This window comes from Bufo gargarizans, chromosome 5 (genome assembly GCF_014858855.1).
Source record: "Bufo gargarizans isolate SCDJY-AF-19 chromosome 5, ASM1485885v1, whole genome shotgun sequence".
In the NCBI taxonomy this organism is placed as follows: Eukaryota; Metazoa; Chordata; class Amphibia; order Anura; family Bufonidae; genus Bufo; species Bufo gargarizans.
Window position 1 is genome coordinate 151,032,696 of NC_058084.1, and position 288,358 is coordinate 151,321,053.

Below are 288,358 nucleotides of genomic sequence, written 5' to 3' on the forward strand. Positions count from 1 at the left end.
TAAGTCCACCTTTGCTCTTGTGTCCAGGAGGTTCTGGGGGCCCGGGTTACGCAAGAGCGTTGAGGATTACGTGGCAGCTTGTGAAACCTGTGCACGGTCAAAGGTTGCTCATACTCGACCTGCTGGTTCACTTCTTCCTTTGTCCATTCCGTCTCGTCCTTGGACGCACTTGTCTATGGACCTGCCGAGTTCCTCCGGGAAAACAGTAATTTTGGTGGTTGTTGACCGAGTAAAATGGCTCACTTTATATCGTTAGCTAGTCTGCCCAATGCCAAGACTCTTGCGCGGATTTTTGCTGATATCGTGAAATTGCATGGCATTCCTACGGAGGTAGTCTCTGATAGGGGCACGCAGTTTGTCTCCAGGTTTTGGAGGGCGTTCTGCTCTCAGCTTGGTCTTCAACTTTCGTTCTCTTTGGCTTTTCATCCGCAGTCGAATAGGCAGACAGAGCGTACTAATCAAAACCTGGAGACCTACTTGAGGTGCTTTGTGGCTGAGAATCAGGACTGGTCCTCATTCTTGTCCCTAGCAGAGTTTGCTTTGAATAACCGTAGGCAGGAGTCCACGGGTAAGTCGCCATTTTTTGGCGCATACGGTTTTCATCCTCAGTTTGGTACCTTTTCTGGGACTAGTTCCTCTGGGATGCCAGAGGAGGAGAGATTTTCTTCTGCCTTGTCTTCTATCTGGCGGAGGATCCAAGTGAAGTTGGAGAAGATGGGTGAGAGGTATAAGCGAATGGCTGACAAGAGACGTGTGACTGGTCCGGACCTGTGTGTGGGTGATCTGGTGGGGTTGTCCACTTAAAATATTAAACTGAGAGTGCCATCTTGGAAACTGGGTCCAAGATTTATAGGACCGTACAAAATATCTGCGGTAGCCAATGTGAGGAAGTGTCTGCAGAGCATTGCACAAGAACAGGTAAGGGGAAGACCCTGTGTGTATCAGCAATATCACTGTACTGTACATTGTAATAGTAAAGTCTCCTGCAGTCTGATAGTATAGTCATACAGCTGGCATCTGCCAAAAATAAGACTAGACCAGGTACTGGTACTTTTCTGGATTTTAACTTTGATTTATACTTATTCAGAGCAAGCAATAAAAACAAAACAAAATAAAACTATAATAAAAACTTGGTATCATTTCTAATTTTAAACCTCATTGTAATGAACAGATTAGAAGGGAAATAGAGATGTCATATTCTGAAATAGACCAAAATAGTTTATTATATATAAAGGATATCCACTGTAAGAAAATATACATTTCATAATAAAAATTAAATATGTATTAAATATTCCAGGATACACTGTTTGTACACACAGATTGTGAGACTGAACATTCGGCAGGTGACAGGTATACATCATAACACAGATCGATATTTACAGGCAAACATAATCCACACAGCACATGCCGATTCAGGGTATGTGAAAACTCGCACTCGAACAGCAAGCCGCATCTGATCTCCACGACAGCCAACAATCTCATCACAGAAAGGGGATCTATGCAAAAAACAACAAGAGAAAATAAGTATATACAACAAGGTCACAACACACAAGTTTACATGGAAGTTCATACAAAGATCATGATATATAGACCATTGACATAGTGGCCCACTCAGAATGTATTTGACATTCTCTTTGGTGATGGGTGTGGGGGGTATGGGGGGTGCAAGTCTCTAGTCTGCAGCAACATCTTTTGGCATCGGTGCATTAAAGCTCCTACAGTCTAGCCACAGTCTTCTCTTTTCCAGGTTACTCATTGAGAGCAATCAGGAAAGATCAAAGAGGTGCTGGGCCTTAGCAGATAAAAATAATTATCTCCAAAAATAAATCCACTAACAAAACATCCATGTGTTGTGGGAAAAAAGTGCAAAATTATTTTAGTAGCCCAACAAATGAAAAATGTATTGCCATTAGAATTACCACATGCACAAATGTTAAAATGCACCTGGTCATTAAAGGGGTTTTCTGAGATTTTTTATACTGATGACATCCTCTGATACTCCCCACTCCCCCCGGACTCTGCAGGATACAAGAACACGGTGTGCTGCGTTTTTGTATTTTTTATTTATGTATACATCAAACGGATGCCTCAGACTGATGCCATACAGTGGCAACTGTTCACCATCTGTTAAAACAAAAACAAAAACAAAAAAAAAAAAAAAAAAAAAAAAAAGTACACTTTACCATTGTAAAAAATAAATAAAAAATAAAATACTTTTTACTGGACTCTGCAAGATATAAGAATGTGGTGCGCAGCGTCTTTGTATCTTTTTTCTTTCTAAGGAATACATCAAACGGAGGCATAAAACGTGACATGAACCCTCCCAAAGTTGGAAATATCTGCTTTTAACATCCCACCAAGAGATTTGCCATGATGTATGGTAAATGTGGCAATGTTATCGTCAACTGTTAAAATGGAAGAAGAAATTGACTATTACCGCAGACAAGTAGCAAATGCCCTTCTTGCATTTCGGTGAACAAAGTGAATAGGAAATCCTTTGAAAGTATGACCATCGGGCACTGCTCTCCTTATGGCATCCTGAAACTCCTCATTTCCTGCTGAGATCCCTGTTGTACGTTCTATTTCATATGCAGCCAAGGCAGGAGACAGTAGGTAAGGCAGCTGATCATCCCAGACTGTGGTAAGACCAAGGTCCTGCATAGTAAACAGTAAAAGTGAAATCACAACACTTAATGTGTCACCTATATGTGACTGCCAGTTACAACCAAATCTTATTCTAATCGGCTTTTATTTTCTGACTGTAGACTTTTTTCTGAACCCGATTATGAGGCTGCCATCTTGCCTGAGCTGTTAAAAGCACTTAGAAATAGCCACGATAGGCACAACAGCCTGCAAGGGGCTCATTGTCTTCTATGTGAGAGATTTCTAGGCATGCATACAAGGAAGGAATAGATAAGCTTTCACAATCAAGTAAAATCCTTCATGTGGTTCCGAAATGCGGTTTTGAAAGCCCATTAATGTGTACCGTGCTTGCTTTGTTGCAGATTTTTGCACCAAGTCAGAGTATGGTTTAAAGGGTTAATATGAAAACTGCCTGTCCACCCTGCTGTATTTTTTGACTTGCTTCTACAGCCAACTGAAATGATTCAGTTATCAAGAGGGATCACGAGGGAACAGTACACCAAAATAAAAAAAATATATATTATATATATATATATATATATATATATATATATATATAAATTGGGGAATGAAGGGGTAAGGGGTTAACTTCTTGAGACAACATTATTATGGGGCTTCTTAGACTGTCAGCCTGACAGGACATCCATGGAGAGATGTCTCATGCTACATTCCCATGTTACAGTAATCCCTCCGAGATAATGAAAACCAACATATGGTTGTTGTGGTGATAACGCTGGACATTACCTTTCTGTGCTCAGTCACAAGAACTCGCAGCTGCAATTCAATCTCATTACTTTCTGTGGCCGCATCAAGCAGTGAACTGCAGAGTGGAGGTAATGGAGGAAGGGATGTAGTAGATCCTGGGGAACATATGGATTTAATAGCTTCTTCACTCATTGGTTTCCACCTGGATTCATCATTCAAATCAAAGACACAAAGATCAACTGAATCTGATGTCTGGCAGTTGGCCAAGAACCGCTGGTGGTTAAAAATGCATCCAATGGTTCTGTATGGGTAGAGAGGTTTTGGCTGTTCCACCAAGGGAGGGTCATCTGGGTTGACAGGCTTATGGACGTATCTGGATAATTAGATTGTGAAACACAACATGAGAGCTGCATGCCATAGTTACGTAGTTAATACGGTTGAAAAAAGACAAAAGTCCATCAAGTTCAAACAAGGGATAGGTGGGGACGCGAATCCCAGAAGGAAGTGAGACTCTTGTATTTACCTTTGGCCTGTCAAACTCTCCCAGAAGGTAACTGCTTCATCGGTCCCATAGGTCATCACCCATGTATGGGCTACACCCCTTCCTTTTGTACCAACACACACATAGGCATCTAACCCAAAACCAAGAAGGAGGCTGCAAAGTAGGGTGCAATGATCTTCACAATCCCCCTAAAACAGACATTACAGTTTATAAAATATTGCACATATAGGACAAGCCCCATGATGATCAGAATCACAATATATCATTATTACCTTGAAAATTCCAGAAGGGGTGAAAACATTAAGTACAATGTGTCTGGCATCCAGATAATAAAAACACTTGGGAATGTTTAGTGAGCAGTACAGTGGCTGACAGAAACAACTGTCCTCCAAAATGTCCTTTCTAGCTAGATGTCAGGTATAGTTTACAATCCCCAACTCTGGAATCTTTCCATCAATCCCTTCTTGGGTAAATTATACAGTTGTGTTCAAAATAATAGCAGTCAGACATCACTAACCTGATCAATTACTGTTTTTGGTAGAAATTATATTTCTACATGGCAAATAATTTATTGGCAGGTGTAGTAGAGTAATAGAAATCCAACAGACCCAACAGTCATGACATGCATGCTGCTGAATCTGTGTAATTGAATCACTAATTGAAAGGGGCATGTTCAAAATAGCAGTGTGGAGTTCAATTAGTGAGGTCATTCATTCTTTGAAAAACAGGTGGCAATTATTGCCCTTATTTAAGGAAGGAAGGCAGCAAATGTTGTACATGCTGGTTACAGTGCATGTCTCTCTCAAATTCAGAGGAAAATGGGTCATTCCAGACATTGTTCAGAAGAACAGCGTACCTCGATTAAAAAGTTGATTGGAGAGGGGAAAACATATAAAGAAGTGCAGAAAACGATAGGCTGCTCAGCTAAAATGATTGCAAATGCTTTAAAATGGCAACCAAAACCTGAAAGACGTGGAAGAAAGCAAAAAACTACCATTCAAATGGATAGAAGAATAGCCAAAATGGAAAGGACTCAGCCAATAATCAGCTCCAGGAAGATCAAAGGAGGTCTAAAGTTACCTGTGAGTACTGTTACAATTAGAAGACGCCTATGTGAAGCCAAGCTATCTGCAAGAATCCCCCGGAATTTGCCAAAGAGCACATTGACTGGCCTAAAGAGACATTTTGTGGACTGATGAAAGTAAGATTGTTCTTTGTGGGTCTAGTGGCCAGAGACAGTTTGTCAGATGACCCCCAAACACTGAATTCAAGCCACAGTACACTGTGAAGACAGTGAAGCATGGTGGCGCAGGCATCATGATATTGGGATGTTTCTCATACTAAGGTGTTGGGCCTATTTATCGCATACCAGGGATCATGGATAAGTTTGAATACATCAGAATACTTGAAGAGGTCATGCTGCCTTATGCTGAAGAGGAATTGCCCTTGAAATGGGTGTTCCAACAAGACAACGACCCCAAACATATCAGTAAACAAGCAACATCTTGGTTCCAGACCAACAAGATTGGCGTTATGGAGTGGCCAGCCAAATCCCCGGATCTTAATCCAATAGAAAACTTGTGGGGTGACATAAAAATGCAGTTTCTGAGGCAAAACCAAGAAATAGAGAAGAACTGTGAAATGTAGTCCAATCATAATGGGCTGTAATACCTGTTCACAGGTGCCAGAAGTTGGTTGACTCCATGCAACACAGATGTACAGCAGTTCTCAGAAACAGCGGTTATACAACTAAATATTAGGTAAGTGATTCAAAGGAAAGAAAAATCTTCAAACATTTTTCAGTTTATATAGTGAATGTTTGAGTTTGTAAAGAAGAATACAAACACTGCAATTTTATTGAACAGACTAATATTCACTTTTCTTCAATTTCTTTTTAGAGGAACAACACAAATTTGATATATTTTTCTTCATGTTTTGATTTGTAATAGAATGTGTAGAGTTCCCAATGCATCTGTGTGTATGGAAATAAAAGCTATTAGAAGGATTTTGAGCTTTATTCGCTTTTTTAAAACACACTGCTATTATTTTGAACACAACTGTAGATTCCTGTGTTTAAAGCGCCTCTCAGCGGTGTTAAGGGGGTTGTCCCCTTATCCTATATTGATGACCTATCCAGCAGCTTACTGCCGGCATCCAGCCCATCAGCTGTATGAAGACAACAGTATTCTCCTCACCGTTTACCTGCTCAACGTCACAGGGACGAGCAGTGTAATTGCAGGTCCTCTGTCCCATTCACTTCAATTGCACGGCTCTGTCCTATTCAGGTGAATAAGAGGAGAGCTTTCCCATTAAAGTGAATGGGACGGAGGAGCTGCAAATACACTGCTCATCACTGCATTGTAGACTCAAGCAGGGAGACAGTGAGGAGAACACAGTGCTCGTACAAGCGGCATTTTCTCTTCATACAGCCGACAAGCAGGGGTGCCAGCAGTCAGGCCTCCGCCGATCTCATATTTATGACCTATCCTATAAGATAAAAGGATAACCCCTTTAACAAACCAAGAAATTACTGATTTAGCTATGAAAAACATAATAAAATGTATTCATGCAAAGTAACTGCTGAGTTTGCATCTTGACTGTATTTGCATGTGCTTAACATGCCAGGCCCATTTCTACCCCCCCACCCCCCACCACCAAAGTGGCTATTATTGGAGAGTCCAGGGGGCCTGCATAGACATTAAATACACATCCGATCCCATTAAAATAGTCAGGTACAGATTTGTATCCTAAGCATATGGACAGATTAGTACAGAGTTAAAGGGAACCTGTCACCGGGATTTTGGGTATAGAGCTGAGGACATAGGTTGCTAGATGGCCGCTAGCACATCCGCAATACCCAGTCCCCATAGCTCTGTATGCTTTTATTGTGTAAAAAAAAAACAATGATTTTAAATATATGCTAATTAACAGGAGATGAGTCCTGTCTTCTCATGTACAGGACTCATCTCAGGTTAATTTGCATATATTTAAAATCATTTTGTTTTTTTTACACAATAAAAGCACACAGAGCTATGGGGACTGGATATTGAGGATGTGCTAGCGGCCATCTAGCAACCCATGTCCTCAGCTCTATACCCCAAATCCTGGTGACATGTTCCCTTTAAGAATGCAATTTAAAAAAAAGAGGTTGTGTCATTTCATCAACTTACATTTATCATGTAGAGAAAGTCAACAGAAGGCACTTACTAATTTATTGTGATTGTCCATATTGCCTCCTTTGCTGGCTGCATTCAGTTTTTCCATCAAATTATACACTGCTCATATCCAGGGGTTACGACCATCCTGCAATCCAGCAGCAGTGGTCGTGCTTGCACACTATAGGAAAAGGTGCAGGCCTCTCTGGTGGCAGGGACTGTGGAAGCGAGCATAGGCACGCATGTGCAGCAACTCCCATTCCGTCCACCTCGTATCTGCACCGCAATGGTGGCAATAAACCCTGGAAACAAGCAGTGTATAATTTGATGGAAAAATGAATGAAGCCACAAAAGGAGGCAACATGGACAATCACAATACATTAGTATATGCCTTGTATTAATTTTGTCTACACGATAAATACCATTTATTGCAGTCAAACAACCCCTTTAATGCTATAATAATGTGAATCGAAAACTAAAGAGTACCTTATTTCTACAGAGAAATGCCAGCATAGTGCACCACAGTTCTTGTTTACCACCTCCGCCAACAACTGGGGCCTTTTCATAGCCTAGGACATTTACAAAGCGTGCCGCCTGTCGGGGTGTGTCCAGCAGACGTCCAGCTCTAAGGGGGCGTACATAGCAGCACACGGGTCGATTAAGTCCATTTTCATCCTAGGAGAATAAAAATAAAAGCATTGAACCCAGCACATTTTATCAGAATTTTTTTTAAAAAGTCAGGACTATTGAGCGTTACATAAAAATTTACAAATCTCAGACTTGGAATGGGGATCAGATATTTGAGCACTGCGATTTCAAAATGACCTACAAGTAGGGCTGAAACGATTACTCGATTGAATAGAGTAATTAGACACAAAAAAAAAATCTTCGATGCTAAATTTTTGCATCAGGGATTCGTTTGTGTCATGTGACCACAGAGCGGGAGTGAAGCGCTTGCTATTACTTACCGCTCAGTGGTCACCCGCCGGCCCGTACTGCACTGTAATGGATCCTGACACATCGTCAGGTCAGAGTGCACATAATGGCACACTATGACCCGACGCTGTGTGACGCCAGGATTCAGTGCAGCACGCGGAGAAGAAGAGGAAGGAGCTGTGGAGCAGCGTCCCTACAGAAGAGGCAAGTATTTTATTTCACTGGCACTGGGGACATGGCACTGAAAGGGAGACAGCCAGCAATGGATGGCATGGAGGGGCGGGGCTGATGGCACTGGGGGAATGGGGAAACATGGAGGGGCGGGGCTGGTGGAACTGGGGGAACTGATGCACTTGGGCTGATCACACAGGGGGGAACGAAGGGTGTTGGGGACTGATGGCAGGGGGTCTCAGTTTTTATAAAGGAAAACAGTCTATTAATTGATAAATCGTAAAAAATAAATATCGATAGAATACTCGATTACTAAAATAATAGTTTACTGCAGCCCTACCTACAAGCATTCATCTGTTGGCACAAAGCTCATCTTTACAGATGCTATATCAAAGTGGAAACATATCAAATGATTTTTAATCAAAGCACAGTGCCACATCAAGTAATATGCCGCTGCCAAACCTGGGCAAAGATCTTCACAAGTCTGGAATTGTGGGATGGACGAATCTGAAGATATTCCCTCCACCATTGTTTTGCATAGACCAAAAACAAGCGTTCCTTTTCTGCTGCCTTCTGACGTTCCAGTGTCAGCTGAAATAGAAAAAGGTTATTAGATAATAATTAAGATATCTTCACATACACAAACCAAGTCTTCAAGAACTACTAGAAGCCAATGAACTAGGTCCTTATGTACTACCATAAGCTACGAAATGTACAGTATCCCTCAGATCTTACCTGAGTGCTGACAATCTCTGGAGACAATGGTTGAGTAAGAGGTGGATAAAGCTCAAGTTTCACATTTAGAACCCCGACAGGGATTTTACACTCTGCACCTGAAGAGAAACACAGCAGAATACTTTGAGACGCAGGCTAGCTAGTACGCCAGCAGGACACTGCAGAGCAAACTGTCCTACGTGGACGTATTCTTCATCCAATAATCACCAGGCTTCTCCACACAGGGTGGATTTTCTGCAGATTTATCCATCTGCATCTCAAAAGGACGAAATCCACAACAGTGGAGTTGCAAATGTAAAATCTGCACCACATAGCAGATCTCGGGGTGCATGAGATCGAAAAACTACCGGAGGCCGTACCCAGCTTTATCAGGTTAGAAACATTCACGCGCCAGGAGATACTTTGGTAGGTAACTGCGGATGATCCATTGATACTGGGTGATTTAAAGGCTATATGTAACTTTGGGGGACAATTTTTTTTAATGATTGCATTTTACTCATTTTGGGCAAATTATTATTATTTTTTTTTCAATTTGTCTTTATTAAAAATATTCTGTCGCAGCTGTTTTTCTAGCTGTGTGAATCGTCCATTTTACTTTGTGCCGTCAGCTAATAAACCTCATCTCTAAATTACTAAAAAGGTCATGAACAGTGATGATCAGTTCGCAGTGTTCGTCTGCGAACACATGCAGGCTGCCATCTTGACTCACCCGGCCGGCGATGCACAGGTAAGCCCTTACCTGTGCCGCGAGCCGGTCTGAAATCAAATGCAATCACAGGGAGCAGGCAGGTCCGAGAACAGCTGCCGGGGGCCTTCATCGGGCTGTTCTCGGAACTGCCTGCTCCCGGTGAGCGCATTTGATTTTAGACCGGCTGGTGGCACAGGCACAGGTAAGAGTTTACCTGTGCATCGCAGGCCGGGTGAGTCAAGACGGCAGCCAGCATGTGTTCGCAGGCGAACACTGCGAACTGGCCATCACTGGTCATGAACACTTATTTAAGCCACATTCTTATCATCGAGATAAGAATTGAGCTATAATGAGTGTTTATAACGTCAGATCAGATATAAGGAGCCCGTCAACTGAGCTGCCTGATGGCGCAGAGTGAAAATTCAGACCCTGCTACTAGATAAACTCAAGGCTGCACAAAGACAGAGGTTCAACATTTTTGATAAAGACCAAATGGAAAAAAATAAATAAAAAATTAATACATTTTGCTCAAAATGACTACAATGCAAGAATTTTAAAAAATTGTCCCCAAAAGGTGTACATTATCTTTAATGCATACAGTACTCATATATTTTTTCACATATATGGGACAATGAGGTATACTTGTGAGAGTGCCCTTTAACGTCAAGTCAACTCTAGCCCTCAACTACACAGGTCAAGAAGATCTTGAAGATTTGATCTGTCAGGGCTACTTTAGCTAATGGAGCATTTCCAAGCATAAAATGTACCAGCGTCTATAGGGGTTTTTCACCTTTACCATCTCAGTCCACGACTGGTTAAGAAACGATGGTGCTGATCACTAAGATTCTTCAGTCTGCACCTACTAGTCGTGCAGCATAGACATACAACTCCACATGGAATTGCCCATTAAAATTTTTAAACACTTAAGTCAAGTCGTTTTTCTATTATTACATAGATAAATCATTAATATCTGAAGGCCTCTTTCACACAAGCGTATTGAAATCAATCTATATTCCGCCTCCAGAATACGCACGGATTCCGAATGATAAACCATCGAGATTGTCAGTCTTGTTTCAGTAACTTATCTGGATTTATAAGCGTATTCCTTCCTTTCTGCATTTGTGATGCACTCCCATAGACTATAATAGGTGTACTTGGAAGCAGAAAACATGCTGCGGATTTCAAATACTGACGGAAATGATACGCCCATGTGAATGGCTCTATTCATTAACATTCTGGTACAGAAAATCTGGGCCATATACGCATTGCAAATTTGCTTGTCTGAAGGAGGCCATAAGAAAACCTGGTTATGCATTTCTAGCAATTAAAGCATCAACCAGAAAACATTCTAAATATGCTCCAAACCCATCCCATACCTTGGGAAATGCAATAATATGTACAGTTCTAGTGTTTCCAGCAAAGATTTCTCACCTACGCCCAGGAGCTCCACAGCAAGGCTCGTTACTCCTCTGTCCACTCCCAGTACAGAGCGCCACTCCAGAGAGTGGGAGGACACTAAAGTGGTTTCTCCAGACGTGTCCGTCTTGATCAGCACCAGCTGTACAGGATCACAGACTGACAACAGGGAAGTGGCATCTGCCATTCTGCTGCCATCACCTAGATAAAGGAGTTTACTTAGTGCAGGCTATCAGAGGACATTTTATATTAAAAAGGAGGAGAGGATTGTTGGGAAGGAAGCCATCCTTCTTGACAATAACCTGCTCATTAGGGCTCATGCTCACGATCGTTGGGCGTTTTGCAGTCCGCAAAACATGGATACCAGCCACGTGCATTCTGCGGAAGGGAACGCCTGGCCCCTAATATTACACTCCTATCCTTGTCTGTATTGCGAACAATAATAGGATATGTTCTATTTTTTTTGGAACGACCATGTGGACATGGAATGCACACGGAATCATTTCATTTTTTTTTTTTTGCAGCCCCATTGAAGTGAATGGTTCCACATACGAGTTGCAAGAAAACGGAACGGACACAGATAAAAAAAAAAAAAAAAAAAAAAATATGTATGGATAAGCCCTAAGGGAGTAACGGAAGTGATTCAGTGTACATTCCGTGTCCGTATGTCTGTTCCGAAAAATAAATAAATAATAGAACAGGTTACGGAGAAGGATAGGACTGTTCTACTAGGGGCCGGCTCTTCCGTTACGCAAAATGTGGACACACACGGTCGGTATCCATGTTTTGAGAATCCACAATTTGCAGACCGCAAAACACCCAGTGGTTGTGTGCATGAGCTCTAATGAGCAGGTTATGGCCAAGAAGGAAGAATCGGCTGTTCATTAAGTGGAGGTGAAGCGCTGTATTTTCATGCAGCAATCTCGTCTCTGTTTAGACACCACAATCTGCTGCCCACGAATGATGATTGAGGTGTCCACATCTCTACACCAGTCCTAGATCTGGTCAGACGCGCTGTGTTTTCTCTCAAAGTCTGCCCATTGCTCCGAAGCAACAAACTACAAACTCCCCCCCCCCCCTTTTTCTTTTTTAACATTTACTATTAAAGTGTCACAATGTAGTTTGTTGCCCGGGGACAAGAGAAGAACACATGAAAGAATTTTAAATTCCAAACTACAAACCTAAGAGAGACACAACCTAGACTTTAAAACATTACAGGCCACATAATGCAGTAAAAAAATAAAATCCTGACGGAACAAACCTAAGCTGTCCTTATGTACTTCAAGCAAGAAGCCATCTTGGAAGTCTGGTTCACAGGCACAGGGGACAGGTTTGGAACGGAAACGTTGGTTCCTAAAGTGCAGGCTAAGAGTAAATGTGGAGCACACCTGGCCAGGGAGAGGGTCCGATTCCTGAAGATGTTCCAGAAATGCTTTTCCACCCAAGACCTGGAGGTAAAGATGCCTACGTGATGGGTCTATATTCGCTGTGGAGAGAAACCACGGATTAAAAGGGGTTATCCAAGACTAAAAAAATAATAAATAAATAAAATGTCTCCCATATGCCCAGGCCCCTTACACTGATTCTACCTACATGACTCCTGGCTTCCTGCCACACTCCTGGTCCCGCACAGCCGCTTCTCCCCCAGGTAAGTAGATTCAGTGTGAGGGGCCCGGGCATATGGGGGGACATTTTCTCATCTAGGATAGCCCCTTTAAGGGAAATATCAGTGACAAATACAACATATCGTGTAAGGCGAGTGGAGAGATGCTAGAATATGCTGGGCACTAGTTAACCATACGATACCTAGGAAGTTTAAGCATGGGTCCTCATTCATTGGAAAAGGACCCGTGAACAATACTCTCTTGGCAACTGTACCTTCCAGCATTCACTAGCATCTCTCAACACCCGATGTCAGCCATGAAAACAAAGACCTGTGGGGAGGACCTGAAAAGGGGGCAATTCAATAGAAGTAAAGCTTATTTGGCTATTTTACACCATCTACCAGTGTCCTACTTTTTGCTATTCTTGTTAAACCCCCTTTAACCCCTTCTGGAACTTAAGATTTTCCTTTCCAGTATTCTTAGTTTTTTTTACTCCCTGCCTTCCCAGAGCCATAACATTTTTATTTTTCAGTTCACATAGTCGTATGAGGGCTTGTTTTCTGCAGGACAAGTTGTACTTTATAATGGCACCATTTAATATTGCATACGATGTAGTGGGAAGCTGGAGAGAAAAAAAAAAAAAAAAAAAGTTCCAAAAAAAGGGGGTGGAATTGAAAATTCTGCCAAAGTTTTTGGGTTTTGTTTTAAGGCATTCCCCCCATACAGTAAAACTGTCCTGTTCCCTTCATTCTTAGGGTCAGTACGATTACAGGGTTAACACATTTATTTAGTATTTCTTGTGATATAGATGACCCCCACAACTTATTTTTTCAATGTTTTGTGGGGTTGTATGTAGTTCTTATTGATACCAATTCGGAGTCCGTATGGCTTTTTATTAATATTTTTTTGGGAGGTGAAGTGAAGAAAAACAGCAATATGGCCTTTTGATTTTTCTTTCCATTACGATGTTCATTGTACAGGATAAATATGTTTATTTTTTAATAGCATGCGCATTTTGATGCGGCAGAGCAAATGATCTTTATTTTTTATTGTTTATTTTTATTACGAGTAAAGGAGGGCGATTTTAATTTTCATTTTTACAAATAAAAAATTACTTTTTTTTATTTTTTTAAGTCCCCCTAGGGGACTTGAACATGCAAACATTAAATTGCTTTTCCTACAGACTGCAATGAATTACTATTCCAGTGGTGGCCTCTGAGACTTTAGAAGGTACCTGTAGAAGGCTAATACAGGGAATGAACGGATCCCACAGTCACAGAGCAGGGGAGCCTTTCAGGCCCTAGTAGCGCAGCACTTCTACGGACCACAATTGAAATTAGCTCACAGATGTTAGCTCTGGATGTCTGCTGTGTAAAACAGCAGGCACCTGGCAGCTGTAGTGCCCACTCCGATCAAAAGCGAATGGCATCTTTAAAGACTGGACTTTCTCCATACATGTACAGTGGAGGTCCAGAAGGGATTTTTCAACTTTTTTTTTATACGAATGACATATCCCACGGATTAGTTATCAGTATCTGATTAGTGGGGGGTCCCACATCCAGGACCCTCACCAAGCAGCTTAACCTAGGCTTCTGATGTTATGTTAATCAGTCACATGGCCTAGGCGCAGGTCAGTCCTATTTAAGTGAATGGGGCTGAGCTGCGATACCAAACACAGCCACTATACAATGTACGGCGCTGTGCTTGGTAAGCTGCGAGGAGGCTGTGGCACTCACAGGAGCGCTGTGCCCTCCTCAGACAACTGATCATCGGGGGCCTGACACACTGATCAGATAATGATGACCTTTCCTGAGGATACTTCATCAGTATAGAAAAGTCAGAAAACCACTTTAGGAGAATCTAGCAGAGCAATTGGAGTAATGAATGACAAAATCTCTGGATCCATGTGAGGTGCAGAGGCTGGTTCTAGCTTTGTCTGGTTTGACTTTTTATATAAAATCAAGGCATAACACCTTTAAGGCTACTTTCACACTTGCGGCAGAGTGATCGGCAAGCAGTTCTGTCGCTGGAACTGCCTGCCGGATCCGGCAAAACGTATGCCACCTGATTGCATTTTAGGACTGATCAGGAACCTGATCAGTCTTAAAAATGCATAGCAAGAACGGATCCGTCTGTCTGTCATACGGACAAACGGATCCGTTTAGATTTTTTTTCACATTTTTACCGGTCTGTGCATCGCGGGACTGGAAGGACGGATCCGGCATTCCAGTATTTTGAATGCCAGGCAAGTCTTCATTTTTTTGGGCCGGAGATAAAACCGTAGCATGCTGCGGTTTTATTTTCTGCCCAATCAGTCAAAATGACTGAACTGAAGACATCCTGATGCATCCTGAACGGATTACTCTCCATTCAGAATGCATTAGGATAAAACTGATCGGTTCTTTTCCAGTATAGAGCCCCTAGGACGAACTCTATACCGGAAAAGAAAAACGCTAATGTGAAAGTACCCCGAATCCTGCCTGTATCATGACCAAAGCTTATAACAAACTTGTGAGGAATATGGATTAATATTTACTGTCAGCCATGTCCTCACACCCCCATTTGCTGACAGATAGCGGAGGTAGTGAACTCCACAGGAGGGCCCTGCTTCAAAGCCCCCAGCCCTGATTGTCATTTGATGCACCTCTTGGCATGTTCAGTGTACATGCAAAATTAGTTTCCACCCCCCAGCCATCTGAGTGTCAGTTGGCAAGGAAGAAAGCCCCAGGGGGTCCAGGCTTCAAGGAGAAGGTCACACCTCAGTCCACCACTTTGGAGCCAAGCTGAATCCTGCAGTAAAACCCACAGCATGGGGTATCCGCCCTTGCCCAGGATCAATGAGCCCTCCCAGACATGTTGGCACCTACCTTTCATAAGGAATTATGAATCGCCTGGCCATCGCAGGCGCAAACCGGATACATATTTATGTCCCGGAGGCCACGAGGTACGTGCCCATGGTCTTTGTTTAATGGGACATGGTCTCGATCACGAATCCCCATGTCCGTGTTTTGGCCTAGTTATAAGCTACCGCAGGTTGGTTTCTGACCCTATATAATCCCGTTAACGGACCGGGCTTATATCAAACGAGAACTGGTGGCAGATACCCGGGCTGAGGAGGCACCGTTTCACTGCGGCAGTGAAGAGGCTCTCTCAGCTTGTTGCCTCTCTGTGCCCGCGTGGACAGGAGGCGTTTGTGTAAACTATACCAACCTGACCTTACGTGCTCCACTGGAGGGCGTAACTTCATGTTTTTGCTAAACCCGTGACCATACCAGGTCTCGTGAGCTCGATGTAGTAGACTTCAAGCGGGCACGAGGTGTGGTATTCATCACAAAAACTACTGTATAAAGCAGCATCATTTTTGCATTATGATCAGTAGATACACTTTGGCCTTACTTTTTTTCAAAGTCCTTGGTTCTTTATCAACAAAATGCGTTGCTGGATTCGGGGTAGAGGTTAGTTCTCGTGAGAGGCCATCCTAGTAATAAAAGAAACATAAAAATGATAAAAATGTGGAATTGATTCCCAAGAATCGTAAAATAAAAGTGACTGTGACACAGCATGACAGCCTTCTACTGATAAAACCATAAGGCAAACTATATTACCAAATATAATTGGGGCACTACCTTGAACTCCAGTTCATACATTGAGCACTATTAACTATCAACTCTTTGAATGTTCTTGGAGTAGTCCTAGGAATTTGAAAGACAAATGTTTTCCTGGACAGGAGAGGACTCATTTCTAGATAGAATACTCACGTATCTACTATGCCATCCCTTTCCATAGAGCTTATAATGGCTCACACCCGTCCCCCTTACCAGTGGGTCTTATGTCGCTATGTCAGGGACACTGCCCGGACTGGATACGAATATTACTCACAGAAGTGGTTGCTGGCCAAATGCTACCACTGCTTCCTATGGTGGCTGCATTCACCTTGTAGATCTGTAATGGCCAAGACCAGGGGGTGGATTGGACATAGACCTTACAGGGAAATTACCTGGTGGGCCAATGCCCAGTGGGCTGCCCAAGCCACCATCACCGCTCCTGTCTGGGTACATAATAAGCCATCAGTGGTAATTAACTCTGTGAGAATCAGGTACTTATGTACCCGGCCAGTGAAAAGTTGTACCGCATGCTCCATACCGTAATCAGAGAAAACGGGAAGAGGAAGAGAGAAAATGGCCTCTATTGATGGACAACTCAGAGGGGCAGCTTTTGGGGCAATATATTTTGCGCTACTTTTGTTGCCCTGCCTCCTGTCAATTTAGACCCTCCTACCATATGGGGCCACTTTTAGGTATTTTTTTTTTCCCCAGGGCCATTTTAGGTTCCCAATGGACATGCAGAAAGTGAAGACATGTTACCAACCGGGGCACTGTGCATTTTTCGTACCTCAGATTACTGTACAGTGCCCAGTATAAAGCACTTTCCAGAATGCTTTAACAAGCCCATGTCTGTGGAGGGAGTCTGCACATATCCAGGTTTTTCACCGCCCCCTGCACTTACAACATACATAGAATTCAAGAGGAAACACGGAGGAGTTTGTTGGTCTAGCGAAATAAATAATGTAGATGGAGTACATCTATTTAGGAACGCAATATAATTTTTTTTTTTAAAAGCTAAAAAAATAATAATAATAAATAATAATAATAATCCATATATTCACAATACTCAGGCCAAACGTAGGTAAGTTAAAGAGGACCTTTCACTAGTATACAAACTAAAAACTAACTATCTGTGGGCAGAGCGGCGCCCAGGGGTCCCCCTGCACTTACTAGTATGTCTGGGCGCCGCTCCGTTCGCCCGATATAGGCTCCGGTGTCTCAGCTCCGTCTGTTGTACTGGACTGATTTTTTGTAGGAGGAGTATATTACATACTGATATAAGACTAGATGCTCCAGAATTGTTATCACATGGGGAATGCATGAAGCTAATAAAACAGACATGTCAGGAGCGGTGACAGGTCCTCTTTAAGCATATGCCTATCTTTTTATATTACCTCCAGGAAATGCAGCTCTTTCATAACATCATCGATAATCCCTCGCTTTCTCAAGGCTTTAATCAGATCATCTTCTGAGAAGTTATGGCTTTCATCTCCCAATTCATCTTTTAACGTCTCTGCAAGCACCTCGCGGATTCTGCTGTGAACATTCACCTAAAACATGAAAATGCAAAATATCAAACCATTGTGGTACTTAGTTTCCATTTCAATGGCATTCCTTATGCATCACTTATCTAGGGGTTAAATTGGCTGCCGACCCAGCCCTCTCATCGCCTCAATAATTTCTTTAATCCAATCTGGGCAACATTTTACACTGTCCTTCTCTGGCTGATGTCACCTCTTTAAAATGGTGGCCTTCCCTAAATTACTCAATTTAAGGGTCCATTCACACGCACGTAGAATGGGTCCACATCCGTTCCGCAAATGGCGGAACAGCTGCGGACCCATTCATTCTCTATGGGGCAGGCTGTACGCATCCACATTTCCGGAGCGTACCCCCCGATCTTCTGGTCCGCGGCTCCGGAAAAAAAATAGAACATGTCCTATTCTTGTCCACAATCGCGGGCAAGAATAGGCAGTTCTATGGGGATGCCGACTACAGATGTGTGAATGGACCCTAATTCAAACTCTCCTCCTACTGCTCCACTCATCGGACATTAAACTTCTTCAGAGAACCTTTAGGGTCTAGTCACACGCCCGTATTTGTTTGGCGGATCCGCAAAACACGGACAACGGCAATGTGCGTTCCGCATTTTGCGAACTGCACATCGCTGGCTCTCTCATAGAAAATGCCTTTTCTTGTCCGCAATTGCGGACAAAAGAACATCTATTTTTTTGCGGAACGGAAGTGCGGATCCGCAAATGCGGACAGCACATTCCGGCCCCATTAAAAATGAATGGGTCCGCACCTGTTCCGCAAAATTGCGGAATGGATGCGGACGTGAGAATGGACCCTTAGGCTATTCATCTGGAGATGCTCATGGAGGAGTCGTATTAGCCTTTATAAATTACAGCAACCTCGAATATTGGGGGGGGGGGGGGGGGGGTATTTATTTCCCAGACATTTCACTATACAACTTGGCTGCCAATTTGCGATATGTTATTGACTGGATGCGAAAAAAAATCCCATTTTGCTAACGTAGATATGGAAAAACGATTTCCCCCTCACATCTCCCTTATGGCACTCTTGCACATACAGAAAGCTACGCTCCCTCCTAAGAGACTTCCCTGTTCTTTGGAATACTAGTCAGGCCTGGCATAAAGTAAGGAAACTCGGTAAACTAGATGGCACACATACTTTCAGCCCTTTCTGGGTCCCCCAGGGTTTCTGGGGGGGCAAACCGCCCAGGATATATGCTACCCTAGCATCACAGGGATGTATTTGGATTCTCGATATGTAATATTCTAGTTACTCTGTTCTCTCTTTTACGGAGGCCTCCCAACGGTTTCCGGCATTTAATCATAACCAGTTTATATATCTACAAGCCCGTCGTTTTGTTAAACGTTGTCTGAACAATATTCGGGGAGACCCGAGGGGGGCCTGCTTAAACATAATTCTTAAGAGTCCAAACTCAGATTTCTTCTACTAGTACCATATACAGATTCCTCAGGCTACTATTAGATTGGGATGTAGTCACTACAGGTCCGAGGAATTGGATCAAAGACTTTCCTAATCTAGAAGTCAAAACATTACTGGAAGCCACATTAAAGAGTCCCAAGCAGTCCCCAGTCAGCAGCTATACAGATAAGGCTCTGATGATACTCCATAGAGCGTATGTGACACCGAGCATGAAAAACAAAAGGTCTCCCGATCGTACTTATTCTTGCCCTAAATGTAATATACCCAATACGGATCTATACCATCATCTGTGCGAGATTTATGGGAGCAAGTGCGATCCCACATAGTAACAACTTACAATATAACCGTCACTGCTACTCCTCAGTGGGCTACTTACTATCATCACCTGAGGAACAACAAGGTCTTCCTAGACCAGATAAAGCTTTATTACACATTTGGGCAAGCGGCGGCTACTAGAAAAAGCCAACAATGGCTAAACTCAGAAATACCTTCTATCCCTTTTATCCAAGACAAAATACACTTCCTGTTTAATATGGACTGGATTTTCACTTTATCAGATAAGGAAAAAACAACTAAACGTTTGTTTGTTTTTTAAAAATGGTCTTTATAATAGTCGGCCTCCCTGAGGGGGTAGAGGGGGGCAACCCCGTGGCGTTTATTCAAAAATGGTTAATTGAAATGCTTGGTTCTGGTGGAGATACTCCCGCACTACGTGTGGAGAGAGCCCATAGAATCCCTGTAAAAAAGATGCCGCCGGGTAGCCCCCCCCGAGCCATCCTAATTAGGATACTCTCCTCTAGTGATAGAGACTGGGTGCTCCGACGGAAGAGAGATCTAGCTGACACTACACTTGACGGACATTCGATACAGATATACCCCGACTTTTCTAGGGACACCCAAAGCAAGCGTAGGGAATATTTTGACATTAAGAAAAGATTACGTGAGGGGAATATTAAATATTCAATGCTTTACCCCGCTAACTTAAGAGTGGTGTATAGAGACACCGTAATGTTTTTTCACTCCCCCAGAGAAACCGTTGAATGGCTTGACTCTGTCAGGGTTTAGACGCCGGACCTCGGTTGATGTGGCAGCAACGCCCCTCAACCTAGGGGTGGGGTAATAGCGGTGGGCGGCCCATGGACGGATGGGCGAAATGTAAGAGGTTGACAACGATGCTTCGCATCAGTGAACCAGTAAGGGGGTTGATGGGGGGTGGGTATCAATGGGTGTGGGTGGATAATGGGTGGGGGGGGACCCCGGCTTGGTTGCGGCTGCCTTTGGGGGGTGACGGACGCCTCCTCCATAATTCATGATGACTAGTAATAGAGTCATGATATGGAATGTGCGTGGACTGGCTGATAGAATGAAAAGGGTAGTGGTCTTTGATTTAATTACTCGACACCTCCCCGCAATAGTTGCTTTATTAGAAACGCATGCCACACCGAATATCCCTGAGTATTTAATAAAGAGATGGGCTGGACATCAATTTCACTCTGGTCTCTCGGCATATTCCCGAGGGATCAGTGTGTATATACACCATAGCATCGACTTTATCCTGCTAGACCAGTCGATTGATAGAGATGGGAGATATATCTTCCTCTTCGCCCAATGGAATGGTAGTAGGTGCGTCCTTGCTTTCTTGTATATTCCCCCACCGTTCACAATGACAGTTTTAAAGCAGCTGGCACTCTTTATACATAATAGAGAGCGCTCTCCGATATTAATATGTGGTGACTTTAACTGCGTGCTCGACCCGGCGCTGGATAGATTTTCAACCGCCCGGAAAAGTGCGCAGGATAAACATGTTCTACTTCGCGGGTTCTGTGAGGAGATGGGTTTAACCGACGTCTGGCGATGGCTTTACGGCAACAAACAGGTGTTCTCCTGCTTTAGCAAAGCGTATAGCGCTATGTCTAGGATCGATATGGCCTTGGCCAATGAGCAGATGCTTGAATCTATCTCAAAAATGACATACGAGACCCATGGCATATCCGACCATTCACCGATCTTACTGGTGATGAAGACCGGACAAAAAACCGGGATCAGCAGATCGTTCAGATTGAACGAACACTGGCTAACTATATTAAATGATTCCGCTGGGATAGATAAAGAACTCTCACAATTTTGGCAAGAGAATATCGGTACAGCTCACATTCATTTTGTTTGGGATGCCATGAAGGCATTTATGCGTGGGCTGTATTTTTCTAGAATAAAAACGAAAAAAAAATGATTTCTCTGCCGAACAAAAAAAGCTGGAGGCAAATATTGCATATCTGGAGGGCTGTATCCGAGTACGAAATGATATGAATACGCGTACTAAGCTAAAATCTGCCAAAGATCATTACATTACCTTTATGAAGGAAAAAGCACAGAATCAACTATTTTTCATGGGCTATAAAGATTTCTGCGAGGCGGGTACCCCGAGTAAACTATTGGTTTCTATTATAGCAAATCAAAAACCCCCCCAAAGAATTAGACAGATACTGACGGGGGATGGGCGTAGATTGGAAAGAGGAATGGAGATGGTAGCAGAGTTTTTTAATCACTTTGATAATTTATATCGATCTGAGGCGGTAGATATAGTGACCGAAATAGATGCCTTTTTGGAACAAGTCAGGATCCCGGCGCTCTCGGTCTCCGATTCCGCCTCTTTGTGTGCCCCCATCTTATTGGAGGAATTACAAACGGCCCTGCAGGGGACTCGGGGTTCTTCTGCGCCGGGTCCGGATGGACTTCCATTTGGCATCTATAAGCGCCATGTGGAGATACTCTTGCCCGGACTGTTGCTTGTTCTAAATGAGTCTAGTAAACGCGGAAAGCTGCCCCCGTCTCTGGCCGAAGCAACGGTTACATTGATCCTTAAAAAGGGGAAACTGGGAAATAAAGTTGAGGACTATCGCCCAATATCACTGCTCAATGCAGATTATAAAATAATTGCAAAAGTCCTTTCCAATCGCTTAAAAAAAGTAATAGCGCGCCTGATACATGTGGACCAGACAGGGTTCATTCCTGGGCGACAGATACAGACCAATATACGGCGGACCTTTCTTAATATCCAGATTGGCGGAGGGGAGGACCGCTCGATACTATCATTGGACGCCGCTAAAGCGTTCGATCGTGTCGAGTGGCCCTTCCTCTGGCGTGTTATGTATAGGATGAATCTGGGCCAGGAATTTATTGGATGGGTTAAACTGCTATATAGTGAAACAACTGCTAGAATTAAAGTCAATGAGGTGCTTACCCCTGCTGTTTCCCTAAAGCGGGGAACACGTCAGGGCTGCCCCCTTTCTCCTCTCCTCTTCGCAATCTTTATGGAACCCCTTGCCTGCAGGATACGGACTGAACCTGGCATATCCGGCTTCGGGGGGAGAGGGACAGACGATAAGATTTGCTTATATGCAGATGACGTCTTACTCTACCTGAATGACGGTTGGAGAAGCGTCCCCAATGTTATGCGGATAACAGAGGAATTCGGCAGAATTGCTGGGTATGAGATAAACTGGTCTAAGTCTGTACTCTTCCCCCTGAACCGGATGCCCCCCCCTAACGATCTTAGGATCAGAATTATTCCCCCGACAGATCATTTAGATTATCTCGGGATAAAAATCAGCAATAATATCAGGGAATATAATCAGTTAAATATTTCCCCTTTAGTGGGGAGAATAAAAGACAAAATAAGAGTGTGGCAGAAACTCCCACTTTCGCAGATCAATAGGATTGCGTTGATTAAAATGGTTTTGTTACCCTGGATATTGTATACGGTCAGCTCCTGCCCCACTTGGATTGAGGATAGCGTCTTCAATCTGATTGACCGCTTGATAAATGATCTGATATGGGGCAGAAAAAGGGTCCGCATCAAACTACAATACCTGCGAATGGCCGTAAGTAACGGGGGCCTAGGCCTGCCCCATTTTCAAATCTATTATCTCTGTGCACAATTACAATGGTGCGTCAATGTCGGGGATGGTGTATTAATATCACATATCCTAGGTCAACGCCCACTACACTCCAATAACATTTTTAGTATATTGGAATCCGGAATGTTTCAACGTACAGATTACTTTTGCCCCATCGGAGCCGCGCTACAGAAAGTTTGGAATAAAATTAAGATATTGATCCATGCCCCTCAAATTCTGGATTTCTCCCCCTTATGGGACAACCCTGCCCTAACTGAATTTTTGACACTTAACGAAAACGAATTCTGGACTCGAAAAGGTATTTCATTATTTTCACATATATACACAAAAGGGAATAGTAAATCAATACGGGAATTGATAAAACAAGCACCAATAACTGCACTAGAGCACTATAGATATTGTCAACTACAACATGCACTATCATACACTCTCAAAAAAACACCCTTGATAAAAGTTACTCCGGGGTTCTTATCCTTTTGTTATAACATAGTAGGGAATAAAGTTAAGATTTCACTAATATATAGGAGATTCATCGAGGAAATAAGCACTATCACTAAATTTAAAAGTGTGGATAAATGGAAGACAGATATTGGGGAATGTAACCCCTCACAATGGCAGGAAATATATCAAAATATAAAGAAGGCCTCTCTTTCACGACAACACCGATTGATACAATTCAAAATAATACATCGCTTATATGTTACTCCGAGCCTGTTGACTAAAATGTACACTAACAAGGGTCAAGAATTTAGCTGCCTTAAATGTTCTTGTGTAGCCGCAGGGCTTGTACATATGCTGTGGGACTGTCCAGCTATTAGGACTTTCTGGGGCTGCATATTTCAGACAATGGTGGCAAACAGCAGGAACAGTCCTCCCATGACTATTCAAGTAGCAGTTCTTGGATTGCTTCCTCCTGAGTATAAAAACAAAACCACTAAAAATGAACAGGTATACTGGTTAAAGGGGTTTCTTTTGGCCAAAGTGATAATCTTGAGACAGTGGGTGAAAGATAGACCCCCAACAATCAATGATTGGCAAAGTTTAATGACGCGAATAACACATTTTGAGGGCATGAAACGACGTGGATTAAACGACGCTACCGGAATGGGCCCATAGAGAAGGGAAATAGCCAGCCGTAATACCCCAGAGCAGAATTGATGGCTAGTAACTGGGGAGACCACTGATATATACCCCAACAAACCATTATATATATTCCTAGATAAACTCTATCAACACAGCCCACGCCAGAATACGTGTGAAATTGTAAAGGCTCTAATGAAAATCCTTATGAGGGGGGCAGGAATACTCCGCCGCCCCTCGCGGCGGCCGCACCAAGCCGGGTGGAAACGGGTGGGGGGTGAGGGGGCGGGGCGGAGGGGGGTTGGGTTTATGGTTTTTTTTTTCTCATTTTTGTGTGTTTTTTTTTTGGGTTGTGGATCCCATGCCTATGTACTGGTATTAGAGCTGACTCCTCTGGTCACAGATTGTTTTGTTGTATGTGTCCGATATATGGCATGGAGACGATACACTGTCTAATGTGCGCTATTATAGTATATCTGATTGGAAATTTGCTTTTATATTGTCTGTAAAATAAAAATACAAATAAAAAAATAAAATAAAAAAAAAAAATATGGTCTTTATTTATGAATACTCTTTCCCCACTTCCATTTTGGGCATACCACATGGTATTTATATTCTCTGCTGACACTTGAGGTCCTCCGAATTGCCATGTTCCTCAGGGTTGGCGCACAGGATTTGGGGGAAGGGGGGGGGGGGGTATAAAAGGGACATTTCTGTTTGACATTGTCTTTTGACCTGTTTACCGATGCTTGTACCTTTCAGTATATACCATTTTGTTACTGGTTATGCTATATTGTATTTGTTTATTGATATATCGGAAAAACAAACAGATTTAAAAAAAAAAAAAAAAAGCTAAATATCAAATCTAATTTTCAGTCACTGAAATAAACCCTGTAGACATAAAACATAGTGTAACACGACATACTGGAACATGATTGGTAGCCTTCTCTTAAAGGGATTGTCTCACTTCAGCAAATAACTTTCTCTACATGATAAATGCTAATACAAGACACTTACTAATGTATAGGGATTGTCCATATTGCCTGCTTTGCTGGCTGTATTCATTTTTCCATCACATTATACACTGCTTGTTTCCATGGTTACAACCACCCTGCAATCCAGCAGTGGTGGCCGGGCTAGCACACTATTGGAAAAAGCACTAGCCTATCTGCACCAGAGATAACGGAGCCTTTTCTTATAATGTGCAAGCTCGACCACCGCTGATCAACTGCAAGGTGGTCGTAACCATAGGAACAAGCAGTGTATGATATGATGGAAAGAGGAATACTATCGAGGTTTGATGACTTGGAGGTTTATTTCAGTTACCACTTTTACTAATAAATATGGTGAAACTAAAAGTGCTATGTCTGCAGATATCCATTCTCTTAGTGTAGATCTCTAGGATCAGTGTTACAGAGATCTATTTTGAAAAGTGGCCAGCACCCCAACAGCTGATGTACCACTGCAGGAGAAATGTAGTCTCCAATGGCCGTCCATCTGACCATAGGACGACTCGAGTCTGCTAGAAAAGGAGGCTCATAGAAGGGGGTCCCTCTATAGTGTCTACATAATGTTCAAAGGGTTAACAGTTGGGATTGGAGCTACCTCTGATCCTGGCTGCTCTAAGAACTAGATCTGTTGGGGTCAGCTTGCTGGCACAGGAGTGCTCAACCCCATCTAAAGCAGCGTCGGAAAAAGTCAGTGGGTGGTTCTTAAGGGGTTAACTTTTCTCATCTAGTCCTAACCAGGAGTCTAGCACCTGCTGTACCATAGAACACAAGGGGCTGGTGCTGCACTTACCCGGTTCAGCTGCTCATGGATGATGTGTTTCAGCTCGGTGGATTTCTCCGGCGGCAGAGACATAATTGCAAAGATGGAGTATACTGGCTGTACCGTACAGTGTCAATGTGAACCAGAGCCTACATAGCGGACATGATGTAAGTCAAACCCTGCACCTACTGGCTGCACCGCCTTCCAGGAGTCTACAGGAGACTGGCAAGAAGCTGGAGTTCAGAAGCGGGATGCACGGCGGGAGGCTGCCCTACGCATTGCCTGGCGACATCCCTGTACAGGAGTCTGATTAGACAGCTCTAATTCCTAACCGCGGGGCCTTGGAAGAAGGCAGGCGTTTGGTTAGACAGCTATAACTCCTGGGCGCAAGCCCTTCAGGCCTCTATGAGGGCAGCTGTTTCCATGACAGCGGGGCTTTTGAAGAAGGCAGGCGTTTGGTTAGACAACTATAACTCCTGAGCGCAGGCCCTTCAGGCATTTTTGAGGACAGCTGTATCCATGACAGCGGGGCCTTTTAAGAAGGCAGGGGTTTGTTTGGACAGCTATAACTCCTGAGCGCAGGCCCTTCAGGCATCGTTAAGGACAGCTGTATCCATGACAGCGGGGCCTTTTAAGAAGGCAGGGGTTTGTTTGGACAGCTATAATGCCTGAGCGCAGGCCCTTCAGGCATCTCTGAGGACAGCTGTATCCATGACAGCGGGGCCTGTTGGACGCTGTTCTAGTGACGTCTATGGTGCGCGCCTCTAGTGATACACATTAGTGCGCACAGTCATGTTCGTGCCGGCTGCCGGTGAGTGGAGCCCCCCAGCGGACTGCACCCTGCTCCTGGTGAGTGCACAGCGCCGCACTGACAGATGACCCCGGGGAAAGCAGCCACATCCCATAGACCTCCTTTATGCTGTGTTCACACTTGTGCGTTCCAGGCTTCTGTCAGGCAAACCAGAGCCTCCTCCAAATGGAAGGGGTTCAGGGTTCTTGCCCCTCACCAGTGCTGAGCAGGACCCTCCAGAATCCCCAAACCAAGAAGGAGATGTAATGGAATGGATTGTAATGGCATCACTGACCTGGCTGTCTCCTGGATCACATCATACCTCACAGACCGGATGTTTAGCGTCTCCCACCCCCGCACCACCTCCTCGTCTCATGCCCTCTCTGTTGGTGTCCCGCAAGGCTCTGTCCTAGGACCCCTGCTCTTCTCTATCTACACTTTTGGCCTGGGACAGCTCATAGAGTCCCATGGCTTTCAGTATCACTCCTACGCTGACGACACACAAATCTACCTCTCTGGTCCAGACATCACCACCTTACTATCAAGAATCCCACAATGTCTATCTTCTATATCATCCTTCTTCGTCTCTCACTTTCTTAAACTTAACATGGATAAGACAGAATTCATAATCTTTCCCCCATCTTGTTCAACCCCCCCAACAGACCTATCTATCACTATCAATGGCTGCACATTATCCCCAGTCAACAAAGCCCGCTGCCTTGGAGTGACCTTAGATTCTGCCCTTTCCTTCCGACCGCACATCCAAGCCCTTTCCACCACCTGCCGCCTCCAACTCAAAAACATCTCCCGCATCCGCGCTTTCCTTAACTTCGAATCTGCAAAAATGCTTGTACATGCCCTCATTATCTCCCGCCTAGACTACTGCAACATTCTCCTCTGTGGCCTTCCATCTAGCACCCTCGCACCCCTCCAATCTATCCTCAACTGCTGCCCGACTAATCCACCTCTCACCTTATTACTTCTCTGCCAATCCCTTCACTGGCTCCCCATTGCCCAATGAATCCACTTCAAAGTACTGACAAACGCATACAAGGCCGTCCATAACCTGTCCCCTCCCTACATCTCTGAGCTACTTTCCCGATACATCCCCACACGCACTCTCCGATCCTCACAAGACCTCCTTCTCTCCTCTCCTCTTATCGCCTCTTCCCACAATCGACTCCAAGATTTCTCCCGTGCATCCCCCATACTCTGGAACTCCCTACCCCAACATATCAGACTCTCACCTACAGTGAAATCCTTCAAAAGAAACCTGAAAACCCACCTCTTCAGACAAGCCTACAACCAATTATGTTTATGTGGGCCGCATCAAAAAAATAATATTTTTTTTTTACAATATAATGCAGACGGATCCGTTCTGAACGGATCCACCGTCTGCATTATATGAGCGGATCCGCTCTGAACGCAAGATTGAAAGTAGCCTTAGGGGCGAGAACCTGGGATCTTTCATCCCTTGTCCTATTCAGCTCTATCAGGGTGAATAGGACTTCACACTGTCCCTGCTGCTCTGTGCCTTGTGCACACAGCATCAGGGATGTTACCATGGCAACCAGGGCTTCTGTAGCGTCCTGGCTGCCATGGTAACTGATCGGAGCCCCAGGATTACACAGCTGGGGCTCCGATCAGAAGCTGCCACTGCACCACCAATGAGGGGGAGGGGAGAGGTCCCTGTGGCCACTTCCACCAATGATTTTAATACTGGGGGGGTTGAGGGGCTGGCGCACTGTGCCACCAATGATTTTAATGGGATGGGGGGTTGAGGGGGGGGGGGGGGGGCACACTGCACCACCAATGATAAATTACCCCTTTATACAGGAGGCTGGTACTGGCAGATCAGCAGTTAACCCCTCAGGTGCGGCACCTAAGGGGTTAACTGCCTCTGATCGCAGCTCCCTGTCAGCGGCAGGGTGCCGGCAATGCGATTCTGCTGCCGGCACCCGCCTCCTGTATTGTGTTAAAGACTGACTTTCACTATCAGGCCACACAGAGCGGCGCCCAGCGATGTCTCAGCACTCACCATTAGTCCTGGGCGCCGCTCCGTTCGCCCGCAGTGCTCCATTACTGTCTCCTCTCCTGCTCCACATGCTGTTGATTACTATCGGAGCGATGGGAGGAGACATCAGCTTCACTAGTGGGCGTTCCTTCTTCCTGGCTGTAGCGCTGTCCAATCGCAGCGCAGGGAGAAGGAACGCCCACTAGTGAAGCTGATGTCTCCTCCCATCGCTCCGATAGTAATCAGCAGCATGTGGAGCAGGAGAGGAGACAGTAATGGGGCACTGCGGGCGAACGGAGCGGCGCCCAGGACTAATGGTGAGTGCTGAGACATCGCTGGGCGCCGCTCTGTATGGGAATAGTCCTATCATTGGTGGCTCAGTGCGCCCGCCCCTCCTCCCCCCCTCTCTTCTCATTGGTGGCAGCGGCAGCAGCACAGGGGGAGGGAGGACAGCTTCCTTCTCCCTGTGCTGCTGAGAGAACATGAGCGCGCCGATAGCAGCGCGCTCATGTTCAGAGATACTAGACTGCCGGGCCGCAAAGATATTCATTGCGGGCCGCATGTTTGACACCCATGATGTAGATTGTAAGCCCTCACGGGCAGGGCCCTCTCTCCTTCTGTACCAGTTTGTAACTCATCTTGTTTATGATTAGTACAATTGTCTGTATTATGTATGTGCACCCCTTATTATATGTACAGCGCTATGGAATGAATGGCGCTTTAATAATAATAATAATTATTATTATTATGTGGAATGGGATTTGCCAGGATGGTTCTATCGTAGCCGTTATGGCTGGAAGCAATGACCCTGATGTGACACAGCTCGGGATGAGCGAGCTTCTGCTTTCGTTTTCGGCGTACAAGGTTTGGGAAATCTAAGAATTCTGTTGTGGATTCCGCTGCCACGGACCGTAAGTTAAGTCTCATTCACATGTCAGTGATCTTGAGCCAAAACCAGGTGCGGCTCAACACAGAACAGGAGCAGATCTTTCTCTCATGCCTAATGTCTGTGGAGGCTGCACTCCTGGTTTTGGCTCACAATCACTGACGTGTAAATGAGGCTTTATGGTCCGTGGTAGCGGAATCCATAACGGAATTCTTAGATAACCTGGACCTTGTATGCTGAACTTGAACACACAAGTTCGCTCAACCCTAGACGCAGTATTTCCTAAATTTTATTCCCTTGATGAGCATAGGATTTAAAGAATAAAATAAAAGTAATCATGGCAATTGAGGGAGGGGCATCAATCAGTTACTGGGCCCCATGAAGGCTCCTAGCATTGCCGTAGTAAGATGCCTGCTATGCTGTGCTTGTGGCAGGGCTTGACAAGCAGTCAGTAAAAATCCCATAGCCTGCAGTAGTATTCTGTTAGTCTATGTTCCAAGCGATCAGAAGATCACATGTTTAAGCCCCCTATGGGGACTAAAAATATACAGATATTAAGCCAAATACCTCCTTTCCCAATTTTGCATATAAAAAATAAATAGACAGCATCTAAAAATGTCCAAACTAATAAAATATCAAAATATATTTCCTGCATGGTGAATGCTACAGCAGAAAAAATGATTTGCCATTTCTTGGTCACCTTGCCCATCAAAAAACCTTGTGTACCACAAACGGTTCTACCACTACAGATTCCTAACAATCCTATTAACTAATCACCGCATTGTTAACTATCAGTTTTGCGGGTTACTGCCTGGCCATTGAAGGGGTTCTCCAGCATTAACACATTGGAGATCTATCTACAGGATAGGTCATCAATATGAGATCAGTGGGGTCTGACTCCCAGCCCCCTGCCAATCAGCTGATTGAGGGGGGGGGGGGGGGGGGGGGGGCACGGCTCTCCTGTGAGTGCCACGGCCTCCTTGCAGCTTACCAAGCACAGCGCCGTACATTGTATAGTGGCTGTGCTTGGTATTACAGCTGAGCACCATATACTCGAATGAGACTAAGCTGCGTGTAGGCCATGTGACCAATGAATCTGACGTCACTGGTCTAGGAAGAGGTTTGAGCACCCACGAGGATTGGCGGGGGCAGTGGGAGTCGGACCCCCACCGATCTGATATCAATGACTTATCCTGAGAACAAGCCATCAATATGTAAATCCCAGACAACCCCTCTAATGGTGAAAATGGAAGAAACGATGCGGTTGTAATTAATAGGATGCAGCAGTGGCTATTGTCTCGTGGTACTCTGTCACAGGCAGCTCCCAATCGCAGCTCGGCTGTGCCGTGTGGCCGTCCCCTTTATTCTTTTATTTTTTTACATTTCTAGGTGTCTTCACATCATCTCTTTTCTTTAGCCCGCAGTGTCTGTAGGAAATGTTGGACAACTTGCCGCTGACCTGATAGTTTCCTCACTGGATATGCCAAAGGTGGGCTATTTTTACACGGATTGTCTTGTACCTATGGTGGGCAGTAATCCATATGCTACTAAAGAACATGCAGAGGAAATGTGTGTGAATGCTGAAGGTGAGTACCGACCAGAAACGGATAAGTCATAGGATCTGAAGAGCTTCAGACCAGTGCTAATGATATGTCTGTGGAGGAGTCGGTGCTCCAGCATCTGCTTCCCTATGTTACATATACTTTACATAAGACAGACTAGTGTGTGGTATTCCTACGACGTAACTATACATGACACGTTGTTTAGTAGACGTCATATATAATGGCAAAATAAATAGATTCTAGAAAAAGATGGTGTAAATGACACAACAATGAACATATACTGTCTAACGGTGCTCCCAAAACTTCATTTCTTTCTGTGTACAGCAAGGCCTCAAACAGCTTGGGGTACTTTCACACTTGCGTTGTGAGGATCCGGCAGGCAGTTCCGTTGCCTGAACTGCCTGCTGGATCTGGAAATCCGTGCGCAAACGGATAGCATTTGTAGACTGATCCGTCTCACAAATGCATTGAAATACCGGATCCATCTCTCTGGTGTCATCCAGAAAAACAAATCTGGTATTTTATTTTTTTTTATATTTTTTTTTTTAACAGTTTTAAAGGTCTGCGCCTACTGAGAAACGGGATCCGTTTTGCCAGAACACTTGGTGCCGGATCCGGCATTCCGGCAAGTGTTCCGGAATTTTGGCTGGAGAAAATACCGCAGCATGCTGCGGTATTTTCTCCGGTCAAGTACCGTAAGAGATACTGAACTGAAGACATCTTGATGCATACTGAATGCATTAGGATAAAACTGATCATTTTTTTTCTGGTATTGAGCCCCTAGGACGGAACTCAATGCCGGAAAAGAATAACGCTAGTGTGAAAGTGCCCTTGGTCACAAAAAAATGTAAATGTATGCCTGATTATAGGTCTTCAATATGTAAATCCTGGAGAACCCTTTTAAAGTATACCCTCAATGTTGAGCGGTGGCTGTTAACCTCTTATTTACCACAAACCTCTTAGATGGTCCATTGAAACCCATTCTCTCTCTTTTTATGCATTCTCTGAAATATAACCACAACTTTCTTAGGAGTCCATGAATCCTGGTTTTAAGAACTCCCTATTTAGGGTTTCCTGAGGCAAAAAGTTATTAAAGGGGTTGTCCAAGATTTTGAAATAGTTTGCCTACAGTATCTCCAGGATAGGTCATCAGTATCTGATCGGTGGTGGTCCCAGATGTTGGAGCTGTCTGGAGAGGTTGTGGCTCTCTGGTAAGTACTGCAAGCTCTTCCTAGGCCAAAGACGACATGTTCATCGATCACACAGCCTAGGTGCAGCTCATCCACATTCATGTGAATGTGCCTGACTGCAATACCAAGCATAGCCACTATGCAGTGTACGGCACTGTGCTTAGCAAGCTGTGAAGAGGCCGCAGCACTCGCCAGCCTCTACAAACAGCTGATCAGCGGGGGTGCCAGGAGTTGGACCCCACTGTTCTGGTATTGATGACCTGTCCTGAGGATAAGCCATCAGTATCAAAATATTGGACAACCCCTTTGTTATGTATTGTTCCCTAATATGTCCAGTCACATTCTACGTCTCTGTATACTTATATTTGTACCATTCTCTACAGTATACGCATCATGTGACAAGAAGCTTGCAGTCCTGCAGATCAGGTCTCCATTAATAAAGGTAGGAGTGATGTCAGACATTGGCTGATATCTGATGGATCTCACTGGCCGTTCATCACTCACTTCTTTCTCTGTCTCTAAAGAAAAAATCCAGGGCCTTCTGCCAAGCTTTAACCTGCTGGATTAAGAAGTGTGCCTTCTCAAGAGTAGTTCTCCTTTCCAGCAGCCATGCATACCAACGAGACGATAGCCAGCTTTTGGGGTATGTATCAAGGCTACTTAAAGAGTAACTTTTTGATATGTCATAGCTACACATAAAAGGTTTTGATTAGTGGGGGTCCAAGCATTGGGACCCCTGCCATTCGCTATCATGAGGAGTTAGAGCAATGCCTCTCCTCACTGCTGAGCACGGAAATGAAGACGGGCTCAATAGAATGTCTGTGAGGCCATCTTCACATCCCTGCTGAGCATTTCTAACTCCTTATTCTAGAGATCAGACTTTGTCTCGGTGCTTGGACCCCCACCGATCAAAACCTTTGATTTGTCGCTATGACGTATCAAAAGCTTCCAAAAAATGGAGTTACTGAATGAACCATCCATGTCTTCTACAGGACTCCCTTCCGCTACTTAGCCACTCCAGCTTTGCAGGCGTTGGTGGCAGACACGATGAAGACATTAGAGTGGAAGGAAATGGAGAAAATGTCTTTATATCCAGGCATAAATGATGAGGAGAAAAAGATTTCCATCCCTGGAGGAGGTTTTACAAAGCGGTTGTTTGAAGACTGGTACATGTCCCTTGGTTTCTATGTCCCTCTGCTATTAATGTTACTTTTCCCTCTTGGGTTACTGTAAAGGTGTCCTAACTGGGAAACCCTGCCCCGTAAGGGAATCTAGATATCTTAGAGAGGGGTTTTCCTGCTAGGGACCCCCTTTATTAGCAGAGTGCAGAGCTGCTGAAAAGACCTTGTTGCTCTCGATGCAACTCAGCCCGGCCATATAATGCATGATCATCCATTCCTTTGAATAGACAGCATGTATTACTGGTCCGCTGCAGATAACAGCGCTATGACTTTGTATATGTCACTGTCATTATGCTTCTTCTGTTCCAGTTGTTCTGAGGGCATACATTTGGCTGTTGTCCTAAAATTCTGCTCTGAAGGTGACAACATCCCTGACGCTTTTGCACTTCTTGATCATGTTAACAGATGGCTTCATCTACTTGATCTTCCAGTAAGTAAACCTTTATAAGCAATGGCAAGTTCTCAGTAAAGGACAACGGTCCTTACAGGAGAACTAATAATTGGTATGGTTTAGAAAAGTGAAGAAAAGAATGCAAATACCATATTCATCAGCTCCGGTATTACAAATCCGGTATTACAAATAACCAGAGATAGCACTCATGGTATGTAGAAAGCAGCCATGTTTTTCTGTTCCTGGAAAATCCCTTCAAGCAGTGTTCCTCAGTCCAGTCTTTAGGGCTCACCTGCTGGTCATGATTTCAGAATATCTGTGGTGATACACACTAATTATATCACCTGCTCTATACTAAGGAAATCCTGAAAACATCCTGATAGGTGGGCTCTGAGGACTACAATTCAGGTACACTGTCTTAAAGGGAGTCTGAAACTGATTTTTAAGGTGACTAGGTGAGCATACCGCTATGTAAGATGACCATACCTTGCTTGGGAAAATCTTGACATAAAATCCTGTGGCCGGTTTCATATGGTCAGGATTTGTAAGCCAAAACCAGAAGTGGACCCTTCAGAGAAAAGGTATAATAGAAATATTCGTGCCTTTTCTGTGTTTTGGACCCACTCCTGGTTTTGGCTTACAAATACTGATGCAGAAATACTGACCGTGAGAAAGAGGCCAAAGGAGTTTTCTTATTTTTATGCAAAAAATAACTTCGGTGCACCTGGCATCCTGTGTGTCAGCTCCAGTAGCTCTGAAATCTTAGAAAATGTCAATCGGGTGCTGGGCGGTGTTACTGGCGGAACAATGGTGCACCAAACTGAGTGGCCCTGTCCTTGATGCACTGAAAATCTTATTTGTGTAAAAATAAAAACAAGCGTTTCACAGGATTAGAGCTCTTGGTTTTCACAAGAAAGGCATGGTAATGTTTTAGAGCACTTGCCTTACATGGCGATATGCTGCATTGAGTCTGTCACCGGGAAATTCAATGTTAAACCAGGCACAATGCCTTGTAGAGCTAGTTCAGCTGAATGTAATGATATCCCTTAGTAATCGGTTACTTCATTCTGGAGACAAAGTGCTCTTAATCCATGTGCAGATGAGTAGTTAAGTGCACAGAGGGCGGTCCCAAATCACTCTGTGCACTCCCGATTTCTCTGCCAGCGCCTTGCTTGACAGGGCCATGTCTGGCAATCAAGAAGAAGAGGCAAAAAAAGGGAGGAGCAGGGTGCACAGAGTGACTTGGGACCGCCCTCTTTGCACTTTACTGCTTATTTACATATGGATTAAAAGTACTTTTTCTCTAGAATAAAGCAAAGGATCAGTAAGTTTAAGGTATAATTACGTTCAGCTGAGCTAGTCGTACAAGTGCCTGGTTTATCAGTGCATTTCCGGGTGACAGACTCCCTTTAAAGAAGGTTCTCTATCTGTGGTAGGTGCAACCCATTCTCAATCAGTATCTATCTATAGTATATGTACAGATTTTTAACAGACATTTTTGTGCCTCTCTATACATCTGAATGCGGTTTGCAGAAATCCATGCACATGCTGCAGAAGCAACCCTTTTCAGAAGTATAGATTTACATTTTAAGTCAAAGAAGTTTCAGCAACAAATCTGCTGCTGTGTGTGAACAGATGCACACAATATAGATCCATGATCTCGATAGTAATAAAATACTTTGTAAGGCTACATGCACACGACCGTTGTTTTGAGCCGCATCCGAGCCGCAGTTTTTACAGCTTAGATGCAGACCCATTCACTTCAATGGGGCCGCAAAAGATGCGGACAGCACTCCGTGTGCTGTCTGCATCCGTCGCTCCGTTCTGTGGTCCGCAAAAAAATATAATCTATTCTTGTCAATTTTGCGGAGAAGAATAGGCAGTTATATTAATGGCTGTCCGTGCCGTTCCGCAAATTGTGGAACGGACGCCATCCGTGTTCTGCGGATCCGCAATTTGTGGACCGCAAAACACACAACGGTCATGTACATGTAGCCTAATACTGTACTTTCTCACTCATATCATTGGGGGACACAGAAGACCCACGGGTATAGCTGCTGCCACTAGGAAGCTATACCTCTCAGCTATACCCTCCTGCAGGCACTGAGCAAATCCGTTTTAGGAGGTAGACATAACTGCTATTTATTTTGGGCTTCCAGACCGTCACAAACCACCTGTCACCAGAGTTCCCTTTTAAGCCTTGCACTGTGAAAAGGAGAGGGTTAAAACAACATACTAACTAGGATTAGCAAGACTAATAACGGCTTTGCTTGTTGCAGAGTTTAGAATTAACTTTTATTTCCAGAGAACACATCTTAGAGGGAACCGTGGCTCTAAGGAGGGAAACCAGCTTCTACATGAAATCAGGTCATTTTACTCTTTTACTCACTTGTATCTGCTAAACTCCTGTTTAGCTATCCCCCCCCCCCCCAAGGGGTAGCACACCAACGAAGATGACACAGCTGGAGCTAGGTTGGGCAGAAACTATTGGAAAGATGAGCATATTACTGGATTCCCCTTTATCCCAGTAGTGTACAGTAATAGCCTAGGTGTTGGGATTCCTTCCCCTTGCTCCCCTATCTTCTGGATTTACAAGGGTTAACTTGGATCCTGTTCTCAGACACTCTCTCTGTTCTGCCTAGCTCGCCTGGTCCTCTATCTCTCATCAGGATCATGGATCCTCCTTACCTGGGGTGCTCTCTGTCCTCCCCAGCAAAACTTGGCTCTCGTGAGGGGGGAAAATGGAGCTGCTAGCTTTCTCATCGACAATCCTCAGCTTACTTGGCGGCCGGCCTGGCAGAGTAAGACAATAGCGGGCTGTGTGTCTTTGGGATTTGCCTCCTCTTGCAGTGCGTTCAGGCCTGTAGATGTTTGGCATACACTTCTCTCCCCACTACTGCCCTCACTGTTCTTACTGCGCCAGACAGAAATGAAGGGCTGCAGGCTTTACCATTAATTGAGCCCCCGGCTTATCTTCTGGCCTAAAGCCCAGACACGGGCCTCCACCAGTCAGGGTGCAGACTGGACGTGCGCTCTTCTCTTGCTGTGGTCTTGGAGTGCAACGCTATTTTCTCCTCCATCATGGCATGAAGGACGACATGCGTTCGTCTGAAATGCGTAGCGTGTGAATTTGCACTTTATGGATATTTAATTCTTCATGGTTTTCAAGATCCCTGCTTGTAGTCAATGATTGCAAACCTTCATTGGTACTTTCAGAAGAGAAAAACCTGTGCTGGGCAGAAATCCTGAAAACTGTGAGGAATTAATGCATAAAATGTATTAGACAGAAGACTTATTATTATACAGTGAAAAAACTTTGGTGACGTTTGTAGAGATAACATATCTCCCAGTATAACGAATGTCTGTTTTCAGGATGACGCTGGCACAGCTCTCTGGAAGACTCCAAGCTCCTGGAGGTTACTTTTTGGCAGCGGTCTTCCATCAGCACTTTTCTAACTGGTGAACTAATTTTACGTTGGTCCAGAGTTATTAGAAAACCATCCACTGTTGTATCATTGTTTTATATCCTGTTATAAAGAATGAATGTTTTCTAAGCTTCTGGTGGCGTATTGTTCTGTGTGATTATTCCTGTTACATCTGTTGAGTACTGATATCATCTGTATAGAGACTGATGACATGACCATAAATACAATGCTCTTGGCTGTCATCTGATAACTCCACCCCGTAGCTTTAAGCCAAGTTCACAGACAAAGGAAAAAAACGGATCTGTTATTTTGAGCACAAATTATAATCAGTTATTTTGGACGGGAGAAAGTCCTGTAAAAAGCACTTTCTCCCCTCAAAAATAACTGATCAGAAGAACGGAAATCTTAATGGTTGTCAACTTGAGAGAAGTCTTTCCTTTTTATCTGCCTCCCTTTTAGATCCAACCCTGACTTTGGCTCAATAAACTGTTACTTGGGGCTTATACACACACGACTGAAGGAAAGGCATACATTTCAAGATTTTTTTAATTTTATTTTGTAACATGTTTTCCTGGTGTTTTTGAAACCCTAAAAAGACGGGAGAAGGAAAAGCCACAAAACTCAACAACACCACCACCACCACACAACTCATAGGCTATACAAACTTTTTAATTACATGCAATTACAAAAGTATTCAGATCCAGGTGCTGGTTTGAAAAATGTAGAATATGCTTTGTGACACAAACCCTTTAAGAAATTTTATTTCAATATGTTTTTTTTTTAAACTCGTTTTATTCAAGGATAGTAAAACAAGTATGGCATACACATGACATCACAGAAGGCCCACGCAAGGGTCCATCAGAGATATATAGGCAAAGTATCACAAATGGTGCGAATACACAAGCAGGGATTACAGATAAGAGAAATGCACAACATCAACAGATAAGCATTAGAAGTGAGAGAGCCCCATTGGACTTCCCCACCAACAGCATATGACAAAAATCACAACAGACACCAAGGGAAAGATCCTCGCAGATCAAGTGAACCCTAACCAACCTCTACGCACGTGGTGCGTGCATAGTGAGCGGTGAAGAGCACCACCCCGACCACACCCTATCAAACTTCTGGGGGCACCCCCTGTGTTTATAGACCACCTTCTCCATAGAGATCGCACTGTTTACCATCGATAGCCATTGACCCTTTGAGGGAAGAAACTCCCCCATCCAGCGAAGCGCAATCGCTTTCCTAGCCAAGAACAGAGTCCTTTCCAGGAAAATCTTGTGGTAATGCGACCAAGCTTCCTCGTCTACTATACCCAGGATACACATCTTGGGGCACAACCGCAGCGTCGGAGGGACCAAGGTCTGGAGAACCTCCAAGATCGACATCCAGAACCGATGTATGTCCGGGCACTCCCATATCATATGCCAGAAGTTGGCGCCCTCCGAACCGCACCTATGACACCGAGAGTGATCCAACCTACCCATCTTATAGAGTCTGGTGGGGGACAGGTAGCTATAATGTAGGATAAAGAGCTGTGTCATCCTGTTATTGATTGAGGGGGATACCCTTGTTGGTGCCAGCAAAGCCTCCTCCCATTCCTCAGAGGACAGGGAGGGTATGTGCCCCTTCCATTTGGTCTCCACCGCCAGTGGGGTTACCCGCATATGACAATCCAGCAGATGAGTGTAAAGCGCCGATATCATCCCTCTGGGTCCCTGGGATCTGAGAACACCAATGATGGGGTACTTAGATATACCTCTGTCATCTCCTCGAAATTGGGCCTGTACTGCGTGCCGTAGCTGGAGGTATCTATAAAAGAGGGTACGCGGTACTCTAAACCTCTCCTGCATCTGGGAAAATGAAATCAGCTGCCTTCCCTCAAACACATCCCCCAATGCGCTTATTCCATGCCTCCTCCATTCTGACACTCCCTCCAACCGATACAGATGGGGGAACATGCAATTGTCCCATATGGGGATCTCGCTGGGCAAATCCTTGTATAGATTTAATTTCGACGCCTGCCAAACCTGATGGGCCAGTTTATGAATCGGTAGGACACACTGTGACAGCGAACTGGAGCCTTCCAAAACTGGCCACAGAGTGCAAAGTCCAAGATACCCATGTAGATGAGCCTCAGCGTTAGGCCGAGGGGTCTCAGTAACCCAGCACTTCAGGAACCGCAGCTGACTGGCTATGAAGTACAAGAAAAAATCAGGGAGGGCAGCGCCTCCTTGCAGCTTTGGTCTCATTTCAATATGTTTAGGGCTACAATTGTATTGCCTACTTTTTGCCCACTGTTTTAATATCTTATGCAACCAAGTGATTGACAGGCCTGAGTGGAAAATAAGCAAAAGTAACCATCATTGCTGGGCACAGCCAGAACCTATCTACTTGAGGACTGAAAAGCAAGGTACAATTCTTATTCTGCATAGTTTGGATAGAGACACTTTTGCATAGATACTCGGGAAAACATTGTTCCTTACATTGGGGTGTGTCAAAAAATAAAAATAAACTTTCCCTAACTTTGCAGTACATGACTGCTTTCAATTTACATCATATATGCTGGAGCAAGTGCATGGTCTCTGTGTCAATGGGTCTCAAATTAGTTCAGAAAGATGTATCATAGAGTAGGTTCCCATCCAGAAAGAGATCACCTTGCAGTAGTGGATGGGGGCAAAATATATTTGCAAAGTACTTCAATTGAGTATAGCATTGGTTCATATCTTGTATATTTGCAGTGTGCTGTTGCATTATTTGCAGGTACTGACTAAGTTGGTCATTTGTTTTTACTGTCTATTTTTAGGGTCATCATAGGTGGCAGAAACCTTTTCATGGTCATTGGTACATTTGAAAAACACTCAAATTAACAAGTTTCTATATAGCACCTTATATCTGTAACATTATTGATACCCATTTTCCATGGTGCGTGACACCCCAGAACAATTTTTTTTAAATTACAGTAAAAAAACATTAAGAGGTTGCCCCACAAAGGACATTTAGATTGTAAGGTCTTACAAGCAAGGCCCTCATTCCTTAACTGCTAATTTGTTGTTGGTATGTGAATCTTCTGACTGTAAAATGCTGCAGAATATGTTGGCACATGATAAATAAAGATAATTTATATTATCACCTATCCACATGATAAGTGAGAGATGGGGACAAACAGAAACAGCCGTGTACAGCACTTATTCCATTGCCCCCCGTAGGAGTGATGGGGTGCATGCATGACCACTTGTCGATTCAAACTCATCCCCCTGTCTGTCCTTAAAATCACTTTTTTATGTTTAGAATCCCCTGTTCTGAAATACATACTGTTCAGTGAATGCTGTTAGCCGCTGTTTTCATAATCTTTAATTCCTTATGCCTTAAACCGCACAATGCACCTAGACACAGAGTTATGCAAGCTGCTTGTGGTTTAACAGCGCAATCTGCAAAATGTATACTGTGCTGTCTGGTCAGCGTACTTCCTTTCTCGTAAGAGCTTCATTTTTTCACTTATTTATTGGCAAAACAATAACACAACTATGCAAATCATTACTTAGAATCCTTCTCAAAATAAATCAAGACGCAGGAGAACAGGAACCAGTGTGATGTCATGATTTTCACACAAAATCCCCGTCAGCAAAAACATTTTACAGTGGCCGTGACCACAGGAAGAACAGAAGGCAGTAGTTAAACGACACTGTATAAAGAAACAAAGTAACAGTTCCACAGATTCTGAGTACTGTATATGGCACCCCTGATACATTACTGAAATAAGTTAATGTCTAAGAATATTAGTCACGGTCTTAAAGGGAACCTGTCACTTGGATTTTGGGTATAGAGCCGAGGACATGGGCTGCTCAATGGCCACATCCGCAATATCCATTCCCCATAGCTCTCTGCTTTTATTGTGTGCAAAAAAAAACAACAATTTTATATATATAAATAAATGAGGCAAGTAAGAAGCTGTTACAAACGTTTCCGGAGCCCAGCATCGCTCCGCATCCTCAAAATCGCCTCCTTGCTCCCAGACGTCACAAAGCTAGAGCGGCGTAATCTTGCGATGCACGTGCTAGCGCATGCGCAGTGTCAGCATAGTGTTCCTTCCCTGTGCTGGCATCAGCCTCTGAACGAACTGCGCATGCGCTAGCTCCCGCATTGCGAGATTACGGTGCTCTAGCTTTGTGACCTTGGGGAGCAAGGAGGAGATTCGGAGGATGCGAGGCAGTGCTGGGCTCAGAGTAAGAACACTGGACTCATCTCTCAAGCATGGAGGAGACAGGACTCATCTAAGGTTCATTTACATATCTATAAAGTTATTTTTTTTACACAATAAAAGCACAGAGAGCTATGGGGACTGGATATTGCGGATGTCCTAGCGGCCATCTTGCAACCCATGTCCTCAGCTCTATACCCAAAATCCAGATGACAGGTTCCCTTTAACATTTATTATTCTGGCACAATGAACTTTATACATTTGAAGCATCATTTCTGCTAGAATGAGAAAATTATCCATGCGCCAAGAAAACTGCCTAGTCTAAAGTCTCTGCTATCTATAAATTGATAAAGAGGTAAAAAAAATATATATGGTTTTGGGGCACTAATCACTAAAATGATAGTTTACTAAATAAAACACATAGAAAAAAAACAGGGTGACATGTTGCACAGACGAACCACCTCCTACCTCAGACTACCCAAAAATTGCCATAGTTTTACTCCAAAAATTAGGCCAAATTTTGTCACTCAGAGGCACATTTAGGCCACATTCTCTTTCCCTCAAAGCCACACCCTTTCTAGTGAAGCTTTGCCCCCTTGTTGGGCGAGGCATAAAAAGTTTAGAAAAGTGTATAAAACAATTAGTAAATGCAATGCACCAAAAAAAAAAAAAAAAGGGCCATTTTCAATAGAGGGATGCTGTACCATCTTTCCCACTGCCACCAAGATGTTAGGGGAGGGGAGGGGGGGGGGGGGGGGGGGGGGAGAGGCACTCGAAAAGACATCTAGCTGGCAGAAATGTACCACTTAGTAGACCAGGACAGTCTACCAGTGGCAGATCCCACCTGGACTGCTGTGCCAGTCATCCAGAGGATTTGGCCTTGTTCCTCCAACCCATCTGAAAACCTTGAGAAGTGCTTTGCTGACACGGGGTGCTGATAAAGGGCAATGTATTTAGTGTAACTCATACATAAAGTTGCTGCTGGTAAGTTGTCACAACCACCTACCTCCTCTGATTTTAAAGGGAACCTGTCATCAACTTTATGCTGACCTCACTGAGGGCAGCATAAATTAGTGACAGAAATGCAGATGTCAGCGGTGTGTCACCATGAGCTAAAAGTAAGTGGTGGCTGAGAACCAGCATCATAATCATCCCAGCCCAGGCCTTGGAAAGAGTGAAATCTCCCTGAGAAGAGTCATGGTTATCCATAATCTCCTGCTCTCTCACCCATCTGCTGATGATTGGCAGTTCTCTCCTAGAGAGAAGGGGAGAAAACCAGGTAGAAGACTGTCAGTCATCAGCAGGTGGGCGGGAGAGCAGGAATTCATGGATAACCAGGACTCTTCTCAGGTGGCCGGGACTCTTTTCCAGGCCCAGTCTGCAATGATTGTGATGTTGGTTCTCGGCAACCACTTACTTATAACTTATAAATGACAGACTGCTGAAATCAACTCACCTGTCTCTACTTTATGCTGCCATTAGTATGGACCGATAACATCTCCTCAGAGACAGCTGTCAGTCACCGATAACACCTCCTCAGAGACAGCTGTCAGTCACCGATAACACCTCAGAGACAGCTGTCAGTCACCGATAACATCTCCTCAGAGACAGCTGTCAGTCACCGATAACATCTCCTCAGAGACAGCTGTCAGTCACCGATAACATCTCCTCAGAGACAGCTGTCAGTCACCGATAACATCTCCCCAGAGACAGCTGTCAGTCACCGATAACATTTCCTCAGAGACAGCTGTCAGTCACCGATAACATTTCCTCAGAGACAGCTGTCAGTCACCGATAACATTTCCTCAGAGACAGCTGTCAGTCACCGATAACATTTCCTCAGAGACAGCTGTCAGTCACCGATAACATCTCCTCAGAGACAGCTGTCAGTCTCCGATAACACATCCTTGAACAATAAAGCCAGAAGGAGAGATATAAATGTATAAAATTACAAGTTTTACTGAATCTTTTCCAACAAAACTATATATCAATTTGCTCAATTTCTACTGCCCTTAACATGCTGCCTTCAGATTACATTCGTGGTGACAGACCCCTCTCAACTCAGTGTTATTTCTCATTGCCTCAAGTAACTGTGACCCTTAAGTGAGACACTTTGGGGCTAATACTGTGAGAGATATCATGGGCCAAAAGCCCCAAGTTAGTGTGGTCCCGATATGGGACCTCACCGTTAATGTGAGGCAAGGGGGTGAAGTCAATTTAGTAACCTCATGTGCCTCGCATCAATAGTAGGTAACTCCACATGTATCCCACTTGTAACCCCTACTTTAGCTGCCAGTGGGGTCCAAATTTAAACAGCTGCCAGTGGGGTCCAAATTTCAACATGTTTCAAATATTCTGATAACTGTTTACCATATAAAAATGGTGACCAAGAGATACAGAACAAAGTAAAAGGCAAAATCTTGTACTTCAGTTTGATGAAGTTCTTCCAGGATATTGTACCTAATGTTTTGTAAGAGGAATTGTGATGTTGTAGCCTTGGTAGATATCTGTTCCTTCAGTTCTGAGTTTAATGAATAACAATCAAAACAAAGTCACAGTTGTATAGAGGCATTACCCTCAGAGATGCTTTGTGAGAAATACATTTTACGGATTCGGCACATAACTGAGCCGAATGGAGCCCACGGGCCCCTTAGACTATAATGGGGTCCGAAGATTTTTTGAAGCAGAGACAAATTGCATGCACAACTTTTGTCTCTGCTCCAAATTCTTCTTCTGAGTGGAAACCTAACGGACCCCATTATAGTCTATGGGGCCCGTGGGCTCTGTTATGTGCCGAATCCGTCCTTTCTGTTTTCCTGCCCCTAAACGGGGAAGGAGAACGGAAAGGCTGAACGGTGATGTGAACGAAGCCTTAGAACCCTACTTTCCTTTTTGTGGCAGTAATATTGGCTTCTTCTTGCAGTTACACCTTCTATCTCCTATTAGGTTATTTTACTTCTCCCATCATAAAGGAAACAAGAAGTTGCCTAAGTTGCATACATACAATTAAAGGGGTTGTGCCACGAAACACATTCTACATTTTCCAAACCAGCATTTACATCTGAATAGTTTTTTAACTCCATGTAATTAAAAATGTAGTATAGCAACTGAGCTATTCAATAAAATGTATCTGTATGGCGCCACCTGCTGTTTGTTATTTTCCTTATTTTTTTGTCCACCACACTGGGGTGGGTTGCACATGCTCAGTTTAAATCTTCCACTGCCACCAGACATATCTATTAGGCCCCTTGCTGACGAGCTTGAGCAAATTAGGACCAGATGCGTTCAGTGACAAATGCGAGATTTCGCAAGCAAGTTCATTCCGTTTTTATCACGCGGGTGCAATGCGGTTTAATGCGTTTTGCACGTGCGTGGTAAATAACTAAAGGTATACAAACAACATCTTTTAGCAACCATCTGTGAAAAACGCATCGCATCCGCACTTGCTTGAGGATGCGATGCGAGTTTCATGCAGCTCCATTCACTTGGGCCAGGACTGAGTGAAAAACTCAGAATATAGAACATGCTGCAATTTTCACGAAACGCACAAGTGATGCGTGAAACCAATGCTAATGTACACAGACCCATTGACATGAATGGCTCTGGATTCAGTGCGGGAGCAATGTGTTCGCATCACCTATTGCATCCGCGTGGAAAACTCACTCGTCTGCCAGGGGCCTTAGAATCAGTTACAGGGACCGAGCTGCAGAAGAGAGGACACCCTCTGAGCTGCCAGCCTGCAAGGCATCGAGCAGAACTGGCGCAAAGAATAGGGAGATCTCTGGATCCATGTGCGGTACAGGGCTGGTTCTAGCTTTGTTAGAGATGGTCATGTACTATAGCAGGGATCAGGAACCTTCGGCACTCCAGCTGCTGTGAAAGTACAACTCCCAGCATGCTAACATGCTCGGTTGTTCTCACAACTCCCATAGAGGTGAATGGAGCATTCTGGGAGTTGTAGTCTCAGAACATCTGTAGTGCCCAAGGTTGCTGATATAGGATGTCTGATTTTCACTTACTACATCAATCATGGCATAACCTCCAAGTAATGTTACAGAACCCCCCCTACTTTCAAACACTGGTCTTCAGGTGTCGCCTACATGATCTAGCTGAATTAGGTAACGCACAGAGAACTGACATCTAATGATCTGGGAGGAATAAAAAAAAAAAAAGCTTACCTTTTTAAGTAGAGAAACAGTTCGATCTTATCTATTTATTTAGTGCGCTGGATTGTTTTTCTGATAGATGTGTATAGGGCTGCAGCCATCGACTATTTTTGTAATAGAGTATTTTATCGATTAATCCAACGATTGAGTAATCTAATAACAAAAAACTAAAAGAATGTTTTTCTCTATCAAAAAATTCCATCAGGTTCCTCCCTAGTGCCACCATCTTGCCCCCCCCCCCCCCCCAGTGCCACAGCTGCCATCAGGGTCCCTTCAGTGCCACCATCTGCCCCCCCAGTGCCATAGCTGCCATCAGGCTCCCCTCAATGCCACCATCTGCCCCCCCCCCCCCAGTGCCACCAGCTTGCCCCCCAGTGCCACCATCTCCCCCTCCTAGCCATGTCCCCAGCGCTAGTACTTACCATTCCTGTAGTAGGGGATACAGTGCAGCGCGGTACGGGCCGGTGGGTGACCACAGAGCGGTGAGTAATAGCAAGTGCTTCACTCCCGCTCAGAGGTCACATGACACAAACGAATCCTCGATGCAGAGGATTTTATGGGTGTCAAATGACTCGATTCAATCGAGTAATCGTCTCAGCCCTAGATGTGTGGATGTTCTTACTTTAGATTGGCCACCATGGATGGAACATTTCCCAGCTCCCGCAGCTGCAAAGGCTTAGAGAAAACAGTGCCCACGAGGCAGATGTGCGACTACAAATCAGTTACTTTCATCTGAATGTTTTTTTTTTTTTTTTATGAAACGTGCACGGAATTCTGCAAGACCACATGTGTATATATAGTTCACCTTCCTGGCAGGGGTGTGGCCGAAAGGAATATGATATATAAAACTGTTGGTGGTAAGTAACGCAGAATACAACAGCCACCGACAGAACAGAAAGACAGCGTTGTCCTGTTGGCTGGAATTAACCTCCAGCCACATTATATGAAGGAATCCATCCTTGTAGCATTGTGTGTCTCTTCTTTTGTCTTTATTCACTTTGACAGATTATGGCTCCTTGTAAGAATTGTGTATTTCCAAAAACAGGACTGAATCCTGCCAGGTTATTGTAGGAAAGGCAGTCCTGCTGTCCCATGACAGCTGCCAAATATATAGCGCTCTCATACAGCCACAATCTGTCCTTGTAAATGAAGACTTAAAGGATAACTGTCACACTTAGACCCTAATTTCAATTTTCATATACGTAGTTACTAATAACATGATATTCCAGAATCAGTTACTATTAGACTGACTTACCCCATATTTAATAAGATTCAGCCCTTAGCAACCAGTCTGCATAAAACTGCAATTTCACTATTCAGTTAAGATGGCCGCCACTGCCCTCACCCTGAGGCTAATCCCGCCTGCCCTCACTAGCCAGTAACAATAGCCCCCCAAAAGTGTCAGTAACCAGAGCCCTCGCCCTAAAGGGTTAATATCCTGCAGCACAAAGGGGTCCTCTTACCACACGTTGCTTTCATTTATACACTGAGCAGATGGCAGATCTCCCTTCCCTGGTCTGCGCTGCACCAACTCTACTTCTCCCGCTCTGCTGAGTGAGGGAGCGTCTGCCAAGCGCCGGGACAGGGAGAAGTGCACACAGCCCAGGCACTGTTATCAGCTGCTGGGGAGGACCTGGCTTTAATAATTTACTTACAGTCCCTGGCTGTCTGTAATCTGACCTTGCACGCTGCGTGCTTCTGCGTCCTCTGTCCTTCAACACATAGACGGACCATGCCTAGCAACCTGATTTTAAGCACAGGTAAAAGTAGGCAGTACAGGGAACAAAACTGTGGAATTAAGGGGTAATTGAATACACAGTGAAAAGTTGAAATAGGGCCACCAAGGTGATATTAATCACCACAATCCAATACTCAAAAAAATAAAATAAATGATGACAGTTATACTTTAAGGCTCATCTGTGAGTGATTTTATTTTTGGGGCAGAATACTGCGATTCTGAAAGGCACTATATCACTACAGGTACGTTAGACAGCGCCTTACTGTGTGTTGCCATATAGGGTTCATTTCTCCACTCTTACGTTTGTTACAAACTGAACCAATAAAAACACATAGTTTTAAAAAAATATTTAATGCTGCCAAAAAAGTATAAAAATACAATGTGAATGGCAGAATGATACAAAGTACATTTCTGATGTATCTTACATAGGTTTCTAAAGTACATGCATAAAAAACACCTGACAGATAATGAAGTGGACTTGGTTCTGTAAAATGTCATGCTGGTGATGTTCTTCACCCTCTGGATGGAGTAGTTTACGCGGTAAACAGATAATGCAATGAGGTCAGCACATTATATAAACCTCACATTTGCTCCTGAAGAGGGATTTCATGTCTTGCTTTGGGTGTCAATGGTTTCGCAGAATAATTGCTGTAGAATAGTCACAAAGCCATGGAGATTTAGGTGTCGAGGAGCCTCGACCTATGACACAATGCAAAACAAAATGACCAGTTCAGTAACACATGTAAAATAAATTATAAAAAAAATAAAAAAGCGGCAAAAAAATAAAAGCAATCCAAGTTCTTCCTCAGATAAAACATAAAAATATTAAATTTTATATAACAAGGCTAGTAAACAACTGCTGGCACGATATAATGTCCTGTGTTCTAATGCTATAAGAAGCAAAGTTTTTCCTTTTCGTTTTACATGTTACATTACTTTTAGTAAATGCTTTATTCGAGTTAAAGTATAGTATAAAGTCAGTTTTTTCCCTCCCTTTGTGTTAATACATGGTTTAAAACATTTGCAGGTTTCCTTTGAATACAACAGAGTGTAATATATCAGGTGTAAGCTTCACCGTGCACTGCTCCTTTGGCACCTGAAGACCAGGTAGTGCCATCATGGTAACCGACAACAAACAAACCCCGTGTCTGATCCTGCAGTCATACTCGCTTCCACTGGTACCCCAATTCTTAAAAACATGTCTAGTACATTAGCAAGGAGATGGACTGAAGTAGGATATCAGGATCAGACTACGTGGTTTGTAGTCTGTTACCATGGAGACACCGATTTGCATAGTTGATGAAAACAAATAAATAAATAAATGGGAGAAAATGGTTAAATCAATACTATTTGCAAAGCTTCGGTTAGGTAGATGGATACCTTTAACTGTTTCCGGCTTGAAATATTTTATTTGCACTTCTGAGGCATACAATTAAGAAGATTCATACATATCTAACAGGGATACAAGTTGGATTATTTTTGACCGTTTTATAAAAAAAAGTTAGATAAAAAGGTGATATTCCTTCTCCAAACCTAAAGCTAGTCATATACATTAGATATGTCAGAAGAACAAGCTGATGTGTCCCATGGGCATGTTTCAATCCAAAATGTGCTATCCCTTTCTACCACAGGAAAGGCAGATTGTGCTTTCTTTCTCCTGGAAGAGAGCTACTCTGTAGTTCTACATATTGGAGGTAGATACCCTATATAGCAGTGATGGCTAACCTCCGGCACTTCAGCTGTGGTGAAACTACAACTCCCAGCATGCTCAATTCATTTCTATGGAGTTCTGAGAACAGCCAAGCAAGTGTGCATCTTGGGAGTCGTAGTTTTACCACAGCTGGAGTTCCAGAGGTTAGCCATCACAGCCCTATGGTCACTGTCTGACCCTTTAACAGGCCTTGTGACAGAACAAAGCATATTAGCCACAACAAAAACCTTCTAGCTGCCCTCTGTGGCTACCTCCACAGCTATCTTTGGCACATCCTTTTCACAAGAAGCACTGCCTAGCCTATGAGACTTCCTACACCAGTACTCGCACTCCCTGCAAGGGGGAAAGAGTACTCTGCCCCTCCTCCACTCCCCGAGACCCACTGTAGAATAGAAAAAAAGGGAAACTTTGCCAAACCAAGCATGCATTTTTGGTGCAGTCGGAAGAAAGTCATTTGACCGACTTTAGCTCTAAAGAAAAACCCATAACAACTGAAGGCATTTAATAACTATGGAGGACTCACGAGGGCATTTGAGGACAATCATACCTATAAGTACTTAGGATATATTCATGAGGGGCACTTGGCTTTCCTGAGTGAGCATTCGTACGAATCCATATCTGTGCCAGAATACTCAGGTGGTTGGCTCAAGACAGGACTAGCACAGAGCAGAGTCAAAAAGGAAGGGGGCTGTCTGGAATTCATATGACAGTATGTCTGTTCCCTCGTGGCATTCAGACTTGGGTTGCACAGTACAAATACTGAAATCACGTTGTTTGGACCTACTGGAGAATTCTACTAACCACACAGTTGTATATCTGCGTTTTATTATATGCAGTGGTTACCTACACCCTGGTACCGAGAAGAAATAACACAGACAGCTCATGTGCTTGGAAGTCATTTATTATTTTCTGAATACAAAATACAGTGGAAAAGTATAACATGGTCCAAACATTCATAGAGGAAGACCTACAGGAGTATTGCCCAGGAATAGCTATTACAGGTCAATGGCAGATGCTCGTATGCTTGTTCTGTTAAATACAAAGCTCTACTCGGGAGTCCTCCTGCTTTTAAGTGGGTTCTCCTGTTTAGACAATCCCAACTTTTAATAAGAGTCCCTTGACAATAAGCAGATCACCATGTGCCCCCCCCCTCCCTTCTTGGACTTCCAGCAATCCGCTGTAATATATGGGCTCTTTGTAACTGCTCTCCATTCCGGCAAAATGATGAGGATTCTGAATAGCTCCCTATTAACTGAGAATTCCCTAATAGGCTGTATGATTTTTATTTATTTTTTTTTTTTTTAAACTGAAAAACCCCTTTAATGCGATACGGGACAGAATTCAGAAAATGGCATCCATCCTAAAAAAAATATTAAGATACAACCACATGGTCCCTGATCAGTGGAAAATAAAAGTCATCTACATCAGATCAATGTTCTTTGCAGTTCTTTATAATAAATAGCTAATAAATGTACAATCATCCAGTATCCAGACCAGGTTACAGCTCACCTTTACCGCCTAACTTTGGTCCAACATGAGCATCAACATTTAAAGTAAGACACGCAGTCGTATTCCTCATCTTTCTTTCACAACCAATATTTTAGGCTGGAAAGTCTGGAGGACAATCCATGTATGTAGAGAACCCAAGGTTAGCTCTCAACACACAAGCCACTGGGCCTTTTGTTTAATCCAACATTTCCAAGTATTAAAGCAAATATTCTATATGGAATGGATTTCACGTCATCAGTTCAGTCAGTTTAGATAGAACTTTGCTGAGAATTCTAAAAAGTGAACTGATGAGATCTGAACTCGGGAACTCTCCATCCCACAAAAATTCAATAGAATAGGGCTGTGAAGAATTCTTACAGAGTCAGGCAAGGTGTTTCACTGCACCAAGATAAAAATCCCCACCATTAAAATCATATATTGGTATCGTATTAGTGTCAGGAACATCCCATTAAAAGGAATCTGTCAGCTCTCTTGTGTAGAAACAGACCCACTGATTTCAGCAGTCTGTTACTCCGGTGAGGACATTAAATGGTCAGTAAGTTTTCCACAACTTTGCATAAATCAATAGTACTAGTGACCACAAGAAATTTAAAGGGGTATTCTGCTTAGATTGTTATCCCCTATCCACAGGATTGGTGGGGGTTCTACCAGTGGGACCCCCACCGATTACGAGAACGGGGGCCCTGTACCTCCTGCAGCCCCCCTGAAATGAATGGTGCATCCACTCCATTCAATTCTATGGGAGTTCTGGAGATAGCCGAGCGCTGTACTCGGCTATCTCCGGAACTCCCATAGAAATGAATGGAGCAGCTGCACACATTCCCAACCAGCCGCCCTGTTCATTTCAGGGGGGCTGCAGGGGGAACAGGGTCCCAGTCGTTGGACCCAACTGATCTGATAGTTATACTCTATTCTTTCTATAGGGGATAACTTAATCTAACCTTTTAATATAAGTGTAACATAACAGGAGAACAAGATGTTTCTCTCTGATATCAGCCGTTTACCTCCCCTCCCAACCAAACACTAAATGGTTTTCTTTTTGAAATTTTTCTTGAAGCTGTCCAGGACGATGCAGCTCACTGAAAGGTTAGATTACACATGTCAATAAAAGCCTATGGAGAGGGGAGGGATAGGAGTGATCAGAAACTTAGAGAGACACGGACAAAGAGATATATTCACAGACTGTGAATATAGCACTTGGACAGAGACAGATACTAACATACATGTCAGTACTTCTCTGTAATGTCCTGGGGCTGATTCTGAGGGCATAAGAGAAGGTTAGGAAGAAGATTCTCCTCTAGTTTGTGTTCAGTAGATAGCAGTGGGCCTCCACTCACCATATCTGGGAGAACTGCAAACTAAAGATCTAGCATACAAAGGAGAAAACTGCTAAAATATGCCCGTTACAAGTCCTATAATTGCCTTAATAGCGTTAATCCTCATGTACACACACTGTACTACTGATTAATGCAGTTTCTTGAAAGGTTATGTACAATTTAAGACCACATGCAATCACGACTGTGTGTGTGGAAAACCCGCAGTGTAATACAGTACCTAAGCCAAATAGATTCTATTTTCAAAATTTCATGTATACAGTATGGACATTTTCTGCATGGAAATTGACCTACGGTACAGATTTTAAAATATGGAGCATATCAATTGATTGTGCCAATTTTCAGTGCAGGTTTCACCTTTTGCAATGGAGATGAAAAAAAAAATGAAAAAAAAAGAAATGAAACCGTGTAGCCTCATAAAAGAACTGCAACTGTATAAGCTTGCCATTCCCAGTTTATGCCATCCATTAAGGTTTGTTCAGAGGACTTCATTCCAACAGGACAGGGGTCAGCAACCTTCAGAATTAGCACTACAATCTACAATTCACAGTGTTGTAGTTTCGCATAACTAAGAGTGTCAGAGGTTGCCTTGCCACACAGTAGGAGGAAGTCAGGAGATCTAATTCTTTCCTACTGGTCCTTCTTGCTTCTAATTAGTGCCAAACTTTTTTTTTTTTGGGGGGTCTGAAGTGATCATGGAACAATCATACGACTATATAAATCCAGTATCTGAATATCTACATAACCAGCAAGTTTAATAAAAATTAAAAAGACTGTAAGAAGCAGACCCCCCCCCCCCCCCCTTCACCCCACAATTGAACATACTGGTTGACAACACACATGGATGTCCTCCGCTCCATTCATCACTACGAGACTGCCAGAGATGGCCAAGAGCTTGTAATCGGTAATGGAGTCGTGGACATGCATGCATCTGCTGCTCCATGCCAACGGTTGAAGCCACTCGATTAGAAACTATTCTGGGGACAATCCTTTCAATTTTCTATAGGACTGCCACAGATGGCAGAGTACAGCGGAGTTGAACTGGGCGGCAGCACGCATGATCGGAAATTCAAAAGCAGGACAGGGACCTCCCTGTTCTTGTGATCAGCTGGGGTCTGAGCATCTGGACCTCCGCTCCACTCAAATAGGGGACTCAGGATCCCAACCCCACCTCCTCCCTTGTGATGATCAGCTGGAGTCCCAGGAGTCGGATCCCTATTGATCACCTACCTCGTGGATACATGATAAGTTGTTATTAACCCCTTTAAAATTGGAATGTAACTGCTACTTGTACTAATATATTATTCAGTTCTTTCATCTAATCTCATCTCAAATCATGCATAGAGCCATAATTCCTGACTCGTTTCAGCCCCCTCCGTTAATGACTGCAACATGGCTTTATCTTGTCCTTATACTCTGCAATAAGGCCGAAGAGCAACTATTGCGAAGGAAACGCCTCCATCGTTTCCAGTGCCTCCCCTACAATTTCTACCACCAGGCTTTGTTGACTTGGCTGCAGCATACCCCCATGACAGCTACAGTCAATCAATAGCCTCTGGTCTTTTGTCATGTCCTAGTCCAGCGATTGGCTGCAGTGGTGACAAGGGGTATACAGCAGCTGGTCTTTACTGTAGTCAAGTAAAAAACCAATCTGGCACGGTGGCGGCACTGGAAACGACGAGGGATCAACTGGTGAACTGGAAAGTATAACTGTGAGTACTCACCTTACCAATACTAACCCCCCCCCCCCCCCCCCACCATTGCTCTGCTCCCTGCACCTCTCCACCTCCTCTGCTCAACCTTGCCATGCCGGAAAACAGCCTGGCCTTGCCGAAACCTCAGCAGGCGATTGGCTATGGCTACTTTCACATCTGCAGCATGGAATCCAGCACAGAACAGCCTGCTGGAATTCTCCAGATCTGGTACTGTCAGATGCAAACGGAACGCCCACCGGCCCCATTAAGTATAATAGGGTCCGGCGGAGATCCGGTGTGCATTCCGGCAAAAATTCTGAGAAGTGGCCGGACACAAACCGCTGCAAGCTGAGGTTTGTCTCTGGCTGATTCCCGGCATTCTCTGCCGAATCAAGCGGCCGGATCTCTGCGCTGCAGATGTGAAAGTAGCAAGCCGTTTCCAGCATGTTGAGCCTGAGAGGAAGTGAAGAGACCAGAGCACCGGCGTGGGATCCGTAAGGTGAGTACTCACTGATCGTTTTCTCTCCTTGACACCATTTTTATTTAAAATGATTGCTCCCTTCACAGCTTTTAATTATATCTACAGTAGCAACGAGATATAGGAACTCTTCAAAGAAAAACTGGTGCACTGAGTTATGTCTGCCAAGGGCAAGCTTCAAGCAGTTCTCGAAAGTAAGGGTCCGTAACTGTATGTGCGCAGAAGCATTTCTGCCCAGTGTATACTTATGTGTCACCGCCTGACCACTGGTAAGTGGCCCAATCTCACAAGTGGAATTCCTCATTCTCCCCTACATCAGTTTTTGATTTAAAAAAAAAAAAAATTGCAAACCCTGTGTTTGTCTCATGTGGCATTTCTATGCCACTTTTTGGGAAGGGGTCATAGTAAGGATGGAAAGGGGATGGGGGTCAGTGTGCCCAGCACATTTATCTTTTATACCAGTTTTGTGGCTTAAAGTGAAGACTGAAATCTACAGCAGCTGCCATAGCTTTCATTTAAGCCACACTAACTACCGGAGGATACGCCTAATCTATGACAACAATACCTGCGCTGATTATTACCCTCCCCCTTTTGAAGGGAATGTGTTTTTGAAAACTTTTACTACCAGTTAAGGCTACTTTCACACCAGTGTTTTTGCTGGACTCGGCAAGGATCAGCAAAAACGCTTATGTACCGTCTTCATCCGTTATGAACGGATCCGGTTCCATTATCTTTAAAATAGCCAAGACGGATCCGTCATGAGAACACCATTAAAAGTTAATGGGGGACGGATCCCCATTGACTTGCTTTGTGTGTCAGGGCGGATCAGTCTTGCTCCGCACCACATCGCTGACTTTTATGGGAGAGCTTTTTAGACCTGTCCCGTGCAGAGGACAGGAGGGAGTAAATAAGCGGTGACAACCACTGGAGGAGTACAAAATAAGACGTCGTGTGTTTTTTTTTTTTGCCGTAAGTTAATGATTTTATTTTTCTGTTGATGCAGACGTATGAGGACATGTTTATAGGCCAAATTTTATTTTTAGTGACATTATTTTGGGGTACATATAAAATTAACTTTAGTTACTTTTTTGGGGATGGTAATGGAAAAAAAAAAAAGGAGTTCAGCCATGTTTTTTTTTAACACTTTTTATACATTTGCAACATTCACTGTGTGATATAACTAGCTGCTAGCAGATTACATTTATTCTACAGATCAGCATGATTATGGCAATACCAAATATGTACTGTTTTAAGTGTTTTTTTGTTTGACATAAAAATAGCACATCTCATTATATCGCTGCTATCCAAGAGCTAGAACCCACTCAATTTTGCACTGCTGTAGCTGTATGACGGAATGTTTTCTGTGGGGCGAGATGAAGTTTTTATTGACACTAATTTTATGAGATACATGGACTTATTAACATTTATTATTGGGGGCGGGGTGAAGAACATCAAAATAATGGCAAATTTTTTTATGGACAAAATTTTTATTTTCTTAATAAACTATTAACCTTTAACAATTTTTTTTACTCTTACGAGGGAACATTATAATGCTTTCATAATGCACCGGTATTCCTTGTATACATATGTATTATAGCCCATCACTGTACCAGTAACAGGCAGTCTATTAGGCCATGTCTGCTGCACAATTTAATAGACATACAGTCCTGTTAGGCCCCCTGCTGCCATGACTATGGTGGCAGAGGGAGCCCGCTCTTTCTAACTGCCTAGATGCCGCAGTCACTATTGACGACAGCATCAAGGGACTTAAAGGGGTTTTCTGGGATGTGTCTCTCACAGCCCGGACTTCACACCCAGTAACTAACTGAACTGCCACTGCCCCTTTTGTTGCTATAAGACTAGGCCGCTGTTGAGACCACGGGAAGATGGAAGACCTTACAGGCCAGGAGCACATAGCCCATGGGGAGGAGCCACAGCAGGAGAAATCGCAGGAGCCGTGCTTCCGTCAGTGATTGGCTCCTGCTGTCATCCAGTGCAGCCTATGAGCTCTGCTCAGTTCCTGCCTCCTGCCAAGGATTAATGGTGTGGGTGGCAGGGACTGAACAGACTACACAGCCTATGTGAACACAGTGCTTGGGACCAGAGCAAAATTGCCAGTACAGGTGTCTGCGACCCTTTTAACAGGCGTTATTGCGACACACACATACATATATATATATATATATATACATACATACACACACACACACATATACAGTACAAAGTTTGGACACACCACCTCATTCAAAGAGTTTTCTTTATTTTCATGACTATGAAAATTGTAGATTCACACTGAAGGCATCAAAACTATGAATTAACACATGTGGAATTATATACATAACAAAAAAGTGTGAAACAACTGAAAATGTCATATTCTAGGTTCTTCAAAGTAGCCACCTTTTGCTTTGATTACTGCTTTGCACACTCTTGGAATTCTCTTGACGAGCTTCAAGAGGTAGTCACCTGAAATGGTCTTCCAACAGTCTTGAAGGAGTTCCCAGAGATGCTTAGCACTTGTTGGCCCTTTTGCCTTCACTCTGCGGTCCAGCTCACCCCAAACCATCTTGATTAGGGCCCGGTCATCTGGCGCAGCGCCCCATCACTCTCCTTTATGGTCAAATAGCCCTTTACACAGCCTGGGGTGTGTTTGGGGTCATTGTCCTGTTGAAAAATAAATGATGGTCCAACTAAACGCAAACCGGATGGAATAGCATGCCTCTGCAAGATGCTGTGGTAGCCATGCTGGTTCAGTATGCCTTCAATTTTGAAAAAATCCCCAACAGTGTCACCAGAAAAGCACCCCCCACACCATCACACCTCCTCCTCCATGCTTCACGGTGGGAACCAGGCATGTAGAGTCCATCCGTTCACCTTTTCTGCGTCGCACAAAGACACGGTGGTTGGAACCAAAGATCTCAAATTTGGACTCATCAGACCAAAGCACAGATTTCCACTGGTCTAATGTCCATTCCTTGTGTTTTTTTTTAGCCCAAACAAGTTTCTTCTGCTTGTTGCCTGTCCTTAGCAGTGGTTTCCTAGCAGATATTCTACCATGAAGGCCTGATTCACACAGTCTCCTCTTAACAGTTGTTCTAGAGATGTGTCTGCTGCTAGAACTCTGTGTGGCATTGACCTGGTCTCTAATCTGAGCTGCTGTTAACCTGCGATTTCTGAGGCTGGTGACTCGGATGAACTTATCCTCCACAGCAGAGGTGACTCTTGGTCTTCCTTTCCTGGGGCGGTCCGCATGTGAGCCAGTTTCTTTGTAGCACTTGATGGTTTTTGTGACTGCACTTGGGGACACTTTCAAAGTTTTCCCAATTTTTCGGACTGACTGACCTTAATTTCTTAAAGTAATGATGGCCACTCGTTTTTCTTTACTTAGCTGCTTTTTTCTTACCATAATACAAATTCTAACAGTCTATTCAGTAGGACTATCAGCTGTGTATCCACCTGACTTCTTCACAACGCAACTGATGGCCCCAAACCCATTTATAAGGCAAGAAATCCCACTTATTAAACCTGACAGGGCACACCTGTGAAGTGAAAACCATTTCAGGTGACTACCTCTTGAAGCTCATCAAGAGAATGCCAAGAGTGTGCAAAGCAGTAATCAACAAAGAAAAAGGTGGCTACTTTGAAGAACCTAGAATATGACATATTTTCAGTTGTTTCACACTTTTTTGTTATGCATATAATTCCACATGTGTTAATTCATAGTTTTGATGCCTTCAGTGTGAATCTACAATTTTCATAGTCATGAAAATAAAGAAAACTCTTTGAATGAGAAGGTGTGTCCAAACTTTTGGTCTGTACTGTGTGTGTATATATATATATATATATATATATATATATATATTATGAAAATCTACCGGCAGCACCACTAGTGAAACAAAAAGCGGGTGCAGAGTCCGAGCACGGTAACTGGAGCTTACCCACTAGTAGACAATGGAAAAAAAAATCGGACAGCACTCCAGACGGTTTCTTCAGTAAAGCAAGTGTCTTTAATCACCCATGTGGTGGCAGCAAAAAAGCAACGTTTCGGCTCTACATGAGCCTTTCTCAAGCTTGAGAAAGGCTCATGTAGAGCCGAAACGTTGCTTTTTTGCTGCCACCACATGGGTGATTAAAGACACTTGCTTTACTGAAGAAACCGTCTGGAGTGCTGTCCAATTTTTTTCCAATATATATATATATATATATATATATATATATATATATATATATATACACACACACACATTGATATTATATATGTCATCTGTCGTTATAATCCTGCCTGAAATGATAAGCAGATAACTGCAGTAAAGTCAACTGTAGAGTGTACAGACCAAGAAGTGGCGCCTATTATTAGGCTTAGTGGCCAAAGCAAAAACTGCAGGATTACGTTTTTTTTATACAAATAGTAAACTGAAAATTTAAATTAACCACCAAATATTCTTATAAAATATATGTTTAAACATTATTTAAACAATGGGTCATTTTCTGATGACACATTCCCTTTAAGAGTCAAATTAAAAACAGATTCATTAAAATGACAAGTGTGGTTAAAACATTTACACATAAAAATTTGGCTCTGTAACAACTATCCTATGTAAAACCTCAAAAAACTGTATATCACATCCATCAGATACATTTTATAAGTGGCTCTAAATGCAGAAAATATGTTTCATGCATGGTTGTTCACATCTTAATCATTCATGACAGGGATGCTCAACCTGCTGCCCTCCAACTGTTACAAAACTACAACTCCCAGTATGCCCTAATAGCTGTTGGCTGTCCAGGCATGCTGGAAGTTGTAGTTTTGCAACAGCTGGAGGGCTGCAGGTTGGGCATCCCTTAATTTATGGCATAATAAGTGGTTGAACCTCCACCAGTCCTGAAAACAGAAGTGCCCAGTACCATAGACGATAAAGAAGAGTGACCATACACATGCACCGACCTCTACAGTTCTCAGGATTGGTCCCAAAAGTCAATCTCAACCAAAATTCACTAAAGAACAAAGTGAACTGCTAGTCAACTATTTAATTGTCAAAGTTTAAAGTAGGCACCCTATGGCAATATCATGTCTTCACAGCCAATTTTCTACAGACGTCTTTAGTCTACGGATTGATAAAAGATTTTTGGTTGTGGACATCAAAAAGTAGATTAAATAGATACGGGGGGGGGGGGGGGGGGGGGGGATAAAACTAAATAAAAACACCAACATGTGGTGCTCAAATGGAAGATCTCTGGTGAGGCAAGGGGTTTACCAGCTAAGTATGAACCAAGAGAGAAGAACCGACCCTAGAACAGAACCACTTGTGTGACTTCTTGATGATATGGCTCAAGTACTGTCCCCGGCAGATAATGCCATGATGTAATGTTAACTTCGGGAGTTCATGAACAACCAAAGAACACCCACAAGCAAAGACAGGAAAAATGACTTCTACAATCCCGTCTCTTCTGTGATGGCACACATACAAAGATGTATAATCAGGGGTGTATCTAGCATAAGGCAAACAAGGCATTTGCCTAGGGCGGCACTTGATATGGGGCGGCAAAATGCCTTGTTTGCTTAGTGATAGTTATACAATATGCAAAATATTTTTGTTGGCCCCTTGTCCGATCTGATCCTTCACTATGCGAGTGGCATCGCCGGCGCCGCATAGTGAAGGAGTTGAAAGACTTACTTCCTCCTCCTCCTGACTTCCTCCCGACCTCCCCTGCCTTTTGCGTCCGCACGTTGCCGTTGTGACGTCACACGGAGGTGGAGTCACAGGCAGGCAACGCTAGGGTGAGCCTTATCTCCTCTAAGTGCAGAACGGATCCTGCACACGGTCACCGTGAAAACTGAGGCCAGGTTGGGACCCGCTGGGTGGTTAGAGGGGGGAGAATTAGGGAGGGGTTAATACTGTACTATCACTAGCTCTAACAGGAAAGGGTGAAGCCTAAAGAGGAAGGGATGGGGTTTACAGAGAAAGGGGTTTGGCCTCGACAGGAAAGGGTGGGTCAAATTTGTATTAGGGGGGTGCCCGAGTTTAGTCTCGCCTAGGGCAGCACAAAACCAAGATACACCACTGTGTATAATGTAGGTAGATGGGAGCAAGAGTTATGAGAACACAGAATATTACCAGATGCTAGTCCCTGCAGCAACATGTGATGGGCCAATCCGACGGACACTATTAAGGTCTTGCTTTGTGCGCTCTACTGCGAAAGGGAGACCTCTGGAACGTTTTATTAACAAGTGTCAACAGAGGGGCTCTTCAGTTGCAGAAAAAAAATGGTACCATCTAACCATGCCGCACAAAGTAACCGAAGCAATACCCTGAGTAGTCTGCAAAAAAATGCTACAAAGTAACATCTGGTCAAACATCTTCACAATATTTGGTGTAAATATGCTGAACCAACATAACAGAAATGCATACAAATGTACCATTTTTCTTCCTTACAAAATAAATAGCAGCTTCAGTTAGGAACAGGATGACCCAAAAAGTCCTGAGATGGCTTTAGGAGGAGACACAGATTGTATCCATTTCTAAGCACTCGCCATAGCTCAGGATTTAAGTCTGTCCCATTGACAGCACCCAGGGTTTATATTACGGTGTCCACAGTCACACCCTCACAAGCACCATATTATGTGGAAAGTCAAAGAGAATAAAACTTCCAACAGACATAAGCTCCCGTTAATAGGACTGAAGCCAACCCAACTGGAATGAGATAAGGTTTCCAGAATAACCACCTTTTTCTTTTTCGTTCCGCTTCATGCATCTTTTGCTTCATGTTCTGCACTTTATGTGCAGTGTTTGCTTTCCTAACATCTCGGGCTCGTCTCTTAAGTGAGCTGAAAGGCAAAAGAAAGTTTGTTAGGGTACAACACCGACACAAAACAGTTCTTCTTCAAATTTACCATAAGATTTGACAACCACAAAACTGAGAAGATAAACCCACTTATAACATTCCACTGAGCACTAAACAAAGGGAAAAATTCCAAGCCATTCTTCACTTTCTTTCCTATGAATCAAACCTGTCTCACAGTAAACTGAGCCTTACCTGGAAGTATCTCTGGTTTACCTGATCTTTAATTTTAAAGGTTCAGGTCTTCCTTCAAGTGAAGTTACAGACCATACGCCTATGACAAAACAAATGGGTCCAAGCCAAGGATCAGGGCAATTATCAGGGATGAGTGTTTGTATGAATAATTTCCCTTTCATGTGGCACATAAAACCATTGTTTGCCTGCAGCACATCACCATACATTGTGCTGCAAACCAGGAAACCATAAGGGGGTGAGCGATCATAGAGGAGAGGGTTCCTGTATGTTAATGCAGCTACCACCTCCGCACATGAACAGGCAATTATGGGGAGCGTTCAGTTAGTACCTGATAATCTGCCCATGTAAAAAGGACTTAAGACATCCACAGTATTGCTAACAAATTAGCTTCTTTGCTCATTTAGAAGGCAATATAATACTTATGTGGCCTCCTCCAGGAAGAATTAAAGGGAATGTGCAGGGAAAATTAATTTTTAAACAAGTTCACAATGGGGTACAAAAATTAAGGTATACTGAGCTCACCAATCCCTCACCTCTAGTGTTTTGATGCTGCCCGGTTCCCCTGCTACTCTCTGCTTTTTCTCCACTGAAAGAAAATGGCGCTCAGCCAAAACACTGGCTTAGGTAGGTCACCGCCGTGGCCAGTGATTGGCTGAGTGGTAATTTCCTATGTGTAGAGAGGAACCAGGAGGGAGAGGCCAGTAGGGGGCCGGGAAGTGGCATAATATTTTTTTTTTAATCAGATAATTTTTATTGAAAAATGTTAAAAAAAAATGCCTATACAAACTAAGGAAGTCATTTATGAAATAGAAATACGCCTCTATTAGGCTTATTTCTGGTGCAGATTGCGGCACAAAGGTCCTTTGCGCCGCAATCTGTGACTTTTCACCGATTACGCCAGGTCTAAAAAAGTGGGTAAAGGAGGGGACAGGCCATTTACCATTTTGTACGGCTGTTTTAGGCGTAGAAAATAGTCTAAAACAAAGACAGCAAAGAAGCTCTCCTAAATTGAAAAAAGTTATAGAGGCCGGCGCCAGTGCAGGGCTTTATTAAGACCGGCGTCTAAAACGCCGGTCTTAATAAATGTGCTTCTCAGTATTGACAAGTCCTAAAACATATAGCTTACATTGCGCCCCCCTCCCCACAAGGAGAAAGATACTTCTCAAAAAACCTACTGCAAGCCGTACACTACGTTCTACAGGCAGATTCATAGGAATATCCAGTTCAAAGAATATTCCCCATGGAATGGGAGGACATATATGTATGGTTGAAATAGGGCAGTTCTTCCGTGTCAGAGTGAAAGGTTATGGTGATTAGGACGTCAGGTAGGCAGATTACGAGATGATAGACCTAGAGCCTATCCATCTATCTCAAAGGGCTTCATATTTAAAGAGGCATTTTCTCTTTGTGAAGTAGTTTAAAACTAGTTTTTATTTTCTAGACAGCCCATTAAGGGTTCATGCACACGTATGCGTGCAGCCCGTGCCCGTACTGCGGGTCCAGCACCAACATCAGGCACCAGAGCTACTAAATATCTAATTTCTGGGGGTGCAGGGTGTAAGATCTCTGCCAATCAGATACGGACTGGCTATCCAGAGGGTAGGCCATAAATATAAAAGGATCGGAAAGCCTCTTTAAGCATTACAGAGTAAGGGCTCTTTCACACTTGCGTTGTCCGGATCCGTCGTGTACTCCATTTGCCGGAAGTTTCCGCCGGATCCGTAACACCGCAAGTGAACTGAAAGCATTTGAAGACTGATCCGTCTTCGAAATGCTTTCAGTATTACTATGGCAGCCAGGACGCTATTAAAGTCATGGTTGCCATAGTAGTAGTGGGGAGCGGGGGAGCAGTATACTTACAGTCTGTGCGGCTCCCGGGGCGCTCCAGAATGACGTCAGAGCGCCCAATGCGCATGGATGACGTGATCCATGCGATCACGTCATCCATGCGCGTGGGGCGCCCTGACGTCACTCTGAAGTGCCCCGGGAGCCGCACGGACGGTAAGTATACTGCTCCCCACTACACTTTACCATGGCAAACAGGACTTTAGCGTCCTGGCAGCCATGGTAACCATTCAGAAATAGCTAAACGTCGGATCCGGTAATGCGCCGAAACGAAGTTTAGCTTAAGGCCGGATCCGGATTAATGCCTTTCAATGGGCATTAATTCTGGATTCGGCCTTGCGGCAAGTGTTTGGGATTTTTGGCCGGAGCAAAAAGCGCAGCATGCTGCAGTATTTTCTCCGGCCAAAAAACGTTCCGGTCCTGAACTGAAGACATCGTGATGCATCCTGAACGGATTTCTCTCCATTCAGAATGCATTGGGATAATCCTGATCAGGATTTTTCCGGCATAGAGCCCCGACGACAGAACTCTATGCCGGAAAAGAACAACGCAAGTGTGAAAGAGCCCTAATTTAAATCAATGTACTATCCATGTACACCACAGATTTGACTAGGACCTTGAATGGGGGGGCTCTCCTCCATTTAGTCGGAACTTCATACTACAGTATTTAAAATTAGCTAACTACACCAAAAACTGAAGGTGCTGCATTGGAAAAAACAGTTTGCTTCCAGTAGACTTCTCCATTACAACCAGCCTTTGTCTACATAACAAAAGCTTTTTTTGTAATATTAACTTAATGGTCAAAAAAGGACCTTGCTTGTTGGTGTACCTTCGTGGGTCCCCATCTGCTGCTTGTGGTATATTAAACTGCTCAGATTTCGTCTCAGTTTGCTCTTGTCCTGTGGAGAGCCTGTTACCATTGTAAATCTCCTCTGTCTGTTTGCCGTCTGTTTTCAGAGGCTGGTCTTCTGTGGAAAGTCCTTCTGAAGTTCTTCTGAAATTCTGAAGGTTAAGTAAAAGGAACCAAGGTTACAAGAGTGCACAGAGATAACACATTCTTAATTATTATTTCAGAGAATTATTTCACAGAAAAAGTATTTGAAACATTTCTCATTATTCCAAGACCTTCATTAAAGGGTTCTGGAAAGCAGATAGATACAAGATGGTTTCATGCCCTTCATACAGCCAGAACACCCCTGTAGCACTCCTTTTAAAAATTACAAGAGTGTCTTAATGGGGTTCTACAGAATTTTAACACTTGTTGCTTCCCACTACAGAACTGTGGGGGAAAGCATACTGTCAGTCGCTTGGTTTTAGCTCCTTCAGTCCACAGTGATGTGGTCCACACTTGTGAACTTCTAGTACAATTGGGGGTCACATGTACTGCTGCAGCAGTGATGCCTCCGCCAAGCACCATGTGACCCAGTGAAGTGCCGATTGAGGGAACGTTGACCACTGTGGCCAGTAACTGGCTGCAGCAGCAAGTGACCTCCGTCCATGCCGGGGACTGAAGCATGGTGATGCAGTTGTGGACCGAAGGACAACATCCAATAAATACCCCAACCATGGGATGATTACTTCTTTAGACAAAAAAGCCTTTGGCAGTACCATTACTAATACATAACCTACATAGAAAATGCCAGACCGCTAATACCGATTAATTCTTTATTACAAAAAATCACAATTAAATAAATCACAATTATTTACATGCATAGTTTAAAAAATTGGTACAGGAGATAAAAAACGGCATCACTGGAGGAGACATACAGTGGACGCAAGTCCTAATTAATCCATCATAATTGTTACTAAAGTGCATATATAGAATTCATTGAAAAGCAGGACAGTGAACACAGGTCCTGATTACTCCGTCATGATTGTAACTAAAGTGCATGTATAGAATTCAATTGAAACAGGACATAGGACAGTTACCCATACTGTGTCTCTTCCAGGATGGCGCCAACCCAAACGCGCGTTTCGGCGTACCTTCGTCTGGTACCCCCAGACAAAGGTACGCTGAAACGCGCGTTGGGGTTGGCGCCATCCTGGAGGAGACACAGTATGGGTAACTGTCCTATGTCCTGTTTCAATTGAATTCTATACATGCACTTTAGTTACAATCATGACGGAGTAATCAGGACCTGTGTTCACTGTCCTGCTTTTCAATGAATTCTATATATGCACTTTAGTAACAATTATGATGGATTAATTAGGACTTGCGTCCACTGTATGTCTCCTCCAGTGATGCCGTTTTTTATCTCCTGTACCAATTTTTTAAACTATGCATGTAAATAATTGTGTTTTATTTAATTGTGATTTTTTGTAATAAAGAATTAATCAGTATTAGCGGTCTGGCATTTTCTATGTAGGTTATGTGGACCGAAGGAGCTGGAACTAAGCAGCAGGGAGCAGGTAAGCATGCTTCCTTTCACAGTTTAGGCGAGGGAGAGGAGCTGGAGAACCCCTTTAAAGGAGTTGTCCGAGGAGTTAAACATCTGCCACATGTCCCCAAATGGTGTAAAAGTATACCATGACTTTTTATTTTACACCATTCAGGGGCAGGTACTCAAAACTTCTTTAACCCCTTAACGCCCAGCGCCATACATGTAATGCGCCCGCCCGATCCGCGGCATGGGTCCGGAAGTCACTGATAGCCGGACCCCTACTGTATGCGCCGGCATCTGTGAAATGACCGATGACGGCGCATTAACCCCTGCACGGCCGCGGTCAGAGCTGACCACGGCACGTGCGATGTCCGTGCAGGGAGGAAGCAGCCATCGGGTTGCTGCTGTGACGGGGACCCGATGGCAGCCCGATGCCTTCCTTAGGCATTGTGACTGCCTTCCGGGAGAGCCTGTGAGATACAACTCACTGGATCTCACAGGCAAGCAGGCTGTAAGTGTATCATAAAAATATCACATTACCTAACCCCTCAGGTGAACACAGTAAAAAAAAAAAAAATTAAAAACTGTGCTAAAAAAACTAAACTTTTTTTGTCACCTTACATCACAAAAAGTGTAATAGCAAGCAATCAAAAAGTCATATGCACCCCAAAGAGACCCTGCCTAAGACAATCACCCAAAAAGTAAAAATAAAATAAAAATAGGGCTCTCAGAATTTGGAGACATTGAAACATGATTTTTTTTTTTTTATAAAAAATGCTGTTGTGTAAAACATAAATAAACAAAAAGTATATATATTAGGCATCGACGCGTCCGTGCATTAGGGGGTCTTCAAATGTGACATGGCAGCTTAAAATTATGCCAGTGAAATCTACCTTCCAAAAACCATATGGCGTTCCTTTCCTTCTCCACATTGCCGTGTTCCCGTACAGCAGTTTACGACCACATATGGGGTGTTTCTGTAAACTACAGAATTAGGGCAATAAATAATAAGTTTTGTTTGGCTGTTAACCCTTGCCTTGTTAGTGGGGAAAAAAAAAAAGATTAAAATGGAAAATCTGCCCAAAAAGTGAAATTCTGAAATTTCATCTCCATTTTCCATTAATTCTTGTGGAACACCTAAAAGGTTAACAAAGTTTGTAAAATCAGTTTTGAATAACTTGAGGGGTGTAGTTTCTAAAATGGGGTCATTTTTGGGTGGTTTCTATTATGTAAGCCTCACAAAGAGACTTCAGACCTGAACTGGTCCTCAAAAAGTGGGTTTTAGAAATTTTCAGAAAAATTTCAAAACTTGCCTCTAAACTCCTAAGGTCCCCAAAAAAGAAAACAAACAATCTCAGAATGGCCTGTATAAGTAATAGTGTTTTAACGTTATCACCACATAAAGTGACATGTCAGATTTGCTAAAAATGGCCTGGGCAGAAAGGTGAAAAATGGCTTGTTCCTGAAAGGGTTAAGCTAAACATACACAGGGATGTTCTATCATTCTGTAGAACGGGCTTGAACCCCAAAACAAGTTATTACTTGACTCTATACTCCCATGAAGTTTCCCTATACCCCTGTTGGGCACAGCTCATGTATTTTCATGGTTATACTGCATACAACACATTTTTCTCCACTTCCAATCTGTCATTTCATTGTGCCATCAGTGGACTCCAGTCCTTTTCATGGGCAGAGCGGTGTAGTCCGCTATGCTAGCCTTACTGTATTAACTCCTCCAGAGAATTTTAAGAGCCTGAAATCCTATCCCACCCTGTCTGATAATTGCATGGCACGTTTAGCCACACGGACCAGAAAATGATCGGCAAATCTTAGACAAAATGTTTAAATGTTTAAGTGTTGGGAACATACGAATGCTCATTCCTAATATTTATCATGTGAAAAGGTGCTGCTGATAAAATAAAAAAAAGACTGATCATTGGGTGATCACAAGTGGTATCTAAAATCTTGGTTGTGACGTCAGCCATTGTCACCCTAGTGACGTTCAGTAGGAGCTGTTACAGTCCATTTACAGGACCAAACCTGAAAACCAGCAAGTAAAAGCCATGGAATATCATCTGCCCCAGTGGAACAGATTTAAAAATGATTCGTTTTAGCTTGGAGTGTTCCTTTAATTATTTCCATTTTAGGGAGAAAATGCAGGCAAATGGCAACAGTGTGCACATAGGATATACCAACCTGTCCTGCTGAGCTTACCATTAAAGACTTTGTTCCCTCAATGACGGCCATGTAAGAGAACCTTAGTTGACCTGGGGTCTGTATTAGGCCCATTCTGTAGCGCCTCATGTCCAGCAACACCTTTTTAATATCCACCGTAGAAGGGTCCCTTCGTTTCTCAATCTAACGGGAAAGATTAAAATAGTGAAGAGAAGCCCAACGTACATAATCGTTTCTGCAGGACAGCAGTTCATCAGTAGCCTCCTCTATACTAAACATCAATGTTTCTAAGCGATATTGCTCTATGACCGTAAAGTAGATTCGGACTTATTCAATCAGTACATATAGAGTAATATTACCACACACTTAAAGAGACCATGTACACCTTTAGGGGCAATTTTTTTATGATTACATGATTTTACTCATTTTGGGCAAAAAAAATATAATCATTTTTTCAAATGGTCTACATTAAAAATATTCAGCCGTTCTGTCACAAAGGGTTAACCGTTTGTCTAGCTGTCTGAACTGTACTTTCACTTTGGGTCATCTAATAAACCTCATCTCTAAATTACTAAAGAATCTCAAGGCTCTACAGAGAAAGGGGCTCAAGATTTGAAAACATTTTTAGCTCAAAAAGAGTACAATGCAACAAAACAAAAAAAAAAATGCCTCCAAAAAGGTGTACATAACCTTTAAAAGTTTGGTCGGTACTAATGACAGGTTCCATTCAAAGAAAAATCGGTCACCACATTATGGTGCCATGTTTAATGAACAGGTCTGCTGTAATATTATGCCACATGGCCACTTACCAGCACAATAATTTTTTTGTGCCTTTTGAGCTAAACATATAGCAGATCCATCCACATTATATGAGGGCTTTAAAATGGAATCTGTCAGCAGTTTTGACCTAGGGGGGTTAAGCACACGACTGTTTTTTGTTCACATCCGGATGCAGACCTATTCACTTCAAAATAGAACGTCCTATCCTTGTGTGCGTTTTGCGGACATGGATAGGGCATTTGTGAAGGAGAGAAATAAAATGGCTGCAGGCTCTCGGTTGGTATCCGTGTTTTGCAGATTAGCAATTTATGGACTGTAATAACGGCTATAGCCGTATGCATGAGTCTTTAAACTGTAGACACCATTAAGCAGGGAGAGCAGTACAAACATACCTCTTGTGGTGCTTTTTTCATCAGCAGTAGTGTGAATATCAAGTTTTATTCTGCCAGATTCTGCTCTTGTAAGGTCAAGGAGGCAGAGCTTCATCACAAAGTGCTCTCTGCACTACCCATCTGTTTTTCTAAGAGCGACAGCTGTAGCATTCAACTAACAGACCACTACAGCTGTAACTCACTGTAGAAAGAAAATGCCAATTCACAGTGAAGCTCTTAAGGGGCACTTAAGAGAGCAGAATCTGTAAGAATATAACTTCATATTCACACTACTCCTGATGAGAAAAACCATCTACCTACTGCTGTCAGCAGTCTAGCATATTCAAAACTGCGGACAGCCTCCCTTGAAACACAAACCCACAAGTTACGGTAAGTTATTCTTATTAGTGTAGTTTAGTCATTATATATAAAAAAAAAAAAAAATACCTTCTGTTGTTGTCCGTCTTAAGCCTCATTCACACGTCAGTGTTCGATCAGTGATTTCCATCAGTGATTGTGAGCCAAAACCAGGTGTGGCTCTAAACACAGGACGGGTGAAGATCTTTCCCTTACACCTTATGTCTGTGGAGGCTCCAATCCTGGTTTTGGCTCACAATCACTGATGGGAAAACACTGACGTGTGAATGAGGCTTTAAGGCTACTTTCACACTAGCGTTCGGAGCTCCGCTTGTGAGTTCCGTTTGAAGGCTCTTACAAGCGGCCCCGAACGCATCCGTCCAGCCCTAATGCATTCTGAGTGGATGCGGATCCGCTCAGAATGCATCGGTCTGGCACAGTTTGTCCTCCGCTCCGCTCAGCAAGCGGACACCCGAACACTGCTTGCAGCGTTTTAGTGTCCGCCTGGCCGTGCGGAGGCAAGCGGATCCGTCCAGACTTACAATGTAAGTCAATGGGGACGGATCCGTTTGAAGTTGACACTATATGGCTCAATTTTCAAAGGGATCCGTCCCCCATTGACTTTCAATGTAAAGTCTGGACAGATCTGTCTGAGTAACTTTCACACTTAGAATTTTTTCTAAACTATAATGCAGACGGATCCGTTCTGAACGGATCCCATCGTCTTCATTATAGGAGCGGATCTCTCTGTGCAGACCCCAGACGGATCTGCTCTGAACGCAAGTGTGAAAGTAGCCTAAAGGGGGTTTCTCATGAGACATTGGACAACATCAGATAGCTGTGTGGTCACCCTCCATTCATTTTGCATGCTCGCTTGGCTATTTGCAGGACTCCTATAGAAATGCATGGAGAGCACGCAGCACATACACGGTGCGCTCTCCTTCACTATCAGGGGACCGTTTTATGCTACTTTCACACTGTCGTTTTGGTTTCAGTTTGCGAGATCCGTTCAGGATCAGTTTAGCCCCAATGCATTCTGAATAGATAAGGATCCGCTCAGATTGCATCAGTTTGGTTCCGTCCCGCCTCAATTCTGCTTTGGAGACGGACACAAACGCTGCTTGCAGCTGAGCCAAAAGGATCCGTCCTGACACACAATTTAAGTCAATGGGGGCGGATCCGTTTTCACTGGCAATAGAAAATGGATATGTCCCCTATTGACTTTTAATAGTGTTCAAGGCGGATCCGTTTTGGCTATGTTAAAGATAATACAACCGGATTCGTTCTGAACAGATGCATGCGGTTGTATTATCTGAACTGATGCGTTTGCGCAGATCCATGATCCATGTGAAAGTAGCCTAAGAGATAGGTGTAGGTGTCAGAGATGGGACACACATCTATGTGACATTGGTGGAATATCCAAGAGATAGTCATTCTGGAGCAGTCTTCATATCTCATCACAATTGTGTCAGCTGCCGAACGCTTTCTTACATAGGCTGTCCTCCCAAGATTAGATATATCTCACAAGAACAGCAGGTCTTCTTCCTTGCTGTGAAATGGTCTGCATCAACTGGACAGCATCACAGCAAGGGAGAAGACTAGACCCACTGAGGAGCGCAGATGTCTCCTCCTCCCTGTCACTTTACTATGCATTTACATATTAGGCGCCATAACAGCGGAATGAGTGGGAATCTGGGAGAAAAAAATAAAAGTTGGCTGGAATCTGTTTTAGACGGACAACAAAAGAAGGTATAAGGCTACTTATACACAATCTCCGTTTGTGAGATCCGTCATGGCTCTCACACGCGGTCTAAAACGGATCAGTTTTGCCCTAATGCATTCCGAATGGAAAAGGATCCGCTCAGAATGCATAAGTTTGCCTCCGTTCCGTTTTGGTGTCCGTCTGACGAAACTGAGCCAAACGGATCCATTCTGGCACACAGTCAATGGGGACGGATCCGTTTTCTATGACACAATCTGGCACAATAGAAAACAGATCCGTGCCCCATTGACTTTCAATGGTGTTCAAGACGGATCTGTCTTGGCTATGTTAAAGTTAACACAAACGGATCAGTTCTGAACGGATGCAAACGGTTGTATTATCGGAACGGATCAGTCTGTGCAGATCCATGACGGATCCGCACAAAGCCAGAGTGTGAAAGTAGCCTTAGTTGTAAATGATGACAGGTCCACTTTAAGCACGGTTATGCACATTTGGTCATGGCAATATGATATATCATGTCCCAATTCTCTCAAGTCAAGTGAACATATAAAAAGTCAAAAAAAATAATTAAAAATCCTACCAAAACAAGACAGGTGTCCACCAAGGAGAAGGTCCCTGAGCGCCCTATGCCCGCACTGCAATGTACAACACAAGGCCCATATTCAGGACCAAGGGAACCAGAATTGCGGACTTCAAATAAAAAGTCAAGGAACGAGCGCGGGGATTCCGGAACTCCAAAATCTGGCCATGTGGTATAATGGAAATGGAAAATTTCTCTGGTTTCTTTAGTCTAAAGCAAAAAGCATATAAAAGGATGATTAACAGTATAACATTCCAAGGCTACTATGACAAACTGCATGAAGTGTCCCGGTTAGGACTGTATTTTACATGATCTCACACTTACATTGATGTTTTGTAGCTGCAATAACCGGACTGTGTAATTGGGCTTGACATCTTCAGACATTAGTTTGACACATAGCCCCGTTTCCTTAAAGAGAAGGACCTCTGCCTCTGGAGCAGGCCAATACTGTGCACATTTCACCTGCACCAACAGAAAGAAAATGTCATTGTCACTTGAAGCCTCTACCGTGTCACTACATCTTCTAGCAGTCAATGATGGGCTGTATTTCAGAGCCTGTGTACAGCCACAAGCTGTGTGCTGGAGCGCAAGAGGCGGTAAACAGGATTGTACTAGACAGTTATAAGCGCCACTGCCGGTTCCAACATTTGTGGACTAGAAGAGTCCTAAAGGGTGAGCTAATGCTTCAGCGATCCACCAAGGACCAGTCATTAGTCCACCAGTAGATCTTAGTCAACTAGTTTACTACCTAGAACAGGGTTTAGTAACCTTCAGGACTTTAACCGTCATGAAACCAAACCTCCCAACCATCCGGGATCCAGAGGCACAGTAACAGATTCCGGCAGCCTTCCCATGGTTATGGGATGGCTAAGGTAGATCCCGATTTCCAATGTATCTCCATTCTGAGGACACAGATACAGTTGAATGCAGTGGTGAAGCGGGGAACCATCAGATCCATGTTCCACCATTCACTGACCTGTAGTCTCCCCGGCAGTAGGTGTGATGCAGTGACATCATCGTGCCTGATAAGATGTGGAGCAGAGCGCACAGGTAGAGGATCATTCTCCGGCTGGGAATCAGCCTTCGCTCTCCTACTCAGCAGATGTGATGAGGTCACTGCATCTCACAAAGGTTGCAATAACGCCTGCACAAGTGTCATATATGCCTGTACAGGCGCTTTTCTGCTTTGTCTTGCGTATTAATACACGAGGCTTTCTCTGCGATACTGCTGTTGCCTGAAACTTCCAATAACAAAGCTCCAGAATCACACTCATATGGAAAACTAAGCCGGCACCAGGGAGGCCTTCACCAGCATCATGGATAAGACGGGCAAAAAGATGGGCAAGGGGCAGGGGCAAGGCCCTGAAGAGTGCCAATTCCCCATCAATGTCTGGGGACAAACTGATATAATGAGGAGCTGTCAGAACTGGAGGCGGCAGTAGTTAGTAATAGATTCATGTGACCACCTCTGGTTGTATGGGTCTGGGATGTACAGTTACTCAAGTACCAATTCCCTATGGCTCCTGAAGGAAGTGTATCCGGAACGTGTGTTATGTGGTTTACCTGTGTGTGGTGCAGAGTTATGCTATGCTGCTGTTGTCCCTCATTGGGCTTTTCAAAAATTGGGAGGTATGGTGAAACTACAACTCCCACCATATTTCATTCACTTCTATGGGAGTTCAGAGAAAATCCAACAAAGTGCATGCTGGGAGTTGTAGATTCACAACTGCTGGAGTGCCAGAGGTTGCTGGTCCCTGACCTGGGATATTGATTGGTGGTGCACAAGCTGTGTCATATTATATATACACACAGTCGAGTCACATTATTCCGACCACCAGCTAATGTCCAAAGTAACCACCGTGTGCAGCACAGGCAGTCCCTAGACAGGCCGGGAGTGAGTCAATAAGGTCCTGGAAGGTTGTCACAGGTATCTGGAGCCATGCTGACTGCTGTATATTCCACAGCTGCTGGGGGATCCATAGGACCAACAGGATGATCGAGGTGGTCCCTCAGATGCGGAACTGGGTTAAAGTCTGGGGAATTAGAGGGTCAGGGTAGTAATTGGAAGTCTTGGTCATGCTTTTCCAACCAATGTCAGACATTTCTAGTGTGAGACATGTCGCATTGTCTTGTTGGATGATCCCATCGACCCCAGGTATGAGAATCAGCAGGCATGGGGGTGTATGTGATCTGCAAGGATGGATTCATATTCAAATCAGTTGAGTGCGCCTTTCACATGGATGAGTCCAGAGAATGTCACAAAAACATCCCTAGACCACGAATGCTCAACCTGCGGCACTCCAGCTGTTGCAAAACTACAACTACAGCTTTTAGGGCATGCTGGAACTTGTAGTTTTGCAACAGCTGGAGGGCCGCTGGTTGAGCATCCCTGCCCTCGACCATAGGGCTGCCACCACCAACTTGTGTTCTTGCAGCAATGGTTGCAGGGTGTTTGTTCTCTGATGTTTCTCACCAACATCAATGCATTCAATAAAGAAGAAAATGTGACTCATCGGAGAAGGCAACCCTTTGCCAATCAGCGGAGGCCCAATTCAGATACTGCAGTGAAAATTGTAGCCTTTTCTGCCAAAGCAGTGACGGTTTGCTCCAGAGCCCCTTACGTGGTACGGTTTGCTGAACTGGTTTAGACACATGTCTGGTAGCCCCCTGGTTAAATTTGGTGGGGAGCTGCTTCACTGTAGCACGTTGGTCTGCTCTTGCTCACCTTTAAAGCAGACATTCACCTCTCACATCAGTGGCATGTGGTGCCTTGCAATTTCCATGCCACTTATTCACAATGGTGCCTTTTGTCCACTCACGATACACTTTCACCACAGCAGCACACAAACAGTTCACAAACTGCGCAGTTTCAGAAATCCTACCACCCTTGGCCCAAAAGCCAATAATCAACCCTTTTTGCAACCGATTACCCCTTTACCCATGACAGTAACAAGGGATATGTGTGCAGACAGTCTATCTCACACCGTATATACCCACCTAGCCAGCTCATCACACTTCCTTCATGGGCTATGCACTGCCAACGTCATAAGTATGAAGTGGTCATAAAAATGTGACTAAAGTGTGTATACAATATAAAAAAATATAAAAAAATAATAATAATATATATATAAAACATGGGCAGCACTCCAGCGGATAAAAATGAAAAAATAACTTTATTTACCCATAAGGCAGATGTGAAGTTTCGGCTCTACACAGGCTTGAGGAAGGCTCCTGTGTAGAGCCGAAACATCGCATCTGCCTTATGGGTAAATAAAGTTATTTTTTCATTTTTATCCGCTGGAGTCCTGCCCGTTTTTTACATTCAACTGGATTGGCTTATATCCATATTGGGCTTTTGCACCCTTCATCCATTTTTCCACATGTGACGGTGCTTCTCTCTCTCTCTATACACACATATGTACACACATATGTACATACATACATACATACATACATACATACATATATATATATATATTAGGGCTGCAACGATTAATCGATGTAATCGATGATATTCGATAACTGGATTCGTTGTCGACGAATCCAGTTATCGAATAATCGCCGATTCGTTGCTATTCGGGCGGGCGGGTGGTCGCTGCATCTTTATTTTACCTTACAATGACGCTCCCGCTCCTGTAACAGCCAGGCAGAGCGGACGGCGGCGTAACGTCACTCACTCACGTGACACGCCTGCTCCGCCTCCTTCATTCATGAAGTGGGCGGAGCAGGCGCGTCACGTGATTGAGTGCCGTTACGCCGCCGTCCGCTCTGCCTGGCTGTTACAGGAGCGGGAGCGTCATTGTAAAAAGGTAAAATAAAGATGCAAGCATCGGGGCCGGGGCTGTTAGGGGGAAGGGGGATCTGTCTATGGCACTGCTATGGGAAGGGGGGTCTGTGTATAGCACTGCTATGGGGAGGGGGGTCTGTGTATAGCACTGCTAATGGGGAGGTCTGTGTATGGCACTGCTATGGGAAGGGGGGTCTGTGCACTGTTATGAGGAAAGGGATCTGTGCACTGTTATGCCCATAACAGTGCACATATCCCCCTCTCCATAACTACGCCGTCCACAGATCCCCCTCTCCATAACTACGCCGTCCACAGATCCCCCATAATAGTGTCGTCCACAGATCCCCCATAATAGTGTCGTCCACAGATCCCCCATAATAGTGTCGTCCACAGATCCCCCATAATAGTGTCGTCCACAGATCCCCCATAATAGTGTCGTCCACAGATCCCCCATAATAGTGTCGTCCACAGATCCCCCATTAGTGTCGTCCACAGATCCCCCATAATAGTGTCGTCCACAGATCCCCCATAATAGTGTCGTCCACAGATCCCCCATAATAGTGTCGTCCACAGATCCCCCATAATAGTGTCGTCCACAATTTGTTTTAATATGGCCTTTGAACATAATTTTTCAAGTAAGACCATATAAACCTCTGTTTTGTAATTTTGTCGTTTTTCCCGATTAATCGATTAATCGTAGAAATGAATCGGCAACTAATCGATTATTCAAATAATCGTTAGCTGCAGCCCTAATATATATATATATATATATATATATATATATATATATATATATATATATATATATATATATATATATATATATATATATATATACACACACACACACACACACACACACAATTACGGTCAGCATTTAAAGAATTGTATTGTTAATATACATTAGCAACACAAGGGTATGTGCCCTTCAGGACGTTCCTACTTAAACAACATGCATACGTGGTACTATACGGATGAATTATACTCAAAAGGATACATTTTCAAAATAACACAAAAGCAATACAAAGCAGACCAGGGTGAAAGATATCAGGGCAGTGACACAATCTAAAGCCAGGAAACTGAGACACGGCAGATGGAGATGTGAAACCGATTGCATCTGGTAGAACACATGACTTCATTTCTGAGAAGAGCACATTGAGCTGCGCACTCACCGCATCCTTTTCAATGATTCGGTTCAGCATGACAATTGCTTTGCTTTTCTGCTGCCAGACCATTAACCAGAAATGACAGCAGGTATTGGGAAGAGGGCCCTATGGAAGGAAAAAGGACAAAGGCTTACAAAGCAGGTCGGCTGATCACACAGCTCCTCACAATCAGAGGGAAGTAGTCAACATAAAAAAAGGCATTACAGGACAAAAGAACGTTTGCCAACAATGAAACTCAAGGGGAGTGGACTCCATCACTGACATAAGCTTCCCCTTAGATGTAAAGGTAATGAAAGTGAATGAGCCTCCTGGGCTATAGTCATAATTGTACAATGTTTATGAGATATGACAAGCTTCCCAGAAAAGATGCGTTTTCTGAGACACTGAGAACGTCAGAACCTAATCAGAGGCTGCACACAAAATATGAGTTCAGCACATGAGAAGTCCTAGACATGACGAGGGAGGATGTCCGCCATAGAAGACCTCTCCAACTGGAGACCTAGAATAGCTGGACAGATACTAGAAAAGACATGCACGTGAATTGTCTGGAGATACATTTTAGAAGGGATAGATACCCAATATAATCACAGAGCGCTAAAGTGCTCATATAGCCACGAGACAAATCTTAACCTGGCGTCCATAATACGAAGCAGAGTTACTACATTTACTATCACTTTAAGCAACTGAAAATGCGCACTATTACAATGGTGACCAGAACTAAAAACCTAACTCATGCCGCCCAACATGTTTCGCCAGCTAATCTGGCTTCATCAGGGGTAACGGGCAGAGAGGAATGAGGCTGCCAAACACAATCTTTTAAAGTCGTAAACGATAAGTAAAGAAAGACGGACGGCACTCGCCACTGCTGTAGCGGACTACTTTTTTCTTCATACAAAGACAGGTACAAACAATATGGCTGGGGCGGACATATATTGACACAAAAAGCCAAGCGGCAACGGCCGTTTCTCGCTTCCGCGGGCCAGTGTCCCGAGGAAGCGCGGTACAGAATGACACATGACACCGACATCTTAAAGAAGGTAAGTGTGTATTATATATATATATATATATATATATATATATATATATATATATATATATATATATATACACACACACACACACACACACACACACAATTCCCCAGCAACGTTTCGGCCTACTCAATGAGGCCTTTGTCAAGATAGAGATATAGAGATAGAGAGATATATATATACACACATATATATACACACATACATATATATATATATGTATTTGTGCAAAGGGACAGATCACTACTCGCTGTTGCAGAGGATGCTTAAACTATCGCATTGTATAGATGCCATGCAGATATTTGACGATGTATATTTTTCTACCATATAACTGACTTCACTGGTGCCTTAAGTTATTACCGTCAATAAAATCAAATTCACATTCAAAGCGTGTGGCTATTTATTATAGCGTCCTCAAGGCTCACAAAAAGTCAAAAGAAAAATATAGTAACAAATTATTTAAATATATACAAGGTACATTGGTGGTACATCATAAAAAGGTAAATCTACCTAGTTTCTTCTTGGAGAAGGATTTTATCCAAGTCACCCGTTCTTGCACTAAGGGATTTTTTTAGTTACACCCCAAAATTTAAGACACCTAGGATCTCCATTATGAAAAAACCTGACGTGTCATGAAATTGTAGTGTCAGATTTAGTATTGATACTACTATTGTGCTGACAAATCCACCAGCGAAATTCTTGGGATGTCTTTCCAACATACAATTTGGAACAGGGACATTGAGCAATATAAATAATTCCCATAGTTAACTGCCAAACTTTGGGAATTATTTATATTGCTCAATGCCCCTGTTGCTCAATTGCCCGTTACCCCTGATGAAGCCAGATTAGCTGGCGAAACATGTTGGGCGGCATGAGTTAGGTTTTTAGTTCTGGTCACCATTGTAATAGTGCGCATTTTCAGTTGCTTAAAGTGACAGTATATGTAGTAACTCTGCTATAGGCAGTGAGCCGGCATAGGGAAGTGCACTCCTGACTGCCAATTGCAAGCAACACAATATCTTTGCGCCATCAATGGTTATCAGTTAGTTTTAACTTCATTATTTTGTGCTCACTCAGTATTTTAGGATTTACCTCTTTACTTTTTAATCTATGATCTATTAAAAGTTATATCTTACTATCTGGGATAAGATAGGAAATTGGCCTATTTTGGCTAGCTGACACTTATATTGCAAATTCCTTTCCCAGATCAGGGTCTTTACCAGTTCTGATAGTTTATTTAAAGGGACACTTCCATAAAAAAAAAAAAATTCTCATCATATATTAACAGCCTGTATATGAATACTCCAAGTTTATTTTTGTTTTTTAATAAAAAAAAAAAAAAAAAGGTGGATGGTTTTCTGTATATAATTTTTTGAAGTCACCCCAATACTTTAACTTCCTCTTTGCTTGGACTTTTAGAACAGCAAACATCCTCACTTGACTTTCTCAGTCAGACCATGACTTAGACCAGAGAGAGCCCCTTGTAGTGACTCAATTATGAAGTGCAATGCTCTTCTATGAACATTTTTATCTAGGCCTATCAAGACAACAGTAGAGCCGGCATAAAGTTATCAAAATTCAACATCTACTATTATAGTGATGAGTACCCTTCAGATAACATCTTCCCCTCACAGCAGCAGTAAACTCACAATGGACTGCCAATCTTTTCTGTTACAGAAAGATGACATGATCTATTTAATTTATAATGGCATAGTACAGTGATGGCTAACCTCCAGCACTCCAGTTGTGCGGAAACTACGACTCCCAGCATACTGTCAAGGATGTACCGAGACATACGGGCGTCCTGGCGACAGCGAGTGGCAGGAGATCTGTGAGACTGCAAACACGTGGTTTGATCGGACAGGTTTTCCTCGTGGATCAATAGGCGTCTGTGTTGTCTCTGGTAATGGTCACACCCCTTGCCTCAGGCATTGCTAATGTGGTCATTTAACCTTCCTTATTTATAGTTGCTTCTCCCACAATGCTGTGCGGTTTATAGCTTATGTACCTGAATCTGTGGATAGTTTGTGGTTGGATCTCAGCTGAGTTCCTGGTGCTTCCATAGCTCCTTTGAAGTTAAAGAGGACCTTTCACCAGAATTGAACTTCTAAAGTAACTATACAGGCATGTAGAGCGGTACCCAGGGACCCCCCTGCACTTACTGTTATATCTGGGCACCACTCCGTTCTCCGGTTATTGCCTCCGGTATCTTTACAGTTAGGCTCCACCCAGGGGAACCTGCCGTCGGCTCATTCTCCCATGCTGCAGCGCTGGCCAATCACAGCGCTCAGCTCATAGCCTGAGAGAGAAAAAAGCCTCTCAGGCTATGAGCTGAGCGCTGTGATTGGCCAGCGCTGCGGCATGGGAGAAGGAGGCGCCGGCAGGTTCCCCAGGGTGGAGCCTAACTGTAAAGATACCGGAGGCAATAACCAGAGAACGGAACGGCGCCCAGGTATAACAGTAAGTGCAGGGGGGTCCCTGGGCACCGCTCTACATGCCTGTATAGTTACTTTAGAAGTTTAAGTCTGGTGAAAGGTCCTCTTCCTTTCCCTTTTGTATTTTGTTTGGGTTCTGTGTGTTGCATTTCCCTATTGTTTGTATTAGGCCTGAAGGAGACTCCTATTTGTCCTTCTTTTTGGAGGAACAGGTAGTCTCGTCCCTGGCGAGGGTCATATAGGGCTAGATAGGACTCTAGGTATTCCTGAGTATGAACTCGCCTACCTTTGGGGTCTGTTCATACTAGTAGTCAGTCAGGATTTTGGTTAGGGTTTTCATTAGGAGGTGTCCATCTTCCTTCCCTAGTTCTCAGGCCTGATTCCCGGTTTCCCCTTCACTCCTATGCTCGGTGTGGTGTTTCACTCCCACACCGAAGCGTGACACATACTCCATTCATTTCAATGGAGTACTGAGAACAGCCAAGCAAGTGTACATCTTAGGAGTTGTAGTTTTGCGGGGTTAGCCATCACAAGCATAGTGTTTCCAAAACGAAAAACAGCCAAAAGGTCTCCAAAAATGTTCTCTGAATATTGAGTTACTAAATACCCCTTTCTGATGGTAGTCTCCCTTAGGGCTCTTTCACACATGCGTTCTTGTCTTCCGGCATAAAGTTCCGTCGTCGGGGCTCTATGCCAGAAGAATCCTGATCAGTTTTATCCTAATGCATTCTGAATGGAGAGAAATCCGTTCAGGATGCATCAGGATGTCTTCAGTTCCGGAACGGAACGTTTTTTGGCCGGAGAAAATACCGCAGCATGCTGCGCTTTTTGCTCCGGCCAAAAATCCTGAAGACTTGCCGCAAGGCCGGATCCGGAATGAATGCCCATTGAAAGGCATTGATCCGGATCCGGACTTAAGCTAAACGTCGTTTCGGCGCATTGGCGGATCCGACGTTTAGCTTTTTTAGAGTGGTTACCATGGCTGCCGGGACGCTAAAGTCCTGGCAGCCATGGTAAAGTGTAGTGGGGAGCGGGGGAGCAGCATACTTACCGTCCGTGCGGCTCTCGGGGTGCTCCAGAGTGACGTCAGGGCGCCCCACGCACATGGATGACGTGCTCGCATGGCACGTCATCTATGCGCATGGGGCGCTTTGACGTCATTCTGGAGCGTCCCGGGAGCCGCACGGACTGTAAGTATACTGCTCCCCCGCTCCTACTATGGCAACCAGGACTTTTATAGCATCCTGGCTGCCATAGTAACACTGAACGCATTTTGAAGACGGATCCGTCTTCAAATGCTTTCAGTTCACTTGCGTTTTTCCGGATCCGGCGTGTAATTCCGGCAAGTGGAGTACACGCCGGATCCGGACAACGCAAGTGTGAAAGAGGCCTAAAACTGAATTCCATTCCTAGATGATTTGTGGTGGAAAGTCAAGGACTGGATGAGTTGGTGACAATCTTTGTGTTCATGTATAAAACTGAAGACACATCAAGGGACCACATGAGCCAACAGCAGGGTGTGAGAACCATATTATGTATCTGTACAACATGCACTCATAACAGCCATGTGCATGGACCTTCACAATAAGGCTACATTAACACGTCAGTATTTTTCTATAATCCGAATTTCAGTCCGTTTTTTGCGGATCCGTTGTTCCTGAAAATGTTTCCGTATGTCATCTGTTTTTTGCGGATCCGCAAAAAACGGAAACATGTATACATTTCAATAATCAAATAAAGTTGTTTGGATTTCTTTGAAAAAATAAAAAATAAAAAAATTTGCTATGTGTTTCCAGGAACGGATTCCGCAAAAAACGGAAGACATACGGAATGACATACGGAATGACATCCGAATGTCTTCCGTTTTTTGCGGAACCATTGACTTTGCATTGTACCAGGATCCGATTTTTCAGGAACATAATAGGACATGTTTTATATTTAAACGGACATGCGGAACGGAACAACGGAAACGGACAGCACACATTGTGCTGTCCGATTTTTTCCAGGACCCATTGAAAATGAATGGGTCCTGATCTGGTCCTGATCTGTTCCGCAAAAAACGGAACAGATCAGGAAAGAAAAAACGGACGTGTGACAGGGAGAAAACAATCTCTCAGTGTTTAGAGAGTGAGCCACATTTCACCGGAGGTAGCTTACAACAGAGTTATAGCACTATAAAAGGTACTGAAAATCCAATTTCTGGTCCCTGCTGACAACGTGTAAAAAGAAAGCAGAAGGAGACCAGTACTGAAGTTTGAGGAACCCTGACAAAGGTGGTGGAGACCAAAAAAAAGCAGAACCACCAGACGTAATATGTACAAGGTGTTGTTACAGTCAGGGCTTGTCTGAGATTTTGTAATTCATGGATTATCCTCAGGATAGGACATCAATATCATATCCGTAGGGGTCTGACATCTGACACCCCTGACAATCAGCTGTTTGAAAAGGTCATGGTGCTTTGATGAGTGCCGTGGCATATTCCTAAGTCAGTGACATCACGTTCATCGGTCACCTGACTTAGGTGTAGCCGAGTCTTATTCCAGGGAAAGGGGCTGAGATGCAATACCAAACACAGCCGCTATACAATGTACGATGCTGTGTTGGGTAAGCTGTGAGAAGGCCATAAGTGCTCACCGAAGAATCACGGCCTCTTCAAACAGATAGGTGGGGATCACGGTTGTTGGAACTATGCCGATTTGATATTTATGGCCTATCCTGAATCCATCAGAATCTGGGACCCTTTAAAGTATTTATCTCAAAGACAACCCCTTTGACATGAGAGGTTCAGACCTGCCACCTGGTATGGCTATCAAACAGCTCATTTTGCCATTAGAAGTTGCAGCCAAATGTTTTTAGAGGATTGACCAGAATGGCTTTTCATACTGGGTCACTGAAGGAGGGCTTTCTTCTAGGATGTCCATATGCCCAAAACAGAGCACATAGGCAGGACTTGTGTTCATGAGACCATAGCTTTATTATTGTTACTGATTTGCGTTATCAGTGCTTTAACCCTTTCGGATCCGTCTGCATTATATTGTAAAAAAAATTCTAAGTGTCAAAGTAGCCTCAGACGGATCCGTCCAGACTTTACATTGAAAGTCAATGGGGGACGGATCCGTTTGAATATGACACAATATGGCTCAATTTTCAAACGGATCTGTCCCCATTGACTTACATTGTAAGTCTGGGCGGATCCGCTTGCCTCCGCACGGCCAGGCGGACACCCGAACGCTGCAAGCAGCGTTCAGGTGTCCGCCTGCTGAGCGGAGCGGAGGCTGAACGCTGCCAGACTGATGCATTCTGAGCGGATCCGCGTCCACTCAGAATGCATTAGGGCTGGACGGATGCGTTCGGGGCCGCTTGTGAGCCCCTCAAACGGAACTCACAAGCGGAGCCCCGAACGCTAGTGTGAAAGTAGCCTAAATCGGAGATATAAAGTAGAAATATTACAGGGAGCATAAAGGATAAAATAAAATTAATACTCCATGGATGTGTGGTAGATTCTAAAACATTCCTGCATGCAAAGGCCAGGTTTTTCAGGGCAGGTTTCACAATGGTAAATGGTGTCTTTCCTTATCCCCCTTTTGCAACACACCCTGCATCTTTTTTGGGTCCTGGAAAATGTTGCCCTGGTACAAAACGGCCACCATAACTTCCTGAAGTAGTTGGACCCTCCCCGGCCAGGGTTTGAAAAATTCAGGCCTTGATAACCACCTCTTGGAACTGAAGGAAAGTTCCTCTGTGGCCTGCAGAATGAAATAGCACGTACGCATTGCACATTGCCATCAGTACAATGCGTACGGCCAGCTTTTTGTACCACACTTGTTTTTCGTGTGGCACTGTAGGGCTTCAGAAGTTGATCTGCAAGATCCACCCCTCCCATGTGCCTGTTGTAGTCCAGGATGCAAACTGGTTTGGGGGTAGTGGTACTGGGGCAGGGGAGCTGGTGTTAGTGTAAATGTTGGTCAGTACAAGGACGTCCCTCTTGTCCTTGTACTTAAAGGGGTTCTGCATTCTTTTTTTAAACTGATTACCTATCCTCTGGATAGATCATCAGCATCTGATCGGTGGGGGTCTGACACCCGGGACCCCGCCAATCAGCTGTTTGAGAAGGCAGCAGCGCTGGCAGTAGCACCGTGCCTTCTCGCTGTTTACCGCAGGCCCAGTGACGTCCCGACTAGTATCAATGACCTGGGCAGGGCCAAGCTCTGTTCACTTGAATGGAGCTTAGCCGCGCCCAGGCCAGCGATACTAGTCATGACGTCACTGGGCCTGCGGTAAACAGCGAGAAGGCGACGGCACTACTACCAGTGCCGCTGTCTTCTCAAACAGCTGATCGGCAGGGGTCCCGGGTGTCGGACCCCCGCCGATCAGATGCTGATGATCTATCCTAGGATGGGGGGGCATTCTGGGGGTTCTATCCGGGAATCTCTCCCTTCATAAACGCAGAACATGTGGGTGTATACGGAGTTACTCTCACAAAGTTTGTACATTTTTATGCCATACCTTGCCTGTTTGCTAGGCAGGTACTGGTGAAATCTAACCCTCCCTTTGAACAGTAACAGGGACTCATCTACACATACATTTTAATTGGGGGTGTACACCTCAGCAAACTTGGTGTTAAAGTGGTCAATGAGAGGTCTAACTTTGAACAGACTGTCAAATGTCAGGTCATTTTGGGGTGGGCACTGTGCATTGTCATTGTAGTGTAGGAATTTCCGAATTGAATCAAATAGATTTACTCTACTGTAAATTAGAGTCTGGTAGAAAATGTCCGAACTCCAATATTGCCTAATGGTTGGATTTTTTACTACGCCCATATGCAGCACGAGTCCCCAAAATGTAATCATCTCTGCTGCACTTACTGGGGTCCAACCTAGGGGTCTAGCATATGGCGAAGTAGGGTTCTGGGAAATAAATTGCTGGGCATATAGATTTGTTTGGGTCACCATCAAATTTATAAAATCTTCTGAGAAAAAGATTTAAAAAAACTAAACATTTTTGCAGGAAAGGGGCTCAATTGCTCGGGTGTGCACCATAAGTCCCAGCAAGCAGCACACCTCTCTGCATGCAGTCACCAGCTAGAATGGCTGCATGCAGGGAAGTTCTTCCTCTTCCTGTGCAGCTATAGCGCTGCCATTGGCTGGAGCGTTGTTCCAGCCAATAGCAGCGCTGGCAGGGGACCCAAAATACTGGTTTCCCCTGCCTCACCTCGGTGGTGACCGGTGCAGACTTGTTCAGCATCTGCTACCTCCCCCTGACCTCCTCCCGACCCCTCCCCGAAGCCCCCGACAGCTTCTTGCGCTGCGATGTGCCGGTCTCGATGATCGGCCAATCGCAGCGCTTTGAGCTGCAGGGGGGCAGTGCAGCACCATGCTGCCCTTATCCGGCATGGCTGCCTGCAAGACCCCGATCCTTCTCCAGAGCCCCGCAGACTTTGCGCTGGGCGTTAAGGGGTTAAAATTGCACGCCCAGACACAGCAACATACATGCTCTGGTGACACACGACTACACTTTGTCATCTCTACTTATAATATCCATTTAATTCAGCTCATGTTCTCGGTATAGTTACCTGCGTCAGAATATAATCTCTCTGGGCTTCTTCCAAGACAACAAGACTGGCGTTGATGTAGTCATTTTCAACATTTTGTAGCTTGACACGACTATGATCATCTGAAAGAGAAAACCAAAGGGTGGCCATTTATCACATCTAACTATTCATCTACATCAAGAGAAAACCCAAGGGTAGCCATTTATCACATCAAACTATTCATCTACATCAAGAGAAAGAAATGGACACATTAAAGGGAACCCGTCATCAAATCCTTGCCAGCAGACTCTAATGGTCTCATTTCCATGTTGCTCCAAAGCCTTGTTGCAGAGAAGAACAATATGTAAATTAAACCTTGGGTGCAATGAGGGTGTTGCTGCTGCACCTCGTTGCACCGTTCATCTCTGTACTGTGGGTGCGCAAAACACAGTGGCGAGACTTTAGAGCCAGAATAAGTCTACGCGCTTGGACCAGTCAGTCATAGAGGTGGGGACGCGGCATGTAGAGACTAAGTAGTGCAACGGCAATGCCCTTGTTGCACCCAAGCACTAACTTAAATCTAATTAAAAAGGTGTTTTCTCTGCAATTAGGCCACGGAGTGACTTGGGACCAAGATCATAAGATTCAGCTGGCAAGGGCTCATTGGATTTGTGAATTTTTTGTCAGTCAGTTTCACTTGAGTCTGTGTTGCATTAGATTTATCAAATACTGTACACTGTTTGATAAATCTGGTGCAGCTTTAAAAATATGTTTTGCCAAGAGATTCACTCCAGTTTTTCACCAACCCATAGTGCTCCATGAAAATTCTGGCATAAACCCTAGTCCCCTAGCAGCCTAGCTAACCACGCCGGCTTTCCCACCCACTATTCAAACGTGGTCAGAGTGATGCACAATCACTAAAAGACGCAATTTGTTGAGCAAAATATAAAAAAATAAAATAAAAAATTTGACCTTTTTACGGCAGGAAAAACAGCGCACAGCTCTAGATGAATATTCTCTTCCACTAGCATGCCCACGTACAGTACACAGTCCAGTACTAGAGAGAGCGCATGCCCGCGTACAGTACACTGCCCAGTACTAGAGAGCGCGCATGCCCACGTACAGTACACAGTCCAGTACTAGAGAGCGCGCATGCCCGCGTACAGTACACAGTCCAGTACTAGAGAGAGCGCATGCCCGCGTACAGTACACTGCCCAGTACTAGAGAGCGCGCATGCCCACGTACAGTACACTGCCCAGTACTAGAGAGCGCATGCCCACGTACAGTACACAGTCCAGTACTAGAGAGAGCGCATGCCCGCGTACAGTACACTGCCCAGTACTAGAGAGCGCGCATGCCCACGTACAGTACACAGTCCAGTACTAGAGAGCGCGCATGCCCGCGTACAGTACACTGTCCAGTACTAGAGAGCGCGCATGCCCGCGTACAGTACACTGCCCAGTACTAGAGAGCGCGCATGCCCGCGTACAGTACACTGCCCAGTACTAGAGAGCGCGCATGCCCGCGTACAGTACACTGCCCAGTACTAGAGAGCGCGCATGCCCGCGTACAGTACACTGCCCAGTACTAGAGAGAGCGCATGCCCGCGTACAGTACACTGCCCAGTACTAGAGAGCGCATGCCCGCGTACAGTACACTGCCCAGTACTAGAGAGCGCATGCCCACGTACAGTACACTGCCCAGTACTAGAGAGCGCATGCCCACGTACAGTACACAGCCCAGTACTAGAGAGCGCATGCCCACGTACAGTACACAGCCCAGTACTAGAGAGCGCATGCCCACGTACAGTACACAGTCCAGTACTAGAGAGCGCATGTCCACGTACAGTACACAGTCCAGTACTAGAGAGCGCATGTCCACGTACAGTACACAGTCCAGTACTAGAGAGCGCATGTCCACGTACAGTACACAGTCCAGTACTAGAGAGCGCATGTCCACGTACAGTACACAGTCCAGTACTAGAGAGCGCATGTCCACGTACAGTACACAGTCCAGTACTAGAGAGCGCATGTCCACGTACAGTACACAGTCCAGTACTAGAGAGCGCATGTCCACGTACAGTACACAGTCCAGTACTAGAGAGCGCATGTCCACGTACAGTACACAGTCCAGTACTAGAGAGCGCATGTCCACGTACAGTACACAGTCCAGTACTAGAGAGCGCATGTCCACGTACAGTACACAGTCCAGTACTAGAGAGCGCATGTCCACGTACAGTACACTGTCCAGTACTAGAGAGCGCATGTCCACGTACAGTACACTGTCCAGTACTAGAGAGCGCATGTCCACGTACAGTACACTGTCCAGTACTAGAGAGCGCATGTCCACGTACAGTACACTGCCCAGTACTAGAGAGCGCATGTCCACGTACAGTACACTGTCCAGTACTAGAGAGAGCGCATGCCCGCGTACAGTACACTGCCCAGTACTAGAGAGCGCATGCCTGCGTACAGTACACTGTCCAGTACTAGAGAGTGTATGTCCACTTTTTAGGGTTACGATTAGGTTTAACAATCCAAAAGAGACTGCTTTCTTCTCCTTTCGTGTCTGATAAATTCAGTTACTTCTTCAGTTATTAGAGTAAATAAAGGGACATGTGGACTTTAGGTCCAAATTCCTGTGTTCGGAGCTCTGTTTTTCTGATACAGAACTCCCCCATATACACAAAAGTTCAAGATAACAAGGCTCAAGACATGTCCAATGGTTTATGACAGTTGTAAAACTACACCTCCCACCATGCCCTGCTGTAGGCTGATAGCTGTAGGCATGCTGGGAGTTGTAGTTTTGCAGCAGCTGGAGAGCCTCAGGTTGGCCATCCCTGGTTTAGGAGGTCGGCACCCTGGTTCTTATCTCTAGGTGCCCTGTGGTAGGGCTAAACTCCCGTACACCTAGTATAGAAAAACCACAGCTCTCTGAAGATGCTTGATAAACGAGGATGGTGTTTAATTGATATTGCCAGTAAGGTGTAAAGAGATAGCGCGAGTCTGAAAGTAGCCTTTGTGCGGATCCGTCATGGATGGATCCGTTCAGATAATACAATCGTCTGCATCCGTTCAGAAAGGATCTGTTTGTATTATCTGTAACATAGCCATGACAGATCCGTCTTTAACACCATTGAAAGTCAATGGAGGACGGATCCGTTTTCTATTGTGCCAGTGAAAACAGATCCATCCCCATTGACTTACATTGTGTGTCAGGATGGATCCATTTGGCTCAGTTTCATCAGACGGACACCAAAACGATGCTTGCCAAAGCAGAATGGAGACTGAACTGATGCATTCTGAGCGGATCCCTTTTCCATTCAGAATGCATTAGAATGCAAACTGATCCGTTTTGGACCGCTTGCGAGAGCCCTGAACGGATCTCACAAACGGAAAGCCAAAACGAGAGAGTGTTAAAGTAGACATATGCACCACTAGATACGTAAATTGCCGTTATGGTACTTGATCACAGCCTATGAATCAAAACAACGTAATACATACAAAATTAGACAAAAAAGTGACACTCTTCCTTCTTTCTTCCTGCTGCTATGTCTATGGTGAGCAGGAAAAGAGAAGGGAGACTGCACGCGCGCACCTTCCCTTCAAACAGCTAATCGGCGGGGGTGCTGGGTATGGTCCCGAGGATAGGTCATCAATATTAAAAGGCCAGAAAACCCCTTCAGCAAATGGCATTGATCATGTAGAGAAAGTTAATACAAGACACTTACTAATGTATTGTGATTCTCCATATTGCCTCCTTTGCTGGCTGGATTCATTTTTCCATCACATTATACACTGCTGGTTTACAGGAGTTACGACCACCACTGCAGCACAGATACAAGGTGGTCAAGAAGGGAGCTGCAGCATGCCTATGGGCGCTCCCGGCCACCAGAGAGGCTAGTGGCTTTTCCTATAGTGTGCAAGCACGACCACCGTTGATCAATTGTAGGGTGGTCGTAACCCTTGGATAGCAACAGGGTATAATATGATGGAAAAATGAATCAAGCCAGCAAAGGAGGCAATATCAATCCCAGTATAAGTCACTTTTACAGCACACTGATTGCCATAAAAACAAAATCCCCAAAAACTAATTCAATGGTTAAATAGTGTTATTTTCCCATTTCCACACAACTATTTTTTTAGTTTGTGGATACATTATATGGGACACTAAAAGGACATTACAGAATACTTGTTCCGCAAAGAACAAGCCCTCGTACGACTAAACTGATGGAAAAAAATAAATGCTATAACTCCTGGAAAGGATAGGAACTACAGCAAAAAGTGCATACCATGGGAATGTTTTTAAAGGCAAGTGTCCTAGATTTGACTCACGAGATAACCGTAATGAAAGTGTGTGATGAAATATTTCCTGTAAAATTAGAAGATCTGTTCATAAAGGTTGGGGTGGATCGATTTCAGTTATGGGTACTTTCACACTTGCGTTATTCTTTTCCGGCATTGAGTTCCGTCCTAGGGGCTCTATACCGGAAAAGAACTGATCAGTTTCATCACCATGCATTCTGAATGGAGAGCAATCCGCTCAGGATGTCTTCAGTTCAGTCTTTTTGACTGTTCAGGACAGAGATAAAACCGCAGCATGCTACGGTTTTATCTCAGGCCCAAAAAACTGAACACTTTCCCGAATGCTGGATTTTTTTCCATAGGAATGTATTAGTACCAAATCCGGCATTCAAAATACCGGAAAGCCCGATCTGTCCTTCCGGTCTGCGCATGCGCAGACCGAAAAAAAAGGTGAAATTAAATAAATGCTAGATCCGTTTTTTCCAGATGACACCGGAAAGATGGATCCGGCATTTGAATGCATTTTTCAGACTGATCAGTCTTACAAATGCCATCAAGTTGGCATACGTTTTGCCGGATCACTCTGCCGCAAGTGTGAAAGTAGATTAAGAATGTAGCTGTACTTTAATATACAGGGATTAGTCGAAACATGAAAGGGTCTGTGCAGTGGAGTGGAGTAAAAGGGTCTATGCAGTGGTCATCAATATCTGATCAGTGGGGATCTGAGTCCAGGCACCAACGCCAATCAGCTGTTTAAAGCAGGGCTGTGGAGTCGGTAGATAAATGCTCCGACTCCGACTCCTCAGTTTTTTGTACTTCCGACTCAGACTCCCCGACTCCGACTCCTCTGTATTTAATATGTGAATGTATTTTATACATTCCTTGAAGGAAAGAAAAGTTCTTCTAAGCTCTTCTAGCACAGAGAGGTAGTTGGGCAGAAGCTGCTACCTTCTCCTTTGTATGCTGATCTTCTGCTGAAGACAGGGCAGTGGGAGGATCCAGGAAGGGACATTTATTTGAAAACATGATTTCCCTAGAAGAATCCCATAGTCATGTTTAAAGTTGAAGATAACATTCTGAGTTTACACGTTTTATAGCCTTAGGCTACTTTCACACTAGCGTTCGGAGCGGGTCCGTCTGATGTTTCATCAGACGGATCCGCTCCTATAATGCAGACGTTTGCATCCGTTCAGAACGGATCCGACTGCATTATAACTTAGAAAAATGTTTAAGTGTGAAAGTAGCCTAAGCGGATCCGTTCAGACTTTACATTGAAAGTCAATGGGGGACGGATCCGCTTGAAGATTGAGCCATATGGTGTCATCTTCAAGCGGATCCGTCCCCATTGACCTCCATTATAAGTCTGGACGGATCCGCTCGCCTCCACACGGCCAGGCGGACACCCGAACGCTGCAAGCAGCGTTCAGGTGTCCGCTCACTGAGCGGAGCGGAGGCTGAGCGCTAGCAGACGGATGCATTCTCAGTGGATCCGCCTCCACTGAGAATGCATTAGGGCTGGACGGCTGCGTTCAGGGCCGCTTGTGAGCCCCTTCAAACGGAGCTCACGAGCGGACACCTGAACGCAGGTGTGAAAGTAGCCTTAGCTGAATGACAGCAGTTTTTCCAATGGTTTACAGCTTCAGTCTTGAACTATTGACCCTCCATTCCCTTCACTTATACAAGTGTCTCTAGTCCTGCAAAACACATATTTACTTAATCCCTTATCAGTGAGAGGCGAGGCTAACCATGGGCATTGTGTTCCCTGTAACATCAGAACACAACACAATGGAAAGTATATGTATTGCCACTCCTAATTGTGCATTGCGTGCCATACAGTGAAGCATGCTTCTTCACATCACTGAACGTGTTCGTTTTGCGGTTACGTGAGGCGCTGCATGCATTGGCCTTTATTCTTACAGTAGAGAAGTCATTAATTATAACTGTTTATGAATTCGGACATTTAAACTTGCTTTTTTTTTTATTTTTTTATTCCAATTTAAATTTAGTAGGAGTCGGAGTCGGTTCATTTTTTGCCGACTCAGACTCCAGGTACCCAAAATTGACTCCGACTCCGACTCCGAGACTCCGACTCCACAGCCCTGGTTTAAAGGGGTAGCTGCACTCATGCGGGCGCTGCTTCCTCTTAAAAATTCTCCAGCACAAACTCAATACATCATGGTGATGTACGATGCAGTTAGTTCCTGTCTGTCCGCAGTTCTATTGTGCTGTACCCATATAGACAAGTGAGTACAGAACAATAAAAGCACAGTCAGATAGGAAGTGCCTACATTGTACATCATCACGATGCACCGAGCTTGTGTCAGAGGAGCCACAGCCAACACCGCACACAGTTGTGAGCATGTGGCCTTACCATCAATATTGTGCGCACACCGGTCTCTGCGGGCTGCTTTTGGCCACTAACCAGTGAAGTGATTAGTTATCACGTTATAATGGCACTTGTCAAGAGGTGGGATACATTAGGCCGCAAGTGAACAGTCAAATCTTGAAGTGGATATGTTGGAAGCAAGGAAAACGGAAAAGCGCAAAGATCCTAGCGACTTTGAAAAGGGTCAAACTGTGATGGCTAGATGACTGGGTCAGGGAAGGTATTGTAGGGTGCTCCAGATGTGCAGTGGTTAGTACCTACCAATAGTGGTCCAAGGACAGACAACTGGTGATCCAGTGATAGACTGATGGGCACACAAAAGGTCGGGGGAGCAAAGGCTAACCCATTTGCTCCAATCCCATAGAAGAGCTACTGTAGCCGAAATTGCTGGGAAGTTAAATCTGGCTATGATAGAAAGGTGTCGGATCACACAGTGCATTGCACCGTGCTCTACAGCAGCAGACTGGTCAGAGTGTCAAAAGCGCCTACAATGGGAACATTGGCATCATGTATCTGAATGGAGGCTTGTTAAATACGTGGATTTTGACTCATAGGGAGCCACTTCCACAAGGCTGGGGGATAACTTTTTGAATATTCTTTTCCCATGAAGCATTGCCAGTAAGTCTCCATAAAGAACTGGTCTCTTTAAAGGACATTTGTGACATAGCTGGTGAAAATTAGGATTAAAAGTAAAATAAACTCTTCAAAGATGCCCTCCTTAAAGGGCATCTGTCAGCAGTTTTGTACCTATGAAACTGGCTGGCCTGTTGCATGTGCGCTTGGCAGCTGAAGGCATCTGTGTTGGTTCCATGTTCATATGCGCCCGCAATGATGAGAAAAATGATGTTTTAATATGTGCAAATGAGCCTCTAGGAGCAACGGGGGCATTGCCATTACACTTAGAGGCTCTGCTCTCTCTGCAACTGCCGCTCTCTCTTCACTTTGGTTGACAGGACAAGGTGTTCAGCAGTTTGCACTGCCTGGCCCTACCAAGTGGGGAGGGCGCAGAAGTTGCAGAGAGAGCAGGGCCTCTAAGTGTAATGGCCATGCCTCATAAAACATAATTTTTCTCAGCAATGTGAACATATGAACATGGGTCCAACACAGATGTATTCAGCTGCCAAGCGCACATGTAACAGGTCAGCCAGTTTCAAAAGGTACAAAACTGCTGACAGATGCCCTTCAAGGAGGTTCAGTACCCTGCTTAATCAGAATGAATACACACGTTTCTTTTACTTTAATCCTAATTTTCACCAGCTACAAGGCCCATGTTTTATACAATATCAGGCCAGCCGCATAAACGTCAGTAGGTGGAACGGTTTAATGTGACCGTCAACAAGACTAAACATGCTCTAGAAGTGACGATCTCAAAGTCAAGATGAACTCCTTAAACACAGACAAGACTGGACATGTAGACAAACGATATGCTGTTACGATAAGTTAGAAATCACCCCCGCGTGAAATGACCTTAACTAGGCAACGGATCTTTTATCTTGAAAGACTGGAAGGCTACAAAAAAAAAATAAAAAATACAGCTGACTGTAATTTCCCAAAAGGAAGCCAGAAGAAAAACTGTGTCACTACGCTGCATAGTATTGTGGTGATGGCTCCATGGTTTCTGCCTGCCTTGATTTGGCGAGGCCTTTAATCGACTTAGGGAACAAACAGAGATTTATTTCTTACTGGAATATCCAAGAGACACTTATGATTCATTCATCAGCTGTTTTCAGAGGCTTTACAGTAAGCGCTGGATAAGCATCCACTTGATAAAAAAAATTGACTCGCTAAACAAATAACTCAAGGACAGAGTAAGGAGCTTCCTACACAAATCATATAAAAGATATATATCTATATATGTGGGGATTCGCTCTGGCAGTTGGGATAAGCGGGTGCAGTACAGAGGCAAAGTAAAAAAAAACACTCTTTGCAAGGTTGGTGTTTGTTCACACAGAGTAGAAAGTTTGTGTATTAAAAAATAAAAATATATGTCACCTTTTTTCATAGGTCAGTCAAGACCCGGCCTGGAACATGGGGAGTAGTCACCCACCCAGCACTTTGCTTACTCCCAGTAAGAGCCGTCCCAGAACAGCTATACAGCCATACTAAAATAGTAAAGTGTCAATCAGCATTAGCTGCTGCTGACACCTGAAAACACAGTCTTTTACTTCACCGAGGCCAGGAACCTCGGTGACACATACCTTCTGTCAATGACGGACCCTTGCGCCTTCCAAATTATACACACCCACCCACACACATACACTTGAAACGAGACGTTTACATACACTATATAAAAAGACACTTGTGCATGTTTATCAATATCTGACATGAAATCAGAATAAACCTTTCCTCTTTTTGGTCAATTAGGATTACCATCATTATTAATATTTGCCAAATGCCAGAATAATGAGAGGGAGAATGTTTTAAGGCATTTTTATTACTTTCTGCAAAGTCAAAAGTTTACATAAATTTAATTAATATTTGGCACCATTGCCCTTAAACTGTATGACTTGGGTCAAACGTTTTGGATAGCCTTCCACAAGCTTCTCACAATAGTTGGTCGGAATTTGGGTCCATTCCTCCTGACAAAACTGGTGTAACTGAGCAATGTTTGTTGGTCGCCTTGCTCGCACCTGCCTTTTTAGCTTTGCTCATAAATTTTCAATAGGATTGAGATCAGGATTTTGTGATGGCCGCTCCAAAAGGTTGACTTTGTTATCATTAAACCACTTTGTAACCAGTTTGGCAGTATGCTTGGGGTCATTGTCCATTTGGAAGACCCATTTCCGCCCAAGCTTTAACTTCTTGAGATGTTGCTTCAGTATTTCCACATAATCATCTTTCCTCATTATGCCATCTATTTTGTGAAGTGCACCAGTCCCTCCAGCAGCAAAACACCACCACAACATGATGCTGCCACCCCCGTGTTTCACGGGTGGGATGGAGTTTTTCCTCCAAATGCAACGATGGTCATTAAGGCCAAAAAGTCAATTTTAGTTTAGTCAGACCACATGACAGGTCTCCAAAAATTTAGGTTTTTGTTCAAACATTAATCTGGCTTTTTATGTTTCTTTTGGAGTAATAGCTTCTTCCTGGCAGAGTGGCCTTTCAGCCCATGTTGATACAAGTACTCGTTTCACTGTGGAAAAAAACAGTACTAATAAAACTGGCACCTTATCCCCTAGTTTCCAAAATGGGGTCACTTCTTGGGAGTTTCTACTGTAAGGGTGCATCAGGGGGGCTTCAAAGGGAACATGGCATCTAAAAACCATGTGGCACTCCTTTTCTTCTGCACCCTGCCGTGTGCTAATACAGCAGTTTATGACCACATGTTGGGTGGTTCTGTAAACCGCAGAATCTGCATTATAACTATTGAGTTTTGTTTGGCTGTTAACCATCAATGTGTTAAAGGGAACCTGTCACCGGGATTTTGTGTATAGAGCTGAGGACATGGGTTGCTAGATGGCCGCTAGCACATCCGCAATACCCAGTCCCCATAGCTCTGTGTGCTTTTATTGCGTAAAAAAAATGATTTGATACATATGCAAATTAACCTGAGATGAGTCCTGTACATCAGATGAGTCAGGGACAGGACTCATCTCAGGTTAATTTGCATATGTATCTAATCGTTTTTTTTACGCAATAAAAGCACACAGAGCTATGGGGACTGGGTATTGCGGATGTGCTAGCGGCCATCTAGCAACCCATGTCCTCAGCTCTATACCACAAATCCCGGTGACAGGTTCCCTTTAAAGAAAAAATTGGATTAAAATGGAAAATCTGCCCAAAAAGTGAAATTTAATCTCCATTTTCCTTTAATTCTTAGGGTTAAAAAAGTTTGTAAAATCGGTTTTAAGTAACTTAAGGGGTGTAGTTTCTACAATGGGTATATATGATTTTTTGATCATTCATTATAACACTTTATGGGGCAAGGTGACAAAAAAATTGGTTGTTTTAGCACAGTTTTTATTTATTTATTTTTACAGCGTTCACCTGAGGGATTCGGTCAAGTGACATTTTTTTAGAGCAGATCGTTACGGACGTGGCGATACCTAATATTTATACTTTTTGTTATTTATTTAAGTTTTACACAATAATAGCATTTTTGAAACAAGAAAATTATGTTTTAATGTGTCCATGTTCTGAGAGCTATATATATATATATTTTTTTTTTTTTATGATTTTCTTATGTAGGGGCTAATTTTTTTGCTGGATGAGGTGCCGGTTTTATTGGTACCATTTTGTGGGACATACACCTTTTTGATCACTTGGTGTTGCACTTTTTGTGATGTAAGGTGAAGAAAAATGGCTTTTTTTTTATGGTGTTTATTGGACTGGGTCGATCATGTGATATATTTATAGAGCCAACCGTCACGGACGCAGCAATACCAAGTATGTCTATTTAATTTTATCTTTTCTATTTTTTAATTTTTTTTTTTTTATTCCTCACATGGGGAATTATTTTTTTACATGTGAAACCTTGCGCATCCTCGGTGAGCACTGTGTATACAGCGATCTAGAAGGCAGGGACACCTGGGAACTGTCCCTGCCTTCTCTAACGCTGGGTTCACACCTGAGCGTTTTACAGCACGTTCCTACGCGCTGTAAAACGCACAACAGGCAAGAACCAATGATTCTATATGGGAATGGTTCTCACCTGGGCGTTTTACAGCGCGTACGATCGCGCTGTAAAACGCCCGACGCTCAAACAAGTGCTTGAGCTTTTTTTTGGGCGTTTGTTGCGCGTTCCCGCACATAGAAATTCGGGAACGCGCGACAATGTGTGAACGCCAATCTCTGTATGCGCGATTGTAAACGCCCGTACAATCGCGCATACAGAGCGCTCGTTTCCGAACACTCAGGTCTGAACTCAGCGTAAAGGTTGCCCTGCTGTCACTGACAGCGGGCAACCCGATCAGCAGCTGCACGATCTCTGAAAGGACGTTTTAAAACGTCCATTAGGAGATAGAGAACCACCTCCTGGACATTTATAGTCTATGGGCAGACGGGAGGTGGTTAAGTGGCCCATTTTGAGCCTTAACCAAGCTCCTCTGTCTTCTGTTTACATAACACAGTCAGTCAGAAGACAGAGGAGCGTTGCTAAGGGATATTTTTCTAACAGAAATGTATGATTTCAGTAATTAAAGGGGTTCTGCACTTTGTTTAAACTGATTATCCATTTTCTGGATAGATCATCAGCATCTGATCGGCGGGTGTCAGACACCCGGGACCCCCACCGATCAGCTGTTTGAGAAGGCATTGCTCCAGCAGAACCGTGGCCTTCTCACTGTTTACCGTTGGCCGAGTGACGTCACAACTTGTATCAACTGGCCAGGGCGGGGCTAAGCTCCATTCAAAGGAAAGGGAGCTTAGCCGCGCCCAGGCCAGTGATACTAGTCGTGACGTCACTGGGCCTGCGGTAAACCGTGAGAAGGCCGCGGCGCTGCTGGAGCGCCGCTGCCTTCTCAAACAGCTGATCGGCGGGGGTCCCGGGTGTTGGACCCCCACTGATCAGAAGCTGATGATCTATCCAGAAAATAGATAATCAGTTTAAACAAAGTGCAGAACTCCTTTAAAGTATATTACAAAAAATATCACTGCCGGTATCACTGCCCCTACACATTACAAAAAAAAAAAAAAGAAGAAACTTTTAAGGGGGTTCTACAGGATTTACATATTGATAACCTAACCTCAGGATAGGTCATCAATATGAGATCAGTGGGGGTCCAACTCCAGCTGATCAGCTATCTGAGGAAGCTTCGGTGAGCAGTGCAGTGTCACAGGTTAAAGGGAAAAGAAAACACCAAATACACACAACGAATAGACAACAATTCTAGGCCTCAAAAGCTAAGGAAAAGGGATGGTGACCTCCTAGTAATTCCTAGGCCTTTACCTAACTCCTGCCAGTATGAGCAGATCCTGATGGTGGAAATACTCATGCACCGGAGACCCAAAGCCCTGCTAAAACTGACAAGCCCTTGGATAGGTAGCAGGGGACGAGACAGCTGGGTCCTTCCAGAATGAAAGAACCTGCGTCTCCCCAAGGCCTAGAAACAACACACTCCAGATAAGAAACAGTGAAGGCAACAAGTACTTAGCTTAGAGATGAATGGAGAAGCAGGAGATCCAAGACAAACCAGCACTAGCAACTCCAAGCAGAAACTATTAACCGCATGGTCAGCAGTGTGAGGCTGACCTAAATAGAGCCTCATCACTGATAACAAGCAGAACCAGAGGAGAGGTGAGAGCCTGCCAAACAACACACAGAGGAAAACAGAGAGACCTGTCAGATAGCCTCACGTGCAGCAAGTCTATCCGATCTTTTCACCTCTGTCACAGGAGGGACTGTGACATGCAGCCTCCTTACAGCTCACCAAGCACAACGCCGTACAGTGAATCGCAATTATGCTTGATATTGCAGCACAGCCCTATTCACTTGAATGAGGCAGAGCTGTACATAGGCCATGTGACCAATGAACGTGAAGTAACATGACCTAGAAAGAGGCCCAAGCGCTCACAGAGTGCCATGGCCTCTTCGTATAGCTTACTGGTGGGGGTGCTGGGAGTCACACCCCGCCTATCTGATATTTATTTTGAGGATAGACCTGCAAATCCTGGAAAAACGCTTTAAGCTAGCCATACACATGAGATTAAAGTCAGCCAACAAAAAGCTGATTTCAGACAGACTGCCCTTCGAAAAATTAGGACCAATGATCATTCGCATTGGCAGACGGCCCACTTTTGTCTGCCAAAAATCAATCAGCCAGGTAGGAAAACTTTACTCGTGGACGGCCGAAGCTATGTTTGTGTGGCAAGATTGGCTGTATTGAACCAATCATCTGCCATTGTGGTCAAAGATATATATTTTATTTTAAGTGGCTCCCTGGTTGACTAGTTTAGTCTGCTTCTGGTGAGATTGTTAGAACGAATGATCCCACGGACAACTGATCGTCCGTTTCTCCAGTTTTAGAGACTAGGACAGGATAGGACAGTGGTGGCAAACCTATGGCACAGGTGCTAGAGACGGCACCCAGAGCCCTCTCTGTGGGCACCCACACCCAGGAAAAAGTCTATGGTGTACCAACATGCCTTAGACATTTCCAGCCGTTCATCAGCACAGGGTGCACCATTAACGGCACAGGCAGCACATTGAATGCAGGCAGGCTGTTATAGCTAAATGATATAGTACATGGAAGGTATACTAGAGTGCACTGTAGTATTCAGGTTACATTGCCGTGTTGGCACTTAGCGAAAAGTAAGTGGGTTTCGCCATCATTGGGATAGGATATCCAGTCCTGTGAGGTTAGGAAGCCTGTGACTAAAGCAATCCCATTCTTGATGCCATGTCCTGCATGTCATTTAGGAACCTGATTATGTGGTACTAGTTGTCATGTACAGGTATTGGTACTAATAGAAGAAGACCAAACATCAGCATTCAAGTAGGCAACAGTTCCAGTTAGAAAGGATTTCCAGCGCAGCGAGATTCAGTCGATTAGGTTTAGCCAAGAAGCTAAAAAGAAACTGAGAAACAAACCAAACAGTTTGGGCTTCATTCACACTGGGATCTGCAGTAACCATCTGACACATGGCCAGCTGGGCTGCTGCTTCTGACATGGATGTGACAGCATGCAGTTCATGTATTCTTCTTCGGTCCCCCATTCATCCAACAGGGGCCAAAAGAGGGTCATTTTGGCTTCCACAGGGACAGTTCCCCATTGTTTCAGCTGTACTGAATAGCACGGTCTGTTTTTTTTTTTTTTTTAAGGGGTTGTCCAGGTTATAGATATTGATGACCTATCCTCAGGACAGGTCATTAATATGAGATCGGTGGAGGTCCGACTCCTGACACCCTAACACTCTGGCATTTGTGCCAACACTCCAACGTTTACATGCAGTGTATTTACAGCTTCCTCTGCCATGGATCTAGGAACCATGCAGGTCAACAAAGAGGATGCACTGCTCGCACAAGCACCGTGGCCCCTTCAAAACAGCTGATCGTCCCCCCACTGATCTGATACTGATGAAATGTCCTGAGGATAGCTCATCAATATCTGTACCCTGGACAACCCCCTTTAACTTGGTAAGCTATGGCTGCTTTGTATGCCTATACTGTAGCATCCATCAGAAGTTTATGTCAGGGAGCCTCATGTGCATCCACAGGTCCCCCAAACTGCTCATATAGATTCTTAGAGCATCAATACTTTACTTCCATGCTGTTTAAAATGGAATCTTTAGCAAAAGAAAGGTTATATTGGTGCATCTTTACAAGACCAAAGCCCAGTCATTTATTAAACAAATATGCTGAAAAAACTAAAACGATGGTATTTTTTCCACAAGTTCAGGCATACTTAATCCTCGTCTGACTGATTTCAAAATTCTGCTTCCAAAAGTACCTCTAGTTTGGCAATACATTTTGTAACTTAAACTTTGCAGATCTTATAGTGTGAATATTGACAAAAAGTAAAATAAAAAACCCCAACAAACCATCCAATTGTATAGAGCATTAAGAAAATGCCAATAACCATCACACCCCGAGTTGCCCCCTTCTTTTCAGCTCAAAATGAAACAAGGCACAGGAGGAAAGTTATTCTTCCATAGCTCACATGCCTACAAAACTCCCACAGAAGCCAAAAGGTGTCACCTTCATACTACAGGTTCCTATGGTCTATATGGCTGCTGTACATCATCCCCCCCCGAATGCTGTTTTTACACCAGCTCAGGCAAGATGGCTGCCCCGTAATCATGTAGAGGAAAGAGGGGGGAAAAAAAAAAATCTACAATCAGAAAATAAAAACTGAAAAAAAAATATATATATATATATATATATATATATATATATATATATATAGGCGATACAATCATAAAAAAGGGCAGCAGCCATTTTGACTCAACTGCCGTCAAAAAGAATTCCTAGATACAGAACATAGGAGACTTGTAAAGGAGATTGGAAATTTTAGAATGTTTTTAAAATATGGATTGAAAATTTAGCAGGCTGCAACAGGAACGAGCCTCCCTAGCATCGTGGGTTGTATGCTTTAAAACAAAACAAGGTTCAAAGCATTAGCTGCTGTAAGTAGGGAGAGATAGCCTTTAGAAATCGGGTTGGGAGTAAAAGAAGCTGAAACCTTTAACTTTAAGCTGCTAACACTCCTGGCCTGATTTCTAAAGGCTATAGGGGAGATTTTTCAAACTGGTGTAAAGTAGATCTGGCTCTACTAATGTAGAGGAGATTATGCTGTGGTCTTGTTTTAAAGCCGAGATCGTCAGGTTTCAAACAAGTCCAGGTCCATATCTCCAGCTGCTACACAGCCTGATATATGAAGCTTAGAACAGTCCTCACCCTGCTGACTGAACTGTTACTTCCTTTTTTCCCCCCAAAGCCAGAGCAAAGATCGGCCAAAACTGTTGGGGGAGGTTGAACAATAGGGCGTTTTCTGAGGACACATTCCCTTTACGGTATGAACTCCTTATGGCAGATACAGTTTTGATGTGAATAGCCCAACTTTGTTTAAAATAATAGATGGTTGGAATTCTGCAGTGCACACCATAAAATGTACTAGTACTTACAAGTAAAGTATGGTGGCTATAATACAATATGTCAAAAGAACATTTTTCAAATATGACTGTATAAAATAAAATTAGATACCACGAGCGTTTACATGCTTCACTACTTCGGTTTCACTACTTAGAACCGAACTAGAGTTCAGGAAAAAGTTTTACCAGTAGAAATTAATTTTTGATACCCGAAGTCTCGCGAGACTTCGCGACGTAATAACTTTGGCTCTCTGAGCCAATACATTTTAATACTGTACGGAGCTCCTGCTCCGTACAGTATTCAAACAATGCAACGCGCGTCGGGGTAGCGCCATCCTGGTCCTCACAGCAAGGTTGTTTAGAGAGTCCGCTTCATTACATTGTCATATTTGGGATAGTGTCCTTTATCATCTTGGGGCCTGTGTGTACATATGCATAATTGGTCATTGTGATGGTAACTACTGCTCATGATCCTGCTACTGCTGATTCATCTTGATATTGTTTTACTCAGCATTCTTTCGACATTGTATTTAACAACGAGTGCGGTCTGTGTAGAGCCGAGATGGTGCTTTTTTTTCTGTCGCTTTCTTCTTTTTTAACGGTATGAGGTCTGTTATATATTGAATATGTAATGAAATACTTTCTGGGTACTTATGAGCTCCATGTTTTTTCTGTTCTTGGGTTTGGTGTATTTGGGAGCTTGTACCAAGTTACTATATATGGGTGTCCCTCCATTGGCCACAACACTTGTTGCTACACTATGGTTTATGGCTTTAGGGACATTTATGGTCGTTTGCAATAATGCCATAATATATAGGGCAGAAATCATCTTCAGCAGCATTCTGCCTGAAGGGATGGGGTACAGGCAGTAGCCCTGTAATTCACGGGAAGTGTCAGCCAAAGACAGGTGCTCCGATGGGGTAAACAAATTACACTTAGTCAGAATTACATCCAAGGACCCCCACCCCAAAAGAAGAAGAAAAAAAATAAATAATCTACCGAATCCTTCTTCAACCCTTTTATTGCCGATATGTCATGACATAAAATGTTTGCAGCAGCTTGAGGATCAGGGCTTGTATCTTGGCATTATATCACAGAAAGCAGTACTCATTTGAGGTTCAAGAGCAGCATGAAAGGTTTGCCTGTGGGCATTTGCAGACTTTGTGACTCAAGTGTTTACGTGGCAATATTTGGCCTATTATGTTCTGGTAATTATGTGGAGATACTGTGCATGCAAACCTGTGAAAAAGCCCTGGCAGTGAAGCTGTGTGACCCATCTCCAATGAATCTCTCATCTCCTATATAAAAATGTCGGTCTGTCTTTATGCACAAATGACTGGACCGATCTGCATCAAATTTGGCACATAGCTAAATCTGGTGCTTAGTAAGGTTTTGGACCGTGTTTCAGTTCTCTAGAACATACGGTTCTTGAAATATTCACAAAAATGCAAATATAGCACCATCACATGACCCGTATTAGCCAACAGAAGCTCGCAGGTTCCTTACTGATATCCTGACATAACATGGTCACATGACCCTTACTGGCCAATAGAAGCTCGCAGGTCCTTCAGTTTTCGCCTCACTGACATACACACAGTTTTACACCAGGTTTCCATAATAATTCAGCCATTTTTCTTCACTGTTATAAGGCTAGTATGGAGGTCACTGTTAAGGGGGGCAGGACGTTGTGAAGGTGACCATTATGGGCCACTGTGGATGTGACCGTTATGGGGATACTGTAAATGTCACTTAGGCTGGGTTCATATCACGTTTTCCAAATTTTTATACCCACAAACTTAAATGTATTTTATTGGGATTTTATGTGATGGACCAACCCAAAGTAGCAAGTGTGTGTGAGGTGAAAAGGAAAGAATACATGCTTTTAAAAAAATAAAAATAAATAAAAATATGGAAAGTGTGGCGTGCATTTGTATTCAGCCCCCCCTGAGTCATTGCTTTGTGGGACCTTTCACTGCAATTACAGCAGCAGGTCTTTTGGAATATGTCTCTACCAGCTTTGCACATCTAGAGGCTGAAATTGTTGCCCATTCTTCTATGCAAAATAGCTGAAGCTCAGTCGGATTGGATGATAGAGTCTGTTAACAGCAATTTTCAAGTCTTGCCACAGATTCTCAATGGGATTTATGTCTGGACTTTGACTGGGCCATTCTAATACACGAGTATACTTTGATCTAAACAATTCCCTTGTAGCTCTGGCTGTATGTTTACGGTCGTTGCCCTGCTGGATGGTGAACCTCCGCCCCAGTCTCAAATCTTTTGCAGCCTCTAGCAGGTTTTCCTCCAGGATTGCCCAGTATTTAGCGTCATCCATCTCCCCATCAACTCTGACCAGCTTTCCTGTCCCTGTTGAAGAAAAACAATCCCCCAGCATGATACTATACCCACCGTGAAACGTGGTGGCAGCGTGTTCAGGGTGATGTTCAGTGTTAGTTTACCACAAATACTCCTTCCATTTTCAGATTATGGATTGAACAGTGCTACTGGAGATGTTCGCAGCTTGGGATATTTTTTCAGAACCTATCCCTGCTTTACACTTCTCCACAACTTTATCTCTGACCTGTCTGGTGTGCTGCTTGGTTTTCAGGAAACTGTTTGATCACTAATAGTCTCTTACAAACTTCTGAAGCCTTCACAGAATAGCTGTAGTTATACTGAGAATACATTGCACACAAGTGGACTCTATTTACTAATTAGGTAACTTCTGAAGGCAATTGGTCACACTAGATTTATTTAGGGGTATAAGAGTACAGAGGCTGAAAACAAATACACGCCACAATTTTCAGATTCTTATTTTTTATTTTTATTGAAAACCATGTATTTATCCCTTGCGCCTGACCCTCTGGGTTAAGAGAAAAAAAACCTCTTGCATTTCTTGTTTTTTCTGGAAGCAAAAAGGTCTATAGATTGGGTCCCCCACAGAAGCATTGGCAAATGCACCATTCGACCTGACTGAACTTGTGCCTGCTCAGGAAGTCTGCTTGGGAGTTCTTTGAACCTTTTAGGTGTACCGTTGACGTAGGCTACTACTGTCGCACTGTCTGACAGAATCTTGACATGTCTTTCTATAAGGGAGGGAAACCATTCCTTTAGGGCACAATATACCACCCTCAGCTCTCTGTAATTCTGGGACTGTTTGCTTTAAACCACTGACCACTAGAAAACCCCAAAACTGAGTGAGCCTCCCACCCCTGAGGGCTGGCGTCCGTTGTGATTATTAAGGGATTGTTCCTTATCCATTCTACCCCTTGATTCAGATTTTCTGACATTGTCCACCACTGCAGGGAATTTCTTACTGACATGGGCATCAAACGTTTGTGATCTAAGGATACCAGCTCCTTGTCCCAGAGTGAGAGGATATGCATCTGAAGAATTCTGGACCTCAACTGAGCCCATTTTACTGCTGGTATGCAAGAGGTCATTAAACGTAGAATTGACATGGCCTCCCTTAGAGTGGTCATTCTGGTTTTGCTGAATTCCCTTATCTTCTGCAGTATTGAAAGGCGCTTCCCCACCGGGAGGTAGGACTTTTGGGAAAAGGAATCTAGCAGAATTCCCAGGAAGGTGCATTGGTAACTCGGCGTCAGACACGATTTCTCCCAGTTTACTATCCAGCCCAAGCTCAAGAGTATCCTTAACACTTCCTGAATCTGAGCTGAAAGGGAACTCAGCGACTGTCCCACCACTAGCAGATCGTCTAGGTATGGTATAATTATAATGTCCGATCTCCCTAATTGTGCCATCACCTCTGCCATCAGTGTCGTAAAAATTATTGATGCCTGCGATATCCCAAAGGGGAGGGCTCTGAACTGTAGGAGGACAACTGACTTCTACCCGTACTGCTACCCTGAGATATTTTTGAGACGAGGGGTGTATTGGTACATGGTAATTTGCGTCCTTGATATCTATTGAAGCCATGATGCAATTGGGAAACAGATGCAGAATTGTTGAGGAGATCGATTTCATGCAAAATCTCTGATACGCAAGATATAAATTTAGGTCCTTCAGGTTTATTATAGTCCGATAGGACCCATTCGGCTTGGGAACAAGAAAGAGTGTTGAATAAAACCCTTCCCCCATTTCTTCTGTGAGAACTGGGACTAGAACGGATTTGTCCAGGATATTTCTTATTTCCCCCCAATAAGGCAACCTGTTTTGGAGAATGTTGATGCAAAAGGACCGGTGGGGACCTTCTGAATTCTAAACTGTATCCTTCCTTTATTACATCTTTTACCCAGGAACTTGATGCGATATTTTGCCAGGCTTGAAAATATAAAGACAGCAGACCCCCCCCACCTGAGCCCTGGCGTCATTGCTGAGAAACATTGGAAGACTGGGACTTGAATAAAAGGCTTCTTGATTCATCTCTTCTCCACTCATTGCCTTTCTTTCGGGATCTAGCCTCATCTCTTATCTCTAACCTGAAATGGCCTCCTTTGCTTAGGAAAGACAGGCACCGGGAATCCCTTCTTAAATTGTTCCACTGAGGAACGGACTTCCATCTTGACCAGGTTTTGAATATTCTGAAACAAGGATAGGGATTCCTCCGCTACCAGTCTATCCAGGCAGGGCTGACAACATGTCTTGAGGGGGGGGGGGGGGGGGGGGGGGGTAAGACGGACTAAGCTTTTTGCATATACCACACTCTCTGCCTTTCGTCTTGTGGGTAGGCTTCCTGGGGGCCTCCATCAATACATAGCCCACAATAAGTCACTAGAAACACAATAAGATAATCTCCCCTAAAGGAGACTGTGGGATACAACCCCTCTTACCCCCCAGGAGTACCATGGTGGGTTTGGAGTGTTGCTCCTGTTTTTCATTGCTCTGTTGTACTTCCCCCTTCTTCCAGCATATTGATTGCGCATCCAAGGGGAATCCGGAAGGAATACCTGGCTGTTCCTCTAAACCTGCCACGCTGCTGCTACACTTCCCTCCATTATGGCAGGCCGGCGTTCCCTTTTTTACAGGCCGCGCACCACCCGCCATGTTTTCTCGGCCCCTCCCCTTCCCTGTCTAGCATGGAACGCACACGTCATTTCCGGCGCGCCAGCTCAATGCGAGCCGGAAACAGGGCCTGAAGGAACTCGCCGACCGGCGAGCCAGGAGAGGACGCATCCCTCTTACAGGATGAAGGGAACGAGGTGGCCGTCAGGGATCCCCCCCATGGCAAAACTAAAATTTAATATTACCAGTAAATGGTTTTCCAGGTGTCCGACATGACCGCACCCACTGGAGGATGTCCTATTGGTCTCTGTAGGGACAGGAAGCGAGAGAGATTAAAAGTCCCTCCCCACCCTCCAGTGTTTTCCAACTTACTACACCGTATAGGATCCAACGTACTTATTTGAAATCACAATGAGACAAAAAAAAAGGGGTAATACCGGGTGCTGTCATGTCGGACTCCTGGAAAGCCATTTACCGGTAAGACAAAATTTTTGTTTCCAAGACGTCCCTCTATGGACAGCAAACACTGGAGAACTACCAACTTAGACAGAAAATTGGGGGGGGGGGGGCCCAACTGCCTAGAGCACTTTTCGCCCAAATGCCAGGTCTTGTTTGGCTAGAGCATGTAGTCTATAGTGCTTAGCAAAAAATTCAGGAAACTAGACCATGTTGCGGCCTTGCAAATCTGATCAACCGAAGCCTCAGCTTTCTCTGCCCACGTTGCTGCCATGGCCCTGGTTGAGTGGGTTTTAATGATTAAAGAGCAGACTATAATTTTGAAGTCTGTAGGATGCTCTGATAGTCTCTTTAATACATCTGTTTTGAAGCCTTGTTGCCTTTGTTCCTCCCACCAAACTGGATGAAAAGATTAGTCGATTTCCTCCAGGATTTTGTTCTTTGAAGGCAAGCCAAGATTGTTCTTCTAACATCCAGACAATGGAATCGGAATCGTTCCTCCTGAACATTTTTGGGGGAGGTACAAAATGAAGGAAGCATTATTTCCTGATCCCAATGAAAAGGTGAAACTACCTTAGGTATGAAAGATGGATCCAGTTTCAGTATTATGCGATCGTCTAAAATCTTTAAGTATGGCTCCAACATAGAAAGGGCTTGGATCTCCCCTATTCTCCGAGCTGTAGTTATCGCTACCAGGAACACTGCTTTAAGGAACAGCTTTTTCATCAGATATTTGATCAACCGGTTCAAAGGGGGGTCATTAGACCCAGGATCTGCATGGACTCTCTTAAAGGATAACTGTCACATTTAGATCCTAATTTCAATTTTCATATATGTAGTTACTAATTACATGATATTTCCGAATCATTAACTTATAGACTTACTTACCCCAGATTTAATAAAATTCAGCCCTTAGCAACCAGTCTGCATAAAACTGCAATTTCACTATTCTGTTAAGATGGCTGCCACTGCCCTCACCCTGAGGCTAATTCCGCCTGCCCTCACTACCCACAATGCATTGAGCTCCTCTCATGCACTAGCTTCTGCACCTCAACCAATCATTGCTCTCCCCACTTAAACACATCCTCCTCCTCCTTCTATCACATACACTTTAGGAAGTGGCTGGATTGTAGAGCCTCAATTTAGCTTGGACACAAAGCTGGAGCATGCCTGCTGCAGCCTGGGTCTCTATGAATGAAACCCAGGCTGCTGCATAGTATTTCCTATGGGTCCTAACCTGTAATAGGCTCCATAGGAAATGCTTTGCTATGCGAACTATACAAAAGTGTAAAAAAAAGAAAATAAAGAAAAAAAAATATCAAATTAACCCCCTTTGGCCGATTCGCCATTTTTGGATGCTTCATTTCCTCAAAAAAAGTTAAATAAAAGGGTGATCAAAACATCATACACACCCCAAAATGGTAGCAATGAAAAGATCAGATTGCGCCGCAAAAAATTAGCCCCACACAGCTCCGTACACATAATTACAAAAAAGTTATAGAGGTCAAAATATGGCAACTAAAAAGTAAAACAGATTTTTTTTTCCCACTTTTGCAAAAAAAACAATTTGTGCCAGTAAAATGTGCCCCCATAGATGCCCCCCAATCATATGCCAGTAACAAGAGCCCCCCTCAAATGTGCCAGTAACAATAGCCCCCCAAAAGTGCCAGTAACCAGAGCCCTCCCAAATGTTTGCATTGAACTGTGTATACAGATGGTACAGTATATATGGAAATTACTGACTGTGCTGCAGGGTTTAATACTATAGGAAGAGCAGAGCCATGTGTAGGGCTAAGAGGTCAATACAATGTATAGGAAGAGCAGAGCCATGTGTGGTACTAGAGGGTTAATCTGCGGTAATGGGGGGCTGCACTTAGTGAAGCCGTTTAAGGGTTAATACAAGGTTATGGGGGGGGGGGGGGGGCTGTACTTACTGAACCCATGCAGGGGTTACTTATAGGATGCAGAGAAGTTGGTGAAGCCATGCAGGGGTTAATCCATAGGACACCTGCAGTGAAGTTAGTGAAGACCAGCACTGTATAGGGGGGTCTTGCAGTGAAGTTCCCGGGTCTGGCTGAAGCCTATAGTCCTCCAAGCTCTCCTCTTACCACATGTTGCTGAGCGGCTCCTGCTCCAGCCCCCATTCTCCAGCACTGCTGAGGGAGCGTCTGCCAAGCGCAGGGATGTGGAAAAGTGTGAACAGCCCAGGCACTGTTATCAGCTGCCAGGAAGGACCTGGCTTTTTATCCATTCCCTTACAGCTTTTACTCTGGCTGTCAGTTCTGTCCAGTAATGTGAGCGCGCACGCAGGCAGGAGGACAGCCTGCTTGTGCGTCCCCAGTCTTCCTCTGAGCAAACTGGTAGACGTGGATGCCTAGCAACCCGATTTTAATTTCAGGTAACAATAGCCAATATTGGGGACAAAAACGTGGCTTTTAGGGGTTATTTATTAAACAATCAAAAATTAAAAAACAGGGCCAACAAGGTGATATTAAATCACCAAAATCCAATAGACAGTTATCCTTTAAGGTATGATCTTTCTTTTTTACTGAAGGATTGATTCTATCTTTTCGCTTATCCTTTCTTGTTTTATGTCTGGGAGATAGGAATTGCTACTCTACTGAATCTAGAAGCGTTCCCAGGAATATTTTCCTGGTATTAGGATGTAGGTCTGATTTTTTGCAATTTATAATCCAACCCAACTCTTAAGAGGGATAGGGTTTGCTGAATATGATGCTGTTTTAATTCTGCTACGAGCAAGAAATAGTCTAGGTAAGGTACTATCAATATTTGGTTGTCGTACATAGGCCATAATTTCTGTGATCACTTTTGTGAATATGCGTGGGGCTGAGGATATCCCAAACGGCGGGCATTGAAACTGGTGATGGCAAATTTTTCCCTTGTACCTGATCGCAAATCTTAGGTACTGTTGGGGCTGCTGATGTATGGGGATGTGGTAGTAAGCATCCTTTAAGTCTATGGTGTATAAGAATGCACATGGGTTATGAGCGGAGTGGTCGATCTTATAGATTAAATTTTGAATTTGTGATGTACCACTCGTTTGTTTAGGAATTTTAAATTGATAATTGTCCTGATTGACAAGTTCATCTGAACCCGAGTCGCTTGGAAGGTGGAGAAGGAACTGGGGTAGGGACCTGGCTTAATCCTGACACGTGGACCTCTTCTCTTATTATAGCTCTCAATTCAAACATAAAGAAAGGTTGTTACTCTTTAAGAATTTTAGACAAGCAGGCCAGACAGAGATTTCTTGTACGACTCCAATATTTTTTTTTTTTGTTTTTTTTTTGACAAGTTGCACATTTTTTACCTTTCTTTTTTGAATCTGCATGGGACTTGTGGAGAGAGGGGGAGAGATGGAGCACTCTATGTGACAGCGGGGCAAATAGTGTGACTTGCATGACCCTGGACGGGGGAGTCTGTACCAGCTTCCTGCTTTCCAGACAACTGGACCTCCATGATGCACAACTGAACTCACAGCCATCATCACTTAAATAGACTTACCCAATTTTGGTCCGTCCCCCCAGCCGCCACGCAGCTCTGCCTCCTCTTCCGGGGGACTCATTCCAAGGAATAGTCGACCCAAATGCGAGGCCTCAGATTACCGAGGCCTCCAGCATGCGATGCGCGCCGCCATCTTCTTCCAGTGTACACAGCGCGCACATCCGGTCACGTGATACGCTCGGCAATCCTTTCACCACAGTGCGCCTAGAGAAACGCAGGAGCCACAGCTGAGCCCAGAACTCCTGAACGGAAAAAGCAGCATCAGCGTCCCCGATACCGCGGCTAATCCATGACTCCAACGCGGTACAGGAGACTGGATGGGTAAGACAACAGCCGTCCTAGACCCCAGGTATCGGGGAGGAACTAGGGGACCCCTTCCCAGAGGGGTGCTAGCTTAGGCATCTAGGAGGCATCTAGGAGAGGCATAACCCCCGACCAGTCTCAGCCTTCTTTCCCCCCATGGGGGGGGGGGGGGTTCTTCATCCCGAGCAGGGACTCCTCTCTGCTCCTACCCCTGTAGAGACACTACAAACACTAGGAATCTGGAGAGTGGGGGGCCTTTTAATCTCTCTCGCTTCCTGTCCCTACAGAGACCAATAGGACATCCTCCAGAAAGGGAATAAAAAAAACGGACTTAAACAGCGGCTCCTAGTGGAGTCTTACGCCGTCAGGAGGTAAAATAAAAAGACCCTAGAGGCCCTGCAGCCCCCCTAACAGACACGGGAAAGATCCATCCTTCTGTCTTATGGACAGGAAACAGGAAGAAACTGAGGAATGAAGTATGGAGGACCCTTTTAAAGATCTGGAAAGTTCCCGTTTCCTGTCCGGAAGGGGGAGGATCTCTCACAGGTGCTGTCAAGTAGCGCAATGGAAAATTTTGAAAGTTCAAGCAGTAGGAATACTTTTTAAGGCACTGTATATATAAAAATACATTTCTGTCTACTGGAGAGGAGATCTAATTACTATGTATAAATATATCAGGGGTCAGTACAGAGATCTATCCCGTCATCTATTTATTCCCAGGACGGTGACTGTGACGAGGGGACATCCTATGCGTCTGGAGGAAAGAAGGTTTGTACACAAACATAGAAGAGGATTCTTTACGGTAAGAGCAGCGAGACTGTGGAACTCTCTGCCTGAGGAGGTGGTGATGGTGAGTACAATAAAGGAATTCAAGAGGGGCCTGGATGTATTTCTGGAGTGTAATAATATTACAGGCTATAGCTACTAGAGAGATATCGTTGATCCAGGGATTTATTCTGATTGCCCGATTGGAGTCGGGAAGGAATTTTTATTCCCCTAAAGTGAGGAAAATTGGCTTCTACCTCACAGGTTTTTTTTTGCCTTCCTCTGGATCAACTTGCAGGATGACAGGCCGAACTGGATGGACAAATGTCTTTTTTCGGCCTTCTGTACTATGCTACTATGTTATGGGGGACACTGTGGATATCTTTTAACCAAACAAACAAGCCAATAGATAATAAAGCAGTTACTACTATAAAATCTCTCCAGCTTTCCAACTTATTTTCGTCATAGTAATAGAAAAGCAACTCGTCTCAAATGTAAATCAACCAGCAACGAATGTCTTCTATACAAAGTGAAGATTTCATGGAAATACATTATGTATGTATGTGCTATGTTCTTCAGATGTGTCGGAGGCTCTGTCAACAGGAAAAAATTCAGACATGGCGAATTTTAACATAAATAAACTATTAGAAACCATTGAGAAGGTTAGTTATCTGAAAAAAGTTCTCAATGATTTCTATTAATCCAATGCCCATTATTTAATTTAAATTACATTGTGTTTCCTAGGGTTGTTTCGATACCAAAATTTTGATTCGGTTTCGATACCACGCGGAAAAAATGTAATGCCCAAAAAAAAAATCTGCGTGCATTCTGCATTTTATGGAATGTCTGGCTTTCAGCTCCTATTTTTGGGGGGACAATGTGACCGAAAAAAAATAATAACCATTATTAATAACCATTTTCCCCCTTAGGGGCCAGAACCTGGGATCTTTTAATCCCTTGTCCTATTCACCCTGATAGAGTTCCATCAGGGTGAATAGGATCTCCCACTCTCCCTGCTGCCCTGTGCAGAGTGCACACAGCAGCAGGGAGCTGACCATGGCAGCCAGGACTTTAGTAGCGTCCTGGCTGCCATGGTAACCGATTGGAGCCCCAATCGGAACTGCCACCAATGATTTTAAAACTGGGGGGGGCGCACTGCGCCACCAATGATGATATAGTTAACATTTAATACAGGAGGCAGGTGCGGCACCTGAGGGGTTAACTGCCACTAATCGCAGCTCCCCACCAGCATCCGCCTCCGGGATATGTATTAAAGAGGGCCTTTCATCTGGCAAAAAATTCTGAACTAAGTATCATGATATGTACAGCGGTGCCCAGGGATCTCACTGCACTTACTATTATCCCTGCGCGCCGCTCAGTTCTCCCGCTATGTCCTCCGGAATCTTCGGGGACTTAGTTATACTGGGTGTCTCCTTCTCCCAGGCTGTAGCTCTGGCCAATCGCACCACAGAGCTCTCAGTCTGGGAGTAGGAGACGCCCAGGAGAACAATGGCAGTCTCCGCCCAGTATAACCAAGTCCCCGAAGATACCGGAGGACATAGCAGGAGAACAGAGCGGCGCCCAGGGATAATAATAATAAGTGCAGTGAGATCCCTGGGCGCCGCTGTGCATATCATGATAGTTAGTTCCGAATTTTTTGCCAGATAAAAGGTTTATTTACCTTCATTGGTGGCGCAGTGCGCACGCCCCTCTTTCCTCATTGGTGGCAGCAGCGACACAGGGGGGAGGGAGAGACTGCTTCCTTTTCCCCTGTGCTGCTGAGAACAATGAGCGCGCTGAGAGAAACGCGCTGATTGTTCTCTGATACTAGACTGCGCAATAGCAAAGCCTAGTATAGAAAAAGGCAAATCCTGGTATCGAGGTCGATATCAGGCAAAAGTATAGATTGGGTATCGAAAATTCGATACCCGAAACAACCCTAGTCCCTATAGTATACATTTTAAAAACTGTGTCTAAATAATCCGTTTAAATGGAGCCATAAAACGGATGACACCGAGTGGCATTCCACCCCCATGGGCGCACATTATTTATCTATTTATTACAAAGGCATTACTAAGACATTACTAAGACTGGAGCCTATGGGCAATGCATACTTATCCAATAGTATAAAGTGGTGGTTTTCATCAGAGGTAAAGTTCAGGAGTATCTAACGAAATGTGTCATACACTGCAAACACGGTGTGAATAGACGTCTAGAATGTTCATGTTGCAAACACAGCAAACAGCACAAAATAAGAAAAAGAAGATCTGACAGTTACACATGAGGAAAAACAAAATGAAAAAGAAAAGTGAATAGAAGAACACAGCAGCAATGTACTTACATGGGTTAACATCTCTGTATCTGTTCCGATTCTTATTTTCTGGATTCTTCGCTATCTTATTGGGCAACACAGGTGAATTAAACCTTATTTCCTACAAAAATAAAAATATTTTTTTTTTTGCTTAAAAGCAGACTAACACAAAGACAAAACACTTTTTTTCTATCATCAAAGTCAGGGCCATAAAGACTTTTGTCCACAGATCAGAAATAAAAAAGGCTTTGCATTAGTTATCCAGTTATTTTCTCATTGTTTTCTTCAATGGAGTCCTGCATGGTGCTGTATACAAATACGACATTAGATAAAGTGCACTTCCTCAAGGTTTTTATGTTGTGCACTGTTATCCAAACCTGTAACCCCCCCCCCCCCCCCACACACACACACACACACAATGCCTGGGCCCCTCATACACAGAATACTTACCTGGTTCTCGACACCTGTGTCCTTCCAGATCCGTCCGCGGCCTTCAATGTATCTCCCCGTCTTGCAGATCACAATATCCAACCATGTGACTCACCCCTTAATCATGTCTTTCTCTATGGCCTTCCTCTGGTACTCCTGCCACTGTTTGGCTGCAGTAGCCACGTGCTGTATACCGGCATGTAATCAAACAGTGACAGGAGTACTGGAGGAGCACAACAGAGAACAGCACGAGTAAGGGGTAAATAAAATACGATTCGTTTTTTTTTAAAAGGGATTGTCCGGGCTATACAGGCACCCTCACCGATCACCTATTTGAAGGAGCCACAGCGCTTGTATGAATGATGCCTCATCTTCACTGTAACTGCAAGCCATCTCCACTGTAGTGGCAACAAACGGTAATTACAGATGATCACCACATTCAAGTGAATAAGAGGGGGAAGCTGTAATTACTTTGCACCAACACTACAACTGATATAGCATAAACACCTAAGTGGAGGAGGTGCTCGCGCAAACACCAAAACCCCTTCAAACAGAAGATCAGCGAGGGTACAAAATAGAAAAGAATAGCAGGCATTGTTGAGTCAGGCTGCAGCCATGTCTACTAACCCCTCCTCCTCTCATGCTTGTAAGGCAGGACGTTTAGGAGGAGGGGGCTGGGTCTAGTCTGGATACATTTTGCCTACACAGCGACTGTAGCTATTTTATTAGAAGGAATATCCAAGATACTAGTAGTAACAATAGATTTTGGTTACAGCCATGTGGAGCTGTAATAGACTGCAGAATAGTAAGACTACCAAGATAAATCCTAATCCCCATTCCTAAACAGTTCCACAGCTAGGTAGATTTGCCCTTCATGTTCTTAGGAAAGCTGGGTTACCACCATGTGGAGTTGTAATGCAGAAATAAATCTACCAAATATAACCCAGAACTGCCGGCCCATCCTCTTCCCCACACACGCCATGCCTACTTTGTTAGACCTGGAGTGAGCAGGGAATAAGTAGCAGATTCTGCAGCACCATGGCGTGCAATAGAATCTGCGCCAGATGTAGCATATATTTGGTCATAAGTGACCCCCATAGAGCTGTGTCTGAAAGATCTCTCCTAAACTGCTTATGAGAACACTTAGGGGAGCACCTTATTATAGGCATAGATTTGTGTGCACTATGGATTAACTATATTTGTATGATTTATGTCCCCCCCCCCCCGCCCCCCCCTTTAAACCTCTGCTTTTTCTATACTTAAGACAGCTCATGTGTAAGGTTGGTCATTACCAAAAATATTCCCATGATAATGATATTAAGAAATTTATCGCAATAACGACATACATTGTGATAAATACCCATCCAAAAGGGAGACATTATATGGTATGGGGCCAACAAGGAGACGTTATACTGTATGGGGGCCACAAGGAGACATTATACTGTATGATGGGGCTTATACAGTATGATATCTCTGTGTTGCCCCGATACTTAAGTGTGATGTCTCCTTGTGGTCCCACACCATATAATGAGGCCCGGGACAGTGAGTGAGCGGTGAATAGGACCTTTCACTCACCAGCATCACCGCTCTTAGTCTGAGCTCACTGGTCCTCTTGTGCAACATGTGCTGTGAATCGTACTGAAGTGTAATGGGCGCTTGGCGCAGGAGCCAGGATGTGGTGTACATCGGTGCAGATAACATGCCAGTACATGCCTACCCAGTGCCTGTTTTAGAAGCGGTCAGCCATGTCAAGTGTGACTGCCCCTATGACATCACTAAAATACCATGATAATTAAGAAACAGTGACATCGCCATTTCTTAATAGCAGTATATCACCCAGTCCTACCCCTGTGTAAAGCTATTGAGACTGAAAGGCATGCACCTACACTGGAATAGGGCTGCAACGATTAATCAAAGCTATCGATAATGAGATTCGTGGTCAACGAATCCAATTATCGAATAATCGGCCGATTCGTTGCTATGCGGGCGGTTTACTTTAACTTTAAATCAGCGCATCTTTATTAACTTACAATTAAGCTCCAGTAACAGGCAGAGCGGGCGGCGGAGTAACGTTACTTACTCACGTGATGCGCCTGCTCCATTAATAAAGTGGGGGAGCAGGCGCTTACGTGAGTGAGTGAGTGACGTTACGCTGTCGCCCACTCTGCCTGTTACTGGAGCTTCATTGTAAGGTAATGAAGATGCGCTGATTTAAAGTTAAAGTAAAAGTTACTGCCGGGTCTGTTATGGGGAGGGGGATCTGTGGATGGCGCCGTTATGGGGAGGGGGATCTGTGGATGGCGCTGTTATGGGGGAGGGGGATCTGTGGATGGCGCTGTTATGGGGGAGGGGGATCTGTGGATGGCGCTGTTATGGGGAGGGGGATCTGTGGATGGCGCTGTTATGGGGGGGGATCTGTGGATGGCGCTATTATGGGGGGGGGATCTGTGGATGGCGCTGTTATGGGGGGGGGGATCTGTGGATGGCGCTGTTATGGGGGGGGGATCTGTGGATGGCGCTGTTATGGGGAGGGGGAATCTGTGTATGGCGCTGTTATGGGGGGGAGGGGATCTGTGTATGGCGCTGTTATGGGGGGGAGGGGATCTGTGGATGGCGCTGTTATGGGGGGGAGGGGATCTGTGGATGGCGCTGTTATGGGGGGGAGGGGATCTGTGGATGGCGCTGTTATGGGGGGGAGGGGATCTGTGGATGGCGCGGTTATTGGTGGGGAATAAAAAAAAATATAATAATAATAATAATAATAATAATAAATATTATTATTATAATATCGGTGGATGCTATACAGATCCCCCCCATAAAAGTGCCATCCACAGATCCCCCCCATAACAGCACCATCCACAGAGCCCCCCCATAACAGCGTCATCCACAGATCCTGCCCCTATAATAGTGTGCCATCCACAGATCCCCAAAATAGTGTGTCATCCACAGATCCCCCATAACAGTGTCATTAACAATTTGTTTTAATATAGCCTTTGAACATACATTTTCAAATAAAAATCATATAAACCCCTTTGTCATTTTGGTTTTCCCCCCCCCCCCCCCCGAAATTATCGACAATTAATCCATCATTCGAATAATCATTAGCTGCAGCCTATATGCTATAAATTACTGTTTATACCTCCTCCATGTACAGTATCTCAACAGTGAGTACACCCCTCACATTTTTGTAAATATTTTATAATATATTTTCATGGGATGACTGAAGATAAGACACTCTGATACAATGTAAAGTAGTCAGTGTACAGCTTGTATAACAGTGTAAATTTGGTGTGACCTCAAAATAACTCAATACACAGACATTAAAGGTCTAAACCACTGACAACAAAACTGAGAACACCCCTAAGTGAAAATGGCCAAATTGTGCCAAATTAGCCATTTTCCCTCCCTGGTGTCATGTGACTCGTTAGTGTTACAAGGTTGCAGGTGTGTTAAATTTGGCGTTATTGCTCTCACACTCTCTCTTACTGGTCACTGGAAGTTCACCATGGCACCTCATGGTAAAGAACTCTGAGGATCTGAAAAAATGAATTGTATCTCTACATAAAGATGGCCCAGGCTATAAGAAGATTGCCATCCTCCTGAAACTGAGCTGCAGCACGGTGGCCAAGACCATACAGCAGTTTAACCTCCTCAGGACCGCCGCACGCACGGATGAGTCTTTGCGGCAGGCCCTGTAATTCCTCCTGGAAGCACCGGGGCGTCATCTCGCGAGACGCGAGATTTCGATCACTGGATCGTGGGCCGGCAAAAGTTCAAGCACAATTGCGTCATCAGCCTGCCAGCCAATGATCGTGGCTGGCAAGCTGAAAAAAAATAAAAAAATCGAATCAGAAGCCAGTTAACACATTATATTTATAAATATGTGTTAAATGGCTTCTCTGCTCCTCTGCTGGTCCTTTTCGTCGGTTGGTTCCAGCAGAGGAGCACATATACACCAACAGCACACTTAGCCCCAGATCACCCCCCATCACCCCAATTAACCCCTTGATCGCCCCCTGTCAATCACCTAGTGAAAGGGAAAAGAGATTTTTTTTCACTGGTATTGACTGATAGTTTTAGGAAAGTTTAGACCCCTTGGTTAGGTAGTTAGCGATCGTTTAGCGCCCAGCCCACCGCAGTCACCGATTCGCTGATTAGTGTACTTTTATAGTATCTGTAAGTGATCAAAACTGATCACAGTCAGATCTATAATAGTATTAGTGTCACCTTAGCTCGCTGTTGAGGAAGGGTGGCACGTATTGCATATGTGTATGTATGTGTATGTATTGGCAGTGCATAATGTTCCCCTCAGAGGGCGATGTGCGCAGATGTGCCCAGCACCTGCGCCCATCCGCCTCCGATATTCCCCAGGGGCTCATCCATGCCCCTGTGGGAATTCATATAGTGTGCCCCGCGAATACATATACATATATGTATATATGTGCCCCTTTAATATATATATGTGCCCCTTTAATATATATATGTGCCCCTTTAATATATATATATGTGCCCCTGAATTAATGTGCCCCTGAATTAATGTGCCCCTGAATTAATGTGCCCCTGAATTAATGTGCCCCTGAATTAATGTGCCCCTGAATTAATGTGCCCCTGAATTAATGTGCCCCTGAATTAATGTGCCCCTGAATTAATGTGCCCCTGAATTAATGTGCCCCTGAATTAATGTGCCCCCTGAATATGTCACACACAGCCCCATATCATATAACCCCCCCCCCCCCCCTACATGGACCCAGATGCATCAATGTGAATGTGGCCCAAGCATTCACATTGATGTATTCTGAGTAAAGGCGCCAGGATGACCGGATAAGGTCCGGTCATTCTGGTGACCTCAAAAGGATTCAAATTCTAATGAATTTGAATCCTTTTGTTCTAATTATCTGCAGCCCGGCTGGAGATAATTAAGCATAATAGAGAAAGAGGAGACACCTCCGCTCCCTCTATTATGCGCATTCCGACATCGCAATTACCATTGCGATGTCCGGAATGCCGAGAGCTGCAGACGGGAGATCAAAGGATCTCCCGCCTGTCAGCAAGTACACGCGGCCCTGCGGCGCGCGTGAAGGGATGCGCGAGCAGGCGCGGTGACGTCATCTCACCGCGCCGGCCCACGTGTCCCTCACAGTGGTGCGCGCTCGCGCGCCGCTGTGTGGGCGGCACGGAGTGCGGGTGGCTGGACATATAAGTCCGGCGGGCCCGACACTAGGACAGAAGAGAGCCGGCCACCCACCCTCCCTGAAGGATCATCCCCTGGACTGACGAGCCCCCCTGGACAACGAGCAGGACCTTAAGTATCATTAACCCCTGATTTCCCTACCACTATCCCACCAACGTTTATAGCCTCTTGTTCCTTGTCTATCGATCCTCCCTAATTTGTAGCCCCTTGTTAACCCTCCCAGTCTCTGTCTATCACAAATCCTACTCCTAGTCCCTACCTGGATAACCCTCCCAGTCCCTGCCTACCTGTATTACCCCTGTACCTTAGTCCCTGCCCTGATCCTACCACCCCTAATTACCCTCCCTGATCTTATCCACTGTATAACCCCTTTCTTACCCCTGTGTCCCCCTTAGTGTTTGTGGTACACCCCGGTTAAACCCCCGTTAACCCTCGTCGTGCCCCCTAGGGATAGAATATTAGTCAGGTGGGTGGGTTGTTAATGTTACTTGTATGTGTGTATTGTATAGTTAGTTTGTGGGTGGAATTTGGGAACGTGTAGTGTAGTTGAGTACTGTATATTTAGTGCTGTGTTAGTGTATTGTGTGCGTAGTGTATTGTAGTAATAAATACTGTGTTACTTGTACCTATCTATGTAACGTGTAGTTATTGGCGATAGTTAGTACAGTAAGGCGCATGCAGCTAGCATTAGTGATTAGTGTAAAGCATAGCGAAAGTATTGTGTTGTTATTATATAAAGGTATAAATAGGCGGAGTCATCACTAGACGGCTCTTCCTATTTAGGAATATTAATTATCGATATTCACATAATATTGGTGATTAATATTCCCCCTTTACACTCGCCCTCCACCCAAAATGCAGTGTTTGCCCGATCAGGCATACGTGCGTTCACCCACGCCCGCCCTGACAAAAAAAAAAAAAAATATATATATATATATATATATATATATATATATATATATATATATATATATATATATATATATATATATAATCACTGCACATTTACTTTACACGCGCTGCGGCGATAAAAAAAAAAATCCGTTTTGATATTTTTACCAATCGCAGCAGCCTCCGGTACTTCGCTAGCCTCCCATTTGTAAGACAGGGTTGCTTTTTTTTTTTCTTGGGTAGTCTCAGGGAATACCCCTAAATTTAGTAGTCCAAATGGCAAATAAGGGGTATTCTTCTGAAGAGGCCTACAGGCTTCTGACCCAGTTGGATGAGGAATGGGAACCCTCATCTGACTAATCCAGCGGGTCAGAATATGAACCTGTAGAAAGCAGTGGCAGTCTGACCCAAAGTTCGGACGAGGAGGTTGAGGTCCCTGATACCACCAGGCGTACCCGGCCCGGTGTTGCTAGATCACAGGTTGCGCAGGTTCCACTTCAAGGGCAGCAGAGTGGGGCTGGCGCTGTCGGATTACGTGGTGAGGTATACACAAGCAGCACAGCCCATCCTGGACCTAGTACAAGCACTGCCGTACAACATGGTGAAGTGGCGAGCACCAGAAGGGCAGTTGAAGCTGGTACGGTAGCACGTGCAGTAGTGACCCCGTCGCAGCCACCGCAGAGCACCTAGAGTCCCTGAGGTGTTGGCAAACCCTGATTGGCAGCCCCCAACTTCAGCCGCACCAGTAGTTCCCCCTTTCACCGCCCAGTCTGCAGTTCGGGTTGAGACAGCTCAGATCGGTTCGGCACAGTTTTTTTTTTTTAGCTGTTCTTGACTGCGGAGCTGTTGGACTTAGTTGTGGCAGAAACAAAAATCGATATGCCACTCAATTTATAGCCGCCAACCCGGGAAGCTTGTATGCCCAGTCTTTCCGATGGAAACCCGTCCAAGTTTCCTGAAATTAAAACTTTTCTGGGCCTTCTCCTCAACATGGGCCTAACAAAAAAGCAAGAATTGCAGTCATATTGGTCCACAAACCCAATTCATCACATGCCCATGTTATCTACTGCCATGTCCAGGACACGATTTGATACCATCCTGCGTTTCCTGCACTTTAGCGACAACACCACCTCCCGTCCCAGAGGCCACCCAGCTTTTGACCGGCTCCACAAAATTCGGCCCCTCATAGACCACTTCAAACAGAAATTTGCAGATTTGTATACCCCTGAGCAAAACATCTGCGTAGACGAGTCCCTTATAAATTTTACCGGGCGCCTTGGCTTCAAACAATACATCCCAAGCAAGCGTGCCCGGTATGGGGTCAAATTGTATAAGCTCTGTGAAAGGGCCATAGGCTATACACACAGATTTCGGATCTATGAGGGTAAAGATCAGACCCAGGAGCCGGTCGGTTGCCCTGACTACCTGGGGAGCAGTGGGAAGACAGTCTGGGACTTGGTGTCACCCTTATTTGGCAAGGGGTACCATCTTTATGTGGACAATTTCTACACAAGTGTGGCCCTCTTCAGGCATTTGTTTCTAGAACAGATTGGCTGCTGTGGCACCGGGCGACCTAGTCGCCGGGGCTTTCCCCAATGGCTCGTTACCACCCGTCTTGCAAGGGGGGGAGAGGGCTGCCTTGTGTAACCAAGAACTGCTCGCGGTGAAATGGAGAGACAAGCGTGACGTTTACATGCTCTCCTCCATTCACGCAAAACATGACAATCCAAATTGAACGAGCAACCAGTGTCATTAAAAAGCCCCTCTGTGTCCACGACTATAATTCGCTCATGGGAGGGGTGGACTTCAATGACCAGATGTTGGCTCCCCATTTACTTTCCCGCAGAACCAGACGCTGGTATAAGAAGGTGTCTGTATATTTGATTCAATTGGCTGTATATAATAGTTTTGTTCTCTACAGTAAGGATGGGAGAACAAGATCCTTCCTCAAATTTCAGGAAGAGATCATAGAGAACCTCCTGTATCCAGGAGGTTCCGTGACCCCAACCACCAGTGTAGTGAGCAGTCTACACGAGCGACATTTCCCCAGTGTCGTTGCCGGTACCTCAAACCAACCACCACCCTGAAAAAAATTTAGTGTCTGTAGCAGGAGTGGAATTAGGCGCGACACCCGCTATTTCTGTCCTGACCACCCTGCCCTATGCTTTGGGGAGTGTTTCCGGAAGTACCACACACAGGTACACTTAGCATAGGGATTGCATCTCACAGGGCTATTAGGGCCCATTAACACAGAGCTGCGCTGCAAACCTCTCCGTTCACCTAGGACAAAGTGCATAATGTACTTCGTCACATCTCTGGGCGATTTGCGCTTTGCAAAAAAAAAAAAAAAAGAAAAAAGAAAAACCACCAGTAAGCAAAAAAGTTAAATAAAGTTTATATGTTCCGTTCAAATGTTATTATAAAGTTAATAAATTTATTGCGTTGCGGCCTGTTTTTTTTTTACCTTCCAGGTGGACCAACCGGTCGACTAGCTGCAGCACTGATGTGCATTCTGACAGAAGCATTGCGCTGCTGTCAGATTACACAAAAGTCGGTGTATGCGGCGCTGCAAGACGAGATTTCTCCTCTGCAGTAAAAGATACGTTTGCCGAGGCATATGAGCTGAGGGGGCGTATGAGCTGAGGTGTTGATATGCTTTGGCAAACACTTTGTGTGTGTGTGTGTATATATATATATATATATATATATATATATATATATATATATATATATATATATATATATATATAAATAAATAAAAATCCCGGCAATGATTTATTCATCCACATCGATTGATGTGAATGGAGAAATTGGGTTTGCCAGGGCATACGAGCTAAGTGGGTATGGAGGTAGGGCGGAGCTCCTATGTCCTGGCAGACGCCTTTCCCCTCCTGTGCCGTTCATTTTTTTGCTTTCAGCCCAGAGGCTGAACGGAAAAAAAAAAAATCTCATTACCTGTATGCTCAATATAAAGGAGAATAGCAGAAACTCCTAATGCTGGCCATACATGTAATGATTGCGGAGATCATCAAATGCCAGGGCAGTACAAACACCCCACAAATGACCCCATTTTGGAAAGAAGACACCCCAAGGTATTCGCTGAGGGGCATATTGAGTCCATGAAAGATTGAAATTTTTGTCCCAAGTTAGCGGAAAGGGAGACTTTTTGAGAGAAAAATAAAAAAATAAAAATCAATTTCCGCTAACTTGTGCCCAAAAAAATAAAAAATAAATTCTATGAACTCACCATGCCCCTCATTGAATACCTTGGGGGTGTCTTTCCAAAATGGGGTCACATGTGGGGTATTTATACTGCCCTGGCATTTTATGGGCCCTAAAGCGCGAGAAGAAGTCTGGGATCCAAATGTCTAAAAATGCCCTCCTAAAAGGAATGTGGGCCCCTTTGCACATCTAGGCTGCAAAAAAGTGTCACACTGTGGTATCGCCGTACTCAGGAAAAGTAGGGCAATGTGTTTTGGGGTGTCATTTTACATATACCCATGCTGGGTGAGATAAATATCTTGGTCAAATGCCAACTTTGTATAAAAAAAATTGGAAAAGTTGTCTTTTGCCGAGATATCTCTCACACCCAGCATGGATATATGTAAAATGACACAGTTGGTGAAGAACAATGCATTTTCCAGCCCGATGGAGCACCGTGCCATAAGGCAAAAGTGATAACTAAGTGGCTCGGGGACAGAAACGTTGACATTTTGGGTCCATGGCCTGGAACCTCCCCAGATCTTAATCCCATTGAGAACTTGTGGTCAATCCTCAAGAGGCGGGTGGACAAACAAAAACCCACTAATTCTGACAAACTCCAAGAAGTGATTATGAAAGAATGGGTTGCTATCAGTCAGGAATTGGCCCAGAATTTGATTGAGAGCATGCCCAGTCGAATTGCAGAGGTCCTGAAAAAGAAGGGCCAACACTGCAAATACTGACTCTTTGCATAAATGTCATGCAATTGTCAATGAAGCCTTTGAAACGTATGAAGTGCGTGTAATTATATTTCACTACATCACAGAAACAACTGAAACAAAGATCTAAAAGGAGTTTAGCAGCAAACTGTTGTGAAAACTAATATTTGTGTCATTCTCAAAACTTTTGGCCACGACTGTACCGTTCATTGTGGGAACCATAAATGTCAACATCCACTGTGACATACTGAAGCAGAGCATGATCCCTTTGTTTGGAAACTGGGCCACAGGGCAGAATTCAAACATGATAACGACCACAAACACACCTCCAAGACGGCCACTGCCTTGCTAAAGAAACTGAGGCTAAAGGTGCTGGACTGGCCAAGCATGTCTCCAGACCTAAACCCTATTGAGCATCTGTGGGGCATCCTCAAACGGAAGCAAGGTCTCTAACATCCACCAGCTCCTTGATGTCGTCATGGAGGAGGATTCCAGTGACAACCTGTGAAGCTCTAGTGAACTCCATGCCCAGGAGAGTTAAGGCAGTGCTGGAAAATAATGGTGGGCACCTGAATATTGACACTTTGGTCCAGGGCTGTGGAGTCGGAGTCGAGGAGTCGGAGTCAATTTTGGGTACCTGGAGTCGGATGTCGGTAAAAAATGAACCGACTCCTACTAAATTTAAATTGGAATAAAAAAAAAAAAAAGCAAGTTTAAATGTCCGAATTCATAAACAGTTATAATTAATGACTTCTCTACTGTAAGAATAAAGGCCAATGCATGCAGTGCCTCACGTAACCGCAAAACAAACGCGTTCAGTGATGTGAAGAAGCATGCTTTTCATATGCTTCACTATATGGCACGCAATGCACAATTAGGAGTGGCAATACATATACTTTCCATTGTGTTGTGTTCTGATGTTACAGGGAACACAATGCCCATGGTGTACCTAGCCTCTCACTGATAAGGGATTAAGTAAATATGTGTTTTGCAGGACTAGAGACACTTGTATAAGTGAAGGGAATGGAGGGTCAATAGTTCAAGACTGAAGCTGTAAACCCTTGGAAAAACTGCTGTCATTCAGCTAAGGCTATAAAACGTGTAAACTCAGAATGTATAAAATACATTCGCATATTAAATACATAGGAGTCGGAGTCGGAAGTACAAAAAACTGAGGAGTCGGAGTCGGAGCATTTATCTACCGACTCCACAGCCCTGCTTTGGTCGCAATTTGGCCATTTTCACTTAGGGGTGTACTCACTTTTGTTGCCAGTAGTTTAGACATTGTCTGTATTGAGTTATTTTGAGGGTACACCATATTTACACTGGTATACAAGCTGTACACTGACTACTTTACATTGTATCAGGGCTGCAGCCATCAGCAATTTTTATAATAGAGTATTCTATAGATTAATCCAACGATTAATTTAGTACTCTAATCACTAAAAACTAAATCAAAGAAAGTTTTTCCTTTATAAAAATTTATCATCATCCCCCCCCACCCCATACCACCAGCTGCCCCCTCCAGTGCCATGTCCCCAGCGCCAGTGAAATAAAATATGTACTCCTGTAGGGGCACCGCTCCACAGCTCATCCATCTTCTTCTCTGCTTGCTACACTGTCTTCCTGACGTCACACAGCCTCATGTCATAGTGCAAGCTTACGTGCACCATGTCCTGACGACGTGCCAGGAGTAGTGTTGAGCAAACTTGTGTTTTAAGTTCGGCATCTAAAGTTCGGGTTATCGAAGAATTGCGTTATGGATTCTAAATTCCGTTACGTTCCGTGGTAGCGGAATCCATAACGCGATTCTTTGATAACCCGAACTTTAGAACTGCCGCGGAACAGAGTTATTATTGAGATGAATGGGTCCGCATTCAATCCACAAAGGGGATCGGATACGAACCAAAAATACAGGTCGTGTTTATGAGCCCTAATAATGAAATTAACAAGTTTCCTAACACCCTACAATAGTACACAAGGTAGAAACTAATTTGCCAAGAGATTAAATGGCCAAAAGTCTGGATTAGACTCAGCTTTGATAACCTATTTTCACAAAATTCCAGCTCTTCATTGGTTGCATTAGACAACTCCCTTCTTTTGTGTGCTGGTTTTGATTGACAGTGCAGATGTACGTAGATAATGCAAAAGCAAAAAAGGGGTTGTCCAGAGTGGTAAAAATACTGTGAAAAACCATAGAGCAAAAAAATAAACAACCTTGGTCTCCCTCATTGATCCCCTGCTGCTCCTGATACAACACTTACCAGGTCACTGCTGATTTCTGCTTCCTGGTTCTGTCTTGACATGTAAGAAATGTCTTCTTAATCACTGGATAAGGTGGGTCACCACTGTGGCCAGTGTTGGTCGAACAGACATCTCCATGCATAGTCTGCGTGTAAAGTGTCAAGGTGGGACCAGAAAGCAGAAACCAGTGGGGACCAGATAGGCATAAGAATGGGAGCTGCAGGGGAAATCGGTGAGGGCGGGTTTGGCTTCCTTTATCCCACTGAGGCTTTCCCCAATAATTTGTATACTTTATAACCCCTTTTATACCAAATACCAGTCTTCTGACTAGCATAACGCTGCCACAAGAGTTAAAACACAATACACACCAAAGGTCCATCAACTGTATACACAAAATGGCACGGCTTCTTCTTTTACATCAAAATGTTGCCAAAAAGCATGTACTGAAATCAAATAAGCAAGTGAAGACATATGACCACCAATGTGTAAGCCCTACCAATGCTGAGGCTTCTAGTGAACTTGACTGGAGCTAGTTCATCGAAGTCAGCATTTGGACACCTAAGCAGCATTTCTGGGTCCTGCCTATTTATACCCACACAGAAAATAGATATCTTAACATAAATAGAGATATCAACTAATATATTATACTATAAAGTATTCTGAAACCAAATGAGATGTGTACACCATGAACGTGTAGGAAAAGGTCATGGAAGATGCCGGTATTTCGCTCACTGACCTCTTGGGAGCCAAAGATCTGCATTTTCCCAGAACACAATCTTCCAGATGATCAAATTACTATTTTCCAGAATCCACAAATTAAGGAACAAGACAACGGCACCTTCAAAATCAAAATGTCGACCCAGCGGAGAGTGGTACAATAATGAGTGACTGCAGGCAACAGAGAAACATGTGGAGGTTTCTTGCAAGTTTGGGGCTACAATTCAGCAAATGAAGTAGGGGATATGGTCAGGATTAATGGTGTCACCCATCATGTCAGGAGAACAACCCTAAACATACAGTCAATGTCATCAAAAACTTTCTTCAATGAAAAAAAGATCAAGGAGTCCTGGAAGTGTTGATATGGCCCCAACAGAGTCTGATCTCAACATCATCGGGTCTGTCGGGGATTACATGAAGAGACAGAGTTGAGCAAGCCTACATCCACAGATGATCTGTGGTTAGTTCTCCAAGATGTTTGGAACAACTTCCTTGCTGAGTATCTTTGAAAACGGTGTGCAAGTCTATACGTATATATTATAGCTTGATACACACAGGGCTGTGGAGTCGGTAGATAAATGCTCCGACTCCTCAGTTTTTGGAACTTCCAACTCCTCTGTATTTAATATGCAAATGTCTTTTATACATTCCTTGAAGGAAAGAAAGGCAACATACATGTCATTACCACAGAACTACTGGCTAGGAAGCCAACAGTCTACTGTATTGAACAGTTTAGGCAAAAGACAAACACAACGTGTTCCACCAAGTTCGTCTAAGTTCTTATAGCAGAGAGAGGTGGTTGGGCAGAAGCTGCTGCCTTCTCTGTTGTGTGCTGATCTTCTGCTGAAGACAGGGCAGTGGGAGGATCCAGGAAGGGTCAGGGGAAGGGGCATTTATTTTAAAACATTATTTCCCTAGTAGAATCCAATAGTCATGTTTAAAGTTTAAGCTAACAATCTGAGTTTACAAGTTTTTATAGCTTTAGCTGAATGACAGAAGTTTTTCAAATGTTTACAGTTTCAGTCTTTAACTATTGACTATCCATTCCCTTCACTTATACAAGTGTCTAGTCCTGCAAAAAAACATATTTACATAATCAGTTATCAGTGAGAGGCTAGGTTAACCCTGACCCTGTAACAGCGGAACACAACGCAATGGAAAGTATAAGTATTGCCGCTCCTTAACTGTGCGTTGCGTGCCATATAGTGAATCATATGAAAAGCACGCATCTTCACGGTCATATAACGTGTTCGTTTTGCGGTAACGTGACTCACTGCATGCATTGGCCTTTATTTTTACAGTAGAGAAGTAATTAAGTATAACTTTTTGTGAATAGAGACAAACTTGCATTTTTTTTTATTCCAATTTAAATTTAGTAGGAGTCTGAGTCGGTTCATTTTTGCCGACTCCAGGTACCCAAAATTGCCTTCAACTCCTCGACTCCGACTCCATAGCCCTGGATACACATGAAGAGTGGACGACCACCACCATCATGAAAAATAAAATTGTTTTTCATAGAAACATAGTATAAAAAAAAGAAAGGAAATGTAAACTACTTTGAAATGGAAATATAATTCTTTTCTCAATAAAATACCTAAATAAGGTTTTAACTTTCTATACAGGACTACGTATGGGGGGGGTGTCCACCTAGGCTGAGCAGACTTGTGGTTTTCTTTTTGACAGCCACACAGGTATAAGAGCCTTAGGCTTTTTCAGTATTTTGGAGTCCACAAAAAATACGGATGACGTCTGTGTGCATTCCGGTTTTTGAAGAATGGAACATCTGGCCCCTAATAGAACAGTACTATCCTTGTCTGTTATGTGGACAATAATAGGACACGCTCTATCTTTGAATGGAACGAAAAAACTGAAATGGAATGCATACGGAGTACATTCCGTTTTTTTTTGTGGACCCATTGAAATGAATGGTTCTGGATACAGACCATATACGGAACGCGAAAAACTGAACGTAAACTGAAAAAAAAAAAAAAAAAAAAAAAAAAAGTGGTGTGTGCATGAGGCTTTACTCAGAAAGCAAAACTATTGACCTTGGTGGGAATGAAGGGGAGGAGGGGAGCTGTGTCCATCACCTATTAAGGCCTTACGTACACAACCGTATGGTCTGTCTCCTATTCACATTTTTTGCAGATCGCCCATTCATCTCTAAGGGTCTGGGAAAAAGAAATATATAATATGTACAGCACACAGATCTCATCCGTGCGCTGACTGAGCTGTCCACATCCATGCAGCCTGGCCACAAATTATTCTCTGTCCTATTCTCTGTTTTGCAGAAGAAACTGGCTTATTTCAGTGCGTCCCATGAAAATTACGGGATGCACAAGGACCGCAAATCTGATATGGTCGTTAGCAAAAGGCCTAATAAAGTGATTTGTGATGGCTCTTTGAAGAGGCTGCAGCACTGTTGTGAGTGATGCGGCTTCTCCCACCTTACCAAGCACAACGCCATCCATTGGAGAGCGGATGTGCTTGCTATCACAGTTCAGCTTGAATGGGGCTGAGCTGCATCTAGGCCATGTGACCGAGGAACATAAGGTTATGCTTTTTTTTTTTTTGGTGATTTAATTTTTTCCCCGTGTCACTATCTATACAAGAAAAAAAAAAAGAAAAAAAATTTCATTGTATATTATCCTGCAATTTTCACGCCGGCCACTAGGCTTGTCTTGAGAGCAGCTACGTAGGCCATAGACACAATGGACAGGAGCTGACCCCATTGACTTTTTACATTTATGCTCTGTGATGTGCCCCCAGGATATGGGGCACATCACATCATGTGAATCTGTGTTATCTACTTAGAGGTGTTACTTGTTATTGTAATCTTGCCTGTGATAACTACTGAAATGTTACCCGTACAGGAATCCATGACCTATTATTATACCTTGTGGACTGTGCGAAAAAATTGCAGGATTATATACATTTGAAATAGAGAAAGTGACAGAAAAATGTACAAATAACTGACCAAAAATTAAAAAAAATAAAAAATAAAAAATAAAAAAAAAATGTTTAAAGGGGTTATCCCATCATAGACAATGGGGGCCTATCGCTAGGATATGCCCCCGTTGTCTGATAGGTGCGGGTCCCACCGCTGGGACCCGCACCTACAAGGAGAATGGAGCCAGGGAGAGTTGTGGCTGGAGGACCCTGGGTTTCCCGGGGTCCGTCCGTCCACCACCAGGCGCAGCTCCCCGCCTCTCCCATTTAAGTAAATGGGAGCGCACCGCGCATGCGCGGCCACCGCTCCGATTCATTTCTATGGAGCCGACGGAAATAGCTGAGCCAGCGCTCGGCTATTTTCGGCGGCTCCATAGAAATGAATGGAGGGCTGCTGCGCATGCGCAGTGCGCCCTCCTCAAGTTTCTTCGCTCCGTTCCGGCAGGGTCAATCTGTTATAATCACCTGGGCCTATCTGTTATAATAGAAACCTACTCCTTTAGGCCTCATGCACACGACCGCTTTTCAGGTCCGCATCTGAGCCGCAGTTTTTGCGGCTGGGGTGCGGACCCATTCACTTCAATGGGGCCGCAAAAGATGCGAACAGCACTCCGTGTGCTGTCTGCATCCGTTGCTTCGTTCCGAGGCCCGCAAAAAAAAAAAAAAAAAAAAAAAAAAAAAAAAAAATAGCATGTCTACAATGGGCCGCCCGTTCCGCAAATTGCAGAAGGCACACGGGCAGCTTCCGTTTTTTGCGGCTCCGCGGACCGCAAAGAGCGTCACGGTCTTGTGTATGAGGCCTTATACACACAAATTTTATTCTTTCTGTACATTTTGGCATGAATCCCTCGCAGAATCAACATGCACATTTCGTGGCACATTCACCTTTTGCATAATTATGAAGCAGTTCCGCTAGATGAAGACGCTGCAGATAGAAATCTCTGGGGAAATTTTTTCAGCTACCTGGCGTTTTAAAAACTCCATTTAAGTGCATTAAAAAAGAGTTTTCTGGATAGGTCCTCACCATCTAATTGGAGGAAGTCCGACACCCGGGACCCCCACCGTTTGGCTATTCGGGAAGGCAACGACGCTCGCAGCTCACCAAGCACAGCGCTGTACATTCTAGAGAAGCGGTGCTTGCTATCAGTCAGCCCCATTCACTTCTATGGGGCCGAGCTGCGCATAGGCCATATGACCAATGAACGTTTAAAAACTGGCCATGGGGAAGCTGAGAGGAAGGCCACAAGCAATACTGCAAAACACAGGAGGCTTCTCAAATATCTGATCGGTGGGAGTCCCGGGTGTTGGACCCGCACCGATCAGATACTGCTGATGACCTCTACAGAAAATCTCAGAAAACCCCTTTAACTGAAAACTGGATTTAGCTAAATGGGTCCATCAGGCTTCAGTTTCTTTAACTGGACAGCATGGTATTCTGTCAATCAAACAGAAATGGAAGCCTGCCAGAAACTATGTAACCCAAGTGTGAAGAAATTGGTCACTGGTTGAACACCTTATTACTTTGAAAAACATTGAGGTCAAGGAACAAAAGGGTAGATTTATCAAAACTGGCTTAGTTGAAAGACATTTTGGTCGTATGCATGCTTCCAACTTTGCGGAACAGTTTGGAAAGGGCCTTTTCTGCTGGTATGAGACTCCTGGTGTGGAGTAACTCTAGTGACCTGACCTCATCCCCACCAAACACAGACTGCCCCAATGCACAAGAGGTTGCCCCCTCCTCATTGATGGACAGTGCTAGAGTTATCCCCTGCCCCTGTCAATCTCGTGCCTGCTGCTCATAGTGGTGCAAGCGGAGAGGTTCTGCTGCTGCTGTCGAAGCAGTGCAAATGCAAACTTTGCATGTGCCACTATGGTTCAAGTAACCCGGTACCAGTACCAGCAGTAGTTTCTGCACTTGCGCTACTAAGGGCAACGACACAAGCGCGAGACTGATGGGCCAGGCGACATGTCCAGCCCTGTCCATCAAGAATGGCGGGAACCATCTTAAGCAAAGGGGGCAACACCCTTGCTGCTCAAGGAACAAATTGATTCGCTCATCTCTAGCGCCAGACCTTCTCTTCAAACATCAGTGCCTGAACTCACAAATTCTCTTTCGGCTGGACGGCCATAAAACCTTCCCTCTTCTAAACCTTGTGGGAAGTATTTCAAGCAAAGCGAAGGCTGTTCTAGCCACAAAAGGTGGACCGACTCCATATTAAAGAGGACCTTTCACCAGAATAAAGGAGGATCAGTTGCCTCTATTCTTATTCCAAGACACTTATTTGAGCATTATGAGCACATGCCACCATCCCACCTACATGAGCTTGTTGAACATCATATTCCAAAACCATGGTTATTAAAGAGGACCTTTCACCAGAATAAAACTTCTAAAGTAACTATACAGACATGTAGAGCGGCGCCCAGGGACCCCCCTGCACTTACTGTTATACCTGGGCGCCGCTCCGTTCTCCCGTTATAGCCTCCGGTATCTTCACAGTTAGGCTTCACCCAGGGGAACCTGCCGTCGGCTCATTCTCCCATGCTGCAGCGCTGGCCAATCACAGCGCTCAGCTCATAGCCTGAGAGAGAAAAAAGCCTCTCAGGCTATGAGCTGAGCGCTGCGATTGGCCAGCGCTGCAGCATGGGAGAATGAGACGACGGCAGGTTCCCCAGGGTGGAGCCTAACTGTGAAGATACCGGAGGCAATAACGGGAGAACGGAGCGGCGCCCAGGTATAACAGTAAGTGCAGTGGGGTCCCTGGGTGCCGCTCTACATGTCTGTATAGTTACTTTAGAAGTTTTATTCTGGTGAAAGGTCCTCTTTAATAACCATGGTTTTGGAATATGATGTTCAACAAGCTCATGTAGGTGGGATGGTGGCATGTGCTCATAATACTCAAATAAGTGTCTTGGAATAAGAATAGAGGCAACTGATCCTTCAGAATTTGGGTTTGTATGGCTTCCTTAAACATAAAAAAGGGTTTTCTGAAGAGCACAAAGGTCAGGTTCCTGATGTGGGAAAAAAAACTAAGTGCCACTGCCCATTCATCACATCAATGTGAGACCCAGGCAAAAGGACACAACCAAACTATCAGCAGTGTTCAGACAGCGACATTTCTTCTTCATGAGGGGATAGAACTAGCCAGGTGACACACAGGATAGCCGGCAGCTGGACGAGTCAGGTATCTCTTCCGACCCCTCCATACACACATGCATGCTCAGAGAAGATATCCGCCACACATCTGCTGTTGGGAGGCCCCCCCCCCCATACACAATGGATGGCCACCGACAACATTTATCGAAAGTCTATGCGCAGCTTAACGCTTGGAGTGAGAAGCAGAGCGGCAACATACTCTTTCAACCCAGTCCACAATATGCTTCTATGTTGACATTTCGAAGAACTTTCCTTTCACAAGACCATATCTGGCCCCTTTATATTAGTTTTGCACAGTGGGAGACTTTCATCATCGTTGTTTGCACATGTTTTCGGCAGTCTTTATTTGCTCCTGATTTTTCACATTACTGTTGCCTTAGGAGCACTTTTTTTTTTTCCAAGTGGTTGGCAAGCAATGTCACACTCCAATAAAAAAAACAAGCCAAAAGGTTAGGCACCTAAAGCAGGCTTCTTAGGAGCAATATCTACCTGGCTCCTGGGATTTGTTCACCTTGGCCTACAGAGCGATTTATATTACTGCCGAAAACTATTATACTGTGTGCAAGAAGGCAGCTCAAAACGATCAGCAATTAAATATTAAGTTACATTTTACAAGCACCCAGTTCCCTTAAGTAGTGCCCTGTTTTCTGAGAAGATCAAAGAACGCTTTTATGGCGTCTTAAAGTGCGATAACCAGAAATATAGGAGACACGTCCAAATGCTGGAACCACTATTTAGCGCATATATGAATTAAATTAGGCCTGGGCAAAACAGCTCCTGCAGCCAGAAACAAAAGTTAAAGGGGTTGTCCCATAAAAACAAATATTCTGCATCTTTCAAGTCAGCAACTGGATCGAAATATATTTGTAATTGCATGAAAATACAAGATTTCTTGTACCTACTGAGTTATTCAATAAAAAGTATCTAGATAGCGCCACCTTCTGTTTGGCTTTGTCCATGATTTCTCTGTCCAACTTGGTAACATCAATGAGGTGGACACACATGCTCAGTTCCATCCTTCACCTGCCAACAGGCATATCTACCATTAGAGGTTGTAGTAGGGATGAGCGAAATTGTGTTTTTAAGTTAGAATTCCGTTATGGATTCAGCTACCACGGACCATACCTTATGGCCCGTGGTAGAAGAATCCATAACAGGATTCTTAGATAACCCAAACCTTGTACGCCGAACTTGAAAACTCAAGTTCCCTCAACACTAGATGTCAGTATAAACCGAGAGAGCTCCAGCAGAAAGGACACGCCCCACGAGCTACGATAGGGAGAGAGCTGTAGCACTATTAGTCCAGCAGGGGCAAATTCTCCAGGAAGGTCTCAAAGTGAGAGAAACTACCCTCCCACCCCCAAAATAAATAAATTATATAGACAATTTTGTTCACAGATGCACGGGGCTCCCCTGTTCTGATGATTACCGTGTTTACTTCCTAGTCCCATCCCGACAAGCGGGAAATGCCTCCTCAGCCAATCACTAGTTGCATTGGTAACATAGTATATAAGGCCGAAAAAAATACATCTGTCCGTCCAGTTCCTCCTGTTATCCTGCAAGTTTATCCAGAGGAAAGCAAAAAATAAATAAATAAATATTCCTTCCTGACTCCAATCAGAATAACTCCCTGCATCAACGACCCCTCTCTAGTAGCTATAGCCTGTAATATTATTACACTCCAGAAATACTTCCAGGCCCTTTTGAACTCTTTTAGTGAACTCGCCATCACCACCTCCTCAGGCAGAGAGTTCCATAGTCTCACTGCTCTTACCGTAAAGAATCCTTTTCTATGTTTGTGTACAAACCTTCTTTCCTCCAGGCGCAGAGGATGTCCCCTCGTCACAGTCACCGTCCTGGGGATAAATAGATGATGGGATAGATCTCTGTACTGACCCCTGATATATTTATACATATTAATTAGATCTCCTCTCAGTCGTCTTTTTTTTCTAAAGTGAATAACCCTAATTTTGATAATCTTTCAGGGTACTGTAGTTGCCCTCCTCTGGACTCTCTCCAGCTCTGCTATGTCTGCCTTGTTTACAGGAGCCCAGAACGGTACACAGTACTCCATGTGTGGTCTGACTAGCGATTTGTAAAGTGGTAGGACTATGTTCTCATCACGGGCATCTATGCCCCTTTTGATGCAACCCATTATTTTATTGGCCTTGGCAGCAGCTGCCTGACACTGGTTTCTACAGCTTAGTTTGCGGTTCACCATAATCCCTAGTTCCTTTTCCATGTCAGTGTTATCCAGTGTTTTACCATTTAGTATGTATGGGTGACTTGTATTATTCCTTCCCATGTGCATAACCTTACATTCGTCAGTATTAAACCTCATCTGCCACTTATCTGCCCAAGCCTACAATCTATCCAGATCCCTCTATAGTAGTATACTGTCCTCATCAGTGTAAATTACTTTACACAGTTTAGTGTCATCTGCAAAATTTGATATTTTACTGTGCAAGCCTTCTACAAGATCATTGGTGCCAATGACCTGCATCACTCAGTCATTGGCGGAAAAGTCATTTCCTGTGTGTCGAGAGGGACCAAAAAGTATAGACCAACGTAAAAGTGAAATTGCCAAGGTTGGATTTAGCCGTAAAGGGTAACTGTCATGTTTTAATAAAAAAAAAAATCAATTTTAGCATATTACTGCTGCAGCAGCATTATGCATAAAGCAATCTTTAGTTTCTTCACATACCACTGTTTTCCTTGAATTTTTCTCTTAGTTACGGCTGTTTAAACATTTACAATATGAAGACCTTTTTAAGATGGCTCCTCTGCTAGGTCTCTGAGGCCAAAACTGCTTTCCCTCACTTCACATACACACTTGCTGTAGCCAGCAGCTTCCTGCCAGCCAATCAGATTGGATAACTGAAAGACACGTCTCCTCACTCTGAAGCCTAATGCAGGCATGTAGTGTGAAGGACCGCCCCTCTGTCTTCTGTTTACATGAAGTTGGGAGAAAGACAAGCCATAGCAAGTCTTTTAAAGGGGTTGTCCCATCTTTTGAAGTCTGCCTAATTGTGTAGTTTTTGACACCAGTATCAACTTACCCAATAGAAGTTATTAGAGATTCGTCCTCCCTTTTTATATATTTGACCTTCTTTTGTAGCCTTGTTTACTGCCGGTTGTTATAGGTTACGGCCACCCCAGCAACATCGGAGCATTTGACGCGCTTGCGCGGTATCCTCTTTTTTTTTTTTTTTTTTTACGCAGCCCAACCTCTCGGGCTTGCGCATTTTCACGCCTGCGCGGTGGATTCCTTTAGTTCGTCCTGTGTTTTTTTTGCAAAGAACTCTCTGCGCCTGCGCGCTTGTTAGTTCTCCTGCGCTTGTAGCTGCGGCGGCTGAGCGAATGATTTCCTGCTCACACGGGAGCGCGCACGCCAAACAAGGAGGCGGAGTCAGTAAATGCCCCCTGACTGAGCAGTTTCTTGAACATGAAAGAGCAGCCACGGCATGGAAATGAGAAGGTGGGATAACCCCTTTAAGGCAGCAGTGGAAAGGGACAGAGGACATTAATGAAAGCTGCTATTATAAGGTAATTACAGATATTTTGGCAATCATTGACAGACTAACTCAGGTATACACGCCTAGCTCTAATAAACTAGCAAATAAAATAAATATGACAGTTACACTTTAAGCAAAAGGCTTATATTAAGCTTCTGCAAAGTGGTAAATGATCCGCCGTATTAGGCCAATCCTGAGGATCTGTCACAGCAGTCATATGTGTAAGCAGAAGATATGCCGCTAGACTCAACACAGCCTCCTAGGATGTCAACAGGCAAGATATTAATAAGAATTCATTGGGTGGGAGTAAGAAAGTTACATACGACAGTGACTAGCGAAGCCACCATACAGCAAAAGTCTATGAGACGCGCCCCCAGGGTCCAACAATGAACAGGGATCCCAAGTATGCCATTTGAATGATGTGGTGGTCATGTATGCGCACTCCCGCTCCAGCTCTATGTGATTGCTGGTGATCGATGTTTGAAGAAGTCCCCTGTGCGGGTCGAAACATTGTGCATTTTTATTACGCTCTTTGAAATTTTTAGCATAGGAATGGATGACGTCACATTGTACCATTTCTGCTAAAGATACATCCGGCAGTCCCATAGAGTTTGGTGCACGCCCAACTGCTGCTCCATACAAACGGGGAACTCTGTTCTTGTGATGGAGGGGGTCTCGCCAGTAAGACTACACCCATCAGGCACTTGTCTCCAACGCTGAAGATAGGTCATAAAGTTGTCATTCTGGGAGAACCCCTTTAACTAGAACAGGAACTGTGCAAAAGGCTCCTTGGACATGACACATGCTAGCAGAACACTACCTGCATCTCTCTTCTGCATTAACACTTTAAGGATCAAAGGGTGGGGGGGTGGGGGTCATGGCAACACCCCATGACTACAACCAATCACCGCTGGAGAGGAGGATAAATCAACAGGTAAGTAATTGATCTGTTATTATATTATGTATTACCCCACCCCCTTAGTCCATCATTTCATGCCAGTCAACCCCCTTAATAAAAACACTCATCCCCTTTAAGTCACACACGTGTAACTGTCCTTATAACTATCAGGTAGACACATCACTTATTACACTAAATAGCATCTGATTCACGGGACGCACAGAGCGGCACTACTACGTAGACACCAGCAGGAGGCATAACCACTGGACCAAGTAAATCACAAATGTACAAAATCGCTAATACCCAAGCGCATCAATATATGGAAATAGAGGCATATATATAGTGGCGTCGCTGCTCTACGGGGATCCGGCATACAGCGGCGTCGCTGCTCTACGGGGATCCGGCATACAGCGGCGTCGCTGCTCTACGGGGATCCGGCATACAGCGGCGTCGCTGCTCTACGGGGATCCGGCATACAGCGGCGTCGCTGCTCTACGGGGATCCGGCATACAGCGGCGTCGCTGCTCTACGGGGATCCGGCATACAGCGGCGTCGCTGCTCTACGGGGATCCGGCATACAGCGGCGTCGCTGCTCTACGGGGATCCGGCATACAGCGGCGTCGCTGCTCTACGGGGATCCGGCATACAGCGGCGTCGCTGCTCTACGGGGATCCGGCATACAGCGGCGTCGCTGCTCTACGGGGATCCGGCATACAGCGGCGTCGCTGCTCTACGGGGATCCGGCATACAGCGGCGTCGCTGCTCTACGGGGATCCGGCATACAGCGGCGTCGCTGCTCTACGGGGATCCGGCATACGGAGGCGTCGCTGCTCTACGGGGATCCGGCATACAGCGGCGTCGCTGCTCGACGGGGATCCGGCATACAGCGGCGTCGCTGCTCTACGGGGATCCGGCATACAGCGGCGTCGCTGCTCTACGGGGATCCGGCATACAGCGGCGTCGCTGCTCTACGGGGATCCGGCATACAGCGGCGTCGCTGCTCTACGGGGATCCGGCATACAGCGGCGTCGCTGCTCTACGGGGATCCGGCATACAGCGGCGTCGCTGCTCTACGGGGATCCGGCATACAGCGGCGTCGCTGCTCTACGGGGATCCGGCATACAGCGGCGTCGCTGCTCTACGGGGATCCGGCATACGGAGGCATCGCTGCTATACGGGGATCCGGCATACGGAGGCATCGCTGCTATACGGGGATCCGGCATACGGAGGCATCGCTGCTATACGGGGATCCGGCATACGGAGGCATCGCTGCTATACGGGGATCCGGCATACGGAGGCATCGCTGCTATACGGGGATCCGGCATACGGAGGCATCGCTGCTATACGGGGATCCGGCATACGGAGGCATCACTGCTATACGGGGATCCGGCATACGGAGGCATCACTGCTATACGGGGATCCGGCATACGGAGGCATCACTGCTATACGGGGATCCGGCATACGGAGGCATCACTGCTATACGGGGATCCGGCATACGGAGGCATCACTGCTATACGGGGATCCGGCATAGGGAGGCATCACTGCTATACGGGGATCCGGCATAGGGAGGCATCACTGCTATACGGGGATCCGGTATAGGGAGGCATCACTGCTATACGGGGATCCGGTATAGGGAGGCATCACTGCTATACGGGGATCCGGTATAGGGAGGCATCACTGCTATACGGGGATCCGGTATAGGGAGGCATCACTGCTATACGGGGATCCGGTATAGGGAGGCATCACTGCTATACGGGGATCCGGTATAGGGAGGCATCACTGCTATACGGGGATCCGGTATAGGGAGGCATCACTGCTATACGGGGATCCGGTATAGGGAGGCATCACTGCTATACGGGGATCCGGTATAGGGAGGCATCACTGCTATACGGGGATCCGGTATAGGGAGGCATCACTGCTATACGGGGATCCGGTATAGGGAGGCATCACTGCTATACGGGGATCCGGTATAGGGAGGCATCACTGCTATACGGGGATCCGGTATAGGGAGGCATCACTGCTATACGGGGATCCGGTATAGGGAGGCATCACTGCTATACGGGGATCCGGTATAGGGAGGCATCACTGCTATACGGGGATCCGGTATAGGGAGGCATCACTGCTATACGGGGATCCGGTATAGGGAGGCATCACTGCTATACGGGGATCCGGTATAGGGAGGCATCACTGCTATACGGGGATCCGGTATAGGGAGGCATCACTGCTATACGGGGATCCGGTATAGGGAGGCATCACTGCTATACGGGGATCCGGTAGAGGGAGGCATCACTGCTATACGGGGATCCGGTATAGGGAGGCATCACTGCTATACGGGGATCCGTATAGGGAGGCATCACTGCTATACGGGGATCCGGTATAGGGAGGCATCACTGCTATACGGGGATCCGGTATAGGGAGGCATCACTGCTATACGGGGATCCGGTATAGGGAGGCATCACTGCTATACGGGGATCCGGTATAGGGAGGCATCACTGCTATACGGGGATCCGGTATAGGGAGGCATCACTGCTATACGGGGATCCGGTATAGGGAGGCATCACTGCTATACGGGGATCCGGTATAGGGAGGCATCACTGCTATACGGGGATCCGGTATAGGGAGGCATCACTGCTATACGGGGATCCGGTATAGGGAGGCATCACTGCTATACGGGGATCCGGTATAGGGAGGCATCACTGCTATACGGGGATCCGGTATAGGGAGGCATCACTGCTATACGGGGATCCGGTATAGGGAGGCATCACTGCTATACGGGGATCCGGTATAGGGAGGCATCACTGCTATACGGGGATCCGGTATAGGGAGGCATCACTGCTATACGGGGATCCGGTATAGGGAGGCATCACTGCTATACGGGGATCCGGTATAGGGAGGCATCACTGCTATACGGGGATCCGGTATAGGGAGGCATCACTGCTATACGGGGATCCGGTATAGGGAGGCATCACTGCTATACGGGGATCCGGTATAGGGAGGCATCACTGCTATACGGGGATCCGGTATAGGGAGGCATCACTGCTATACGGGGATCCGGTATAGGGAGGCATCACTGCTATACGGGGATCCGGTATAGGGAGGCATCACTGCTATACGGGGATCCGGTATAGGGAGGCATCACTGCTATACGGGGATCCGGTATAGGGAGGCATCACTGCTATACGGGGATCCGGTATAGGGAGGCATCACTGCTATACGGGGATCCGGTATAGGGAGGCATCACTGCTATACGGGGATCCGGTATAGGGAGGAATCACTGCTATACGGGGATCCGGCAGAGGCATCGCTGCTATACGGGGATCCGGTATAGGGAGGCACTGATGACGCTACCTGCAGACATCAGAGTCACCACCAGATCCCGGGCTTCCAGATTGCAGCAGGCACTAGTATAGGTGACAGCCGCACTACTCACTCCATAGAGCGGGCTCCAGCGGTTCTCCTCGTCTATGCTCTTAAACTCGTTCTCCATGTCTCCCGCTCCGCGGTCCCGCCTTCACAGCTCTCCGCCCTGCCGCATAGCTCTCTGCACGGACTCGGGACACGGCGGCGGTGTTTACGGGAACAGAACAGGAAGCAAGCAACAGCCCCGATCTGCGACACCAACCGCGGCACCGGCCTCCCAAACCACGCCCTCTTCCGGTTACTTCCACGCCCCCTTCCCAGCATCATTCGCTCACCCCTAACTTGGCAACCGGCTACCTTCCTCTACATCCAATCAGCGGCGCGCTACGGCTTTGGGGGCGTTTCCAGTTGATGCTCCGCCTATTTGGAGATCCCCTGAAGTCCCAGGGTAAACTATTATCTGTCGGGGACAGGTAGCGAGCGGACATCTCTGCTGGCGGTGGCCACACTGTTAACCCCTCAACCACCTAGTACTTCCAGGTTTAGGAAATGCTTTGTTTTATTCTTTCTTTTTTCTAATCCAAATTTTTTTTTTTAACTCCTGCAATGTCCTGTTTCTGTACAATATATTAGATCATGCAAGTATATGGGGTCATTATCGCTTCCTATGACAGTATTTGGTGTAAGAGTTCCAGGGTCTCATTTTCTGATGTTATAAACGCCCATGTGCCTAAATGTAGGCGCACATTGTATTTTTATGGGGAGTTGTGGGGTATGTGACAAGTACGCATGGGTGTAGGAACCCCCAAAAATCTGGGGGGGACAGCATTTTTGCTCGCCGGGGTATATTCTTATTCAGTAAACTGTGAGTTTATATTGTAAAATTTTAAGTGTGTGTGTAATCTCGCAACAAAAAAATATGCAAAAGGAACAGTTCTTTATCAGGTCACAGAAATTAACCAAACGTTTGGCATATATATTGGTTATTCCGGGTACTTTCTCTGGCACCCCCGCCAAAACAATAATCTCCCCTTATATATAATTTACTTACAGTTCTGAAGACTCAGATGTGCTGGCTGGCTTGGCCTCAGGGGTGCTGGCCGGCTTGGCCTCAGGGGCGTTTCTAGGGTCTCAAAAGATCCGGGGCACAAGCCCCAATAAATATGTTGCCCCCCCCCACCCGCACTTTGCTGTACTTACTATACAGCAGCACTTACCTGTCACATCCAGGGCCTCCAGGTGACGTCTCCTCTCTGTCATCATCTTCTCTGTAGATATTCTCCACTCGGTCTGGACACTTCTCTCAGCCGCCTCGTCTCTGCAGAATGTGACACACAGACATCTTAGCTTCCTCACATTCTATCATTATCCCCCAACTGGAGTCCCCACAGTCTTATCCTGCTGCTTGCTGTGCCCCCCCCCCAGGGGTGTACCTATAGGGGGTGCAGAGCTAGCAGTCGCTACCGGGCCCAGGAGCCTGAAGGGGCCCAAAGACACTTGTGCCGCATAAGAAGACACACAAAGCACTGAGGGAAGGGGAGCCCAAGCTGAACTCTTGCACCGGGGCCCATGAGCCTTTAGTTACGCCCCTGCCCCCCCCCCCCCCCAATATCCCCAAATACTATCCTGAAGAAACATTACTGCCCCCCATAGTAATAGTGCTCCTCATAGTCCCACCAATAGTAATTCCCTTCTAGAATGCCCTTATTAGTAACACTGCCCCAACCGTGATAATGCTCCTCAACAATGCCCCCATTATTAGAAGAGCTCTCCCATATTAATAATACCCTCACAGAGTCCCCAGTAGAAATAAGGCCCCCTATTCTTCCCCCAGTGGTAATAAAGCTCCCTACAGACCCCTCAGTAGTAATAAGGCCACCATAGTGCGCTTAGTAGAAATAAGGCGGATCTATAGGACCCTCCTATAGAGCCCCCAGTAGTAATAAGACCGCCTATAATGTTCCCTGGATCTGCAGTGCCCCCTGCAGTTATACTCCACTCTCCACCATACAGTCCCATGTAAATAACATCACCTCCTCCCCAGCCGCCTCCAACGCACAATCCAATGTAACCATCACCCCCTAAAGCTACTTTCACACTTGCGTTTGTGCGGATCCGTATTAGATTTGAATTTCTAAGTCTCAATACGGATCTGTCCTGACTTACATTAAAAGTCAATGGGGGACGGAACCGTTTACAATTGCACCATTTTGTGTCAATGCAAAGGGATCCGTCCCCAGGACGCTGCGTGCAGCCGTTTTGGAGGCGGACCCCAAAATGCTGCACGCAGCGTTTTTGTGTCCGCATGGCCTTGCAGGGCCAAATGTATCCGTCCTGACTTACAATGTAAGTCAATGGGGACGGATCCCTTTGCATTGACACAAAATGGTGCAATTGTAAACGGTTCCGTCCCCCATTAACTTTCAATGTAAGTCAGGACGGATCCGCATTGAGACTTAGAAATTCAAATCTAATACAAACGAATCGGTCCTGAACGGATCCATTCAGAATGCATTGGGGTTAAACTGATGTATTTGGGGCTGCTTGTGAGAGCCTTGAAACGGATCTCATAAGCGGATCCCCAAACGCAAGTGTGAACGTAGCCTAAACAATAAGTCCCATGTACATAAACATCATTCTCCCCCACCATCCACTTTCAACATACAGTCCCATGTAAATAACATCACTCCCTCCCCCAGTCACCTCAAGCATACAGTTCCATGTCAAAAACATCCCTCCCTTCAGCCATAACATACATCCCAGTTAAATAACTACAACTCCCAGCATCTGCCTCTCCCTTAACTTACCTCTCCTCATGTACAGACATCTCCATTAGGCTCCTTCTCCTCTTCACTCCGTGTCCAATCCTGCACTGGTCACATGATGGTGACATCATCCAGGTCATCCTATCACAGCCTGTTTTGCTGATCACATGACCTGTGATGTCACCAAAGGTCCTTCGCCTCTTCCCAGTGTAAGATTCAATTGTATTGCCGTTCTGTGTACTGTACGGCAATACAGTTGTATCTAGCAGGCAGGACATTCGGGGCATGGGACAAAACATCCGGGGCCCAGGCCCCGAATGTTTTAACCTAGCGACGCCCCTGCTCTGGGGTGCTGGCTGGCTTGGCCGGGTAGAAGGAGTGTGGGAGACTGTGAGGCCTTTTTCCCCAAGCTGCTCCGGATCAGTGATTTGGGCAGCTGGGCTCCGGGCTGGAAGTGGGCACAATAAAAAAAAATATATTTTTCATTACACCTTCGGTCAGACCCCCAATGTTAATCAGACCTCAGCTAACAGCCCCAATAAGATCCCCAATGTTAATAAGACCTCAGATCACACCTCAGCTCAGACCCCCAATTAGACCTCAGATAAAAGCCCCATGCCTCTCATCAGCCCCCCCAGGGCTACCCCCCATTATGTGCCAGTAAAAAAACAAAGTATTGTATATAGTTAAAAAAAAAAAATTGACACTTATACTTGCCTCTTTTGGAGCGATGCGATGCAGGCCTCTTCCGGCCTGTGTCCCGACTCCAGCGCTGTACGGCTCAGGCGGCCTAGTAGTGCCGGCAGCCTATCAGAGGAACAGGAAAGGGACACAACTCCCTGCCCTGCTCCTCCGCAGCCTTCTGTTTGTATCGCTGTCCTGAGGACGGCGATACAAACAGATCACTATGGAGATGAGCGCTTCCACAATAGAAGGGCTCATCTTAGTGCCTGCCCCGCCGCCGCTGCACACACTGCCGCTGGGGGTGATTTGACCAAACCTGCCCCCCCCCCCCCCATTATTTCCTGGGGGAGATCCGTCCCCCCCGCTTCCTACGCCCATGTATGTACGGCAGGGGCTGGAGAAGATCTTAGTCTAGGCGCACGGACTGGCGGAGTGTGCGTCTAATTTGTGACATGGCCTGTGCCTCCTAAATTAAGCGCATCCTCCGGCAGACTGGTGTGAACCGTCCATCAGATCTGATAACCCTGAAAAAAACTGTAAAAGGGTGGTAGACTGTGCTGCAAAACCAAATACCACAGTGCAGCACAATATACTGCCCCAGCCTAATCAAATACCACAGTGCAGCACAATATACTGCCCCAGCCTAATCAAATACCACAGTGCAGCACAATATACTGCCCCAGCCTAATCAAATACCACAGTGCAGCACAATATACTGCCCCAGCCTAATCAAATACCACAGTGCAGCACAATATACTGCCCCAGCCTAATCAAATACCACAGTGCAGCACAATATACTGCCCAGCCTAATCAAATACCACAGGGAAGCACAATATACTGCCCCAGCCTAATCAAATACCACAGGGAAGCACAATATACTGCCCCAGCCTAATCAAATACCACAGGGAAGCACAATATACTGCCCCAGCCTAATCAAATACCACAGTGCAGCACAATATATTGCCCCAGCCTAATCAAATACCACAGTGCAGCACAATATACTGCCCCAGCCTAATCAAATACCACAGGGAAGCACAATATACTGCCCCAGCCTAATCAAATACCACAGTGCAGCAAAATATACTGCCCCAGCAGAACCAAATACCACAGTGCAGCACAATATACTGCCCCAGCCTAATCAAATACCACAGTGAAGCACAATATACTGCCCCAGCAGAACCAAATACCACAGTGCAGCACAATATACTGCCCCAGCAGAACCAAATACCACAGTGCAGCACAATATACTGCCCCAGCAGAACCAAATACCACAGTGCAGCACAATATACTGCCCCAGCCTAATCAAATACCACAGTGCAGCACAATATACTGCCCCAGCCTAATCAAATACCACAGTGCAGCACAATATACTGCCCCAGCCTAATCAAATACCACAGTGCAGCACAATATACTGCCCCAGCCTAATCAAATACCACAGTGCAGCACAATATACCGCCCCAGCCTAATCCAATACCGTATTTTACGCCCTATAAGACGCACTGGCCCATAAGACGCACCTAGGTTTTTGGGGAGGAAAATAAGAAAAAAAATATTTGTAACCAAAAGGTGTGCTGTGTGTTTGGTGGGTTTGGAACTAATGGTTGTCTGTGGATGGCACTATTACTGGGGATCTGTGGATGACTGACACTGTTATGGGGGGATCTGTGGATGACGGACACTGTTATGGGGGGGATCTGTGGATGACGGACACTGTTATGGGGGGATCTGTGGATGACGGACACTGTTATGGGGGGATCTGTGGATGACGGACACTGTTATGGGGGGATCTGTGGATGACGGACACTGTTATGGGGGGATCTGTGGATGACGGACACTGTTATGGGGGGATCTGTGGATGACGGACACTGTTATGGGGGGATCTGTGGATGACGGACACTGTTATGGGGGATCTGTGGATGACGGACACTGTTATGGGGGGCATCTGTGGCTGGCACTGTTACGGGGGGGATCTGTGGCTGGCACTGTTACGGGGGGATCTGTGGCTGGCACTGTTACAGGGGGGGGGGATCTGTGGCTGGCACTGTTACAGGGGGGGGGGTCTGTGGCTGGCACTGTTACAGGGGGGGATCTGTGGCTGGCACTGTTACAGGGGGGGATCTGTGGATGGCACTGTTATGGGCTGGGGGGAATCTGTGGGTGGCACTGTTATATATGTGCCATCCACAGACCCCCCCAGCCCATAACAGTGCCATCCACATACCCCCCCCAGCCCATAACAGTGCCATCCACAGACCCCCCCCAGCCCATAACTGTGCCATCCACAGATCGCCCTCGTCGCTGCTGCCACCGCCACCGCCAGTATACAAATATAAGATGTTATATTCAATTAATGGTTATTAAACATGCCCCCTCAGTCCTATTACCCTATTACTACCTTACATCCTAATCGCTTCTGTAGAATTCGGGCGGCCGGCGCGTCTCTCGCTGACGTCACTTGCCTGCGCTGCCTGCTTCATTCATAAAGTAGGCGGCGCAGGCACGTGACAAGAGTTACGCTGCCGTCCGCCTGGCCTGCCTGAATTCTACAGAAGCGATTAGGATGTAAGGTAGTAATAGGAGTGAGGGGGCATGTTTAAGCTCCTACATCGCAGCTTGCAATGTAAAACTGAAAGCATTCGCCCCATAAGACGCAGCCAAGATAGCAGAGGTCAGAGAACTCCATAGGAGTTCGTAGCCAAGCAGGCCACTTGCGTACAATTTCACACCTCTATTCAGAAAGCATGGATCCTGCGGGAAAACCTCCCTGCCATTCCCCAGTTCAATCCAATCTAGCAGACAGTATGGAACCGGCGATTTATAAGGAATTATGAATCATCCGTCCATCCCAGGTGATCCTGGGGCAAAGCCAAACGTCCACGTAGTCCTGGCTTGAGGCTAGGATGCCCGGGAGGGGAGATATACATATCTCCCCACAGAAACCACACAGTGGCACCATGTTTGGACTCAGAACCCAGATGGATCAATTAGGCCCGGAACCATCTTCCTGCAACATTCTTGTCTGGGGCGATGAGCCCTAAGGGGTTTTATGGTTAATTTGCTTCCAGCACCAGAGAAGGAGGGATGGACCCTACCCGTAGGTCATAAGCCCATGCAAGCCAGCGGGCGGTGTCTTTCTCTGAAAGGGGGTCACATCGTGCAATGTGTTTGGAGGGACCTGCAACCGGCTGACATCACTGCCTCTGAAGTGAATACAGCTAAGAACTCATCACTACCCAAAGGACTCGTATATCTGGTAAACTGACTTATTGTTCTGCTTAACCCTGTTGTACCTATACCACCTGTATCTGTAACCTCAGACCGCTGTATATATTCTCTGTGTATATTGTGTCATCTAATGTGCCCTTAAGGCAATTAAATATATAATTTAATCTTGTGCTATCTTGTATCTCGATGACGAATCCCCACGTCCGTGTTTCGGTCTAGTTAAAAGCTACCGCGGGGTGGTTTCTCGCCCTATATAATCCCGTTAGCGGACCAGGCTTATATCAAATGAGAAGCTGGTGGCAGTATACCCGGGTTGAGGCGGCGCTGTTTTCACTGTGGCAATAAAAAGGCTCTCTCAGCTTCTTGCCTCTCTGTACCCGCGTGGACAGGAGGATGTCTGTGTAAACTGTACCAAGCTGAACTTACCTGCTCCTCTGGAGGGCGTAACATCACGCTTTGGTAACAAGTGACCATATTGTGTCTCATGAGCTCGAAGTAGGTGACGTCAAGCGGGCACGAGGCGTGGTATTCGTCACACCAGGATAGGTCATAACTATCAGCTCAGCAGGGGTCCAAATCCCGGCAGTTCTGCTGATCAGCTGTTTACCTGCTCAACGTCGGCGTTGCAGTGGTGAGCAGTGTAATTCCAGCTCCTCTGTTCCATACACTTCACTGGTACAGAGTGTAACTACAGCTGCTCTGTCTCATCCAAGTGAATGGTGCGGAGGAGCTGGAATTAGACCGATTACCGTTGAAATGTCGATTGTGAGCAGGAAAACAGAGAAGAGGCTGCAGCGCTGACGGGAGCCGATTGGTGGGGGTGCCCAGAGTTGGACAGAGTTGTAATTATAAAAAAAAACAGAGCAATGAAGATAAGGAAATCTACAAGATTAGGCAGAAAGAGGCCAAGCAAGTTATAAGAACTTCTAAAGCTCAGGCAGAAGAAAAACTAGCTCAGTCTATGAAAAAAGGGGATAAGACATTCTTCAGATATATAAATGAAAAAAGGAAATTAAAACAAGGAATAACTAAATTAAAAACAAAGGACGGAAGGTATGTAGAAGAGAATAAAGGGCTAGCCGACTGCCTTAATGAATACTTCTGTTCAGTTATTACAAAAGAAAAAGGAGAAGGACCTCCACTAGAAAGTAAGACTATTAAATCGTTTGATGCATGTGTCTTTACAGAGGAAGATGTTCTAAGTTTGCTGTCTAAAGTGAAGACAAATAAGTCACAGGGGCCTGATGAGATACACCCAAAATTATTAAAAGAGCTTAGTGGTGAGCTGGCAAAACCGTTAACAGATTTATTTAACCAATCATTAGTAACAGGAGTCGTCCCGGAAGATTGGAAATTGGCAAATGTCGTGCCCATTCACAAGAAAGGTAGTAGGGAGGAATCAAGCAACTATAGACCAGTGAGTCTGACATCAATAGTAGGCAAATTAATGGAAACCATACTAAAGGATAGGATTGTGGAACATCTAAAATCCCATGGATTGCAAGATGAAAAACAACATGGGTTTACTTCAGGGAGATCATGTCAAACAAATCTTATAGATTTTTTTGACTGGGTGACTAAAATAATAGACGGTGGAGGTGCAGTAGACATCGCATATCTAGATTTTAGTAAGGCTTTTGACACTGTCCCACATAGAAGACTTATCAATAAACTGCAGTCATTGAGCATGGACTCCCATATTGTTGAGTGGATTAGGCAGTGGCTGAGTGACAGACAACAGAGGGTTGTAGTCAATGGAGAACATTCAAAACAAGGTCATGTTACCAGTGGGATTCCACAGGGATCTGTACTGGGACCAATTTTGTTTAATATCTTCATAAGTGATATTGCAAAAGGCCTCGATGGTAAGGTTTGTCTTTTTGCTGATGACACAAAGATATGTAACAGGGTTGATGTTCCTGGAGGGAAACGCCAAATGGAAAAGGATTTAGGAAAACTAGAAGAATGGTCAGAACTCTGGCAACTGAAATTTAATGTGGATAAGTGCAAGATAATGCAACTGGGGCGTAAAAACCCAAGGGCAGAATATAGAATATTTGACACAGTCCTGACCTCAGTATCTGAGGAAAGGGATTTAGGAGTAATTATTTCAGAAGACTTAAAGGTGGGAAGACAATGTAATAAAGCAGCACGAAATGCCAGCAGAATGCTTGGATGTATAGGGAGAGGTATAAGCAGTAGAAAGAGTGAAGTGCTTATGCCGCTGTACAGAACACTGGTGAGACCTCACTTGGAGTATTGTGCGCAGTACTGGAGACCATATCTCCAGAAGGATATAGATACTCTAGAGAGAGTTCAGAGAAGAGCTACTAAACTAGTACATGGATTGCAGGATAAAACTTACCAGGAAAGGTTAAAGGACCTTAACATGTATAGCTTGGAAGAAAGACGAGACAGAGGGGATATGATAGAAACTTTTAAATACATAAAGGGAATCAACTCGGTAAAGGAGGAGAGCATATTTAAAAGAAGAAAAACTGCTACAAGAGGACATCGTTTTAAATTAGAGGGGCAAAGGTTTAAAAGTAATATAAGGAAGTATTACTTTACTGAGAGAGTAGTGGATGCATGGAATAGCCTTCCTGCAGAAGTGGTAGCTGCAAATACAGTGGAGGAGTTTAAGCATGCATGGGATAGGCATAAGGCCATCCTTCATATAAGATAGAGCCAGGGACTATTCATAGGATTCAGATATATTGGGCAGACTAGATGGGCCAAATGGTTCTTATCTGCCGACACAGTCTATGTTTCTATGACTTCTGCTGATCTGACGGTGATGAGCTATCCTGAGAATAGGACATCGATATCAGACAACCCCTTTAACCCCTTAAGGACTCAGCCCTATTTCACCTTAAGGACTTGGCCATTTTTTGCAAATCTGACCAGTGTCAATTTAAGTGCTCATAACTTTAAAACGCTTTGACTTACCCAGGCCGTTCTGAGATTGTTTTTTCGTCACATATTGTACTTCATAACACTGCTAAAATTGGGTCAAAAAAGTGAATTTTTTTGCATAAAAAAATACAATTTTTACCAAAAATTTCGAAAAATTAGCAAATTTCAAAGTTTCAGTTTCTATACTTCTGTAATACATAGTAATACCCCCAAAAATTGCGATGATTTTACATTCCCCATATGACTACTTCATGTTTGTAGAATTTTGGGAATGATATTTTATTTTTTGGGGATGTTACAAGGCTTAGAAGTTTAGAAGCAAATTTAGAAATTTTTCAGAAATCTTCAAAATCCCACTTTTTATAGACCAGTTCAGGTTTGAAGTCATATTGTGGGGCTTAGATAATAGCAACCTCCCAAAAATGACCCCATTCTAGAAACTACACCCCTCAAGGTATTCAAAACTGTTTTTTCAAACTTTATTAACCCTTTAGGTGTTCCACAAGAGTTAATGGCAGATGGAGAAACAATTTCGAAATTTCTATTTTTTGGAAAATTTTCCAATATAATCAATTTTTTCCAGGAGTAAAACAAGGGTTAACTGCCAAACAAAACTCAAAATGGGTTGCCCTGATTCTGTAGTTTGCAGAAACACCCCATATGTGGTCGTAAACTACTGTTTGGCCGAACGGGAGCACATAGAAGGAGGGGAACACCATATGGGTTTTGGAAGGCAGATTTTGCAGGACTGGTTTTGTTTATACCATGTCCCATTTCAAGCCCCGTGTTGCACCCCTAGAATAGAAATTTCAAAAAAGTGACTCCATCTAAGAAAGTACACCCCTCAAGGTATTCAAAACTGGGTTTAGAAACTTTGTTAACCCTTTAGGTGTTCCACAAGAGTTAATGGCAGATGGAGAAACAATTTTGAAATGTCTATTTTTTGGAAAATTTTCCAATATAATCAATTTTTTCCAGGAGTAAAACAAGGGTTAACTGCCAAACAAAACTCAAAATGGGTTCCCCTGATTCTGTTGTTTGCAGAAACACCCCATATGTGGTTGTAAACTACTGTTTGGCCGAACAGGAGCACATAGAAGGAGGGGAACACCATATGGGTTTTGGAAGGCAGATTTTGCAGGACTGGTTTTGTTTATACCATGTCCCATTTGAAGCCCCCTGTTGCACCCCTAAAATAGAAATTTCAAAAAAGTGACTCCATCTAAGAAAGTACACCCCTCAAGGTATTCAAAACTGGGTTTACAAACTTTGTTAACCCTTTAGGTGTTCCACAAGAGTTAATGGCAGATGGAGAAACAATTTTGAAATTTCTATTTTTTGGAAAATTTTCCAATTTAACCCTTACTTTATTACTGGAAAAAATGGGTTAACAGCCAAACAAAACTCAAAATGAGTTGCCCTGATTCTGTAGTTTGCAGAAACACCCCATATGTGGTCGTAAACTACGGTTTGGCCGAACGGCAGGACATAGAAGAAGGGGAACGGTTTTTGGAAGGCAGATTTTGCTGGACTGGTTTACTTACACCATGTACCCTTTCAAGCCCCCTGATGCACCCCTAGAGTAGAAACTCCATAAAAGTGACCCCATCTAGGAAACTACGGGATAAGGGGGTTGTTGTTTTGGGACTATTTTAGGGGTAAATATGATTTTTGGTTGCTCTATATTACTCTTTTTTGAGGCAATGTAACAAAAAAATTCTAAAATTGTTTCTACATTCGCTATTTAGTTTGTGGAACACCTAAAGGGTTAACATAGTTTGTAAAGTAACTTTTGAATACCTTGAGGGGTGTAGTTTCTTAGATGGGGTCACTTTTTTGGAGTTTCTAGTCTAGGCTACATCAGGGGGGGCTTCTAATGGGACATGGTGTCAAAAAAAAAACTGTCCATCAAAATCTGCCTTCCAGAAACCGTATGGAGTTCCCTTCGTTCTATGCCCTGCCGTGCGGCTATATAGCCATTTACGACCACATATGGGGTGTTTCTGCAAACTACAGAATCGGGGCAATAAATATTGAGTTTTGTTTGGCTGTTAACCCTTGCTTTATTACCGGCAAAAGGATTCAAATGGAAATTTTGCCCAAAAATTGTTGTTTTGGCACCGTTTTTTTTTTATATTTTTAACACCGTTCATCCGAGGCGTTTGGTCAAAAGTTATTTTTATAGCGACGACTTTTACGCACGCGACGATGCCCAATATGTATGGCTCTCAGACTTTGGAGACACTAAGCAGGCATCCTAAAACTGCGGCCCACCAGATGTTGTAAAACTGCAATTCCCACCATGCCCTGCTGATGGCTGTAGGTTTTTCTGGGCATGCTGGGAAGTTATAGTTTTACAACATCTGGAGGGCCGCAGTTTGAGGATGCCTGCTCTAAAACTAATATTTTTTGGGGAAAAAAAAATGTTTTCGTGTCTCCAAAGGCTGAGAGCCATAGTTTTTTATGTTCTCTAGTGGACTGTTGGGGATTATAAAAATTTAGTACTCCATGGAAGTGTGATACTCCCTGAAGCAATCGATAACGCAGAGGCCCGGATGATCGGGGCACGTGTCGCACTGAGTGGTGGTGTCCTTCCGTATCCCCCTCCTGCGACACACTCTGCACTTTTTTTGGGTTCGTCCCTTCTTTCCAGTATGGGGGACCACACCTGGAAAGTGTTGGCCAGGGACGATCCGGGCGCCTCCAGTTCCCGAGGTACTCCGGCCTGCTCTTTCCCGGTCCGAAAAGATCAGGTCCTTGAGGACTGCCTCATAGAACTGGAGGAATGTCCCTGTGCTGCCAGCGCTTCGGGATAGTACAAAAGAGTTGTACATGGCAACCTGCACCAAGTAGACCGCAACTTTTTTGTACCATGCCCGGGTTTTGCGCATGGCGTTATATGGCGTGAGGACTTGATCAGAGAGATCAACTCCTCCCATATACCGATTGTAGTCGACGATACAATCGGGCTTGAGGACCGTTGCCGTGGTACCTCGCACAGAGACTGGGGTGGTGCCGTTACCGTGGATTGTGGACAGCATAAGGACATCCCTCTTGTCCTTATACCTGACCAGCAACAGGTTTCCACTGGTAAGTGCACGGGTCTCACCCCTGGGGATAGGTACCTGGAGGGGGTAGGCAGGGAGGCCGCGTTGATTTTTCCGCACGGTCCCACAAGCGAACGTGGATCTGGCGGCAAGGGACCTGAACAAGGGAATGCTGGTATAAAAGTTATCCACGTACAAGTGGTAACCCTTATCCAGCAGTGGGTACATAAGGTCCCACACGAGTTTCCCGCTAACACCCAGAGTGGGGGGACATTCTGGGGGTTGAATACGGGAATCTCGCCCCTCGTACACACGAAATTTGTAAGTGTACCCTGAGGTACTCTCACAAATTTTGTATAGCTTCACGCCATACCTCGCCCGCTTTGTGGGAATATATTGGCGGAAACTGAGTCTCCCCTTGAACGCAACGAGAGACTCATCAACCGCGACCTCCCTTCCAGGTACGTAGGCCTGCTGAAATGTGGCCCCAAAGTGATCGATGACCGGCCGTATCTTATACAGCCGGTCATAGGCAGGATCACCTCGGGGTGGACATGCTGCATTATCGGAATAATGCAGACATTTCCGGATGGCCTCAAACCGGGGACGTGTCATGACCATACTGTACAGTGGGGTCTGGTATAGGACGTCCCCACTCCAGTATTGCCTGACACTGGGTTTTTGGACTAGACCCATATGCAGCACGAGGCCCCAAAATGTCCTCATTTCGGCTGCACTGACCGGCGTCCAGCCACCGGGTCTAGACAAAAATGAGCCTGGGTTTTGAGCGACGAACTGTTGGGCGTACAGATTCGTCTGCTCCACCATCAGATTCACCAGTGGGTTACTGAAAAAAAAACTAAAATAGTCTATTTCAGTAAACCCCACTGTGGGAATCTGGATTCCAGGATTGCCAGCAAAATCCGAAATCTCAGGCTCAAAGTCCACTGGGGGACACCAGCTAAGTTCATCGGCAGGGGGCTCCGGTGAACTTATTTGGTGGGCCGGGAAACCAGTACGAACCCCAGGGCGGCTCGTACTAGGGTGGGCCACAGGATCCCTAGCATGTGGGGCCCCTGGCTCCGCCTGGCGGCGTCTCCGCCGCCTTGGTGGCTTATCGTCATCCGATGATGATGAGGAGGATGCGGATGATAAAAGGAATGTGGGGTCATCCTCATCCTCACTGGGGCTCTCAGAGTCGGAGGCAATCTGGGCATATGCCTCCTCGGCCGAGAACACCCGGCGGGCCATGGGTGTGTGTGCGTGTAGGTGTGCGTGTGTGGCAAACTTTATTATATGTGCGTGTGTGTGGGGGCAACGGGTGTTCGCGTACTAAAAAAGGCAAGAAAAAAAGGGCAAGTGTTAGGAAAAAAAGTTAAAACTTGCTGATCAGCGGTACACGGCTGATCAGCGGTGGGGTGGTGGGGCGCTAACAGTGGGGTGGCGGGCGCTAACAGTGGACGGACACTAAAAAGTGCCGACCAGTCAGTGCACGCAGAAAAAAAAAAAGGGGGCTGGTGGTGAAGGGGGGGGGGGGGGAAGGGGCTGGTGGGGGGGCTGGTGGGGGTGGTGGGGGGCTGGTAGGGGGGGGGCAAGTGGCAGGGGGGAGGCTGGGGTCTGATAGATGGATCAAAAAAGTTAGGAATAAAAGTTTTTTTTTTTTTTCTAACTTTTCCCTTCTTTCCCTGCCTAACGGTGCCTCTCCCTCACTGACCCTAACCTACCTGGGTGGCGATGGGTGCAGGAGGGTGATGGATGGCGATTAGGGGGACACAGGAGCTGGTGCTGGACGATGCTGCCGGGTGCTCGTGCAGAACAGGAAGAGGAGGGGAGAGAGGAGCGCAGGAAGTTTGAATCTCGCGCCTCTCTCCCCTGCACCAATCAGCACCCTGGACAGCAGTGTTCAGCACCAGGGCCAGCACCGCCTCCTCAAATCCTCGGACTGCGATTGGTGGTGTATAATTACGCCACCGATCGCAGTCTTTTTCCGGTTCATCGGGTCACAGGACACCCGAATGGACCGGAAACGCAGAAAACCGCAGGTCTGAATTGACCTGCGGTTTTCTGCGATCGCCGATACGGGGGGGTCAAATGACCCCCCCCTGCGTTGTTACGGGATGCCGGCTGAATGATTTCAGCCGGCATCCCGTTCCGATTAACCCCCGCGGCGCCGGAATACCGATTTAAAGTTAGGACGTACCGGTACGCCCTGAGTCCTTAAGGACTCGGGAAATAGGGCGTACCGATACGCCCTGCGTCCTTAAGGGGTTAAAGCTGTTGTCTGAATCCCCCCCATGTCACTAAGGCTTAATGCACACGAACGTTGTTTGTTTCCATGTCCGTTCCGTTTCATTTTTTTAATTCATTTTAATGGGTCTGCAAAAAATGCGGACAGCACACCGTGTGCTGCCTGCATCACTGTATCCGTTCTGTAGCCCCGCAAAAAAATAGAACATGTCCTATTCTTGTCGATTTTAGGCGTTGTTACAATGGATCTGCAAAAAAAAACAGCATACGGATGTCATCCGTTTTTTTTGCAGATCCGCAATTTGCGTACCGCAAAACATATACAGTCGTGTGCATGTCGCCTAAATGTTATAAAATAAAGATATACTCACTAGTTTCTCCCATGCCCTTCCCAGCGCCGCAGCTTTGGTCCTCACTGCTGTTTACCTCACATGACAGCTGCAGCCAATTACTGGCCTCAGCAGTATACAGCGCTAGACCTCTGAAGTCTGTGACTGGCTGCAGCAGTCATATGGGGTACACGGCACATCTCCATTGCAGTCTTGTGAACAAACACCAGCAGGGAGGACTGGAATTGGCAGGAGAGTAAATATTGAACAGGTTTACATAGCAGCTGTGGTGATACAGGTATCAAAATGATTGTTGGAGTAGTCACTCCTCCATTGACATTCCTGTAGTGGGTTATAACATCGGCATGTCCCCTTCCCAAAGCCAGGCCAGGAGATTGTAGCAATAAAATCAGTAAAATGGAAACACTTCACAGAGACCAGAGAGCCCTATCATAAAACCTAGAGATCAGAGGTTGCGCTACATTTTTTCCAGAAGAGTAAAAATACTCCACTTACCATTTATGAGGAGTATTTTTAGCCAAGGAGGAGTATAGAAGTTGAAGTCATTTTAAATACATTATACATAGTCTGCACTTGTTCTCATCTACGTTGGAAGCTGCGTTTGGAGCCTCCGTCACAGATTTTGTCAAAAAGACTGGACAAAAAAACCCTTGCATGCAGGACTTTTTTGTCCAGTAAAAAGACAGGATCCCATCATAGTCATTGGAGTCTGTACAGCCCTGTTCCTGTCAGTTAGGCCTCATGCACACGACCGTTGTTGTGTTCGTTATTCCGTTTTCCGTGACTTTCTGCGGACCCCTTGACTTTCAATGGGTCCGTGGAAAACTCGGCTAATGCACCGCTTGTCATCCGCGTCCGTGATCCGTGTTTCCAGTCCGTGAAAAAAATAGGACCTGTCCTATTTTTTTTCACGGAAAACGGTTCGCGGACCCATTCAAGTCAATGGGTCCGTGAAAAAACACGGAAGCACACAAGATTGTCATCCGCGTCCGTTTTTTTCCTATCATTTGCATGGCAAACTAAACTTAGATTTTTTTTTTTTTTACTTTCCTTCATGTTTGGAGATCCTCCAAAAATAAAGGAAGACACACGGAAACAAAAACGGACACTAATCACGGAACCCTGATTTGCGGACTGTGAAAAAATACTGTCGTGTGCATGAGGCATTAGGCTGGGTTCACATCAAGTTTCATCCATATGTTAAGTAAGCACCGGTACGCCTTAGGCTTTTTTCACAGAGTAAGGGCTCGTTCACACAAACTTATTTTGCGTTCCGTATACGGGCCGTTTTCTGCATTCCGCATACGGTCCGTATACGGAACCATTCATGTCAATGGGTCCGCAAAAGATGCGGACAGCACATGGGTGCCATCTGTGTTTTGCGTGTGAACGAGCCTTAAAACATCTGTGACGCTTGTACAGGCGTTATTGCGACCTCTGCTAGAGATAGCGTTGGGTTCCTGCATAAATAGACCTGATGGAGCCATTAGAGGCGTCATAAAAAGGCTAGCGTCCTCTCCACCCGAGGTCATACATAAACCCCTATGTTCCGATTTACATCAAAGAGATACTTGGCCTAATCCGTATTTGGGCAGCGTGCTTCCTGATGAGAACTCGGGCCATTTATCTGCTTCTACTGTATCACAGCTGAATTGACCACAGCTCAGTAATAGGGAGTAATTAAAGAATTCACCCAATATTGCCATTATTTCCTCCATGTTTGGTATGCATGTGTGCTGGACATTATGACGGATTGGATGGAGGTAATACAAAGTTGCTAGAAGGCCCGCAAGAACAGATATCTTAATGGAGGCAGAACTGGGGTGCAGCAGATATCGTAAAAACACATTGACATATTCACTGGATCAGAGGCAGGGGCCTAGTGCTTGCAGATCCTTTTTAACACACGTGTGCATTATAGCAATCAGTCATTTCTTTGGGGCTCAACTAGCTTGATGAACTGGCCAAATCTTAACCCTTTCCTGACATGTGACATACTATTACGTCACAAGTCGGGTCTTTAAAGTTGGCTCCTGAGCAGAGCGGGTGCCATAGCAACCACGTGCCTGCTGTTTCATACAGCAGGCACCCATGGCTAATGTCTGCCACCGGTGAGATCTGAGCTCGTGTATTACCGGAAGCGCGTGCTTCCAGTAATGCTCCGGCTCCCCCGTGAAGTGATCGGAGGAGCTGGAGTGTGTGTGCAGCAGCCCCTGTCATAGTGAATGACGCTAGTGAAATCATCATAGATTCCAATGTTAGCGCATTGGAGTCTATGACAATAGCAATCTAATGACTGCTTGTTTAATAAGTGTAAAAAAAAAGAAATAAAGTTTTTTAAAATATAAAAATCAAATCACCCACCGTTCCCCAAAATGAGAATAAAAATAAAATAAAAATACACATCATGGGTATCTCCGCGTGCAAAAACGCCCATACTATCGAAATATAAAAGTATTAATCCCATACGGAAAGACGAAACAAAAAAAGGGTCAAAATGGTTGATTTGCCATTTTTGTGGTCGCTTCTTCCACAAAAAAATTAGATGAAAAGTGATCAAAAAGTTGTACACACCCCAGGTGGTATCAATTACATAGTTACATATAGTTAAGGCCTCATGCACACGACTGTTGCATTACTGCTGAGGAAGGGGCTTGATCCCTGAAACGCGTCCGGTTTAAGACAGCAATTTTCTTTCAAGTCCCCCAGGTGCCGATACCAAAAGGCAGCCCCCTGGACCTCCGCTGACTGGATTTGTGTGCCATCGATATTGCACGGTCCGGACTTTAGGACCCAACAGATCATCAGCCATTCTTTCCATAGCGAGCCGCGTGGATCACGTGGTGTGCCGCCGGGTCACGTGGGACGCCGATGTGAGTCCGAGCGGCGAAGTAAGGACGATTCCTTTTCTCTACCCAGCACTAGAAGAGGGGTAATGTACTTTGCCCCACGGGGCTGTGTGTTCATCTATACACCACAACTATATTGCGTATAGAAATTAAGTGTGGTGAAATTTACGGACCAACACAATATCACACCTACCAGGGTGTCGCTGCTGGACACTGACTGCCCATCTGGGACTAAGCCCACGTTCCGATTAGGAGATAGCGTTCGCACCAATACTTGCGGCCACCATTGTTATTTGTCATTTTTATTGTTTGTTCACGCTGTCTATGTTTATCATATGCATGCTTAGTTTTATGATAGTTTTTTATAATAAGTGTGGTAATCCATACCTTGCATCAGTGTTCCCAGATAATTGAGTGCTCTCCAGCCGTATATACATTTTACCTTCTGGGTTTGGGTGGACCCGTGGGGTGAACACCGTTTCCTTTTGGGAGTGTCTGGGGTGAGCCGCTGTTACCTTGTATATCTCAAAAATTGGGTTCCGTTGTTCCATGATCCGTTTTTGTTTCTGTTTGTCTTTTTTTTTTTGGAGGACCACCAGACATAAAGGAAGGTAAAAAAAATCTCTAAGACAGGTTTGCCATGCAAATGATAGGAATAAAACGGACGCGGATGACAATCTTGTGTGCCTCTGCATTTTTTAGCGGTCCCATTAACTTGAATTGGTCCGCGAACCGTTTTCCGCGGACAAGAATAGGACAGGTTATATCTTTTTGATGGACTGGAACCACGGATCACTGACGCGGATGGCAAACGGTGCACTATCCGCATTTTCAACGGCTCCAAAGAAATGAATGGGTCCGCACCTGAAACTCTAAAATCGGCGAAACGGACGCGGAAGCAAACAACGGTCGTGTGCATGAGGCCTAATACGGTTGAAAAAAGACATAAGTCCATCAGGTTCAACCACGGGATAGGTGGGGATGCGAATCCCAGAAGGAAGTTTGACTCAGATTTGCACACATTTCCATAAGCATTATGAAAAGTACAGATCGCCCTGCAAAAAATGAGCCCTCATACAACTCTGCACGTATAACTACAAAGAGTTTTTTATTTATTTTTCAGTATCAAAATGCTAGGAAAACTATACATGTGTGGTATCGCCGGATTCATACTGACCTGTAGAATGAAGATCACAAGGCAATTTTACCGTATAATGAACGCCGTAACACAAAATGGAAATCTGTGGCAAAATTGTGGGTTTTCTTAATTCCACAACATTTGGATTTTTTTCCCGCTTCCCACTATATTCGATGCAATATTAAATGGTGGCACTGGAAAGTACAACTTAGGCCTCATGCACACGACCGTATGTATTTTGCGGTCCGCATCTGTATGCCATCCATTTTTTTTTGCGGATCTATTGTAACAATGCCTATCCTTGTCCGCAAAACGGACAAGAATAGGACATGTTCAATTTTTTTTTTTGCGGGGCTACGGAACGGACATACTGATGCGGACAGTACACAGTGTGCTATCCGCATTCTTTGTGGACCCATTGAAATGAATGGGTCCGCAAAATAAAGGAACGGACATGGAAACAAAATACGTTTGTGTGCACGAGGCCTTATCCTGCAAAAAAACAGCCCTCATATGGCTATGTGAACGGAAAAATAAAAAATGTATGGCTTTGGGAAGGTGGGGAGTGAAAAAAAAAAACACAAAGTAAAAAAAAAAAAACACTTTGTTGCATAACGTATTAACTTCTGTTTTTAGCCCTTTTATTTTCCAAACTGTTCTTTTGCATTATTCGTATATGTCTGTATATTTTATTTTGTATTTTCTTATGATAACCACAATTTTTGTACGCACTGTCCTTTTTTTTATATTAAAACGTCATTTTATTAAGAGCCTTCCTGTGTTCTAACGAAGCCACGACCTTAGAAAAAGCGTCACCAATATTGGCGTATAGACCCTGGGAATGCGAGATCGCCTAGTGAGTTGTAAAGTGTACTTCTGTGTTGTTTAATGCTAGGTGCCTGAATCACTGACAGAGGAAGGCCTAGTGTGACCCTGCAAGCTCCCACCCTGACAGCAGCCAATCAGATTCCAGCTCAGTGCACGGGACCACTACGGGAAACTACGCAGCTATTGAATACATATAGGTCGTCATTTATCAAAGACCAGCGCTTTACCCCTGCGGTTGCTGGAGGATGTGCCTAACTTATGACAAGGTGTGTGCCTAGGTGCCTCCTTCACCAGCCCATGCTCCTACTTTGAAATCTATTCCAGTCACCATATTCGCCAGATTCATGGCCACTCCCCAGCATAAAGGACATTAAAAAGTCACAAAACAGGGTCTTGCAAACTTATTTACGCCCAAAACTGGCATGAGCAGCCTCAATAAAAGACCCAGTTTTAAAACGGCAGCTCAATATAGAGCAAGAAAGATTTATCATTGTATCAGATCCTTCATACCAAAAATCCTGAACACTTGCCGCAAGGCCGGATCCGGAATTAATGCCCATTGAAAGGCATTAATCCGGATCCGGCCTTAAGCTAAACGTCGTTTCGGCGCATTACCGGATCCGACGTTTAGCTTTTTCTGAATGGTTACCATGGCTGCCGGGACGCTAAAGTCCTGTTTGCCATGGTAAAGTGTAGTGGGGAGAGGGGGAGCAGTATACTTACCGTCCATGCAGCTCCCGGGGCGCTTCAGAGTGACGTCAGGGCGCCCCACACGCATGGATGACGTGATCGCATGGACACGTCATCCATGCGCATGGGGCGCTCTGACGTCATTCTGGAGCGCCCCGGAAGCCGCATGGACTGTAAGTATGCCACTCCCCACTACTACTATGACAACCAGGACTTTAATAGCGTCCTAGCTGCCATAGTAACACTGAACGCATTTTGAAGACTGATCCGTATCCTGCGTGTAATTCCGGCAAATGGAGTACACAACGGATCCGGACAACGCAAGTGTAAAAGAGGCCTTACTAACATTTGAGTTGGTAAAATTGGGGCATATAAGCTCCGCCCTGGGAACATCCCGGACCCACCCAGAAGCATACACGAGGTTTGTGCTAGCCATGCCTAGTTTAGGCTCAGGACAGCACAAATTTGCCAGGACTGTCTCTGAAAATCTCTTGGACAGTTGGCAGCTATGTGATGCCTGGCATAAAACCGTGGTGAGGTGACCTATTGGGACTTTCACCTATCTGACAGGGGTGGCATATCCCTAGCGACATGACGTATGACACCATGATGGTGTCAGAGGACATATCATGAATATATTACTCCCAGAAACCCCCTTCAGTTGTCAGCCCCAGCCCTGCTTTTCACAATACGTCCAGTAACGGTTACTAAATATTATTTGGAGAACGCCAGCATTCGCCTCCTCTACCACCACTGCACATGCGCCCTGTTTCAGTTTCTCTCCCGGAAACAGACACGTGACCTGACCATAACATCACGTGACCGCACGCTACCCCGTAGAAGGCAAATACGTAAAGGGCGGCTAAAGTCTGGCGCATGCGCAGTGACTAGCTACTGCAAATCTGTAGAACGTGGATTCGTGGTTTTAGGCTTGCTTCTTTATGACATTCGGCTCCGGAGGGAGGTCGGCATGTTCGTGGCTCGGAGTATCTCGGCAGATCACAGAGATCTTATCCACGATGTCTCCTTCGATTTTCATGGCAGGAGAATGGCGACGTGCTCCAGTGATCAAAGCGTGAAAGTGAGTGCAGTGGGATATGTGAGTGGCTGCCCCATGTGTGAGGGCATATGCAGCCATGGGGATCACTGCTGACGGCTCACTATACTGCTGCTGAGCCAAAATCTGATGAGAGTGGTGATCCTGATGAGTTAGGTCAGCAGATCTGTTTTATAAGTTGGAGCTTAAAGATGTTTTCTGAGATTTTAATACTCAGGATAGGTCATCAGTATCTGATCAGTGGGGGTCTGACACCAGGGACCCCCGCCGATCAGCTGTCTCACAATAGCGCCACGGCGAGGGCCATCGAATTCATGTTCATCGGTCACATGGCCTAAGCTGAATGCGAGACGAAGTACAGCCGCTATACAATGTACGGCGCTGTGCTTGGTAAGCTGCGGGAAGGCCGTGCCACCAACTGGAGCGCCAGTGCCTTCTCTGACAGCTGATCGGTAAGGGCCGTGAATGTCAGACCCCCACTGATCAGACACTGAGGATAGGTCATCAGTATTAAAGGGATTCTGTCACCACATTTTACCCCCTATAGCTACTTGTAGGTCTCCCTGAGCTGTATTAAATGATGCCCTTATTAAGTAATAGTCTTGATTGATTTCTTTATAAAATTGATTTTAGTGATCTGCTAATAACTTGCATACGGTGCCCAAGGGGGATGTCCTTTCCTAACTTGGTGCCCAGCCGCACCCCTCGGTCCGGTGCCCAGCGCCGCCTCTAATATATATTCAAGAGTCGGCGTGCTGACGTAATCCCTGAGCCTGTTTTGAAATCCTGCGTGTGCGCACTACACACTGTAGTCTGCGCCCGTGCAGACTACAGGCAATGGCATTGTCATGCGCCCTTTAAAGTCTCAGAAAACCCTTTTAATACATGACCAACGTAAGGGAGGACTCGTGTCAGAGTTTGGTGGCTTTTTATATTTTTCCAATTTCCATATACGTTTTTGGTGTGTTTTTTTTGCTAGAGAGACGACCGCTCCAGATGATAGCTGAAAGGATATAAAAAATTTGAAATGCAGATGCGTTTCTCATTTTGAGGGCCCTGTTCTTTTGAGAGGAGCTGGTCCTAAAAGAGAGACCCGCACCTATCCGACATGGACACCATATCCTAGTGATACGCCATCTTCTCTCAGCTTACCAAGCACAGCACCGTACGTTGTACAGCGGCTGTGCTACGTATCGCATTCAGGCTAGGCCATGTGACAGATTTTCAAGCCTAAGAGCTTGTTCACACCAACGTAAGGGCTCCGTGCCCGTGCTGTGGTCCGCAAATTGCGGCCCGTAACGCACGGGCACCGACCGTCGGCCAGCCGCATTGCGGATCGTGGACCCATTCACTTGAATGGGGTCCGCGATCTGTCCGTTCCGCAAATAGAGCAAATTCAATCTTTTTGTGGTACAGAGGCATGGAGAGAAACTCTACGGAAGCACTCCGTAGTAGTTCCGTGCCTCCATTACACACCGCATGTTCCGGATTGCGGACCCATTTAGGTGAATGGGTCCGCATCCGTGATGCAAAGCACAAACAGCCAGGGCCCATATATTGCGAATCCGCTGTCCTAAAGCTGTAGATCAGTCACCACATCATAAGGCAGTCCAATAGTAGATAACGCCGGTAATAGAAGGCTTAAATGGAAGACTAGACATGTACTACATACCTATTAACTGACAGACCAGTGAGGCCTACACTGTCCAACGCATGTTTCGCCTTGCCTTCATAACACATAGTTGGAGAACCCCTTTAAGGCTACTTTCACACTGGCGTTTTGGCTTTCCGTTTGAGATCCGTCATGGGCTCTCACAAGTGATCTAAAATGGATCAGTTTGCATTCTGAATGCAGACGTTTGTATTATCTAAACGGATCCGCGCAAAACGCTAGTGTGAAAGTAGCCCTAGGTGTATTGTATCCACTGTTTAGGTGGTAAGTGCTTGGTAATGGTGTGACCACTGCCCTTTCCAGCTACTTGACCGCAGCCAAGAGGTTTAGGCCCCTTTCAGATGAGCGGGCGTCACGCATTGTACTCGCAGCGCAGCTCCTGTCCTGAATTTCCTGCACCGCCGGAGTCACGTAGCATTATATTGATTTATGATGCCGTGTAACCCTTAGAGGAATGTATTGTATAACCCTGACAGCATTATGTCACACTTATCTAATACATTCCAGAACTGTAAGGGTTACATGGCATCCTAAATCAATATAATGCTATGTGACTCCGGGGGTGCTGAAAGTTCAGGACGGGAGCTGCGCTGCGAGTACAATGCGTGACACCCGCTCATCTGAAAGGGGCCTTAAATGGTTTTCTGAGACTGATATTGATGACCTATCGTCAGGAGATCAGCTGGTTGAAGGCCTCTTCTAGGTCGGTGACCTCACGTTCATTGGACGCAACATTCAAGTGAAAGGGCCTGAGCTGCCATGCCAAGCATAAGCCACTATGTATGGCGCTGTGATCTAACTCAATCACCCGATCCGCGGGGGTCCAGGGTGTTGGACCTCCACCGATCTGATACTGATGACTTATCCTCATCAATATTAAAACATCAGAAAATCTCTTTAAATGGAGTTGTAGACGTGCATGGGTGCTGCTTCCAGGGTCTAGAGGAGATGGAATTGGCGGAAGTGCAGTCCAGGCAGGTCCCGCGGTTGGACTCCCGCTGATCTAACATTTCATGCAGTGGATAGATAAGTGGTTGTATTACCTCTGGCTGTAAAGCAGATTGCCACTGTGTGGTATGAGGCAGGTAGGTGGGAGCATGATACAGTATAACAGTACCCATCGTTTGCCTGCAGTGTATTAACCGTTTCATCTTTCATTGCAGGTGTGGGACAAAAGTGAAAATGGTGACTGGCACTGTACCGCCAGCTGGAAGGTGAGATGAGATGCAAGGCCTCTTGCACACGTCCGTAAAAAACGGACCTGCAAAAAATACAGATGACTTCCGTATTTTGCGGAACGAAACAGATGGCACCTGATAGAACAGTACTATCCTTGTTTGTAATGCGGACAATAATAGGACACATTCAATCTTTTTTGCGGAACGGAAATATAGAAATGGAATGCACACGGAGTAACGTTCTCTGACACCCTCGCCACTTTTACAAAATGTGGGCATAGAGGAGACGGGTGGGACCTCGGTGGCCCCACTCATTTCTCCTGGCTGCAGTAGATTTCTGTTCTGGAGCACAGCAGAAGATGCAGCACGAGGAGCCCGATAATAAATTGGTCATCTTCCCCCCAGCTGGGTTTTTACAAAGACCGATGTGTGAAATGCCAGTCTTTAGAGAATGACCCCCCAATGTATTATTTTCACTCAGGACGGGGGAATTGGGAATTACTGGCAGGGGCTGTTATTGTGTGGCTCCCTCTGGAAAAAAAAGAATGATTGAGAATAGCAGAGGTAGCTGATATGCTGACTAGTCATGAAATGTGAGACCCGGGACAGGAACTTATGATGGGAACACGTCTGAATTATTGGAGTATCTAAAAGGAAAGTGTCCTTAGAAAATGACCTATTGTTTGACTTAGGCCTCTTTCACACGACCGTTTTTTTTTTTTTCCGTTTTGCGGGCCGTTTTTTGCGGTCCGTATACGGAACCATTCATTTCAATGGTTCCGCAAAAAAAACAGAATGTACTCCGTGTGCATTCCGTTTCCGTTTAAAGATAGAACATGTTCTATATTTGGCCGCAAATCACGTTCCGTGGCTCCATTAAATTCTATGGGTCCGCAAAAAAACGGAATGCATACGGAAATGCATCCGTATGTCTTCCGTATCCGTTCCGTTTTTTGCGGAACCATCTATTGAAAATGTTATGCCCAGCCCAATTTTTTATATGAAATTACTGTATACTGTATTTGCCATACGGAAAAACGGAACGGAAACGGAACCACAACGGAAGCAAAAAACTGAACAACGGATCCGTGAAAAACGGACCGCAAAACACTGAAATGGACATACTGTCGTGTGAAAGAGGCCTTAAAAACATGATTTAAATAAAAAAAATGTTGAGGCTAATAGGTCACGGTTTCCTGTTCTGTACAGGTTCAATAGATAATATCACCACAGGTCACAGAGCATTCCTAGAAAACTCTCCCGTAGAAGTCAGTGGGGTCAGCTGTTGTCCATGAGGCTGCTCACAAAAATCAGGAAGTCTTACAGAGGTTGCTGTCATCTGGACCTTTGGGTTGAATATGCCATCAAAGTTAGGTAGAGGTCCCTCCTCTGATCTCTAAAATGGGCCTTCAAGAGTGAAAAAGAACTCGCCGCTCATGTGTGGTGTGCTCTCCATTCACTTTAATGGGAGTTCAGAAGAAAAGCAGAGCAAGTGTGTTAGGCTGGTTTCAGAATTCCCATAGAAAGGAATGGAGAGCGCACCGCACGAGCACTGCCACTGCTTCGTTCTCTTCTATGGGACTGCCGAACCTCCCATAAGAATGAATAGGTGGGGGGGGGGGGGTCACATTCTGGAGATATGTGCAGGTCCCAATAAACATATTTAGGCCTAGTGACCAGTGTGAAAATTGCAGGATAGTGAGATGGAAAAATCACTAAAGTATAAAAAGAAAATATATTTTTAACATTAAAACGTGATTTAAACAATAGATCATTTTCTGATGAAACATTCCCTTTAATGAAAAAGTTACAGCTCTGGCACTTTGTGAATCGGAGGTCCCAACCTTTTGTACTCTTGGAGCTGTGTTCACCTTTCATTGATGCTCACAATTTCAGAATAGAGAAGCAAAAAAACACTACATTGCAAATTATTGTAAAATTTGACGCTAGCATGATACCATCCAAATTGGCATTGTTTGGTAGTTAGGACAGGTCTGCAATAATGTCAATTGCCATAACTGAGGACGCCCATGGTGAGCCAAATAGCAAGGGGTCATGAGCGACCTGACCCGGGGACCACTTTTGTAAATGCAGTTATTAATCTCAGGATCGTCGGGCCCTCATCGTAGGCCTACAGCAGGTAATAGAACAGGAGCAGAGTAAGATATACAGGTGGAACCCTAAAAATTAGAATATCGTGCAAGAGTTAATTTATTTCAGTAACGCAACTTAAATATGAGAGAGACTCATTACATGCAAAGCGAGATATTTCAAGCCTTTATTTGTTATAATTTGGATGATTATGGCTTACAGCTTATAAAAAAAAAAACTAATTCACAATCTCAGAAAATTTGAATATTACATTAAATCAATAATTTAAAAAAAGGGATGTTAAATAGAGAAATGTAGGACCTCTGAAAAGTATAATCATGCATATGTACTCAGTACTTGGTTTGGGCCCCTTTTGCATCAATTACTGCCTCAATACGGCGTGGCATGGATGCTATAAGCCTATGGCACTGCTGAGGTGTTATGGAAAACCAGGATGCTTCAATGGCAGCCTTCAGCTCTTCTGCATTGTTCGGTCTCATGTCTCTCATCTTTCTCTTGGCAATGCCCCGTAGATTCTCTATGGGGTTCAGGTCAGGCGAGTTTGCTGGCCAATCCAGCACAGTAATCCCATGGTCATTGAACCAAGTTTTAGTACTTTTGGCAGTGTGGGCAGGTGCCAAGTCCTGCTGGAAAATGAAGTCACCATCTCCATAAAGTTCGTCTGTGGAAGGAAAGCATGAAGTTCTCCAAAATCTCCTGGTAGACGGCTGCGTTGACCCTGGACTTAATGAAGCACAGTGGACCAACACCAGCAGATGACATGGCTCCCCAAATCAATCCAGACTGTGGAAATGTCACACTGGACTTCAAACATCTTGCATTGTGTGCTGCTCCATTCTTCCTCCAGACTCTGGGTCCTTGGTTTCCAAATCAGATGCATAAGTTGCTCTCCTCAGAAAAGAGGACTTTGGACCACTGAGCAACAGACCAGTTATTTTTTTCTTTAGCCCAGGTAAGACACTTCTGACGTTTGTTGTTGTTGTTCAGGAGAGGCTTGACAAGAGGAATACAACATTTGAAGCCCATGTCCAGGATCAGTGTGTGGTGGCTCTTGATGCACTAACTCCAGCCTCAGTCCACTCCTTGTAAAAGTCCCCAACACTTTTGAATAGCCTTTCCCTGACAATCCTCTCCGGGCTGCGGTCATCCCTGCTGCTTGTGCACCTTTTTCTTCCACACTTGTCCCGTCCCATTGATGCAGCACTTTGGGAACATCCAACTTCTTTTGCAATTACCTTTTGAGGCTTTCCCTCCTTATGATTCCTACTAAACCAGACTGAGAGACTATTTAATGGCTCAGGAACCCATTGCTCAGGGGGTATGGATTAATTAACTGACTAGAGTGTGACACTTTGAGCCTAGAATATTGAACCTTTTCACAAAATTCTAATTTTCTGAGATTGTGACTTTGGGGTTTTCATAAGCTGTAAGCCACAATCATCCAAATTATAACAAATAAAGGCTTGAAATATCTCACTTTGCATGTCATGAGTCTATCTCGTATATAGTTTCACCTTTTAAGTTGCATTACTGAAATAAATTAACTTTTGCACGATATTCAAGTTTTTCGAGTTTCATCTGTAGTTTTATAGTATAAGTCTTCATTCACACGAACGTAAGCTGCACATTGCGGCGTGGACCCATTGGCTTGAATGGGTCTGCGATCCACAATATACAGCTAAAGAAAGGACGTGTCCGATGTTTTGCAGTTCAGAGGCGCAGACCCAAAAGCCCATGTGAAGGGCTTCCGATCCGTGCCTCCACTCCGTATCTCCACTCCGTATCTTGCGGATTGCGGACCCATTCAAGTCAATGGGTTGTTTGCAGTCCGCAATATAGACACAAGGCTTACGTTCGTGTGAATTGTTCGATACCTTCGGTACACCCACCATTTTCAGGACCCTCGTTCACGTCATGTAATAAATCTGCCTTGTATGTCTAGGTGTAACCTGTCTGTATATTACCTTGTCTGCTCAGACACACAGTGGGTCGGTATGGCGTGTAACATGGGCTCATCCGGAGTTTGGACAGGTGCTGGCTTCATGTTCATTTGACAGAACAGCAGCAGTGTGGGAAGAAATCGTAGGCGAATCAAATGACAAACCTAGAGGACAAAGTCATTGGGTAAGACCATCCCATGTTTTTCATGTACATGACGCTACAATATGTCCTAGCAGCCGGTATAATATCATGTACCTGGTAGGATTACAACCTTTGGATGGATGAATAAAAAAACCCATCAAATTGTGTTATCCAAAGAAATCACGTAGACTGATCATAAATAAAAAATGCACAAAATCTGTATTAATCAGTTACTATAAAAACACAAAGATGAAAATTTGGAACAGCAGGGACACCTGGTGGTCAAAAGAGGCAGCAGCGCCTGCCTCAAGGTGAAATCATGCAAGTAACATAAGGCTACTTTCACACTAGCGTTTTTGCTGGATCCGGCTTCCGTTACTGATAATACAGATACACTTGTGAAGGAACCGCAGCACTCTCGTCTTCAATATTCAAAGGTTTATTCACCAATACAACCTATGTGGTCTTTTTCAAGCAACTAACAATGTGAACAAAGCCAAATACATATACCCTCTCAAACAATCACGTGTCTCAATTTAGTATGCTAATTAGCAATTGCATATTCCAAGTATGCGCCACCTCTGTCTGTGATCCCCAACTAAGGGGACTACTAATCGCCTTATTCAAATCATTCATAATACTGAAAGTATTAAAGTCGTGCTTACTGCAGTACCTGATGGGGTCCTGGGGAGCACATCACAGAAGAGGCCATCCTGCTAAAGTTCATCCAAAAAAAAAAAAAAAAAAAAATACCAAGGAACCGACCATGGCTCCAAAAGCTCCCAGGCGATCGGCTGACCACTCAAGTCAGAAATCGGGGTCTAAAACTTATGAAACAACTAAAATAGACCAGTTCCTGAGATCTCCGAGGATTAATACGAGGGGCGGACAAAAGGAACTTGCCACAAAAAAAAATGATGATGATTCTGAGGTGATTGTAACAGAATTACAAAAAGCTTCTAGATACCCCGAAGAGGAAGACGGCATAATGGGGGAAGTCATCCCTAATGATAACTCCTCCCCGCTAGAAGAAATACTGCTAGCGGTAAAACAGAATGGGGATCTAATACAAGCTGTTACAACCCAACTTGGGTTTATTCAAGTCGACGTCGGATTAATAAAAGATGATGTGTCCAAAATGCGAGATAGAGTTAAACTCCTTGAGAGTTCCGTCACCCTTATACAGAAGGAATCCAAAAAAACAAATATGGAACTATCTACATTTAAATCAGAATATAATCTCTTGAAGAAAAAGCTAGTGGACCTTGAGGATAGGTCACGAAGATATAATGTGAGAATAATTGGGATTCCAGAGGGTGTGGAGGAGAGAAACCCAACCCAATTTATACAGAAGTTAATCCTTGAGAATTTCGGGAAGGAGTCATTTTCTTCCTTTTTTATGATTGAACGAGCCCATCGGGTCCCAGGGGGAAAAACCAATTCCAGGGAGACAACCTCGGACATTCCTCGCCAAGCTACTGACTCCAGGGGACAGAGATATCCTCCTGAGAAGGGCAAGGGAATCCCCACCGGTTATATATAACGGGATTAGACTGGCTTTTTTTCCCGACTTCTCGAAAGATGTACAAGAAAAGAGACGCACATTTATGATCGTTAAAAAGAGGCTAAGAGAAAGGGATATTAAATATTCTCTCATATTCCCAGCCAAATTGCGGATTGTTTTTAATGATAAAACCTTTTTTTTTTGACACCCCAGAAGAAGCTGCGGACTGGCTTGATCGAAATAATTGATAATTCAATTGGGTTATGTTTTGGTGGGAATAATTAGTACTACAAGGGGCTTATACCCCCAAAATGTATTTTTCCTTTGCTTCTTAATGAGGATGGCTGAGTGGGGGGGAAGGTGGGAGGGATGGTCATAGGAAAGAAATCTACTACAAATGTGGTGGATTGCTTGTAGGCGGGGGGTGGGGGGAGGGGGAGGTGGGGTTGGGCTGTGGTGCGTCAAAGTAGGTGTGGTTTCCCTTTTTTTCGTTTTTGGTTCTTTCTTCTTCTTTCTTCTATTTCTCCATTTTGACCTTTCCTGATGACGCTGATTAGAATTTTTGCGTGGAATATACGTGGCTTGGGGGATAGAGGCAAGAGACAAGCGATTTTTGACTTGACACAGGCCCACTTACCAGCAATAGTATGCCTGCTAGAGACCCACCTTACTGAGGAGACCACTAGAGTGCTCGACAGGGGATGGGCTGCGCACACGTTCCATTCTACCCTCTCCAACTATTCGAGAGGTGTCACGGTGTTGATACACAGACTTATTGATTTCGTCTGTGAGGCATCCTCTGTCGACCAACAGGGGAGATTTATTTTCTTATACTGTAAGATAGGAGGGAAGATATGTATTTTGGCCTTTGTCTACATTCCACCGCCATTTTCTTTCTCTGTTCTTAATTCTCTTTTATTATTTATGGATAAATGGCCAGAATGTCCAACATTGATTATTGGCGACTTTAACTGTGTTATCGACCCTCTTCGCGATAGGATTTCTACGAGTGCTAGGAGTGACAGTCCGGTCCAGGGGTCCCCCCTGGCACGGTTCTGCCTGGAGGCTGGATTTGAGGACGCTTGGGAACATCTGGGACAGGGGAAAAGGGCTTTCTCATGCTTTAGTAAAGCAGGTAAATCGTTCTCCAGAATAGATCTTGTATTGATAAATAGTAAATATGTGAATCAGATAAAGCGAATGAAATACGAAACAAGGTCAGTATCTGATCACTCTCCGATACTACTTGAATTATGTTTATCTCAGGAAAGATATATACCAAAATCTCCTTTTAGATTAAATCCCTATTGGTTATCAGTTATAAAGACACATGAAACAATTCAAAACGAAATAGGTCGATTCTGGGAAATTAACTACGGTTCAGCAAAAACTCAAGTAGTATGGGATACTTTCAAGGCGTATACGAGGGGATTGATGGTTAGTAACATTGCGAACCTTAGACAGGAATATGGAAAGAAACAGAAAAATCTAAAAGAACACGCAGTGTTAGCAACAGAATCCTTCTATAGGAACAAGACCGAGAGGAATAGGCAAAATATGCAAAGAGCCACACAAATATATGCTAATTTTTTATTGGATAAGGCCCAACAGAACCTTTTTTTTAAAGGGCAAAAATACTTTACAGAATCAGGCCGACCTGGTAAACTCCTTTCCAGGGTAATCTCCAATCAACAACCCAAAAAACATATAGATAAACTTCGTTTGAGTGATGGCAGGATAGTCACTACACAGGGCCCGGTGGAGAAGGCCTTTCTTGATTATTTTACTGATTTGTATAAAGCTGATTCTAACATCACAGATGACAAGATAGATCTCTACTTAGATAGGATCAAGTTTCCAACTATTACTGAGTCGGAAAAGAAAGCACTAGAAATGGAGGTCTCAATGCAGGAACTTGAGGGAGCTACTAAACTATGCTCGGCTAACTCCACCCCTGGTTCAGATGGGCTTCCATATGAATTTTATAGCAAATATGGGGACTGCATTCTTCCCAGACTGTTGGAGGTCTTTGCTGAATCAGTGGAGGATGGGATGCTGCCAGATTCAATGATGGAGGCCATAATAATACTAATACCGAAAAAAAACAAGGACCCCTTAGAATTAGAATCATACAGACCAATTTCACTGCTCAATGCAGATGTAAAGCTCCTTGCGAGGGTCCTGGCAACAAGGCTTTCCAGGGTCATCTCCTCCATTGTCCATTCGGATCAGTGCGGCTTTATCCAAAATAAGGGTACACATCATAATTTACACCGGCTCTTCTCCAATATTCAGGCCCCGGGGGGGACTGCCCGCTCCATCCTGTCATTGGACGCCTCTAAGGCCTTTGACAGGGTGGAGTGGCGTTTCCTCTGGAAGGTTCTTGCAAGGATGGGCTTTGGAGAAAGATTTATACGCACTCTTAAGCTACTGTATAGATCTCCAAGGGCAAAACTGAGTCTTAATGGAATCCTGAGCGGCAGTATTGATTTAAAGAGAGGCACCCGCCAGGGCTGTCCACTATCTCCCCTGTTATTCGATATTTATATCGAACCCCTTGCGATGGCCATCAGGCAAGATGATCAGGTTAAAGGATTCGGTACGTTAGGAACACAAGACCGCATCTCATTATATGCAGATGATGTTCTGTTTTTTATAGATCATACGGAAACTACTCTTCCTAGGATCATTCATATGGTTAAATTATTTGGTGAGGTGTCTGGTCTTTGTATAAATTGGGCCAAGACCAGTCTGCTCCCAATAGACCCTCTGCCACAGAAGGAGGTTCCTGTTATACAGTTGGATATTGTTGATACTTTCCAATATTTGGGTCTGACTATATCGCCTCGGGTTGAAAATTTTCTACAACTTAATTTGATTCCCATAATAGTAAAGACCAGAGCTAAAATAGGAATCTGGCTGAAACTTCCCCTATCCAGAGCTGATCGAATCTCACTAGTTAAAATGGTGATACTACCACAATTTCTCTATGTGCTCAGGAATACACCTATTTGGATACATGACAAACACTTTAAACTTATTGAAAGAATAATTAATGATTTAATATGGGGAAGAAAGCGAGTTCGAATTAAGTTGGAATATTTGTATAAATCCGTGGAGTCTGGGGGTTTAAATCTCCCCTACTTTAAAGGGTACTTTATTGCAGCTCAGCTATTGTGGTGTTATGAATCAGAGAACAGCGCACTCTTGAGGAAGCTGGTAACTAGCCATGCTCATAATAATATTTTTACTTTGTTGGAATCCGGTTTATTGAAGAGTTATGAGCACGGCTACAGAGAAACTATTAATCTACTTCTGAAAATGTGGAATACAACTAGGACATGGTTGAAGGTTAAGGGTTCATTCACATTTACGCCTCTTTGGCATAATTCCTATTTACAAAGCTTAGATGATATTGCAGCTGACATATTTTGGCAGAAGAATAAAATCTTATATATTTCACAGGTAGTTAAAGATAGAGAAATTAAATCCTTTATAGAAATGACACATAATATAAGAAATCTTTCATGGTTTAGGTACCTTCAACTTCGATCTGTATTATCCAGTTTGGATGATAAGCGATTGTTGGATATAGATAATTTATCTTTTTTGAATGAGTGGGTAGGGGGTGCACTTGTTAAAATAAAGATTTCAAATATATATAAGTTATTACTTAAGGCACGGTTTAGTGATACACATTCACCAGGACAAAAAGCGTGGGAGGCGGATTGTCCGAATTTACAAGTAGAAGGTTGGGAGAATATTTTTGGGAATTTGGTTTCAGTATCCCAGAACTTCAACCATGTTTTAATACAATTCTATATTTGTCACAGATTATATATTACTCCCTTATGGATGAATAAATGTGGGTTAAGAGATATGTCCAACTGCCCCTAATGTGACATTGTAGGAGCGGACTTCCTCCATATGATATGGACTTGTCCAGAACTCACAAACTACTGGAATAACATCAATAACTGTATTATCTACAAATTAAAAATTCGAATTCCTTTTGAACCACAAGTATTCGTGCTTAATGATCTTTCCAAATTAAAAAATCATAAGTATCAAAAGATCTTCCTGAGTAGAATATTGATGCTGGCTAGAGTACTGATCAGCCGGACCTGGTTTGCCCGTTCCACTCCAGACATCAACACATGGATAAACCTAACCGATAAGGTTAAAAACTACGAGAAAATTTTATATAAACGGAGGGAGGTTGAGGAACAGTGGAACAAGATATGGGATGGCTGGAAGATTGATTGATTAGTCGAGGTCAAGTTGGTTTATTTACGGGGGGCCTGCTTTGACGCACCACAGATTAGGGATTAGGGATTAGGGGGGAGGGAGGGGAGGGTTTTTCTAAATGAAAGAAAAGATGAATTGAATATATTATAATTATATATAATTAGTTGGGACACTAAGAATTGAGAGATTGTAAAAATGTCTGTAAAAAATGTTTTGTAGTGGTTTTCCAATAAATTTTTGTTGAAAAAAAGGAAAAAAAAAAAAAAAAAAAAAAAAGTTCATCCAGTGGAAGTATACGCTTCATTTGGCGTTCCTCCAACCTTAGGGCGCATGCGCGCCCACGTCTATATTATATACGGCGCTGTCCTCGTCTCATGGCGCCTGCGTCGAACGCACCCGGTAGGTGTCATGGGAACTGATGCGTAATCCGTTACTAATAATACAACCATCTGCGTCCGTTATGAACGAATCCGGTTGTGTTATCTATAACATTGCCAAGACGGATCGGTCATTAACGCCTTTTTCTATTGTGGCAGAGAAAACTGATCTGTCCCCATTGACTTTTGGGGGCATTGGGGGTCATGACTGATCCGCCTTGCACCGCATCCCAGGACAGAAAGCAAACTACAACATGTTGCAGTTTGCTCTCCGGTATGAGAACGCAACTAAACGTAATGGAATGCATTTTGGAGCATTCCGTTCTGTTTAGTTCAGTTTTGTGCTTGGCATTGGCAATGAATGGGGACAAAACGGAAGCGTTTTTTCCGGTATTGAGCCCCTATGACGGATCTCAATACCGGAAAACTTAAACACTAGTGTGAAAGTAGCCTAAATGATGGAGTACAACCGCGTACAGCCTTATAAACCGCTAAGGATAATTAGGCTAAAGAGGAATAACACATCACAGTGACGTGCTCTTATGCCACATGTGACCTCTGTGGTGTCCTGTGCAGGAATGGCATTTGACAGCTGGGAGTCAACAGCAGACTGACAGATCTCTGCTGAGGAAATTGATTGGCCGCCAGCAGTGACACGTGACCGTTTAACTGGTTGCGTCCTGCCACACAAGCAATGAAATGAGATTCTGCAGCCTATATCTGTACCTGCACAATATAGCCATGTGGGTAAGTCACATGACTGCTGTGGTTCAGTTTACATATGGCAGTGGGGGCTTCTGCAGGCACGCTGGGGTAAGCAGTGAGCTATTTTAGCATATTGTATGAAATTTTAAAGGGATATTCCGATAGGTCAATAGGGGATAACTATCAAATTGGTGGGGGTCCTACAGCTGGGACCCCCACTGATTACAAGAACGGGGGCCCCGTACCCCCTGAAGCCCCGGTCAGGCATGTGTGCAGCCACTGCATTCATTTCTATGGGCGTTCCTGAGATAGCGGAGTACAGCGCTCGTCTGTCTCCTGAACTCTCATAGCAATGAATGGGGCGGCCATGCACCTGTGCAACCGGCCACTCCTGTCATTTCAGGGGAGCAGTTGGGGGTACGGGGCCCCCATTCTGGTAATCGTTGGGGGTCCCAGCAGTAGGATCCCCACCGATATGATAGTTATCCTCTATCCTGTGGATCGGGAATAACTTTTACCTACCCGAATACTCCTTCAAGCATACAATGGACAAATCGGTTACGTCCATATCATTTTACAAAGTACTTAGTGCTTTTCTGTGTTTTTGCGGTGTGCTTGATCAAGGCTGCAGTGCCTCCTGATCTGTAAGCTGGTCAGTTATATTCGCACATGGCAGATTTGTAGCAGAAATTTCTGCAACGGAGAATCGGTATCCAGAGCTGCTTGGATGCAGGTGGATGAATGGGGCGGTCACAGAAATCATGGCATACCCTGCCGATGCTGGGTATGGTCCTAAAGGCATGTAGTGGCATCACAGAAATAAGGAATACACTGCACATGAAGGCTACCTGCAGATTTTGAAACCAAAATCTACATGTTACTTGCAGATTTGATGCTATTTTGCCACAGAACTTGCCCTCCCATTGAAAAGGGGGCAAATCTGCACCAAAAATTGCACAAATAATTGACAGGCTGTGGATTTCAAAATCCGAAATAAAAGAAAAAAAGCAGAGTACATGAGATTTGTCTAATTTCATACACTTTGCTGGTACTGTGTTACACACCGAAAACCCGCATGTAATCCTCACCAGACTTTACAAACTACGAGACTGGAAAATAACTGTCTATTTTTTTTCTGCTAGAAAAGGCACTGCTGTTCTTTATGGCCTATGTCTGTTATGGCAGTGTAGTCCGGCCATACACATAAGATGGCTGTCAGCCGAGCCTTCGTTCAGCCGATGGCGGTCACTCCATATTCCCTCATAGACATGCCTGTTTGGCAGAGCAAGCATGTGTTCTCAGTAAGATGAGGGGGGTGGTAGTCTGCTGGCAGTGGGTCATCTCACCGAGAACAAACTTGAAGCACTTGAAATCCAATGGGCCAGATTTATCATTAGCTCAGGTCAGAATAATGGAGTGAAAAAGTCCCAAACGCTAAAACTGCGCACAAATTTGCGACTTTTTTTCTGCTCTGCACTATGCTTGCCAGTTTTCTGAAAGTGGGCGTGTTTTCTTATGTAAATGAATCTCTAGACAGATTTACTATTGGTACTATTTAAAAAGGCGCAATTTCACTCCAGTGAGGACCATGCTTATCTTATGAGACTTTTTAATAGAACATGCGACTTTTTCATAAAAATGTGCGACTTTTTCGTAAAGCTGTGCGACTTTTGTAAAGCTGCTTACTGACGGATAAACTGCTACCGTCAAACCACATTTATTACAGTTTTAAAGGGCCGATCATAAATCTGACTTGGCTAAAACTGACTTTAGCCATATGTGAAAGTGGAGTGAGCTGTCAGAGTCATGATAAATCTGGCCCAATGTGTCCGATTCTTATCTCCCCAACATCTGCCGTCAGGGGAGAGTCAGAAGGCCCTTAGTCCTATTCTCTTGAATGGAGACAGCCAAAAGACAAGAGTGGTGCTTTTTCTGGGGAAATAAAAAGGACCATATTTGGTATCTCATACGTGCTCTAACTTTATGAAGCGACTACGTAAATAGTTTAATTGCTCTCAATTGTGTATCCTTAGGTCAAAAGAACGACACTTGTGGATAGCAGGACATCAGTAACCGATGTCAAGTTTGCCCCCAAGCATATTGGCTTAATGTTGGCAACCTGCTCTGCAGACGGTGTGGTGAGAATATACGAAGCTCCTGATGTCATGAATCTTAGCCAATGGTCTCTGCAGCATGAAATATCTTGTAAATTGAGCTGCAGTTGTATTTCCTGGAATCCATCTAGGTAAGTTGGTATCCTTCGCCCTAACCTAAGGGGCAGGCTAGCTGCCTCCTGAGAGCACCAATAGAGGCTTCATACTGTCCAGGAGCCTCAGCTAAAGAAGTATTGAGGCATATGCCGCAGCAGTCTTCAAATGCATGCTCCATAGTTTATTACCACCCACGGTGGTGCCAACTTCTAGTGCCCATACCAACATGTGGGCAAAACAGTAGCACCATCACTGAGTTGTCTATTTTGGAGCCTGTGTGTCTCTGCAGTTGAGCAGCTACGTAAATGTAGCTTTATCTTCCTGTGCCGGAGAGCGATGGAGAACTGGAGAAATGAATCGGGCAGGAGCGATCTATGATTGATCTTATCTACTAGGGCTGACGCATGGTATTCTGAGCAGCGCCAGGGATTTTGCATCACGTTCCTAGGCTGATCCCTATACCCAGGCCCTAGTCCTTCCAGAGGTTAACGTGAACACATCAGAGCATTTCTGCTGCCTTATCTGAGAGAAGAGAAGCTGAGCTCTGTGATATACAGGTTTATCATCTGGAACAGGATCTGTGGGTAAAAAGCTGAGTAAATCCTGACAGGACTCTTAGGAGAGCCAGTAAGAGTCCTGACTACCCCACCCATTTGTTTTTCTGTAAACACAATAATACAGGTGAAACGGTCAATCCCAGCATTTTTATATTGTCTGCTGACCGTTGCCACTATTTCTTAAGTCGAATTATGAAGCAACTATTGGATCTGCAGTGATAAGTGGACGTTATCTGAGATATTGCATTTGCTCTTCATTGTCATCTAAAAACCTCTGTTTTTCTTATATGTAGTTCCCGAGCACATTCTCCGACCATAGCCGTGGGAAGTGATGACAGCAGCCCTAATATAATGGGAAAAGTTCAGATCTATGAGTACAACGAGAACACAAGGTACATCTCATGTAGAATCAAAGCTACATACACACAGTCGTGAAAAACGGCCATCACACAACTCTTTTGGGGTTAGTCACACAGCCGTTTTTTTTTTTTACGGCCCATGAATAATGTCCATAAACCTATTTTGTCTGTTTTCACGGACACAAATGAAGGGGAGTGTTTTTAACGTCCGTTTCTCAAAAGGAATGAGTGAAAAAAAAAAGGGATTGTTTTGCGTTATTTTAACGGCGTGTTTTTTTTTTTTCTTCATGTGAATGTAGTCTAAACAGCAGCGTAGCGCACTTAGTCTGAAGGTATAATGCTTTCTAAATCTATAGTATGGCTTCAAATCTTTCCCTTCTCAAACATTCACGCACAGAGACTAAAAACTCATGCAGTGATACTAAGCAACTGGTAACGTGCAGATGGCTAAAATCAATTAGAATTTTTTCTTTAAAGGCAAATTTCCCATCTGCCGAGAAAGGGCATCTGTCAGCAGATTTGTACCTATGAACCTGACTGACCTGTTGAACGTGTGCTTGGCAGCTGAAGACATCTGTGTTGGTCCCATGTTCATATGTGCCCACATTGCTAAGAAAAATTAGATTTTAATATATGGAAATGGACGTCTAGGAGCAGTGAGGGCGTTGCCTTTACCACTAGAGGCTCTGCTCTCAATGCAACTGCGGCCCTCTGACTCGCATGCAGATGTCTTTTACTGTTCATATATTGGTATAGTCTGTATCAATGGCATTAACAGGATAGCCATGAGAAGTCTTGTATCTGTTGGGTGTAAAGCTGCCCCTTTAAATAAACATGAACACTCGGCTCAGCCATGTATTAAAAGTAGCTCGGTACCTGTGTAGTCCGCTTTATGAAGATTCCTAAACGTGCATTAAAGATAGAAAGTTGCGTTCTGGTAAAGTCATATCGTGCATCTCCGCTGGGGTCGTTATCTGTGGGGTCTTCAGTCATTCTGAATTTAATCATTGTTCTAATTGCAGGAAATATGTAAAAGCGGAAACCTTTATGACAGTCACAGACCCTGTTCACGACATTGCTTTTGCTCCAAACCTGGGCAGATCTTTCCACATCTTGGCTGTAGCAAGTAAAGATGTACGAATCTTTACAATGAAGCCTCTGAGGTGAGTTTTTGTTCTCGTATACTATAATACCTTTACATGGGCCGACACAGCAGGCAATTATCGGGAACGGTTTGTTCCCTATAATTGCCTGCTCATCAGGAGGTGAGAGCTCCATTTACATGCAGCAACCACCTCTGCTATATGAAGACAAGGAACTGCCCCTGTGACCTGATGTCCCCATAGAGAGACGACATTTCTGGGTAGTAGATGGCTTTTTAGATTGCATAATTTGCTGTCCATAAACTGTGATTTAGCTGATAGGATCAGCGACGCTTTCACCCAAAGAACAAGCATTTACTCGTTCATCAGGTGATCGGCCGTATCTTTACACAGGGTATTTATTGGGAATGAGCGTTCATAGGACCAACCATGTGAAGGGGCCTTAAGTGCTGTATCTTTGCCTATTGTATAGGATGTGTTGACCTGTGTACATTTAAGGTTCCCATACACCTTCAGTCGCTGTCAGCTGGTTGGTTGACATGTATTCTTTCCAACTCCCCCATATACACACGTTCACCTTGAATTTGTGATTAGGTGTTAGCATCAGGAACAAATAAAGGGCTTCTTGTGACGACAGTCCCATTTTCACCCCTTAGTGACCACCGCCTTTTAACGGCATTCAGTAAGGGACCTTAGGCTGGGCTAGCACCTTTTTATGGCGGCCCACTGTAAGCTCTGCATGGGTCTCCCATGCAGGGGAGAGCAGGAGCTTGGCCATCTCCCACTCTAACGGCCTGGATCGGCAAAAGCACCAATCCGGGCCATTTAACAGCGTTGGCAATAGCGTCTTATCCGGGCTAGCTTGCAAATGAAATTGCTGGGTGCCAATGTCAGTGCACACAGGCTTGGGGTCTTCTGACAGCCTCAGGCCTGTCTTAAATTTATCCCAGGAGGCTGCATCTCACTGACGCAGCCTGCTGGTGGATGTTAGTATAGCGCTGACCGTAAAATACATTGCACTATATTACCGTAATAGCACAATGTAAAAAATAAATAAAATCAAAGTAAAGTAAAAATGCTAAAATAAAATCGTCACATCCATAACAACTGCACAATTATCATGTAACTTATGATGAAAAATGCCAAAATTTATACGTTTTGCTTATTCAGTCCACAAGTGTTATATATTCCAAAATGATGCTAATGAAAACTACAAGTCGTCCTGCCAAAATCAAGCTCTCATACAGCTCAAAAGAAGAAGTAAAAAAGCTTATGGTTCTTGAGATCCAGCAATGCAAAAAACACTTTTTATAAAGGTTTTTATTGTGCAAAAGTAGTAAAATGTAAAAAAACAAAAAGTGTGTATCTGGCATCCCCCCCAGAGTTTATAAAAGTTGATCAACAAGTTGTGTACCTCAAAATAACCCCATTAAAAGCAACTTGTCCTGGGGTGGAGCCTGACCGCGCTCTATGGCAGACTTGTCAGTGAGACACTCCTGCTGCCAAACGCCTACAGAAGCTAAAAAGCGACCCCCAAGGCAATTATGGTTGAGAGAGAAGCAGAGGGAAAGCCAAGGGACAAACAGACCACCTCAGTCCCAGCAAGATATGGAGAATTTCTTCAAGAAGCACCCATCGGGTGCACAGGCCCGCCTGCCCAAGATGGCGCCAACCGACTCTGCTGCTGGATCCGGGGTACGGAAGAGTCGGAGGTAGAGACCACACTGGACTTGTCAGAGGCAGAGTGGAAAACTTCTAAAACGTGCAGCAGGCCCTACTCACTTACAATATGGTGGCGGGAGACAAGCTAGCACTGCACCAAGCATATTTAAACCAAGCTTTTTTTTATCCCTAGTAGGGTTGTTGCGATTTCAATACCATAAAAAAGTATTGAGATACTCAATACCATTTGATACTATGCGAAAAAATAGAACGCCAAAAAAGCCATGTGCATTCCGCATTTTAAAAAATGGCGAATCGCGCAGTTTAAATTATTATTTTTATTTTTTCTGTTCCAGCGTTCACTATATTTTAATAGTTTGGACTTTTCGGACGTGGCGATATGTGATATGTTTATTTGTTTATATATTTTATATATAAATTTGGGAAAGGGGGTGATTTATACTTAAAAATTTGGTGTTTGTGGAGGCTGCCGGCAGACTTGGCACCAAGGGCCAGATACCATCCTCTGATCTCTGCCCTTGTGACGGCTAGGACAACTCTATACAGGCAAGTTTCTGCTCACCATTGATGCCAGCAAGCCTCATACCTTTAAGTGTACAACAAGATGTCTCAGAATTGACGAACCTCTGGTTACAACTACATAATGTCTCGGTTGGGAACTTGCTGGCAGGCAATACAATCCTCTACTTTGACTCTGAGGTCGAAGTTTTGTCTGGATGGCTGGATGTACTTACATAATGCACACTTTTCTAAGGTATGTTGGCTCTTCATGTCCAAATACACCCCTAGGGAACTAGATTGGTTTGAGACTTCTATTATACCTTCCCCAGACCCCAGGACATCTACTTTACTCCCTATACTAACGAATTGTGAATACGAGAGCTCCAGCTAAACCATCCTATCTGCTCTCATGTGAGAGGGACCTCAACACCTCCTTCACAGATCAGGAAACCAGATCTCATGTGTTCTCTAGATGTATTCGGACACAAGAAAATGTGTTTAAGCTACTTAGTACATGGTACAGATCCCCAGATATAGTGGCTAAAATGTTCCTTCTTCTGGAAGAGGCTGCTAGAGATGTGGAGAAACCCTGGGGTCCCTCTACCATATATGGTGGAAGTGCCCAGCCACCCAGACATATTGGAAAACAGTAGAAGCAAACATTTAATACTATTTGCTCTTCCCAAATTATACTTCCTCCACAAACAGTCCTCCTCCTTAATCTGCTGGACAAGATGTGCAAACTGTCTAGAACCTCACTCATGGCCTTACTAATTACAGCAACAAAGCTCTTAGTCCCACTACATTGGCTGGACCCGAATGCACCGTCCTTACAGGAGTGGTACACAAAGGTCCACCAAATTTTCCAATTGAAAGAACTTTCCAGCTGGGAGAGATGGTCACATCCCTTCTTTATGATCATGTGGGCTCCGTGGATCCGTTGGAAGACTTCTAAATGTTTACAAACTACCTTAATGCACTCCTGATAGGGCCATTGACACATGCTGTTGTGGCAGACCTAGGGTCAGTCACGTGATGATCGTTGCCTCTTGTTCAGAAGAATGACGTTGACGGAGGAAAATTACAGAAGTCGTAGTATAGTTCAAAACTCTGCCAGGAACTCAAAGTGGGAGTGTCCTGGGCCTTTTATTTATACACAATTCAAAAGGGTGTAATCTCTCAAAGTAAAACATGATTGGTTTACAGATATTTCAATAATGGCTTTTGATTGGTACACAAATAGTACTTCCAATTGGTCAGTATTTTACAAGTTTTCCCTTTTCCAAGAATGTGTTAGGTTTTTAAAAGAAATGCATATTTGTTACTTGGCACGTACAAACCTTATCTTAACACACATGGTTAACTTCTATAGTTTTTAGCTTATGTCATTGGTATCTTCTTGTTTTTTCCAATTGTTCTATCATGGACACAGCGAAATGAAAACATCTATGAATATTTTATATCCACTTTCAGAAAAGCTGGATAATTTCCTTAACAATGCCACTACACGGACTTCATTAGGGAGCCTGGTACATTGTATTCTACTGTGTAATTGGTTAACTTTGCACTTATTCATGTTATCAAACCTATTGATGCCTACAAGTGCCTATTTATCATCCTATGTCCCTCTACCCCACCTCCCCTCCTTTCCTCAGCCTGCCACCTTCCTTACTAGACAACGCCCTCTTCCCTGACATCCCTACCCCTAATTTATATACCTCTCGAGATCTTGCACTGTTACCTTTTGATGAGAAACCAACTAAAAGGGAACCTGTCATGTGGATATTTATAATCTAACTAATTATATACAATCATTAACTACTAAAAAGTACCTTGGATGTATTCACTTACTGGTGTGACAGATGGTTGCCTCAAAATATACACACAAAGATGCCACATGCTAATGAGCTGATTTGAGTCCAGCGTTTTTTTATTTCAGAGCTATAGCCACTCCCCTGCCCACCTGCTGCTGATTCATATGGAAAAAAACTGTCATTCAGCAGCAGGTAGGCGGGAAGAGTCAGGAGCTCATGAATATTTATGACTCATCATTATCAGCTGGAGCTTTTCAATACAAGATCTTGGCAGATTGACTGGGTCAATTAAAGAAAGTGACCCAGCATTTTGCTAAGAGAATCAGTCACGTATTTATGTTGCGTATTTATGTTGCCCTTAGTTAGCACACTATAAAACTGGTGACTGGTTCCCTTTAAATTGTGTTCTGTCAATCGTGTTTTTGCCTATAATTGAGCCGTATTGTGGCCTCATCCATATATGTGATTGTTCTATATTCTTTGATAAATAATCACTTGGTCATTAAGGCTTATAGCGGGCTGGTTAAAAAGAAGCTATTGCGATGATCAGCTAATTGCTGGTGATCCTGCTTTTCTAACCCCCGTCGTTTAGTTGTTATTGTTGGAGGAAGCTATAAACATATAGAGGAACTGTAGATGACGCACTGTCCATTCAGATGAATACTTATCCATGTGAGTGTGAATGTGTGGGAACCGCTATTGAAGATCGTCTCTCTGTTCTGACAAATGAGCCCCCATCTCTATGACTTCTATATGTCCTTAAATGGTAGAAGTCTGCCTGAAAGGACAGTCACAAGTCTGACAAACATGGAGCCTACATTAATACATGCCGATGTTCCTTATCTATTTTCTAGGAAGGAATTGACCTCTTCAGGGGGAGTCACAAAATTTGAAATTCACACAGTGGCGCAGTTTGATAATCACAACTCCCAAGTGTGGCGTGTAAGCTGGAACATAACTGGCACAGTCTTGGCATCTTCTGGTGATGATGGAAGTGTTCGTCTGTGGAAAGGTGAATGGTCGTAATGGTCTGTGGAAAGGTGATGTTCTTAACTCCTTGGCCCATAGATATTTTGATGTGGAGGTTGTATCTGATGACTATATATCCTGTGTTTATGGGGATAAGCATCTGATCGATGTTGGCTACAACCACTGGAACCCCCACCAGTCATGAAATGGGGTCCAGTGTGCATGGAGTGGCAGGCCCAGCATGTGTACAGTGGCTACATTCATTTTTCTATGGAACCGTTAGAGCCATTAACTCAAAACATATCAGACTGCCTACCTGACATCAGTGCTAGGGGTATTAAATCTGCCCCCAATATTATTATATTTTCATGGTTTAAATCCTAAGTCTTACTTGATGACTTGGTTGTACTTTCTTTGGTATTCTCTTTTAGCAAACTACATGGATAATTGGAAATGCACTGGTGTCCTCAAAGGAGATGGGAACCCTGTGACTTCCAACCAGCAAGGATTTTCTGGGTCCTCTGTTGGGTCCACTAATCAGAGTTTACCTAACTCGGTTAATGGGTCGTCTTCATCCAGGTAGGAAGTGCAGAAATACATCCTTTTATTGAGTGAAATTGTATTGTGTGTGTACAATATATATAATTGTATAGGGTGTGGTTAAACATGTATCTGTATTAACAGCGTGGATTTGATCACTTACCACAGAATGCAGTGGTCCCTACATGTACAGTGCCTTGAAAGTATTCATACCCTTTGAACTTTTACAAAACAAAAAATTCATGTTACACCCACAAACTTAAATGTATTTTATTGGGATTCACCAACACAAAGTAGCAAGTATGTGATAAGAAAATGATAAAAGGTTTTCAAATTTCTTTATAAAATTTGTAAAGCGTGTTGTGCATTTGTATTCAGCCCCCTGTACTCTGATGCCCCTATATAAAATCCAGTGTGACCAATTGCCTTCAGATGTCACCTAATTAGTAAATATAGTCCACCTGTGTTATGTATTCTCAGTTATAACTACAGCTGTTCTGTGAAGGCCTGAGAGGTTTGTTAATGAACATTATTGATCAAACAGCATCCGGAAAACCAGGGAACACACCAGACAGGTCAAGGATAAAGTTGTGGAGAAGTGTAAAGCAGGGTTATGATAGATATATTATCCCAAGCTCTGAACGTCGTCTCACGGAGCACTGTTCAATACAGTATCCGAAAATAGGAGTATGGCACAAATGCAAACCTAACAAGACATGGCCGTCCCCCTAAACTGACAGCCCAGACAGGGAAAGCAATAATTAGAGAAGCAGCCAAGAAGGCCCATAGTCACTCTGGTGGAGCTGCTGGAGAATCTGTCTACAGGACAACTATTAGTCATGTACTCCACAAATCTGGCCTTTTATGGAAGAATGTCAAGAAGAAAGCCATTTTTGAAAGTAAGCCATAAGAAATCCTGTTTACAGTTTGCTACAAGCCATGTAGGGACACAGCAAACATGTGGAAGAAGGTGCTCTTGTTAGTTGAGACCAAAGTTGAACTTTTTGACCTGAATGTAAAATGCTATGTGTGGTAGAAAACTAACACTGCTCATCACCCTGAACACATTATCTCCACCATAAAACATGGTGGTGGCAACATCATGCTGTGGAGATGCTTTTCTTCAGCAGGGACGGGGAAGCTGGTTAGAGTTGATGGCAAGATGGATGGAGCTAAATACTGGGCAATCCTGGAGGAAAACCTGGTAGATGCTGCAAAAGACTTGAGACTGGGGCAGAGGTTCACCTTCCAGCAGGACAATGACCTTAAAGAGGACCTTTCACCTAAAAACAAATTTTCAACTGAGACCATAGCGTTACTTACATGCCCCCATGATTTCTTCATCGTTAATTCTTTTTTCATTCTGTGCCCCCATTTGTCCGCTATGCACCCCGGAATACTTCCCGCCGTTTATGCTAATGAGCCAGCCTCAAATGGGCTGGCTTTAAAAGTTCTCCCCGGCGTGCCTTCCATCTTCTCCCTGGCACGGAGCGCATCCAGTCAGCGCGCTCCGCTCTTAGCCAGGGAGAAGACGCTCCAGTTCTCGCGAGACTTCAGAGAACTGGTTCTCTGAAGTCTCGCGAGAACTGGAGTGTCTTCTCCCTGGCTAAGAAATCATGGGGGCATGTAAGTAACGCTATGGTCTTAGTTAAAAAATTTTTTTTTTAGGTGAAAGGTCCTCTTTAAACATACAGCCAGATCTACAATGAAATGGTTTAGATCAAAGCATATTCATGTGTTAGAATGGCCCAGTCAAAGACCATACCTAAAACTCATTGAGAATCTGTGGCAAGTTTGAAAATTGCTGTTCAGACGCTCTCCATTCAATCATACTGAGCTTCAGCTATTTTGCAAAGAAGAATTGGCACAAATTTCAGCCTTTTAAATGTATAAAGCTGGTAGAGACATACCCTCAAAGACTTGCAGCTGTAATTGCAGCGAAAGGTGGTCCCACAAAGTATTGACTCAGGGGGGGCTGAATACAAATGCACGCCACACTTTCCAGATTATTATTTATTAAAATTATGAAAATGTGTATTATCTTTTCACTTAACACATACTTTCTACTTTGTGTTCTATCACATAAAATCCCAATAAAATACATATAAATTTGTGGGTGTAACATTAACATTTTTTTAAAGTTTAAGGAGTATGAATACTTTGTCAAGGCACTGAATCTCTAACTTGTCCCAGTACAAGCATGTTACTAATGGCTAAATACATAGGAATTTAAATTTGTTGCTTATGACAACCCATCACTTAGGATCATTTTAGTGGTTGGATTTGCTCTGCATGTTTCAGTAAATACATTTTTTATAATTTGTAAGACAATAGTTACTAAAACAAGTATATCACCCTACTACCATTCAGTAGACAAATCTTAGTCCTCACTGTACTGGAGCTGAACGCAACTATCTTATTAAAGGGGTTGTCTCGCTTCAGAAAATGCATTTATCATGTAGACAAAGTTATTATGGGAGTCCGCATAGGCACGCATGTGCATCGGCTCCCATCCTGGCCCCCTTGTATCTGCACTGCAGCAGTGACTTTGCTTGCACACTATAGAAATGGCGCCAACCTCTCTTAGGACCGCCACCCTGGGTGTGTGCATAGGCCGGCCTTTAGTGTGCAAGCTCGACCACCGCTACTGGATTGCAGGGTGGTTGTAATAATGGAAATGAGCAGTGTATAATGTGATGGAAAAATGAATCAAACCAGCAAAGGAAGCAATATGGACAATCCCAATACATTAGTAAGTGCCTTGTATTAACTTTCTCTACATCATAAATGCCTTTTGCTGAAGTGAGACAACCCCATTAATCAGTTTTGGCACATTTCTGCCAGAAAATCAAATTATGCCGGTTTACCATATAATTTATTGCAGTTTCTGGTGTAAACTATAGCAAATCTGTTGGGTCCCGGCTTTTGTCCACAGCTGTAGGTCTCAGTCACTGTCCGGAAAAGTGTTGAGAGTGATGGAAAACTGCCAAAAATCACAAACTTATTTGCACAAATGAGACTTGTAGCCAAATGTGCACTTTTTATATGCCAGTTTTCTGAGTAAAGCCATATATAGTTCGCCAGTTCCCTGGGGCATAAGTACATTCAAGTTACTTATACATGAAATTTTTAATTGACTTTTTTTTTTGGATATGTGAAATATTTTCTATACATTTTCTGCACCCCGTTTAGTAGAATATAATTTCTGTGTCTGGGAAAGATGGATGACATACTCTCTGGCTGATCTGTGTGGTAATGCCGCTCTATAACCAGGCACATTGGCTACAGTGACAGCCCCATCTAGAATAGAAGCCTTATTGACCATTGCTCCGCTTTTCCTGAAACCGATGAAACTAATTCCTCATAGCAGAGGAAAAACTGCAGGAATTACACCCATAAAGCGGCTTCTGGGACTTTGTTGTTGATGACATATCCTTAGGATTGGCCATCAATATCAGTTACTGGCACCTCCAGTGATCAGCTATCTGAAGGGGCTGCAATTGCCCAGGCAAGCGCCACCTCCCCTTCATTGGGGGACAGCACTGTACGTTTTTCAGCTGCATGGCACCTACCAAATATACAGCGCTGTGCCTGGTGAACAATGGAGGGTTCTCTAGTACTTGTTGGTGCTGCTCGGTGGGGTCCCAGGAAATGGACCCTCACCTAAGTGATATTGATATTGTCAGTATATGCCATTGATTTTTAAAGACCCAGGAAACCCCTTTAAGGGCTCATGCACATGGCCATATGTATTTAGCAATCTGCAAAAAATGCAACGGAACAGCTGGCCCCTAATAGAACGGTCCTATCCTTGTCCGTAATGTGGACAATAACAGGACGTTCAGTTTTTTTGCAGAATGGACATACAGAATGCACATGGAGTAACTTCTGATTTTTTGGCGGACCCATTGAAATGAATGGTTCCACATACGGTCCACAAAGAAAACGGAACAGACTTGGAAAGAAAAATGCATTCGTGTGCACGAGCCCTATATTTATTTATTTATTTATTTTTATTTTTTTCAGTTTGATCAAATGTATGCTTTAATGTGGTTGTTTGTCAGGTTTGTACAATTTAATATGTTTGGCATCTTGCCGTAACCCGTTTTACCCGAGTGATACCTGATCTCCCCCCTTCCGTTTGTATTGTGTCCTTAACAGAGTGCACAGTTGATGCCAAGCTAACCGGAGTAACCTTGCTGTTTAGCTGCTTGTTGCATGCGCACAGGAATGGACGCAGAGTTCCGTTTTCCTCTCCAGGACACAGGGGAAGCCTACTTAATATTATATACGTGTGATATGTCGTCCCATGAAATGATTAAGCTGTCTACATAAGTGTTACTGACTAAAACAAGTCTGTACTCAAATAGGATTTTTATATTCTGTACAAATAAATGACTAAGGGAAATTTGTGTTGCCTTTTTGTGTTTTAATATGATTCCCATTGTAGTAGGCCAATGATCAGATCACGCATTACCATAAGGAGCAGGTTCTGCATAGAGACACTACTCAAATGGAGGCAGAAATCAAATCATGAATAGAGGCCTATTTCAGAAATGGTCTCTGGGTTCATGTAATTCACGGTAAATGGGAATTTCTAGAGGCCCTTAGAAGAGCTACCAAACAGGTGACAGATCTGATGACCCATTGGGTGTCTACATAGAACTTCATTTGTCCTTCTCTATTTGTATTGCATTACTATTTTTCTGTATTCTGCCTACGTTGGATTTTTTAAAATTATTAATAAGGTGGTTGCCCGGCCAGAGAAGTCATTTATTTAAAAAAAGATTAAAAAAAACGCTTGTTTTTTCTTTTAAGATTGTTACTGGCCTGACAACCCCCTTTAAAAAACTATGTTCTAATTTTCTGTAATTTTATCCAACCTCTATAATGACCCTCTTCAACAATGCCTGGGCACCTCATATAGATTATACTTACCCCACTCCCCGTCACCCGTGTCGCTCCGAATCTCTGCACTGCCGCCGCTGCATCTTCCTGTTGGGCGGATCGAAACATACAGGGTGGGGGAGCAGCCAATAGCAAGCCGCGACGGGGACGAGCCCACGTAGCATTGACACTAGGAAGGCTTGTCACCGTCATAGCCTGCTATTGGCTGCTCCCCCATCGCCAGACGTTTTGATCCTCGTGACTGGGAGATGCAGCGGGGCTGTGCAGGGAGCTGGAGCGATGCCGGTGACATGGAGCAGGGCAAGTATAACCTATATGAGGTGCCCAGGCGTTGGGTTCAATAACCCCTTTTTAAACTACTATTTTATTTTTTATTTTTTTGTCCTAGTTTCACCCTCCACTTCTATAGTGTGTTCATACTGCGCTTCAGTTTTGTTTTAACTTATATGTTAGCAAGTGCTTCCTACATATGTACCAAGGTGCCTATGGACTATAATAGCAAAAATAAATAAATACAATCTAAAGAAAGTGTCCTTTTAGCCAGTATGGAAGTAGTGTTTTTATTGTTAAAGTCTAAGTAAAAATTAGGGCTGCACGATAAATCGCAAAAATAATCGAATCGCGATAATCGCCAAATGCGATATGGCGATTTGGCCGACCCGAAAATGCCGCGATTATATATAAAGGGGCCCTGCGCACATAACTGCCTGTGTAAAGTATTTTACTAGTGTGTGTATGTGGGTGAAACAATCTCTCTCCTAACAGGTCCGGCCTCTCTACTCACTATGAATGCACTGCAGCGAGCGGCAGCGAGCTGGCCGGCCGGCGCGTGACTGACGTCACTTAGTAACGCTCCTCCCACTTCAGGAAGCAGAGCGTTACTAAGTGACGTCAGTCACGCGCCGGCCGGCCACCTCGCTGCAGTGCATTGCATTCATAGTGAGTACAGAGGCCGGACCTGTTAGGAGAGAGATTGTTTCACCCACACACACACGCTAGTAAAAAACTTTACACGCAAGGCAGTTGTGTGCCCAGTTTAGGACACATGAGGGGGACCAGCATGAGATGCTATATGTCTTAAGCTGGCCCCCCTCATGGCCCTATGTGTCCTCCACACATCCCCTATAACAGTGCCATCCACAGGTCCCCCATAAGTGTCCTCCACAGGTCCCCCACATAACGGCGTCCTCCACAGATCCCCCCACAACACGGCGTACTCCACAGACTCTTCCCCCCCCCCCCCCCCCAACACGGCGTCCTCCACAGATCTCTCCCCCCCCCCCCACAACACGGCGTCCTCCACAGATCCCCCCCCCCCCCCCCCCACAACACGGCGTCCTCCACAGATCTCCCCCCCCCCCCCCACAACACGGCGTCCTCCACAGAATCCCCCCCCCCCCCCCCCACAACACGGCGTCCTCCACAGAATTCCCCCCCACACACACAACACGGCGTCCTCCACAGATCCCCCCCCCACAACACGGCGTCCTCCACAGATCCCCCCCCCCCCCACAACACGGCGTCCTCCACAGATCCCCCCCCACAACACGGCGTCCTCCACAGATCCCCCCCACAACACGGCGTCCTCCACAGATCCCCCCCACAACACGGCGTCCTCCACAGATCCCCCACAACACGGCGTCCTCCACAGATCCCCCACAACACGGCGTCCTCCACAGATCCCCCCCCCCCCCACAACACGGCGTCCTCCACAGATCCCCCCCCCCCCCCACAACACGGCGTCCTCCACAGATCCCCCCCCCCCCACAACACGGCGTCCTCCACAGAATTCCCCCCCCCCCCACAACACGGCGTCCTCCACAGAATTCCCCCCCCCCCCCCCACACACAACACGGCGTCCTCCACAGAATTCCCCCCCCCCCCCACACACAACACGGCGTCCTCCACAGATCCCCCACAACACGGCGTCCTCCACAGAACCCCCCCCCCCCCACAACACGGCGTCCTCCACAGAATTCCCCCCCCCCCCACACACAACACGGCGTCCTCCACAGATCCCCCACAACACGGCGTCCTCCACAGAACCCCCCCCCCCCCACAACACGGCGTCCTCCACAGATCCCCCCCCCCACAACACGGCGTCCTCCACAGAATTCCCCCCCCCCCCCCCCCACAACACGGCGTCCTCCACAGATTCCCCCCCCCACACACACAAACACGGCGTCCTCCACAGATCCCCCACAACACGGCGTCCTCCACAGATCCCCCACAACACGGCGTCCTCCACAGATCCCCCACAACACGGCGTCCTCCACAGATCCCCCCCCCCCCCACAACACGGCGTCCTCCACAGATCCCCCCCCCCCCCCAACAACACGGCGTCCTCCACAGATTCCTCCCCCCCCCACAACACGGCGTCCTCCACAGATCCTCTGTTCTTCCCCACAGTTTTTCTTGGCTGCAGGGCGTCCTCCACAGATCCCCCCCCCCCCCCCCCCCCCCCACAACACGGCGTCCTCCACAGATCCCCCCCCCCCCCCACAACACGGCGTCCTCCACAGATTCCCCCCCACAACACGGCGTCCTCCACAGATCCTCTGTTCTTCCCCACAGTTTTTCTTGGCTGCAGACAGGGCATCATGTCAGCCAATCACTGGCCTCAGCAGTGACATCCTGCAGGGTGGTGACCTGTGTGCATGGAACGACACCGCTGTAGCCAGCAGAGGAGAGGAGAGGACCAAAGCTCAGCGCTGGAAGACACTATCCGAGTTTTCCCTGAACTTTGACAACCTCTTTAAAGTGCCACTATCCTGAGATGACCATAAGTCAGTTCCACCACTTTTGGAATGGACATATCTTCAGCATGGAGTAGAACCAAATACAAACCGGATTCCCAAACAGTTGGGACACTAAACAAATTGTGAATAAAAACTGAATGCAATGATGTGGAGATGGCAAATGTCAATATTTTATTTGTAATAGAACGTAGATGACAGATCAAACGTTTAATCTGAGTAAATGTATCATTTTAAAGGAAAACTACGTTGATTCAAATTTTCACGGTGTCAACAAATCCCCAAAAAGTTGTGGCTGGAAAAAGTAAATTTGAGCATAACGAAGAGCTGGAAGACCAATTAACACTAATTAGGTCAATTGGCAACATGATTGGGTATAAAAAGAGCTTCTCAGAGTGGCAGTGTCACTCAGAAGCCAAGATGGGTAGAGGATCACCAATTCCCACAATGTTGCGCAGAAAGATAGTGGAGCAATATCAGAAAGGTGTTACCCAGCGAAAAATTGCAAAGACTTTGCATCTATCATCATCAACTGTGCATAACATCATCCGAAGATTCTGAGAATCTGGAACAATCTCTGTGCGTAAGGGTCAAGGCCGTAAAACCATACTGGATGCCCGTGATCTCCGGGCCCTTAAACGACACTGCACCACAAACAGGAATGCTACTATACAGGAAATCACAGAATGGGCTCAGGAATACTTCCAGAAACCATTCAGGTGAACACAATCCACCGTGCCATCCACCGTTGCCAGCTGAAACTCTACAGTGCAAAGAAGCCATTTCTAAGCAAGATCCACAAGCTCAGGCGTTTTCACTGGGCCAGGGATCATTTAAAATGGAGTGTGGCAAAATGGAAGACTGTTCTGTGGTCAGACGAGTCACGATTCAAAGTTATTTTTGGAAATCTGGGACGCCATGTCATCCGGACCAAAGAGGACAAGGACAACCCAAGTTGTTATCAACGCTCAGTTCAGAAGCCTGCATCTCTGATGGTATGGGGTTGCATGAGTGCGTGTGGCATGGGCAGCTTGCATGTCTGGAAAGGCACCATCAATGCAGAAAAATATATTCAGGTTCTAGAACAACATATGCTCCCATCCAGACGTCATCTCTTTCAGGGAAGACGCTGCATTTTTCAACAAGATAATGCCAGACCACATTCTGCATCAATCACAACATCATGGCTGCGTAGGAGAAGGATCCGGGTACTGAAATGGCCAGTCTGCAGTCCAGATCTTTCACCTATAGAGAACATTTGGCGCATCATAAAGAGGAAGGTGCAACAAAGAAGGCCCAAGACGATTGAACAGTTAGAGGCCTGTATTAGACAAGAATGGGAGAGCATTCCTATTTCTAAACTTGAGAAACTGGTCTCCTCGGTCCCCAGACGTCTGAGTGTTGTAAGAAGAAGGGGAGATGCCACACAGTGGGGAAAATGGCCTTGTCCCAACTTTTTGGGGATTTGTTGACACCATGAAATTCTGATTGAACATATTTTTCCCTTTAAAATGGTACATTTTCTCAGTTTAAACTATTGTTCCGTGATTTATGTTCTAATTTGAATAAAATATTAGAAGTTGGCACCTCCACATCATTGCATTCAGTTTTTATTCACGATTTGTATAGTGTCCCAACTTTTTTGGAATCCGGTTTGTATGTAACTGACAACAGTATTGAGAGTGGGCATTTTCTGTAGGTTTCATAGACTAACAGGAGTCCCCTCCTATGTGAAGCATGTAGTTTCAGAGGAACTGTGTAAGTAGTGAACTTCCCCCTGATTTAGGATAGAGCGCCTGCTGGTAAACGGTTACATGGTGTAGTACTCATGTTTTCTGTTGGATCAATGTGTTCAAAGGGGCTTTCGGGATCCGTCAAGTTGTGGGGAAGGCTCTTTTATTTTATAACATTTCCGACCTTCCCCACAATTTTTTCAGGTTCCTGTAAAACATTCTTCAATTTATTACCTTTTATATTGTCTTTTCTTTAATTAAGTTTTTCTTTTTTTTCCTTCTGTGGTTTTCTATTCTATCCATTGTTTCAGGCGTTCCTCTCTCCACCTGGATAATTCAAAAGTTGGCTCAAGATGGTCCAGTTATGCTCCATTTATACCTTCTCCGGTAGTAAACCCTTGTGAGACTGACCCAACCAGCCTTACCCGTCATCCCCCTCGCAGGCGAAACAATCTCCCACCGCTAAATCCTTTACCTGAACAACAAGGATTGTAAATGTAGATCATTAAGACTTCATTTTTAGGTGGGAGAGATGATGAGCATACAAGAAAAGCTTGTGTAAGCACATAGGCCCACATTTATCAGTGTATTTGTGCTACTTTTTGGCCTAAACTGTGCCAAAAATATTTGCAAATCGTGTGCATCAAAACTGCAAAAAAAGAAAAGTTTAATTCTTGCCAAAAGGTGAAAAAGTGGATGTGGTCACTGAAGTTGGCGTGGTCTCATTGCCGGCATAGATTTCATTTTGGTAGTTTCAGGTAGTCCAAAATGCACCAAATGTATCGAGGAGTGCACCTTTAATAACTTTGGCACAAGCTACTCCAGCAATTTAAATTTTTTCAAAGACTGGCATTTGAAACATGAGTCTTCATAAATGTGGGTCATAATCTTAGTGCAGTATCTAATTTTAACTCTATAAATTTTGGCCCAGGTTTACTAATCCTATAGATAGCATAACGTTAGACCTACATCAGATATATACACGGGCTCATGCTGGATGACGAAACTGTTGCCAGGACAGACCCTTTTCTCTGACTCTATACCAACTATTGATTGGCTTAGTTTGAGACGCCATTTTTGTCAGAAAATGGCGCATTTTAGACCATGACTCTTTATCACAAAGTGACACCCCATTTTTATTAAGCCACACCCTCTTTCAAGCAAGTCAGGAAAAGTGTACAAATCCTAGTTGTGCCAATTTCAGCCTCTTTTTAGACCGAATCTAGGCACAGGCGCAATACTAATTCTGGGTGTTTGTGTTTAATGCTATATACAGTATTACTATGTGTGAACTGTGCCAGACCTTTTCACAGTCTAACATACCACACAGTCTACATGGAAATACAGCAGTGTAAATGATTCATATTTGGAAAAAAAAAATGTCAATAAAGCATCATAGTTTAGTCAATGTCTACATCGTACTGCTTATTTTCATGTTTGTGATAAAGTGCAAAAATATAATTTAAAGTTGTTCCAAAGGAAGGCAAAAAAAACCCTCAAAATCTGGTAATCAGAAAAAGGTCCTGGATTAACGACCCGTCTCCAAAAATCAAGTTACTATATAATCTGTTGCTTAAGACATGCATCCAAGCCCCTCTTGAATTCCTTTATTGTACTCACCATCACCACCTCCTCAGGCAGAGAGTTCCATAGTCTCAATGCTCTTACTGTAAAGAACCCTCTTCTATGTTAGTGTACAAACCTTCTTTCTTCTAGATGTAGAGGATGTCCCCTCGTCACAGTCCTGGGTATAAATAGATGATGGGAGAGATCTCTGTAGTGACCCCTGATATTTATACATAGTTATTAGATCTCCCCTCAGTCGTGAATAACCCTAATGTTGATAATCTTTCAGGGTACTGTAGTCCCCCCCCAATTCCAGTTATTACTTTAGTTGCCCTCCTCTGAACCCTCTCCAGCTCTGCTATGTCTGCCTTGTTCACAGGAGCCCAGAACTGTACACAGTACTCCATGTATGCTCTGACTAGTGATTTGTAAAGTGGTAGGACTATGTTCTCATCACGGGTATCTATCTATGCCCCTTTTGATGCAACCCATTATCTTATTGGCCTTGGCAGCAGCTGCCTGACACTGGTTTCTACAGCTTAGTTTGCTGTTCACTAAAATTCCTTTTCCATGTCAGTGTTACCTAGTGTTTTACCATTTAGTATGTATTGGTGACATGCATTTTTCCTTTCCATGTGCATAACTTTACATGTCAGTGTTAAACCTAATCTGCCACTTCTCTGCCCAAGCCTCCAATTTATCCCGATCCATCTTCAGCCGTATACTGTCCTTTTCCGTGTTAATTACTTTACACAGTTTAGTGTCATCTGCAAAAATTGATATTTTACTGTGCAAGCCTTCTACAAGATCATTAATACATATATTGAAGAGAATAGGGCCCAATACTGACAGTGACCCAATCTGAGTGTGTACCATTAATAACCACCCTCTGTTTTCTATCACTCAGCCAGTTACTTAACCACATACACACACATTACCTCAGTCCAAGCATTATCATTTTATATACTAACCTTTTATGTGGCACAGTATCAAATGCTTAGGAGAAGTCAAGATATATGACATCCATTGACTCACCCTCGGCAAGTCTAGAACTTACCTCCTCATAGAAACGGATTAAATTAGTTTGACATGACCGATCCCTCACGAAGCCATGCTGATATGACGTTATTTGCTTATTTTCATTGAGGTACTCCAAGATAGCATCTCTTAGAAAACCTTCAAACAGTTTACCCACAACAGATGTTAAACTTTCTGGCCTATAGTTTCCTGGCTCTGTTTTTGACCCCTTTTTGAATATTGGCACCACATTTGCTAATCCTGTGGAACCCTCCCTGTCAGTATGGCGTTCCTAAATATCATAAATAAGGGTCTGTCTATGACATTACTTGATTCTCTTAGGCTATGGGGGTGTATGCCATCTGGTCCCAGTGATTTTGTCTATTTTAATCTTTTTAAGACACTGCTGCACTTCTTCCTGGGTCAGACAGGGCACTTTTAATGTGGAGTTTACGTTGACACTCTGCATTTCATGTGACAGTTTATTTTCCTCAGTAAATACAGTGGAGGAAAAAGTATTTAATAGCTTTTACTTTCTCCTCATTGCTGTGTACAGCTCATTACTCTGTAGAGGGCCGACACCTTCAGATTTATACAGTCCTGATCAAAAGTTTAAGACCACTTCAAAAGTTTAAGACCACTTGAAAAATGCCAAAAAAAATCATATTTAGCATGGCTGGATCTTAACGTTCAAAGTAGAGCTTCAAAATCCAACAAGAAGAAATGGGAGTGAGACGAAACATTTTTTGAGCATTCAATTTAATGAAAACAACGAATAAACTGAAACAGGCTGTTTTTCAGCTGATCAAAAGTTTAGGACCACACAAAAAAAAAAAGTTATTGTTTATCGCTTCCAAAATTCGTTTCGGCATGCTTGATGCAAGTGTTTCCATGAGGTGAGTGGGAACATTTCTCCAAGTGGTGAAGACGGCCACACGAAGGCCATCTACTGTCTGGAACTGTTGTCCATTTTTGTAAACTTCCCTTGCCATCTATCCCCAAAGGTTCTCAACTGGATTTAGATCAGGGGAACACGCAGGATTGGCCAAAAGAGTGATGTTATTCTCCTGGACGAAGTCCCTTGTCCTGCGGGCATTGTGTACTGTAGCGTTGTCCTCTTGAAAAAAAAACGTTGTTACCACAGACAAGGGCCCTCAGTCATGAGGAATGCTCTCTGCAAGATCTGGACATAGCCAGCGGCCGTTTGACGCCCCTGCACTTCCTGAAGCTCCATTTGTTCCACTGAAGGAAAAAGCACCCCAGACCATTATGGCGCCCCCTCCACTGTGGCGTGTAGAAAACATCTCAGGTGGGATCTGCTTGTCATGCCAGTAACGTTGGAAACCATCAGGACCATCAAGGGTGCATTTTTTTCTCATCAGAGAATAAAAATCTCTTCCACCTTTGAATGTCTCATGTTTGCTCTCTTGCAAAGTCCAAACGAGCAGTTCTGTGGCGTTCAAGGAGACGAGGTCTTTGAAGAAGTTTTTTGTTTTTGAAGCCCTTCAGTCTCAGATGCCGTCTGGTTATGGGGCTGCAGTCAGCACCAGTAAGGGCCTTAATTTGAGTCGAGGATCGTCCAGTGTCTTGACGGACAGCCAATTGGATCTTCCGGCTCAGTGCTGATTAAATTTTTTGGGGTCTTCCACTTGACTTTTTTGTTCCATAACCCTCAGGATCATTTAAGAAATTCCAAATGACTGTCTTACTGCGTCCCACCTCAGCAGCGATGGTGCGCTGTGAGAGACCCTGCTTATGCAGTTCAACAACCCGACCACGTTCAAAAAGGGAGGTTTTTTTTGCCTTTGCCATCACAACGTGTGATTACCTGACAGAATAATGACAATGAATCCACATCTTTGCACAGATTTGGCCTTTTAAAGGCATGTGGTCCTAAAATTTGGATCAGCTGAAAAACAGCCTGTTTCAGTTTAATCGTTATTTTCAATAAATTGAATGCTCAATGTCTCACTCTCATTTCTTCTTGTTGCATGTTGAAGCTCGACTTGGAACCTTGTTAAGATCCAAGTGGTCTTAAACTTTTGATCAGGACTGTACTTTTTTGCCATTTACTTAATTGAAAAACACATAAGGGTTAGTTTTACTCTTTGGCAATGAATCTCCCTGTCTTCAGTTTGGTGGCTTTTGTCTTTTACATAATCTATTATTTTCCTTATAGTTTGCATGATGGGAGATGTGGTTTCATTTCACAACACTTGGAGTGACGGAAGTTGCTGACCCCTAACTTATAGGATAGCTGCCTTACATCTGGTGGCATCAGAGGCAGAGCTTGCTAAGAGCTCATTTGCATACCTTATTCCCAGAATTCCAGAGGAGTATTGCCTAGCGGCTAGCCTATAAGACTCCTCATTCCGATTTAAGGCATTCTCCATTAGGAGATAAAGTACCTCCCAAATGTCTGATTTTGTCAGATTTTCCTATTTAAGTGCATGGGGACAGAATAAAAATGGACCAAACAAAAATATTTTTGCATACAATGTATAACCATGGTCAGGCTGTTTAGTTAAGTACCTACTCCCTGGAAGTAGTTATTTTCTGACCACTACCCTGTCTACACACAAGACTACATTGTCGGTGAGGAATTCAGAATGGAAGTCAATGCAAATATCTTTGAGCAGGCAGCAGCTGAAAAAATGCAGCTGTGCTATGTGAATAAATATAGGTCTGTGCAGCTTATTTTTCCCTATTGTACATGACAGCACCATGAGAGAAGAAAATAGGTTCTGGTCCGCGCTTCTCCCAGCAAAAACGTAGCCACAGGGCCCACAAGAAAATATGTTTCTCATAGGCAGACGCCTTTTTCCTCGCTCCACACTGCTCAGCAGAATCTCATACTATCCAGCACCTTTCAAAGAAATGGCAACATAGTGCAGCATCCACGGTACTTTTAAATGAATACCTGTTTATTGTACTCACAAACAAGCACTTGAAATCAGCATTAAAATGTCGTTAGTCCTCTGTCTGCCCCCGACCCGGGTTTCGCCCAATGGCTTCGTCAGGGGCTCTACATAGCATATCACCGGCACCTATTTATGTCCTCCATTAAACACTTCTGTGTCAAAACCTCCTGTGTCGGGGTCAAACTTTTTTTGCCGGACAATTGGGTTACTAGCATGCAACACGTACAACACGTACAAATAACATACATACAAATTAATGTTATAAAATCGAACATAATTCTTCTATAAAATATATATATTATCTAAAATTCAACCTATAAGGGTGATGATTATAAACTACCTTTCTAAAATCCTACATCGCTGCTCTGATATCCCAATCAATATTCAACCCATTTGGTTGGAGGGTGCCCATTTCATAAATCCACTGCGCTTTTTTATTTATCTGTTTGACAGGGTCCCCGCCCCTCCAATGTTTCACAACCCGTTCCACAGCCCTGAATTTCAGACCAAAAGTGTTTTTTTTTCTTTTTTGATGAAAGCTTTTAAAATGTGCCGAGACACTGTCTCCAAACCTCTCTTGATGTTACCAATATGTTCACTTACTCTGATTTTTAATTTTCATAAGCTTCTCCCTACATATTGTAAACGGCAGGGGCACTCTAGAACATAGAGCACACCTGCGGTTTCACAAGACATATTGCCCTTAGTTTTAAACTCCTTTTTATTTGCTACAGACACAAGTTTATTTTCATTCAGGATTCTTTTATTTTCCTTATCCCTATTCTTGCAGCCAATACAAAAGCCACACCACGTAAACCGGTCAGTCTCTTTGGTGGTCTTAGTTTGTTTTACCATGCAGCTGTGGACGATTTTATTTCTTAAATCGGGTGCCCTTTTAAAAATAAATGGGGGGTTTTGGGGGACTAAGTCACCAAAGACAGGGTCATTTTTCAAGATGTTCCAAAAATGACCCTGTCATTGGTGACTTAGTCCCCCAAAACCCCCCCATTTATTTTTAAAAGGGCACCCGATTTAAGAAATAAAATCGTCCACAGCTGCATGGTAAAACAAACTAAGACCACCAAAGAGACTGACCGGTTTACGTGGTGTGGCTTTTGTATTGGCTGCAAGAATAGGGATAAGGAAAATAAAAGAATCCTGAATGAAAATAAACTTGTCTGTAGCAAATAAAAAGGAGTTTAAAACTAAGGGCAATATGTCTTGTGAAACCGCAGGTGTGATCTACATTCACCTAAAAAATTATTAGGAACACGTGTTCCATTTCTCATTGGTTGACTAGATAATCACATTAATCACATGGCAGTTGCTTCAATGCATGTAGGGTTGTGGCCCTGGTCAAGACAATCTCCTGAACTCCAAACTGAATGTCAGAATGGGAAAGAAAGGTGATTTAAGCAATTTTGAGCGTGGCATGGTTGTTGGTGCCAGACGGGCCGCTCTGAGTATTTCACAATCTGCTCAGTTACTGGGATTTTCACGCACAACCATTTCTAGGGTTTACAAAGAATGGTGTGAAAAGGGAAAAACATCCAGTATGCGGCAGTCCTGTGGGCGAAAATGCCTTGTTGATGCTAGAGGTCAGAAGAGAATGGGCCGACTGATTCAAGCTGATAGAAGAGCAACGTTGACTGAAATAACCACTCGTTACAACAGAGGTATGCAGCAAAGCATTTGTGAAGCCACAACACGCACAAACTTGAGGCGGATGGGCTACAACAGCAGAAGACCCCACCGGGTACCACTCATCTCCACTACAAATAGGAAAAAGAGGCTACAATTTGCACAAGCTCACCAAAATTGGACTGTTGAAGACTGGAAAAGTGTTGCTGGGTCTGATGAGTCTCGATTTCTGTTGAGACATTCAAATGGTAGAGTCCGAATTTGGCGTAAACAGAATGAGAACATGCATCCATCATGCCTTGTTACCACTGTGCAGGCTGGTGGTGGTGGTGTAATGGTGTGGGGGATGTTTTCTGGGCACACTTTAGGCCCCTTATTGCCAATTGGCCATTGTTTAAATGCCACAGGCTACCTGAGCATTGTTTCTCACCATGTCCATCCCTCCATGACCACCATGTACCCGTCCTCTGATGGCTACTTCCAGCAGGATAATGCACCATGTCACAAAGCTTGAATCATTTCAAATTGGTTTCTTCAACATGACAATGAGTTCACTGTACTAAAATGGCCTCCACAGTCACCAGATCTCAACCCAATAGAGCATCTTTGGGATGCGGTGGAACGGGGGCTTTGTGCCCTGGATGTGCATCCCTCAAATCTCCATCAACTGCAAGATGCTATCCTATCAATATGGGCCAACATTTCTAAAGAATGCTATCAGCACCTTGTTGAATCAATGCCACGTAGAATTAAGGCAGTTCTGAAGGCAAAAGGGGGTCCAACACCGTATTAGTATGGTGTTCCTAATAATTCTTTAGGTGAGTGTATGTTCTAGAGTGCCCCTGCGGTTTACAATATGTAGGGAGAACCTTACGAAAATTAAAAATCAGAGTAAGTGAACATATTTGTAACATCAAGAGAGGTTTGGAGACAGTGTCTCGGCACATTTTAAAAGCTTTCATAAAAATAAAACTTTGGGTCTGAAATTCAGGGCTGTGGAACGGGTTGTAAAACATTGGAGGGGCGGGGACCCTGTCAAACAGATAAATAAAAAAGAAGCGCAGTAGATTTATGACTTGGGCAGCCTCCAACCAAATGGGTTGAATATTGATTGGGATATCAGAGCAGCGATGTAGGATTTTAGATAGGTTGATGATTATAAACTACCTAATAGGTTTAAATATAGCTAAAGAAGTAGGGACGGTAATTGCTTGAAAACTGTGAATAAGTATAGTTTTTTCTATTTATGAATTTTAGATAATATATAATATTTTATAGAAGAATTTTATGAAAGAATTATGTTCGATTTTATAACATTAATTTTTATGTATGTTATTTGTATGTGTTGCATGCTATAGGATAGAGGCTAGTAACCCAATTGTCTGTCAAAAAAAGTTCGACCTCGACACAGGAGGTTTTGACATGGAAGTGTTTAATGGAGGACATAAATAGGTGCCGTGGATATGCTATGTAGAGCCCCTGACGAAGCCATTGGGCGAAACCCGGGTCGGGCGGACAGAGGACTAACTAGACATTTTAATGCTGATTTCAAGTGCTTGTTTGTGAGTACAATAAATAGAATTTCATTTAAAAGTACCGTGGATGCTGCACTATGTTGCCGTTTCTTTGAAGGTGATGGAGTGTATGAGATTCTGCTGGGCAACGTGGAGCGAGGAAAAGGGCGTCTGCCTGTGAGAAACAAATTTTACTGTGTTCACAGGTGGCTACGTTTTTGCTGGGAGAAGCGTGGACCATAACCTTTTTTCTTCTATTATTACATACAGGGGAGAGGACCGGCTCCTGTCATCTGGACTGCTGCTATTATTAACCTTTTGGGGTATACACGGACTACAGTTTTCACTGTTGCTTTGTTTTGTATTTATAAGCACCATGAGAGAGAAGGTCTGCCTCCCAGGACAGGAAACCCACAGGTATAAAAAAAAAGTAGGAGCCTCTATTCCTCAGTGGTTTCCTGTCGTAGAAAGTGGATCCTACAGGTATGCCATAGAGGGGAGTAGTTTCTCCCTGGGCAACTAAGGGAAGATTTTTTTATTCGGCTGGGAGGGGGTGCGCCGGTTGAGTTCCCCGCTCGACACACCCAGAAGATGCAAGGACATGACCACTACAGTTGGTGGGGGCTGATGTGCGCCCGTGCAGTGTGTATCTGGTCAGTCACCTTCCTGAGGCGGCCTCCTGACATGGCTCTCTAGGAAGCTCTTGGCCCGTTTTGAGTGTTTCATTGTGTGGAAGCTTCAGCGTTATACCCAACCTACTGTACTGAGGGTTTTATCTTCGGCGGTCAAGGAAGGCTCCCATATGGCTCGGGAAAGCCGGGAAGGGGGCGAAGCCAGGTTATTATAATAGGAGGCCGACCTGTTGAAGTCACGTGCATGCAAGAACGTGTGACGTCATGAAATCCTGCAAGATTTCATCCCTGCAAACCATGAAGTGCGGGAAAAAGCTGTTTTAAATTCAGATAACCAGCTGCAAGCTGAGATCCTTGTCAGGAAGGTCAGGATCCAGGCTGTTAAAGGTCATGGAGAGTACTGGTGACCAGAAGGAACCGTATACTCCTGCGCCTGTGGTATGGATGGAGAGTATGTATGGTGATATGGACTGTTCTATGAATGCTGGCTTATGGCAGTTTAAAAAGGCATCCTCTAAAACAAAACATAAAGAATATGGATTGTGTAAAGCAAAGATGGCTTTCGCCTATACTAAGCTACTTTGTCGCCCTTGTATTGAGTCTACAATTGCAGAAGAATCACCTTACATGATGAAATGCATGAAGAAGTTAATTAGAGATGAAGTGGGGAGAGGGCGCTCCACGGACGCAGCGGCATGACGTAGGGCGTGCTGCGCTCCCTCCCCCCTCCTAGCTCCATGGGTCGCAGGTGCCTGAACGCTGAATGCTCGTAACAAGCGGCATGTTGCTAATAGTCTGGCCGAGTACTCCGGAGCAGCTATAGGGGGTACGAGTCTGTCATCTCCCCCACGATCCTCGTGTACTGAGAGCATTGGAGGCAGAATGGATGTCTCGATGCGGCTGCAGCAAGGGTCCACGACGATAGCGGCTCGCAGAAGGAAGTAGGACCTGGCACAGAGGATGTGAACGGGATCTAAAAGGACGCAAAGTTCTCCGGTATCATCCTTCCGAGGCTCCCCCTCTCTCGGATGTGACTCTCTGATCTCCCTGGTGGCGGCAGAAGAGAGAAGGTACGGCTCCTGTTGTCCAGGTGGTTTTCATAGCACTTTGAACGGAAAAAGCGGGTTTTGGGATATGTTCTGGTGCTTAAAAGTTAATAAGGGCCTGGCAACCACGGGACTGTATTTTTATGGTCTAAGGGGCTGAGTACTGAGCGAAAAAGAGAGAGGGAAGGAGGGGGAGGAGAGAGGAGGAAAGGTTAACGGAAAACTGTTGTCACCCATCTGTGAACTCATCTGTGAATTGGAGGACATATCCAGGGGACAGTCTTCGTCCATATTTAATTTGATGCTGAGGGGAATATAAAAAGGAAAAAAAAAAAAAGTTCTGAACTGCTGATTAAACTCCCATGAGTGGGGGAGGTGCATTCTGCGCTGGAGATACAAGTAACCAAATGTATCTTTGATGGAATATTTCTAAGTGGAGGAGTGTACCTTACCTGGAGATGTATATGACTAGATGAACCGCTGTCTTTACCCTTCGACCTGGATGAGTCCATTATATGTGGAACATTTATGTAACCGGATGAAATGCTGATTACATTCCTTTTCTGTGGCCGATTGTATTGTCTGTAGGATATGTAGTAAAATAAGATGTTCTGTGGAATATATTCCTTTGTGTAGAGGAGCGTACTCCTCGCCGGATATAAATGTAATAGAGGATCTGTTGAATATATCCTTTCTGGCCGTGGATAAGGGTATTACTCGCTGGATAGAAGTTAGTTACGGATTATATTCTGCACTCTTTTTTTATCTGAGTAACTGTGTTTAACTGTTATTAACTTTTATTAACTGATCTATTCCACTTTATCTCATTTTTGGAAATTTTGTGACAGGGGAGTGGGGGATTATACCTTTTCAGAGGGGCGATTGCGTCGTTTGCTGGACATATACGTAAATAGATCAAACATGGATGATATTATGTACCTGTTCCCTATCTTAGTAATTGATATTTAAGTGTGAAGTGCTGATATATCGATACAGTATTCTCCTTCCTGTAGCCGCTTATTATTATTATTTTTCTTTATCCTCTGTGGTTGTTGTGGGGGCTGCACGTATGCCTCCAAAGGGCGTAAATCGACGATCCGCTGGCACCTCCTCTCCGGGGGGAGGCAAGGGCAACAGCACAACAACTAGCCTAGAGAAATATCTTAGATCCCCTCCAAAAATTAAGAGCTCCCTTCGAGGTAATAAAGAAATCCATAAGGATACTGGTGAAGTGGTTGCCCCCGAGGAGCATGGGAGAATGGAAAGGAGGGTGGGTAGCGGAGAAGGGATGGAGGAAAGAATCAACCTTGTAGATAATAAGTTATTAGAAATTTTGGGCGCAGTGCAAAAAACTAACCATAGCTTGGAGGATTTGACAACTAAGATTGCTATGGTACAGGTTGATCTTTCCTTCATAAAGGAGGATATGAATAAGGTTAGGGAGAAGGTGAAGGAGTTGCAGATAACATCCGGAAGTATGAAAAACGATATAGAGGATTTAAAGAAAAGAGTGGAAGGAATGGAAGAGGAAAAGAAGACTCTTTTAGAAAGAGTCACAATAATGGAAGATATATCTAGGAGACCAAATATTAGAATATTTGGATTCCCTGAGGGAACGGAAGGTGAGGATACAACAGGGTTTATTCAACAGTGGCTGCAGGAGAGCTTTAAAGACAAGGGTCTAACTAACTCGTTCTTAGTTGAAAGAGCCCACAGAATACCAGGGAGACCCCCTATTAAAGGGGCTCCTCCGAGGGCAATCCTTGCTAAAATACAAAGTGCTAAAGACAGGGATATAATAATGCGAATGAAAAGAATGCTGCAGACAATTGAGTTCAATGGAAATAATATAGCGATTTACCCTGATTTCTCAAGAGCTACTCAGATTAAGAGGCGGGAGTTCAAAGAAGTGAAAAAGAGATTAGCTGACGCCCAGATACAATATTCCCTGTTGTATCCTACCAAGCTACGTATAGTATATCGTGAACAGGTCAGATTTTTTGCATCGCCGGAGGAGGTAGTGGAGTGGTTGGACAGTAAAGGAATAGGAACATGATAAGCGTTAACCTGGCTCGTGGGGCGGGGGGATGGGGGAGGGAAGGGGTCGTGTGTAAGAGGTGGGGGAAATTTTTGATTTCTGCCGACCAGATGGGGGGGGGGGGAGGGAGGGATGAGCGGGAGGATTGGGGTGGGAATGGTTGTCTTGGGAGACCTAATAGGGTCTAAGGTGAGGAAAAAATCAGTGACCAATCCAGATGAGTAGTATGAGCAGTATTATAACATGGAATGTAAGGGGCCTAGGAGATAGGGTTAAAAGGGTAATGGTCTTTGATACTGTCTCTAAACATCTCCCTGCGATTGTAGGATTAATGGAGACACATAGTATAAAGGATAAAATAAACCAGTTACAGAAGAAGTGGGCCCGGTATCAATACCACTCATGCTTCTCTACGTACTCATCTGGAGTTAGTGTATACGTTCACGATAAAGTAGATTACCGCCCAATTGATGACGAAATAGATGACAGGGGTAGATATGTATTTCTTCACTGTCAATGGAATGGCACTGTATGTATTCTGGCTTTTGTGTATATACCCCCCCCATTCTCCCTAACGGTCATTCATAGATTATTGGAATATGTAGATTCAAGAGGTAAATGCCCCATAGTAATTATGGGAGATCTAAATAATGTTATGAATGACGAGTTAGATAGATATTCTGTGACCCCAAAGGTTAAACAGACGACAGGGCGACAATCAGCGCTGTGGGTGGAAAATATCGCAGGAACTAGGCTTAATAGACGTGTGGAGACATCTTTATGATGATAAGCCAGGGTTCTCCTGTTTTAGCCGGGGAAATAAAATAATGTCCAGGATAGATCTGGCACTGGTAAGTTTAGAATTAGTACACAAAATTTCCTGTATGAAGTGAATAGTATCTCGGATCACTCCCCTGTTTGTCTGCGGTTTAAAACAAATGTAAAACCAATAACTCGTGGGTTTCGGCTGAATCCTCACTGGCTGAATTTAATTAAAGAGGAAGATGATATCGGAGTAAATATAGATGAATTTTGGAAACATAATTTAGGGTCTACAGGCTCAGGGTACGTCTGGGATGCCTTTAAGGCATTTCTACGAGGTATCTTGATAAGTAAAATTAAGAGCCTGAAAAGGGGTTTTGCGGAACAGGAGAGAAACCTGACAGATAGGATAAAAGAAATAGAAGGGGAACTCATGACTAAGAAAAACCCTGAATTTATAAGTCAACTGGATCAGGCTAAAAGTACATTGAGGAATTACCTGAATGATAAGGCACAACAAAAGGTTTTTTTTGAGGGGGAACGATACTTCAGAGAATCCGGGAAATCGGGAAAATTGCTTTCTACACTTGTGCGGAATCAGAGGGGCGGTAATAGGATTGACGGGGTTGAGGGGAGAGATGGGGGGATGGTATCCAGCCAAGGAGAAATAGAGCGTGAATTTATGGAATATTATGGGAGCCTCTACTCCTCGGAGGGGGGGGGGGGGACCTGAAGAAATTAGAATATTTATGGAGGGAGTCCCTATCCCCAGACTCTCGGAGGAGGAAAGGGATTGGTTGAATGGCCCTATTGAAGTTGAGGAATTACGAGATACACTAAAAACTATTCGGGGGAATACTAGCCCTGGGTTGGATGGCCTACCGTTTGAGATATATAGAAGGTATGGAGAGGCCATCCTTCCAGTGTTGGTACAGGTACTGAATGAATCATTGGATGGTGGTGAACTCCCGCCCTCTCTCTCCGAGGCGGTAATAAGTTTGATACTCAAAAAAGGGAAGGACGGGAGAAAGGTGGAGTCGTATCGCCCCATCTCTCTCCTCAACACCGACTTTAAAATATGCGCTAAGTTGTTGGCAAATCGTTTAAGAAAAACTATTGGGAAATTAATACATCCGGATCAGACTGGGTTTGTGCCGAAACGTCAGGCACAGACGAATATTAGACGGACTTTGTTGAATATTCAGATGGCTGGGGAGGGTGCCCATTCCATCCTGTCGTTGGACGCCGAAAAGGCGTTTGACAGGGTGGAGTGGGCATACCTCTGGAAGGTTATGCATGAGTTCAATCTGGGGGAGAAATTTATTAAATGGGTACAGCTTTTATATAATAACTCGAAAGTGAGGGTCAGGGTTAATGGAGTAATAACAGAGGCAATACCCTTGCAGAGGGGAACCCGTCAGGGGTGTCCGCTCTCACCATTATTGTTCGCTATATTTGTTGAACCACTGGCTTGCAAGATCCGAGCAGACGGAAAGATAAGGGGATTTGGGGGAGATGGTGCACTGGATAAGATATGTCTATATGCTGATGATGTTCTGTTTTTTGTGGATGGAGGAATACCAATGGTACAGCACCTGATGGAGGTAGTTAACCAATTTGGTCGTGTCTCTGGTTTTAAGGTGAACTGGACGAAGTCGGTACTGCTCCCAATTGGCCATGAAATTGGACCGGAGGAAATCAACATTAAGGTTTTAAAACCTACGGAATCGTTTGAATATCTGGGAATAAAAGTCAGCTCGAGGATACAGGAATATTTAGAACTCAATATTGACCCTCTATTAAAAAGGGTTAGGGAAAAAACTAGGATCTGGCAAAAGCTGTTGATCCGACAAACGGACCGAATAGCAATAATAAAGATGGTTCTACTGCCACAGATTCTGTATGTTGTTTCCTCCTGCCCAATTTGGATAGGGGACCACTTCTTTAATGCGCTAGAAGGAGCAATAAATGATCTTATTTGGGGGAGGAAAAGGGTCAGGCTGAAACAAAAATATCTATGGCTAGGTGAGGAAGATGGAGGTTTGTCCGTCCCATGTTTTAGGGGGTATTATTTTGCATCCCAGCTACAGTGGTTATTGATGGAGGATGATAGACTGCGTCGTTTTTTGGAAGGGGAGTTGGTAGCTCTCCAATATAATATTATTAGCACATTGGAAGCAGGAATGATAAAAATTAGAGGGAGGCACTGCCCAATTAGTAAGATGGTACACTTAGTTTGGATTAATATTAAAAAATTATTAGGAATAAAGTATACACTAAAGGTCTCACCTATTTGGGGAAATATAAATCTAAAAGAATTTTTGAAGCTTGAGGATTATTTGTTTTGGGATAAAAAGGGTATTAGATTTGTGCCCCAGATAGTAGAGGAAGGAAGGTTGAAGACACTAGAAGAAATGGGATTAAGTATAGATAAAGATTACCTCACATGGTTTAGATATAGTAGATTGAAACACGCTTTTGACAAAACGAAGAATAAAGAATACTTTACTACAAAGCACTCAGAATTTGTTAATTTTTGTGTTCAGGAAATAGGGAGTAAAGTTTCAATTTCACAGATTTATAAAAGGATAAAGAAGGGTTTGGGAGGGGTGATCAGGTTTAATAGTGAAAAGAAATGGGCACAGGAGGTGGCACCCATAACTTTGGATTGGAGAAATATATATAAAAATGTTAAAAGGAGTACAATTTCCAGCAGCTTCCGATTGACGCAGTTCTTTATCCTTCACCGGACCTATGTTACCCCAAGGGTCATGAGCAAGATGTATAAAACAAGAGAAGCAAAATGTTGGAAATGCGGAGAGGAGAGGGCCGATTTTGTCCATCTGATCTGGTCATGCCCGATTGTACAAGGGTACTGGTCTCATGTTTTCCAGCATCTTGAGGTAGAGACAAAGAAACCGGCTCCCTTTGAGATCAGTATAGCAGTCCTGGGAGATACTGGAAGAATCGGAATAGATAGAAAGAGTGAAGGAAAATGGGAAAAAGGACTGATGATGGCACGGGTTGTCCTAGCTAGAGGATGGGGAGCGGCCAGCCCACCAAATGTGGTGGACTGGAAAAATCTATGCGAAAGGGTGACAAGATATGAGAAAGCCAGGCAGGTGAAGCCAAGAAATAAATAAATTCGGAGTATAAAAAAAAAAAAAAAAAAAAAAAGGGGTGGAACTACAAGATTTCGAAATGAGGTCACTGAAAGAAAAGGCCATTGGGATACTCCCAAGACAACCAAATAGGGTGGGGGGGGGAGGGAGGAGGAATTTATCCTTGTTAAAAATGAAGGAGATAAACTGTTATGACATGACTTTTTATAATGGTGTATATTTGTATTGTTATGATACTTTTTTGTAATTTATTATGGTATATATATGTATTTTTGTAATGAGCAGTTCTCACATATGTCATGTTTTATTGAGAAGAGGAAAAATGATAAATAAATATAATTAAAAAAAAAAAAGAGATGAAGTGGGGAAAGCACTTAAATCCCAAAAGGTTCCTCATAAGGCCTCGTGCACACGACCGTATTAATTTTTCAGTCCACAAAAAATACGGATGATGTCTGTGTGCATTCCGTATTTTGCGGAACAGAACAGCTGGCCCCTAATAGAACAGTACTATCCTTGTCCGTAATGCGGACAATAATAGGACATGTTCTATTTTTTGGCGGAATGGAAATACGGAAAAACTGAATGCACACAGAGTAACTTCCGTTTTTTTGCAGACCCATTGAAATGAATAGTTCCGTATACGGTCTGCAAAAGAAACAGAACAAACACGGAAAGAAAATACGTTCGTGTGCATGAGCCCTAAGTCTCAGGATAAGTCTCCGCTGGTTTACTCCTATATCTCTAGTTCAGAAGAGGAGGAGTTTTTGTTAGAAAGCGTGGAACTGGGCTCAGATTCGTCTTCTGAGGGGGACAAGGGTGGTAAACCCCTGTTTCCTATTTAGGATACGGATCAGCTTTTAAAAGCAATAAGAAAAATCCAGACAAACTGAGCTTTTATTCCGTCATTCGTTAAACGGAAGTATCCCTTTGAGGAGTCTGATTGCCAATCCTGGCATCGGGCCCCAAAAATTTATGTGCCCATAGCAAAAGTATCCCGTAGATCCTCCCTTCCCTCTGATGATTTAGGTCAGCTAAAAGACCCTATGGATAGGAAGGCAGATAGTTTTCTTAGATGCACATGGGAATCAGTGGGGGCCTCCATTAAAGAGGACCTTTCATTGGTCCAAACATTGTGAACTAAGTATCATGACATATACAGCGGCGCCCAGGGATCTCACTGCACTTACTATTATCCCTGGGCGCCGCTCCGTTCTCCCGTTATGTCCTCCGGTATGTTCGGGGACTTGGTTATAGTAGGTGGAGACTTAGGGGACTTGGTTATAGTAGGCGGAGTCTGCCCTTGTTCTGCTGGGCGTCTCCTTCTCCTAGGCTGTAGCGCTGGCCAATCACAGCGCAGAGCTCACAGCCTGGGAGTTTTTTTCTCCCAGGCTGTGAGCTCTGCGCTGCGATTGGCCAGCGCTACAGCCTAGGAGAAGGAGACGCCCAGCAGAACAAGGGCAGTCTCCTCCTACTATAACCAAGTCCCTGAACATACGGGAGGACATAACGGGAGAACGGAGTGGCGCCTAGGGATAATAGTAAGTGCAGTGAGATCCCTGGGCGCCGCTGTATATGTCATGATACTTAGTTCACAATGTTTGGACCGATGAAAGGTCCTCTTTAAGCCCAATATTGCCGCTACTTGCACAGCCAAAGCCCTTATTTTATGGATTAAACAGCTCGAGTCTCAGATTAAAGAGAGAGTTCCCAGAGAACAATTATTGGAGAATATTCCAGTTATTGCTAAGGCAGCTGACCTTTTAGCGGATGCCTTTTGTAGACACTGTTAGATTGTCTGTCTGCCAGAGCCGCTTCGATATCTGACACTGCCCGGAGGGCTCTATGGTTGAAAAATTGGTCCAGAGAGATGTGGCATAAAAAAAACGCCTATATAATATTCCTTGTGAAGGGAAGTATTTGTTTGGCTCAACCTTAGATGATATATTAGAATACTCTGGTGATAGAAAAAAAGGGGTTCCCCTCTGGTTTGCACAGGTAGTATAATCCCTTTCGTGACAATAAAGGATTTCACGGTAAAGATAGAAGCACGGGTAGGAAGGATAACAGGTGGAAATTCTCCTCTTCTAAATCAAAGGACTTCCTGTTCAAGAGTCAGGGCTCTTTCCCCAGGAAGGAAAATACACAATGACGCCAGGGTAGGAGGAAGATTGTCAAACTTCCTCCCCGCCTGGTCCAGAATTTCCAACAGCAGTTGGATTTTAACCTCTCTAAAAGAGGGATTCAAGTTGGAGTTCAGCTCTTCCCCACCAGAAAAAAAAATTGTTTCAGAAATAGGTCAGAAGACGCAAGGGGCGCTAGAAAGAGAGGTGGATACATTGTTAAGGAACGGTGCTCTTATTCCTTGCCCTCCTGGAGAAGAAGGTTCAGGGTATTATTCCAATCTCTTTCTGTTGAAGAATCAAACGGGGATTACAGCACAATTATAATTTTTAAAAGGTTGGGACAAATTTCTGAAATACAGAAAGTTCAAGATGGAGACATTTAGATCTGAAAAAGATCTCCTTTACAAGGATTGTTTTATGGTAGTGCTGGATATAAAGGATGCGTATTGCATTCTGCCGATTTTTCCTGGTCATCCAAAATTTCTAAGAGTGGCACTGCATCTGAAGGGGAGAGTAACACTTTCAGTTCCAGGTGCTTCCTTTCGGGATTTCTATGGATCCCCGTTTATTTACCAAGCTGGTGGCGGAGATGGCTGCTCACATAAGAGACAAGGACATCTTGTTTGTCCCATACCTGGACGATTTTTTAATAGTGGCCCCATCCAGGCAGAATTGTCTTTCACAGACAGGTCAAGTTATTCAGATCCTGGAGTCATTGGTTTGGATTGTGAACATGGAGAAATCCAGAATGATCCCCCTGCAGTCGCAGAGGTTCCTAGGGATATTGTTGGACTCGACCTCCCAGAGGTCCTTTTTGACCTTGGACAAAGTAAGGTTAGTGGTGCGAGAGCTGATTATATGCCCTTATGTTTCAGTCAGGAAAGCTATGTCCATCGGCGGTACCTTGACATCATGCATTCTGGCAGTTCTGTGGGCTTAGGCTCATTCCAGGGATCTCCAGTGGGAGACTGGAGGAGCTAGACAGCAAAATTTTCATCTCCAGGAAGACCTGTCAGTCGCTGGAATGGAGGCTGGTACGGGAGAATCTAGATCAGGGGGTCCCGTGGAAGGTGGTAAACCCTTTAGTGGTCACTACAGACGCCAGTCTGTCTGGGTGGGGGGCCCATGTTCTGGACAACGTTTTTAAGGGTTCCTGGGGCAGTGCAGATTTGGAGATTTCTTCCAACGCAAAAAAATTTACAGCAGTTCTGAAGACTCTGCAGAAGATTCTGCCTTTGCTTCAGGATCAACATTTAAAAGTTTTGTCTGAACATGGTTCCGTGGTGGCCTACTTAAATTTTCAGGGGGGGACCCGATCCAAGGAGATGATGGGAATTACGAGTCAGATATTCTCCTTGTTGGAAAGAAAGGTGTTGTCTCTATCAGCCCTACATATCAGAGGTGTAGACAACTGGAAAGCAGAAACGGGCTAGACCAGAGGGAGTGGTCCTTGAATCAGGCGATATTTGCCAAAATAGTAAGCCTGTGAGGGTTGCCAGACATAGACCTATTTGCTACAAGAAGCATCCTTTGTCCAGAGGATTCTCCAACAACAGTAGATGCCTTCCTTCAGCCTTGGGACAGGGGTCTTCTCTAAGCATTCCCTCCGTTAAAACTGATTCCCAAGGTGTTAAGCAAAATAAGGGAGGACGGAGCTTTTGTGATCTTGATAGCCCTCTTTTGGCCCCATCGAGCATGGTTCACCTGGTTAAGACCACTGTCAGTCAGAGAACCATGGGTCCTTCTGGAGATTCAGGATCTCTTGTGTCAAGGCCCAGTAATTCATCCTCAAGTCATAGGTCTTCACTTTTGATCCGGAAGGGGCTATCGGGGTTGGTGGTCGCTACCTTATTAAAGAGTAGGAAGTATAGTCAGTTTTCTTTAAGTTTTTAGGGATTCCTCCTTCACCTTCCTGTCAGCTTAGCATCCCTAGGATTTTAGTTTCTCCAGAGGGAATTAGATAAAGGGTTGGACTTAAAGGGAACCTGTCATGTGGATATTTGATTATAATCTAACTAATTATATACAATCATTAACTACTAAAAAGTGCCTTAGATGTATTCACTTACTGGTGTGACAGATGGTTACCTCATAATATACACACAAAGATGCCGCATGCCACATGCTAATGAGCTGTTTAGAGTCCGGCGTGAGGTCATCGAGTCCAGCGTATATTTAATTCAGAGCTATAGCCACTCCCCTGCCCATCTGCTGCTGATTCCTATGGAAACAAACTGTCATTCAGCTGCAAGTGGGCGGGGAGAGTCAGGAGCTCATGAATATTCATGACTCATCATTATCAGCTGGAGCTTTTCAATACAAGATGTTGACAGATTGATTGGGTCAATTAAAGAAAGTGACCCAGCATTTTGATAAGCGAATCAGTCACTTATTTATGTTGCCCTTAGTTAGGACACCATAACGCGGGCGCGTTTGATACAGGATGTCGGGCGCATGCGCAGTGCGGCGAAAGTAAGACGGCGCGTAGTACGCGCGGCAGCCGGGACCGCGCTCCTGCCGCCCTTTACTGCGCATGCGGCCGTTGAGCGCGGTCCCGGAATCGGATTTCGGCTGTCAGTCACAGAGGCAGGGGGCGGGGAGAGGGCCATGTAAGACGCCGAGGCCGCTGCCCCCGTGACTTCAAGCCTGACTTGAAGCACGGGGCAGCAGCTGAATATAACATCGATTTCTGACTGAGCATACATGCTGCAAAACTAACAAAAAGTGCATCAGGAAACGACTATACAGCACTATAAGGTACTGTAAACAGCTTAATAGGCGATTTTTGGGTGACAGGTTCCCTTTAAGTAGTGTCTCCCTGCTGTGTGGTGTGTGTGGGGTTAATACTCTGGCTGGAGCAAAGTGGTGAGTTGGGTGTGGTCTCAGGTCTCCTTATATACTCTGGCTTGGAGACTGAGATCAGTTTGGTTTGTCTGCCTTGCATGTGAGATGCTTGATCTGTACTTGGATGAGATCTGAGGGCCATCCAAGTTTGACATCAGGTTTATTAACATGATGTAAAAAAAACAGTCCAGCAAAATCTGCCTTCCAAAAACCGTATGGCATTTCTTTCCTTCTGCGCCCTGCCGTGTGCCCGTACAGCAGTTTACGACCACATATGGGGTGTTTCTGTAAACTACAGAATCAGAGCCATAAATATTGAGTTTTGTTTGGCTGTTAATCCTTGCTTTGTAACTGGCCAAAAATTATAAAAATGGAAAATCTGCCAAAAAAAAAGTGTATTTTCGAAATTCTATCTCTATTTTCCATTAATTCTTTTGGAACATCTAAAGGGTTAACAACGTTTGTAAAATCGGTTTTGAATACCTTGAGGGGTGTAGTTTCTAAAATGGGGTCACTTTTTTGGAGTTTCTACTCTAGGGGTGCATCAGGGGGGCTTCAAATGGGACATGGTGTCAAAAAAAACAGTCCAGCAAAATCTGCCTTCCAAAAACCATATGGCATTCCTTTCCTTCTGCGCCCCGCTGTGTGCCCGTACAGAAGTTTACGACCACATATGGGGTGTTTCTGTAAACTACAGAATCAGAGCCATAAATATTGAGCTTTGTTTGGCTGTTAACCCTTGCTTTGTAACTGGAAAAAAATTAAGCCTGTAAGCCTCACAAAGGGACTTAAGACCTGAACTGGTCCTTAAAAAGTGGGTTTTTAAAAATTTATGAAAAATTTCAAGATTTCCTTCTAAACTTCTAAGCCTTGTAACATCCCCCCCCCAAAAAATTGTAATTCCTAAAATTATCCAAACATGAAGCAGACATATGGGGAATGTAAATGAATAACTATTTTTGGTAAATTTGGTATTTTTTTTATAAATAAAAATGAATTTTTTTGACTCCATTTTACCAGTGTCATGAATTACAATATGTGACGGAAAAGGAAAAAATCTCAGAATGGCCTGGATAAGTCGAAGCGTTATAAAGTTATCTGACACTGGTCAGATTTGCAAAAAATTGCCTGGTCCTTAAGGTGAAAATTAGCCCGGTCCTTATGGAGTTAAGTTCTGTTTTTCTATTGCATCAAATACTAATTTCATGCAATAAAATGCTAATTAATTATTTTAAAATCATACAATGTGATTTTCTGGATATTTTTTTAGATTCTGTCTCAAACAGTTGAACTGTACCTACGATAAAAATTACAGACCTCTCCATTCTTTGTAGGTGCAAAAACTTGCAAAATCGCCAGTGCATCAAATACTTATTTTCCCCACTGTATCTGGAGCCATGCTGACTGCAGTATATTCCACAGCTGCTGCAGGATCTATAGGACCAACACAATGATTGAAGTGCTTCCTCAGATGCTCAATTGGGTTCAAGTCTGGGGAATTAGGGGGCCAGGGTGTTACTTGGAAGTCTTGGTTATGCTCTTTCAACCAACAGTGTGACCTGTCGCATTGTCTTGCTGAAATATCTTATGCTCTCCAGGGAAGACAATCAGCATGTATGGGTGTGTATGATCTGGAAGGATAGATTCATACCCAAATCAGTTGAGAATGCCTTCCACATGGATGAATGGGCCCAGAGAATTCCACAAAAACATTCCCTAGACCTGTGATGTCTAACCTCCGACAATCCAGCTGTGGTGAAACAACAACTCCCAGGATGCATACACTTGCTTGGCTGTTCTCAGAAATGAATGGAGCATACTGGGAGTTGTAGTTTTACCACTGCTCGAGTGCCGGAGGTTAGCCATCACTGTCCTAGACCATAATACTGCCACAGTGCCACCACCAGCTTGTGTTCCAGCAATGGTTGTAGGGTGCTTTCTCGCTGATGTTTCTAACCTTGCACACCAACTTCCACCCATTCGATGAACCAAAAACTCACTCATTGGAGAAGGCAACCCTTTACCAATCTGGAGAGGTCCAATTCCAATACTTCTGCAAAAAGTGAAGCCTTTTCTGCCGATGCAACTTCATTAGCAGAGGTGCAGTGACCATCCGCCTGCTTTGAAGCCCCATACACAGTAGGGTTTGCTGAACTGTTTTAGACACGTCTGGTAGCCTTCTGGTTCATTTTGGCAGTGAGCTGCTTCACTGTATTGTCAGGCCACTCTCGCGCACCATCATTGCCGATATTCACCTCTGAAATCAATAGCACGTGGTGCTCCAAAGTTTCCACATCGATTATTCACAGTAGTGTCATTTGTCCACTCTCAGTACACTCACCGCAGCAGCACGCAAAGAGTTCACAAACTGCAGTTTCAGAAATCCTGCCGCCCTTGGCCCGAAAGCCAATAATCGCCCCTTTTTTGTAACTCTGATAAATCCCATGACAGTAAAGAGGGATATGTGTGCAGACAGTCTATCTCACACCGTATATATACCCACCTAGCCAGCTCACCACACTTCCTTCATGGGCTACACACTGCCGACGTCATAAGTATGAAGTGAGCCAGTGGCATACACACAATCCATGGGGCACCCTTCCCGTCCCCACCCAACCTGCCGCCACCCCCCCAACCTGCCTCCACCCCCCCCCAACCTGAGGGGGACACTGGCGGCGGGGACAGTGCAGTGCCTGGCGCTGTGCACACACTGGGGGCAGCTCCTACCTTCTGGGAGTTCTGCTGCAGCTTGCAGAACATTTTGCTCCATGGACGGTCATCGCCCAGCTCCTCCCCGCGCTTCTTCTTCTGCTGAGATCCAGAGCATGAGGCAGCAGCTGTCAGGGCAGCGGGGCGGGCACATGCGCCATGCTGCACTGCGGGGGGTCCACGAGCCGGCATCTCTCCCTGAGCTCCCCCTGTCATGCGCCTCCTGCGGGAGGAGCAGGCAGACGGGGCAGGAGGCGCATGACGGAGATTTTTCTGACACTGAATGCTGGGCCCTGGCATTTTGCCAGCAGCTTGAGCGGGGCCACAAATAACTGCTGCGCGGATGGCCACCCGCGCAGCTTAGTTAGAGGAAACACTGACTGCAGGGGCCAGGGGGGTCTGCAGGCGGCCGGGCCCCCTGGAGTGCTGGGCCCGGTCACAACTGCGACCCCTGTATGTACGCTACTGAAGTGAGCGTACTTTCTTAGACTACTTTCACATCTGCCCTTTCCGCTATTGAGATCCGTCATTCATTGTCAACGGGAACAAAACTGAACTGAAGGAAACGGAATGCACCAGAATGCATTCTGTACCGTTTGGTTGATTCCCCATCGCGGACAGAATAACACTGCAAGCTGCGTTATTGAGTGCGGCCTGAGATGCCGAGCAAGACGGGTCCGACATGACTCACAATGTAAGTCAATGGTGACGGATCTGTTTTCTCGGACAGAAAAGAAAACGGATCCGTCCCCCAATGACTTACAATGGTTTTAGAGACAGATCCGTCATGGCTATTTTAGAGTCCATTCACACATCCGTAGTGCATTGCGGATCTGCAATACAGCCAGCCGCGGACCGGAAGATTGGTGGTGCGCTCCGGAAATGCAGATGCAGACAGCACACTGTGTGCTGTCTGCATCCATTCCGTCCCCATAGAGAATTAATGGGTCCGCATCCGTTCCGCACAATCGCGGTACGGATGCGGACCACAATTGCGGACGTGTGAATGGAGCCTTAGAGATAATACAACCGGATCCGTTCATAACGGATGACGACGGTTGTATTATCATTGACGGAAGCGTTTTTGCTGATCCATGCTGGAACCAGCAAAAACGCTAGTGTGAAAGTAGCCTTAGTAACACTAGCATAGGAAATGTCAGACTTAGGGCTCATTCACACAACCGCGCCATGTTCTGCAACACAGATTTACTGCACTGCATAAAGATAGGCAGTGTGCAGCACCGCAGCCAGACTGAGTTCATATAAAAAACACGGATGCTGCCTGTGTGCGTTCTGCAATTTTTTGAACGGAATGGGCAGCCCATTATAGAAATGCCTATTCTTATCTGCAAAACGGACAAGAATAGGACACATCTTTTTTTTGCGGGGTCATGGAATGGAGCAACCATGTGCCGTCCGCATCTTTTGTGGCCCGATTGAAATGAATGGGTCCGCAACCCGTTCTGCGAAAATGTGGAACGTATGCGGACCCATTTATACGGTCTTCTGAATGAGACCATAGTAAAATCTTCCCCATGCCGTTTTGTAGATTTGTTTGCAGTTAATTTGCATACATATGGGGTAGCTAGGAGGGACAGCTATCAGCTACCTAAATTATATGGACATCAATTGGTGGGGGGGCATCATGAACTCTAAATAGGGTCCTCCATGTACCACACAGAGCAGTACTGCACATGTGTACAACTGTTGCACGCCACGGTATAATGTCGCCCCCTGGAGGTTCCTTCTGGAGCTGCCCGCGAAGGATACAGCGCGTTATATTGTATGAACTGCGCATGCCCCTCATAAGTACATCCCTTTTGGCGGCAGGACTGCCCAAATCCCGCCCATAACAGGTCGCACAGCTGTCCGCAGACTCCTCCCCCTGCCAATGTGTGACTGCTGAGTGACGCGCGCTGCAATTTTTGTACAGTTGGAGCCGCCTCCCGTTAAGGCTCCGCCCACCACAGCTGAGCTTTCAAAGCGAGACACCGGAGAGCCGGGGTTGTTGTGCTCGTTCTCCCGCGCTTTAAGGGAGCCACACGTTACTGGTGCGCTCTCCAGAGAGCCGGCGCTGCTAGCCAGGTAGGTGTCACTGAGCGGAGCGGGCGGCACAGCCCGGATGGGGCGGCTGGAGCGTGCCGAGAACTTTCCTCAGTCCGGAGCCTGGACTGAGGACGTAGTAGGAGTGGCCGGACGTGTACGTAACGGGCACGTAACGGGCTGCTCGTCACAAATAAGTTCTGGGGGAGGCATGGCGTAGTGTGGCGCTGTGAGCGGAGTCCCTGACTATGGATGAGGCTTGTGGGACTCCTCTCCAGCATAGTCCTGACTTTGGTTGGTGTGCCCTAGAGATTCCCATAGAGGTGAGAGTGACTGGCAGGTGTGTGCTGGTGCTCATGTCCTTCCTAGTCTTCACATGGTGGACTTTCTGACAGTACACAGCGGTCTGCAGTGTCTGTCCATTCTTGGCATAGTCTGGAAAACCACAAATAAGTACTTTCACACTGGTGTTTTCTGTAACCTCAAATGGAAGCGACCTATGTACCAGACCGCTAACTCCACGGGCATGAGTGGAGTACGTAGAGTGAAATTCACGCGCCATCCATGCTCTATGCAACAAATGGGTCCTGTCTTCTGTAACATGCGTCTCGGATAGACAGAGAATGGCCGGTTGATATGTTCGCAGAGCATGGAAAACCGCATGCCTTTTTGATGTTTGCTCCATGCCCTGCACATTCCAGGCAAGGATCTAGTTAAGAGTACCCATCCACAAGGCAGAATTGATATGCTAAGTGCCCGCCGCCATCCATCCACCACAAAATATATTGTCGTCTCTTGAGTAACTTATAACCTGTCCCATCCTCCACACAAAAAAACGAATACAAATAAGACATCTTCCTCCTAAGTAAGGGAGTCAGGGGATCAAAAAGACAAAAATCCTGAACCGGAAGTACAGTAACAGTTTTCATAAACAGTCACTAATTGGTCCGAACCAAACTATATAGCCCAAACCCCGGCCATATTAACACAGTGCTTCCACCACCCTGCTGTAAAGTCAGACTGCCCAAGGCCCCAATCCATGAACTCAACATGGGGAACTCGGGCCGTCAGACAAGAGCTATCTGGACCCTTGTACCCGTCTAGAATCAGAGCAAGGTCCCATTAGGAAACAATACACGTTACAGAGTCCAATGTGGAACCATCTTGCAAATAACGTCCATCTACATCATAGAAGGATACGACAGATCTTTGTGTTGCCACGAAGATTACTTTCGTGGGCATCCAGCCACTGACACACCTCATCTAGAGAGTCGAACATGTTGATCTTGACATGTGCAACTATACGTAGCCTGGCGGGATAGAACTTTGAGTAAGAAAGGCCCAAGTTCCTTCTTTTCTTGACATCTAAGAATCGCGCCCTTTTTTTCTGAACTTCCGCAGAGAAGTCAGGGAACATGGAAATGCGGCTCCCATTAAGGGTCCATTCACACATCAGTGTGTGTTTTGCGTATCCGCAAAACACGGACATCGGCGATGTGCATTCCGCATTTTGCGGACCGCACATTGCCAGCATTCTCATAGAAAATGCCTTTTCTTGTCCGCAATTGGACAAGAATAGGACATGTTCTATAATTTTCAGGATCGGAATTGCGGACCTGGAAGTACATCGTGCTGCCCCATAGAAATGAATGGGTCCGCAATTCCGTTCCGCAAAATGCGGAACAAAATTGCGGACGTGTGAATGGACCCTAATAGTAAGATCAGCACAGTCTCTTGCGCCCCTGAGAATGGCATGTCTATCTCGATAGTGTAGAATTATTAGCAGGGTAGGCCTCGGCCGCGCCCCAGGAGGCAGTGGACGAGACGGTACATGATGGGCCCGCTCAATAGTGAACAGGGGAGACAATTTATCACTTCCAAGCTATCTCGAATCCACTTCTCAAAAAACGGCACAGCACTCCGACTATGCTCGTTCAGGCACTCAGACTATGCGAACATTATTGCGCCACAGACTGTTTTCTACATCATCGGATTTAGAGATGAGTAGTGTGACATTATGTATAACCGGCTGTAGGTCTCTTTTGACTGGCGGCATTTGGTCTTCAACAGCACCAATGTGGGTCTCCATCTCCCCAGGCGGTGATTCACTTGGCACAAGTCCTTCCTAAAAAGCAGGACGTCCTCCTTGAGGCCCCCCATATGGGTATTTAAGTTTATAAGAGCCAAGCTGGATTGTGTAACAGCTGAGAAGACATCTTTAATAGTAGGCTCAGTCCCTGGGCCGGCCCCTACACTGTGTGCCCCACTGACCTCAGTGTACTCTGTATCTGGAGCCTTGTGAGAGGAAATGGACGCAGCGTTCCCCGCCGTAGATGATGAGCGGGCAAACTTTTCTAGCCGCGCGCCAACTTCAGAGATCTTCACTGCGGCCTGCGCGGCGCCATTTTGTTTCACTGGCGTGGCTGCTCCGCACTCCTTTCCCTCCTTGTCTTTGGCTTTCTAGCGCGTAATATCACCACAGTTAGGTATCGGGACTTAGGAGAGTTGGTCCCCGCTGAAAATGGAACAGATTATCACTGATTACAGCGGGCGTACGGAGGTTGTCAGGATAGTCGGCCGGGGCTCTGAGCGGTGCGTCTGCTCACATGCCAGTCAGGCCATGCCCCCCACACTGGCGTTTTGGTTTCAGTTTGTGAGACCCGTTCAGGGCTCTCACAAGCGGTCCAAAACAGATCAGTTTTTCCCTAATGCATTCTGAACGGAAAAGTATCCACTCAGAATGCATCCGTTTGCCTCTGTTCCGCTTTGGAGGCGGACACCAAAACGTTGCTTGCAGCGGAGGCAAACGGATCTGTCCTGGCGCACACAATGTAAGTTAACAGGGACGGATCCGTTTTCACTGGCATAGAGAACTGATCAGTTCTCCATTGACTTTCAATGGTGTTTAATATGGATCTGTCTTGGCTATGTTACAGATAATACAAACGGATCCATTCTAAACGGATGCATGCGGTTGTATTATCTGAACGGAAGCAGTGGCGTACACACAATTCATGGGGCCCCGGTGCGAAACTGATCCATGGCCCCCTCCATCCCCTGACTACCTCCCCTACCAGTGATGTAACTATAGTGTTATGGGCCACAGTGCAAACATTTTTACAAAGAAGTGGCAGATTTTCTTACTAAGGGCTCTTTCAATGCGGCTAATCTGCTGCGTGAAAGAGTGCTAAGCCCCGTTCCGGACAGCAGAGGCACGGAGCAGTAACATGACTGATAATGCTCTTTGCCTCTCTGTGATCTTTTTACTACAAAATCACGGTGACAACTTTATCTCACTGTGATTTTTGTAGTAAAAAGATCAGAGAGGCACAGAGCATTATCAATAATGTTAATGCTCCGTGTCTCTGCTGTCCGGAACGTGGCTTAGCACTCTTTCGCGCTTACCAGCACTGGATCCGCTTGTGTTAAAGAGCCATAAGCCCATTGCATGGCTACTCTCACCCAGTCCTAAGAAAATCTGGTCCTACCTCATCCAGGGTGTCGCTGGTGTCGGCGTGATATCCGCTGTATCCAGAACGAGGTCCCTGTGGTGAGAAAAAAAGAATAATCACATAAGGAAGGGATGGTGACTACCCCTGTGAAATCGCCAGCAGGGGGCGCTGTGCTGGCCTGTAAGACTGAGCCATGCCAATGTATAGCGGGGTAATCTAGGACATTTCTCCTAAGTGCAACCACACAGTACTAATGCCCCCCTCAAAGTAGTTATACCCACCTTTGTTCCTGTCACAGTAGTTATGCCCAGATATGTGCCTCCCTCACAGTAGTTATGCCCAGATATGTGCCTCCCTCACAGTAGTTATGCCCAGATATGTGCCTCCCTCACTCTAGTTGTGCCCATCAAACACTGCCCCCCGCCCCCAGTCTGCAGCGTTAGAAAAACAAAAACACACACTTGCCTTCTTCCCTGATGAAAGGAGGCAGATTCCCGGGCTTTCAGCCAGCAGCGCGATGTGGGGCTAGCAGGGGGAGCTGAAGATCAGTGAAGCAGGGAGCAGAGAGGTTTCCCTGCTTCACTATGGAAACGGAACTGCCTGGCCGGGTGTAAGTGAGTGCCCCCCATGTTATACATGTAATTGAGGCATGGTGCGCTCTGATGGGACCCAAAATTGCCACTGTTCTTCATGCTGGTCCCCATCAGAGCGCTCCATTACATGTGAGTGCAGCATGCCAGTGGCCTATGGTGTCCACAGACGGCCGGGCCCGGTCGCAACTGTGACCCCTGTATGTACGCCAGTAAACAGAAGCGTTTTTGCAGATCCGTGACGGATCCGCACCAAACACGAGTGTGCAAGTAGCCTAAATTATCTGTGGTGCCAGGTTTGCCAACCATCCTAAAATTTCTGGGTAGTCCGGAAAACGTGTGTTTTTTTTTTTCTGTTAAAAAAAATGGATGTCTGACTCTTTTGAGGCTGGTGGTATTTGACTAGATTACTTTGGTGACTGTCATCATTTCTCTTATCATTGGGCGACATGGGAGACAATGCCAGTGATTTTGGGATAGGTTGTCCAGAAAAAAGAATTCTGGTTGGTGACCTTGGTGGACCTCAATGGGAGGTGGTTTTGGCATGGATGCCACACAATTTATACCATGGATGATGCACATGAGTTTGTGGACAATGTTCACCATGTGAATTTTGTCCACAGCCATATCTGGGGGCGATCGAGATGGTTCATTCTGTGTATATTACATTTATTGTTGGGGCTGTTTTAGGCTACTTTCACACTAGCGTTCGGGCGGATCCGTTCTGAACGGATCCGCTCATAATAATGCAGACGGAGGCTCCGTTCAGAACGGATCCGTCTGCATTATATTAGCAAAAAAAAGCTAAGTGTGAAAATAGCCTGGGACGGATCCGTCCAGACTTTCAATGTAAAGTCAATGGGGGACGGATCCGCTTGAAGATTGAGTCACATTGTGGCATCTTCAAACGGATCCGTCCCCATTGACTTACATTGTAAGTCTGGACGGATCCGCACGCCTCCGCACGGCCAGGCGGACACCCGAACGCTGCAAGCAGCGTTCAGCTGTCCGCCTGTCCGTGCGGAGGCGAGCGGAGCGGAGGCTGAACGCCGCCAGACTGATGCAGTCTGAGCGGATCCGCATCCATTCAGACTGCATCAGGGCTGGACGGCTGCGTTCGGGTCCGCTCGTGAGCTCCTTCAAACGGAGCTCACGAGCGGACACCCGAACGCTAGTGTGAAAGCAGCCTTAGGCTGGCCCCAGAAACCACCAGTGGGAAGCTGGAAGAGGAAGGCTCTGCCCACAGTATAGTGGTTGTTCTGGCCTAGTGCAGCTCGTTCCCTGTCCAGCTGACTGCCCATTAAGTGTACCTTGGCTCCTGGCTCACTAGGCTGTTTCTGGCATAGTGCAGTTCGGGCCCCCCCCCCCTGTCCACTTGGTGGGTGGCACAGTGCAGCTCACAATTAAAATCTGCAAAAAAAGAAGTTAATTTTGAAATTTCACCTCCATTTTCCTTTAATTTTTGTGGAACACCTGCTTCTGTAACATCAGTTTTGAATAATTTGAGGGGTGTTGTTTCTAAAATGGGGTCATTTATGGGTGGTTTCTACTACGTAAGCCCATCATAATTACTTTTATAATTGAATTGGTGCTTAGAAAAATGGTTTGGGAACATTTTTCTTATGTGAAAAATTCTAAGCCTTCTAACTTCCTAAAAAAAAAAAAATAACATTTAGGCCTCATGCACACGACCGTGCTGTTTTTTGCAGTCCGCGGATGCTGTCTGCATCTTTTGTGGCCCCATTGAAGTGGTCGTGTGCATGAGTCCTTACACAGTGATGCCAACATAAAGTAGACATTTGGGGAATGTTAAGTAATAAATATTTTGAGGTTTCACATTCCATCTTAAAATTTGAGAAATTCAAATTAGAAAACTGCGTTTTTTTTTCTTTAAATTTTTTGGTAAATTTGGGATAATATTTTTTTATTATGGTGGAATTAAATGCAACTATCAAGAAGTGCAATGTGTCACGAGTAAACAATCTGAGAATGGCTTGGATGAGTGAAGGTGTTAGAAAATTACCGCATAAAGTGACACATGTTTGCAAAAAAAAAAAACAACAACAAATGGCCTGGGTAGAAGAGGTTAATTGACCTATGACCAAAAAAATGAGAACTTTCAGAAATCCTGTTACGCCTGAACAAGGGCGTACACCATAGAAATAGTTCCTGCTAGGGGACCCTGTATGTATGGTATTCTTGTGGATGCCCGGATTTCTCTTGCTGGACGCAGCCTGTATACGTGTTAGTGTATGTAAATGGCCTCCTCGTTACAGCAATCTGCTGCAGGGGAGGTGTGTGACCAGATTGGGTTTTCCTATCAATGGCAGCTGATTACCGGGGGGTTGGAGAAGGGTGTATCAGATGGGCAGATTGCACTCGTTCATCGGGCAGTCCAGGTGTTTTAGCATGCTGAAAGATGAGGATTTGCTGGCGGCAGATTGTGGTGTCTAATAACGATCTGCCGCCAGCGAACCACTACAGCAGGGGGATGAGTGATCACTCCTCCCCATGCTGTAGACTGCGGTCTGTCTCCTCAGCAAGCGCACAGGCGATTATCGGGAGGGAACGCTTTCCTCCCAACAATCGTCTGCGTGATCAGGCTGTCTAAGGGTCCATTCACACGTCCGTAAGGGTCTTGCGGAGCCGCAAAACATGGACACCGGCAATGTGCGTTCTGCATTTTGCAGATCGCACATCTCCGGCACTTAATAGAAAATGCCTATTCTTGTCCGCAATTGCGGACAAGAATACGACATGTTCTATTTTTTTCGGGGACGGATTTGCGGACCCGGAAGTGCAGATCCGCAATTTCGGATCCTATAGAAATGAATTCCGTTCAGAACAGAATTGTGGACGTGTGAATGGACTCTAATACACCTAACCCATGGAGATCAGCTCATTTGTAGGTCAACCTAATCACCTTTTTAAAGTGGTTGTCCGGGTTCAGAGCTTAACCCAGACTTGCCTCCATTTTCACCCCTGCAGCCCCCCTGACTTGAGCATCGGAGCAGTTTATGCTCCGATGTTCTCCTTTGCCCTGCGCTAATTCGCAAAGGCATTTTCAGGAGTTCCGGTGACGTACTGGGGCTGCCAGGAAACCTTGTGACGTCACCGGCACTGATGGGCGGACTTTAGCGCTGCCCTAGCCAGTAAAACGGCTGGGCAGAGCTAAAACACGCCCATCAGATCTGGTGACGTCACTGAACACAGGGCAGGGCTGAAGCTTCCGCCTGGCAGTGTGCTCTTGTAAATAAGAGCCCGTGCCCTACACGATCTAGCGCAGGGCAAGGGAGCTCATCGGAGCATGAGATGCTCCGATGCTAACATCAGGGATGTCGCCTGGGTGAAAATATGGGTATGTCCAGGTTCAGCTCTGAACCCGGACAACTCCTTTTTAAATTTTTTATTTTTTTCCCCTAGTTTAAAAACTTATTTCAGACAGCAGTGGACTAAAGTAACAAATGGTCACAAACTCTCCTTTCAAATTGAAGGCGGCTTCACTGAAACTGTCCCATGGTTTCCCGCCAGCCTCTGCTGCTGTTCCTGCAGTAAAGATGGATCCTTATGAACTGTAATTCTAATCTAATGTATTCATTTTACCTAGCGGAGAACCCTACAATGACTGAACATTACAAGAACATCGAAGATGAAACTTTCCCAAGCTATTTAGCGGATTCAATTAACAGCAACCTCAGTGAAGCTCTTGAGAACTGCACGCTCTCTTCAACTTTAGGATTACCTGTCGCTGCATCTACTGTTGCCAAAGTGCGCCCTGCTTCCGACCGGTAAGACTGCATCTGTTTTCCTAGTCGTATTGAGCTTTGATCCGTTTGGTATTCAGATTTCTTCTTTCTTGAAGATTTTACAGCTTATCTGAGAAATATAAAACTTAGTGCGTTAGTGGGGTTCCTGTTGAATACAACACGGCTAATTGCCATAATGTAAGTAATAACCCTTTCCTCCACGCTACGTTACAACCAAACCTTTATTGGCTTTTACAAAATATCAGGCTGCCGAAAACAATATATTAAAAACTATGGGGTCAGATCTGGCTGGATCCATGTGTAGAAGTTTCCATTTAATATTCTATTGGTCTCCATTGCATGTATTCATAACTGTGCAGTGTCGATGTAGTATGTGTGTTTTATGCACCACCAAAGCCCCTCTGACGTGTTTTACTGCATCGTAAGGAGTTTACCAGGGCTTTTCCAAGGGAAGCTTCTATTTTGGATGCTTTATCCCACTCCCTCACATCTGTCAGTGGAGGCCCATACTGCCGAGCTCCCTAGACAACATACATTCTCCATTCATACCTGCAGTTCTTGGTGACTACCTGCCAATCAGTGTTAGCTGCAATGTCTCAGATACAAAGTCTTGTGCCTGATAACTTGTGATATGTCCACATGGTGTGGTTGTGTCGCGGTTAAGTCCATATACATGCACAATAGAGGGACATTCAATGAAGAACTCTGGTGAGTTGTGTAAAATGTTTCTCCATCTGTATCTCAGGGAGGTGTAACAAAGTCACCTTCTGTATGCGATGCCTTAAGGAACATTCACACGTTTACAGGACCACACTTGGTTAAAGTTTATGTTCAGACAGATTTTGGCTGCATGTTTCAGAGCAGATTTTGCACCATAAATCTGGTCCAAACAGCACTAAGACAGGCTCCTGTTTTCAATGGGAGGCTGTGCCACAGTTTGTGGTCGAAGGTTTTCGCTGCACGTTTTTCCAAGACCCTGCCAAACTATTTAGGTCCATTCTTGACATCTGTTACCATTTGGAACTCCTGGCGAAGCCAAAGCAGGCGGCTAAACCTAGAGCAGGTCCACATGAAAACCTACAGAAGAAACCACAGCTCATTGGTTTCTGCTGTGAGATTTATCACGGGCCAAATCCTCCGTGTGAACATACGCGAACAGTATGAGAGCAGTTTGAGGAATTGTATAAGTTGTGTGTGTTTTATTTTTTTTAATTATTGGATTTGTTAATTTTATGTACGAATTATAAGATTCGGCTCGTGTCCCTAAAGGTTGAAAATATAAGTATTGTCAGCCTAGATCAGGGATAAGCAACCTTCGGCACTACAACTCCCATCATGCATTCTTGCTTTGCTCTTCATCAAAATGAATGGAGCCTGCTGGGAATAGTAGTTTCACAACAGCTGGAGTGCCGAAGGTTGCTGATCCCTGATCTAGGCTGACAATACTTATATTTTCGACCTTCATGGACATGAGCCGAATCTCAGAATTGGGGATAAGCGAATCGACTTCAGTTGAAATATCCGAAGTCGATTCGCATAAAACTTGCGAGACTTCACATAATTTCAGAAACTGTTAAAACGATTTCCAAACTCTGGTTCAGTTTCAAGGGGCTCCGTACAGTATTGGAACGACTTATCTGAAGTTGATTCGCTCATTTCTACTCATAATGCATGCATCCATATATCACTCCAACAGTCAATTCATTATAATTCATTTATACACTTACACAAATCCAATTCTAAAAAAAAAAACACACCATACCCTGGCCATTATGATGATGATGATTTAGATGCTGATGATGATTTTATTATTTTTATCTTCATCCAGGTCGCTAGAACCAGAATTATGCTTTACATACCTGAATTGATTTTCTGACTTGTTTTCTTTTTCTTCCCAGCTCTTTGGATGTTCAAGCTTCTTATTTAGAGAATGAAAAATTGCTGCTGCCAACGAGCGGTGCTTCTAGCATAAGTCACTCCGGAGGAAAAGCAAAAGAGAAATTTGTCCTTACCTTTAAGGATGATTTGTAAGTGGAAAAAGTTTTCCCCTGAATGATGTAAATATGACCAGATTATAAGATCTTGGGTTGTTCCATAATGTATTCAGTGTGAGGTGAGGAACCATTTGCCCTTCCCCTGTAATCGGAGAGAACATTCCCAATGAATGGTAAACCTAAAATATAAAGCTAAAAAGCTGACCAGTGCAATGGTAACACCCTGTTGTCTATTTATAAGAGTAGCAATAGAGGAATGGCGCCCCATTCAGAGGGACTGCAAATGGGATTTAGTAATACAGTTGCAAGAAAAGTATGTGAATCCTTTGGAATGATATGAATCTCTGCACAAATTGGTCATAAAATGTGATCTGATCTTTATCTAAGTCACAACAATAGACAATCACACTCTGCTTAAACTAATAACACAGAAAGAATTAAATGCTACCATGTTTTTATTGAACACACCATGTAAACATTCACCGTGCAGGTGGAAAAAAGTATGTGAACCCCTAGACTAATAACATATCTAAGAGCTAATTGAAGTGAGGTGTCAGCCAACTGGAGTCCAATCAATGAGATGAGATTGGAGGTGTTGGTCACAGCTGCCCTGCCCTATAAAAAGCACACACCAGTTCTGGGTTTGATTTTTATTTTTTATTTTTTTTCCCACAAGAAGCATTGCCTGATGTGAATGATGCTTCGCACAAAAGAGCTCTCCGAAGACCTACGATTAAGAATTGTTGACTTGCATAAAGCTGGAAAGGGATATACAAGTATCTCCAAAAGCCTTGCTGTTCATCAGTCCATGGTAAGACAAATTGTCTATAAATGGAGAAAGTTCAGCACTGCTGCTACTCTCCCTAGGAATGGCCGTCCTGTAAAGATGACTGCAAGAGCACAACGCAGACTGCTCAATGAGGTGAAGACGAATCCTAGAGTGTCAGCTAAAGACTTACAAAAGTCTCTGGCAAATGCTAACATCCATGTTGGCGAATCTACGATATGTAAAACACTAAACAAGAATGTAATCATAGAAAGAAGGAAATTAAGCAGGCACACTCTATTTGGGTTCTAATGACTTACTGATGAAGGGACTAAATCCCGAAACGCGTTTAAGCAGCCGGGGATCATCGCACTAATTGCGACTCTGAACCAGAGTAGGAGGAGCAGAAAATTCAAGCGCTGAACAGGATCGCTACTACGGGCCGCTGACGTCATTCACCAAGACGCGCGAACCACGCCCTCAGCATCCAAGGCAACACGAGGGACGCTACTGAACAGACAACCTCCCAGGAAGTGCCGACCAGGAGCAGAAGAAAACAGTACCAGCGCCAGGAAGGGTAAGTGATCTCTGTGGCCAGAGACAGTGCGGGACGCCGCACCCAGGCACAGAGCTCCGCTTCCTTCTACAGCCTGTACCGCAACTATACATACATAGTAATGATATAGAAAAATATTGATACAGCGCAGTACTTACCCTGGATTAAGCGGCATCATTATTGATGAACTGTCTCCACAAAGGAATAATACAGTACTCGGGATATCCCTATCAACTATACTTGATTTGTTTTTACCCTTTGAACAGCAGCCACTGTGATAAAGAAAACAGCATTTGAAAGACCTAACAGACTTATCGCTCATTCCACCTTTTTTTTAATTTTTATTGCAGCTGTCTTTTTTATTGCAGCCGTTTTTATTGCATCATTTTCATTTTTATTTTAGACCATTTTTTATCTGAATTTTATTATACTGAAAAATTCTTTTCATGCTATTTTGTTTCCAGGATACTCACCACAGAGTGATATTACCCATACAGTACTCTTATAACCACATATACCTAAACACTAAATTACCCAACATCTGATTATTAATGCAAAATAAATATTTATTAGAACCCAAATAGAGTGTGCCTGCTTAATTTCCTTCTTTCTATGATTACATGCCCCTGACTGGGTGAGTCAGTTCAAGCAGCCCGCACCTCTAGCATTTACCCAAGTAGTAGAGCCGTCTATTCTATTCTAACTAAACAAGAATGTATTTCATGGGAGGTTACCACAGAGGAAGCCACTGCTGTCCAAAAAACTGCTGTCCAAAAAAAAAAAACATTGCTGCACGTTTACAGTTTGCACAAGAGCACCTGGATATTCCACAGCAGTAGTGGCAAAATATTCTGTGGACAGATGAAACCAAAGTTGAGTTGTTTGGAAGAAACACACAACACTATGTGTGGAGAAAGAGGCACAGCACACCAACATCAGAACCTTATCCCTGTGAAGTATGATGGTGGGGGCATCATCGTTTGGGGCTGCTTTGCTGCATCAGGGCCTGGACGGATTGCTATCATTGAAGAAAAAATGAATTCCCAAGTTTATCAAGACATTTTGCAGGAGAACTTAAGGCCATTTGTCCACCAGCTGAAGCTCAACAGAAGATGAGTGTTGCAACAGGACAATGACCCAAAGCATAGAAATAAATCAACAGAATGGCTTAAAGAGAGTTGGAAGGTCTGGCTGGATTTTCTAGATGGAATGATAAGGGAATATGGAATTTGAGCCATATCTTCTCGGGTGGGGTATTAAAACAACATCAACAGCTATGCTCAGAGTTTGGGCTTCCTTCCTCGCAGTTCTATAGATACTTACAGCTCAGACATGCATTGGATGCTCAAGCTAAAGTGGCTCCAATAGTGTTTGCATCTAATCGTGCACTGAACACAGTGGTGGCTGCTGGGTCGGTGAAAGGGGCAATCTCCGTGATGTATCAGGCCTTACTGGAAGATTTTCTCAAAGGACATCCGCTAAAAAGCAGGCATCAATGGGAAAGAGATTTGGGTGAGCTTACAGATGAACAATGGTCAGAGGTAGTAGCGCTTACTCCCACTTTATCTCTTAGCGAGGCTGCACGTCTCTCTCAGCTGCACCTAGTGCACAGAGTATATAGGACTCCGGTATTCCTGCATAAAGTAGGGTGCAGGGACAGTCCCGATTGCCCGAAATGTGGTAGCGCTGAAGCTGATCTCCTACATATGTTGTGGTCATGCCTTTCATTGACCTCCTACTGGAAAGCAATACTACATCTTGTTAATAAGGTGTATAATACTAAATTTAAGATGGATCCGAAAATTTGTGTTTTAGGAATACTACCAGAGGATAATTTGCAATCTACAGTAGTTACTGGAATAGAGAGGATGTTGTATCAGGCGAGGAAGACTATTGCAGCAAAATGGATACAGGAGATACCCCCAGAGGTCTCGGAGTATGTTGCTAGATTGAATATGGTAGTTCGCCTTGAGAGGGGCGTGTATCATAAAAGGAAATGCCTGACCAAATTTGAGGCAATTTGGGGCAGTTGGATAGATGGCTCGGGATGCTGTAGTCCTTGGTTAGCATTAACGAGGAGTATACTGGGTACCCGGTAAAGCTGATCAGTGAGAATAACTGTGTGTAATTCAGTAGTGTGTTCTTGAATGTGATCGCGGGGAGAGACAGACAGGTTTTTGGCTGGTGGAATATATGGTATATGTTTGCTGGTGACAGCTGGTGATATGAGATCGTGGGCTGAGTACCATAACTGTATGGAAGTATGGTTAATTTGAATTCATTGCTTTTAATAAGTATTAAAATCATTGGAACGGTGCCGATATGAAGGGGGAAAAAAATTGAGGTAGTAATGCTCCTATTGAAACAATGTCCTGCTCTTGGAGGGTTTGGGAGGGAAGGGGGGGGGCGGAGTTTATAGGGATGTTTGTTGATGGAAGGGTATGGGACTAGGTTTATTGTACAATTCCTAGTTAATCTTGGAAACTGTAGGCTTGTGATGTCTTAGTTATAAGATATGCATTGTGTACACTATGCATGAGTGATATTTTATGCAGTTTATCCTTTAACTGATGTCTTTTTGATACTTGGATATTTGATCTGAAAGTCAATTGATGATAAAAATAATAAAAATTATCTGATTAAAGCAGTGTCTTAAAGAGAACAAAATACGCCTTTTGGAGTTGCCCAGTCAGAATCCTGACCTCAACCCGATTGAGATGCTGTGGCATGACCTCAAGAAAGCGATTCACACCAGACATCCTAAGAATATTGCTGAACTGAAACAGTTCTGTAAAGAGGAATGGTCAAGAATTACTCCTGACCGTTGTGCACGTCTGATCTGCAACTACAGGAAACGTTTGGTTGAAGTTATTGCTGCCAAAGGAGGTTCAACCAGTTATTAAATCCAAGGGTTCACATACTTTTTTCACCTGCACTGTGAATGTTTGTTTACATGGTGTGTTCAATAAAAACATGGTAACATTTAATTCTTTGTGTGTTATTAGTTTAAGCAGACTGTGATTGTCTATTGTTGTGACTTAGATGAAGATCAGATCACATTTTATGACCAATTTGTGCAGAAATCCATATCATTCCAAAGGGTTCACATGCTTTTTCTTGCCAGGAGTGTGTGTGTGTGTGTGTGTGTGTGTGTGTTTCTGTTCCAGAGGGCCTTCGGTTCCTCCCCACCGACGGCGCTCCTTTCCTGGCTGCGACATTACTCGTGGCCTAGGCGTCATCCTTCCCGCCCCTCCTCTCTTCTCTTGACTCTTGGGAGGGGTCTCCTTCCCCTCCAATCCCAATTTAGCATAGGCTTTGCTTTTGCTGTGGGCAGAGGTTTTCGCCTACTTTTTGCTTTTAATCTGGGCCTCCATCTCGTCAGCACTCTTCAGGGACGCTCTCCAGATATCCCTGTGACTGCTGCAGTGCCTGGGTGATGGATCATGTGACGGACCATGCGATGAACGTAGTGACGTCATCAAAGGTCCTATTCCTCACAGAACAAGACAGCAGAGATGCCGGCTGCACGAACAAGTGGATTAAGGTGAGTTAAATTATTTTTTTTTTTAACCCCCTCCAGCCCTATTGTACTAGGCATTCTGTATTAATAATGCTATTATTTTCCCTTTATTACTATGTTATAAGGTAAAATAATAAAGATCGGGTCCCGATCACCTCCTAGCAACCGTGTGTGAAAATCGCACCGCATCCGCACTTGCTTGCGGATGCTCGCGATTTTCATGCAGCCCCATTTACTTCTATGGGGCCTGCGTTGCGTGAAAAACGCACAAAATAGAGCTTGCTTCAATTTTCACGCAACACACGAGTGATGCGTGAAAATCACTGCTCATGTGCACAGCCCCATAGAAATGAATGGGTCCGGATTCAGTGCGGGTGCAATGCGTTCAACTCGCGCATTGCACCCGCGCGTAAAACTTGCCCGTGTGAAAGGAGCCTTACACTTCTCCGTTTTCTTCTCACACATAATTATTTTCTATTTAATGGGAATTTTTATTTACAGCAAGTTGGTACAGCAATGGGAAGAAAGTGTGCATCGAATTATGCTAATCTCTTTTTAGGGTGGTGGGAGAACACCACCTCTTTACGGAACACTTTCAACAATATACTGAGCACATTTTGTTTTGGGGGTGATTTATAAAGGATGTCTTGATTTTTGTGGGATGGCAAAATGGCACTTTTTCATAATTTTGTGAAAAGTCTCAATGACATAAACCTGAAATTCACTTCAGAGATACATCAACACACCCTGACTTTCCTTGACCTTAGAATCTCCATTGACTCTGGTGGCCGCATCAATACTGAAGTCTATCGCAAACCTACGTCTACAATTTACTACATTGGCAAAGCCACCATCCTTTACCTCTGAGAAGAGGAATACCCACTGGGCAGTATATGGGCACGTCGTAACTGCTCAGACGACTTTGTGTTCCTTAGAGAATGTGATACCCTGTATGATAGATTCCAAAAATGGTGGGTACCCCAAGAAGACCCTACATCAGGGATGTCAAACTCGTGGCCCTCCAGCTGTTGCAAAACTACAACTCCCATCATGCCTCGGCATACTACAGCTATCAGGGAATGATGGGAGTTGTAGTTTTGCAACATCTGGAGGGCCATGAGTTTGACATCCATGCCCTACATAAAGCCTTCTGTAGAGCCAAGAGTACTGACCGCTCTGACCTTCTAAGTAAAAAAGAAAAAAGTGCTACCCCTGCCACCATTAGGTGCCACGGCACCTTTGATGCACAGCATCGCAGAGTCTTTCAAGTCATGCAAAAACATTGGCATATTTTACTAACTGATAATGACCTTAGGGAAGTGCTACTGACCAAACCCAGCTTCACGTATCGCAGGGGAAAAACCTTAAGGACCATCTAGTGTAGAGTTTGTACCGAAAAGACCCCCCCCTAAAGCAACATGGTTGAGATCAAATGTGGTGGAAAGCTGCCCATGTGGCAGATGCAGTTTCTGTCCATACATTAAAAAGATGATTTCATTAACCCTGTGGATGACAAGAAATATGAGATCAGACAATGTATTAATTGCCAAACAACGGGTATAGTGTATGTGGCCCAGTGCACTTGTTCTAAATTATATGTTGGCAAGACATCACAAGAATTTAATCTGCCAACACAGAAGTAGTATTTAACACTAAATCTGATACAATATATTGCAGTATCAGTAAACTTGAGACATGACTCATCGCACACTGTATAACTGAGCTTGCAAGGACTCACTAATGTAAACAGTGTAGTGTGAGACCAAGTGTCAGCACATGCGCATTATCAGTTATAGCGCCTGTTTGGTCTCCAAGTTCCTACGCAGCCGCAGTATAGTCTGGTGGTACCTGTTAATTTAAGCGCTGTGAGGCTAAGTCCTTGCGCAGCCGAACTGAGACAGAGGAGTGCACTTCGAGACCAAGTGCCTGCAGAGGCGTATGAAACAGAGAGCTGTGAGATGAAGTTCACGCGCAGCCGCAGTAAGACGGAGATGTGTGCCCTGAGACTAAGTGTTGGCGCGTGAGTACGGGAGCCAGAAGACCGTCTAAAAATTCATTGAAGTTCCTGCGCAGTCGCATTTCAGCGAACTAGCGCTTGTAGAAGGCAAGTCCTGGCGCAGATTTTGGGCACGCAGCCGACACATGAGAACACACCCTACTCCCCGATGACAGTGTTATGAGTCACGGTGACCTATCGTCTGCCCATTGGCAGGGCTGTTCTCATCATACCCATGTCTTCCTTTTCCCTGCACCCATTGGCTCTCTAGCCTGCTGTTAAGGCGGAGATAGACTTATAAGGTTCAGGGGCAGCGTCTTCCCTCAAGTCTGTCCGTTACCCCTGATGAAGCCAGATTAGATGGCGAAACATGTTGGGGGACAGTTTAGAGTTTTTAAATTCTAATGCTTGTAGTAGTTCTGATAATGAGTGCAGCAGAATACTAGTGGAGTATACACAAGAGTGAACATTGGTTCCCACATAGAACCATCCATAGTATGCTATATATAGGATAGTATTGCACTAATCAGTGAATACAGAGTTCAAGTGTGTGCCGGTGTGGGGAGTGCTCCCCGGCCGACATTACAATTACAGGGAACGTGTTACAGAACTGACCGAGCATTAGTTTTAACCCTTTCTTTATAGCTCACATTCACTTATACTTAGGAGTACTTTTAATTGAAGATGGTAAAAGTTAACCTCCCTTATCCCAGATATTAAAACTTATTAGCCTAAACAGGCTTTATTTTTTGGTGATCTATCAGAGAAGACTCCCATCCCCAGCCTCCCCTCGGGGTCGCCATGTTTTATTCATACGCCCGTTGTAATAAAAAGTTGCCATGCGGTCAACCTGAGCCCGTTTGTGTCCAGTGCCTTGCCCTCAGACCCTCTCGGGACGCACTGACCACCCCTTCTGGGTCGGTTCTTCCTGAATGGGCTGCCTCCCTGTCCCAAGGCAAAAGGAACCTTGCCCAATTGTCAAAGTAGCCCTAAATTAGAGCATTTTTGATGCACTCTGGTGCTCCAAATCAATGTACCCCCAGGGGGTTAATATCCACGCGTGGTTGAGAGACTGGACACTGACACAGAAGTTGGTCAAAGCAATCTCTAACTTTTATTACATGGGGTAAGCGTATATACATCTTCAGTAGAGGGAAGTCTTTCACCGAGGCTTAAACATTTTCATTGGTCAAAAAGGAAGAAGAGATAAGAGAGGAGATAGCACCCTGGCTTCTGCGCACTGGGTCCTACTTTGGAATGTGAACTAATGTAAACATCTGGTTACCATCGCCATTTTGTAATGGCGTTTATCCTAACAAGAATACTGCCTACGTCATGTGACACTTCAAAGAGGTGCTTCTCTATAGGCAGTGAATAATATATACATATCATCGAGCCATATAATTGGCTTTTGAACTCCTTCACAGTTTATATAGCTCCCATGTTGGGATGCCTGTACAAAGATGAGAAATCAGACACTTCTCACAGCACAGCCCTTTGCCCCCCCCCCCCCCCCCTCTTCTCCAATCTTGAAACAGAGGGGGTGGGTGTGCACTTGGAGAAGAAAAAGTTAACTCATTACAATCCTAGAAATACAAAATATAGAATAAAATTCACACATCTTTAACACCACTCTCCCAGTCCATGGTTGAGTCGCTGGACCGCTTGTCTGCCCAAATTGCAGCCGCCTAGGTCCCTCCCAGGGACTCTTCATTCGTAGGGGCACGCTCCCGTTCAGACACCAGGTCCCGCAAACTTCCTCGGGTTGTCACAACCATGTCCCGCTCATCTTCGGGTCACTCCCAGGACAGGTCTGTGGCTGGAGACGAATCATCGACTGCTACACCTTCTGCTGCCTCGGGGACACCTCTGACTCTGATTCGGGAGCAGAGAAGAACACAGCCCTATCTGCGTTCATGCAGGAACTCATCGGGGCAGTTAGGGATGCTCTCCACGTGCAGGAAGACCCCCTTCTCTTCGGCTCAGGAATCCATATCTTTCCGAGGCCTCGCTTTGGTTTTCCCTAACCATGCGGATCTGGACGCACTCCTAGCCAAGGAGTGGCGTCATCCGGATAGGCATCTTCAGCCCGCCTAGAGCTCGGACGTCCTCTTTCCCTTTTCCGAGGAATCCATTGCTATGTGGGCTGTGTCTGAGGTAGACCCACAAGTGGCCCAACTTGCTAAGGCTACCACCCTTCCTTTGGCCGACGCGGCCTCCTTGTCCGATCTGTTGGACAAGAAGATAGACTCATTGTCCAAGTCTGCATTTGTCGCACTGGGTTCTGCTTTCCGTCCCACCTCTACTGTGTTATGGGTGGCTATGGTCTGTGTGGTATGGGCCAATCGGCTTGGTCGGTCCTTGTCCCTGGATTCTATTCGGGGGGAGCACAATCTCCTTGCTTCTCATCTTCTGGCATGCTGGTACCTTTTGTGATGCCTTTCTAGAATTGGCACGCTGCTCTGGCAGGGCGTCTGCCAACTCTGTGGCCATCCGCCGCACTGTTTTGGCTTCGTGCCTGGGCAGCGTATGCTGCCTCCAAAAAGGCGTTAATATCTCTCTCCCTTTCCTGGTTGGTAGGCTTTTTGGGAAAAGCTTGGAGCTCATCTCTAAGGCCACAGGTGGGAAAAGTTCTCTCCTGCCCCAAAACCTTCCCCGCCACCGCTGTCCTATGTCTGCATCACTATCTCGGCGCTTTCGCTCCTTTCGAGATTCTTTTTCTTGTGAGGACAAAAACATGGCTTGGCCTTCCTTCAAGGCCAAGCCCTCCTGGCACGCCTGCTCTAAGCCTTCCAAACCCCAGTCTGCAAAGCAGTTATCTGCATAACTGTTTTCCCCTGCTTGAGTTGCCCCTTCGAGTGGGCGGGCAGTTGCTCTCCTTTCAGGAGCAATGGATCGCAAGTGTGGACGATGCCTGGGTTCTGGAGGTTGTGTCCTCCGGATACAAGATAGAATTCTCCGCCCTTCCCGGTCCTTTTTCGTTTCCACCCACGTCCCCCTCCCGGGCAGCCGCTTATTTTTTCAGGCCATTCATTCACTTCACTCGCGCGGAGTGATTGTTCCCGCCCTGACCTTGGAACGTTTTTTTTTTTTGGGGGGGGGGGGGGGGTTTACTCGATCCTCTTCACCGTTCCAAAGAAGGACTGTTCCCTTCACCCCATTTTGGATCTGAAGGTGCTTAATTACTTTGTCAGTGTCCGCCAATATCATATGGAGTACCTCAGGTCGGTGATTGCTTCCCTCGAGGTGGGAGAGTTTGTCGTCCATAGACAGCTGAGACTCCCCATAGCATGTCCCCATAGCTCAGTCTCCTCAGAAGTACCTTCGCATCGCGGTTGGTTTTCTGCATTTTAAATTCGTGGCATTGCCCTTCGGCTTGGCGTCCGCCCTGAGGGTCGTTACCAAGGCGTTGGCTCCCCTAGTCGCACTTCTCCGTGCCAGGTGAGTTGCCATATTACCCTACCTGGACGCATCTTCTGGTAAAGGCTCCATCCCGGGAGGACAACCTGTCCAGCCTCCACATCACCCTCTCCGTGTTGTCCCAGTTCAGCTGGCTGGTGAATCACACAAAGTCCTCCCTTGTTCCCAGCCAAAGGATGGAATTCCTAGGCACGGTCCTCTCCTTGGCCGAGTGTTCCTTCCTCAGGACAAGGTAGTGTCTCTCCAGTCAGGGGTGGCTCACCTTAGCGAGCCGTCTCCTAGTTCCATCAGGGTGTGCATGCGCGTCCTGGGCCAGATGGTTGCCACTTCGAGGCAATTCCTTACGCCCATTTCCACACCCGGTCCCTTCAGCTCTTCTTGCCCAGTGAAACAAGTCTCCGTCAGGCCTCGATCGCCCAAACCGCCTTTCCCCAAAGGTCTGCCGCTGGTGGCTGAACCCGCTAACAGTCTCCCTTGGCAGATCCTTCCTTCTCCTCCGTTGACAGGTAATCTCCACAGATGCCAGCCTGGCAGGTTGGGGGTTAGTCTTCAGGTCTCACTGCCCAGAGTCAGTGGTAGATACGGGAGAGCTCCCTACAGATTAATATTCTGGAGCTTAGAGCCATTTGCCTAGTCCTGTCCTGTTTGTCTCGTCTCCTCCATGGTCATCCTGTCTGGATTTAGAAGTACAACTCCACTGCAGTGGATTATTTGAACCACCAGGGGGCACCAGAAGCACGTCAGTCCTGAAGGAAACGCCTCTCATCCTGCGGTGGGCAGAGGGACATGTTCCCACTCTCTCCGCGGTCTACATCCCTGGGGTCTACAATTGGATAGCTGACTTTCTCAATCGCCAGCGCCTTGACCCGAGGGCGAGTGGTCTCTCCATCCAGAGGTGTTTGATCAGCTGTATCAGTGTTGGGGAATCCCAGACGTGGATTGCCTCCTGTCTGAATCACAAGCTCCCGCTTTACGTCGCCAGGTCTCGGGATCCTCAGGCTCTGGAGATAGACTCCTTGGTGCTCCTGTGGTCCCAATTTAGTCTGCTGTATTCTTCCCACCCCTTCCGCTTCTTCCTCGGGTACTCAAACGCCTCAAAATGGATCTGGTTCCGGCAATATTGGTGGCTCCGGACTGGCCCCGCAGGGCGTCGTATTGAAATAGAAATCTTAATATTTGAAATCCGCGTCTCGTCAAACTTTGTAAGGAAACGTAAAAATCCCTCAACCGCAGTCAGCCAAAGGTGTTTTCATGTTAAGTTCTGCTGAGCAACTCCCTTCCCCCTGCCCAGGTCTGTTTCTTTTATTTACTCACTAAAAGGTGTAAAAGGGGCTTGCCCATAACATGGATGCAGGAAGTGATGACCTATAGGAAGGCAAGATGCCATCATTTAGAATAACCTAGCCAACAAACAAATGTATGCAATAATCTACCATTACCACTGAAGTTAATTTTATCTAGCCTTGCTCAGTGATCAATGCCAGATAAACATGCATGAGGATCATAGTAATTTTATCAGGACATACACGGGAAGATATCCACTCCAATGGTTTACCCTGACACTGAGAGACATGATGACTATACACAATATATTAAATACACATCCTAATAAAATTTCCACAACAGTACGCAGACTTTGTCTTCCTGCTAACCCACGCCCCATGGCAGTTGCCTCTGCATCCCGACCTCCTTTCTCAAGGTCCCCTATTCCACCTGAGTTTACCTTGGCTACATTTAACGGCGTGGCTGAGGCTGTGGTCCTGAGGTTCCACGGTCTCTGTCAGTCATCCAGACTATGCTTCATGCACGCAAACCCCGTTTGTCTCCTTTAAAGTTGTGTTTTTATTCGCGATTACTTCCATTTGCAGAGTCTTGGAGCTGGCGGTGCTCTCGTCAGTCCCCTTTTTTGGTTTTTCACCAGGACAAAGTTGTCCTGTGCCCAGTTTCCTCCTTTCTTTCCAAGGTGGTTTCTTCCTTCCTTCCAAATTAATGAGGAGATTGTCCTACCTTCGTTCTGTCCCAACCCCTCTCATCCCAGAGACTGGTCTCTCCAACCTCTGGATGTTGTTCGGGCGTAAGGGTTTACAAGGCTACCATCTCCCGCTGGATTAGGTCGACTGTCAAGGAAGCCCATAGGGCGAAGGGTCGCAAGCCCTCCTTCCAGTTGACCGCTCTCTCCACTAGGGCGGTGGGGGCATCATGGGCTGTCTGGTATTTAGCCTCTGCTTCCCAGGTCTGCAAGTCTGCCACCTGGGCCTCAATTCACACGTTCTCCAGATTCTACCATATTCATTTCTTGGCCTCTGCTGATGCCAGTTTGGGTCGCAAGGTTCTGTAAGCGGCTTTGCGCTAAGTTCTTCGCATGGCTGTTTCTTCCCACCCTTGGGGACTGCTTTGGGACGTCCCATAGTGCTGTGTCCCCTAATGCCATTCACAAGAGAACTGTATTTTTGTATTTGCCATAAAATCCTTTTCTCGTTGGATGCAAATGAAATATATTTAATTTTTTATTTTTCTCTTCGTTCAGGTTTTCTGGATTTCCTGGGACCCTTTTGATAATGGTCCACTTTCTGGTTTAGGATATGTTGGCTTTACAGTGGTTTTTTTTTTTTTTTTTTTTTTTTTTATGCTCCTACTGCTTTCGCACCTACTTGTTAGTTTAGTGTCTGTGCAGAGGATATAGCAGATCTAGGTGGAGCCAACTGTTTTTGTGTGTTTTTTTTATATTTTTTATTATTTTTTATTTATAACTTTCTAGTGGCAGCTGGACATATACCCATGGTGCCGTGTCCCCCAATGCATCCAACAAGAAAAGGATTTTATGGCAAGTACAAAAATCCAGTTTTCTCTCCACTTCTTGGACACAATGGGGGTGACTTATCAGAACTGGATCCAAAGTGTCTGTGGATCACTACAGCTATTGGATCACTACAGTAATTTGGATAAGGTGCTCTTGGTCTTTGTGACCCACCCAGTCACAGGAAACAAAGAAGAAATAAGACCAGGCACTCAAATATGGAATCGAATGAGAACTATTTATTGTAGATTATACTCCCTAAAATGGCAGTGTATAAAATAGCAAATATCAATACATATACACAATAGCAGCATATAAATAAATCGCTTATACACAATAGCAGCATGTAAAATAAATCGCATTAATAGCAGCAATAGATGCAGCATAAGAGACCGCAATCAATTGATGACCACCAGAAGGTCCAAATATGAAAAACCGCAATTCATATGTTAGTGGATATCAACCTTTCCAATGATTACATTCAGCTTCAATAGGGTAGTCAGTCCCGTATGTCGGTCCTACCAAGGGTTAATAGAGCATAAGCAGATAATCGCAGGAACTCGGACACAGTGTGATGTATCGAGGTGGCGTCCCACCTAAGTCCAGCCGGTGTCCTCTTATCCTTACAGGGACTTGGAATGTTCGCAATGAACCAAACGGCAACTGAGTGTCCGCTCATGTGACTTGTTTAACAACTTCAGCCCCCCTAGCTGAAACGCCCTTAATGACCAGTCCACTTTTTACACTTCTGCACTACACTACTTTCACCGTTTTATTGCTCGGTCATGCAACTTACCACTCAAATGAATTTTACCTCTTTTTCTTCTCACTAATAGAGCTTTCATTTGGTGGTATTTCATTGCTGCTGACATTTTTACTTTTTTTGTTATTAATCGAAATTTACCTTTTTTTTTTTTTTTTGCAAAAAAAGACATTTTTCACTTTGTTGTAAAATTTTTCAAAACAAACGACATCCATATATACATTTTTCGCTAAATTTATTGTTCTACATGTCTTTGATTAAAAAAAAAAGTTTGGGTAAAAAAAAAAATGTTTGTGTAAAAGTTATAGCATTTGCAAACTATGGTACAAAAAATGAGAATTTCCGCTTTTTGAAGCAGCTCGGACTCTGAGCACCTGTCATGTTTCCTGAAGTTCTACAATGCCCAGACAGTGGAAAAACCCCACAAATGACCCCATTTCGGAAAGTAGACACCCTAAGGTATTCGCTGATGGGCATAGAGAGTTCATAGAACTTTTTATTTTTTGTCACAAGTTAGCGGAAAATGATTTTGTAAGGAAAAAAAAAAAAGTCTCATATTCCACTAACTTGTGACAAAAATAAAAACTTCCATGAACTCGCTATGCCCATCATGAAATACCTTGGGGTGTCTTCTTTCCAAAATGGGGTCACTTGTGGGGTAGTTATACTGCCCTGGCATTTTAGGGGCCCAAATGCGTGCAAAGTAGTTTGCAATCAAAATCTGTAAAAAATGGCCTGTGAAATCCGAAAGGTGCTCTTTGGAATGTGGGCCCCTTTGCCCACCTAGGCGGCAAAAAAGTGTCACACATGTGGTATCGCCACCTCCTCAGCTCATATGCCTCGGCAAACGTATCTTTTACTGCAGAGGAGAAATCTCGTCTTGCAGAGCCGCATACACCGACTTTTGTGTAATCTGACAGCAGCGCAATGCTTCTGTCAGAATGCACATCAGTGCTGCAGCTAGTCGATCGGTTGGTCCACCTGGAAGGTAAAAAAAAAAAAAAACAGGCCGCAATGGAAAATTTTTATTAACTTTATAATAACCTTTGAACACAACATATAAACTTTTTATTTAACTTTTGGAACTGAACGTTAACTTTTTTGCTTACTGGTGTGTGTTTGTTTTTTTTTTTTTTTTTCTTCCTTTTAATGGGACAAACCTCTCCTTCCCCATGGGACAATGTGCAAAGCGCAAATCGCCCAAAGATGTGGCGAAGTGCGTTATGCACTTTGTCCCAGGTGAAAGGAGAGGTTTGCATCAGCTCTGTGTGAATGGGCCCTAATAGCCCTGTGTACCTGTCCTGTGAGATGTGATCCCTATGCTAAGTGTACCTGTGTGTGGTACATCCGGAAACACTCCCCTAAGCATAGGGCAGGGTGGTCAGGGCAGTCAGGACAGAAATAGCGGGTTGTTGCGCCTTATTCCACTCCTGCTACAGACACAACATCTTTTTCGGTGTGACTGTTTTTTGAGGTACCAGCAACGACATTGGGGAAATGTCGCTCGTGTAGACGGCTAACTACACTGGTGGATGGGGCCACGGAACCTCCTAGATACAGGAGGTTCTCGATGATCTCTTCCTGAAATTTGAGGAAGGATCCTGTTCTTCCAGCCTTAGGCCTCATGCACACGACCTTTTTTTTTTTTTTTTAAGGTCCGCAAAAACGGGGTTCGTAGGTCCGTGACCGTTTTTTCGTCCGTGACCGTTTTTTTGTCCGTGGGTCTTCCTTGATTTTTGGAGGATCCACGGACATGAAAAATGAAAAAAAAGTCAAGTTTGCCATTGAAATGATAGGAAAAAACGGACACGGATCACGGACGCGGATGACAATCTTGTGTGCATCCGTGATTTTTCACGGCCAGGAAACACGGATCACGGATGCGGCTGCCAAACGGTACATTTTCCGATTTTTCCACGGACCCATTGAAAGTCAATGGGACCGCAAAAAAAAACGGAAAACGGCACAACGGCCACGGATGCACACAACGGTCGTGTGCATGAGGCCTTACTGTAGAGAACAAAACTATTATACAGAGCCAATTGAATTAAATATATAAATATATAGTCGTGGACTGAGAGGGGCTTTTCAATGACACTGGTTGCTCGCTCAATTTGGATTGTCGTGTCTGCGTGAATGGAGGAGAGCATGTAAACGTCACGCTTGTCTCTCCATTTCACCGCGAGCAGTTCTTGGTTACACAAAGCAGCCCTCTTCTCCCTCCCCCCCATCCTTGCAAGACGGGTGGTAACGAGCCGTTGGGGGAAGCCCACGCGACTCGTTCGTGCGGTGCCACAGCAGCCAATCTGTTCTAGAAACAAATGCCTGAAGAGGGCCACACTTGTGTAGAAATTGTCCACATAAAGATGGTACCCCTTGCCGAATAAGGGTGACACCAAGTCCCAGACTGTCTTCCCACTGCTCCCCAGGTAGTCAGGGCAACCGACCGGCTCCAGGGTCTGATCTTTTCCCTCATAGACACGAAATTTGTGGGTATAGCCTGTGGCCCTTTCACAGAGCTTATACAATTTGACCCCATACCGGGCGCACTTGCTTGAGATGTATTGTTTGAAGCCAAGGCGCCCGGTAAAATGTATTAGGGACTCTTCTACGCAGATGTTTTGCTCAGGGGTATACAAATCTGCAAATTTCTGGTTGAAGTGGTCTATGAAGGGCCGAATTTTGTGGAGCCGGTCAAAAGCTGGGTGGCCTCTGGGACGGGAGGTAGTGTTGCTAAAGTGCAGGAAACGCAGGATGGTCTCAAATTGTGTCCTGGACATAGCAGCAGATAACATTGGGTTCGTGGACCAATATGTCCGCAATTCATGCTTTTTGGTTAGACCCATGTTGAGGAGAAGGCCCAGAAAAATTTTAATTTCGGAAACTTGGACTGGTTTCCACCGGAAAGGCTGGGCATAAAAGCTTCCCGGGTTGGCGGATATAAATTGAGTGACATACCGATTTGTTTCTGCCACAACTAAGTCCAAGAGCTCCGCAGTCAAGAACAGCTCAAAAAATCCCAGGGCCGAACCGATCTGAGCTGTCTCAACCCGAACTCCAGACTGGGCGGTGAAAGGGGGAACTACTGGTGCGGCTGAAGTTGGGGACTGCCAATCGGTGTTTGCCAGCACCTCTGGGATTCTAGGGGCTCTACGGGCCCGTCTGTGCGGTGGCTGCGACGGGGTAACTACTGCACATGCCACCTTACCAGCTTCTACTGCCTTTCTGGTGCTCGCCACTTCACCATGTTGTACGGCAGTGCTGGTACTAGGTCCAGGATGGGCTGCGCTGCTGGTGTATGCCTCACCACGTAATCCGACAGCGCCAGCCCCACTCTGCTGCCCTTGAAGCGGATCCTGCGCAACCTGTGGTCTAGCGACACTGGACCGGGTACGCCTGGTGCTATCAGGGACCTCAACCTCCTCGTCCGAACTTTGTGTCAGACTGCCACTGCTTTCTACAGGTTCATATTCTGACCCGCTAGATTCATCAGATGAGGGTTCCCACTCCTCATCCGACTTGGTCAGAAGCCTGTAGGCCTCTTCAGAAGAATACCCCCTGTTTGACATTTGGGCTACTAAATTTAGGGGTATTCCCTGAGACTACCCAAGAAAAAAAGCAAGCCTGTCTTACAAATGGGAGGCTAGCGAAGTACCGGAGGCCGCTGCGGTTGATAAATATCAAAACTGACTTTTTTTTATTGCCGCAGCGCTTGTAAAGTGATTGTGCAGTGATCAAAAAAATAATTATTTTTTTGTCACTGCGGTGGGGCGGGCGTGGGTGAGCGCACGTGTGGGCGACCGATCAGGCCTGATCGGGCAAACACTGCGTTTTGGGTGCAGGGCGAACTAAGGTGACACTAATACTATTATAGATCTGACTGTGATCAGTTTTGATCACTTACAGATACTATAAAAGTACAAATGCTGATTAGCGATACGCTAATCAGCGAATCAGTGACTGCGGTGCGGTGGGCTGGGCGCTAAACGATCGCTAAACTACCTAACCAAGGGGCCTAAACTAACAGTCAATACCAGTGAAAAAAAGTGACAGCTTACACTGATCACTTTTTTCCCTTTCACTAGTGATTGACAGGGGCAAGAAGGGGTGATCAAGGGGTTAACTTGGGTGCAGGGGGCCCGCGATGCGTGGGCCGGCTCTGACCGAAATCTCGCATCTCGCGAGATGACGCATGGATGCGTCCAGGAGGAATGAATCGACCGCCTCCCGGACGCATCCGTGCGTTAGGCGGTTGGGAGGTAGTTTAAGTTTCGTATGATTGGAGCTTTTAGGCGAAGGTTCCTCCAGTGATTGCCCGTCTTTAACACGGCCGTTCAACTTTAAAATCCAGGGAAACTACTGTCCCAGCATGCCAATATGCGTTTCGTTTTTTTTTTTTTTTTTTTTTTTTTTAAATAACTCTTCCTCAGTGGTAACCTTGAAATGTTTGCCCACATCCTTTTATATTGGATCATGGCAAACGCTAAAATCCGAACCGGAATTGCATCATCCCAAAGAGATAGAAGACCCTGATTTTCCAATGATGCGGTTTCTGTGCGTTTACTGCACATTTTTATTTTTTTGTTTTTTTTATGCTATTGCTGCTTAAATACAATACAATACTGTTCCTGCGATTATCTGCTCATGCTCTGTTAACCCTTGGTAGGACCGACATACGGGACTGATTACCCTATTGAAGCTAAATGTAATCATTGGAAAGGTTGATATCCACTAATATATGAATTGCGTTTTTTCATATTTGTACCTTCTGATGGTCATCAATTGATTGCGGTCTCGTATGCTGTATCTATTGCTGCTATTTATATGATGCTATTGTGTATATGTATTGATATTTGCTATTTTTATTTTATACACTGCCATTTTATGGAGTATAATCTCCAAAAAATAGTTCTCATTCGATTCCATATTTGAGTGCCTGGTCTTATTTCTTTATCTATCAGAACTGGTTTAAAGGCTAACGGTCTTAGTTGCCCATAGCAACCAATCAGATTCAGCATTAAGATAATTGCTTTATGGCACCCCCATGGGCCTCAGCCACAATGGTCAGGAGGGGATTTCATTGACTTCTTCTATGGTAGAGTTTTCTAGGCATGCTCTGTGACCTGTGCAGACGACATTTTACAAGGAAGGAATGTATAAGATTTCACAATCGCCTGGGAATGTTGGGTCCAGTCTTATCCATCATTCTAATCCTGCCTGTAATGATATCACTTCTGTATATAGCTAAGTGGGTATCTGCAGTAAAGTGGCACCTATTAGATTTAGTGGCCAGTGCGAAAACTGCAGAAATTTATAGTTTGTTTAAATAGATATTGTCATGGAAAAGTAAAATAACATCGCCAATTCTTTAAAAATGTTAAACATAAAAGGTCAATTTCTGATGACTCGTTCCCTTTAAGATATATTTTTGATATAAAAGGGGCTGGGGTGGTAACATTCTGTGGCATGGTAATCCACCTCTAGTCAGTGCTGCCAGTCAAGACTCCTGCATTACAGTTGAAGACACACAAGATGGTAATCACTGTAGGGGATCGGAGGCATCGGACTGTACCTGGTAGTGTACTGAAAACAATCCCACAGTTTTTGCTTGGTTCTTGATGGAAGGATTTGCATGAAGGGATCCCTCAAAGTGATGAGGGCTTTAAACTTTAGTTACTTTTGAAGAGTAGCGTTAATCCAGTCCATGCAGAACACTAATGTTCATTTTTGTAGAAAAAGCTTAAGAAAGGGAGAATTACAGGACAATCTTTCCTGCAAAATAGACATGTGTTCTACCACTGAAATTATAAATAACATTTTTCGGCAGCTCTTGTGCTAGGATATGTGGCATGGTCAGTGTGGCCCAATGTGGCCCAATATGGCCCATTCAAGGGTCATAGGGAGGAGATGTATTAGTGGAGTCCCTGTGTAGGTAACCATAGTATTGAGGGGCAGCCCCAAAAAGCAACAAAAGAGATCTGCATCTAGGGCTTAATATTTCAGACATGCAAATGTAGATATCCACCACATAAGGTCATTGCGGTGTGGAGCAATATAAGATTTATGAGCAATCCTAATTGCTATATCCCAATACGCCTGGATGTAGTTATGTGCTTTATAAAGAGGCACCTATATCTTTGGTAGATAAAGCTGGGAAGTGTTGTAACCAATTCACCATTCTTTGTGTCTGTTTGGAATAGTCCAAATGGGTCCTAATAAAGTTTTATATAGTATTGGGAAATTTGACCAGTTTTTTTGGTTTTTGTCGTGAGCATGAGATATATCACAAGGTCTTCCCTCTCCTGGGGGTTCATATGTCAGATAATTTTATGGTTGTAACTGAATGCTTGCAAGTAGTAGAAAAGCATCTTAAAAAAAAGGAAAACTTCCAAATGCCTTCTGAGAATCATAGTGTCTGAGTGTAGGAAGGAGTTATTACATTTCGAATGCATCTTAATCCATTGCGTTGGCTTTGTTGAAAACGTTGGTTACCCACAAAAGGTAGTGAAGTAAGAGGAATCCTCTCTCAAACCCCACACTACACTTGGTAGGTTCGCTACGTTGGAATCTGAGCTTGTGAAAATGTAAGCCTCCATTAAATTAAGTTGATACGCTTTTCATCTTTAGGTTTTAGATAAAGTGTGAGGGCCTACATAAAGTTGTTTCGGCAAGGCAGCCATTTTCATTAGGTTTCCCCTATTGGTGAAGGAGAGGGTAAAACTGTTCCAGGGTTGTATTGGGTGGGGGGGGGTGTAAGTTGTTAAAGGTGGTGCTTAATGTTAAATAACCCCCAGATATTTGTGATAGGTAGTCACCCATTTGACAAGGTAGTTAGGACTGACATTGCTATCAGGAGCATAGCCTACGATTTGTCTAGATTTAGTGAGAATTAAAGCCTACAACAACCCCAAATGGCAATACCCAACTCCTCAACCTACCACAACTTATACATAAAAACTGAGGATGTATCACCATAAAAAAATCTCATTTTATTCAATTCAAATGACATAATCAATACAGGTAAGAGCAAAAAGGGACAGGACATGAAGACGGAGCCATTGTGGGGCTCTACAATGTGGAGAATCACATTTGGGGGTGAGTGTACCCATACACAGCAGGTAACATCACAATTGAGCAGAGGCTACAGACACAGGAGTAGTTTCGGGTGCAACATGCTATCCCCTAGTGATAAACAACTATCATCTTCTCAGTCTGAGCATCTAACATATGGACAATGTGGGGTATTAAAAGGACGGTGGAATGCTAACATGAAGATGACATACAAATTAACTAAAGCCACTCGTCCCACCCTGCACAAAGTGCCATGTTACCTACCCATATTGCTGCTGTGAACTGGTAACACAGATCCCCAAATGCATCAACCTCGCCACGTGTTTCGCCACGTAGGCTTCGTCAGGAGGTACATACAGACTAAGACAAAGTTGGGCATATAAAGACTAAAGAGGAGGGATCAATTACCACTGATCACAATCATCTGTGTCAGGGGCGTTCTGGCACAATACCGCTCATGTTGTATGATTGCCTCCTTCAGCGCTTCCTGGTCACCTGATTTGCAACCTAATTGGAGCACTTCCGGGTAGCAGCCACACAGCGCATGCGCCAGCCGCGTCATCCCCTGATCATATGATCACTGGCTGGTCATCTGGTCCTAACGTCATAGGCACATGACAGTCTCCCAGGTCCTTCGACCAGGGCTGAACTATTCACAGGTCCTGAGCGCTCATACGCCTTCTCACAGACCCGGTTGACACCAGCCATCCATTGTACCGGACGCCATAAACCTGCAACTCCCCTACACATCTTTATACTATCTCCAGCCTCAGCATTAGATCCTTACATCGTGTAAAGGATACAAATTTACCATCATTATCTAAATGTTAGAGGTTATTTTTTATACTTTTTTTTTTTTTTTTTTTTTTTGTATAGATTTAGTGAGAAACCTGAGTAAATGCTGTATGTAGTTATTCGTTTTATTTGCTTTTCTAATACCTTTTTGTTAGCAGTCCTACTACCCCGAATTGGATCATAATGAATCTTTCCTACCAAACATGGATAGCCATCCTCGTTTCCTTTAGGAAACCTTCAAGGCCCCCAATCTGCCACGAATATCTGCTTTTAAGTACCATTATGTACATTTAGGTGGCGTTACTATAAGTTCAATATCTTCTTTGGTGTGAAAAGCTAATATAAACTTTCTCAGTTTTCAGAAGAAAAGGGCTGGGCTCAGTTCACACTTCATTTATTTGCTCAGTTATTTCCATCTGTTATTGTGAGCCAAAGTTAGGTGCTGGTCAAAAAAAACAGGTGACTATCTTTTCACTGTCCCTGATCTTTGTAGGTTTCACTACTGGTTTTGGTCCACAATAACTGAGCTCAGCCTTACCGTATGTTGTAAGGCATGTGTTCTGTCATGGCGCATATATAAAGCTAGTTGGTTCCGAACCTCGTTCAGAGGGAACCTCAGGGCACAACTAATACTGTAGGAGAGTCAGTCAGTGTAGTCGCCAAAAGCGCCGCAACCAGAATCGGGGACCGAATAAAACAAAACAAAAGTACCTGGGGAAGCAATGGTAACGTTAGCGGTCCTCTATATAAACACTGTGTTGACCGTTGTCGTCATTTATTTGAGATGGTAAAGTGATGATTGAATGTTGGGTCTGATCATCAAAACTGAATGTGTGTGAATTATGCCTCTAGTCTTAATTTCCTCTGCATAATATGTTGCATGTTGAGAAATTCATCTTTTCCATTTTCGATAGAGGAGACTTGAATGCGTTTATTGAAGCCAGCAATATTAAAACTCAGAAAGCTGAAGTGACAGATCATAAATTGCAAGAAGAGCCACTTTACAGTCAAAGAAATGGTATGTAAAACTTTTGTTTCTATGCATGTAGCGTGTATGCATGTATGAGTGTGTTCTGACTTTTTTTTTTCTTTTACTTTTTTTAGATTTTTTACATGATCTGCTTTCACAAAACAAAAAAGATACGGTAAATATATTCAGTGTGTGTGCTCTACAGCCTGTACATTTTCCACTAACTGTCGCACATGTGAGTGCCTGATTTCCCCAGTACGTTAGTAACTAGTGTTCAGTTTAATCTACTTTCAGGTTTTCACTGGATCAAGCTTATTTAAAGGTACAGAGAGAGAAAAGCAAAGATTACCAGATGTGGAGTTAAGGTCATCTGCAGCAAGTTTCTTAGAAGATGAAAAATTAGTATCTATTGCAAGCTTGGATGGCAGCTCATCAGGTAATTGTATGATTTATTATTATTTTTTTTTTAATTTCTTTTTCCTTCATGCTGACCATTGACTTGATTCTACTCTGTTCTACGAGCAATGGTAATTATGCGATCCTACTCCTGTTGCTGTAAGGCTACTTCCACATCTGTTACGGTATTTCAGTAGTTTATTCTGGCAGAAGAAACCCCATGGATCCCATTAAAGCGAATGGGGCTTTATTCGTCCAGCTATGCTGGATGTAGCAATTATGGTAATCTGATTCTCCACCAGAGCAGACTACTGGATACCATAATTAGGGGTGCACCGAAATGAAAATTCTGGTCCGAAACCGAAAATTCAGGATACCCCTTGACCGAAACCGAAACTGCCTTTTTGCCCAAATACTTTTAAAAGACCCCCCCACCCCATAACCGTGCCATCCACAGACCCCCCTACCTCATAACAGTGCCATCCACAGACCCCCCCACCTCATAACAGTGCCATCCACAGACCCCCACCCACCTCATAACAGTGCCATCCACAGACCCCCACCCACCCCATAACAGTGCCATCCACAGACCCCATTGTACAATTAATAGAAAATAGCGGGGAGGGACTGGGAGGAGGAGCTGGGGGCCGGTGCGTTCACTGTGCTCCGGCCCCCAGCTCCAGTAGTTATAAAATGTTGTACAATTAATAAGCATTCTATTCATGAGGCCCCCTCTGCAGTATTACATTCAATTTAGCCACATCCTACTCACAGGGCTGTCATCTTAATGCTGGCCGGCCGGGCAGAGGAGCAGCAGCGTCACGACTGACGTCATGTGCCCGGCCTACTTTCTGAATGAAGGAGGCGGCGCAGGCATGTGACGTCAGTCGTGACGCTGCCGCTCGTCTGCCTGGCCGGCCAGCACAGCCCTGTGAGTAGGATGTGGCTGTATTGAATGTAATACTGCAGAGGGGGGGGCCAAATGAATAGAATGCTTATTAATTGTACAACATTTTATAACTACTGGGGCTGGTGAACGCACCGGCCCCCAGCTCCTCCTCCCAGTCCCTCCCCGCTATTTCCGGCCGATATGTAAAAATATCGGCAGAAACAGATTAGGTGCATTCTCGGCCGATATTTTCGGCCGCCGAAATTTCGGTGCACCCCTAACCATAATAGATGTGGACGTAGCCTTAGACTGCTGAGTCATGATGGCATATTGCACACGGGATCGCATCATTATCTGTTTGAGCAGAGTTACCATTTTAACATTGAAATGCATTCCTGTAGACCCATCATGCATATGCAGGAACTGACTTATCTGATTTTAACAGATGAGCTGGATGATGAAGAATTTTTGATGATGAACAGTTAGAGGCCTACTTTAAAAGGCTCATGCCACCAGGAATGCAACGTGGTGCTATTGAGGGGCAAGAAATTCAAGATACAAAGAGATCTTCCTACATGGTAAGACAATGTTGATGGGGGATAAAATATCAATCTCTTGTATAGTGAATACTTTAAAAATACAAACCAACAAGAAACCCAGTACCACTGTAAAATGTGCTTTTTAGGGGTTAATTTTACATCAGTTGTCTTGTCTTTCACAGATTAACTCTGGTCACATTTTAGTGTCTCCACATTCTGAAAGCCATAGTTCTATTTATGTTTTGGGCGACTGTCTTGTGTAGGGGCAAATTTTTTATTTTTTTGGGGGGCATGAGATGACTGTTTAGCACTATTTTGGGGTGCATATGACTTTTTGATCGCTTGCTATTACACTTTTTGTGATGTAAGGTGACAAAAAATTGAATTTTTTTGACACTTTTTAATTTTTTTTTTTTACGGTATTCATCTGAGGGGATAGGTTGTGTGATATTTTTATAGAGCAGGTTATTACGGACGCGGCGATACCTAATGTGTGTGTTTTTTTGTTGGTTTTTTTTTTACGCAAGTTTTACACAATAACAGCTTTTTTAAAACAAAAAAAATTATGTTTGTGTCTCCATATTCTGAGCCATAGTTATTTTAATTTTTTGGGCGATTGTCTTAGGTAGGGACTCGTTTTTTTGTGGGATGTGGTGACTGGTACTATTTTGGTGGGCATACGCCTTTTTGATCGCTTGGTGTTGTACTTTTAGTGATGTAAGGTGACAAAAAAATGGTTGATTTAGCCCAGCTTTTTTTTTATTTTTTACGTTGTTAATCTGAGGGGTTAGGTCATGTTATGTTTATAGAGCTAGTCGATACGGACGCGGCGATGCCTAATATGTAAACTTTTATTTATTTTTTTGTCCCACTTTGGGACTTCTACTTTTGGGGGTCTGATCCCCTTTACAATGCATTCCAATACTTCTGTATTGGAATGCATTGGCTGTATGAGTAATAGTGTGTATTACTCATACAGCTTCCTGCCTGTGAGATCCAGGGGGCTGGATCTCACAGGCTCTTGATCGGAAGGCAGCCCCAATGCCTAAGGAAGGCATCGCGCTGCCATCGGGTCCATTGGCTGTATGAGTAATAGTGTGTATTACTCATACAGCTTCCTGCCTGTGGTCATAAACTGCTGTACGGGCATACAGCAGGGCGCAGAAGGAAAGGAATGCCAGATGGTTTTTGGAGAGCCATGTCACATTTGAAGACCCCCTGTTGCACCCCTTTAGTAGAAACTCCAAAAAAAGACCCCATTTTGAAAACTACGGGATAAGGTGACAGTTATGTTGGTACTATTTTAGGGTACATATGATTTTTGATTGCTCTATTACACTTTTTGAGAGGCAGGGTAACAAAAAATGGCTGTTTTGCCACAGTTTTTTTTATTTTTTATTTTTGTTATCTACAATGTTCATCTGACAGATTAGATCATGTGGTATTTTTATACAGCAGGTCATGGATGCGACATTACCAAATATGATTTTTGGTTGTTTCAGATTTGTGTAATAAAGCATTTTTTTTTAAATTATTTTTTTAGTGTCTCCGTATTCTGAAAGCCATAGTTTTTTATTTATTTTTGGGGCGACTGTCTTATGTACGGTCTCGTTTTTTTTGTGGATTGAGATGACTGTTGTATTGGAGTGCATATGACTTTTTGATCGCTTGGTATTAAACTTTTTGTGATGTAAGGTGACAAAAGTGGAGTATCAAAAATAGCAACTAAACAAAATAAAAGGGGGGGGGGGGGTATAAAGAACAGAGAGGTCAAAGGGATGTGGGAAGAAGTTAAGGGAGGGGGTAGGCTGTGCTTTGAATGCCACGGCCAGTGGTGCCTGTGATCGACCCACCCTGCGTTTTAGTTTAAGCCCTGCTGTCTTCCGAAGACTTCAAAGGTTGTCATATTTTTAGAAATCTATTGTGGCTCCTATTGATCCAGCTTGTCATTTCTTCAAATTGTTTCGCCTTCCATTCTTGTACTGAGGGTGGGCCAGTGTAGCGGTATGATGGCTTTGGCAGCTAAGATAAGGTGTGTTACGAAGTTTCGCTTTGATGGGAGGTAATGGCTGCCTGGTTTGGAAAGGACATCCGTTTGTATTGTGATCTTGAAGTCGGGAGCGGTAACCTTTTTTTTTTTTTTTTTTTTTTCCCCCCCCCTGCATTTATCCCCTCCCAGTATGATGTAATTAAGGGGCATGTCCACCAAATGTGGGATAGCGAGCCTACTCCTCCTCCACATCTCCAGCACTGCTCGTCAGGAGATAGTCCTGTTTTAAAGAGGAACTCAGTGGTTCTGTACTACCTGGAGAGCAATTTAAAATGGGTTTTCCTGGAGTCGTACACACGATGAGAAACCATGCCAGGAGTTTTTTTGTTTCCAGTTCTGTAAGAACTATATTTAGCTCTTTCCCATTCTCGTAGGTATGATTGTTTGTGTATTGCCCCAACCTCCCACCAAGGGGTAGAGCGCTGAGATTTTCCTTTGTTTGGGTAGGGGTGATAGTTCTAGCTTCTCGAAGTCTGTCAGGTCTCCGAAAAGTATATCTTTCACCTCACCGCACACAGCTCTAACATGTGTTCTTATTAGGAAGAAACCTGAGGATTGTTTTATTTGATCGGTTATCTTGTCAATTATTAGGGATTCTATATCAGGAGTTAATTCACGAACTCTGGCGAGTGATGAGGATTCCCAGACCTCAGGTATGTTATCTCTGATGTGCCCTAATAGATCTGGGATGAGACTTGCGGGCATTAGGGGGATGGAACAACTCTCCAGGTCTCTCGTATCCCTTTCAATATGAGGTCTAAGTCTTTGCTTTTATTTGTTTTTATCTGGCAGCCATAAGTGGCTTTGGAGTGATGAACCTACGCTGTGTTCACATATTGCTTTGACGTCCGAATTGTCTTTTGGGGTCTACTAACTCTAGCCATCTGTTCAGTTGTATTGCTTGGTAATATCTGGCCGTGTCTGGGACTCCCATACCTCCCTTTCTCGCTGGTATCATTGGGGGACACAGGACCGTGGGTATAGCTTGCTGCTGCCACTAGGAGGCGACACTAGGCTGAAAAGTGATAATTCCTCCCCTGCAGGCTATACCCCCTCCAGCCTGGAGAGAGCATATCAGTTTTTAGCTTAGTGTCTTAGGAGGCAGACCTCCCTGCTTAGCAGGGTGGCTCTTTTACAATTTTGTTTTTATTTTATTTTTTTAGATTAAGGGGCACAGATTCGGGCCTACCTTTTTATTTCTTTCTTTTCCCTCTGGCCACGCTATTTACTCCTCCGATGGGCTTACGCGGTCAGTGGACACAGGCGACCGCATTCCGGACATCGCTCCAGGTACGCTCTGTGCTGACTAGCGGTGAGTCCGGTCGGCCGGCGTGATAATTTAGTCCCCGGCTTTGCGGCCTTCTAGGCCGGAACTTCCTCCCTCATTTCAGGCCCCTGTTTACTCTAGATTTCTGTCTGCAGGCACAATGTGCCTTAATATTGCAGTATACAGCCCTCCCTGACCTTCTCTCCATATCAGGCTAGGTCCTCACCCAAAAAAAAAATAAAAAAAAATTATGCGCATACAGATCCTGACTTCCTCAGCACACAAAATCCAGTGGAGTGTATCTGAGGGATCGCAATCCACCCTCTGAGGCCGTTTGGTTGATTATGCTCCAACTGCGCAAATCCAGTGGAGTACATCTGAGGGAGTCCCATTCCGCCCTCCGGGCCGTTTGGTTGTTAATGCTCCAACTGCATAGATCCAGTGGGGTACATCTGGAGGATCCCAATCCGCCCTCTGAGGCAGTTTGGTTGATTATGCTCCAACTGCGCAAATCCAGTGGAGTACATCTGAGGGATTCCCATTCCGCCCTCTGGGCTGTTTGGTTGATATTGCTCCAAATACGGAAATCCAGTGGAGTACATCCGAAGTGTCCCCAATCCGCCCTCCGCGCCGTTTGGTTGATCATACTCCAACTGCATAAATCCAGTGGGGTACATCTGGAGGATCCCAATCCGCCCTCTGAGGCCGGTTGGTTAATGGTGCTACAACTGCGCAAATATCCAACTGCGCAAAAATCCAGTTGAGCACAACTGAAACTTCCCATCCACCCTCCGGGGCATCTGTTTGCGTTTCTCCTCCTGCGCAACTCAGCGGAGGACCTCTGGAAGTTCCCAATCCACCCTCCTGGGTCGTTTGGTTAATAGAGCACCGTCTGCGCAATCGGTAAGCAGACCTTTAGTTCCATTCCACCTCCGGGGTGGTTTGGTTCTTATATCAACACCGCCACAGCCTGCAACAGCCATGGGCTAGAGGCTGAGAGGTGGAACTGCGCACGAGTGGGCCGAAGCAGGACAGTTATTCGGACTCCGACATGAATCTGGATTATTTTTCCTAGATTACGTCCGTGCTAACCGGTTCTGGTGTAGCATTAACCCCTTCCTTAGGCTTAATTTGGGTATTACCTCCTTCCTGAGGTGGACTGACCTCACTAGCATTGGCCTTAATGCCAGCCGTAGGTGCCCCTCATTCTGTGAGTGGCGGAATTGAAGTTCCACTGAGCTCAGTATCGTCAGCATACATTAACCTTTTGTATAGGTGGCATGGCATTCTCACTGCTGTTGCAGTGTTTAAGTACGCATTACCCCCTTACTGGGGTGGGATGATGGCACTTCCCACAGAGTACAGAACTTGTCATATGCAAGTTCCTGCTAGGTGCGTTACCCCCTTCGATGGGTGTTGTATTTGCACTACCTCGGGTTACAGTACTTACTGGATATGTTACTCCCGATCATAGGTAAAGCGTTGGCACTGCCACTGGGCGCAGTGCTTGACGTAGATTTTTTTCCCCCTCCATTGAGTGGGTAATTACACTTCCGTAGATCGCGGTTTGCGCTTCCGTTGGTCTCCCATTTGCCATCACATACTTCCTAGGGCATTACGCTCTACAAACGATACAGTTACCGGGGAATCACTATGCATCTTTGCATGCTGTATTTCAGCTACGCCACGACTCTAGATGCCTTGGTTTCTTTCACAGGTGGTCTGTGGCAACAGTCGGTACCGCTGGTGCCTGATATTCTCCATCTAGTGGCATATGGATACTGCCACTGGATACTATGGATACTCTCATATTGTATCCCTCTTTCTTCATGCACTTATTGGAGACACAAGAATGTCGGCCTTTGTGCTCTCAGGGGGTCACCAGCCTTGTGTGTCCTAGAGACTCCCTATCCCCATGAGCCTCCACCGTTTCAGGTCATTCACACTGCACAGAGTACTGTGGTCAAGATCCAGCAAGCCGAATATTCCACAGACTCCGGGTGCTTCGTCCACCACTCATCCTTGTCTGGGTGAGGGCGTTATGCTGGCAATCTGCAGTGGCTACTACAACGCCTTCTCCTTCGCAGGGTAGTCTTCATGCTAGGGCTAGATGCTCCTAATCGCTGTAGCGAGACGGTCCCTCTCAGGTAGGGGTTCTGCCCTGGTACTAATTCGGCAGTTGCTCCTGTTCAGCACCCTTGTCAGGTCGAGGGTTTAAGGTTAACTCTACTGGCGGGGCCAGCTTGATACCACAACTTCTACTGGATGTCCTCAGGCCTTCCCCTCATGTCCAAGCTGGCGGAGCATGCGGTAGCCCCTACCGCACGAGGGGTGTTTGTCACCACTACATGCTGAGGTTCCTTCTGCACAGTGCTTTCGTCAGGCAACGGATTCCTCTAACAAGAGAATCAGTGACCTCTACGGTGTGGCCTACTCCTCGGCTGGAGTATGGCGTGAGCATTACTCTTGGGGCTTCCCTTGTAGGGCCTCCCTTCAGGCGGAGGATCGCATCACCACTAGAAGCTGTAGAGCTCCAGTCTCACATGGGAATGGGCTTTAGTTCTGGCCTCTTTCTGGTTTACTACCAATGGGGGTCCATGGCTCTGACAACTGTTGTCCTTCTGCCACATCCAATCCATATGTTTGAGAGAGGCTCTTGATGTGAGCCGAAACGCGTCAGAGTATTGTATGTGACCAATAGAGACATCATCTTTTGTTGAAGACTACAATGAGTGCCGGTTCTCTTCATTATTATTGTTGACTTTCTGTCGTCGGCTCGGGGGTGGCGATGGTGTAGTTACCATGGCTGATCAGCACCCACCTTTTTTGAGTGCGTTCTACTGGGTAGATCAGTCCTTACGGCACTCGTCAACACTAGATTGCCGTTCTAAGCGGGACCTGGATTCTAGTAGTCATACCGTAACGCCATTGGTGCTACCTCTATTCAGATGTCAGTGATATCACCTCAAGCCAGTGGTGGTTGTTCTTTCACTGCTCATTCCGGGGGTTGACTGAGAGCCTTCCCAAGACGGGTAGAGCGGGTGTCTGTTACGACGTCCCCCGCTAGTAGGGGTTTCATCCCCGGTACGGATCACACGTTTCCTTTCTGGTCTCCCCTCGTGGTGGATAACTGATCTCCTTATCCTCCTGTCTAGCTAACCAGTAGTCATGGGTTGTACGGCTCTGGAAGCCCATCTCTATTTTTTCACGGACCCAGGGTTCCTCGGGTAATGTGGAGGCGTTGGACGTCGTAGTCAAACTTCACCCAACAAGAGTATTTCTCTCATCTTTGTTCCACTCATCTGTCCTTCCAGGCAGAGTTGCCGCTTTGTTAAAATATGGTCACTGACGGGGCTTCCCATCACTGGCGGTGCTCACATTGGCTTTACTTTGCCTTTCCCATGGGGCATTGATACTTTGGCCTGCAGTGGGGTACGCCTGGCTCAGGCGTTTGTTTCTTAGTGATTCTCAGGCAGCTTATCTCACTAGAAATCTCACTACCAGCCTCTATGGCTATAAGGGCGTTGGTCTACCAATATTCCGCTCCCTAGGGGGTGTTCTCTGGGCCAGAGGTGAATCCTACGGACTTGGCCTTTTTAGTTCTGTTTCCACAGCTGCGGCCAGGAGCCAGCTGTTTGGTGGCGTTATTTTTTATTTTTATTTTTTTCTCTGAATTGATTCGCCTTCTTGTACGTACTTTTTTCTTTGAGTATGGACATAGGGCAGTGTTCCGTCCAGGATCCTCTTTTTTTTCACAGAAGGTGGTCGCCTTTCCACGCCTCGCAGACATGGGTTTCTCTTCTTTCTCCCTCGTAGTACACGGCCCGAGCTCTCCATCAGCCATGTGATTTGGCATCTGAGCTTGCTTGTCCTTAGCTGGGCGTTGCCGTAGGGCTGTAAGCGCTAGACGAGTCTTGGCCCACCCGACCAGCGGTCGGCGCTTCTCAGGTCCATCTCCTTTATGCAGTAGCTTCCAGTGTGGAAGGCGGTATCTTGGTCTTCCGGGCACACGTTCATAAAGTCTTACCGGGTGCCTTCCTAGGCGCCGGCGGGTACTGTTCCAGGCAGCAAACTCTTGCAGGCGGCAGTGAGTTACGCATCCTCGAGGGCGTTTCTTTCTCCATGGGCATGTGATTTGTTCCCTCCCCGTGGACTGCTTTAGGACGTCCCACAGTCCTGTGTCCCCCAATGATACCGGCGAGAAAACAAGATTTTCTTTCTCACGTGGTTCATTGGAGGACACAGCTCCCACCCAGTAATTTCTGTTTGCTGTGATTGTTGGCGGTTGTGGAGCCAGTATGGCCCCAGTTCTGGTTTGCTCCGGCTGGCGTTGGTCATTTGTTGGTTCTTTACCGTATGGTTATTTTTTCCTACTCCCATTGCTTGGGCACAAACTGATATGCTCTCTCCAGGCTGGAGGGGGGTATAGCCTGCAGGGGAGGAGTTATCACTTTTTAGCCTAGTGTCGCCTCCTAGTGGCAGCAGCAAGCTATACCCACGGTCCTGTGTCCCCCAATGAACCACGTGAGAGAGATTTTACAGGTGAGTTTCACAAAAATCTCGTTTTTCCTATGCCTAGCCAGGATATTGTGAGATTCGGGGTCTCCTTCCATTCCACAGAAACCTGGAGAACATCCTCCTGTTATCAAGGAAGAATTTTTTTGGGCAAATGTATTGGTGTCATTTGTAATAACTATAGGATCTTAGGTAAGACATACGCCTTAGGCCTTAAGGACATTTTTTTCTTCCCATCCACGACAGGGAGGGCAAGTTATATTTCTGAAGCAGTTATGTAATGTCTCTTTGAAGGGGTATATAGTTGCATTTGTATAGGTCCTTTAGGTCCCTTGGTATTTGTATTCCTATGTATTTTATGGTCCCCTTAGTCCAATGGAAAAGGATAAATTTTAACATAAGAAAAAACACTTTCACTTTATTTTACTTTTTTATATTTTTCCCACTGTGGAACTTCATATTTTCAGGGTTTGATCCCTGTTACAATTCAGCGTCTCCTGGGCTTCCGTAGGCTGGCAGCTCTGATGCCTGTGTAAGGCATTGGGGCTGCCATGGCAACCATCGACTCCTTGCCAGCGCAATGCGTGGGGGGCATGGAGTCAGAGCGAGCCCCCTCCCTCTGTATACCCCGCATTTGCCACGGTCAGCGCTCTGACACCACCACATGTGAAAGGGTTAATCTGCCAGCATCACCGCCCACTGATGCCGGCAGATGCAGCAGGGGCCCAGCTATCAGTAACAGCCGGGCCCGTGCAATGAATCCAGCCAGCAAAGGAAGCAATATGGTCATTCACAGCACATTAGTTGCTTGTATTCACTTTCTCTACATGATAAATGCAACTTACTGAAGCGAGAGAACCGCTTTTTTTAAGCCTCATTCACATGTCAGTGTTTTGGTCAGTGATTTCTATCAGTGATTGTGAGCCAAAACCAGGATAGGAGCCTCAACAGACATGCAACTTCAGAAGTAGTTGGCTTGCCAAACCAGAGATCCCTCCCCATACCTGAAGGCGCAAGGGGGATCATGTGCATCCTCCTTTGCAAATGAAATTAAAATTTTCAAACCAGCACTTGGATCTGATTTACTTTTTGAATTGCAAGTAATCAAAAACTTAGTATAGCCACTGAATTTTTCAATAAATTGTCCAGTGCCATCATTTTTTTTCCCTTCATTTTCTGGATTTAAATGTTATCCCATGATTAATGGGGTATTGCGGTTATGTGAAGTTACAACTACTAGTTTGGTAGGGGTCTTACAACGGGGACCTCATGCCCCATGGAGTCTCCTGAAATGAACGGCTTGGTGTGTCAGGCATGCATGTAGCCGCTCTATTAATTTCTGAGGGAGTTCTGAAGATGGCAGAATGCTGTACTTGGCTTGAAGTTCAGGGGAAGCCACGGAGTACGGGGTTCCCCTTGACTGTGGTCTGGGTCCCAGTAGTAGGACCCACTGATATAATATTTATCCCCTATCCTGTGGATAGGTGACAACTTGACACCACCAGACTACTTTTTATGTACAAAATGAAAATCAGACATTATATACTACATGGCAGTCTCGCTCTAACAAAGCTAGAGCCAGCCCTGTACCTAACATGGATCCTGAGATCACCCCATTCACTGCTTCAATTTCTCTGCTAGATTTTCTTCAGCCTGGTGGCTCAAGGGGCTTGGCATTTCTCAGGGGATGTCCTTTCTTCTGCAGCTCTTTCTCTGTAAATGTCACAGCTTCTAATAGTAGATACAGCTGCTTCCAGTTAAAGGATAGAACTCGGCATTTGCATCCACCTCTGAGAGGTGGCAGAGAAATAAGGAAAAGAACAAACAGCAAGTAGCGCTATACAGATACATTTTATTGATTTAATTCAGTTGGAGTTATTTAATGACATACAATTACATAACTATTCAGGTACTGATTTGAAAATTTAGACTATTTTCTTGTTGTATAACCCCTTGAACTAGGTTTTCAGTGTTATTTATGAGAGATAATATTATGTACTTTTCTTTTCCCCAACGGCACTGACAGGAGGGTGTCCCCGCCTCCCCAGGACAGGAAACAACGTAGAAGCTCAAGTTTAAAAGGGCCCGTCCCTTTACCTGCTTCAGTTGTTGTTTCCTGTCCTCAAGGGATCGCGTGGAAGCCGCTCCTGCAGTGTCGGGAGTACAAGTCAAGTTTCGCACGGCCTGTCAGTTGGCCCCATTCGGGATGGTCTGTGCAGGGAACGGTGATTGAAGATGGCCTTTCGCCTCTGTCCCGTTTCTTTTGGCTTAGGCCTTTCAGTGAAGGCAGCCCCGGCATCTGCTTCCCCGGTGACTGTACCGGAACTTCTGGGCAGAGTTCCGCTTTGCCAGGTCTCAGTGCGTCACTTCTGCCAGCACATGACTTCAGAGACCTTGTGGATATCAGAGGAATGTCGGTAGCAGGGAGTGCAGTAGAGGGCGTCCTGCAATTGCAGCATGTCTGCTCCCTTGGAAGTTCCTGATATGTCCTGCAGACCTGTTGATCCTTCTGCCGGCCAGAGCCCGGTAAGCCTCCTAACAGTTGTGTCTAACGTTGCCTCTATTTAGGGGAAGAGTGAGCACAATTATATTGTCTCTCTCCCACTGGTATTGGTGCTGGCCTTCATTTAAAATTCAGCCCAAAAATGTATCTTACTTTATAGGGGACGGAGGCCAGCACCATAAAGACCTCTAGCGGAGATTCGGCGCGGAGACAATCTGCGATGTGCAAAAAAATCCCTGCCGTCTAAGTCTATAAAGACTTTGTCCTAGGTGTACAGACAAAGTAGTAACTGAAGATTCACCATCCTTCCTAGAATCCATAAGAAATATGATCAAGGAGGAAGTAAACGCTGTGATAGATTTAAGATTACCACCAGGTTCCCCCCCCCCCCCCCAACAGTCAACTTCACAGATGGCAGAATTCCCATGTGATCCAGACTCTGACGAGGAGTCCGACTCTTCTGAGGGCAAATTGGGGGAGCCTTTTTGTATTCCCAAAGATACAGAAAAATTGTTAACAATAAGAGTGAGGACGTAAAGGAATCTCAATCATTTCAGGATAAAATGTTTCAAGGATTGGGCAAAAAGAAAAGTCTTCCCCCTCCATATCAACATTAAAATGTTGATTGCTAAAGAATGGAAGAATCCAGAAAGGCAAAATACAATTCCAAATGCCTTTAAAAGAAAATACCCCTTTGCAGAATTAGACTCGTCCTCGTGGGATAAAGTTCCCAAGATCGACGCTCTAGTTGCCCGCATATCAAAAAATGACTTTTTAGCTTTTGAGGACATGGGCCTCTTAATGGATCCAATGGATAAGTAATGTGAGGGTCTTTTCAAGCGGGCATGGGAGACAAATGCAGCTTTGCTGAGGCCTAGTTTTGGAGAAGGCATCAGACAGGGAGAAAGGCTTCTCTTCAGACTCAAAATTGTTCCAACAGAGATGGTACTTTCGGAGCCAAAGGACCAGATCAGAGGAAGAAAGACGGACCTCTCTGGAAGATGGCAATCCTTAAGAGGAAACGTGAGAGGTTTTTTGTTCACCCCAGAAACCACTGCAAACTCTTCACAATGACGCCATATTTCAGGCAGATTAAAAGATTTTCCTCGGCCTGGGAAAACATTTCTACCCCCCCTTGGGTAAGAAATACCATAAGAGAAGGTTACAAGCTAGAGTTTGTATACCACCAACAAGCCTTTGAGTCGACTAGAAAAACAGAAGGCTCTGAAATCGGGGATATTATTGCTGCTCCAAAAACAAGTCATAATTCCGGTACCAAAAGATCAGGAGGCAACAGGGTTTTATTCTCCGTTATTTTTAGTTCGAAAACCAAACGGAGGAGTAATAAATTTGAAAAGGTTTAACGAGTATAGCCTAAAAAAAAAAAAATTGAAGATGGAAACAATCGGGTTAAAGGGTTTCTGTCACCTGAAAAATAGGTATTAAAGGGGTTGTCCGGGTTCAGAGCTGAACCCGGACATACCCTTATTTTCACCCCGGCAGCCCTTCTGAGCCTGGCATCGGAGCATCTCATGCTCCGATGCGCTCCCGTGCCCTGCGCTAGATCGCGCAGGGCACAGGCTCTTGTGTTTTCAATAACACACTGCCGGGCGGTAACTTCCGCCCAGCAGTGTGTTCGGTGACGTCACCGGCTCTGAGGGGCGGGCTTTAGCTCTGCCCTAGCCGTTTTACTGGCTAGGGCAGAGCCAAATCCCGCCCATCAGTGCCGGTGACGTCACCGGGCTGCCTGTCAGCCCCATAGAGAGCCCGGTATGTCACCGGAACTCAGAAAAATGCCTTTGCCCTGCGCGATTTAGCGCAGGGCAAAGGAGAGCATCGGAGCATGAACTGCTCCGATGCTCATGTCAGGGGGGCTGCCGGGGTGAAAATGGAGGGATGTCCAGGTTCAGCTCTGAACCTGGACAACCCCTTTAAGCTGGCTGACATGAGTGATATGCTAATGTCAGCTGAACATGATTATATAAGGGCTCGCTGCCTGCCGCAGTTAAGAAAAACAAACTTTTAATTATATGCTAATTAGCCTCCAGGAGGGGGGGGGCGTTGCCCCTCCTCCTAGAGGCTCCATTCTCCCACCTCTGGCCACGCCCTGCTACACTAGATTGACAGGGACAGGCATCGTTGGTCTCCTACCTCCGGCCCAGTCTGCAGTGTAACTCTCACGGCATTTAGTATTCGTCGCAGTGAGTGGAGGGCGCTCGCCGGCTGCCAGCTTCCTCACTGCGCCTGCGCGAGATTTACACTACAGACACTGAACGGCGTGAGATTTACTAATTAGCATATTATATGTTTGTTTTTCTCAATAACTGTGGCAGGCAGTGAGATGGCACCAATATAGTTATGTTCATGTGTGCTAATGTCAGCCAGCTTAAAACACGTTTTTCAGGTGACAGAAACCCTTTAACAGTAAATCTCTTGACTCAAGACTCCTACATGGGAACTCCTCAACCTTTCTGATGCATATCACCATGTGCCCATTCACAAACTATCAAATATCTCAGACTGGCGATATTTCTGAAAGGAGAGAAGCGCCACTTTCAGTTTCAGGTCCTTCCCTTCGGGTTGTCCTCAGCCCCCAGAATTTTTTCAAAGGTCATGGCAGAAGTGACAAGTCACCTTCAGGGTATCTTAATCGTTCCGTATCTGGACGAGTTTTTTTTATTGCAGCTCCGTCCCTCCAAATTCTCTAGTTACACCTACAGATGGTTCAAAATAAGCTGCGGGAATTAGGCTGGTTACTAAACAAAAAAGTCACTTAGTTCCCAGCAGAGAGAGAATATTTTTGGGGGTCAAGTTAAACTCTCACAATCTCATGTGGTTGTGTTCCCCCCTCCCCCCTCTAGAATACAAACTTCTTTATCTCAAAAGGTCTGTTTTGCAAATTGCAAATCCAGAACAGTATCCTTCAGAGACATCATGACTCTTTTAGGCTATTTGACGTCCACAATTCCAGCAGTGCCATGGGCCCAACACCACACACAAGGCTACTACAATCATTTCTCCTGGAGAACTGGGATGGAAATCGGAATACCCTAGACAAGAGGATAAAAGTTCCTTTAAAGGTAAAGCAGTCTCTCCTGTGGTGAAGAAATAAATAAATAAATAAAAAGTCAGGAGTATTTTGGCAACACACAAGTAAAGTCGTTATTTCTACCAACGCCAGCAATGGCGGATGGGAAGGCCACACCAAAGATCAGGTAATTACAATACGTTTGGAGTCAAAAATAGCAGAAGCATCTTCAAATCTAAAAGAGCTGATGGCTGTCTTCAACACTCCTCTCTCTCCAATCAACTGTAAAATCCCAACATGTAAAAAGTCTGTCTGACAATTCCACCTATTTAAACTGGCAAGAAGGGACAAAAAGCAGAGCTCTTCAAAATCTGTCGGAGATGGGGCAGAAAAGAACCTAAATTGTTTAAGACGTCCATCACAAAGGCAAGGAAAACATAGTAGTGGACTATCTCAGCAGAGAGAATTTTAAAATGGGGAGAATGGCCACTAGACCCCGATATGTTCAATCAGATATCGAAAAAGTGGGGGGGACCTGGTCATAAACCTGTTTTACAAACCAAAAGAACTAGAAAGTTGAAAAATTCTGCTCACTCTGCTTAAAGGATCAGATGTTTGTTGACACACTATCCTCCCCATTGCCAGAGGGCCTCTGTTATGCATTTCCACCTTTCAGTTTTAATACCGAAAGTGCTGATGAAGGCGATAGAAGAAAAAGTGCAGATGATTCTGATTGCACCCTTTTGGCCCAAAAGATCCTGGTTTCCCCTCCTTTCCGACTTCGTAGTGGGGGAATTTTGGATTCTCCCATCATATCCAGACCTACTGCATCGCGGTACAGTATCTAATCCATGTGTGTCTCAATTACACCTAACAGCTTGGAGACTGAACAAACTATGTTGAAACAAAAGGGTCTGTCAGATCCTGTAATGTCCACCCTTCTGTTGAGTAAAAAGGACACAGCGTCTAAGATCTACACAAGAACATAAAAATACTTCTTAAAATTTGCAGGAAATAGATGGTGTCACTATCGAGATCCAATAATTCCCCTAATACTGGAATTCCTACAAGCAGGTCTAGATAAAGGGCTCAGACTAAGCACCCTTAAGATGAAAGTTCTAAAAGATCTACCCCTAAAAAAAACTATTCCTAAAAGGGGCAACGAGACTATTTCCATTTGTCTATTCTAATGTACCTCCTTGGGATTTAAATCTGGTGCTTGATGTTCTGACTGATATGCCCTTTGAACCCTTACAGAATATTAGTCTAAAACTTGATTTTTTTTAAAACCACCTTTTTTATTCGCAATTTCATTGGCTAGAAGAGTTGGGGAAATCCAAGCCTTTTCCTGCAGACCACCTTACCTCATGGTCTTAGAAGACAGCAATATTCTCACGAATACTCCAATGTTTTTGCCAAAAGTTGTGTCCAGATTCCATCGACAGCAGGTGGTATCCTCGCCTTCCTTCTGTCCAAATCCATCATCAGAATTAGATAAGAAATATCATCATAATCCATATGTAAGATGTATACTAACTTAGCCGTCACCGAAGAATTCTGAAACTCGGACCATCTTCTGCAGAATCATGGTCACCATAAAGGATCTGCAGCAAGCAAGAGTACAATCGCAAGATGGATAAGAAATGCCATTGAATTCTGCTACATTAAGAAGGACTTTACTCCCCCTAAAGGGATAAAGGCACATTCTACTAGGGCAATTTCTGCCTCATGGGTAGAATATGCCTCTGTATATCAGGGCTCCAGATGGCGACCAAAATGGTCGCCAATGTGACGTAGAATCTACAAATGACGACAAGACTTTTTAGTCTTGTCGCCATTTGTGGCTAGACCCGCCGCTACAGCTCTGCCGTTCAATACAGCGGCGGGGCACAGGAGATAATGGTTCTCTGCCCCGCCGCCGATAGCGGCGCAGTGGAGGAGTCTCTCACTCCCCCTGTGCTGCCTCCGCCAATAAGAGACTGGAGGAGGAGGGGCTATGGCCACTGCGCCACCAGTGAAGATAACTGACCTGTTAATACAAATACAGGAGGCGGGTGCTGGAATCAAATAGCCGGCACCCGACCTCTATGACAGGGAGCTGCGATCAGCGGCAGTTGAGTTAACCCTTCAGGTGCGGTACCTGAGGGGTTAACTGCAGCGGATCTCAGCTCCCTGTCATAGAGGTCGGGTGCCGGCTATTCGATTCTGGCACCCGCCTCCTGTATATGTATTAACAGTTCAGTTATCATCATTGGTGGCGCAGTGCCCCCCCCCCCCCCCCCAGTATAATAAACAATGGTGGCACAGTGCGGCCCCCCCAACACCCCAGTATAAGAAACATTGCCCCCCCCCCCCCTCTATAATAAACATTGGTGGTGCAGTGGGAAGTGCCAATGAGGGTTTAAAAAATATATAAAAAATTAACTCTCCTCCTCCAATTGATCGCGTAGCTGCCGGTCTCCTGTTTCTTCAGGACCTGTGGTGACGTCACTGAGCTCATCACATGGTCCATTACCATGGTGATGTATCATGTGATGAGCACAGTGATGTCACCACCGGTCCTTTGACAGGTCCTGAAGAAATAACAGGAGACCGCTTGCTACGTGCTCAATTGGAGGAGGTGAGTTAATTTCTTTTTTTTTTTTAACCATCATTGGCACTTCCCATTGCGCCACCAATGTTTATTATATTGGGGGGAGGGGGGCGCACTGCACCACCAATGTTATTATATTGAGGGGGGGCACACTGCGCCACCAATGTTTATTATACTGGGGTGTATATAATGTTTATTATATTGACCTTCTACTTGGCATTCTGTATTAAAGAGTGCTATTATTTTCCCTTATAACCATGTTATAAGGGAATATAACACAGTGAATAGACTTTCATCCTAGCAACCATGCGTGAAAATCGCACCGCATCCGCACTTGCTTGCGGATGCTTGCGATTTTAACGCAGCCCTATTAACTTCTATGGGGCCTGCGTTGCATGAAAAACAAACAACATAGAGCATGCTGCGATTTTTCATGCAACGCACAAGTGATGCGTGAAAATCACAGCTCATGTGCACAGCCCCATAGAAGTGAATGGGTCCGGATTTAGTGTGCGTGCATTCCAGAATTTTGAATGCCAGATCTGGCACTAATACATTCCTATGGGGAAAAATGCTGGATCCGGCATTCAGGCAAATCTTCAGTGTTTTTTTTGCCGGAGATGAAACCGTAGCATGCCGCGGTTTTATCTTTTGCCTGATCAGTCAAAATGACTGAACTGAAGACATCCTGATGCATCCTGAATGGATTACTCTCCATTCAGAATGCATAGGGATAAAACTGATCAGTTATTTTCCGGTATTGAGCCCCTAGGATGGAACTCTATGCCGGAAAAGAAAAACCGCTATTGTGAAAGTACCCTAAAATATTAAGTTTAAATCCCCCCTTTCCCAATTTTACATATAAAATATATAAACAATAAATAAATAAACATGCATAGCGCTGTATCCGAAAAGTCCAAACTATTAAATTATAAAAAAATATCTCCTATGCGGTGAGCATTTGTCTTTTTTTTTTTTTTTTTTTTGTCACCTTGTCACCCCAAAAAATAGTATAGGACTGTTTCATAAAATGCAAGCGTTTTTTTTTTTTTTTTTTGCGCAGTATTGAGTATCGCAATACTTTTTTATGGTGATGAAAGCAAATCAAAATTTTGGTATCGAAACAGTCTGGAATACTGCATCTGTGAATCAAATATGCAGGGCAGCCACTTGGGCAAACCCTAGTAATTTTTTTCAGACTTTACTGCCCAAAAGTTAAATCATAATTATGGTGTACATCCATTTTGTAAAGTATTATCTGCGGTAGTCCCACCCTAAAAATAGTTTTTTGTTACTCCTCCTGTGATTGCCGTTTTGTGGAGGCGCCAGGGTAAAGGGGTTAATTACTCTTACCGGTAATTGGATTTTCCAATGGCCTCCACAATGGCGCTGGAGTTTCCCAACCCATTTCTTTTGTTCTGTGACATAATTATGTAATCATGTATTATCTGAATATTTTTTAAATACACTTTCTTTGCATTACGATTCAGTCCTATGTCATTAACTGAAGCAGGTAAAGGGAGGGGGCCTTTTAATCTTGAGCTTCTACGTTGTTTCCTGTCTTGGTGAGACGGGAGCACCCTCCTGGAGTGCTGTTGTGGAGGCTATTGGAAAATCCAATTACTGGTAAGAGAGTAGCCCTATTTGTAATGCTAAAAATGACTTTTTTTTTTTCCTTTGTATTCTTCAGGCAAGAAACAGCCTTCCGAGTATTAAAATTAATCCAAAACCTGAACGTAGCAAACGCTTTGAAAACTATGAAGTAATTATGGTTTGAACACCCCTTCTAAAATCTTTATTTTATTTCTCTGTATGTTAAGGTGGGTTTACCTATATTGCTTTGTACTGATATATTTCAGGAAGACTTCCAGATGCCTAACGTGCGCCTGGCCGCTACAGGCATGGATTCAACTCCAGCTTCTGATGATGACAATGATGTGGAACATGAGCTAGAAAGAGCTGCACAACTGCACCTACAAAGAGAGCATTTCATGGGAAACACAAATGCACCATTGGTATGTTTTTATATATCTTATTTAGGTTACTTTCACACTAGAGTTTATGGGGGATATGTGAAAATCACAAGCCTCTGCAAGCAAGTGCAGATGCAGTGCGATTTTTCACGCATGGTTGCTAAGGAGACATGGGATGTATGATTCAGGACCCAATTTACTTTTTTCATTATAACATGGTTATAATGAAAAATAATAGTATTATTTATTACAGAATGCTTAGTACAATAGGGCTGGAGGGGTTAAAAAATAAAATAAAAACATAACTCGCCTCCTCCACTAGATTGCGCAGCCGGGATCTTCTGTTTTTCTGGAAAGTCCTGCAAAAGGATCTTCGCTAACGTCATCGTGCTCACCATGTGGTCAAGTGGATGAGGTGAGTTATGTTTTTATTATTCTTTAGCCCTCAATTGACATACTTACCATTCTGTATTAAAGAATGCTATTATAACCATGTTATAAGGGAAAATAATAAAGTAAATGGGGTCCGGAGTAATAAATCCCTTGTCTCCTTAGCAACCATGCGTGAAAATCTCACCACATCCGCACTTGCTTGCGGATGCTTGCGATTTTCACGCATCCCCATTCATTTCCATGGGGCTTGAGTTGCGTAAAAAAAAACCGCAGATTATAGAACATGCTGCAGTTTTCACGCGATGCACAATGCTTTTCATGCAACGCGTGAAAAACATTGCTCATGTATACAGCGCCATTGAAAAGAATGGTCAGGATTCAGTGCAGGTGCAATGTGTTTACGTCACGCGTTGCACCTGCGCGGAATACTTGCCTGTGTGAAAAGGGGTTAAGAGAACTGGAGTAGGGTGGACATCCCAGCAGTAGGAGCCCAAATAGATCAGGAAATGTACAGTATATCCTGGAGATGCAACTGTATTACATATCCATGTTCTCATCCATAATGGAGCATCCATTTTTATTTTTCAAAGGCTGATGAACAACATAGGCCAAGTTTTCGTCCAGGCTTAGAAGGTGGCAGCTCAGAGGAGGAATCTTCAAATGAAATGCAAAGTGTCTCTAATGGCATGTCTGCTTGCAGACAGTCTGCAGAAGGCTATGGTGTTTGTTCACCTGGAGCGTTTCCTCTCGGTATGTTTGCACTTTATTTCAGTGTTTGTCTATGAACCTCTTGGGTGCGTCATCTATTTTTTATTTATTATTTTTTTCCCTATAAACTTTCTATAAATGTAGCTGTTTTAGTGCCTGTTTGTTGCATAGAGACTTGAATGTTTTAGTAGCACTGTTTTGGGGAACATTTGTTGGATAACTTATAACTGTAAAATCGATGTTTGCCACTCAGTTAAATTGGCATCTTCTATTTATTTTTTTATTTTTTTGTTTCTTTACATTGGTGTAACAGCCATGAAGGCAGGCCATGCAACTATGGGACCTATCGCTAAACTTCTTTTCCTGACATAATTCACAGCATTTCTCCATCAGCAACCACTAGGGGGAGTTGAGTGCATAGAGATGCTAATAAAGGTGTTATCAGAGTTCAGTAAGAGCTTGTGCAGCAGTTGCAAATATGATAAAATAACAAAGAAGCGATACTTATCATTTTTTCATCCCTGCCGCTTCCAGCATTGCACCGCAGTCCTGCAACAGTCTTGTTTCATGCACAAAAGTCACCATGCAGTAAATTGCAGGTTTCAGCAGTATATGGCAAAACCAATGAGGATATATGAGGTTAAATAATAAAATAAAAAAAATTTGTATTAATGCAGTAGACATGATTAAATTCATTTTATTATATTAACAAATCTCAACATAATTAGCAAGCACAAACAAATTAAAAGTTTTTAAAAGCAAATTTATTATGGTGGTTTGAATGCAGGATAGAAATAATGAAGTTCAAGTTCATAGATAGGCGTCAGTACGCCCACGGCACAAATGGTATAGCTGTGAGGGATAACTGTTTAATTGTGGGCAATATAACCCAATTTATATACAATACAGCTAGTAAGTTAACAGAACAAATAAGTAAAAAGCAGTAATCGTACCAACCAAGGGGGGAACCTAAATGGGTTATCCTGGAATTTTATAATGATATGACCTTCATTCCTCTGGATAGGTCATCAGATCGGCAGGGTTCAGACACCCAGGAAACCCACCTATCAGCTGTTAGAGGCTAGTGCTCCATAAGCCCACTGGTTCTTCCAAGGCTACGTGACGTCGCTGTACATCAGTTACATGACCTAGTTGCAGTTTAGCCCATTGAAGTGAATGAGGGTTAGCTGCAATACCAAGCACAGCAGCTATACAATGTACAGCCCTGCACTTGGAAAGAAGCAGACTGCATTCACTAGAGCTACAATGAGTGTGGTGGCTCCCTGAAACAGTTGATCGGCAGGGGTGCTGGGACTCAGACCCACGCCATTGTGATAAATATGACCTAACCTGAGGATAGGTCATCTTATTGATTCCTGGTTTGGACCCCTTTGACTTTTTTTTTTTTTTTTTACTTGTTTTTAACTCGTTTTATTGAACGAATCATTAGAAAAAGTACAGGTGACTTAAGTGTTCATAAAAGTCAATGAGACATTCAGGTGTGGAGTAAAGCAAGTGCATCACCATATACATATTAGCAACAATTGCAACAAAGCTACAATTCACATTTGTAAAGCATGTGCAAAACAATCATGGTGGGCAGAACATGTGGTCGCGGCATGAGCATAAGCATATCACACTAACACTGCATTAAGGTTGTCTGAAAATCTAGGAGCTGAATACATTGTATGCATGGATGAACACCAAGACCCCCACACTTTATTGAACTTCTGGGGGCAACCCCGGTTCTTAACCCCCTTAAGGACTCAGCTCTATTTCACCTTAAGGACTTGGCCATTCAAAATTTCACTCTTTTGGCAGATTTTCCATTTTAATATATATATATTTTTTTTATTTATGGCCCTGATTCTGTAGTTTACAGAAACACCCCATATGTGGTCGTAAACTGCTGTACGGGCACACGGCAGGGCGCAGAAGGAAAGGAATGCCATACGGTTTTTGGAAGGCAGATTTTGCTGGACTGTTTGTTTGTTTTTTGACACCATGTCCCATTTGAAGCCCCCCTGTTGCACCCCTAGAGTAGAAACTCCAAAAAAGTGACCCCATTTTAGAAAGTACGGAATAGGGTGGCAGTATTGTTGGTACTAGTTTAGGGTACATATGATTTTTGGTTGCTCTATATTACACTTTTTGTGCGGCAAGGTAACAAGAAATAGCTTTTTTGGTACGTGTTTTTTTTTGTTTTTGTTATTTACAACATTCATCTGACAGGTTAGATGTGGTAATTTTATAGAACAGGTTGTCACGGACGCGGCGATGCCTAATATGTATACAATTTTTTTTATTTATGTAAGCTTTATACAATAACTTCATTTTTAAAACCCAAAAAATGTTTGTGTCGCCATAGTCTAAGAGCCATAGTTTTTTCAGTTTTTGGCCGATTATCTTGAGTAGGGTCTCATTTTTTGCAGGATGAGAAGACTGTTCGATTGGCACTATTTTTGGGTGCATATGACTTTTTGATTTCTTGCTATTACACTTTTTGTGAGGTAAGATGACAAAAGGCTTTTTTACATTTTTTTTTTTTTTACGGTGTTCACCTGAGGGGTTAGGTCATGTGATATTTTTATAGAGCTGGTCGATACGGACGCGGCGATACCTAATATGTATACTTTATTTTTATTTATGTAAGTTTTACACAATGATTTCATTTTTAAAAAACAAAAAAAATCATGTTTTAGTGTTTCCATAGTCTAAAAGCCATAGTTTTCAGTTTTTGGGTGATTATCTTGAGTAGGGTCTCCTTTTTTGCGGGATTTTTTTATTTTTATGGCTTTCACCGTGCGGGGAAAGTAACATGACCGTTTTATAGATCAGGTCGTTACGGACGCGGCGATACCTAATATGTGTAGTGTATTTTTTATTTTAATTTTTATTCAGTGATAAATGTTTGTTTGTTTTGTTTTTTTCCTTAAATGTTTTCACTTTTTTTTTTTTTTTTTTTTTTTTTTTTTACTTTTTTTTTGGACCCAGACCCACTTGGTTCTTGAAGATCCAGTGGGTCTGATGTCTGTATAATACAGTACAATATATATTGTACTGTACTGTATTTTACTTACTTTGTCTGAACAGATCTATGCCTTTAGCATAGATCTGTTCAGCACCATGGACAGCAGGACGCCTCAGAAGGTGTCCTGTTGCCATGGGAACCTTCCCCATCTGCCACAACTTCGCAGACGGGGAAGGGTAAGCACAGGGCTGCGGGGGGCTCTCCATCGGGAGGCTGCAAAGGCACAGCAGCCCCCCGATGGGAGAGGGAGGGAGCCCCTTAACCCTGACAGTTAACCTTTTCCATACCGCGGTCCGTACGGTGAATGATTTCAGCCGGCATCCTGTTCAGATTAACCCCTGGGGCGCCGGAATGCCTATTTAAAGTTAGGACGTGCCGGTACGCCCTGCGTCCTTAAGGGGTTAAATACAATATTCTCGTAGGACACCACATCGTTCACAAGCACTTTCCATTGATTAATAGAAGGTCGTCTATCACCCATCCAGCGGATCGCAATCGCCTTACGCGCAAGGAATAGTGTTTCCCTCAGGAAAATTCTGTAATGATGAGGATAGACTTCCTTATCCAGTATACCAAACAGGCACACCTGTGGGGTCAATGCCACCGAAGGCTGCGTGAGTGTATTAATGAAACTTAGAATTGCAGACCAGAAGGTTTGTATGTATGAGCATTCCCATATAAGGTGCCAGAAATTTGCCCCTTCTGCATCACATCTATGGCACCTGGAGTGTGTCAACTTGCCGATCCTATGGAGCCATACGGGTGATGGATAACTTTGGTGCACAATACATAGCTGAATAAATCTATTATTGATAGATGGGGAAACCTGCAAAGGGGATTCCAATATATCATTAATATCCTCATTAGTAATACCTGGCATCAGTGTTTCCCATTTAGATAAAACCAAGAGGGGAGCACCATGCATTTTAGTACTCAGCAAGTGGGTATAAAGGGCAGAGATAAATCCCTTGGGGCCTTGGGAGCGTATGATGCCTATCAGTGGGTAGTCAGATAGATACTACAGTGTTTCCAAAGTGGGTACTCATTGCACCCCTTTTGACCTTTTAGGTGTATCACAAGGCTTAAATCAATTTCCTAAAGATTTTAATTTTCTAAATGTTTTTGTATCTATTCCATTTTTCTGTAACAGCAGGTGATGGTGAGAAATGTAACTTGGCACTTATGACCCTGATTCTGTAGTTCTTAAAAATATCACACATGTGCAACATGACTCAACCAAAGGCCTTAAATTATGGAGTGTCATGAATTTTGGGGCAATATTTTCATCAAAACGAACCTCCACTTCAAGAAAATAATTTCACTGTTTAACTAGCACAGCGCTCTTTCTCCAGAATCAACCCTGTTAAACCAGACATATTGGCTGGTAGGGCTCATCATGCTGAATTAAAACTATCTTTCTTTTGTTAAACGGCTGCAGAGAAATCTGCAGGGTTATTCATATGCAAATGAGCAATTAGAGCACCAGGAGGCGGGGCTGAATCATTTGAGCATTGCTTTGTAACCCCCACCTGTTTAGCATGCTCTCCCCTTGTTTGGCAGGAGCTAGACATCCGCATACTAGAAGGGCAGAGCTATGTCCTAGCATCTGCATGTCATATACTCTGTACTATAGCTTCACCACACTGAGAACTGCTCAGAAAGCTAATGTATGTTACTGCTTTATTCACAAGCACAATATATGATTATGAAGACACCAGTAATGTGGGTTAGCTTATAAGCATAGAAAAGTCTTCTCTAGGTGGTAATGCTATAGCTTACTTTTGCATGTAGAGATTCCAGTTTTGAATCCTGGGAAAGACATCTAGGTTGTTTCTTTAGATATAATTTTTTATTTTTTTTTCCCTACCATGTTTAACCCATAATAAGTCTATATCTTTATGTTGAGAATGTGTTTTTAAGCTTAAACAGCTAATATTGCTGGTTTCTTTATAATCCTATATTCCTATATTGTGCCTGTGAATAAACCAGTAATAGGTTTTAGGTTTCTGAACACAAAAAACCCTAGTCTCAATATAGTAAGGGCTTTTATTATATTATATATTATTTTAGTATAGCTTTTTTATTATGGGTCAAATGAGAGAGAAAAAGATTTTGCAAGTTTCTCCTGGAACTTGAACTGTCTGTTCTGGGACTAGGATTTCCACATGCATGGCAGACCACTTACCACCAAGCTATAGCTTTACCACGTGGAAAAGGTGGTTTGTTCTATGCTTAGAAGCCAACACATGGAATATTGTGTGGAAATAAAGCAGTAATATGTAGATTAGCTTTGCAACACAGATCTGCTCAGAAAACTATAGTACATAGTGTATTTGGGTAGATGCTAGGACACAGCTCTGCCCTCAGCATGTCTAGCCTTGTCATTCAAGGGGAGGGGGGAGTGTGCAGAGCACAGGGGGTGTTATAAAGCTGTGCTCCATGGATTCAGCCCCACCTCCCTGTGCTAAAACTTGGTCATTTGAGTATTAATAAAAACTGATATCTCTGCAGCTGTTTATCATTCAGACAAAAGTATAGTTTTAATCCGCATGATGAGCCCCACCAGGCAGTATGTCTGGTTTAATAGGGTTGATCCTGATGACAGTCCCTTTTAACTGGTGCCCTCATTGTCCTCTTTTTAGCTGCAGATCTACCAATTCCTGGGCTTCTCTTTTGCTATCTAAGGTGGCCTCACAGCTTCTTACACCATTTGATGCGCGCTGTGCATTTGTAGCATAAGGCTAGGTCTACGCGGCTACATTTCTCGCCCATTCCATTGGGGGACACAGACCATGGGTATAGCTTAGGCTACCACTAGGAGGAAACACTATGCAAATAAGAAAAAACAGCTCCTCCTCTACTGGCTATACCCCCATGCTCCAACAGGAGGACCTCCGTTTTAGCTTGGTGTCGGATAAGGAGGAGACGCACTTGCTCCTGCAGGGTTTTCCCTGTAGTTTTTTCTTCTCCGTTAGTTTTTCTAAACAGAGGGCGCAGGGTTGCATGGTGTGTCCCTAGTCTCTCAGTTGAGCGAGCGCCGGGGTCAAATGACTGTCCCAGGCTACCTCCCTTTCCCCCCAGAAGATAAGTGGAACCGGACTCGACCTGCAGCTTCGGTGGCCTACCAGATCCGGGGTAGCCTAGTCCTGCCCTCTATCCAGTACACTGCCACTCCTTGTGCCAGATGACTGAAGAGGTGACCCCGTGCTGGCCCGGAACAGAGGGTGAAGACTGCAGGACTCGGATAAGTACAACGGCACTGTTCTTTAGGGCTTACCTGTGAATCTGGGAGGGCCTGCTGGGTGAGAGGGAGGATGGATTCCTTCTTGGGGCAGTGGCTATTCGCAGCGCCATGCTGCTGCGCCTTTTCCATTTTGTTTCGGTTTGGAGGGCTCGTTAACCCCTGCACGGTGGGCGCCATTTTCGGAGTCAGGGTCTACCTTTCTTTATTTTTTTTTCCTCCATGTTTCCCGCGCGTGCAAATTTTTTGCGCTATCTGTTACACAACTGGGGGGGGAGGGAGGGAGGGAGGGAGGGAGCCTATCGCGTCAGCTCCGGCGCTTCCGCTTTGCCTCAGCGCTTCTCCACGCTTGGCTGCTACTCCAGCTCCTCACAGGTCACGATAGGACAGATGGTGTTCTGCAAAACTGTAGGAGACCCTGACTCCGGGATTGCCGCCGTCATGCCAAAACCTGGGGCCCCCCAAATATTTAAAGCGACACCTCAGGTCCCACTGGGATCCTGGAAGGTCTGCTGCTTGCCACGATCGGTTACAGGCTCCTGTGACTCTTGCCTTGCCTCAGGACAGGATCCTCCTCCACCCCTTCGGAGCCCTCCTGGGCCTCTGCCATAGCTAGGGTGGCCACGGACTTGGCCCAAGTCTTGCGCGCGGCCATGGCCTTTATGCAACGCACTGGCGGTCACGGATCCACCGCCAGCGGTGCCTGTGGTTAGCGCCGCTTCACCTCCCGGTGCCCCCCACAGAGGACGCTCGACCGTTAAGAGGCAGCGTACGCAGCAGCATCCCTCCTCGGATGACTCTGCTTCTCCCCCTTGCCTGGAGGCGTGTTCAGCCTCTCCCCCTCGCAGGGACTACAGGTCTGAAGGGGAAAGGTCCGGCTCGGACGAGGACACTGAGCGAGAACCCTCGCCTTAGCTCTCCACCATGGTGGCAGACTTGGTCACGGCAGTCCGTGACACCTTTGAAATCCAGGGGGAACCTCCTTCTGCTAGTAGCCAGGAATTCCCCCTTTTCCACTCCAGAAGGGGTGGCGTACCAGAGGCAGTCAGAATCCCCATTCATGGCGAGTTCGCCAAGGTCCTTTCAAAGGTTTGGGAGCGCCCTAATTTTCTGCCACATTATCTGTCTCCTTTCCCGGCACATAATGTGCAGCAGTGGTCTTCTCCTCCTAAGGTCGACCCGCCGGTGGCCAGATTGGCTAAGAATATGGCAATACCAGTCCTGGACAGGTCCTCCCTACAGGACTCCGTTGACAGGCGTTTGGACTCATTCCAAAGCCATCTTTACTCTGGCAGGCACAGGTCTGCGGCCCGCGTTCGCCTCGGCCTGGGTAGCCAGGGTGCTTTCGGTGTGGTTGCAGCGCCATCATCAGGACCTCGCAGAGCAGGATGCCTCTGCGGACACCCTGAACTTCGTCTTCCAGATGTCCCAAGCGACAACATTCCTCTGTGAGGCCTCATTGGACGTCAGCACTCTTTGTGAGGGTTTCGGCCCTCTCGGTCACTCAGCACAGGGAGGTCTGGTTGGAGGTCTGGGACGCCGACGCTTCCGCCAGGCTTCCAGACCTCCGGAACGTTTCTTCCCTTATCGGGTTTCGGGGGATCTGGCCCGAGCCTCGGCCCTTTTACAAGTGGTCTCTTCCCTTCCGGTCTGGGGAGTAGTTGCCACAGTTCCTCTGGAGGAACAGGGTACAGGGTTCTTCTCAAATCTTTGTAGTGCCAAAGAAGGAGGGATCAGTACGTCCGGTCCTAGACCTGAAGCTCTTAAACAAGTTCCCTGCGGGTGTGGAGGTTCCGGATGGAATCCCTCTGCTTCGTTATTGCTTCTCTTCTCCCAGGGGAGTTCCTCGTGTCAGTGGACATCCGGGACGCCTATCTGCATGTCCCTATCGCAGAGTCACGCCACAGATTCCTGTGCTTCGCCATTGGCGGCAGTCATTATCAGTTCGTCGCCTTTCCCTTTGGGCTGGCGACAGCCCCGAATGCACCACCCCCTCGATGTCCTGTCCCAGACAGGATCGCCTGTTGCAGAGGCTGAGTGTGAAACTGGGCAAAGGGGACAGCCTTAAAGGAGGCCACCATAAGCCCCAGAACCTGCATGCACTCCCTGATGGAGATACACGGGGAATGCAGAAGGCGAAACACCGACTCCAGTATCCGTGAGAACTTGTAATCCGGAAGGAATACCCGGGCTGCAGTGGTGTCCAGAATCATCCCCATGAAGGTCACCCTCTGGGAAGGTTGGAGAGAGGACTTTGGGAAGTTGATCAGCCAGCCGAACTGTTGCAGAGTCTGAACAATGATCCTGACGCTGTCTTCGGCCTGGGGACGAGAGGGAGCCTTTATCAGTATGTCGTCCAGGTAGGGACGTGGGGCCGCCCGGATGTGGACCTGATGGCTTCCAGGCTCCACAACAAGGTTCCCACGTTCCTGGCTCGAGCTCGTGATCTGGAGGCGTTCGGGATGGACGCCCTAGTGTCTCCATGGCAAGACTTCACGCTCCTCTGTCTTCCCACCCCTGCCTCTACTCCCAAAGGTTCTTCGCAGGGTCGCGGAGGATGGGATCCCCGACCATACTCATCGCCCCTGATTGGCCTTGCCGCGCCTGGTTCTCGGATGCTGGCAGATGTTCCGTGGCCTCTTTCTCTCAGGGAGGACCTGTTGTCTCAAGGACCGCTCTTCCACCAGAATTTACAGCCGCCTCGTTTAACGGCGTGGCTGTTGAGACCTCCATCTTGAAGAGGGGCTTCTCAGACTCTGAGTCGTGAAGACCATGATAAGAGTCAGGAAACCAGCTTCCTCCCGGATATACTATCGTATGTGGAAGGTATTTCTTGCCTTTTGCGAGAAGTTAGGTGTTTTTCCCCTTCGTTTCTCCCTTCCGGTGGTCCTCTCCTTTCTCCAGTCTGGTCTCGATATGGGAATGTCCCTGAGCTCTCTGAAGGGTCAGGTCTCTGCTCTGGCCATTTTCTTTCAGCGTTCTCTGGCTCTGCTCGGTCCGGTGAGGACCTTCCTTCAGGGGGTGGCGCATTCGGTCCCTCCGTATGTCCCTCCCCTGCCCCCCCTGGGATCTGCTCCTGAGTCTTCTCACCTGGAAGGTGGTCTTTTTGGTGGCCATCACCTCTATCAGCAGGATATCTGAGCTGGCTGCCCTTTTTGGTCTTCCACAAGGATAAGGTGGTACTGCGCCCAGTCCCTTTTTTGCCCAAGGTGGTCTCCGCCTTCAACCTTTAATGAGGACATAATCCTGCCCTCCTTTTTGCCCTGCTTCTGCGAACACCAAGGAGCGCGCTCTACATTCTCTGGATGTCTGCGCTTTGCGGGTGTACCTGTCTGTTACTACCCCATTTCGCCGCTCGGACTCCCTTTTTGTGGTTCCCGAGGGGCCTCGTAAGGGTCTGGCGGCCTCTGAGTTCACTGTGGCTCGGCTTCGGTCGACTATTGCCATGGCCTATCGGTCCCGGGGTAGGGGTTCCCCCCCCCCCCCCCGCGGGGGTTACCGCGCACTCCACCAGGGCGGTGGGGGCCTCCTGGGCTAGGCGCAATCAAGCCTCTACATCACAACTTTGTAAGGCGGCCACCTGGTCGTCCTTGCATACCTTTTACCAAGTTCTACCAGCTGCACTCTGACATCGGCTGATGCTGCCCTAGTGCGCAATGTATTGCAGGCTGTGGTTCCTGTTTAACCGTTGGACGTTTCCCTCTGGAGGTGTTGGTCTCCCACCCCATGGACTGCTCTAGGACGTCCCATGGTCTGTGTCCCCCAATGGAATGGGCGAGAAAAAGATTTTACAGGTGAGTTTCACAAAATCTCATTTTGTTGTGCGACACATAGGGCGCAACTACACTGCAACATGTTGCGCGACATTGATGTCGCACCAATGTTGCGGGACAATATTTATAATAGTCTATGGTGTCACACTGCGACACAACAATCTGTAAAGAATAAATGAAGGCAACTGGACTTACTGTAGATTTCTTGAAAACGTTTCACTTTCAATTCTGAGTGAGTGTACAAGAATTCTCTGGGAATAAATATGTAACTGAATCAACCTCTAGTAATTATACCCAGCATGGGGTCAAAGGTGTTGATCCCATTATCCTAATTGGAGTCAGTAGGCGATAATGGCCTCCCAGAAAACGGTGTCAAGACGGCATTGTATGTGGCAGACAATAGATGTCTATAGAGGTGGGGGGTTAGACATCTATTGTCTGCCACATACAATTCTGTCTTGACACCTTTTTCTGGGAGGCCATTATCCACTACTGACTCCAATTAGGATAATGGAATCAACACCTTTGACCCCATGCTGGGTATAATGACCTCTGACCCCAAGCTGGGTATAATTACCAGATGTTGATTCAGTTACATATTTATTCCCAGAGAATTATTGTACAGTCACTCAGAATTGAGAAAGCTCGTTGGAAGAACGAGTGAAATGTTTTCAAGAAAACTTCTGCAAGTCCAGTTGCCTTGATTTATTCTTTACAGATATACCATGACCTGGATAAATGAGAACCTTCACAGACAGACACCATAGACTAGATTATCATTCAAAATATTGTCGCGCAACAAATGTCGTGTAGACCTAGCCTAAGACATTTCTAGGTCAGCCCTGCTCTTGGATTGGCCAGAACTGTTCATGTGATTAGCGCTGGCAAATCAAAGGGCAGCAATGTTTTACTAACTACTTTTTAAACTACCTCTGGAGTACTTTTATTTTATTTATTTTTTTGTTAAAGGGAACCTGTCAACGGGATTTTGATACATATGCAAATTAACCTGAGATGAGTCCTGTCCCTGACTCATCTCACACACAGGACTCATCTCAGGGTAATTTGCATATGTATCAAATCGATTTTTTTGACACAATAAAAGCACACAGAGCTATGGGGACTGGGTATTGTGGATGTGCTAGCGGCCATCTTGCAACCCATGTCCTCAGCTCTATACACAAAATCCCGGTGACAGGTTCCCTTTAAATGGCTTACTAGCCTTACACAATAAAACTGATATTCTTTTTATTGTTTTTTTTATATTTCCTGAGAACCAGAACTCCCCCCTCTCTAGCTATAGCGGTGTGAGGGCTTATTTTTTTGCAGAATCAGTTTTCACATCCATTGCAAATGTGTATACCCCTTCAAGTGTGCTTGTTCTCGCACTAATATCTTGGAGTTAGCTGAGAGTTACCTTTTTCCAGGTGCTGAAACTGGAGATGGAAGCGGTAAAATGGTCGATGGGCCAAATACTTCTCAGACTTCAGAATTGGTGCTATGTGACTTGTGGAAAAAGGACATGGCTACTAGGAATATAGCTGGGGAGGAAGATTCAAAGCAGGTAAATAATATAATTTCATTATCTTTATACTGCTTTTCTTATGTTTAGCATAAAACATGCATCAATAAAATTTAACCCCAAAAATTATTAATCCTTACACTTTTAGGCATCTGGTGACAGGATCGGCCCAGTTGGAAATGGTGGAACCTCAAAGGAGGCCAATGGATTAGAAAAGAGTCAACAATATTTTGATTGGGATAAGCAAGTAAGTATTACATTACACTTCCCCCATCTCTAGCCGGAAATACAAAACCGTGAAATGCAGTGTCCTCTGCTGCTCCTTCCTATGACATGTTGCCCCATTGGCATTGCTAATGTCCTGCTCTGCTATTGTTGCGTTTCTTTCAGCCAAATGAGCCTGTGAGACATCTGCACCCAGGTCTGGAGTATTTCACTGAAAATGAACTTGAATAAATTCTATCTCTATCTCTATAGAGATCTCTATCTCTTTTTTTCCCTGAGAGCAATGATCTGTGGGAGTTCTGATGACTGCTTGCATTCGTTCTACACTGTATACATCTGGGTCTGAATTGCTGACTTTTCCCTCCAAGGGAAACTTGTAGAAAGTGGAAGCATTGATGTATATATTATATGGAAGACATAAAATTGTTGTAAAGACATTGCTCAACTTAATGTGCATTTTGAACTGTTGAAATGAAAATGTGCTTTCTAGGGGTTATACATCTATTCAATCTTAATAGAAATCAACATGAAAAACCAGTCAAAAATGATCCAGTAGTGAGATTAGTTACTACTAAGGGAGACTTTATTATGATGTTGCCCCCTGGTGTTAAATTTGTATAGTAAAGTGCATGTTCATCTCCGTCCTCCAATTGCCACCTGTCTGAATCATATCTGCTCTTAAAACCTGTGACAGTTATAGGGAAAGAGCTGCAGCAGGAAGGACACGATCTTCATGATAACATAATCTGTAGTGCTAGTCATATACTGCGTTATCCAGTTAGTAGGCAAATCACACTGTGAATTAACATACAGATTATTTACCTTATATTTATACACAGTGCTGGAAATGGAAGCATATTAGTTCAGCACTGTCATGTGGGGGGATCTGTGGATGACTCACTTTCATGTGTTGGCTGGATCTGTGGATGATGCACTACTATATATGTGTTGGGGGATCTGTGGATGACGCACTGCTATATATTTGTCCTCCACAGATCCTCCTCGTAACATTGTCCCCCAATACACCGGCCCGCCGCTCACCGCAGTATTATGACATATGGGGTGTAGACTTCCAGCGCTGCATTCTCTGCAGTGTTTACCTGCTCGACATTGCAGTGGTGAGCAGTGTAATTCCAGCTCCTGCATCCCATACACTTCACTGGTACGGAGTGTAACTACAGTTGCTGTCTCCATTCAAGTGAATGGGGCGGAGAGGCTGGAATTACACTGCTCACTGCTGCAATGGTGACGAGAACGATGGACTTGAAGGATTGCTGTGTTCTCTTCATACA

The 288,358-nt window shown here is 44.7% G+C and overlaps 5 protein-coding genes across 6 annotated transcripts in view; 3 read left to right on the top strand and 2 right to left on the bottom strand.

Moving 5' to 3' along the window:
- Positions 1-1,192: 1,192 nt before the first annotated feature.
- CEP76 (centrosomal protein 76) lies at positions 1,193-26,232 on the bottom strand. Its single transcript, XM_044295269.1, has 12 exons — positions 25,934-26,232; positions 17,555-17,710; positions 15,952-16,033; positions 12,213-12,437; positions 10,967-11,152; positions 8,848-8,945; positions 8,575-8,703; positions 7,492-7,680; positions 3,872-4,038; positions 3,388-3,721; positions 2,438-2,655; positions 1,193-1,496 (listed from the first exon to the last, which is right to left on the bottom strand). The coding sequence occupies exons 1-12, from the start codon at positions 25,994-25,996 to the stop codon at positions 1,358-1,360; spliced, it is 1,986 nt and encodes a 661-aa protein (XP_044151204.1). The 5' UTR covers positions 25,997-26,232; the 3' UTR covers positions 1,193-1,357.
- A 217-nt stretch (positions 26,233-26,449) lies between these two features.
- On the top strand, positions 26,450-37,471 carry PSMG2 (proteasome assembly chaperone 2). The gene is made up of 7 exons (XM_044294103.1): positions 26,450-26,752; positions 31,011-31,179; positions 32,729-32,787; positions 32,870-32,988; positions 33,338-33,511; positions 33,836-33,956; positions 37,290-37,471. The coding sequence occupies exons 1-7, from the start codon at positions 26,696-26,698 to the stop codon at positions 37,371-37,373; spliced, it is 783 nt and encodes a 260-aa protein (XP_044150038.1). The 5' UTR covers positions 26,450-26,695; the 3' UTR covers positions 37,374-37,471.
- Positions 37,472-47,779: 10,308 nt separating this feature from the next.
- Positions 47,780-141,475, bottom strand: PTPN2 (protein tyrosine phosphatase non-receptor type 2). Its single transcript, XM_044295722.1, has 10 exons — positions 141,246-141,475; positions 113,938-114,028; positions 85,409-85,509; positions 76,377-76,475; positions 71,742-71,879; positions 71,418-71,627; positions 67,646-67,789; positions 63,880-64,052; positions 60,895-60,996; positions 47,780-48,146 (listed from the first exon to the last, which is right to left on the bottom strand). The coding sequence occupies exons 1-10, from the start codon at positions 141,300-141,302 to the stop codon at positions 48,125-48,127; spliced, it is 1,137 nt and encodes a 378-aa protein (XP_044151657.1). The 5' UTR covers positions 141,303-141,475; the 3' UTR covers positions 47,780-48,124.
- Positions 141,476-162,779: 21,304 nt separating this feature from the next.
- SEH1L (SEH1 like nucleoporin) lies at positions 162,780-197,390 on the top strand. Of its 2 annotated transcripts, none has more exons than XM_044293807.1 (9): positions 162,780-162,995; positions 165,807-165,857; positions 169,911-170,057; positions 178,883-179,094; positions 179,910-180,008; positions 180,998-181,138; positions 185,931-186,088; positions 186,477-186,624; positions 196,294-197,390. In XM_044293807.1, exons 1-9 carry the CDS (start codon positions 162,885-162,887, stop codon positions 196,475-196,477), a joined length of 1,251 nt encoding a protein of 416 aa, XP_044149742.1. In that variant the 5' UTR covers positions 162,780-162,884; the 3' UTR covers positions 196,478-197,390. The 2 variants fall into 2 exon arrangements, with proteins under 2 accessions (XP_044149742.1, XP_044149743.1); XM_044293808.1 differs by lacking the exon at positions 196,294-197,390 and adding an exon at positions 190,747-190,993.
- Positions 197,391-221,861: 24,471 nt separating this feature from the next.
- The window catches only part of CEP192 (centrosomal protein 192), a 175,616-nt gene continuing 109,119 nt past the window's right edge, over positions 221,862-288,358 (top strand). Inside the window, 13 exon segments of the mRNA XM_044292847.1 lie at positions 221,862-222,005; positions 229,613-229,793; positions 231,671-231,799; positions 254,365-254,468; positions 254,555-254,595; positions 254,715-254,856; positions 256,151-256,167; positions 256,170-256,283; positions 273,891-273,962; positions 274,060-274,215; positions 275,157-275,316; positions 286,747-286,883; positions 286,990-287,088. Coding sequence (XP_044148782.1) covers positions 229,627-229,793; positions 231,671-231,799; positions 254,365-254,468; positions 254,555-254,595; positions 254,715-254,856; positions 256,151-256,167; positions 256,170-256,283; positions 273,891-273,962; positions 274,060-274,215; positions 275,157-275,316; positions 286,747-286,883; positions 286,990-287,088 — 1,338 coding nt within the window. The 5' untranslated portion in view covers positions 221,862-222,005; positions 229,613-229,626.

Bases quoted from the DNA above. Each gene is read 5' to 3' on its own strand.
- CEP76 (XM_044295269.1), bottom strand. From the start codon at position 25,996: ATGTCTCTGCCGCCGGAGAAATCCACCGAGCTGAAACACATCATCCAT. The intron at 11,153-12,212 runs GTTTGTTCCGTC...TCCTTTATCTAG, and splicing joins AGTACATAAGGACAGCTTAG to GTGATGGCAGCAGAATGGCA. The intron at 2,656-3,387 runs GTAATGTCCAGC...TTTACTATGCAG, and splicing joins TTGTGACTGAGCACAGAAAG to GACCTTGGTCTTACCACAGT.
- PSMG2 (XM_044294103.1), top strand. From the start codon at position 26,696: ATGTTCGTGCCGGCTGCCGGTGAGTGGAGCCCCCCAGCGGACTGCACC. The intron at 32,989-33,337 runs GTATGTATCAAG...TGTCTTCTACAG, and splicing joins GACGATAGCCAGCTTTTGGG to GACTCCCTTCCGCTACTTAG. The intron at 33,512-33,835 runs GTACATGTCCCT...CTTCTGTTCCAG, and splicing joins AAGCGGTTGTTTGAAGACTG to TTGTTCTGAGGGCATACATT.
- PTPN2 (XM_044295722.1), bottom strand. From the start codon at position 141,302: ATGGAGAACGAGTTTAAGAGCATAGACGAGGAGAACCGCTGGAGCCCG. The intron at 85,510-113,937 runs GTAAGTACATTG...TTTCTCTTTCAG, and splicing joins ATACAGAGATGTTAACCCAT to ATGATCATAGTCGTGTCAAG. The intron at 48,147-60,894 runs GTGGTTATTCTG...ATTGTGTCATAG, and splicing joins GCGGAACGAAAAAGAAAAAG to GTCGAGGCTCCTCGACACCT.
- SEH1L (XM_044293807.1), top strand. From the start codon at position 162,885: ATGTTCGTGGCTCGGAGTATCTCGGCAGATCACAGAGATCTTATCCAC. The intron at 165,858-169,910 runs GTGAGATGAGAT...TTGTCTGCTCAG, and splicing joins ACTGTACCGCCAGCTGGAAG to ACACACAGTGGGTCGGTATG. The intron at 181,139-185,930 runs GTGAGTTTTTGT...TCTATTTTCTAG, and splicing joins TTTACAATGAAGCCTCTGAG to GAAGGAATTGACCTCTTCAG.